At 42.4% G+C, this 222959-nt stretch overlaps 13 protein-coding genes and 2 long non-coding RNA genes across 17 annotated transcripts; 8 read left to right on the top strand and 7 right to left on the bottom strand.

Annotated features, from left to right (window-relative positions):
• Positions 1-2255: 2255 nt before the first annotated feature.
• umad1 (UBAP1-MVB12-associated (UMA) domain containing 1) lies at positions 2256-15021 on the bottom strand. The gene is made up of 4 exons (XM_066715524.1): positions 14865-15021; positions 13847-13949; positions 6878-6963; positions 2256-2789 (listed from the first exon to the last, which is right to left on the bottom strand). The coding sequence occupies exons 2-4, from the start codon at positions 13926-13928 to the stop codon at positions 2535-2537; spliced, it is 423 nt and encodes a 140-aa protein (XP_066571621.1). The 5' UTR covers positions 13929-13949; positions 14865-15021; the 3' UTR covers positions 2256-2534.
• Positions 15022-15487: 466 nt separating this feature from the next.
• On the top strand, positions 15488-17629 carry rpa3 (replication protein A3). Its single transcript, XM_066715518.1, has 4 exons — positions 15488-15671; positions 15904-15978; positions 16985-17093; positions 17184-17629. Exons 1-4 carry the CDS (start codon positions 15573-15575, stop codon positions 17264-17266), a joined length of 366 nt encoding a protein of 121 aa, XP_066571615.1. The 5' UTR covers positions 15488-15572; the 3' UTR covers positions 17267-17629.
• Positions 17630-18136: 507 nt separating this feature from the next.
• Positions 18137-26475, bottom strand: mios (missing oocyte, meiosis regulator, homolog (Drosophila)). The gene is made up of 11 exons (XM_066715519.1): positions 26194-26475; positions 24348-25668; positions 23857-23955; positions 23276-23530; positions 22809-22978; positions 22650-22715; positions 22332-22490; positions 22090-22242; positions 21785-21989; positions 21527-21656; positions 18137-19130 (listed from the first exon to the last, which is right to left on the bottom strand). The coding sequence occupies exons 1-11, from the start codon at positions 26332-26334 to the stop codon at positions 19040-19042; spliced, it is 2790 nt and encodes a 929-aa protein (XP_066571616.1). The 5' UTR covers positions 26335-26475; the 3' UTR covers positions 18137-19039.
• Positions 26476-33525: 7050 nt separating this feature from the next.
• Positions 33526-60567, top strand: col28a1a (collagen, type XXVIII, alpha 1a). Its single transcript, XM_066715517.1, has 36 exons — positions 33526-33702; positions 35320-35471; positions 36342-36910; positions 39833-39853; positions 40015-40074; positions 41011-41064; positions 41364-41408; positions 41517-41543; positions 41721-41765; positions 41850-41894; positions 43883-43936; positions 45091-45159; positions 45506-45574; positions 45891-45959; positions 47645-47713; positions 47985-48053; positions 48418-48486; positions 50314-50382; positions 50489-50560; positions 50967-51035; positions 51167-51238; positions 51450-51518; positions 52354-52422; positions 52821-52889; positions 53692-53760; positions 53989-54057; positions 54429-54497; positions 54613-54681; positions 54890-54970; positions 55053-55088; positions 55380-55416; positions 56517-57071; positions 57890-58062; positions 58356-58608; positions 59644-59819; positions 59996-60567. The coding sequence occupies exons 2-35, from the start codon at positions 35348-35350 to the stop codon at positions 59814-59816; spliced, it is 3531 nt and encodes a 1176-aa protein (XP_066571614.1). The 5' UTR covers positions 33526-33702; positions 35320-35347; the 3' UTR covers positions 59817-59819; positions 59996-60567.
• Positions 60568-60577: 10 nt separating this feature from the next.
• On the bottom strand, positions 60578-63152 carry LOC136760213 (glycoprotein-N-acetylgalactosamine 3-beta-galactosyltransferase 1). The gene is made up of 4 exons (XM_066715515.1): positions 63012-63152; positions 62523-62749; positions 61710-62377; positions 60578-61305 (listed from the first exon to the last, which is right to left on the bottom strand). Exons 2-4 carry the CDS (start codon positions 62722-62724, stop codon positions 61129-61131), a joined length of 1047 nt encoding a protein of 348 aa, XP_066571612.1. The 5' UTR covers positions 62725-62749; positions 63012-63152; the 3' UTR covers positions 60578-61128.
• A 341-nt stretch (positions 63153-63493) lies between these two features.
• On the bottom strand, positions 63494-72503 carry LOC136760214 (glycoprotein-N-acetylgalactosamine 3-beta-galactosyltransferase 1). Its single transcript, XM_066715516.1, has 4 exons — positions 72245-72503; positions 65308-65532; positions 64425-65089; positions 63494-63902 (listed from the first exon to the last, which is right to left on the bottom strand). Exons 2-4 carry the CDS (start codon positions 65504-65506, stop codon positions 63771-63773), a joined length of 996 nt encoding a protein of 331 aa, XP_066571613.1. The 5' UTR covers positions 65507-65532; positions 72245-72503; the 3' UTR covers positions 63494-63770.
• Positions 72504-78963: 6460 nt separating this feature from the next.
• On the top strand, positions 78964-87686 carry asns (asparagine synthetase). The gene is made up of 12 exons (XM_066715513.1): positions 78964-79119; positions 81935-82211; positions 82669-82906; positions 83653-83829; positions 84592-84693; positions 85130-85257; positions 85385-85511; positions 86096-86202; positions 86320-86420; positions 86625-86706; positions 86810-86965; positions 87326-87686. Exons 2-12 carry the CDS (start codon positions 81963-81965, stop codon positions 87599-87601), a joined length of 1743 nt encoding a protein of 580 aa, XP_066571610.1. The 5' UTR covers positions 78964-79119; positions 81935-81962; the 3' UTR covers positions 87602-87686.
• A 2159-nt stretch (positions 87687-89845) lies between these two features.
• On the bottom strand, positions 89846-95514 carry LOC136760212 (protachykinin). The gene is made up of 6 exons (XM_066715514.1): positions 95205-95514; positions 94927-95098; positions 93457-93559; positions 92633-92656; positions 90539-90592; positions 89846-90185 (listed from the first exon to the last, which is right to left on the bottom strand). The coding sequence occupies exons 1-6, from the start codon at positions 95228-95230 to the stop codon at positions 90139-90141; spliced, it is 426 nt and encodes a 141-aa protein (XP_066571611.1). The 5' UTR covers positions 95231-95514; the 3' UTR covers positions 89846-90138.
• A 2156-nt stretch (positions 95515-97670) lies between these two features.
• LOC136760208 (uncharacterized) lies at positions 97671-141346 on the top strand. Of its 2 annotated transcripts, none has more exons than XM_066715510.1 (12): positions 97671-98255; positions 100304-100443; positions 101848-102023; positions 112082-112242; positions 115143-115283; positions 115813-115934; positions 118100-118268; positions 119551-119702; positions 127412-127536; positions 128606-128732; positions 132133-132266; positions 140978-141346. In XM_066715510.1, the coding sequence occupies exons 1-12, from the start codon at positions 97789-97791 to the stop codon at positions 141095-141097; spliced, it is 2034 nt and encodes a 677-aa protein (XP_066571607.1). In that variant the 5' UTR covers positions 97671-97788; the 3' UTR covers positions 141098-141346. The 2 variants fall into 2 exon arrangements, with proteins under 2 accessions (XP_066571607.1, XP_066571608.1); XM_066715511.1 differs by lacking the exon at positions 97671-98255 and adding an exon at positions 98275-98414.
• A 1295-nt stretch (positions 141347-142641) lies between these two features.
• On the bottom strand, positions 142642-152362 carry sdhaf3 (succinate dehydrogenase complex assembly factor 3). The gene is made up of 3 exons (XM_066715512.1): positions 152124-152362; positions 151810-151995; positions 142642-142988 (listed from the first exon to the last, which is right to left on the bottom strand). The coding sequence occupies exons 2-3, from the start codon at positions 151984-151986 to the stop codon at positions 142788-142790; spliced, it is 378 nt and encodes a 125-aa protein (XP_066571609.1). The 5' UTR covers positions 151987-151995; positions 152124-152362; the 3' UTR covers positions 142642-142787.
• A 7352-nt stretch (positions 152363-159714) lies between these two features.
• Positions 159715-164118, top strand: dlx5a (distal-less homeobox 5a). The gene is made up of 3 exons (XM_066715509.1): positions 159715-160347; positions 161230-161414; positions 163438-164118. The coding sequence occupies exons 1-3, from the start codon at positions 159990-159992 to the stop codon at positions 163753-163755; spliced, it is 861 nt and encodes a 286-aa protein (XP_066571606.1). The 5' UTR covers positions 159715-159989; the 3' UTR covers positions 163756-164118.
• A 3130-nt stretch (positions 164119-167248) lies between these two features.
• LOC136760206 (uncharacterized) lies at positions 167249-187144 on the top strand. Of its 2 annotated transcripts, XR_010820176.1 has the most exons (4): positions 167249-167581; positions 169143-169344; positions 173336-173443; positions 185894-187144. It is a non-coding gene; the product is annotated as an uncharacterized LOC136760206 (long non-coding RNA). The 2 variants fall into 2 exon arrangements; XR_010820177.1 differs by lacking the exon at positions 173336-173443 and having other exon boundaries at positions 167253-167581.
• On the bottom strand, positions 169636-173219 carry dlx6a (distal-less homeobox 6a). The gene is made up of 3 exons (XM_066715508.1): positions 172743-173219; positions 171675-171868; positions 169636-170564 (listed from the first exon to the last, which is right to left on the bottom strand). The coding sequence occupies exons 1-3, from the start codon at positions 173050-173052 to the stop codon at positions 170313-170315; spliced, it is 756 nt and encodes a 251-aa protein (XP_066571605.1). The 5' UTR covers positions 173053-173219; the 3' UTR covers positions 169636-170312.
• An 8702-nt stretch (positions 187145-195846) lies between the features above and the next one.
• Positions 195847-202083, top strand: LOC136759616 (uncharacterized). Its single transcript, XR_010820074.1, has 3 exons — positions 195847-196044; positions 196699-196770; positions 201958-202083. It is a non-coding gene; the product is annotated as an uncharacterized LOC136759616 (long non-coding RNA).
• A 10529-nt stretch (positions 202084-212612) lies between these two features.
• Positions 212613-215902, top strand: sem1 (SEM1 26S proteasome subunit). Its single transcript, XM_066715507.1, has 3 exons — positions 212613-212782; positions 213761-213854; positions 215666-215902. The coding sequence occupies exons 1-3, from the start codon at positions 212680-212682 to the stop codon at positions 215706-215708; spliced, it is 240 nt and encodes a 79-aa protein (XP_066571604.1). The 5' UTR covers positions 212613-212679; the 3' UTR covers positions 215709-215902.
• The last annotated feature ends 7057 nt before the right edge of the window (positions 215903-222959 follow it).

Raw genomic sequence — 222959 nt, 5'->3', positions numbered from 1 at the left:
GAATAATGCTGATATTGTGCAAAATGCATACCATGTACACATAATGTGTGTTAATGTAACCTCACTGTCCTGCATTAGGACTTCCTTGTTGGCTTTTTCATGGAGAGAATTTGTGATTAAAAGTAAGTTTTCTGCAAATTCCACTACTCTATCGCCTCTTTCATTCCTGTCTACAATATCCATGTTGACCAACTAAAGGTCTCATAAATATACTATTAAAAACAACGTTAAATATTGCACCAGTGTTAAATGTGAGATATTTGTAATATACTATGTATATATGGGACTCAAATTTGACATCCTCCCAAGATTGTCAGAGGTTTCAGTGCACAGAATGTTGTATATAACCACTAAAACACCTGCAGTTTTGATCAAAGTATATATTTGCTATAATAGTGCCTTACAAGGTGCCATTCTTTACATTCCCCCAGAAAGGTTTTAGAAATGTTTCATTTTTCATGAACATATATATGAGTACCTTGCATGAAAAAGCTAAAACAAATAAATGTTTTACATTTTTTTTACATGCATGTTTTTCTCCCTTTTATTGTAAAGGAAAAAACAAACCCCAAAAAGAGTGAAATTATAGCATTTAAAATGCTACTCCTTTATGGGAATTTATTTGGCAAAAACAGAGTTAGTTCAATATCACTCACACAAAAGCAAACATTCAGCACAGACACCATGTAACTATGACTTGTTTCAACATAAAAAGTTTATTAATCTATTATAATTTATGATTTTTTCTGCAGTACCTACTAAATACTATTTTCAAAGGGTTCCCCCTTTGCTTCGTAATCTTCTAATACAGCCATGCCTTTCCAATGAGGGGAAAATCAAGAAAAACTATTTTCGAAGTGGAAACAAAAGTATTTCAGGCCAGGGTGAAAAAAAAAAACAACAACTAAAAACCACACATACAAGACAATTGTGCAGTTGTGTACAAAGTGTTAAGCTTTCGGTTCCAGGAGGACTAAATGCTAAGTTTTGTGCATTTCTCTAATTGTCTGCTATTTACAGTTCCCCGTGAAATCTAATCTTTGCATGTAGTGCCATATACGTTTCATCAAGCATTTCCTCAAAGAAATGGCTTAGCGTTTCCTGAGAAGACTGGTTTTGGTATAGCAAGAAAGTCGTACAAGTTGAGTTGGGAGTCGTACAACCATCCCGTTCTGAGGTATGAACAGAAAAATACCATATAATATAGATTATATTCTCATTCTATCTATATTTACCAGTTGATCACTGTGAGTCAAACACCTGATAAAACAAAACCGCAGTCTTGCATTTTCACAAATTACACTTTGATAACCATTGAAACGTCCTTCTACAACTAACCAGTGTTCATTTTTAATATTCAATAAAACTAACGTTCAGACAATCGGATCATCCCTGAACGTTTCTCCTTCTCAAGCAGAATAATTCTGTGTTTCCACCCATCATTTTATACCCTCTGCTTCACAATTCGCCCCGGGCTCCAGACACACACAACAGGGGACTGGCCAGCGTCCCGTAATCTCCCCTCAGGTGAGCTCTTCACGCACAGAAATCTCTAGAAATGATCCTCTCTGAACCATGACACAAGGACGACAGGAGCTCGGCTGTCTCTTTGCATCTGAGGACACCTTTCCCTTCCCTGACCAGATAATCGCATCAGATCATCGGCAAATCAGGGAAAATGAGAGTGAACACTGGAGACAATCGTAATCGAAACTGTGGCCCAACGCACTTCAACGAGAGTTTCTGAGTTTTTTCAATTCGGTTTCAACTGCCTAATCAGTCTCTGTGGCTTCCAAAGCGCATGAAGAGAGAGATCTCCATACAGACTGCAGATATCGGCCTCGTAAATAAACCTATTGCAGCCGCTCACAGGTCTAGTGTTGTATACAGGTCACTTCAGACACCGATACCTGTTACTGCGTTGTGTGTAGTACATAAAAAGGTTGGGTTACAAGGCATGTGAAGCCCAGAAGGAATCAAAACCAGTAGGACCTCGATACACCGTTAGTTGTTGAGCATCTCATTCAGCTAAAGCCCAATTTACTCCAGCCCTCAGGGTCAAAGCACACTATTATTTCAAGATATAAAAGACACGTTAGGAAGGACAATGTGTGCAAAGAGATGTGAGAGAGAGTGGGCGAGTGTAAATATCCCGCAATCCAAACCACACAAAGGTATCCTTCCTTTCAAAGCGTGTGCTACTCACTGAATTGCTACATACGGGGTTTCATTAACACTTCAGTAAAATGATAAAGTATTTGTTATAGTTTTAATTTCAGGTCACATGCACACACAATATGAAAATATCCTCTTATCTTACCTATGTACATGACCACAAACTAAGTAAACCCAATGTTTGCAAGTGCTTTGTTTTTCCCCATATTCTAAATCATTCTTTTTCACTTTTTTGGCAACATTTTAGAAGCTGGTGATTTGATGACCATGATTCCAATCGCTTTTGATCACACCAGCTAAAACACGAACCCGGCTACCATAACTGAACCCCCGCGGCAGAGAGACGACGCGCTGTCGTGTTAGGAGTCGCACAGCACAGAGTTCTCCAGAGTGAAGTCATAGCGGAAGCTGGCCAGGTTGTCGTTGATGTCCTGAGACAGCAGCACGTTGGGGAGGTCGGTGACGTCGATCTGCATGGCCAGGACGTGCGGCGCCAAGGTGAACGGGACGTCTCCCAGGAGCTCGGGCATCAGCGGAGCCACCTCTGCGCCCTGATTGGTCAGTGGGGCAGGCTGGGCACTGTCGACGGGCCGGGCCGGACTCACCGTGGCGGTCTGAAACACAAAGGTTGGGGGGATAAAGTGATTTATACACATATGCACAAAAGAAATTGTATATTGTCTGACAAAAAAAATCAACCCAGTGGAATCTAAACCCGAGACAAAGAGAGGTATACGAATTGAGAACAGAAGTCACAACCACATAAAAAGCAAGTTATTTGAAAGGTAATCTGAATGTTCTCCCCCCTCTGGTGCTAAAGATGATTAATGCGTTTCCTTTCTTATTCTCCAGTCTCTCTGAAACATTCGTCAGATTAGACTTACTCACGAGGCTCTGAAGCAAAACGATTTCATGTTACCGGTGCGTAATAATCCATGAGGTTTGGTCAAACATTCTCATGAGATTAAGGGCGCTGCCAACCTTTTATCATTTGAAATCACACCATTTGATCATCGCAATCTATACAGTTGTTATCTGAAGTATTTACACCCTTTATTTTATGCGTTTAAGTCTGAGTCCATCAGGGTAGACTTCAGCTGCAGCCAAGCTGGGATAAAGAGTGAGATCTCGCTGTGCTCAAATCAACAGCAAGCTGTGAAAATAAGTGAAAACGAACCACCTGTATGTTCAATCCTATTGCCTACACAAAAGGAAAACGACTCATTTAGTTGCTCGAGTAAAGCAACGCAACAGCTCAGAAATGAGTCAGGGTTGTTTCAGCCCTGCAAGGCAGAGGACAGCTCTGAATCGCAGTCGAATTTCAATGGTTCTGATGTACTATTTCAACCATCATATCGTGGAGGAGTCCTAGACCACAAAACCAAACGTATTCCTCCGATTAAAAAAAACACCCAGCTTCTAGTGTAGCTAACGGCCTGCCCCTGCTTTAGTAAAGTAACTGCTCACTGTGGCCAACGGCACTAACACAAATGCCGTTCTGTATCCCTGGCTCAAATCAGGCCACACAGCCCTTTTGTGTTCAAAAAGCAGAATACAAGCACTGGCCCTTTAAGACAGGTGCAAGGCACAGCTTAGCAGAACAGCGCAGGAACATAAATAAACATTTAAACCACTACAAAAAACAGAAAGAGAGAAAAAGACAGCCGAGGGTGGCAGCTCGAGACCACCGGCTCTTAATGTGGGACGAGGCCAGGGTACAGGGCTACTTAAAAAGCTGAGAGCAGTGAAACAGCTCGGCCTTTTATACACTTCATAGCTGGGGGCCCCGACTGTGGACCAGAGAGCAATCGACAGCCATTCTCCACACACTACTGCTCTGTCACTGTCTGTCATCAACAACAAAACCTGCCAAACGTACACAAGTATCCTACACTAAAGGGATAAAACTAAACAAAAACAAACAAAACACCGAAATACGAAGCTGAAAAGCAACGGTGGCCTTTTTTCAACGTGGGTTAAAGACAGCCACGAAACAAAAGGTCAGGAGGCAACTGTGCGGTAGCCTCTGAAGCGATGGAGTTCACAACCGTGTGATTAATAACTCATGAGGGCGCCGCGGGGATGTGCGGACCCTTCCTTGGGTTACACAACAAATCAATGGCACCCACAGATTATTTATTAATAGGATTTAATTGGAAGGGCACAGCAAGATCAAAGTCTCCTTTGCAGGGGACAGCACTCTCTCTGGATCACATTTAATTTGTAGTTTTATATTTTATTTTATTAAACATCTGGTGCAACTTAAACAGAGCTCTGTATATCATCACAATAAGACAATTATAACTCACAGGCAGCACGCACCGCACTATATCGCACAAACTAGAGGAGCGGGGGATTTCAATAATCAGTGCTTTAAATTTCACACCGTGTCAGGGCGGATTTGTCAGGTTTTGCTCGGAGGAGATATGCTAATGTGTGTGCAGTTGTGCAGTCGTGTGATGCGGTGCAGGTTCCAGTGATTTTACAGCACAATAAACCAGGATAAAGTTTAACCAGTAAACTACTCATTGCTCTCCGAGAAAAACAGATCCATTCTGCCTGAAGCCTCTGCAATAAAGGACCGATAATCAACAACTAAAACAAAAACAAAAAACTCTTAGATTTTCTTTTTTTAAATGTATTACATGTTTGATATATGCAGTGGTAAACGTGCATTTACTACAAGTGAATAACTAACTCTGTGCCATTTGTTTCATGGTGTTAGCCTGCATTTTAATTATTTACAGTAGCTGAAAGCCTTCCAAAGAAAAAGAAAAGTGAATGTTCAGTCCTAGATGAGTGTGAAGTAAATACAGACACTTGCACAGTTACTTCTCCAGTACAATGCATGCACGGCTCATTCAATGTTTTTACAGAAAATACAGACACAGTTCAGGGCAACGGCTGTGCCAGGAGATTCAGTGGTGGCGGTTTACTACTCTACTCAACACCTGTGCCGCGGTGTTCAGCAGTGCACAACAAAAACAAGTGCATCTGGAAACAAGACCACTTCACGACAGAAATCTAAACGTTTCCTTCACAGAACACACGGTTAGTAAATGGGTTTACTCTGAAAACAGTAGATTTCATGAATAAAACACACTTATCTTGTGTGGTACCTTGACACTGAACTATTCCAGCAAAAGGATTGAGGAAAATACTTCAGCTCTCTCTCTCTGTCTCTTTGTCTTGAATACTTCTTTCCCCAGGCATCTTTTTTACAATAATATATATTTATAATAACGCTCAATCAGTCAAAGAACAACAACATTGGAAAGTGGATGAAGAACGGACAGCATATTAAGTAAAACCGGGATTACATTTAATCAGGAGATACACAAAATCCCCCTCTGTCCGGTGATTTATGTTGCAAGTAAAAGGCTTAGGGCGAGTGTAAATTCACAGTCCACATGTCTGCTTTTAAATGTGCTGCTCCGTCCTGATCGGGATCATCTTTAAACTCGGACAACTTTAATTAAGAGTCAGTCTCTCCAAGGTCTCTGCTGGATTTTTATAATCTGAAAACTAATCCATGGTTTATTCTGCTTTACTCTGCTTATCCAAAATGTAAACGATTCTCCCTTGGTCTGTTATCCGAGACCTGCCAACACACTGGTTTTGGAGGATATATACACCGATCAGCCATAACATTATGACCACTGACAGGTGAAGTGAATAACACTGATAATCTCGTTATCATGGCACCTGTCAGTGGTGGGATATATTAGGCAGCAAGTGAAGTGAACATTTTGTCCTCAAAGTTGATGTGTTAGAAGCAGGAAAAATGGGCAGCGTAAGGATCTGAGCGACTTTGACAAGGGCCAAATTGTGTTGGCTAGATGACTGGGTCAGAGCATCTCCAAAACTGCAGCCCTTGTGGGGTGTTCCCGGTCTGCAGTGGTCAGTACCTATCAAAAGTGGTCCAAGGAAGGAAAAGCGGTGAACCGGCGACAGGGTCATGGGCAGCCAAGGCTCACTGATGCACGTGGGGAGCGAAGGCTGGCCCGTGTGGTCTGATCCAACAGACGAGCTACTGTAGCTCAAATTGCCGAAAAAGTGAATGCTGTTCTGATAGAAAGGTGTCAGAACACACAGTGCATCGCAGTTTGTTGTGTATGGAGCTGCGTAGCCGCAGACCAGTCAGGGTGCCCATGCTGACCCCTGTCCACTGCCGAAAGCGCCTACAATGGGCATCAGAACTGGACCACGGAGCAATGGAAGAAGGTGGCCTGGTCTGATGAATCAAGAGTTCAAGGTGTTGACTTGGCCTCCAAATTCTCCAGATCCCAATCCAATCGAGCATCTGTGGGATGTGCTGGACAAACAAGTCCGATCCATGGAGGCCCCACCTCGCAACTTACAGGACTTAAAGGATTTGCTGCTGACGTCTTGGTGCCAGATACCATAGCACACCTTCAGAGGTCTAGTGGAGTCCACGCCTCGACGGGTCAGGGCTGTTTTGGCGGTCATAATGTTACGGCTGATCGGTGTAGAAGACTATACACAGAGTAGCATCATACTTATGGGGAGTAGAAATAAAGTAGTAGTAAAGCCCAACACACACTTCTTGACAGTTTCAGGGGAAATTACCAGAACCAGTAGAAGTTTCTCTTCAGCGATATTAAATTCAGTTTCCTTTTCTTGGTCAGATGCTAAACAGCCATTCGGATGTAGGTTGCATTAATCAAATAAACATAATTACCCATGATGGCTGGACGATAACACGGGCTCCTTGTTGAGCTATATTCATCGTTTGGACTTTCTGCCTCTGTTCCTCCACTGTCTCCCCTGCGAAGGACAGACAAAAAGATTACACACAAACTCTGCGATCAACACACACATCGTCACAGTTTGCAACACAAAAACAATAAAGTAATGGACATTTCTACCAGAAGGTATTTCTCTTTTCTCCTCCTACAGGCCAATGTTAAGTCCTCATGAAAGTGTTTAGTGCATATCGGAGCACAGTACCAATAGATCAATTGCAAAGCAGCCATCTGACCCGTATAGATTAAAATCATACTGTTGAGGGGACGACAAAACCGGCAGCGTGGTTTAAAGGGGATTAAACTCATCTCTTGACAACTATAGTGCAGGAACAGAGAGAAACAAAAACACGAACAGCCGCTAATCTGCTAATCGGGCCCCACAGTCGCCCATCTCTCTTTTACATAAACCGCCATCCCGTCTGCCGGAGTTGTCGGACCTCCACAAAAAAGGCTTGAGCACTAAATATGTTTTATTATGGCAAGCAGGTCAATAATGTGGATTAGCCAAGATTAATGTGTGGTTTTTATGATAACGTTAGTGGATTAGAGGGCATTAGTCCTCCCAGGAACGCTGTGACACAAGCGGAGCAGTTGCTATACAAAACATCTGCGGTACTTCTCCGTTTATTCCCCTGTATCATCTTCTCCCTACACAGGGATTTTGTGTGAATAAGTAACCGACAGCAGATTTGTAGGTTGATAACCAGTTTTGTTTGTTTTTTTGCACTGCTCTCATCTTTCCACGGAGGGGAGAAGGTTACAAGACCCGGACCCCTCCAATAGGCGCTATGAATGTCCAATTAAAGACTTTATAAACATGCTTTTTGTCACACACAATTTACGATGACAACATTTATATGAACCCAATCAACCACTTAATAACATATGGAAAATCCTCTTTGTCAAGCATCTTGATTGCATGGAAAGGTTGTTAGTCAGTCTGTAAGATGAATCCATGCACTACACAACAGAGTACAAAATACACAGTTCACAACAAGATGACTTGGTAAACGCATCATAAGAACATAAGAAAGTGTCCAAACGAGAGGATGCCATTTGCCCCATCATGCACGTTTGATGTCCATTAATAACTAAGTGATCCAAGGATCCTATCCAGTGTATTTTTAAATGTTCCCAAATTGTCCCTTCAGCCACATCGCTGGGGAGTTTGTTTAGATTGTGACGCCTCTCTGTGTGAAGAAGTGTCTCCCGTTTTCCATCTTGAATGCCTTGAAGCCCAATTTCCATTTGTGTCCCCGGGTGCGTGTGTCCCTGCTGATCTGGAAAAGCTCCTCTGGTTTGATGTGGTCGATGCCTTTCATGATTTTGAAGACTTGAATCAAGTCCCCACGTAGTCTCCTCTGTTCCAGGTGAAAAGGTTCAGTTCCTCAGTCTCTCAGTAGGACATTCCCTTCAGACCTGGAATAAGTCTGGTTGCTCTCCTCTGAACTGCCTCTAGAGCAGCGATATCTTTCTTGAAGTGTGGAGCCCAGAACTGTATCATAGTCAGATGCAACCGTTCTTTAAAAAAAAAAAACGAAAGGGAGAAAAAGATGCCAATAAAAGCACCAGCACAGCTTCAGCCTGAAGAAAAGCAACATCTAAAATTTTTACAGCGAACGTAGCATTTGCTAAAACATGTTCTGTCTATAAACTACAAGTGAACTTGGCAGCGAGAGGAAACAGGAGGCTTTCGGCTCCCAGACTCAACACAACGGCAGCAGCCGAGCGTCTCTGACTGGGGACACAGGGTTTCAAGGGTCGATCCAAGAGCAGAACAGCTGCGGCAATCGCAGTCTTCACAGCTTCTCATTCACCCAATAAAGAAAAGCACCGACTGGACAATTGTCTTCACCGGCAACACAACACTGGTCAACGCACACACAAAGACAAGCATCTAAAGTTGATGCCTCTAATGAAATCGGTCTACTTTAAAAAACACTTCTTTCAGTGACATTCAAGATGCACAAAAGCACTTAAGTCATAATAAGGAGAAACATAATATCAATTTTTGAAGACAAGCTGCATTCTCTCTACATATTGGTCCCCCCATTGTGAAAGAACGGACAACCCCATGGATACTATACAGGGTGTGCATTAGGTCCTGAGCCAGATTAACAGGTTTATACAAGCTATATCTATATGCAGACTTAACATGTTTAATATTTTAAAGTAATATTTGGTCCCATTTTAACAATTATAGATTTTAAACTCTCACACACCAGTTAATGCTTTCAGGTAGGATTTCAGAGTAGAAGTCCTTCAATCCCAGGGCAATAAGCAGACCCTTAAATTCATTATTTTAATCACAGACCATCAGCCTTTAAAAGATGCCTTTAAAAGAGCCAGCAAACCCCGTCATCGTACAGAACCACAGCTATACCCGGTCCAGAAACGGGAATCCAGACAGAAAGATCCTGACCTGTATCGAGGACTCACACAGAAAAGGCCAGATGGGTCCTAATCCGATTACTGTAAGTGGATACCGTCCGCAGGGCTTTCAATATGGCACGGATTGTGAGCAGCGCGGAGTCGTGTGAAAACAAAAGTGTGTCCTCGTCCCCTGACCCGCGTGTCCGACCGCAGAGTGCAGGGGCAGCGCTGGGGTCACGGCAGCCACATGGATATACTTGGTTGCTTCCTTCACATTCTACAATTGCTACCTCTCAAGATGCAGGGCCGTGCTTGACAAAATGGCCTGCGTGGAACATTTACAGTGTTACTGTACATTACACATTACAAATTTGTCTTGGCCTGGCTTGTGCGCTAGTGGGGGAGCGCATGTGTGCATCGGAGTGGAAAAAGAATAACCTTGTGTGTGGAAGTTAACACAAGCCCTGCCAGCTGCAAAACAAAAGCCCCCTGTTCATATTTAAAACATGGCAATGCTTCTTTAACTGACGAAGCAAAGACAAGTGCAGACAGTTTACTGCACCTGATAAACCCCCTTATCAGCGGCAAAAAAGGCCGTTCGGGGAGGGGGGGAGTCTCTGTGCTTATCTGTATCTTGCATAACGCCGAGACGAAGGCGTTTTTAGGATAAGAGCCCGAAAGCTGCAAGAGAAACCCTTTTCATTAGAGAAGAAATGCCACCTGTCTGCCTCCAACTGCAGGTGTATAAACAGGACGACGGACACAAGGATGCGTACAGAAGGAGCACAAAAGCAACATAAGTTTAGTGGGTTGCCTCTCAACTGGAAACTCTCATGCAGGAGAGAGACTGTGAGACTGGTATTGATGCTGCCGATGCACAAAAATAGTGCACTGCAACACAGTAAAGCACTGTAAATATCCCAAATTAAATTAAACGTATACATGAGCTATAAAGCTGTACTGAAATCTGTGCCAGATCTCACTGGAAAAAGAACAATTTGCTTTCTTGTCTCAACCTGCTTAAAACCGCAGCCCTGCAACATTGTAACTCTGCTGAATGGAATATTATTACTTAGGCTACAATTTAATCTATCTTTAAAGAATACTAATAACTGTCGACTCAGGAAACTTTGTTTATGTGGGAAGTCTGTCAAAGTGAGTTATCATCAGGGCAGCACATTGTCTTATTAAAAGCAGTACTTGCAATTATTTGAAGTTCACGGAAAGATTAACCCCCCCCCCACCCCATTTTCTTTTAAAACGAAGAGCAAAGTGAAAGTGAATGTGAACGTAGCCCGGAGTCACATGTGCACAGACTAGAATAAACCTGGACACACGCAAATTGCATCAGCCATGCTTTCATATCATCCCTTAGAACCAAACTCTGACCTCGCGTTTGTGATTGTGTGATGACCCCAACTGAGTGAACAAAATTATAAATAAAGTAGAAACGGGACCTGAAGGGCTGCTCAACTGCTCAGACCGGAGCTGGTTTAAAAATAGTCAAAGAGCTGCTCGGGGAACATGCGTGTATTAGAAGCAGCCTTTGTCTCAGACGAGAGATACGCAACATGCCTTTTTATTAAGTGTATTTAACGGTGCATGAAACAGCCAGTCCAGACAACACTATACTGCAGTGCTGTCCACCACTACCTTCATCACTGAAACACAATACAACTCCTATTACTGCAACATTTAACGTCTGTGTTTACTTCCATCTCAAGGTCAGACAATTCAGAGACAACTTTTCTGCGTTGTATCAGCCTCGATACAAAGAAAGAGAAAGTCCCCAGGATGCCAGTTTTGTCAACACCCTGGAAAGAGCTGCAGGTGACAAGAAGCTTATCGAGCTCAGTGATCTCGTACGAGGAGAAGATTCCCACAGAGAGGGATCTAGAAGGACATGAAATAGAAATTCAAAGAGGAATGCTCTGCCAAAATCCCCACACTTGACAGGGAAGACGGGACAACTGTGGTTCATGTCCATAACTGTGCATCTAATACAGACTGGTGACCAAACAGCAGGACTCGGGCCCGATCGCAGACACTATTTTGACTCCCCATCCAATCACAGGTCAACACTGCGTGATTTTAAGTCCATCGCTCGATTCTGCCGTATATTTTTAAACCGCAGATTTGGGTGGGTGGAAGTTTCAGTTCAGTTCAGTCAAAGGTCGGGTTTCTATTCTAACAGCACGGCAAGTCATAATAAAACCAGAATGGATATGTAAATAAATACTATAATGAGTCTCCTTTTTTCCTGTAGAACTTCCACTGGCACAAATAATATCACAAAATAACAGAATTAAGCTTGAAAAAAACAGATCAAATAGTATACAAGTGTAAGACACACAGCACACAGTGTAAGCGTTCTGAATTTAAAATAAAATAAATGCATGCCTTTATAATTTCACTATCTGGAGGACTATTTAATTTGTTTCACTTAAGAATATGCAGGGAGGCTTCTCAAGCTCTGCCAATAATAAAAAAAGCAATTTTCACGCACACTGGCTCATTATAATCCACACTGAGGGCCACTGTGCTTAACGGTAGTATGTAAATACAATGCAAAACATTGTCTTCTTCTCCAGCGTTGCAAACCACAAAGAGATCAGCATTGAGATCGAAAGCAGCTGTACATGACATCACCACCATCTTGTTTTCACAGGGATCGCTGTGAGAAAATGTCAGCTGCACATTTCTAACTCACAGCCCTCTCTCAGATGTTTGTTCCTTCGTTAAGACACTGTCCACAGCACGGCCAGACCCCACGGACCGGTCCTCGGTTTAGGAGTCGAGAGACGAGGGAAATGTTATATGATACGATATGGTCTAGCATCTGAACATGAAACCTGGTAGTCTGTAATGTTATAATGATTTCCGCATGAGAAAATGTACAAGTGTCATCTAGTCAATTAGTAACTTGGCAACTTAAGCCTTTGATGTTGATGTTAAATTTAGTTAGATGGTAATTTACAGGTAGCCTTTTTTATGATGAAGTTATTTTGTATCAAAGTAATATCATGTCTGAAGAATGCCAGTTTCAATTGGGGAAACAAAAACATATTTTACATCAAAAATAATGTTATGTTTCCTGTTACAGTTATTACTACTTCTAGAGAAAGAAACATTGGCATCTATAATAACGATAATGTGTCTTACTGTGGGAGAAGTGCTACCATTTCCAATTAAATTAGATGCATACAAAAAAATCGACAGAGATTATTAAACACTTTTGTTTGCACGACTGTGTCTGCGCAAAACTGCCTACACACAGCCACACAACGCACGAACGCCAGACCCGACCCTCCATCTAGTGTCAGTAATGAACACTGCACATTGTTTTTCTCCAGAAACGCCACCCAGGGGGATTACTCTGACTGGATTAGCGAATGTGGGACAGCAGGCCTTGATATGCGCACAGCGCTCGGATAATGGCATTTCCACCTCAGCCTTTGGCAGCCGGATTATTCACACGTCTGCTCTGCTCTCTGCGTGTCACACGAACGGGGATCACATGAACACGGTCCTCACCCCTGTGGCAGAGACACACGAGGCAACGAACTGCACAACATCTTCAGCCACGGGGCTATTTAAAATACTGGATCGTACAATTCATTTTGTACATTCATTCATCGTACATTCATCTGCACAGCTCTGGCTTTGGGAAGTGAAAGTGACGACCGTAAGGGATGTGTTGGATCTGCATGGCTGACCTGTGAAGGGTGTTTCTCAAGAGCCCATGTTGCTGACCATTCAGTTATTATTATTATTTTTGAGATGGGGGTATGGGTGTGGCTTTATCTCAGTGTATCAGTGTGATTCAATTTCACATCCGTAGACTTATTTGAAGAAGAGTTGGCAGGACTGCACTGAAAGCACAGTCTTAACCAAAAACACTTATGAAAAACAGACAATACTTTTGATTTTTTTGCCTTTTCTCAGCAGTTTGTTGATTAGTGTACTAAAATAGAAAAATAAACCATAATAACCACTTCCCCCTCAGCCACAGTGTAAGAGCAGCATGGGACCCCCAGGCCTGATTATGAACCAAACACGGCGTCCGCAGGTCAACGCACACTACAGCCAGGCTCTCGATGCTCTCAGGGATTTATCTGAATTACTCTCAACCTCACTGAGGCGAGCCTCACAACAGCAATCAGTAACCTTGTTTAAGAAATACCCTTTAAAAATAAATCAATCCACAGTTCGAGTAGATGAATACAGCTTCAGGTGGGAGGAAACGAAGATTTAGTGATGATGGCGTGGATCTGCACGATCAGGAAACTACAGTTTGCATTTCTTTGCTAGAGATGTAAGCTCTGGGGTTAGTTGTGATCTGACAAGCCTTTCCTTTTGGATATATACAGTAAGTTATTTATGCAAAACCAAAAGTGAAAAATGAATCATCACAGCATCATTCATAACCTAATACAGGCACCATCTCACTTATAGATCTATATGTAAAGAGTGCAGCTGCTGTCCACAACGGCTGGACAGTCCATTTTAAAGAGGCGGCAGTTTCTTACCTACGATAACAAAGCCATCTGTTTCCTTCTCAGAGGCCGACTTCTTTGACGACTCTTTACGAAGTCCAAGGAAACTGAACATTTCAGCCGAGTGCCTGGTATCCTGGAAAGACAGACCTCAGAGTAAAAACAGGGACAACGTAGTGAAATGAGAAACAGATGAGGAGACAAATGAATATATTCAAAAGCACCAGGTGCAAAATAATGTGTGCTTCTGAAATAAATAAAAACCTGTTGATTTCCTTGTCCTGAATCCAATAAAATAACTTTTAAACTTGAGCTTTAACTTCTCTGCTTATTAAAATGCCTTGTTCAGAGAGAGAGAGAGAGAGAGAGAGAGAGAGAGAGAGAAATGCAAATTTCAGTCCTAACATATAGCTGTATAATATATAATATAATAAAGGTTAACATATATATTGATGGGATTGAACTCCCTTTTGGCCCACACTAACGTATTTACTCATGCAAATGCAAGTTTAATCAAGACCCTGACCCTCGTATATTAAACACAACGCCCTCACTAGCCATGCAGATGAAAACGGCGTGTCTGATACACTGCAGTGCTGAATGAACACACTCGTCCGTGTCTGTGCACGACTCACTATAATAATGCTGTGTACTGATGGGCGAGCCTGCGTCCATGTGTGTGTGTGTGTGTGTGTGTGTTATTCACCACTCCCATAGCCCGCCATGAAGACAAACTCATCAGTAGATGAACTGATTCATTGCAGGCAAGAATAATCTGAATGATTCTGGAACGCATCCTGAATTCTGCTCTGGCGCAACATGTGGTATTTCTGGGCATAAAAAAGATAATGACCAGGACTGGTTACATTGTATAATATACTAATAATTCACTGACAGTACGCTGATGCCAAGGACACGCTGTGTTTTTCCTTTCTGCTGTCGTAGCTGGCATGTCTCTCGGGAAAGTGAACAACACATTAAAACAGAGAAGAGCACTCTTACTCTTACACAACCAAGCCCTGAAGACATTGAGCGCAGATGTGATACTTACACTAGTGACGCCGCCGTCTTCCTCTACAGACAGAAACGCGTTGATCTGTCTATTGTACTGTTATATTGCTGTTTAAGCCCGTATTCTCCTGACATGGGAGCTACTGCAGGCCGTTACTGGGAGATGGATCCTGTTTACAATGCACTTCCTGGTGCAACGTCACTCCGCAACGTCGGCAGCGACAGCAGTCAGGGACCGTCGCCAATGTGCGCGCTGACATGCTCAACGTCGACATTGTTTCTATTATTCAAACATAGGATGCCGACAGTTTATAACAACCCCTCTGCCCAGGATATATCACTCGCCAGATGCTTGTGACATATAGTTGCACTTTATTACCCCATATTTTCTGTTAACACTAAAATCCTATAGACTTCATTTCAGTCCATTGTAATGCTTTTTAAACACCCCCCCTCCAGATGCACATTTGTTTTGGCTGGTTAAATGCTGCACAGCGGGACACTAATGCCCGCACTGTGAACATTACAATTACAACCCCGTCCAGCCTGTGATGTCAACTCTAATTATAAGCATCCACACAATATAGCGCTGGCCTGTAATTATATCAGTAGGACCGGGGCATTTGCGGAACTGATGCGCATGTGCCACAGTTTCCCGGGAGGCCCGGATGTGCTGAAGCACGGTGCGGAAGTGTGGTTTTCCCGCGCTGCTTGTATTGTGTAGTGGCGGAGTAATAACGCAGTCGTGATGGCAGATGTGTATGATGTGCCTAAAGTCCGCGTCAACGCCAGCATGCTGTCCCAGTACATCAGCAAGCCCGTGTGCTTCGTGGGGCAGGTGGAGAAGGTAAAGGGGTCACATGGTGTATAGGGTGTTTGGGCTCCGTGCTTTATTGGCAGCCAGTGCATCAGTTGCAGAGGCCTGAGACATGCCCCGAGCCCAGGAGCACTGCCCTCTCTGTGCAAACTGAGCAATGGCTGCATGCTTGTTTAGCAAGATGATGACTGTGTAATGCCTTAGCAAGCGCATACTGGGGCCTGCCGGGGTCTGAACAGCGTTATTATCTCTTGTTCTTCAGGTTCATCCCACCGGTAGGTCGTTCAGCCTCCGAGACGGGGAGGGCAAGACCGGGTCCGTGGAGCTCAATGACCCGGTAAGTGTTTAACAGGATTTGTCATCTGTCCTCCTCCTGCTGTATCCGCCTGTATTACATGCAGGTAATAAAAATGTCCACTATAATTACACTATGGGAGGAATAGAACTAGATGAAGTAACGCATGAGAAAGACCTAGGAGTCTATGTTGACTCCTCACTTTCTCCATCCAAACAATGTGGGGAAGCAATAAAAAAGGCAAACAGGATGTTAGGGTATATTGTCAAAAGTGTAGAATTGAGAACAAGGGCAGTGATGTTCAGACTGTACAATGCACTAGTTAGAGCTCATCTGGATACTGTGTGCAGTTCTGGGCTCCACACTTCAAGAAAGATATCGCTGCTCTAGAGGCAGTTCAGAGGAGAGCAACCAGACTTATTCCAGGTCTGAAGGGAATGTCCTACTGAGAGACTGAGGAACTGAACCTTTTCACCCTGGAACAGAGGAGACTACATGGGGACTTGATCCAAGTCTTCAAAATCACGAAGGGCATCGACCACATCAAACCAGAGGAGCTTTTCCAGATCAGCAGGGACACACGCACCCGGGGACACAAATGGAAATTGGGCTTCAAGGCATTCAAGACGGAAAACAGGAGACACTTCTTCACACAGAGAGGCGTCACAATCTGAACAAACTCCCCAGCGATGTGGCTGAAGAGACAATTTGGGAACATTTAAAAATAGACTGGATAGGATCCTTGGATCACTTAGTTATTAATGGACACCAACGAGCATGATGGGGCGATGGCCTCCTCTTGATTGGACACTTTCTTATGTCGTTATCTTCTTATATCCTGTCATTGTGACTTGCACCCTGATTGCCATCAATCTTCCTACATGCAGGCAGGCAATTTGTTATTTTGACTCCCTGGGCTGCGTCCTGCACCGGGACACTCACCTCTCGGAGTCTAATTCAAACTCTCCTCCAGGTGAACACAGGTGTTGGGTTCAGTTGTTTCTTGCTGTGAAAGGTTGACCTGTTTGTGTGGTTGTTGTCCTCACAGCTGGAGGAGGAGCTGAGTGGAGTTGTGGAGGTTCTGGGACGAGTCACCAATAAAGCCACCATAACAGCCACCACCTACACTCTGTACCGGGAGGACCAGAACAGTTTTGGTGAGCTGAGCGCATCTTCTGCTTTTAAAATATATATTCCCAGAAACAGAGCTGATTTTCTCTCTAATAATGTCCTTTCTCACTTTACAGACCTGGGACTCTACAACGAGGCTCTGAAGGTCATCCACGACTTCCCCCAGTACTACCCCTTCGAAGTCACAGCGAGAGACTGAGGCTCTGCTCCCCCCGAGAGAGGCTGTGTAACAACCTTCCCCCTCAATAACTCGGATTCCGAGGCGGCTGGCCGACCTGCTGTCACTGCACATCGTACTTCTTATTTTCAGGGTTATCTGCTTTTAAGAAATTTGAAAAAGGAACTGGAAAGAATCGAATGTATTTTTCAGAATTATTTTTCAACTTTTTTTTTTAATCAGACCTAGGCGTCGATAAACTTCATTGAAAGTTCAACACGTTGGATTGTGCAAATCCTACTTCTGTCGACATGTACGAAGTGTGCTTTTTTGTTTTGATTTTGTTTTGGAAAATGACAGCCGCGTCAGTGTGGTCTTCTAACATTAAAGCCGAACTCCAGTTTGTATTGTTTGAATCGCTCATGCGCAGCTGAATTGTTGCATGTCTGAACCCTTGCTGCGAAAGCAGTCGACTTTTTGGAATTAAGCCTCAGTGAGAAACATGACAACATCTCATAAACTTTGCATAAGTGCCCGATTACTCAAATATCCACAGGTCTGAAATGCTTCACACACGGTTTCCTTTAAAAACTGCATCTTCAGAATAAATGCAATTTTTTTTTGCAGATCATTAAAGATCTTTTGTTGTAAATGCGTATTCTATGGAGATCTGTTACTAAATGTCTTCTCTGGTGTTATTTGAAAGGCCGCACTCTTGGCTGCATCAGAAAGGTGGCTGATTGCAGCCGACACAGTTACACAAAGGGGTCACCACTACCAAACAAGCAGAGTTGTGCACCTTGATCAAGGACAATCAGGAAGGGTCACTGGATTTATACTCTTCGCTCCCAAACATTAGACATTTTATTATACACGTTCCAGAAATAAATAGTCTAAATTACTTAATTCACAAACTTTGAAAAGTAGTTATTTAATATAATCAAATCAACTCAAACCATTTTTAATATAACTTGAACAGTTCAGTCTGCAGTGTCAGGAAGAAGCAGCGGTATATCGACTACAGACAGGACTGCTTGTGGAAGCAGATGTAGTTTTGACATCCAAATGATCAGACTTCCTCTGTACAGAACTCAGGCTGTAATTACAAAGTGGCTTTGAGGTTTATTAAGTAAGGAATAACTTGACACAGAAGGGTGAAAATTGTAAATAAAATGATTCATCTGGTGCCAGTTTGGACAATGATGGCCAGGATGTCCAGTCTGCACTGGATTCGCCAATTTAGGGAAAAACAACTGCATTCCTAAAACCGTGGCCTTGAATCTCTTGTGTCTCTGTGGTGTTTAAACAGGCATTTCTGATGAACACAGGTCAGTTAATTGTGCCTTTTAGACAACATTTATTTTAGTTTAATGTTAGAAATTTAAAATATGCAAAAGAACAGCAAACATTCAAGTATGTTATTGAGCCATGAGCAGAGACACAAACATGGCAGCTCAACCCAACACCCCACACTCTTAAAACCGGCTGTGCATCGACTCAGACCTTGTGTTTCTTTTTAAATTAAGTTATTTTGACTCCTGTGATTACAAATAATTAGAAAAAAAGTTATATTTGCATCATGACTGTTAGTTCACTGTACTAAAGGCTGCTGCCTCTCGGAGCTCCAGTGACGCGACGCCGTGTTCGTGTCATGAGATGCAGCCGATCCTCCCGTGGCTGGTGTCCGCGTCGCCCGTTAAAACCCTTCTCCTCACCCGGCAAACTGCCTGGCCGGGCGGCACACGGCCCCGAGAGCTTCCAGTCCACAGAGGCCAAGAGAGACGCCCGCGAGGGAGACGGGTCCAGCGTCAGGGGCTAGGCCGTGTCGGACGGGAGCAGGTTGCCCGTGGTGTCCAGCTGCATGCACTTGCAGTTACAGGCCGAGACGGGACACTCTGTGTGATCCCTGCGGGGGACATCGTTATCGTTTATTCAGTTAATAACATCAATAGAAATAGAACTAGATTAAGTAATGCATGAGAAAGACCTAGGAGTCAACATGGACTCCTCACTTTCTCCATCCAAACAATGTGGGGAAGCAATAAAAAAGGCAAACAGGATGTTAGGGTATATTGTCAAAAGTGTAGAATTGAGAACAAGGGCAGTAATGTTCAGACTGTACAATGCACTAGTTAGAGCTCATCTGGATACTGTGTACAGTTCTGGGCTCCACACTTCAAGAAAGATATCGCTGCTCTAGAGGCAGTTCAGAGGAGAGCAACCAGACTTATTCCAGGTCTGAAGGGAATGTCCTACTGAGAGACTGAGGAACTGAACCTTTTCACCCTGGAACAGAGGAGACTACGTGGGGACTTGATCCAAGTCTTCAAAATCATGAAAGGCATCGACCACATCAAACCAGAGGAGCTTTTCCAGATCAGCAGGGACACACGCACCCGGGGACACAAACGGAAATTGGGCTTCAAGGCATTCAAGACTTCTTCACACAGAGAGTCACAATCTGAACAAACTCCCCAGCGATGTGGTTGAAGCGACAATTTGGGAACATTTAAAAATAGACTGGATAGGATCCTTGGATCACTTAGTTACAGTGAGGGAAAAAAGTATTTGATCCCCTGCTGATTTTGTACGTTTGCCCACTGACAAAGAAATGATCAGTCTATAATTTTAATGATAGGTGTATTTTAACAGTGAGAGACTGAATAACAACAAAAAAATCCAGAATAAACGCATTTCAAAAAAGTTATAAATTGATTTGCATGTTAATGAGGGAAATAAGTATTTGATCCCCTATCAATCAGCAAGATTTCTGGCTCCCAGGTGTCTTTTATACAGGTAACGAGCTGAGATTAGGAGCTCTCTCTTAAAGGGAGTGCTCCTAATCTCAGCTCATTACCTGTATAAAAGACACCTGTCCACAGAAGCAATCAATCAATCAGATTCCAAACTCTCCACCATGGCCAAGACCAAAGAGCTGTCCAAGGATGTCAGGGACAAGATTGTAGACCTACACAAGGCTGGAATGGGCTACAAGACCATCGCCAAGCAGCTTGGTGAGAAGGTGACAACAGTTGGTGCGATTATTCGCAAATGGAAGAAACACAAAATAACTGTCAGTCTCCCTCGGTCTGGGGCTCCATGCAAGATCTCACCTCGTGGAGTTTCAATGATCATGAGAACGGTGAGGAATCAGCCCAGAACTACACGGGAGGATCTTGTTAATGATCTCAAGGCAGCTGGGACCATAGTCACCAAGAAAACAACTGGTAACACACTACACCGTGAAGGACTGAAATCCTGCAGCGCCCGCAAGGTCCCCCTGCTCAAGAAAGCACATGTACAGGCCCGTCTGAAGTTTGCCAATGAACATCTGAATGATTCAGAGGAGAACTGGGTGAAAGTGTTGTGGTCAGATGAGACCAAAATCGAGCTCTTTGGCATCGACTCAACTCACCGTGTTTGGAGGAGGAGGAATGACCCCAAGAACACCATCCCCACCGTCAAACATGGAGGTGGAAACATTATGCTTTGGGGGTGTTTTTCTGCTAAGGGGACAGGACAACTGCACCGCATCAAAGGGACGATGGACGGGGCCATGTACCGTCAAATCTTGGGTGAGAACCTCCTTCCCTCAGCCAGGGCATTGAAAATGGGTCGTGGATGGGTATTCCAGCATGACAATGACCCAAAACACACAGCCAAGGCAACAAAGGAGTGGCTCAAGAAGAAGCACATTAAGGTCTTGGAGTGGCCTAGCCAGTCTCCAGACCTTAATCCCATAGAAAATCTGTGGAGGGAGCTGAAGGTTCGAGTTGCCAAACGTCAGCCTCGAAACCTTAATGACTTGGGAGAGGATCTGCAAAGAGGAGTGGGACAAAATCCCTCCTGAGATGTGTGCAAACCTGGTGGCCAACTACAAGAAACGTCTGACCTCTTTGATTGCCAGCAAGGGCTTTGCCACCAAGTACTAAGTCGAAGGGGTCAAATACTTATTTCCCTCATTAACATGCAAATCAATTTATAACTTTTTAGAAATGCGTTTTTCTGGATTTGTTTGTTGTTATTCTGTCTCTCACTGTTAAAATACACCTACCATTAAAATTATAGACTGATCATTTCTTTGTCAGTGGGCAAACGTACAAAATCAGCAGGGGATCAAATACTTTTTTCCCCTCACTGTATTGATGGACAGCAAATGAGCACGATGGGGCGAATGGCCTCCTCTCTTTTGGTTTTATGTTCTAATCCACTCAACTCCAGGGCCCGAAGTCCCGTCGGCGATTGAGTCACTGAACTCGGTGAACCAGTCGATACCTAGCCAGCCCCCCCGCTCACCCTCACCTGAACCAGCTGAGCATGTGGCCCGCATGGCCGCCGTGGCGACAGTTGTGGCACCAGGTGAACCAGTTGTTGAACTGCGCCAGCTTCTTGTCCTTGCTGAGGTCCACCTTCTCGTCCGACTTCCCCGTCCCTACGACAGTGGAGAGCAGATCAACTAAATGAAACCCGACATAGGTGATCAAACGGACCAATCAGACCCTGTCTTTGCTAATTGAGTTATTAATAATTAGCTTTATCAGTTATGAAGCTGTGTGGTACCTGGGCAGCTGGACACCGGGGTGCCCATGTTCATGAGGCACAGGGCACAGCGGGGCAGAGGCTTTCGGCAGCCGGGGCAGCTGGTCACCTTGGACTTGGTGGGTGAGCCGCTGACGCCGTACTGGCTGAACCCCCGGCCCTGGTGCGGCATCGCCGAGCAGCTGTACGAGATGGACTTCCCACAGAAGTTACAGCTCACAAACACCTGGGGGTGAGAGAGAGTGTGAGTGTGTGTGTGTGTGAGTGAGTGAGTGAGTGAGAGAGAGAGAGAGAAAGAGTGTATCTGGTCACATGACCGGCCTCACCTGTGCCAGGGGCTTGGAGCTGGGGTCCAGCTTGCTCCGGTGGATGTCGAACTCGGCCCTCTTGTGCCAGAAACGCCAGGCGTCCAGCAGGTTGCGGTAGTTCTCGATCCAGCACTGAACCCGGGGGTCTTTCACCACCTCCCCTGGGGACCCCTAACAGAGGAGAGACCCCCCCGAGACATTCAAAGAGAGAGAGGGAACCAGTCCCCTAATAACAGGAGAGAGCGGGAGGAGCGCAGTACCTTGAGCATGCAGAAACTGGCCGTCTGGACGTCGCCGGTGCGGTCCACATAGCTCTCCATCAGGTCCACCCCGTCCTTGGTCAGGCCCGTGAGCAGGATGCCCTCCAGGTTCCCTGCCTCCTTCATCTCGTGGGTCAGTTTCTCAATGTACCGGGGCAGCTGCCAGAGACGAGAGACGTGATGAGAGACACAGAGATGGGACAGAGTCAAAAATTGACATTTCTTCACCGGACACTCATACTTTGGGGACAAAACTCCAGGTAAGAACTGGCGTGTCATCGCCATGCCTCCGATACCTCTCAGGGGACAACGTCTCACCTGCGCATCGTTCAGAAACATGCAGGAGAACGCCACCCGGTCCCGGACGGCCACCCGGCCCTCGTACTGCACAGAGGAGAGACACAAAACACGGTCTGAGTTCGGGCTGCATCACCCCTCATCCTCTCGGCCCGTCCAGAGACGGGGACCGCCACATACCAGAACGCCATCGTACGCCCCCGGCTCGCTGGTGAGGAAGGCGAACATGACGCAGAGGTAGGGGTTGTGTAGCTGCAGCCGCAGGGTGCTGCACATCTCCCTCCACAGCGAGCTCTTCTCGTCGGTGTAGCCAGACAGGGCCATGGCCACGACGTTCAGGTTCAGGTCGCCTGCAATGACAGGACGGAACGGCCCTCAGGGTCAGAACCAGCAGGAGATTAAACTGATGCACAAGCTTGAAGCGCTCACCAGCAATCGCACAACCTGACTGTAAGCTGGTTCTCTCATTATGGAACCAACTTTTTAATCAGTGACACAATTTAAAAAAGACAAATGTAACCAAATCATTAGTTCAATTAAGGGTCAATTAAGTAATTAAGAGCTCAGTTGGAACAAAAACCAGCAGGGTCAGTGTTCCTGCAGGACCAGGTTTGGGAGCCACTGTGTTAGACACTTTTCTGACCTACCCTTCTCCGAGCTCGCCCCCTCGTTGAGTATCTGGATGGCCCGGCGGATGTCTAGGTTGAACAGGGCCACGGCAGCGGCGCGCTCCCACTCGCCCTCCTGCTCCAGGGAGCGGAGGAAGGGCCCCACATCGATCTCAGGGCCCCTCTTGATCCAGCCGCACAGCTGCAGGGCCAGGCTGCGCTCCTCGCTGTGGTAGCGGGTCACGTCCACCTGCCGGTCCGACCCGTTCCAGCCCCGGTGGCTCTCCACGGTGCCTGCGGCGCCGACCAGGGGCGGGGGGGAAGAGAGAGAGAGAGAGAGAGAGGACAAGCATCATGCTCTGGAGAAACCGGGACCTCACGATTATTAGGGGCCCCAGATGTAATCGATCATGTGCCCTCCTCCCACGACACGAAGCACACAAACTCACGAGACAACACTACAGACCTATAATTGACGCTGAGACTGACAGACAGCCGCACAATGCGTCACACGAGGGCAGCAGTGTCGTACAGGTATGAAACGTACCTTTTTTTTTAAGTAAGTTCAGAAGGCCAAGGTGTTTAACCCCGAGTACTGCGGCATCGAGCGAGTCTCTCACCTGAACTTGACTTGACGATGTTTTTGATGCCCGAATAGACGAGCGGCAACCGGTTTCCCGCCGGCTTCTGTTCCAGGTCCTCTGTGTACTGTTTCATAAGTGAGACTCGCATAGGAAACCAACACGGGACTTAAATGAAGGGAACCCCCAAGAGAAGTCGACCTCTGAAGCAGGAATAACAACGATGTCTTCCGTCCATTTCCCACCCAACACAGCCTTATAACTAAAGTGTAAATATATCAGTGGTTTAGTAGAATGGAATTCCTGTCAATGAACTCGGCTTCAGAGAGCAGGAAGGTGTGAACAAACACTCTGCATGACTGATATTGCAGTAGTAGGACCCTGCTCAATCAATCAGACACAGAGAGACTGAGAGAGACCGAGAGAGTGAGACACAGAGAGACACAAAGAGACCATGAAACACACAGAGACCGTGAGACACACATATTGAGGGTGGCTTGTGGGGGTCTCGTCAATCACAGAAAGGATATAGTACAGCGTGTACCACAGGGACTTCAGCTGGGGGTCATCTCCACCAGCCAGCAGGTGGTTCCTCCACACCTGCTCCGTGTCGTGGCCATACTTGGACTGTGCCCGGCGCCTCATCTTGGTGGCGATGTCCATGTCCAGCGACCCGGCCTCGCCCTCCTCGGTGCACTCGTACAGGTGCCGGCCGCAGGCCCAGACCAGTGAGGTGCCGGAGCTCCAGGCCAGGCTGATGCGCTCGAACACGGTGAAGTCGGTCATGGCACGGTGCGGCGACACCACCACCATGCGGTTCTGGCTAAAGGGGTGCCAGGCGAAGGAGGCGATGAGGCCGTCGCAGGGCTGCACGCTGCGCTCGATGATGGTGGGCTCCGTCTCGTCCCCGAGCGGCGTGGGCGCATGCTGCATGTCATACAGCCGGATGACGTTGCTGTCCCGGGTCAGCGTGGCCAGCAGGCCAGTGCGGGTCGGGCACCAGGCCACCTTGGTCAGCGGCTTGGGCTGCTCATTCAGCGTCAGCACAGGCTTCTCGAACTTGCGCAGGTCCCAGATGGCCACCTGACCCTCAAAGAAGGACGCCACGCGGTCGTGGAAGTGAGGGTCAACCGTCACGCCCTGGATGGCCTTGGTGTTGACGAACATCTTCTGGCTGGTGTTGCGCAGGTCGAAGATGGCCAGGTTGCGGTGCATGCCGGCCAGCAGCAGCTTCTGGTCCCGGGGGAGCCAGCAGAGCGACAGGCAGGCATCGTTCTGGCCCAGCTCGTACAGCGGCTTGGTCACCACCAGGCCCGAGTCGGTGTCGCCAGCCGAGAGGCGGATCTTCTCCGTGGGCACCGCGGCCTCGGGAGCAAGCTTGCTGCTGATGTCCCAGACCAGCACGGAGAAGTCCGCCCGGTGCTTGTCCAGCCCGGCGGCCAACCAGTTGCTGTCCATGGGGTTCCAGGCCAAGGTGTTGCACTGCCTGGCGTGTTTGGGCACAAACTCCTTCCCCATCAGCTCCTTGCACTTGGTGTTGTGGCTCTGGCCCAGGCTGGTCAGCACCACGCGCCCGTTCGCCTGCCCCACCGCCAGCAGGCACTCCGGCTCGGGCTTTGGGTACCAGGCCACGCACTTCATGTAGGGCGTGTCCGAGTTGATGGCCAGCATGGTGGCGGCCGTCTCCTCAGACAGCCGCAGCACCCCGGCACGGGCCTCGGCGCTGCCCACGGACTCGATGCGGTACAGGCTGAGCTCCGAGTCGCAGAGCACGTAGCGGTCCGCATGGTGCGGAGACCACAGGATGTCGGGCTTGGTGCCGCTCATCTCTCCCAGCTCCGGCAGCCACTGCTACCCCAGGGAACCCAGCATCAACGCCTCAGGGAGGAAAGGGACCAGATGTTAACATGAGTCACTGCAGCTTTCCCACAGACATTGCATGTAAACAATAACTCTAATATCCTATAAGCTATTATAGCTTTTTATTGAATGCACCAAATACAGAACCTCAAACTACATTAAGGAATATAAATTAAATATAAATAAACCTAATAAAGATATTGATATAATAATAATAATAATAACAACATATTAGCTATAATTACTATGATTTGTTTTACTACAACTATTAGTAATATGAAAACAGTTGATTGGCTTCACTGTAGAAATCCCTCCACATTATAATAAAGCAATCAGGCAGTTCACCAGGTTTTTTTTAAGGGTCAGTCTCATTAATTCATCTTTAATACACGATTAAGCTATTAAGTTATGAAAGTACCGGCATGTGCCTCCATAATTAGTACACTTCACATTACAAAACAACAAACTGCAGTCTACAAACTACACAACTGCGACGGGGTCCCTGTAAGGACATACCGTTACAAAAACGCGGATTAATATACAGATCAGAGAGTTACAGCAGCTGCACTTCTGGGGGAAACAGCTGCAGCAGATGTGCTGAAGTATCCGAAGACAACGACATTGAAAGACGCAACTTTTCCAAGTAAAACAGATCATTTGCCACCGGCGGCAGCGCGACGTAAAATCTGTCACCGCGCTGCACAAGGCCGCCGCACACAGACACTGCCGGCACACATGCACACATATGCGCGTATTTCACATGCCGTTGACACACAACAGACTCGGTTCCGCGGCCGCTACTCACGGTTTCTGTTTTGACTCTGTGGGGGGAAGCGGGCCGCTCGCGTGCTACCCTGTGCGGCTTCAAAATACGTCCCCCGGAAACAAAGCGTCACTTCCTGCGCCGAGCGTCCGCACAGCGCCGCCCGGGGGTTCGGAGTGGAACTGCAGGTATAAGAAGAAGAAGAAGAAGAAGAAGAAGAAGAAGAAGAAGAAGAAGAAGAAGAAAAATGCAGGAAAAATGGGCAAGCATAAGGATCTGAGCGACTTTGACAAGGGCCACATTGTGATGGTAGACGACTGGGTCAGAGCATCTCCAAAACTGCAGCTCTTGTGGGGTGTTCCCGGTCTGCAGTGGTCAGTACCTATCAAAAGTGGTCCAAGGAAGGAAAAGCGGTGAACCGGGACAGGGTCATGGGCGGCCAAGGCTCACTGATGCACGTGGGGAGCGAAGGCTGGCCCGTGTGGTCCGATCCAACAGACAAGCTATTGTAGCTCAAACTGCTGAAAAAGTGAATGCTGGTTCTGATAGAAAGGTGTCAGGACACACAGTACATCGCAGTTTGTTGCGTATGGGGCTGCGTAGCCGCAGACCAGTCAGGGTGCCCATGTTGACCCCTGTCCACTGCCGAAAGCGCCTACAATGGGCACGTGAGCATCAGAACTGGACCATGGAGCAATGGAAGAAGGTGGCCTGGTCTGATGAATCACGAGTTCAAGGTGTTGACTTGACCTCCAAATTCCCCAGATCTCAATCCAATCGAGCATCTGTGGGATGTGCTGGACAAACAAGTCCGATCCATGGAGGCCCCACCTCGCAACTTACAGGACTTAAAGGATCTGCTGCTAACGTCTCGGTGCCAGATACCACAGCACACCTTCAGAGGTCTAGTGGAGTCCATGCCTCGACGGGTCAGGGCTGTTTTGGAGGCAAAAGGGGGACCTACACAATATTAGGCAGGCGGTCATAATGTTATGGCTGATCGGTATATATTCATGGTTAAAACAGTAAATGAAAATACTTACAGTAACTTACATGCTATGATGAACATGAACATGCTATTACACTACAGCTACTAACTTACTAAATTTGACTGTTCCTGATGCTTACTACTCCTAACCTAAATACAGAGAGAATAAGCATTACTTACTGTATTTGACCATCAATTTAAAGGATGGGCATCTGTCCTTACTGCTGATTGGCTATCGGACATATGATTCACTGCTGATTGGCCATCAACCACACCACCACATGGGATGAGATTCTTAGAGTTCCACCATAATTTTCAATGGTGTTTTTGGAAGATCTTGCAAGAGAACAATTTTCAATGAACGTATGATAGTAATAATAATAATGATCTTGCAGACTCTCTGTTCCCCCCTCGTCTCCACTTCCTCCAGAGCCGCTCCTTTTCCATCCTCGCCCCCAAGTGGTGCAACGACCTTCCCACTGAGGTGAGGCCAAACCCTGATGAGCTTCAGCAATGATTCAAGACACGTGTTCCACAGACTGTTCCTGCTGTACAGCAGCCTGGACCGTTTGGCTGCTCAGCACTCTGGCTCTTACGCACTTTCTTATTAAACCATGCTTCTTTATTCTTCTGCTTCCTTATGTATTGTTGGCACATCTATAATTTTACTGCAGCTTCTCCTATGCCCACCTCCCTCCCTTCAGCTCATACCTGGCACTGTATTGTCTGCACTTGTTACCTCGAACTGGGATGTGTGTATATTGTTTTTAGTACTGATTGTATTTCTGCACTTTGCAATGTTTTTAAATGTTTTTTATGTAAACTCCTAGTCGCCACAGACCAGGAGACGTACGCCCCGCGTGTTCTCACATGCAGACTAGAATAAAAACCCTGCAAGAGAACAAGACTGCACTGAAGAAGGCAGGAAGGCTGTGAAAATGCCACGATGCTCAGACCTCTCTCAGGTGAAGAGAAGGTACGCAGACATTAGCACCTCATTGTACATACAAATAATTACATATGTATTTAATTATATATTTTTATTCATTTAAAAATGTACCTGCTCTTGCTTGATTTATTCTTGGGTACATTGTGTATTCCACACCTGAGTCTGAATGTGACGTGAAATTTCCCAACTCGCTACACAATCCCTGTTCTTCCATCTGATCTCAGCTTCAGGATGAAGGGAAGGATGAGAACAAATGTGTATGTTCATGTATCGGCAGCTATTAAACAACATGATCACATATTTTAACACGGTGTAGCTGACAAGAAAATGCTCATTACCCTCCTGCTCATTACCTCCTGCTCATTACCTCAACACCTTCCCTCAAACCGAGTCCATGTTGTGAAGCGCAACATTGCATTACACATATACATACAAACTAGTACAAACTAGATGTGTGTCAAACATCAGTTCAGAAATATTTTGAGAAATTCCTGATAGTTGACAACAACTAGTGTGTACTTGTGGGGATGAGTGGGTGTGTTTCATGTGTTCCCATGAGAGGTCCAAAGCCCTGAAACACTGGACCACTGTACCAGGCTCTCTGTTCATGGGTGATTTGTTCATAATGTGCAGCAGACAAGAGCCTGTACATTGGACTACTTGTTGAAAATGCAAATCGACTTTTTAGACTTGTATTAGACGCATTGTGTCTCTGTCGATTATCCTCCTGTGTTCGCTGCTGAGTTGCAGTATTTTCATTTGAAAGTAAAATATGAACTCACTCGGGTTCTACTCCACGTGAGGGCGGTAACTACGTTTCATGTTCAGGAAAACCCAAATAGATCTCAACAACATATTTCTGTTTTTGTATTCTGAACAGTTTGCCCAAAAGCACATTTTGTCACCATGTGTGTTTTCAGCTTCTTACCTTCGACATTTCCCAAATGGGAGTAGAAGGTTTGTGAGCACAAGTACTGATTTGAAAGCATTGACAAACATACTAGTGAGCAACTCCAGTTCTCGTATGTATGTCCTTGTGGGAAATGGAAAGTGGATGTTTTTCACATTTGGAAATGCTTTCTTGGAGAAGGAAGTGGAAAACAATAACTCTTGAACACTTATGCTGGCAGTCCAACAGACCTGAGCTCCCCTCTCTGTTTTAAATCAGGAGCATCACCAGCAGGAGGAGAAAACACACATATAGGCAGCAATACACAACTAAGACGACCAACTCCCTTTTAAGACACTGGAAATTGAGCTGTTGCTGCTAAAGATCGTCCCAGATCTGTTTATGATTATGAATTACATTTTTGTCATTCGCCGCTCTTTTCCAGGGAGGCACAAGAACGAGAACTGTTAAGAATATAATAAACTTCATTCATCACCCTGTGGCAAAGCACCTGGTGAGAAAGTGTTCTGGGGAAGAATTTTATAGAAAAAAAAACTGAGGTCAGTAGGTAAAGAGTTTTATTAGATCTGCAGTAAAACCAAAAAGAAGAAAATAAATACAATGTGTATTGAAAACACACCTATATATCAGGAATGAGTTTCTCTATCTGCAGTGAAACACATCACTAAAGAAAGATTATTTATTTTATTTCTATATTATCTTATATTTAATGTCTTACTCAACCGGTAGGATATTTTTGCTCCTAGCTATGCAGCTGCTATATTGTGGCAAGTCCAGACAAAGCGCTGTTTGTTAATACACATGCGTCTCTGTCTTGACTGATTCAAAATAGGTGTTGCAATATTGTAACCAGTGATAAATATTTAGAACGAATAAGAAAGTAACTTACCTTTAAAAACTATAACTATACACATGGTTATTATTCCACCAGTCATTCCAATTGTTGTGTTGTATTAAAATATATGAAGAAAGGCCATAAGAAAAATGTTTGTATTTTATGATGCACATAACAAAATTAAATGCATACACACATAAATTAAAAAATAAGGTATCAAATGACAATAGTCATCACTTTATAACATTCATTAAAGTATGTGGATCCTATGAGACTATATTAATACTCCAAGGTATCAAGGTATTTTGATGAGAACACCAGAATTAGTGAATTAAAACTGTGGTGTTTCTAATACTAAGCAGGATTAAAAAAATAAATTAGATTAGTCCCCAGAAAGAATGAACACACTTAGCAGCCATATTGTTTTAATCAAACCTTCCTCACAGTGCAATCACAGGAATCGTTTCTTGTTCTCATGGCAAGAAAGTATGAATTTTATGTGTTTCAGTTCATTCTAAAACATAAACATGTTTCAGCCTCAATTAGTAAGTGATTTAGCAGAAAAAAGTGTTTCCATCGCAATGCAAACAAGAAAAAAGACAGAACATGCTTGTTTTATTATCCTGGAACCTCCCCCTGTACCAGCAAAATGTCAGCACCATTAATAACTGGCCATTCGCAATGCAGACAGGCATTCATGTCTGTGATTGTAGCCCCATTCACAGCACTGCAGTGGTTTGAGGGAATCCCGAAAAAAAACGCAGAAACCTCCGCAGGAACGGCCCAGCGGTGAGACCACACGCGCTCGCCGGGATCTCCTGTCTGAATGGGGGAATGATTGGGATAGACAATCGTGGTGCCTCAGCTTCCCCACACAAGAAAGACGGCTCAGGGCATCGACACCTCGCTGTGTGGGCCTTCCCCCCCGAGCCCCAGTAAACCCAGCGCAGGGGACTGTTTGATACAGATTCCTCTCCGGCAGGAATGCGCTGTAATTCCCAGACCCTGGTTATGTATCTCCTCTGCACTTCAAAGGCATCAACCCTGGTCAAACCAGCTAGGCGCTCTGTCCCAGGGTGTGTCTTCAGTACTGTACTGGAGTAATGGATTCGTACGATTCCCTCCCTTTGCTGTTGATCTTTGTTTCCTTTCACATAATTCTGAAATATATGTGCCGCTTCACCAGGATGGGTCACTGAAGAGACAAACCTTAAAATGCTTTAATGCACAGGCTGTCTATTGGAGTGGATTAAATCTGGAGGTTAATATCAATAGAAACACATGGTTAAAACAGAATCGTAGACCCTGTTTGAATTGCCGTTAGTGTCTGACTTTCTTTCTACAGTAAACACAGTGTTTAGTACTCGTTTCATTAACATCTTGGGTCAGGTGTTTTAATGGAAGGTGCAGGCAAATAAAATGACAATAAAAACCTGCCTTTCCAACTCCATTCCATTCCATTTCCCTTTTTAAATATCCTATAATGAGTGAAACATCACAAGTGTCTCTCAATCGAGCCCGAGAGGTGAGGATAATCCCCTGGATTAGCTGTCAAACCAGGGAATGTCTGACTCGCCACAGGGTGGATTCATCGTTTTGACTGGTGACATGTATAACAAATGACCCCGACTCCAGAAGGGGAAAAAAATTAACGAGGCGGGAGATTTATATACCTCAAAGCTGTGCAAGACCGAAGGCTTAGAATATCGCTGTCAATCTTATAAAACAAACTGTCCTACATATATGGAGTATTATTTATTTCAGCATGTTTTAATTTGTTTAACACCGCAGCTCCTATGTGTATCTAGGGCATCATTTCGCTCCTGTTCGTTTAGCTGTAAAGGCTGTAATGTTTTGCACTGACTAGGAATCCTGTCCGGGCCACGGTTTCGTCTTTCTGCGGACGGTCGCCTGAATGGGAGCAGGAGACCCAGAGGACTGCAGCAGTGGTTGCTGGGAAAGACATCCCTGACCAGCCCTATCCCTCCCAGTCATCTGCAACCTTTTCCTGTTGTGGTTAAGCTTGCAGAGAAGACACAGGCGCTCAGACCCGTCTTTAATTTGTGCAGCACACAGAGATGCTTTTTCCAAGCTCTTGTTCTTTTTGTGTTGTGTTTCCTCAAAGCCTCTTGAGATCCTCTTCTAGGCAACCAAATCCCTCCCTTCCAGTGAGTTTCGACCCACGTAGTTGGCAGCACTACTGTCAGTACCCTGGGCCGCCTCGGCCTGCTGTTCCTGTTGTTTTTCCTGAGCACATCTGCAGACGTTCACTGCAGCCACCAACACACACATTTAAAGACTGTTTTCTCCCTCCTGCATAAACTATACAAATGTAGGGAACACACATTCAGTGGAGAGAAGGTCCAGATCGCGCCCTTATAATATTCTAAAAGAACTTTTCTTTTTGTCCAACATTGCTAATTGACTAATTAATAAGCAGTTGGAGTCAGACATTATCCCCCTCACGAGTCTTTATGAGAGCAATAATGATGTACGCTTTCCAGGAGTTCAAAAAGAGCAGAATGATTTCACAAGACAGAAACACATAAATAGGACACACATAAAACCGAAATGGGCAGGTGATACTTTATTATGGCCGAGGAATGCAGAGTACTTCACCAGGTATTTACAGTATCTGGGCTCCGGCAGAAGCGAACAGGATCGGATCAGACACAACCCACTGCTATACCGTCTCAGCTGCACTGACCTGCGATCCAGAATATTGACTTTGTTATTTGGTATTTCTCTGATTTTGCTTTGACAAAGAAATAAATTCCATACATTGGCAGGTACGACAATAAATTAATATATAAGATAAGAATAATACAAATGCATCAACACATACATTTTCAGAACAGGGGGGACATTGACAATTATTCTTAAATAATGATTTGAATTTCATAGCACATGTCTAAACGCCTCAGGCTTTGTTTCCCACACATCAGCCAGCAAGTTTATATTAATTCTGTAGGCTGAGGAAGTGCTATTTGTAGTTTCAGCTATAGTAGGCAGCTATAAGATGGTGAAATTGGTTTAGAGCTCTTGAGCACACAAGACAGATTGTTTTCTTTACATATAATCTTACAAATTGCACTATTCTGCCATTTTTGTATTGCTGTCTATCACTTACAGATTGAAATCTTTTTGCACATTCTTTAACACAAGATGACAGTGAGTGCAAACCCTTACACTTCTCACAAGTAGCAGACTGATTGGTTTTAATTGATCGAGTAGTTCTTTTGATAAGCAATGTGAGTTTCTTTTGTTTGTTTTCATACATGCAAACTGTTTACGTCACACTAGCTCTTTATATTCAGTTATCACCATCATCAAACACAGTTTACAGCGTATTATTGCTCTATACCTGAGCGTGCTGTAGAGCAGGGCAGGGTGGAGCAGCTTCATACATATTCAGAGAGCTGTCCAGCCCTGCGGAGAGGGAGAATGGCACAGTTTACAATCCTCCTCCTGCTCTCAGTGCTGCAGGCAGAGAGTTTCTTATGGCACCACAATTATGCAATTCAATTCAGATGAAGGGGATTTTAAAACGACATCGATTGAGCTTTAAATGAGAATCAAGGTAAGCGTGTCCCATTCACAGGGAAGTGCAGCGATTTGCTTCGCATGCATGTTGCATGGCTGTGTCTTTATCTTCCTAATGACAAGTCAATAGACTAGATAGCGGAGTTGTTTGTGCAATTTGTGTTCAGTTATAAATAGCCAAATAGTTCAATTATAAATAGAGTGTAAAGTGCTCAATATAAGTAACATGTACAAGAAAAGTCAATGCAAGTAACGGTTTCATGCGATTTGCTATTATTATTATTATTATTATTATTATTATTATTATTATTATTATTATTATTATTATTATTATTATTATTTCTTGGTAGACTTACAACATAAGTGCAAAACTAAGTGCAGAAATACAGTTAAGTAAAGGCATCAATCATTACAAATTCAATTTACATAAAACATAGCAATTCAAAATATAATACATTTTACAAATTCCAATTCACAATTTACACAGGCAAGTTCAGTAAGTGAGGTCCTACATCCTGGACAGTAAAAGCTAAGTGCTGTCAAGATGTAGGGTCACAGTCAAGGGCTACGAGAAAGGGAGCAAGGAGGAAAACAATCAAAAACACAAGAAGCATAATAAAACTATGTGAAGTGCTATCTAATGGGGATTAAAAGGACTAATATTATAAGTACTGTCGGAAAAGATGTGTCTTGAGTAAGCGCAGCAATGAGGTCAAGGACTCTGCTGTTTTGACTAAGTACCTTGTTATAAAAACTTTGCATGCACATGGATTCTCACATGCAGTGATGATATACAACACTGAATGTGCTTTTCACTTAGGGAAAGAAATCCTACTTATTTATGAGGTAATGCAGATACATTATTTATCATGGTATTTTACATTTAAATAACTGTTATTTACATGTTTGTATTGCTTCTTATTACCGTATTTACAAAACAAAAACAGTGCTAACTACTAAATATCGTTTGTGTTTTTATTGATGTATTGAGTATTTAAATTATGATTTAAATTTCTAATTTAGCCTAATTATAGAACTCCAGCAGTGTGCAGGTGCCAGGTGTCTCAGTCACCAAAGGGAACTTCATCAGCTGCAGGGATGTGTGCACTGTGGTGCTATACAGTTGTGTGTTTGCAGGTGTGTGTATGTGTATTTGTGAGAGGTTGGTAAGTTGACAACAGGTTTGGGATTTGTATCAGATATCATTTATCACATTATATATATATATATATATATATATATATATATGTGTGTGTGTGTGTTTGTGTGTGAGAGTGTATAAGGTATATAGGTAATTCAAAGGTTTCAAGGTGGGTTTAATTTTTATTTGTAATTTTCTTATTTATTTTTGATTTGTTATTTTGTTATGTTGTACTGTATTAATTAGAATAAAATATTTGAATTAGTTGTCAACAGTCTGGATCAACACCGTGTGTTTTGTTCAAATTCAGCATGCTGCAAAAGAAACATATTTATTGTGTGACTCTTATTGTTGGAAACTGCAGTTGTTTCTAATGACCATGAGATCTAAGCTGAAATATCTGAACAAACGTCCAAATGGGACACATATCTGAGGGGAGGTCAGCTGTGTGTACAGTTGTATGAACCTCACGGAAACTGACCAGATGTGTTTTGCTTTTTAATTCATTTTCAGGTGGAAAATAATTGTAATTGAGGGAAACATGCGGAAAGCAGTGGGTTTGAGTCTCTTGCTGTTGGCGCTTACTTCAGACGTAGCCAATGGCCAGGGCCGCAGGAGGAAGGGCCAGAAGGCAAGCAACCTCATGCTGAAAGATGAAGGGAAAGGTATGGAGGTCTACAGTGCTTTGGTCACACAGTGAAGCGAAACGCAGTGCCTCGACACAACACAACAGACACAGACACAGCCACAACAAACAGAAGGTGAAAGATTACAAACCAGTTGGCTGTCACTGGAGAGGATGTGGTTAGCATCCAAAAAAAGGTGCTCATGGCCTCAATTCCTCTGAAGGGTTTGTCAGATAGAGCAGAGCTGGGGAGAACTCACAGGTGGCACAACAGAGATGGATCATCAGAGACTGTATCTGTATCCCCTTCGCTCACCTGCTGCTGTTCGCTCACTGTACCTTCCTCTGACTTGTACCTCCTTCACATGTGCAATCTCCTCTCGATCCCCCCGGCGGTGGAAACAGATACCTAGAGAAACCAGGACCACCTTCTGAAAGCTCATAATTCAGACTGCATTGAAACTTCGGGACAGTGCCACCGCACGCTGCACAAGAGCCTTTTGTTTCAGTCTGAACTCAGCTATATTGTCGCAAGTTTGTTGTACTGAAGTCTGGTCACGGTTTCTGTGTCTTGTAGTTCTGTAGTTCCTCTCACTGCACAATGTATCACGTTATTTTCTACTCTCCATCTTTTGCTTAAGCACCCTACATTACACACACACAAATACATATAACTCCTGTGCGTTTTGCATTTCTTTGTCGTAGTTTTCTAATGCAGTTGTGTTGCTGAAAGTGTTATGTAAGTTTGTCAAGAGATCAGCAACTTTAACATAAAACCCCGACATCTAATCGTAACGCAGTTGATGAATTCAGCTGAGGAAGTATCTAAAATAAAACTCCCTCTTTCCCCAAAAACGATACAAAAACAGGGGACTTGTGACCATGCTTTTCATTTTCCTTTATTTTCCAGAAGCAACCTGTTCATTTGACATGGCCTTCATCTTGGACAGCTCTGAGAGTGCCAAGAACGTCCTGTTTCAAAAGCAGAAGGACTTCGTCAAGAGGTTCAGCGAGAGGATCATGCAGATGCAGATGCCTTCGGGATGGAAGTTAAAAATCCGCCTGGCCGCCCTGCAGTACAGCAGCACCGTCAACATCGACCACAACTTCAGGGACTGGCAGGACGTGGACGTCTTCCAGAGCCGGGTGAGCGCCATGGCTTACATCGGGCACGGCACGTACTCGTCCTACGCCATCACCAACGCCACGCAGCTCTTCAACGAGGAGACAGAGCCCAAGCACGTGAGGGTGGCGGTCCTCATGAGCGACGGAGTGGACCACCCCAGGAACCCGGACATCATGGGGGCGGCGGTGGAGGCCAAGAGCAGCAACATAAAGCTGTTCGTTATCGGGCTGTCGGACCTGGCCAGGGAGAGCGTCAACAATGCCAAGCTGCGGTCGATCGCCAGCGCCCCGGCCCAGCAGTACGTGCACAGCCTGACCGACCAGTTACTGGAGGAGAAGCTGTTCCGAGAGCTGGTGAGTGGCGTGGCATCGGTGCCTTTGAAAACTGCTGGTGAAATGAGCAGATCTTTGACAAGCCCCTTTTGAGTTTTAGTTTTAAAGAGTATGAAACACCCATCTAGCAGTTAGGGCCTGCCACAGAATTCACATCTGGAATATAGAGAGGCGTGGGAGGGGAAATGTGGAACTGGAGGAAAGATATGTCATGCTTGTCAACATATTGTGAGCGAGAGGGCTGACATGGATGCATATTTGATAGCGTCAGAGGACCACATCACATGAATAAACAGCCATGGATCTATACCACTATATTTCTGTGTTGCCTTTATGTGTAGACGTTATTAAAAGGGAAATAAACATTTCTCTTCTTAACTATTCAATTCATTTTATAGATACAGCTCAATCCCCGTCGCCCATACTCGGTGCTTCGTTGTCATATATCACAGACATAGTTGGACAACATTAAAATGGCGGTCTTGTGCTTGAGTTCTCAAGGACGTATCCATCAATCCTTTATCGTCGTTTAAGTCAACACCAAGTTTTTCCAAATGAAACAAAAGTGGGGAAGTGTCACATAAAACTCCCAGAGTGCACAGAAGTGAACTAATTGCTTTTAAAAATGGAAAACCCTTGAGAGGGTGTGTTATAATCTTTAAAAAATGTGATCCTGTCCCTACCTGGTCCTTGGTGTCTTGTTTGAACTTTTCAATATCCACAGGAAATTATAGACAATTATCTTTTTCTCCTTACATACAATTCAACTTCCCGCCTGTCACTCCATTCACATAAACTCTCCTCTCTGCTGCCGACTCTAGGTCATGCTGTTGAGCATGAGATGAGCAGGTGCACAATCCTGAAATAATACTCGCCTTGTCCAGCAGCTCGAGGCGATCTCTGTGGCAGCGCTTTGATCCTTCGGCGGCAGAGGGGAGAGCTTTCTCACAGGAACGGACCACGTTGAATCAGCGCCTCGATAGTTCAGCATGAGAGACATAGGAGAATTGATTTTATTTTTCAGGGTAAAGCCTGTGCAATTTCCCAGTTGATAAAGGTTAAAAAATTATGTTCCCAAAGACACCCTACCCTATCTAGCATTAATTCGGAAATGTTAATGTATATACTTTTTAATTACCAAGAGAGTTTTGGATTATATTAATCTGAAGACTATACCATTTGGGGTACAGTACTGTCTGGGGTAATAATTATGAATATTAAAACAATCTGAAGTGCTTTCATACATCTTTAAGGGAGATATAGAGTTGAAAACTTATATGTACGTTTCAATGGGAATCTCAGATACACTCTTCCATTCACTTTATTGTCAGCCCCACCCTGTTCTTGCATTGTAGGAATAAAATATGGATTTTTTTAGTGCTGCAGAGGGACAATGGCTGGATTGATTAAACTATAGGAAAAAAGTGGTATTGTATGTAACCCAGACATGGGGGATGCTGTGTGAGGGGACTGTATGTTCATATCTGCCAAGTGAGCAAAATGTCAAACTGATTCCGTGCAAGAAAAAAAAGTGCAAAGAATATCCAAACAAAAATGTTCCTCTTGGAATGAATTAATAGATGCTAACTGAGACTGCACCACAAGTAAAGGAATTGGCATCTAGTTGGTTAACTAAAGCTGCTTTTAGATCTGCTTAATTCTAAAGAGGGTCCCCTCACTGTCCCACAGAGCACACAGAAATCCAAGAGTACAGGTATTGACACTGGCAGTATAATCATTATAGTGACGGAGAAACAGACACACCTTTTAGAAACATAAGAACATAAGACAATGTCCCATCAAACTGTCATAAATATAGTCTCTCTTAATAAACAGAGTCTTTAATTGTATTTGATCCTGTGAGTAAAGATGTTTTTGTTGCAGGGTGCCTCCTCTCCTCTTGTCTGTGCGGTCGTGCCAAGTCTGCAATTCTGATTTAAGTGTGGGTCCATTAGTCGTTAATGATGGGCAGAGTGCTCAATGTCTTGATTGTCTTCATTCGGCTGGCAAATCTCTCTTTCTATGTGAATTTTCCATATATACAGATAAATCTCCAGAGTTCTTCAGAGGTCAACTTGGCCAGCCCGTGCCAGCACAGTTATTTGATTGTTCCAGAGATTCCAGACGTATGGATTCGCTGTTTCATGTGTTCATCCATTGTGAAGATCTATGACTTTTGCCTGGGAAATTATAGTGAATTATCAAGAATTGAGAACCGTATAGCCACATTAGCGTGTGAGGGATTTATTACTGGCCTGTGATCTTGGGCTATTACTTTTGTTTTTATTGTTTGGTTGTATTTTCATAGTGACACAGACGTCTGTCTCACTTTGAGGGAAAGAGGACCACCTGTCGTTTATAGCAAATCAATACATGCAGAAAATAAAACCTCTAAAGTTTGAAAATACACATATTCTATTCATTTGTGCATCCCATTGTTTGGACACTGTTACTCCCCCAGCAGCAGGAGTGTCTTGGCCCCGTACTAGTTCTGGTAAACCTTCACACCGTTTGCAACCCGTTTATAAATGATAATGCTGGCACATGACCTTAACATTAATGTTCAGGTTCTATGTTGTTACTGTGTGGCACGCCTGTTTCTAACAATCACATGATAGGGTCACATGACACCTGGTTCCCCAGATGCTCCTGTCTTAGGTGTCTCAGAACCCACAGAGATACAGCTGTGCCGTTTCCACAGACACGTATTTTACAAACTGAACATCGTAGTGGAAGAAGTCCACCCGTCAATTCCACATTTGAATCCCGGCACCATTCTCTGCTTCCGTGGGTGAGAACAGCATTAGAAACCCTCTCACCGCGTGCCAAGCAGCGCTCCTGGCCGTGGCTGGCTGTGTTTCGTGTTTGTTTCTAGGCACGAGTCTGTTTGCAAGATGAGTGAACTTACTCTGTGTGCAATAATTTGTTTTCCTTTTCTTTCAGAGCGTTATTGCTAATGAAGGAGTAAGTATGCATTTTAATATTCTTTTGGTTTATTTACTAAAGACTGTAAGCATTTAAATCTATAATATGTTAAGAAGGAAAAACATAATACAATATTTAATGTAATGACATTCATGCACCCAAGCCTTTTCATTATGTTTTTCCGAAATGGCTCGTTTCAGTGTCCACAGCCAAAGCCATGTTCCTGTGAGAAGGGAGAGAGGGGCATGCCAGGAAGTCCGGTGAGTAGCTCTCCATCCTTTTTATCAGACACACACAGACATCATATGAAAAGAGCGAGAAGAAGAGGGCAATGAATGCAAGGGAAGCAATAGGGTCTGAACGAATGCTCTGAGATGTGATTAAGATTGTGATTACAAAAGTAGAATTCAAGTATGTGGCACCTCTAATTCCTATATCTATATTTAATTAAGTAATATCAAATAATAGTTGGTGTTGATTTTTCCTTTGATAGTTGCAATGTTGTGTAACATTTGCATCTCCCATAATGTGACTACCAGTTCTTATTTATGTATCATGTATTATGACATTTTAATTTAAGATTTCTTTAAAATTAAGCTTTCTTTCTACAGACATTGTACAGAATGTTAATCATGCAGCCGAGTCCCACAAAAGGATATTGACAGTCTAGGATGAGAACTATGGTCTAACTGTTTCATTATTGGCAGATGGCCTACAAAATGCCCAGACGCCCCCATACTGTCCATTAAAAATAGGACACTGGCAAAATGTTTTACACACAGATTAATTTGTTAGGATCAACCTCCATCCCAAATGTGAAAACTGAACATAAAAAAGTAACACGCATTAGGATTATTGTGCTATTTCTGGCAAGAACGCAAAGAGAATGAATTCTTGGTTTCATTATCTTGACATTGTTTTCTGCTGCGTGTGAATCGGACAATGTTTAGGAATCTTCCCACACTGCAGTTCCGCATGGTCCCAATCCTTTGGCACACATTCAAGGGTTTAGTTTCAGTGCCAAATCTTAAGCACAAATACCGTCTTGGTTTCTGTGAGGAAGGCGTTTAACTGAAGCGCAAATGTCAAAAACAGGACTAGAAAGAATAGCTCACCGATCAGTGCTGATTTATAAATGACAAGTCCAAGTGTAAATGGATTGACTGTAAGCATGCCCTTGCTCTTGTTGTTTTCAGGGGAAGAAGGGGGACCCGGGGTTTGACGGGGCACCTGGTGAAAAGGGGATGAGGGTAACTTTTGTAACTTTTAAGAGTCATGTGAAATTGGTATATTTAAAACTCTAACTGCATTAGTGTTATTTGATTTCTGGAGCACTGACTCAGAGATAAGTGTCTCCCAATCTGGGGGGGGAAATGAGATGGGATTCGCAATGTGTCCCGCTGCGGACTACTGTAATCTGTATATGTTTAATTAACCTGCAGCAGTAGACATATACAATGAAAGTAATGCATCAGTCATAGTATTATGAGACGTGTAAAACAAACAACAACACAAAACAACAGCATCGTACCTGTTTGTTTTCTTCTAGGGACCAGCGGGGACAAACGGCCTGCCCGGAAATGACGGCATTGAGGTACAATGAGCATCTTCTGTGGATATTGGTGGTAACTGTGGGATTTTATATGTTCTGAGAGTTGTAATAATAATAATAACAATAATACTCACTGATTGTTTACCACAGGGAAGGCCTGGATTCAAGGGGGAAAGGGTAAGTATATTAAACACAATTTTACAAAATATATATTTATTTTATGAATATATGAATATTTTCTGCCAAATGTAAAATTATAACCAAAGAACATGTCAATGAATTAAAGAGATCCCTGGTCTTACAGCTCGGTACAGCTCTGCCGTGATTGTCTGACGTCTCCCTCGTCTTGTTTAGGGTGAGAGGGGCGAGTGCGGCGCTCCGGGACTCAAGGGAGACAGAGTAAGTCTCCACGCTTTGATAAGCATATAATCAATAACACGCTCGCTCCAGACTGAGCAATGACCCCCGATTGATCTCCTGCAGGGACTGGACGGGCCAGTGGGACTAAGAGGACCCAGGGGAGAGCAGGTACGATTCTATATGTTATTACTTAATGTATTCATCAATGTATTTGAAATAAATCAGAATATTTATGCTGCTATGTATCTGTTGCTCCAAATTAATTTTATTTCATGATGATGATGATGATGCTTTAGAATTGTACAGATTACAATACAAAAAAGATTAGCAATTTTACAAAACCTTGGTGGGAAAATCAGGAGAAAATCGAGTGATGGGAATCAGCTGACATCGAACACTGAGACCAGCCAGGCGTCGTGCTTTTGGGGTTTAATAGAACAGGTACTGCGCCACCCATAGCTCCTTATCAAAGACAGCTGGTAATCAAACAAACGTGATCGGGTGTGTTTCGAGTCTGAGCCGCGTCCCACATCTGCACTAATGGAATGTGAATCAAAGCTTATATGTAATCCTGTCCCAGTGTGCGTTTCTAATGCTGTGAATTGAACCCTGCCGTGTATTATTATTTCCATAACCACACTTTGTCCTATAGGATTAGGGCCCGGGCAGAACTGCTTCATTCTACATTTTGAGAGTAGCACCAGACAAGGTCACCTGGAAGTCTTATCGCCATAGGGGGGAAGAAACATATAAAAAAAAAAAAAAAAACACTTTTTTCTCAGGAAATGATCTGTCCTTTCCGCTGGTGTTTAACTCTGTTTTATCAGAGTTCAATACCGTAGCTCAAGGTGTCAGTGTGGTTTGGAGTCGACCAGCAAGTCTATTTCAACACCTTCTCTTTCACTCTCTTTCATTCTTCTGTTTTCTGTCCTCTGAGGGTGTTGGCAGTTATTCACAAAAGGAGAACATATCTGTCACCCATCCTTTCCCCACCTGGCGTGTTCTCGGGGTCCTCGACGCCCTTTCCCAGTGTAGTCTCTTCATAGTTCAGTGCCAGTGCCAGCTCTGAGCGTGTTTGACATCTTCCTCGTCTCCGTAGACAGCTTTGAGCGAGAATCCTACCCTAGAAGTCTCCTCAGAAGAACACATTTCTGTATCCTCTGATATAGCAAAAGGATTATCTATTACTGGATTTCTCCTGTCCGCCTCAGCCCCTGTTGCTTACATAGCTACCAGTGTTTCTGTATGTGTGGATTTGGATCTACTCGTCCATCCGGATGCCCCTCCTGGCAACTAATAATCATCAGTCCTGTAAGTGAGAGCAATTAAAGGGGAGGTCGACGCGGCCGCTGCTATATTCTCTTCAGACATTGCTACCTTCTGCGATTTACTGTTTTTATGCCAGTTTGTTGTCTAACCAGGCCTTGCTTCTATGATATCAGATGTGCAGATTGTCAAGATCACAGTAAAAATATCAAAACCAGTTCTGCCAAGACTATTGATGATACGCAGTGCGATAATTAGCACTGTCTGGCTGCCACCAGGTGCCGTGCCAGCTCTGGGATTAGACACATTTTTGGTCTGTATTGAAACCCAAGCAGGCACACAAACCAGTAGGCACAACAAAGCTGCATCAGCCAGAAATAATCAAAACAGGCAAAACTATAGAATCAACAGAGAAAACAGAGACGCGGCACAAGGACGAGGGAGTTTATATTATTTGGAAAATGGGGGGTTGGCACCGAAGGTTATCGTGCTTAGAAATATTTTTTCCAAATCTTTCTTGATTTTTTTTAACTTTGTTGCCATGTGAATCTGAATTACATGCAAGAATTTATGGCCTATAGAGCTTTCTTTTTCTTTTCTTTTCTATTCTTTTTATTTGCAGCTCCCATATTGTCCTGGTACAAAGGGCAAGCTGTGTGTTTGAGCCAGAACATACCAGTTCCTTTAAGGCAACAGTGTGAATAAAACACCACAAAATATAAGATACATAAACTATTACAAACCCTCTGTCCTTGTTGTGCTTAACAACAAATCACAAAGCCTTTCCAAGTTAATCTGCCTTTTATTTTATTTCATGCACCTGTTTTTCCAGCTGTTCCGGCTTCTCGTCTATTGCCAATGTGACCTCAAACACATTCCTCTCTTCGCAGGGTGTGTCCGGACCACCTGGGGAGCAAGGACCAGAGGGCAACCCTGGACCCAAAGTAAGGACTTTCAGAGAGGAATGAGACTCCCATTGCAGAGCCGTTCCGGGTTTTACAACTTGCATGTCTCCTGTATCAGCCAATTAGCAGCCACTGAATATCTGTATTATTATTTGTTATCATTCATTTGTTTATCTGACACCAGGACAGCCCCTGACATAGGAGATGTGTTCCACTGTGTGGGTTTAAAAAGTCACCCTCAAAATGCAAAATGGCTGCTGTACAGAAATGTAAAATCAGACGGGGGGCTTTGTAAGCAGTCTGCTCTGTTGCTACTGTCTCACATGTTCTTTTGCCTTCTTATTCAGCAGCCCACCCAGCTGGTTTTCTGGACACAACTTCCATGTGGCACCTTGTTTGGTCTGTGTAGTATAAGTGGACTCGAACAAGGACAGCCTTAAAAAAGAGTCAGATTTATGTGAATCTGGAGGACTTTCAGTAATGAATCTGGTAGAACAAGTCGCTATTATATATTTCTCTGCATTCCTCGTAATTAACCTTTACAGGGCAATATAAGAATGTTTTTCTTTTTTGGCTAGCAGGTCTAATAAAGGATATAGATGGGTTTGGAGAAAAAAATGTCTTTGTAAGAGTTACAGTGGAAACGACTCCATACAGTGAAAAGATTGTATCCACTGTGTCGAGTTTTATGACTTCCTGAGATATGAATACTTGTGTCTGTGGATTCCTTGCACTTGTGCCAAGTACCTCAACACAAGTGGCATTGTTGGACATGTAGTCTGGGCAATAAGGGATCAAACTATTAAATGTATGTGTAGGAAAGATACTGACCTGCATTGGTTGCCAAGAAAGTCACAGTTTGATCTGTATGGTCTTTACAAAATACATTGAGAGTTTGAGACCAGATACTGCTGCATGATATAAGACTGTCCTGTGTCTTAGGTAAGAGATGAACCTCTTTCCTAACCTGTCCAGGCCAACATTAAAATGGAATCTCTGTTAAATTGCATAAAACAACTCAGTTTGAAGGCTGTTTCACACAGTGTCTTAACACCTGTCAAAGCTGTTATGCTGTTATGCTGTTAAGGGCTATGCTGCTGTGGTTAATACTTCATGTTTCTTGTCTGTGAATGGCCGCTGGTCTTTGACCCGTCTCCCCATCTGCAGCTAACTAGCCTGTGTCTTTTTCCCAGGGGGACCGTGGGCCACCTGGAGCGTCGGGCCCCCCAGGGGACATTGGAATTGGCTTTCCTGGTTCAAAGGTGACTATTTCATCAACTGAAGTAGGGAAACCAAGGCAACCCATAACCTAAATACAGGTGGTGGAGATTCTGGTTTTCCAGGGTCTTGAGGAGGAGAAAAACGGTGTATGTTTTATCTACAAATGAAGCTAATAGGATCTTCCTAAAATGTACCTATAAAAACATATATTTTAAACACTTTTCCTGCATTTTATAAATTATTTTACAAACAAAAATAAATCTAACAATGTTGAAATCCTGAAAGGCTGCTCCTTTGCTACTTCTGCTGTTTTTCAGTTCTGCAGTTAATGCAGTGTCTTTCTCTCTTACTTTTACTGGCTTTGATTAATTAGATGTTTCTTTGCAGGGGGTCAAAGGTAACCAGGGGAGGCCGGGCCCTGTGGGACCTGTGGGCATCGGAGAACCTGGGCTGCCAGTAAGTGTGGATTTAACCGGTCAGTCCCCCTTCCAAACCCCCAGGACACTGACCGTTCTCTGCAAAGACAAATCAGCCCCTGTGATCCCTCTGATTTAATAACAGCACAGATGTGGTTTGAAGGCTAGCAGCTGACACAACTGTTTTGGGTTTCAAAATACAAATCTGCAAAGAAGAACAATGTATATATTTTTTAAAGTCTTAGCTTTACATTCACATGATTGTAACATGATTGCTAATCGACGCCAGCTCTGCAGAGCAGTATGAATCTGTGAGTCGTTAGGTGAGCTGTGGTCTGTGTATTTCTGTGATCTAGGGCCCCCCAGGACCACAAGGCATCCAGGGGAACCAAGGACCTCAAGGAGAAGGATTTCCAGGAGCAAAGGTATCATCCATTCTCCACTCCTAATAATGAAGCACTGTTTCACAGAGTTTTACACAAATGTTCAGGGACAGATGTCAGCCCCCAATCCCGTCCGGCATAACGACTCAATCCTCATAGTGGGGGGGTCCGATAGCCTCGGCCTCATGGCCAGGGTGCCCTCCCCTCAGCCCAGCAGGTTGAGGCCAAAACATGACTCGTGTTGCCAGTCTACTCCACTCAATGGTTTTGCTCAAAGCTCCTGAATTATGGCTTTAATTATAGAACATTCTTATCAGACTTCTCCGATTTCACTACTGGGGTGAAAAAAGCAAACAAATCTCAGCAATAATCAATTTAGCAAATGGTTTGTACCTGATTAGAACTGATAGACCTACAGCCCCACATCCTGGGATGCCGTGTCCTTCCAACACCTGGAGCATCTCCTTCGGCAGTAACACACATCGAATCTGTCAATCATTGCATTCAAGATCCGCAGTCAGCGAATGCTCGGTCAAAGCCCTGACCAAGCAATACATCAGGAACAGGGAGAACACAAATATATTAATGAATTACTTGTCAAACATATGAAACCATCAAGACTGGTTCAGAGGTGAAAACGCTGAATTTGTATCCAGCGCCGGTGTCTGTGCTCGGCACTGTATTAGCAGCTGACATTGAGAAATCGCTCCCGACTCACCTGTTTCAATGATCTTGATATATACCTTTAAGGTATGCACAGTATTCCTGGAATGTTTGCTAAGGGAAAAATAAAATTAAGTGTTCTGAAAAACGCGAATTGATGATCTTCGGGAAGGTCATAAATCTCACCGTGAGTTTAGATCATTACAATGAGGTTGTGAGAGATATCAGTATGAGTCAAATAAGTGGTCAGGGATGGAGGTGCTGGCTGTTGGAAAGGAGAAGCTGCCACTGAGCTGTCTGTTCTTCTCTTCACACATTGATACCCATAAACAAACCTGTAGTTAAACCACTTCTCACTAGCACGACCTCACGGAGTCAAAGGAAATATAACAGCCTCAAATCACTTGTGCAATCAACATAATCTCGGCAAATTAGGAGCGTATCTTCCCAGATGTGTTAGCCCTGTACATTTGTATCACTTATAAAACTCCAAATAAATCAGCTTGCATTTTCCAACAGCATCAACGTCTTTTAAAGCTTTCACCTAATTACACCCCATCCCCCTTCTTCCTAAATTTCAACTTGGAAATGTTCAGCTTATATGTTTTTGTTTCTAAACTGTCTATCTTCTTGAAATTATGGTGTTACATAAATTCAGTGGATCAGTCTTTGCCCTACAATGTTTAGTCAGCTGAAGCCACACACACACACCTTTGACTTGGAAAGGAAAAACTATTAACTAGCTATAAAACATTTTGTCAGATATTTTTTACAGTGTCACGTTATTTACAGCTGTAATTTTTCTTCATTTTTGGCATTCTGAAGTCCCGTCTCTGATATGGACTGAGTTTGTATCACAGAAGCAGCTGGATAAAATACAAATTTAACTGAATGTAGTTGGTAAATAACATAATAAAGTGTCCAGCCACCATTGTATATAAGAATACAGGAAATATGTATCAAATGTATGACTTGTTTTCTTTCTATATTCCACTTAGACTGCTTTAAGTTTTGGATGCAAAACTGTGTGTAACAAAACATCCTGATCATTTTGTTTGTTTCAGGGGGACCGTGGGTATGAAGGACCCAGGGGCGGCCGCGGTCTGCCTGGAGCGAGCATGAAGGGAGAGAAGGTAGACCTCCATCTTAGAGCAGGAAACATTGAGGAAACATTTTAAAATGCCCCGTCTGCCAGCTGCAATAAAACTGAACAAACTGAACATGAGATATAGCCACTTTTCCGTGACCTTGCATGTTGGCTTCAGGCCATTATTGTAATTTGTGCGACACCTGTGAACTCAAGGAGCACTTAAGATGGGAATCAAGAGGATATTGCTCTTCGGGGGGGGTTTAGTACAGAGAGACACTGGACCCCTTATAATCTGCTGTCTGGTCTCTCCGCAGGGCAGCCCAGGACCAGTTGGTATCCCTGGACCCGTTGGCTTTCCAGGAGCTGGGATCCAGGGAGAAAAGGTAAACTCGTGGAAAGATCTTACATTTTCTATGTATTGTTTCTATAGAGAGCCCTCCTGTGTTCGACCCTTGAGTGTAGGACTGACTGACTGCTGTATATGATCTTTAATGACACTGAATCATTAAATGACCTGAGCACTGATAAAGCTTGTGTTGTCTGTGTCGTTGTCCAGGCTGTGTCTGTGAGAGAAGCTGGCCAATAGGAGGTGCTTAATCACTATATATACAACATGGTGTAATTCAGCACATTCCTGTTTGTGGAGATGAAGAACAGCTCCCCTTGTGGCAGCCTGTTGTATTGCCACACTCTGACTGGCATGTCTTTAAACACTTCAAACAATTTGCATATCTCATTCTCCTTTAGGGGAACCAAGGACCCATAGGCCCTCCTGGCCCCAGAGGGACCCCTGGGATTGGACTGGCTGGCCCCAAGGTAAATCGCCGCCTGCCCGTGTACAGACGAATGGTGTGCTTGCTTTAAACAGATGCTGCAATTCAGACCTGAAATGTGGTCTGATGAGTGAGGCGAGCTGTTTATTCAGACAAGCCATAGATGTCAGATTTTACTGCCTTTCTCTCTGTCGAGAATATTACCCAGAGTGGGAGGGGCCTATGACATTACCATGGGACCTCGACGAATGCAATTTGTCTAACGAAGCTGCCTATTGGCCACTGTACATGTCACTCAAGAAGCCCTTCCCCCTTGTATAAAAACCCTGGAAAAGCCTCTTTTTGCCATTCGTCATGAGAGACCTCGTCACTCATGAGGTAAAAGTCTTTAATCTTTGAGCTCAGCCCCTGCTCTGCTCCACCCCGTCTGTCCAACCGCTCCAGCGCAGGTCCCCTGTCTCAGAATGGTGCCTCGCTGGTGATCCAGCACATATGGTGCCCCTACAGCAGTGGCAGATCTCTTCGCCACAAGACAATGCACTCACGGCCCACTATGGCGCTCTGTCCAGACGGCTGGGGATGCAGGGGATCGACACGCTGGAACACATGTGCTGCTGTGTCAGACAGTAGCTATAAAGGTGCTGCTGCCCTGCCCGTCTTGATGATGTTGTATATATGTGTTTATAGCTTTCTACCAGTGGACACTGCTGTCTGTTTCTGGAGTACCTGTTGGTCATGTGTAGGAGCGAGTGTTGTTTTTATCCCAGTAGAGGAAGGCTGTTGGCCTTTACTTATTATTAAGGGAGCGGTCCCTGTTGGGCTGGCCCCATTGTTCATCTTTATCATTCTGTTTTTCTGGTTGAGTTAGAACATAAGAACATAAGAAAGTTTACAAACGCCCCATCGTGCTCATTTGGTGTCCATTAATAACTAAGTGATCCAAGGATCCTATCCAGTCTATTTTTAAATGTTCCCAAACTTTCAGCTTCTACCACATCGCTGGGGAGTTTATTCCAGATTGTGACAACTCTGTGTAAAGAAGTGTCTCCTGTTGATACCTTCTCCTTAGCAGGCTGTGGCCTCAGGGCAGGTTTCCTTACCCCCTTGCGATGGCTTTTTATACATTGACCACCCCCCCTTCAGGTAGTATTCTGGACCGGGATGCAACCCCAGTTTCTGAAAAAGAGATTTCTACCCACAGGCAGCGAGGTCACGTGACAGTCTCTTGGCTCTTCCTCTGTGCGTGAGGGTTTCTATACAAGGAAGGGCCGCTTGAGTGGCACGTGGCAGCTTCGTTAGACAAAATGCGTTTGCCGAGTTCACATGATAATGACACGGTCCCCTCCCCTCTCGAACAGATAACCATTCACAGCCTCGCTGAACTGAGGTGTGGCTGGATGTGTAAGTGTAGGTATGAACACAATGGAGCCCATTGTCCAGGGGCACAAGTGCCTGAGGTGGAGAAGAAAGGATTAAAAGACTGGTTTACATCCCTTAAGGCTGTTTATCCAGTTTGATCAGTTTCTTACGTAAAGCACCCTGGAGAACGCATAGTGATGAATTGTTATTGTTCTTTAAATACACTAGGTGGCACTCTATAAGTAGTTATAAATATAATATGAAATAAATTTGTAGCACTAGTACTGAGAATTATGAGATCTTGCTGTTCTTGAAATACTCAGAGAAGATAATATTATTTTTATTATTATTAATATTGAATAATTATAATTGAATGTATTGAATATTATTATTATTATTATTATTATTATTATTATTATTATTATTATTATTATTATTATTATTATTTTGATGAGCTCTTAAAAGCACTGACAGGACTGAGCTCTGGGGAAATGTCATTCAATCTCCACAGGGGAATCAGGGTTTTCCTGGAGAAACAGGCCCGACGGGGGACAGAGGCGTTGGGGAACCAGGAGCTAAAGTAAGGAAGCCGTTTTCCTCGGGATCTGTCGGACGTGACGTTTATGTCATGATCTGACGTGTTGCGTGTGATGTCAATGTGATGGGTCTCTGTGTTTTGCACGCAGGGCGACCCGGGACCTCCAGGGACTGCGGGGATCCCTGGTATTCCCGGGGAGGACGGCACCGTGGGGGCGAAGGTAAGAGATCAGAGTGGGCCAGCGTGGACTCACTGCATTCGGACAGCATGCGTTCAATGACATTCAATCGTAGTGCATCCTACCTCGACAGCTTTAGGCAAGGTCATCTTTATTGTGAAACAACAGTTAAGGAAATAAAACACTGAAATGTCTCGGATAGAGAAGTATTCACCCCCCTAAGTCAATACCTTTGGCAGCAGTTACAGCTGTGAGTGTTTTGAGGAAAGTCTCTGCCAGGTTTGCACATCTGGACAATATGCAATATCCGCCCATTCTTGGCAGCGTTGTTCAAGCTCTGTCAAGCTGGATGGGGGTCATTGACACAACACAACGTTCAACACATCGTTCAACGCAATGTGAACTGTGGTGCATCGGTCAATCAGCCCTTCTCTTTGTGTGGCGTCAGGGGGAGGCGGGGCAGGCCGGGCAGAGGGGCGCAGACGGGGCTCCTGGAAAAGGCATCCCAGGAGAAAAGGTATCTGAACAGAAACCCAGTGTATCTGACTGAACGTCTGCTTTACCAGGCGCAGAATGGTGTTCAACACATAATAACAAATAAATATGGTTCATAGTACAGTTTTTATGCATCTCCTCTTGTTCCCTTAGGGAGACAAAGGGGACAGGGGGCCAAGGGGGCTGTCGGGCGCTCAGGGACTGGTTGGACCGGCTGGGCCGAAGGTAACTGGACAGGAGAATGTTGTGTGAAATACTTTTCTGTTTGCACTCCTGACTTTTTAATGAATTAATCCCATCCCATTCCGTCTGGGAACCACCCTGTCAGTGCGTATTGTGTGTATGAGGGCATTTGGGGAAGAAGGAAAGTGATGTTTCTGCTTGACAATGAGACCAGCTCCATGAATGAGCTTTCTGTGTGTTTCTGTCTTTACAGGGAGAGCCTGGGACTCCTGGACAAACGGGAATGCCTGGGTCCCCTGGGAGAGGACACCCCGGAGCCAAGGTGAGTTGACCTGCCCAGCACGTCTGCAGGAAAACACCAAACACCCTTTCCAGGATGTTGGTGATGTTTTATCTGTTTTATCTATACATTGTATGAAATCATCTTATTAGAAGGTGCATACTCTACGAAACCACTAATTTAGCAATCAGTGTGTAGTGTATAGTGTGTAGTGTGTTGTGTGTAGTGTATAATGTTTAATGTGTTGTGGTGCAGTGTGTGGTGTGTAAAATGTAAAATGTCAATCTGTCCTCTCAAACATAACAGAGCAGTTGTTTGTGTTGTGTTTCAAGGTTGCAGGGTAAGTCTCAGCAATTGTTACACATCCGCTCTCATGCCTTTGCTTGTATAGTGGGCTATGGTTTGAGCACTTTCACAACACAATCTGCTGATAGATTAGAAAGGTTTTTACACTGATAACAGGTTCAATACCCACTCATTTATTGGTTTATGTTTATGTCACTGATTTAATGTTACTAATTTAATGTTACTAGTGTTTATGGCAGATCAGCTTCTGACACTTCATCATTTTACAAACATGGTCAATATATGATATTACAAAAAAATGGTGTATTGTTTATTTGATTTATAATTGATGCCATAATGAAGACAACAGCCTGTCCCCTTGATCTGAACTCATGAAAAAATCAGCGTACATGATGATGTCAGGTTATAAATGAACTCTCACATTTGCCATAACTCATCAGGGTGTCTTTGACCCAGAGAAATGGGAAGTGGAAATTAATACATGGCTTGCAAACAACGGGTACAAAGAACCTCATCCTAATCAACATCCTGTGACATCATTAACTCTGCAATCTCGTTTGCTTGTTGCCAGGGGGACTCTGGCCCAAGCGGTCCAGCTGGGCCTGTAGGTGAGCCAGGATTCGGGATCATGGGACCCAAGGTAAACCGAACTAGAATGCGATTGAAAGCGTTTGTTGACCCGTCCGGAATTACAATCCTGTACTCGATGGCTGTTTTTCTGTTTGTGTCTGATAACAAGACACACCGTCAGAGTTTCACATTTTAAGCGAGTTAGGTTTCAAGAAGTCAAAAGGTTTCTGATTTCATCAAATCTAAGCTTTGTCAGCCACCAAATTTAAAACACCAGTCATTTAATTACACAGAAGGAAGTGAAACCAAAAGTCAGGCCTGAAAATACAGGACCATTAATTACCGGTTAAGGGGGTGAGTCAGAGTTCAGAATTGTTTTTTCCGTTTAATGCAATTTGGCTTTCATGCCTGTCATGGTCTGCGAGACTTTGTGTTGAATTGAAGCCTTTGTGTCTAATCTGGTTTTAGGGAGAGAGAGGATTGCCGGGGCCCACTGGACCAGCTGGACCTAAAGGAGATGGTTTCGTTGGCCCTCCGGTACTGTATTCCCTGTATACGTCAATACCATTTCAAATACAGCAACAGTTTTTACTGATTCTCATTATATATAAATATTATAAAGATTTCAAGTTGTCTGTGTAGTTATGGCCACAATATATATACAGGTATACCTCGCTTTGCATGAGAGAGAGATTCGAGAATATATCTTGATAAACAGGGTCATAAATACTTTGAATTAACGGGGACAGGTTTCATAAACACGAAAACTAACATGAAAATGTGTTAAATACTCATATACATGGGCTGTTAATCAGAAAATGTGTTTGATAAATTAACACTAATACAAATAATAATTATAATAATAAAATCACCATATTTATTGGAATTTTAATTGGTCTGACATGGAGGTTGCACTTCGGTGCTTTGTTTGATTTTTGACTCACTTTGAGCAGCTATGCCATCTATCTATGCGAGGCGAGGGTTGTGTTTCAGTTAACGTTTGATATTTTAATTATTTTATAAATTTTATTTTTAAATTAATTAAACATTTGTGCTGTAACAAATCCAGGCACAGCAGGGTCATGCACAGCCGGATACGCCTGCTTCTATATGTAACATCAGTTTCAAATACACTGATATTGATTTAACTGAGGAGATGCTGGGCACCATTCTGTTGGTTGTCAACCTGCACAATATATACAGGTGAAGATGAAGGATGAACAATTGAAAAACACACCAGCTGAATTGTACAGATAGTTTGACTGACAACGGGACGAATCGAGGGGGCATTGGAGAGCATGGTGCATTGATTGACCCTCTTACTATTGATTGGCTTCAGGGACCTGCTGGATTACCAGGGCTACCAGGAGAAATGGGCCCGGAAGGGAAGGGATTGCCCGGACCAAAGGTATGACATTCAGGCATGAGTGTAATAATCTTCTTGTTTTTTTAATTGGTCTTGATATAAATTGGGATGTATTTAATGCCAAGTGGAGTGTAAAAACAACAAAGGAGATACAAAAGTACTGAACCAGGGGTTTAACTGCACAGCTCACTGCACAAATCTGTGTACCGCCCATGCCCAGGGTTGTGTTGCCACCACAAGTGTAAAGGCTGTATGTGTGTGTTGTTTCAGGGAGATCGTGGCTCCTCAGGGCCTCCAGGACCCACCGGACCTCCAGGCAACGGACAGATGGGACCCAAGGTTTGAATTAAACCACCCTGGTTTTCTCTGAAGGACAGCATTTCCTTGCTGAGACTCCAGATCCTTTCAGCTATGTTTAACAGATGTTTTGCTGTGCATAAGTGTAACCCAGAGAAGAAGCTGTCGTAATCCAGTGAGAAGGGAGTTGTCTTCCTCCTGGGTTTTATGCAGATAACAGAAGTAGATGTAGTATTATGAGCTTGTCAGCTTCTCTTCACGCAACCAAATCCCCTTGGTTCTGGGGCCCACGTCCTCCTGCCGTTTAAGTGTTTTCTTTGAAGTTGTTCTCATGCCTTCCACACACGTTCCTTCACATTTCACAAGGTACAACGAGGAGCTAAATATGTTTTTCTCATTTTGTGTCAATTCAGGGTTCTGTTGGCCAACCAGGTCCATCCGGCCCACAGGGCTTCCCTGGAGAAGGCAACCAAGGGCCAAAGGTGTGGTATCTGCAGCAGCTAGTTTATCACAGAGCTCCTGCATCCTGGTGCGTTTTCTTGCTTGTTTGTTTTTCTTGGCAATAGTAACGCTGGCTCTGTGGCCCTTAATCCACAGGGGGAACCAGGATTCCAGGGAGTTCCTGGCCCCAGGGGTCCTCCTGGAGAAGGACTGCTTGGAGAAAAGGTAACAGAGAAAATGGAGATGCTTCCAGATATCCTTTCACCTGACCTGCTCCTGGAAATGTGCATTTTAACTCTGGAAAGTGTAGCTCTCCACATGTACTTGATATAACACGAAAGCCAAGACATGCATTACAGCATATATCATTACTGCTGTTGTTGGCGCAAAACTGCGTTGCATGTACTGGAAATAATCAATTTTTACATTGCAGGGTGACCGTGGGTTTGCAGGAGACCGTGGGAAGAAGGGAGACAAAGGAGAGCTGGGGGAGTCTGGAGCACCAGGAGTCTCAGTATGGCTTTACACTACTACATGTGCTTTAATACTCAGTGACCAGTTGAAATGGAAACCAATGCCCACTCTTTGTGTTACAGGGGAGAGATGGACAGAAAGGGGAACCAGGTCTCACTGTGAGTACAATTCAGGACCACCGTCTTCTCAATTCTCAATACAGGACCTAGTTCTTATTGACTTGAGATGGAAAAACATAGACAAGTCCAGATTAAGTTCAAGGGCTACATGTGCAACTCTTTAAGTACAATATAGTCAAAATAAACACTGTGTTTCAGGAATATATCATAAATATATTCAAGGCCCCTGATATGGAGTAGACAAAATAGAAAATGTTTGATTTTAGAGGAAATAATGCTCACATTGTTTTGTTCTTTTGCTTATGTCTGTTTTTTCTTTCTTAAATCCAGAAAGAAGAAATTATTAAAATAATCAGAGCTATCTGCGGTAAGGTGATCTATACATCGTTATGCTATTCTGCTATCTTGAACAAAGTAGGTGTATATGGCTGTTTCAAGAGTCACATATCAAGAAAAAAAATGTATTTGCGATGGCTACAACGAAGCATTCTTTCTCAATTCAGAGTTTCATGTTACATATTGACAGTTGACATTGTCATTTAAATGTTACTTAAATGAGACTTACTGTCCAGGTCTTAGTTGCAGTTGCTGGTTTCAGTATTTGTCTTTTTATAACAAGCATATACATCGATCAGCCATAACATTATGACCACTTACAGGTGAAGTGAATAACACTGATAATCTTGTTATCATGGCACCTGTCAGTGAGTGGGATATATTAGGCAGCAAGTGAACATTTTATCCTCAAAGTTGATGTGTTAGAAGCAGGAAAAATGGGCAGCGTAAGGATCTGAGCGACTTTGACAAAGGCCAAATTGTGATGGTAGACGACTGGGTCAGAGCATCTCCAAAACTGCAGCTCTTGTGTGGTGTCCCCGGTCTACAGTGGTCAGTACCTATCAAAAGTGTCCAAGGAAGGAAAAGCTGTGAACCGGTACAGGGTCATGGGCGGCCAAGGCTCATTGATGCACGTGGGGAGCGAAGGCTGGCCCGTGTGGTCCGATCCAACAGACGAGCTACTGTAGCTCAAATTGCTGACCTTCAGAGGTCTAGTGGAGTCCTTGCCTCGACGGGTCAGGGCTGTTTTGGCGGCAAAAGGGGGACCTACACAATATTAGGCAGGTGGTCATAATCTTATGGCTGATTGGTATATATACAGCTCTGAAAAAAATTAAGAGACCACTCCAAGTTAATGTTAAGTGGTCTCTTAATTTTTTCCAGAGCTGTATATACAGACAATACAGTGTCCTTATGTGTTCTTGTCCTAGATAGATATCTTGACATTTAACTGGGAACTTGGAAACAGTGATCATTTAATCCATCTAGGTAATTTGATTGTCATTAGAAGCTCAGGTGGAAAATAGAGACAAAACAAAAGATCTGCATCTTTGCTAGGCAGGGGGTTTAATCCTGATAGACCTCTTATAGACAATCCTCCATTCTCTGTTTGTTGCCCGTGTTTGTTAGGTTGCGGGGTGAAGTGCAGAGAGAGTCCTCTGGAGCTCGTCTTTGTGATCGACAGCTCGGAAAGCGTTGGCCCAGAAAACTTCGACGTGGTCAAGGACTTTGTCAATGCACTGATAGACAGGGTCTCCGTCAGCCGGGAAGCCACCCGCATCGGCGTGGTCCTCTACAGCCACATCAACGTGGTGGTAGTCAGCCTGCAGCAGCCGTCGAACCAGGCAGACGTAAAGGCGGCAGTCCGCAAGATGACCTACCTGGGCGAGGGCACGTACACGGGCAGCGCCATCAAGATGACCAATCAGATCTTCCAGGTGTCCAGGCCAGGGGTGAGGAAAGTGGCGATCGTCATCACGGACGGGCAGGCGGACAAGCGCGACTCGGTGAGGCTGGAGACGGCGGTGAGGGAAGCCCACGCCACCAATATCGAGATGTTCGTGATCGGAGTCGTGAACCGCAGCGACCCCTTCTATCTAGAGTTCAAGGACGAGATGAACGTCATCGCCTCCGATCCCGACGAGGAGCACGTCTACCTGATTGACGACTTCATGACACTCCCGGGTAAGTTTGTCACGGCAGCTCTGTGGGGCTAAAGTAGCGTTTCATTCCTGTAAACCTCATTTTAGTTTAAAACATCCGTGAGAGGCCCAATTAAAACAAAACTTGTTTTCACCATGAAGAACATTACGCAAAAAGGTGAAACTTTACTGCTGTGGGCTGAAATCTAGGATCTCCTTCCAGGATGTTTGTACCAGGAAGGGTAACCAGTTCAGCGAAGTCCCATTTATTGACATTTTCCCATGACTTGCTGCTCATCACATCCCTGCAGTCAGTCTCACAGTGTACACTCCATTTCTGTGTGACTTGTTAAAGTTTAAGCATGGCATATTTAATATAAACAGCGGTTGTAAATCAGGTGGGGCTCTGGCTACACGGAGGCACGGTGTTCAAACAAACCAGAAAAATAACAGCAAAAAGAAGAACCGCATGTTTTCCCAGTGCGCCTGTGAAGAACAGGGTCTGATAAGAACCAGTTATCTCCAGCAGTTTAGTGCTAGTACCTCACCACTGTATATAAATCATTACACATATCTTGAGTTTGATAATGCTGGAGCACATATGGATCAATCGGAGAAGCAGACTCACACAGGACAGCACTCTGATTCTGCCAGCATAGAAATGCTGGTACTTCTTACTTGAATGTTCCCTTTACTGACCCCACATCTCTTTCTCCGGATTATTTTGAACTCTTCGGCCGCAATGCCCTCACATTATATTGAACTTAAGTAATTCAGCGCTTAAATTGGGGGGGGGGGGGCTATGAATTACAGCTAAAGAAATGTAATTGTTGTGCTTGTCATATTGGGAAACACCTTCAGCTCTGGAAAGCAAGCTGTTGAGCCGGATCTGTGAGAATGAGGACGGCGCTCTGATCAACTCCATCCCCAGCTCTGCTCTGCCACCGGGCAGCACCAACACTTCGGAGCAGAATCGAGAGAAGCCAGACCGGACGGACACGCCTATTACTGACGTCTACACAGTTTACAAGGAGGCAAGTAATGTCACTTCAGTGAACTCTGCCCTTGTGTTAAAGTGAAATATATTGTTGACTTCTCTAGGTGGTTTAACTTGTTTAACATCAGTTTTGTTTTGTTTTTCATTTCGGGGAAATTGTTACATAATTTCCTCGAGCAGAATCCAGGGGTTTATTAGTTTTTAGTGACTCTCTCTAGGATGGGAGTTTTAAAATAGGCACAAAAGTATTTGCTGATGTGTGACCTTCAAAGGGTTGTAGCGATAATTATATGTATATGTTTGTTTCTATATTTACTATGTTCTTCACAGCCTGGACCCCCAGGGAGGACAGAGATTTACTCTTCTTTGGAGGACCCCCTAATTAATTACATAAGCAAAACACCTTCCAGAGGGGACTCCAGAATAGAAGTCGATGCTCCTCCATTTGACAGAGCAAAACTGGAGACCCCCACAGCCTCTGCCGCTGGTCCCGATGCGCCGACGCGGAGACCGTTCTCACCGGAGACTGCCCGGCCCACACCCCCGGCCTCCCCACCTCTGGTGCAGGAGACATTCAGTGCAGGTAAGCGTGGCGATGAGGTGGCCGTCTTCCTCCTGGAACAAATGAGAACGGGCCAAAAACACTATCAACAAGACAAACCAGTGTATGTGTATATATGTACAGGGTTTTACTCTGTTAATCAAGATTATTTCGCTTGAAAAACGCCTCAAGTAAAAAGTGTCAAATAGTTACCTGAGATTTAGGTAAACTATGTCAGATCAAGAGCTCCTGGACCTAGTACAGCTGAACAAACAGGCATCAAATTAATTTGTATAATCTTGTGTAAATAATGTATCAGACCTGACTAATCTCACAACCCTTGTACAAAGTGGAATAGAGACAATTTAAAGCAATGTTTGAACAGCGTACCGGTTAAAGAAACAACCCTGAGCTCTGAATAGTGTTTGGTAGGATTTATTCCAAACCATGCGGCACAAATACCAGTAAAGGAACCAGACACTCCAACAGTCACACTTCTTTGTCTCTCTGTTTCTCTCTCTCTCTCTGCCAAAAAGGTGCATAACGTTCCTCGGTTTGATCACCAGAGTTAAATTTCCTCAAGCCTACACTGAGTATCGGATCGATAGGATTTAGGAAATTACCTGATCGCCTACAACGCAAAAGTACATTTTCATACAATCAGAATAAGAAACTCTCTATTTGGACACAAAGAACAAACACGGGCACTTTGAGAATATCTGGTCATCAAGAGACAGTTTGTGGTCACAAATACATAGAATAAAACAGGGGGGCAAAGAACTGGGGAAAAGTTAACAGTGCAGGTAAGCGTGACGACAAGGTGGCTGCCTTCCCCCTGGAGCAAATGAGAACTGGGCCAAAAACACTATCAACAAGACAAACCAGTTGTGTATATATGTACAGGGCTTTACTCTGTTAATCAAGATTAAGTTATTTGGATTGAAAAACGCCTCAAGTAAATAAAATAGGGCGAGGGTCTGGGAAAATGTTAATCATAAAATAAAACCACAGCAGCAGCAGCAGCAACAACAGGAATGCCTTTGTTAAAGCAATGCCTTGACTTCTTTTCTCTTTCAGACGGAGGATGCCAGGACACGCTAGACCCAGGGCCGTGCAGAAAGTACGAGGTTAAATGGTACTATGACACCACAGCCAACGCGTGCGCCCAGTTTTGGTATGGGGGCTGCCAAGGCAATGGGAACCGATATGACACTGAAGACATCTGCAGGACGGCGTGTTTGAGAACCTGAAAGGTGAGGGGACAGGAGAACTCTGGCACAGGAGGAGCCGGTTTAAGGACAGGAGCTGTGTTCACTCTCTTTTAACACCTTTTATAGAACCGAGATGCAAACACTAGCCTGCAGAGCCGTCAGATGCATCTTTGTACTCTACTTTTGGTGAAGAATGCATTTTAATTTCTGTTTTTCAGAGATGAAGTAACTGGAAGAAACTCCAGCCCTTCTCAATGCAAGAGGCCTCCATCATCTGAGTGATACACGCTTATATATACACCACTTGTTGATCTGTGTTAAGAAGTTGTAAAAACTGGAATGCAATATTTAAAATGATAGGGCATCCCATCATCATTACAATACAGAAGCGGTCTAGTTTGTATGTACTCAGTATTATATGAAACGTTTACAATGAAATATTTTTTTTAACCTGAAGTATGAAGAAGAAAATAACCACTGTGGATATTAATCAAGAATGCACATTGTTCAAGTTTGCTAAATTGAGTGAAAACCACTTTTAAAAATGTTTTGATCATACATGTAGGTTTACATGTAATCAATAACCACCATTATTCATTCAGTTTGAAAGGCAAGATTGGCACAATATCATCATTTTAATGAGCAGGGAGACCGGCCTTGCCACCCTCACACAATCAAATAAATTCACCTTCCATGAAGATATATCCAATTTAAAAAAACAAAGGCTACTAACTATTTCATATAATGGATAGTTTAAAATGTTTCATACAAATAAATGTTACAGAAGTGACTCTTTGGGATGTTGTTGCTCATTTATAAAACTTTATTTTATGGAGTGCTTGGTAGTTTACTTTTTAAAAGAGAAAAAATTAAAACCTAATGGACCGGGGAAAAGCTACACTTTAACTACCTAACAACTAATTATTGGCCTAATTGTGGACAGAATAAAGTAACAACAGGGAGAGGGGTGTATTATTACAGCTGCACAATCTCCTGACCTGCATTTTGAATTTGATGAACACGTGAAAGTTTGCATTTACCTTAATTTCCTAATTAACTAGTCATAACCCCCCCTAGCTTAAACATGACAGGTCTCTCTCTCAACACGGACGTACATTTCAAAGACATTCAACAAGCTTTCTTTCCATGCGATATAATGACTTAGTCCCGGACTGAACACCCCATTCTCCAAACCAATGCTGAAAAGGAAGAGACAGTCTTGGGGAGGCAGGGATAAAACCATTGATTTCAGAAACGCTGTCCACATCAGGTAGAGTCCAGATTCTCCGGTCCAGAGCTGTGGGGTCAGTAAGTCTCGGTCCAAAGCGTAGCGCCTGCCGCCAAGTGAGAACTATATTGCTGTCTCTTTCTTAGTGATGCTTAATGTCTTGTGGACTTCCGAATCCGGGTCGTACCTGTACTTGTAGCCATAAGCACGCAGATGGTACGTGTAATATTCCAGTTCATACATTTCTGCCCCACTAACATAATGATAGGATATCGCCAAATCAGAACAGCCGTCCGGACCCTGAAACAGGAAGGTAAATAATATAATATTAATATTCCAATAATATCCATGAGGCTTCTTGAGACATGAACAACACACACACACACACACACACACACACACACACAAACTCAATTAAATGAATACGTAGCTTGATTTCACACACAACATGCTGACAACACACCTTCTACACACAGTTCCACACCTTTTACCAATAAGGACATTATTCATATATTATGCCATATATTCAGGAAAAGGTGACATTAGACTGATTGTAATATGCAAATGTGATTATGTGGTTGAAATCTAAATGTTACACACGTGTCAACAAACAGCCTGAAACAATTTATTTTCTATTCCAACTTCCCAAGTCTAATGCAGTTGTATTTCCACGCAAGGGCAATGCGGTCGCTCTGCTGGCTCACCTCTTGCACGGGGTAATAATTGTACGCCCAGTACCAGGACTGTTTCGACCAGGCACCCTTAATCAAGTGACTCCCTGGAGTGAAAGGATGGAAGGTCTCCCGTTGGTTTTTATCTCTGGGGTCTCCAGCCACTACATTCATGGTCTCCATGCACTTCCCCATGCCCACGTCTTCGATGGTGGTGTAGTGAGTGCACTGTCCTGTCCTGAAGCCCTCAATAAACCTCCTCAGCCCCTCTTTGCTCAGGACATACCCGGCTCCCCCGCTCATGTAGCCCTGCTTCATGAAAGGCTTGAATCTGCGGCCGAAGTAGATGGGCTGCTCGCTGCTGTACTGGGACAGAAGATGGCGCAGATTCTCCACCACCACGTACGTGTCATCGTCAGCTTTCATGAACCAGTCAGCCTCGTCCAGATGGTGCTTGTAGACGTACTGGAAGGCCCTGATGGTTTTCCAGTAGAGCTGGTCCCGGCCCTCGGACACGTTGAGCCCCACCGTGGGGAAGTCCGCGTCCACCACTGAGCTCATGAAGAGCACCGTGTTGCAGCGTTTGGACCAGGTGGCGCGGACATGGGCCGTCTTCTTCTCCAGGTTCTGCGGAGCCGTCATCACCCAGCACAGCACACGCACTTTCCTGTACAGATCCTCCGCCAGCCCCTGGTCCTCATCTGTAAAACATTAGAAGTGCCACATCTATGATGTGCCTAAATACACCCTCACAATAAATGTGGTAAAGCAACTCACAAAGCAGGCACTGTGTTGGGTTATTAAGACAGCAACATAGGCACTGTGTTGGATTATTATCGCCCTCACCTGCGTGCTGCTGGTGGTCGGCACTGAAGTTCATGACCCCCAGGAGCAGGGGCCCCTCCGGCTCGTCCGACTCGCTGTTCCTCAGCAGCGATTCAACCCTCTGGTGAAACAGGTCTGCAGACGTGGGGTGTAACATGAAGTAGCTTAACATAAAGCCACACCACATCCCCAACAGCAGCAGAGGGAGGGACAAGGAAGACATCCTGGATACCTGCTTCAGGTGCTGCCTGGGGAATGAAAATGAAATCAGACCGCTCCTTCATACACGTAATACCGCAGGACGCGACAGTGCAGTCTAATGCAGCGCACCTGTGCGAAGTGCAACTAAAGTCGCCTACTGAAAACGGAGACTCTTCTGTGACACTTGCTCACAGTTGCCAGTGATATCAGATCAGAGTAAAATACAATTCTGTACATCAGGGTCAGCTATTACAGCGTCCAGCCAGCACAGCGCAGATTGCTTTTTCTCCTTCTTCACGGATTGCCTACCTTTTGTATATGCCGTAAGTGCTTCCTTGTTCGTGGTCTTAATGCATCACTTTTTACATTCACGGATGTACAAGAACAAACATCATGGGTTTGGCGAGGTTGCGAATTGCACACCCAGATTAAGAGACAATGTAGTAACTGAACACACTGCTGCTCACAGCCGGAAGACTCCGCCTCACACGGCTCAGCACTTGCGCAATTACGCTTGCGCGGGAGCAACAGGTGCCGGGCGTCAATTGCGGTCGTTACATTCAGCTTTTCTGCCATATTAGAGGAAGTGTGATCTAGACAGCGATGTCGGCCAACACTCACTAACTTCTGTGTGGAATTATCAATTAAAGGTGAGAGAAAATGTTTTTAATATTGTATATCGAGAGAAAAAAAAATGTCCTGCCATAACAAAAGCGGTCAATAGAAACTGCTGGAGGGATACTTTAGAAGATTCATTTAATTGTAGTGGGCACACACACAGAGAAAGATAAAACCGTAAAATAATCTTTATTAATAATCCTTTTATATAATAATAATCACAGCACAGTCTACCTGCCATCCTCACCTGCAACATCCCACACCATTTTAAACCCCCTTATCAGTGTTCTTTGGTTTTACTTAAAGCACAATCAATATATATATATATTCAAATAAAGCAATCTGTACAGCTGTGGCAGTGTGACCATCCTTTCCATTGTCTCTTTCCATGTTGTTTAAATCCTTCTCGTCTGTCCATAATGTTGTCCCCCCTGCCCTCAGTCCCTGTCCTCAGGCGTCAGGGTTGTATCTGTACTGGTACCCATAGGGACGCAAGTGATGTGCGTAGTATTCCAGCTCATACATCGTGCTGGTGTCGACATAGTGAAAAGTTATTGATAAATCGGAGCAGCACTGCGGGCCCTGGAAGACAAACACACACAAAAACATGTCTTAATGAAAGAAGCACATCTTGTTTAACATCCAGATGCCATCAGCACAAACAAACCTGTCCACATCCCTCAGCAGGATGGATTTGAAATGCATGAGGGTGTTGCCATGAATTCTTCTACCCGTTGAGTGCCGCAGATTCCTTTTGTCTTTATGAGCAATGCACTTGCTGGGGATTTAACACGTTTTCAAAGGGGAATGTAGTTTTGCCTGTGGCTGAGCATAGGCATGCAGGCTGCAATTTTCTGAGATACGCCCTTACAATATAGCACACTCTTACATACATACAATTAATTGTTTTGTACAGTTAATTATTCTTTCATGGAGCAATCTATATGAAGACTCTTGGCACAGATGGGATAGAAGAGTCCAAAGAAATTACTCAGTGAAAACTTTTAATTGTATGAATATTTAGTAGCATATTTACAGTAATTAAATTAACCAGGTTTTAAATAAGCATGTGTGTCTTCAGGTACAGGCGGTGTTGGAACTTACACTTTCTGTATGGTAATAGTCGTAACTTGTATACCACAGCTCCCTTTTATACAGCTTTCTAATTAAGTGAGTCTCTGGGGAGAACGCTTGAAATGACTCCCTTTTATATTTATCTCTGGTATCTCCAGCCTCAACTTTCATGGCTTCCATGCACGTCCCCATGCCCACATCTTCAGTGGACGTGAAGTGAGTGCACTGTCCTGTCCTGAAGCCCTCGACAAACCTCCTCAGTGCCTCTTTGCTCAGGACATACCCGGCTCCCCCGCTCATGTAGCCCTGCTTCACGAAGGGACTGAATCGGTGGCCAAAGTAGATGGGCTGCTCACTGCTGTAATTGGAGAGAAAATAGCGCAGATTTTCCAGCAGAACGAAGGTGTCGTCGTCAGCTTTCATGAACCAGTCGACCTCGTCTAGATGGTGCTCGTAGACGTACTGGAAGGCTTTGATGGTCTTCCAGTAGAGCTGGTCCCGGCCCTCAGAGACGTTGAGCCCCACCGTGGGGAAGTCCACGTCCTCCACCGAGCTCATGAAGAGCACCGTGTTGCAGCGTTTGCTCCAGGTGGCGCGGACATGGGCCGTCTTCTTCTCCAGGTTCTGCGGAGCCGTCATCACCCAGCACAGCACACGCACTTTCCTGTACAGATCCTCTGCCACAGTATGGTTCCCTACGACCGGAAATTAACAAGAATCATGAAGCAAACATCGGCGTTGCCATCTAGACATTCAGCAGAGCACGTTCTCCTAGAGAGGTGGTGGAAGACAGGAGATTACATAATCTGAATGCCTCTATCTTCAACTAGTTAATAAGTAAACTAGAATGTAAAGATTAAAGTTATTTATCAGAAAAGAAAAAGAAGTGAGCTTTCACAAATCGGCAATTTACCTTCATCCAGGCGGAAGTGAGTGCTGTTATTTGTGTCCGACAGTGAGAGTTTGCCATTTGCTGTCCAAGGTGTGCTGGCTATTGCGAGGAAGTGGGGGGAAATATGTTCCCACTGTACATAGTTCATAGATAAAAAAAATAATGTGAAACCCATGAACAGTCCACAGCTGAAAGTCAAGGTTTCTTTATGAGATGTCATGGCTGGCACTTCCCAGTTGGACACTTCTGGAAAACAAACACAATCTTTAAGCAAACAAAGGGAGCATTGAGAAAAGGATTGTGAAGATGATTAATTACTTTGCACTTTGGACATGGAGGAAAATATGAACATTATGTTATGCATTAATATATAAGGTCAAACGGGATCTGGGAGGAGGAGTTAGGAACAAGATTGTATGTCTGATGTCTAGATGCGCTGTGCTCTTGACTCATATAATAAAAGTTGTTAAAGTTTAATGTGACTCTTCTTTGAAAGCCATAAAATATTACAAAAGCTGTCTGCATCTGCTGAACAGTAAATAGAGGTAACTTCCTTGAGGGACAGAAGGAGATCTTGCTCAGCATTTGCCACTAAAGTACATGCTTTGACTGTGAGAAGAAGTCTTACAAGAAATGGTCTTGAAGGGTGTGTTGCTGCTAAGAAATCATTCTTGCGGAAAGGCAACAAGCAGAAGAGATTGCAGAACACAGAAGACCATAAAGCTGGAGCATCAATCAGTGGCAGAAAGTCTTATGGAGCGATGAGTCCAAATTTGATATTTTTGGTTCAAAAAAACGCCAGTATGTCAGAGGAAAAGTTGGTGAGAAGTACATTGATGCCGATCTGCAGCCTTCTGTGAAGCACGGTTGTGGCTCTGTCTGGGCTCCCATGGACTGGGGGTGGATTTCAGCCAACAGTGTAGAGGATCTGGTCAAAATCGATGAAAGTTTGCTCTTGTCAAATTTGCAGATACTACTAAAATAGGTGTCTCAGCAGATACAATCTCGGCAGTACAGGTTATTCAAAGGCACTTAGATAATATTCAGTTGTGGGCCGACAACTGGCAGATGAAATTCAGTGTGGACAAGTGCAAGGTATTACATGCAGGTAACAAAAATGTCCACTATAATTACACTATGGGAGGAATATAACTAGATGAAGTAACGCATGAGAAAGACCTAGGAGTCTATGTGGACTCCTCACTTTCTCCATCCAAACAATGTGGGGAAGCAATAAAAAAGGCAAACAGCATGTTAGGGTATATTGTCAAAAGTGTAGAATTGAGAACAAGGGCAGTGATGTTCAGACTGTACAATGCACTAGTTAGAGCTCATCTGGATACTGTGGACAGTTCTGGGCTCAACACTTCAAGAATGATATCGCTGCTCTAGAGGCAGTTCAGAGGAGAGCAACCAGACTTATTCCAGGTCTGAAGGAAATGTCCTACTGAGAGACTGAGGAACTGAACCTTTTCACCCTGGAACAGAGGAGACTACGTGGGGACTTGATTCAAGTCTTCAAAATCATGAAAGGCATCGACCACATCAAACCAGAGGAGCTTTTCCAGATCAGCAGGGACACACGCACCCGGGGACACAAATGGAAATTGGGCTTCAAGGCATTCAAGACAGAAAACAGGAGACACTTCTTCACACAGAGAGGCGTCACAATCTGAACAAACTCCCCAGCGATGTGGCTGAAGAGACAATTTGGGAACATTTAAAAATAGACTGGATAGGATCCTTGGATCACTTAGTTATTAATGGACACCAAACGAGCACGATGGGTCGAATGGCCTCCTCTCGTTTGTAAACTTTCTTATGTTCTTATGTTCTTATGATTGCAGCTAAACTCTTTCATTAGAATCAAATGTATTTCCTTGGCCGACAAGTTTCAAATGTAACATTTCTGTAAAAGAACACCTTGTTTGGTATGAAATGTAAGGTCATGTTTTGAGGGAACTAAAACTTGAAAAGCTAGAGTTAGAAGCTCTAGTTAACATTTGTACCATTTTCTCATTCCTCAAAGTCATCACACCTCACATCCTGCAGGAAGCAAGGGAGAGAACTGGCAGGGACTGATCAATTTGAATTTCAATTGTATTACCCCCAAACCTGACCAATCAGAAGTTTGGAGGGAAAGAGATTAGAATCTCTTAAGTCCAAGATTCTAGGGGGCCCCTGAGGGGCAACCAAGTCGAATCCGCAGCATTGACAGCAACATCTAAATAGAAATCCCTGGATTCCCCGCCCCCTCCTAACTACTGTTGCCAGTGCAACGACCGCATCTCGCCCCATGATTGTCGTGCCAGTTTGTTTCGAAGCGAATACATGTAGCTGCAATGAAGAGAACGCTTCCCTTTCAAATCAAAAGACAGCCATTACCGAATAAGAAGAGCCTTCTGACCTGCCAATCAGTGAAATCTTGTCCAAAGCTGCCCAATAGGGGCCCGGCTGGCAGGAGGAAGACCCGCCCCCTGATTGCAGCTCCCTGCCATTTCTTCTTTCACCTTGCCAGTGATACATGCTTTTGGTTTCGTTTAGCTTTGCGTACGTGCTAAAAGTGGAGAAGTGTGCTCACCTGCTCTTCGGAGTTTGGCTAATTTTTGGCTGATCGACAACATCGAGGGGGACAGTATCTCTTGTGAGGGGTTTGGCGAAGTTCTTCTGCCTCAGGAACTGTCCATGTATATAGAGGGTCTGGATGAATAAGATATCGGAACAGATCTCCTTCTATCTGGGATGAAGTCGGTTAATGACGGCCGCCTCGAACATTGTCATGCACATGCGCCCATTACAACGCTGGGTAAACACCCACAAGTTGCACCCATCAAGAGACAGACACCACCCACTGAGAGTGACCTCAACGTGTTGGCAGGCACTGTCCTGGTGGAGAAATTGGAACAATCTGCGCCTCAGCTCCCCCCTTGGACGCCCACACAGACGGGAAGTCATCACCACAGACGCCTGCGGAACAGGCTGGGGTTCTGTCTGGAATGGGATGGGAGTCCAAGGAGTGTGGAGCAGCCTCTGGTCAGCCGCATACATCAATGTACAGGAACTGCAGGCAGTGTGACTGGCGCCCTGCCACTTTTGCCATGGTCTGGCAGACAGACATGTCCTGGTTCGGACAGACAACACATCAGTGGTGGCCTACATAAACCACCAGGGGGGCCTATGCTCCTGTATGCTCATACATTGTGTGGCGTGCAGACTTATCCTGTGAGCGCAAGCCAATCTCCACTCCATATGAACAATACACCTGCCGGGGCGTGTCCAATACAGCAGCGGACATTCTCTCCAGGGGAGGTCTGGACAGCTCAGAGTGGAGACTGAATCCTCAGATGGTGGAGCAGATCTGGGAGAGGCTCGGACGAGTTCGGGTCAACCTCTTCGCTACACAGGCAATGACTCACTGTCCTCTGTGGTTCTCCCTGGAGATGGGAGGCGGCCCCCTAGGTGTGGATGGCTTTGCTCACCCATGGCTGCAGGAACTGCTATATGCCTTCCCCCCACTGCAGCTTCTTCCACTGACACTGGAGAGGATTCACCAGGAAGGAGCTCAAGTTCTCCTGATTGCCCCCCGGTGGCCGAGGCAATTGTGGTTCGCAACGCTGTCACAGATGATCAGCGCGGATCCATGGCAGCTTCCGCTTCGACAGGACTTGCTGAGCCAAGCAGAGGGACTGTTGTGACACCCCAACACAGTACAGCTGCAGTTGTGGGTTTGGCCCCTGAAAGGCACCGTCTGATGTCTCTGAGGCTGCCTGTTAATGTTGTGGAAATGCTACAGTCGGCCAGGGCCCCCTCCACCAGGGCCCAATATATTTATAATTGGTCAGCCTTCCAGAACTGGTGTCTGGACAGACATGTACATGTGTTGTGCCCCATATCGACCTATATGAAATGTAGGTCTAAATTGAGATTAATACAACATTTTCAAATATAGGCCTAATGGAGACTACATTGGTTTGTGAAACCAGCATGTGAAAATGATTTTGTAAATGAAATTGTATGATGATAGATTTCTATCTATCCCTCATCCAGATTTATTTAAAAACAAATGTTTTCAGCTGATTCATTTTATGTTCATATTCTGCTAAAATAAAATAAAAATCTGTTCATATTCTGCAAGAATCCTTAGCTATACTTGTTTGATTCATAAGTGGTAAATTGACTACACAAACATGCTATTTTACAGTCAACGCTTCCTTATCTTTCCGCAGGCGCATTATTAAAGTTCCTTTTGGGAGCAGCTAAAAAAGAAGTCCATCCTCCTGTTGATGATGAGGAAGAGGACACAATGCAAATACCTCTACATGCACTACTAGCAGCAGCTCGTTGTTTCCTGTCTATTTTTTTAATTTGTTATGCATGTTTACTTTTTGAAAAGACCAAGAGCACTAAATGTGTATATAGATTTTATAGTTATGTGATGAGCCAGTCGGCTCAGTCACTGGTTAACTGACTCTTATTAACCTTAATTGAGCATTGTGACCAATCGCCGGATGTCATATCAGGAGCGGATGGGGATATAAAGCAGTGCTCAGAAGATACAAGAGAGACTTTTCTACTGCTGGCATTGTTTGGGGTTGGTCTGGGTACAGAGAATATGGGGCTGCTTGTTTTAGACTAAATTCTGTGCCGTGTGCTGTGTCAAATCCTTGGGGGGGAGCTGTCCAATTGAAGGGAAGTTCTCTGGCTCCATTTTAAATATTTATGGGTTTATGTTGTTTGTGGGATTATTTGCAATTGTGTGTAATTGAATGTATGGGGGGGAAAATATAGAAATCCTATCCTGCCTTTGTCCTTGGTGTGATGTTACTCCTAACTTAGTTATCAGCAGCTCACATTCCTTTCTTACAGTGTATTATCTGCAAATTACCTTTCAATGCAATGCAACTGGCAATTCAGAGGTTAATTATTATTATTCATGAGTATTGATTATAATATTGATGAGATGGGAAGGCTTAGGTTAGAATGCCAGTGAAATCACTGCTATATTATTAGAAATGACCATTCAGACACTGATTATAATATGTTAAGGCCCCTTGTGGGTATGTCCCAGAGGGGGTATAAAAGCTTTGTTCTATCTTAAAACTTTTGGGGAACAGTGTCATGCTGGCCTAAAATCCTTTGAGTTCTGTGTTGCGCTGTTCCTCCCGGGGAAGTAATCAGTTCTGATTAGAGCTCCCGACTCCAAAACTTTCTTCCACCACACATGCTTTCATTGTGTTAATATGGTTTTATGCTAGGAGCTCAGGATCCCATGATGGGACCCACCTCCGGGGACGGTCATTTCCCCCTGCTGGAGCCCGAGTTCAAGATCTTTTAACCATTTTATGAATGATTGTTTTTAAAATGACTTTTAAGAATGAATTTTTAACTGTTTTTAAAGATTTAGTTGGTTTTAAAACACAAATTGTTTAGGGGTTTTTTGGTTTAGTTTTGTTATATTTTTTTGTCAAATACATTGTCCGTTTTGGATTTAATTTTAAATGCATTGGACCTTTTTTGTTTGTTTTTTATTTTTACCTTTTTAATTGTTTCTTTATTTTGTCCAATGCATTTTCAGTTATTTCAATGTATTTGACTTTTATGTTGGTTAGCAGTTTTGCTTTAATCACATTTGTTTTGTTGTTTTGTGCACTTGTTTATTTAAAGTTTTTTCTTGGTTTTGTTAAATCACAAAGATTTTAAAAATTTTAAGTGATCTTAAGAATTGTATTTTAAAAGTTTTTAATCATAAGTATTAAAAATTTGAATTGTTTTTTTTATGTAATGTAAAATACTACAAACAATAAAACAGTCCTTGTCCATAAGCAGTTTTTAACTCATGAACTTTTGAATTAGACTTAAAAACATACTACTACTACATACTGTTAATCAGTCTGTGTAACAGGGCCAAGTGATTGATTGAACAGTGCTGGATCCTATTAATTACATTATTCCAATCAACTGATCTAAAACAGCAATTAACATTTTTTGTTTATTGTGAATCCTGGGTTTATATTGAAGAGTTTGCATTGGTTTTTATAGTTGGAATTGCTGTGTTGGAATTGTGGTTATCTATATTGGTGTGTTTATTGTATGGTCTATTTGATATTCACATTGTGGCTCTTTTTCACTTATATTGGTGTTTATTTTAGTATTTCTATGAAGGTTATTTTCCCTTTGATCATAACAATTGGTTCAATGTGTGAGGACTGATTTGACTGGGAAATTAACTGAACTATTTAATGGATATTGACTTTTTATGGATTGTTTAGTGATACTTTATTGTATTGTATTGCCTAAATTGCACATTGTGTACCCAACTTTTATTTATTTGTTTATTAAAAAGACCTTGATACATATTTCCTCCTGGCATTTCACTCTCCCCTTTTATATAACTACCTCCTGTTTCCCGGTTATTTGACCGGGCCGTCTCTGTAGTACATGCTACTCTGTCAAATCCAGATAGAGCACAGCCTTACTAGGACCGGTTTAGTTATTTACAATTACAGATACAGCTCTTTTAATTCATGTCGGGTAGCGCGAGTCGAAGATCAATCAAAGATCAAACGTCAATCAAACTTCACCGCCGTCATTCAAATTTGTTATTAAGATTGTTTTCCCAATAAGGGATCCAAGTGTGCTAGTGAAATATTTGTACCTTGGGACACATTTCAGAGGCCACTCAAGGCACTGATGTATTTACCATGAAGCTGCATAATCTTAATTTATATTGATAGTTCATATTGAATGTTTGAATGACATAACTTAATCTGAAACCATACCAATCAAATGGACACAAGGATCAGGACAGGTCTGGCGGTGACAGTGCAGCTCCTGTCCCGCCAGTGTTGTGGAGTGCTGTGTCGCAGTGGGGAAAGTCTGACACAATGTGGAGAAGACACGCATTGGCACACTGGGCTGGTTGCTGCTGCTGAAACGGCGGATAGTTTGAGTCACAAACCCCGAGGCTGGGAGCGCTTTCCCCGGCAGGCTGCTGCACCTCCAGCGCCACTGCGGAGACCCAGAGTCCGGACCAGCTCTCCGCTTTGTTTCAGTCTGTCTTCTACAGGATGAAGACCGGAGTCGCGTCTGCTTTGGAGAATCAAGGTTCAGTATTGTAAAACGGTGTAAGTTTTAATGACATATCCTTGAGACTCACGCGAAGCAGCTATCTTTGACAATGTGCACTTTGCATGACAATAAAAGCAAATCCTGTGTTCAGATTAACAAATTACTCATTAACTCATTATTATATTTCACTGTTTAACTATTAAGAGTTGCTATTAAAAGTTTCAGATCGTATGTTCAACGGAATACAAGGTTCATTTGATGTTAAATTAACGAAAATATACGATAATATATCGAATTAACTAAAAATGAATATGCTCACCAAAATCCACTTTAATTTTTCACTTTACTTTTCATAGACAGGAGACAATGACGTCACATAGCCTACAGTATAACAGGTGTTCATTAATTGCTCAAATATTTTAAATAATCACAGTAAATACACATTTGCCAGAATTTATTAGTTTTACTGGAATAACAAATTCAGAGTGTACCATAAAAAATCTAATATATATATATATATATATATATATATATATATATACACATACACACACACACACACACATACACATATGAACCACAACACATATCCTTACCTTGGATTCCCAGGCAGTGTGTGTGCTCACTGGAGTCCCTGCTACAGAAACGGGTGTGTCACTGAATATTTGCCTTGTGGTTTAGAGTTAATGTGTGAAACAGTGTGCTATTCAAAAGCCCCATCTAGTATCTTTCCTAATGACACCGCCAAGCACACCTTGTCCTAATGTTTTACAAGGGATAAAAGGGGATCATTACTGATACTGTACATGTAGGTAATAAGAATGTCCACTATAATTACACTATGGGAGGAATAGAACTAGATGAAGTAACGCATGACAAAGACCTAGGAGTCTATGTGGACTCCTCACTTTCTCCATCCAAACAATGTGGGGAAGCAATAAAAAAGGCAAACAGGATGTTAGGGTATTATTGTATAATTGAGAACAAGGGCAGTAATGTTCAGACTGTACAATGCACTAGTTAGAGCTCATCTGGATACTGTGGACAGTTCTGGGCTTCACACTTCAAGAAAGATATCGCTGCTCTAGAGGCAGTTCAGAGGAGACACTTCTTCACACAGAGAGGCGTCACAATCTGAACAAACTCCCCAGCGATGTGGTTGAAGAGACAATTTGGGAACATTTAAAAATAGACTGGATGGGATCCTTGGATCACTTAGTTATTAATGGACACAAACGAGCACGATGGGGCAAATGGCCTCCTCTCGATTGGACACTTTCTTATGTTCTTATGTAATGTACTGTGCGGACCTTACCACAATATTATAAAGGCCCAGACCACTCAGGGAGGCTTCAGAATCACTACAATAATATAAATTCCTTAAATTCCTTTGTGTCCTTTGTGTAACCTGCTGACCACGGCACACACTTTTCTAAAACGTACTGGCTGTATAAATATCACTAATTCAGCACCAACCCCATATTTATTCAACATTATTATACTTAATGGTTAGATAAAAAAATTAACCTCTTCTCTCAATGCCTTAAAAATATGAGTGCATGAAATATGTACAAAGGAACATGAAGATTTACAGCACAACCTTTCTTTATTGTTTAAATCTTCCTGTGTATGCTAGTTTCAACCCTACACTTGTGCCTGTTTTTCACAAGCCATCTGATCCCTGACTGTAACACAACCCCTTATATTTCACTTTGTTCAGACACGGGCACAACAGAAACAAAAAAAGAGGCAGAACAAGAATAACAGGATGACACAATGCTTCTACGCTGTTAAACAAACACACCCGAACAGCAAAAAGGGTTAGTCCGATGTTCATAAAAGCAACGTTATAAAAGCTGGATGTATAAAAACTGGCACTGCTTCTTAAATTTAAATGTTCCAGATGAAGTGTGTGTCATTAATATATACAAAACATAAAGCCTCCCGTCGGGGGCCATAAATGTCCCATTTCAGATCTCTGAATTCCAGAATTACACTCAAAAATCCAACATGAAGTGGAGCTTAATAAGTACAGAAAGATGGGACTACTCATCCCGGCAGTGTGTGGTCACCCAAAGCCACCACACCAGCCTGACAAGACCTAGACCTCCTCCCACTCTGATGGCACTGATGACATCACACTGGGTTCTCCCCTCCTGCATTCTCTGGGGGCTATAGGAGGCGGCTCTCCGGATAGAAAGGTCTTTTTAATGCAACCCAGCAACTGAGCTCAGACGGTGCTGGATTCTGGGCTTTGGACTGGCTCTCATGGTCGACCTTTTCCCCTTTGTGTGAAAACATGCTGCGAGCGATATATAGAACAACAAAGGGACAAACGTCACACAGAGGAATGCGGTCTTATGGATGGTTAAGCCAGTGACAGCTGGTAATGTATCTTTTCTACTTCCATATCAATGCATCAGTTTTGATTTAGTATAGTGCCCTTCGCAGGGTAGCCACAGGGCACTTTACAGATTGAACAATTCAACAAAATAAACAAATACAAATAAAGGAGAGAAAAACAATCATTCATATAGGGTGGACATTTTTTATAGGGGAAAATAAATCTCTGGGGGTCCACGGCTTGAGACCCAGGCTGGTTGCCTCCGCTCCAGGCAGTATAATGATATGATACAACAGCAAGAAGTTCTTCAGTGATGCTGCAGTCTTTCCTGTGACTTATTAACAACCACTGTAACCTGTGTTTACAAACGTTAACAAACACACAATGTTTAAACTGATAGGGAGACATTTACTCCCTCAATAGCTGGCATACTCAGGGCCCGATTCAACTTAAATAATACCACAATAGTTAACTCAGTTATAAAGAATCGCTCCGGCATGGACCACGTTTATGACAAACTCAACATACCGAAATAATAAACTGAAGATGAAGTTTCAGGACCTCCCGGTCCGACACCGCAGTCAGTGCTGAGCCCTGTGCGCCAAGAGTGGGTCTCCTGCTGCTGCATGATTGACACTGTACTGATTTACAGGGGTTACCTCACTCGTAACAGGCTCATTAATTTTGTTTAATGAGCCCCCGTTATATATATGTTTCAAAAAAGTGTATTGGGGTGTGATAACTGCCGCATTATGCCATTCTGTTAATCTCTCTCTCTCTCTCTCTCTCTCTGTACCGCAGTGGAGTGTCTTGTTACTGTAGAAGATATGTGACTGACATGACACTCATCCACTATCAATACAATAGATTCCAACGAAAGGCAAAAGTAAACATTATACTTTGAAATAAATATTTAGTCTAAATATAAATGTTAAATGTAAACGTTAAACATAAATATAAATGCTAAATATAAATGTTAAATGTGGAGTTAAATATATAGCTAACATGCAAATACAGTCCCGCCCCTGTGGTCAGAACAGCCTCTCACAGCAGTGTGTGTGTGTGTGTGTGTTGTGGGGGGGGTGGCCGAAGTATAGTGACAGCGATTGCAATATAGAGACAGAGAGCTCTTGTCCGTACACTGCATTGAAAAGGAAACAAAGTCAGAAAATAAAATACATTATAAAATACAATACAAAACACCACACTTTATTTGTGGAATCTGGTCTTAAAAGCTCAAGAAAAAGAGCAAACGCTTCAGCGTTAATCAGTGCTTTGGAAGAGCAGCTTCAGTTTTCACTGGGAGCCAGTGTCCACGCAGTGGGTCAGTGACCACTAGCTCCACTGACCGCCAGGGTTGCCAGACACTTCTCTCAGAATTCCCCTACTGGTGGAAAAAAAATCCCCCTTTTTCAACTGTTTTAAGAAATCTTCCCACAGAAGTAAATGTGAATAAACAATACAATTTGTTTTGTTCAGACTATTATTAGGTATACCTTGCATGAATAAAATGTGAGAATAAATGCAGTTGCCAATGAAAAATGATTAAATAGCTGTTAATCTTTACAGGGCTTTACAAACTTAGGCTTCCAAGAATAGACCATCCAGACAGTCCTGTTCCCTGCTGACATTGTACATGTCGCTGGCTCTTCAACTTCTGCAGCATCTGTGGAGTTGGCTGAAAGCTCCTGCAGTCCTGTCCCTTCCACTCCGAGCAGTATTTGACTTGCAGCAGGCTTTCCAAAGTTTTGGGCTGAAGTCTGTTTCTTAGTTTTGTTTTCATCAGTGTGACAGTGCTGAAAGTTCGTTGCACTGCTGTAGTTGAAATGGGTAGAGTTAACATGGTGAGGGCAAGCTCTTTACCATTCTACTTGTTCCCTGCAGCATCCCTGTCTTCATACACCTCAGACCAGAAGGATGACTCATCAGCTGTTTTGTTCCAGGCCTTGTTGGTTAAATTGGACCAGTGTTGTTCAGTTCCTCCTATGTCTTGGCATGCATACCGCCTGGAATTCATTCGCAATAGCTGTGATGGGTCTCTTGATTTGTGATAATGCCTCTTTTGGGTGCAGCATGTCCAGTTTTTCCAGTATGTTGATGTTGGGTGGCAGTCAAGCCTTCAGTTGATGTGCCATCTGCACCAGCATCCCCTTGCACTTCTCCTTCACTGACTCTACAGCCACTTTGTCTTTAAGACAATAGGGCATAGGTCTGCATAGGAAGTGAAATCATAACCCTAATCATAACATAATCATAACTAGTAGAAAGAATGAAAAATATGAATAAAATATTACAGAAACCCCCCATTTCAATCTGAACCCCCTCCCCCCCCACTGCTGTGAGAGGCTGACTGACCAGAGGGGCGGGACTGTAATTGCATGTATTTCTATTTAACTAAGTATTTAACTCAACATTTAACATTTATAATTATATTTAGCATTTATATTTATATTTAACATTTACATGTAGACAACATTAATATTTAGACTAAATATTTATTTCAAAGTGAAATGTTTAGTTGATGTAGTAGTTGTTTTGTGCACGTTTTGATATTCTTTTATCTTAATTATCCAATTAATCACGTTATTTCTTTACTTTCAGCGCACTTATCTCTTACATATTCACGTGTAGTTTAATTTAGTGTGGCGCTGCTAATTACTAGATTGATTGACTTGGACTGTGACTGATTGAGAGACTCCTATACCAGGTGTGGGACATTTTTAAAAGGAACTTGGTTTTATATAGCGGAGGTGCTGCTGAAACGGTCTCCCTGCTTTTCTGAAGGTCCTGTCCGCGGTGTGTTGGTCCGGCTGCGCGTCACTGATCCGAGCAGCTGCACCAGACTCAGCCACGATCAACGCGAAGAGAAAAGTGCTATTGTGTTCATTGGAAAGCTTGAAGTGGGGGGTTTGGTAGCTTTTATTGCATCTTATGATTTTATTGGTGTGTTCTATAATGTGCATCTTATGGTTTGTATTGGAATCCCTATCCACCACCATTAAAGCCATTTCCAGTGCTCTTTAGCACCCCTGCCTGTAGGGGGTAGTGGTGGTACTGCAGCCACAATCTGTAGGCAGTATTGGCTATCGTGGATCTGAAAACCGACTAAAAGCATAGAGCACTAGAGGCGCCTAGAAAAGTGGGTTCAACTCTTACAGTGACTAGCCTGATTGATAGGGTGCTTCAGAGCCTTAATGTGTACCGCTATATTTTACTTTAATAAATTTTAATTTGCAATCCCTTGTCCTTTTATTCCCTGGTGTTTTAATAAGCCTGTATCACCGTAACTCCAGCGCCGGATAAAAAGAGTGTGCCCTATTTTCCATTTGGCGCCACATACACAGCACTCCTGCACCTGGCCTGCCGGAGTCATACACAAAGCTGAAACTCATACATGGGTTATTATTACGCTATTGCTGTAACAATGGGGCGAATACGTTTGGCATCTAGACCTGTCCCTTGTCAAAACACAGCCTCACTCCTCTCATGCAGCTCAGCACAAAGCGCTGGACACGCCTGTCTTTCGGTTTCCTGCGATCAGATCAAGATGAAGCTTAAACTCGTACCGATGAAATAAGAGTAAAGACGTTTCATTGGCTATTAAATTAAGTGCCAGAAAAAACACTGATACCTGACCCTGATTTCGAATGATCCCTGATATTAAAATCGAGGGACACCTGATATTACATTGGAGTGATGCATGAGAAATGACATAAAATATGCATGATGCTTGATACCACCCAGACGCACGTTTTATCTCCCGACTTATAATCATCAACGAAGAAGGCGATTGGCCGCATAAATAATTGACAAGCTTTTTCTGCAAAGTGATTGGCTGCATAATCAAAAGACACCTGCAAGATAATACTGGCTGACCCACTAATCCACTTAAAAACCTGTATACACGTGTGTATGTCAAACACGTTATAAGAATCGATGTGGTGTTTTAATTAGTCATGTATTGAAAAAAAAACAAGGGTGCCCACTGTATTCAATAAATAAACGGGGTTTGATCAATCAACGTCTTCAAGTTTAATCATGAATTGTTGCAAATGTCTATAAGTAATGCAATGTTTCGGAGTGATGACACAGGAAGCTCAGATGAAATCATGAACTGTAGCTGATGTAACTTCAGTGTTTAATTTCGTGTTGCCGGCCCGGCGGGGCTAAAGACGCGGACTGGAGCCGGACTAGAGCCGGACTGGAGCCGGATCGGTGCGCTGTGTATTGAGGACCCGGCGCTCCTGCCCTTTAAGGCAGCGTCCCATCCCTTTAACCGCAGCTGCGCATGTGCCTGACTCGGACCGCATGGGCGCACCGGCTGTTTTGCGCGCAGAGGGACCAGCAGCGGCGGTAGAGAAGGACTGGAGTTCACCCTGAACCCGACTAGTTATCGACTCCGCTCCATTGAATCGGAAAAGGTATGTTTTCGTGGTTGTTGATATGTTTTTTTTTAACATATATGTCTTGTGTGACTAAAGCTGGCTTAACATGTCAACTGTAGCAGCTCGTCTTTCAATTCAACAGACAAGGCAGGGCGAGATGTCATTAATTGTAGAGTTATTAATAGTAATAATAATAATAATAATAATAATAATAATAATAATAATAATAATAATAATATTATTATTATGATGATGATGTTGATGATCTAATTATAGTTATGATGAGGCTGAGTTCTGACGCGGATGGCGCAACAGAGACGTGACATGTGGTGCAGGATGGACGGCATGTTCAAACCATTATAACGAAAACGAGACAGTTGCTGTGTATCATAGCAATGTATCTACATTACAGATCGGAAATGTGCGTTTGCTCTGGGCTGCAGTGTTTTCTATGCACCCGTCAGCTCGCTGGCGTTTCCACAGTTGTATCCAGAAAGCGAGTCCTCTCAAGTCACCGATTGGCGGCATGCTTGATCCGAGTCACGACGCTGCAACTTAGTAGCACAGTGTGACAGCAGCGCGCCTGTCGTGCGCCGGTCGCGCGTCCGCAGTGTCCGTAGCTGCGTCATCCCGGAGCCCACGTCACCCACCGCCACAGCACAGGCTTCATTAAAATACATTACGCGTGTTTCTTATACACTTTGTAGTTTATTTCCACAAGCCGGGCAGGGTCTTTGCAATGCGTCTGCAGTGGGGTCTGCAGTGTCACAAAGGAAGTAGGCCTAGTTTACGTCTTAGTATATGATTGTATTTGTATCTAAATCTCTGTTTAGAGATTTGTAGTGTACATATTAGGGAAAACTAACTGGGCACAATTTAAACTTCCGCGCTGGGCACTGATAATAACTTGCATTGATTGAGTCAACAAGTTTAGGGCTGTTCCAGGAAGTACATGGTTATTCACCAAACTTGTGCATGTGCCAAACTGACATCCTAATCAAAATGGTGAATCACATTAAAATGGGAGACTATTGACTGTGCTGATTAAACCGTTCTCTGCAACCTTTACTGTAGAACTGATATTAATGATTAACCTTTTTTTCCCCAAGTGAAGTTTACCAGTAATATTACATGACCAAAATGATAGGATAGTAAGCACATTATACTAGATGTATCCACGAGCAGTGCATGCTTTTATAAACCTCACGTGTTGCCCTCGTGCTTCAGTGGGCCACATTCGTGGCACTGACTTGCTGTTTGATGTCTTTTTGTAGTGCAGTGTTCCTGTAACAGTTTCACTTGTTTAAAAGTGTAGCTCTCGCGCCAGCGTTTTCAATACGCATGTATGCACTCTCTCGTGAAAGCGATGAGCCTACAGTTGATTAAAAACAATGTTGGCTCTGCATCAGAAGAGTTGCCACAATGCTGGGCGTGTGAAATATCAGCAGTCTGTGTCCTGTATTTCTAACCACATCAGGCTTGAACACATTGCCGCCACTGACTGGATTCCTCACTATAGATCTTGCAAAACCCTTAATGGCAGCAGAAAGTGAAAGGAAAACACGCATAATCCAATCGGCTCACAGAATACCTGACACTGAAGAAGGGTAGTTTCGGGACTATTACAACCTTTGAAGCAGTGCTGTGCCACCTTGGTCTTGTGGGGTGTTGTGGGTCTGTACATCTCCACCTGGATGTGGTGCTTATTTTAGCCAACAAATTATTATAGACCTGAGACTTCAGATGCAACAAATCAGATGAGACCTCCGGGTCCAGGTCTTGGCCTTAAGGTGACCCTGACAGGGAGGAATTCCCTTGGGAATAAACCAATAAAGTGCTGTTGAAAGTGTCTGTGCCCCAGAGCTGGGAGGATTGTGAAATAGGAAATGTCTGTGTGTGTTTCCATGGGAGACCTGGAAGCAGCTGCACACGCTGCTTGGGGTTTGTGAGGAAGGTCACTTCCACCTTGTTGTTGCAAGATAAAGCCATTGGATAAAGAATCTGTGGGATGTGAACCAGTTCTGAGCTTCAGCCTTGAAGTCTAAGACAGTTTGGCACCTGTTATTTTTAATCAAATTACAATTCATTAATTCGTTCTGCTGGGGCTGTCTAGACTAGAGTAAAGTGTTTGATTTGTCATCTTCTGAAAATCAAAGTCGACAGGGCTATTAAAGTTGGAGTTCTAGCCTCTATTCTTTGTTTTAGCTTGTTTCGTGTATTAGGGTAAAGGTAGGTAGTATTAGGGTTCTCCCTGAGAATTGCTCAAATGGCCATTTGAAATGGTGTGCCACTTGATCAACTGAAATTACTTTTTTGAATTGATTTTAACAGTTCACACTTTTTCCTGTGGAGGAAATGTATTCAAATGTTTTTTTAACTTTTAATGTATTCATTAAAATAGATGTATTGACAAAACTCATATAGTGGGCTTAAATGGTACATCAGGTGCCCATTAAGCCCAGTCAGGACCTTTCACATTTGCATTAATATATATTTTATTTTTTATTCTGAACATATAAAAGTGGAGTAATATAACTTGACATGAGAGATTCATCTTTCCTTTTCTCATCACTTCTCTTCCAGAAACCAGTGAATTATGTATTAAAAATGTCTCAACTTAGATTTGTGTGTGCTTAATAGGTACACTGACCCTACTTCTTGTTTACACTGCTTGTGCTCAAATTAGATAATAAACATATTTAAAAACTTGCCGTCCAATTATATATCTTGTCTGACTGCCAGGAGCCGATGATAACATCTTGCAACCCACTGTGTGCCAAAAGGCTCGTTGTCTGTAACGGACGACTGTGTGTTTTAGTTGTTGTGTAACGCTGCTTTGTTTCCTCCACAGAGACTCTCAGACGTTTATAAGTGAGACCATGTGTGGGATATGGGCATTGTTTGGCAGCGATGAGTGCCTGTCAGTCCAGTGCACTGGGGCCATGCAGATCGCGCACAGGGGCCCCGACGCCTTCCGCTTCGAGAACGTCAACGGTTTCATCAACTGCTGCTTCGGGTTCCACCGGCTGGCCATCGTGGACCCTCTGTACGGGATGCAGCCGCTGCGCATAAAGAGTTTTCCTCACTTGTGGCTTTGTTACAATGGAGAGATTTACAACCACATATTGGTATGAGAGAGGTTTTTCAGCTATTATGTATGTATGTATGTATGTATGTATGCATGTATGCATGCATTTATTAGCAGACACCCTCATCCAGGGTTACAAAAGTGCAGTAATGCAGATGGTACAAAATACAGTCAGCATACATCCTAGTACAAACAACACGTGATGATTATAATGGAGTTTGTGCTGAAGGGAAGGCAGAGGAGCAGTAAAACATCGGAAGAACTAAGAATACAAAAGTATGCAGGAGCATCAGGAAGCATAGTTTAAGTGCAAAATTGCAGGAGAGCTGAATTTATTTTTATTTCATTTTTAGCACATGAAACACCAAAACTCCAGAATTTGTTTTAATATTCTTTGACTAAATCTTTGAATTTTTGTTGTTGCTGTGAGTTTTTTGTAGCAATAAAAAGTACAGAGATGACGGAGTGTGATTTGTTCAATCTTTTCATGTTTACAGCTGAAGGAGAAGTTTGCCTTTGAGTACCAGACCTTAGTAGATGGTGAGATAATCCTTCATCTGTACAACAAGTTTGGAATCGAGAAGATGACTGCTCTCTTGGATGGGGTGTTTGCCTTCGTCCTGCTGGACACGAGGGATTGCAAAGTGTTCCTCGGCAGAGACACGTACGGCGTTCGCCCCATGTTCAGATTGCTGTCGGACAAGGGCTTTCTGGCTGTGTGCTCCGAGGCCAAAGGTACAGTGCTTTAGAGTTTTAATATAGTGGTTTAATATAGCCTTTGTCCTTTAATGTGGTAGATTAAACTTTAGTATCCGGGGACTGCTGCATTGAACTGTATTAGACTCGTCTTAACTGTTGACTGGTCTTAATTTAACAGTCCGACTAGTGTAATGTAAGTTAATCAGTTGCATAAAAATTAAGACTAAGACTTAGCCTGACCTAGCCCCCCCCCCCCCCCCCTGCCAGGATAACTTAGAATTGAAGTCTGTCTTCCCATTGAAACTGATGGCCTGAGACTACAGAGACACTGTCACGGATGCGGACAGGCGGAGCCTCCTATTGATTCACACACACTGTTTTCCCATCCACCGGCAGTCCCCCCCAAACATTGAGACTCCTCCCCAAGACTTAAATAACCAATCCTGTGGTCCGTTTAAGTTTGTAGGGAGGTCCTCCTCCAGTACGCGGACGTTTCCTCTGAAATGTGTTTCAGCAAATACTTTTATCGTTTTAGCACGTCTTTCACAGTGAGTCAACGATGTTAACTGTCATTTTTATCTCACGCCTTGTTTGAGTGCGTTTCAGAAAATGTCGCCCAAGTGTATATTTTTCTGCATTATATTCCAGTAACGAGCACAGATTTCCAGTTAACTGGGATCGTTGCTATTTTAGAGTAGCGTCCGCAATGTTTTTTTCGTCTTCAAATTCCCAGAATGCATTGCGTGATTGACCGTGAGTGGCAATGTGTTTGTTTTATGCAGGACTCACCAACGTCATGCACTCTGTGCCTGCCAAAATCACTCCCTTCCTCCCGGGACACTTCGAGGAGTTTAAACTGAACAAGAACGGCAAAGTGAAGTCCCTGAAGCTGAAGAGGTTCCACAGATGTGAGGAACCACCCAAACACGCCGAACACGACAGTGTGGCGATCCCCACAGGTAAAGACTCGTTACAGCGAAGGACAGAAGACTGACCAAATAACACCTCTCTCTCGATGATGACTGGGGAAGATTCGTTCCCAAGATTGGTACATTTTTCAGAAATTCTGCGATTTAAAAACGTTTATTCTGCTGAATTTTGCGGCACTGATTAAGTTCGGAGAAAATGTGTCTCGTGTAATGAAATTAACAATTAAACGGCATTAACTGAGACGATGATGGCTGCTTCAACTTCAACAATTTCCATGTCTCAAAATGAACATGCATCACTATGGTTACCAATGACAAAATCAATTCTGATGCATAAACATACGTTACTGTAAATGAAACACTTTAAATTTAATTGTCTATTAACAAAGCTATTGATTTGTGTATCTGATAGCAATGGGTAACTGATCGTGTTGGATAAGTTAATTGATTTTATCCCTTCCTATAGCTGATCAAACGATACAAAAACACATGATGATGAAAGTTGAACAAAAGTGGTTACAAGTGAATGATGTAAAACAGGTTCTACTTACTTAATGTAATGTTATTGACAACAGTGGTTCTATATGGTTCTATACCACTTTTTTGTTTTACATTTTTCCCTGTAAAATTGGCTTATTCTGCGGAATTCTGCGGGAGGAAGAGAATTCTCCGGCAAATTCCGCAATCAGAGAATCTCAGATTTCTGGAGGGACTGGTCAGGTAGTGATAGTCCTGTAGACCCCTGGTCTGGTTAATCCAGTGTTTTTCTGGTCTTTTATTCTTGTCTTGCAGGCTTGGATGTGGAGACGGTGAAGGGGAACATCCGCGCCCTGTTTGAGAATGCAGTGAAGAAGCGTCTGATGGCCCACAGGCGGATTGGTTGTCTCCTGTCAGGTGAAGCTCAGAGACATCTCTGCCCCTTGCTCGACGACTAATACAGCTCGCCGTGTTTCTCCAACTTCACCCAGACACCTTCTTCCAAAAAAACAGGGCTCTCACATACAGCGTCGTACAAACGCGGTTGAAAGACCTGAACATGAACTGAATACCGCTTGGGTTCCCAGCCCTCTGCTGCGCTGATTAAGCACACAAACCCATTCTGTCGTGTGTAAAGCTGTGTGGACGGATCCGGTGTGGTGAGAGACCCGTGCCATGTATGTAGTTGCACCATAACATGATTTAAGCCGTGTCTGTGCACTCCTTCCCCGTCTGCTTCTGAATCCCTGTACGGCTTTCTAAACCATAATTAAAGAGCTATCGGAGAATAACACTAATGGAAGACTATTCTGATCAGTGTCTTACTCGTTGTTGTCTTTTCTTTTAACAACAGGGGGTTTAGACTCCAGCCTCGTTGCCGCGACTTTGCTGAAACTTGCCAAAGAACAGAAGCTGAAATACAACGTGCAGACGTTCTCCATCGGCACAGAAGACAGCCCGGACGTGATCGCTGCCAAAAAGGTGAAACTCCTAGTCTTTGTTTTCTGTCATGTTAAAGGGCAGACCCTTGCGGCCGGGGGAGCGGAAGAGCCCTGCTGTCGGCTGAGCTGTGTCGGTGTCAATCCTTATTATTGTCCTTGTTTTGCAGGTGGCGGATCACATTGGCAGCGAGCATCATGAAGTGCGTTTCTCCCCCGAGGAGGGCATCCAGGCGGTGGACGAGGTCATCTTCCACTTGGAGACGTACGACATCACCACCGTGCGCGCCTCCGTTGGTGGGTGCAGTTTTCGCTCTGTTGAGAAATGCTAAAAGCTCCAAACCCGTTTGGTTCCAGCAGCAGCTTTAGATCTTTTGTACATCTGTCAGGAAGGTTTCTTTCGCAGAAGACCAGTCAGATGGGAATGAAAACTAAATAAGGATTTGTTGTAAAAGCTGGAAAAACAAAACGTCTCAATAGGCTTGATATTCGCCTGGTTTGTAAACAAAGCCAACCATTTTAGTTCTAACTGTCTTGTGATCGGATGCTACCCGTGCGCTTCCCTTCTCCTACAGCGAGCGCTTTGCACAGCCATCCTCAGAGAGAGCTGTGAAATAATTAGGACAAACCATAGTTCAGCTACACCAGGAGGATTCAGACGCACAAAATTGCCTTAATATCGAGGAATTCCTGCATTCCAGAGAGTTTTGCGGTATCAAATTGGAGACCTCTGTCAGCAAAATCTGGCCGTACACTAACCCCAAACTGTTGTGTGCAGGAGTTCAGCTCTACTGTTATCGGATAATTTGAACTAATAAAGGTCAAAGGTCGCTGTGTTTTAGACAACCTAGAAGTTGTCCGTTTGATCCCCCTCTCTGCAGGAATGTACCTGATCTCCAAGTACATCCGAGAGAAGACGGACAGCGTGGTGATTTTCTCCGGGGAGGGATCGGATGAGCTCACGCAGGGCTACATCTATTTCCACAAAGTAAGTCCCTGAGCCTGTATTAATAATAATATTATTATTAATAAAAGTATGACTTGAGTGTTTCCTCAGTCTCTATCAAATCCAGTTGATCTGATCGTCTGTTTCCTTCCTTCTCAGGCTCCGTCTCCTGAGGAAGCTGCTGAGGACAGTCTTCGCCTGCTGAACGAACTGTACCTGTTCGATAACCTCCGCGCAGACCGCACCACCGCGGCCCACGGGTGGGGATTCACGAGCGCCGGGCAACACTGCGCCGTTTCTGTTGTTGTGCTGCTGTCCTGCCTTTTGATTTTCACTTCCAGTTTTGTGGTCGTAATGTACACGGTTCCCGCTTGTTGAGCCGGTCTACCAGCTCTTGTAGAAAGTCTAACTGTTTTGTCAGGCAACTGTTTGTGATGTTTAATTTCTCTCCTGTGTGCCGCTAGTTTGGAGCTCAGAGTGCCGTTTCTGGATCATCGGTTCTCCTCATACTACCTGTCGCTGCCCGCAGAGATGCGCGTCCCCAAGGTCAGTAGCAACAATCCTCCTGTCCTCTTCTTGCTCTGTGTTTTATTTTTCTATTTGTTCTGTTTTGGCAACAGTGGAGCCTAATCTCTTGTGATCTCAACAGAATGGCGTGGAGAAGCACCTGCTGAGGGACGCTTTCCACGGCACTGGACTTCTTCCTGATGAGATCCTGTGGAGAGCGAAGGAGGCCTTCAGTGATGGTATAAGCTCGGCCAAGAAGTCCTGGTACACCATGCTGCAGGAGGACATCGAAACAAAGGTGCTTCTTCAGACAGAAACACGTTTTCTTTGCGTATCCATTCATCCGTTGAATAATTCGGGAAGACTGATACATACCCAGAAATTCTACCCTCCGTATTTGCTTTTTGCCGATGTCATGATTTTGTTCCTAGGATTTGCTTAGCCGTGTACTCTTATTAATACATTATTTCATAAATAAACTTTTTAATTTCAGCATTACAGAAATTTGTCGTTTATTGTGACGGTGATGATCTGAAGCCACAGTGATTGTCTGATTGTGTGTCAGTGAAAGCACAGACCCCAGAGAGCTTGGTTGGATCAGTGTATAAACCGCGCTTCGGCTCCATCACTGTGTGTATTTATTTATTTCCCCTCACAGGTGGATGACCTCATGCTGAAGAACGCGGCCAAAGACTTTCCATTCAACCCTCCAAAAACGAAGGAGGGCTACTTCTACCGGCAGATCTTCGAGAAGCACTACCCGGGCCGGGCCGAGTGGCTGTCTCACTATTGGATGCCCAAGTGGATCGCGGCCACCGACCCCTCTGCCCGCACGCTGTCCATCTACAAGGCCGAGAGCTCGAAGAGAAAGCTGGAGGCCGACATGGATGAACACCCCAATCATAAGGCCAAAAAAGCACATTTGATAAAATAAATACTCTGAATGTCGGCAGTATCGCTCTCTCACCCAACATGAAGCACTTGTCCACCTTTCAGCTTAAATTAAACGTTTAAATTGAGATGCTCGATGTGTTTTACTTTTCCCAGATCTCGTCTGTGATCCGGTGGATCGGGCGGCGGGGGGGACGCCTCGTGGGGTCTGCTGCTGACTTTCTTCCACCCTGAATATTAATTTCTGACCTTCATTAATTCAAAGCTCAGTTTAACCTGAAACATGGGAATCCAGGCCCCTCGATATGAGATGGGTCCACTAGGTGGCAGTGTATCCTTCTCATCATATATACTATTCAGTTTTAATTTAGTATAGCATGCTTTACAGACCGGAAACAAACAAGTAAATAGATATATCAGAGTAGTAGGCAGACCTAGACCTGTCTTATTATACTGTCATTCCCTGCCGTGTGGAAAACCTCTAGTGTTGTATTTCTACGGCCTTTTGTCTGAGCTGAGCGAGTGCCTTGTTAAACCATGATGAGCATATATTTGGTTTAACTACTCTGGTCCTTAATGCAGCTGCTGTATCTAAAGCAGTGCTTGGCGTATTGTTGAAGTTATTTAATAATTAGTCTACAGATCCTGTTTTGATCAAGCTAGCAGTAGCAAACCGTAGTAGATTTAATAATAGCAGGAGGATTTAAGTGTGTGATTTTATGTTCCTCTCCTGTGTGTCCATCGCTACTCCCAGCAGCTCAAATGTTATAAGACAGTGTTCAGATAACGTCTGGTTTTGAGGTGATATTATTAAATTGTGACTCTCTATTCTATGAGTTATATCTAGGTCTAGTGAGTGATTGTGACAACGTGTGGGTCCTGACACATGCTGAGAAAAGCCTACAGACTCCAACAGAGACAGGAAACTCACAGTGAGGGGGTTCTCTTTAATATCAAAGTCCCCCAATATAATGAGTTGATCACAGTTCATGGCCAAGTTAGATAGGAGATCAATACATTGTCATGGAAGTGGAATAGGGGCCTGGTGGCCTATTAACTACTATAAACTGAAGAGGAGGATGAAGTCTTGGCTCTACTTGATGAGTTTCAAAGATGAGTAGCTCTCTATGGGTTTAGTGGACAGGCGCAGGTCTGTGCAGTAGATGGTGGCCAGACCCCCCCCACAGCCCGCTATACGGGTAGTGAGAGACGCCATCAGGGGCTTCTACTGGACTCGTATCGTCTGGTCTGAACCAGGTTTCAGTACAGGTGAGGACATCGGTGTCCGTTATGGTGTCATTTATTCAGGCTGCGGGGGTGTAGTGTGAGCAGGTAGTTTCTGTTGTGTAGTTCTAATTACATTGAAGCGAGGGCCTCGAGAGGAGGGATGTGTCAAGGCCTAGGATGAATTATTTGTATAGGATAATTACTCAGTTTTGTTTGCATTCATTTAATTTATTGGACGCCCCCAGGCAGTTACTGGCTGACGACGGTGTAGGACCGCTAGGCCACGGCCTGACCAGAGCTCTGACATATATATGTGTTGACTAATAATGAAAAGGATAGAGATATATTCACACACACACACACACACCAGCTGAGTCAGTCTGAGTGGCACTACAGGTCTGTGGTAATAGGGTAACACCGCGTTCATCGACCACACCTTTCCTCTGAAACCAAAGTCAGGGCACCTGGACTCATTTCTACCCATCGCTCATCTGCATGCTGATTTCTCTTCTTCCGTTCTTCTCTCGTGTGTTCACCACGCCTTTGCTGCCCTTCGCCTTCGGCCCCTCTCCTCGCTTCACAGTAACCCGGCTACACTTTACTGTGCTCTGTGCTCTTCACTGTAACCTCTCTTCCTGGCGCTCAATTACGTCCACGTCCGGCGATGGGCCAAAAGGATGGTCGAGATTTTGTTAAACACTGGGTAAGAATGAAAGCTCTGGTAATAACTTAGAAATATTTTAATGACTTGTCCTAGATACCTTGGTTTAAAAATTATAACAATATACAGTCACAAAGAATAAGCCATGCTGTGACAATACAAATATATTTGAATGCATATTTACTACAGTACAACGTATGGAACGGAAACTCTGAGGCACTATGTTACACAGTGTCGCTGTGCGTCACTCCCAGGCTGTAAGACTTTCCGGTGACATTTTAAAATGTAAAATGCCATTCCTCGTGGGTGAGTCTCTACATACAACTCCATGAGAGGAATCGCACCATTTTAAAGTGTGACCGACTTTCCTGATCATCAGTAACCAAAAAGAAAATCTCATTTCAGTACAGTAGATATGATTTATTCTGTGACAGACAGTGAGAAAGATTTCCGTTTTATAAATACAGAGTTGACCTAATCCTCCCCCATCCCTGGAAAAGCTGGTACAATTAGCATAACCACGATGTGAAAATAACAGCTTCGTCAAATGTTACAGTTTAATCGACAGTTATTTATAATTTAAAAAAAACAAACAAAAAAGAAAACTGACTGTATGTTTCAGACACATCTCCCGCCATCGACAGGAATGTCTTTGAGTATCAGAGACTCTCTGATTCACGTCTGATGCTCTGCTAACGCCTCTGCTCGTAATTCTGTATTGTGCTCCATTCGTATGAATCTGTCGGAGAGAAATAAAAGATGAGTTTAGGATTTGCATGTTCTGTAATCATTTTGAGGAATCCGGAGCTCACGTTTACTGCCGTCGTGACGAGACTTTGATTGAACCACTAAACTCTGGAGGAGAGAACATCGTTGGCTGATTCTACATGGCAAACATTAACTAAAAGATGCTCTGGATGAACAGTGTTGTCTGTCATGGGTTCAGTTATAGTGGAATGTTTTCACACCCTTCAGTTGAAAGTGTCTTTGTGTTTAATACATGGTGTTCATTTAATTAGACCACGCTGAGAGAGATCTCCACAGGGTTTGTTGTGGGTAACCTCTGCACCGCCACTACACCGAGAGACTCACCTGGCTCTTCGCTCCTCTTGCCCATCAGACCAACAAAGGAATTCATTTTATGCCCTGAAAAAGAGTCCCAGATGATGATTACTATTAGTACAAGCAAAAAATCTTCTGAATATGCATGAAAAACTAAAACACACACACACAACTTGTGCTGTCTGCTTCCTTTTCTTTCGCCGTCCTCAGAGCAAACGGACATGCTGGTTTCGAAGCGGTTTGTGTATCGAAAGGATTCCTTCTCCTTGTCACATTGTTTCACTTTAAGCCCGTCGTGCCCAGCGGGAGTGGGAGTGGGATTTCTCCGGTCAATATTCTGAATTGCTGCGACGTGACTGATGGCATATTGAGTATTTTCAAACGCCTACTGGGCAGGATTATACCACGCCAACAGAGCTTTTGCACAAATGCGTTAATTAAATCTAGGGCTTTGTACGTTTAAAGAGAAGCCCTCTGGGGAATTTCATGTCAACAAAAAGCATAATGTGCAGGCTGCTCACAAAAGCAAATGGAGAGTGGCTGTCCTTGAGTCTACTCTGCCTCAAAATCTACAGGCTATTGAATTGACTGATGTAATTTATGTAGTATTTCTTAGACACAATACCTCTAAGTCTAGGAGACTCTCGACATAAGATGAATATTTAACTCTTCGTGACTCTGTGTGCAGTCAATCATATAATTAAATTGTTTTCCAACAGCTTGAAAATATGTAGAAGGAAAAAACATTTTCAGAAGTTAATGGGTAGTATATATCTATGCCAGCAACAGTTTATACCAATTATACCAAGATGGAAAAAACTATAAACAACTGATATCTGGAAAAGCTTTTTTTTCCATGACTGATATCTGTAAAACAACCCATTAACCAATTATGAAGCACTAATGAATTGCTTACCCCAGGAGAGTAGATCATCTAATAGATACTGAGCACAAGACAAGACACACTGAGGGGTTCAGAGTGCTTTAACCACTGAAGAATCGGCCCCTCTGTGACTGTGCCAGGCTCACAGTAATGGACCTCAGCAGTTGTGAGCAATTCCACTCCTCGAGGGGGCAATGGGGTTCATTCCACCTCTTCTGGTCTTTGTGCTAGACTGATCAAAACACTGACCTCCCCACAAAACATAAATGGAAAAACCTGTACCCGATTGGGTTCTGGGACAGGGTACAGGTCTGGACTCTGACAGAGAAGACAGCGTTTTGATTTGGTCTCGCCCTCAGTTACCTTGAAGAAGGGCATCCATTAGGATTAGAAACCAAATCACTTGTATTACAGGTCTGAATCTGGAGCCCAGCCCTCAAAGCCTGGATTCAAATAAATGCCTAAGAGTGGACTGCAGGTTCATTCCACTAATCCATCCGAGACTTTTTTCCTCTCCTAAACAGACACGCAGCCATTGCAGCTTTACACCTCTGGTCATCGGTGTCCTGGTTACTGTTAAACTCTTACGAAATGACTGCAGCAGCCCACACATCTTCTGGACGCCTGAGCCCCACACACTGTTGGTCGCAGAGCTGCATGGGTTCCACGGGGCTGGAGACAATCTGCGAACTGCGAACGGTTCAGGGTCACCCATGTTGGCTAAGTGTCGTGAAGCCAGCCGTGGCTGTGGCTTGGCAATTAGAGCAAATCCCTGCTGTGCCCCAGTCCTGGGTGAGGTCCCATTCACCCCCGTCTCTGTGGATCAGTGGGAATGACTAATACTCCTGGCTGTGGGGGCACAAGAGCAGGGCATGTCCCTCTGATCCTGGCCGTCACCTCATTAGTCCCTGAACACCGGGCATTTCACAGTGGACACTTGATACATTCGAACCCAAGCCTCTTCCCTCCTCTCGGCTCATTTTCATTAAACTAATCCCATGGTGGCCAGGGCACGGGTTGCCATTTCAGACGTATACACTATAATACACTGAACAATGACAGAATGCATTTTCATGTTAATGGAGTTTGCTGTGAGTGGACCTTCTATTTGTGTAGTTTTATCATCTGTCCTAATCCTAGTGTACGATTAGTCTAAATAAAGGATATGGGTAGTGAATAGGCGATGTCAGGATGATGACAGCAAATAGCAAATTAAAAACGAAGCGTTTCTTCTGACTTACTTTTACGGGTAATCTGTGGGATTGCTGAAATAAAAAAAGAAGAACCCAAAGTGAGTTTTGCATACTAATTCACATGCTGTATATTAATTAACATGTTGCATTCCAATTAACATGGTCTCATCACATCTAGCAGCAGCATTTCATAGCAACTTCTTCTTTTCTCTTTGTTTTTTTAAACAGTAATTCAACAATCAATAATTTAAAAATAAACAATAAGAAAGCTCCCACACACTTTCTAAATCACAGGGACAGAATACTGCCAGGTGGAGGCTATTGGAAGTAGAGTAAAAATCGTTTGCATTACAATCGCTACGGTTGTGGTACAATTAGCATTTCAGCAACCAGTGGCTTTAATTTATTCCATGGTCACTTCAGCTGCAAAAAACATCTGCATATTTTTAATTTGCATTTCAGTGCATGTTTTGCGACGTCAGCTGGTAATACTGACACAAAGACCCCAAAGCCAGTAAAACGACGGTATATTGAATATATCCAGCTATTGCCATCCATACACGAGTCTCTGCAATTGGTATGCGGTTCATATACATTTAACAAATCTTTCGGAATTGTGTGATCTAAGTGCATATGGTTCAATCATTAAATCGGATATTTCCAGCTCTGGATATGTTTTCTGAACTTCTATATACAGTTAGCCTATACTAAAATGAGAAATACAGATATAGTGGATTCCTTTGAACTAATTTGTATGAGTGAGGGGTAGAATAAGCATAGAGCGGAGAGAGAGAGAGAGAGAGGTGGGGTGGGAGAGAGGGATGATGAATCCTTTCTGGAATGATGCCCTTATGATAAAAAGTTCAACTTACAAGGAGACCGCTTGCCCATCAAACCAATGAACTGATGAGGTCTGGGTTTCCTTGTGATTCTTCTTAGGATTTCCTTAAAGGAATCAGGTGGGACCCATTCATCCTGGACGAGAAAATGACCACAATTAATTCAACCTGCACAAGATACTGTGATTGTAGAAGATGACCAGTCGATTTTCCCGATTAAGGTGAAAATTAGCTCAGCTATCCAACGATATCTTCCTATCTAAATACAAAACCTGGTTTACCATGACGCTGTAATGGCATTGATTTATATCAGATTAAGAACCACAATGAAATTACGAGTTTTGGAGATGAGTTGCAATTGAATTATCCTTTTCCTACCAATAAAGAAAACTTTGCCAGCCTTCTGGAGTGGCGGAGAGAAACAGCGCAGTCGCTAAGCGCACTGAGGTCTCAATTTATGGATGTATAAAAATCCCTGGCTGTCCTCCAGCCCGCAATGTCAAATGCAAAACGCGCAGCTCCGTCGAGGAGAAAGAGTCTGGGGCAAAAGCAATCAGCTTTAGTGGACACCGGGCGGCATGCATTAGTGGGCTATTGATTTATACATCTCCCCGCCTAGTAAAGGCTACTTTGGGCTTGTAATCAGTTACTGGGATGTAAAGGAAATTATGCATTCTTATGAAGATATCATTATACTAGAACATATAAAAAATAAAATCTAATTCGACTAATATATCAATTTTAGGGAACTTTCATGTTTTAAACGATCAAAAAACATATTCGATTAAACCTTGCAAACCTAAAAAGCTAAAGTGATGTGGTAATCATTGTGTGTTACTTTATAAAAAAAATCAGATGACTGAATAAGATCTCGCATTGTTGATACAGCACCGTGCTTTTGCCCACAGTGTCCATTGAAGGATAGATGCGCAATTACGAATTTCATTCTGGTCCCGTGGTAATGCAGGCGACAAAACAAGCTGTAAATATTTATTTCAACATGAAATGTACTTTCAAAAGATAATAAATACATTCAGTAAAACAAATTAGAAGCTAAATTTAATTAAAGAAAATGCATTCTCATTTAAACAACCCAAAACACCTAACCCTATGTTGGCACCGCGTAAGGAAGTTTACAGCCTTAAAATAAAATCTCAACGGCATCCAATGAGTCGAGCAGAGTTGCTCAGAGAACAATATCTGATTGGGAATGTCGTGTATAACGGTTAATATTAAGTGAGAAACATAAAATAACAAGCACCTTGGATGAAAACATTGCAATTAAACCAATTAATCATAATTTACATATATAGTTATTATTATTATGATTATTACTAATAATCATAATAATCATAATAATAATAATAATAATAATAATAATAATAATAATAATATGAAGAAGAACATGCAAATGGTTAATTGGTTTAATCATCATCATCATCATCATCATCCATCGCAATCTGTAAATTGGATTGAGTTACAAAGCAAAAGATGACTGTTTACCTGTATTTGATTGCTGTCAGTCCAATAATTGAGATCTTCACTGGGACCCATTTCTTCACAGAGGACTTCTGCTACAACAAGAAAAACGACCACCACCGATAGTAAGAGTTTCATTGTGGAGGCTGGGTGCAGCTCCTCGGGCTTCTTCTCCAGGAGAGAGACTGGGGGTGCGCTGTGTGAGAGAGAGGATCAGAGGCAATGAAACGGCACCGGTTCTAACTATGCACAAGGGTTGGGTTCTTGTCCCCGTGGCTTGGCTTGGTCCCAGTCAGAGTTACACCTGCGAGCCCAGTATCCTGTCCATCCAAGGGTTCAGCACAGCTCCCAGCGCGCCGCTCCAGCTCTGCCAGCACTGCGCTCGGATGGCTTTTGGACAGCGGAGTCTCGCAGCGCGCTTTATAGCCGGAGATGGGGAGGTGTCGGGTCTCTTAATGTCCTTAAAAACAATTAGTTACTTTTTTGGCAGGTGATTTCGAAGAGCCTATGACTAATTTCCGCTTGTATACTTTACATACGATCGATATTTGATTCAATCGCCTTCAGGGTCCCCGAGGTATTTGATTGCAGGGGGCTGATGTCCTTTGGGAAGAGGGATGTCCAAGTCGCCTTAAAAACAGCTCGGTGACGCACACATGCACGACTGGTACGTAGAAGATATGACTGACGGATTGAATGCAGTTCTGTTATTAATAAAATGCACAGGTTGCAGTAGGACCATTGTTTTGCACATTTCATTTCTTACTGAGAAATTGCAACTTTCTCAGTTAAACTGCGAACCGTGTTATTTTCTTATTTATTTGCAAAAGTACCCAAATAACACCTGTTGCAAAGCATTTTATTAATTTAATATGAATGCAAATACAGGCTGGTGTTTATACTGGATTGAGACACTGGACTGAACACTAAACATGGTTTCTAGTGAAAGAAGATTTTGCGCATTACAAGCATTTCGGTATTCATGTAAAAAAATGGGTTATTTACAGTAAATACTGAACATTTAATTTGCGTTTAAACACATCACAGTAAGAGGTTTAAATTGTTATCAGAATTAACGTCTGTAACGTCTTAGCTTTTTGTATATATGAGTCAGTGATGTATCAGTGTATCCAAACCGAACCTAAGCTACCAGTCACAATAAATAAATAAATCAATGTTTACTTAATTGTGGGAAGATGGAGTTAAATTAATAAATATCACAAACTGTAGATGTAATCATTCCATTTCATGTCTCTAATCCTGTTAAAAATGCAAGTGATGTTTAAATTGATTTGTCGACATTGTCTCCCTAATTAATTATATAATAAACGGAGTACATTTTGCAGACATATCCAGTCCAGGAATGTGAACAATAAAGCTTATGTTTGCTAGAGAACTCCCAAGACAGTTTAACAAAATATTGGCATAGCTGATGCTTTGATAATTGGTGACCTTTGGCTCTAGCATGAAAATCCCAATTCGATCTCTGGTCAATCTATTGATCAGGAAGCTAAAGACAGTTGTTTGTATAAGCCTGTCCCTGCCGTCTAATGACTGGAATCTTGCTGCCTGTTGGTTGTGAGTTATAATGAATTTATTTGGATCTTTCTGTGCATTGCGGAGTACTTTCTTTGTGAACTCTGTGCAGTGAGGGAGCGGACAGCTGATGGAAACAGTAGTCAGATATTGGGGTTTTCAGAGTTTGTGTGAGTTAGTTAGTTTGCAGGGAGAGTATGCAACAGACTCCCCACCACTGGAGACACATCATCAATCAACCTCTCCCAATGCAGCTAATTGCTGCTAATGGCCGGAAATTTATCTGAGGATGCAGAATGTGGTGGCCGGCCCTGTTCCTGGACAGCCGCAGACTTGGAAGTAAAACAAAAACACTATGGCTCTCCAGTCCATGGGTTGACCAGCCCTGTAATAGGTCAATAAAACAGTCAGGATCTCTGGCCTCAATACAAAGTGCAGAATGCTTAACAAACATATCCCCTTGGTTGCTCAGAAGTTAAGGACAAAACTTTAGTACAAATATGGCAGCCTAGAAATATCATAAAACTTCCGGAATTCTGGAATATGCAGCAAACAATACTAAGAGCTACATGCCATGTATACATAGTTACGTTATAGATTGATTGATAGACTGTGTTTATACGAAATAAATATAATACTCAAGCATCCACAACCATTCATTCTGAACATTATTTTATTTTATTTTCAATACAAATGACAGAGAAACAACATCTAATGGGTGATGGTGGTTTTAGTTTGACCTCAGGACTTAATCAATTAATGAAGACATTATTAGGATAAGATCTCAATCATCTGTTTATTCCAGGTATTAATGAGTTGCTGATCAAAAGGTACCTAGAATCAGTCAATGATGATGATCAAGGGAGACATATCTTGACCTCCACTTATGGATATGCTAAGAAAACAATATTCTTTAAGCCACCTGCGTTCATGTCATTTTCCCCCCACTTTTTATTGCTTTGTACCACCATCTTCATTAATTACACAGAATCATAATAAGTCATCCTACATCGCCACACGTTGCTCTTCCGTTTCTGTATTGAAACGTGTTTTCATCGGACCGAGACCTCCTACACGACGCAGTAAATAATTTAAAACACAAGTCAATGATATAAGTTTGTAATATTAAAGCACCAGTGGGTTTGTCGGGTGAAATGACCAATTGCATGTTTGATCTTGACCTTGATTCAATTGGACGCTCGGGCCACCGTAGCAGACACGGCCCGCTGCGCTCATGGCGGAACCGGGCGGGCGGTTTCGCTTCCCGGTTTGAAAGCCCCGGCGCCAGCTCGCCCGCTCGGGTTTCGCACACTTGGCTGTGCGGGTGACACTGACTTCTCTGTATTTCTCATGGCTCGGCTGCACTTCACACTGGTTGCTCTCTGCCTGCTGGTCTGGGCTGCCACCCCCGGCGCGGCTCCAGATGGCAACATAATGACGGCCGCCAACAGAGCCGCCGCCCGCCAGCCGCGAAAATGTAACGAGCAGCTGAACGCCGCCCGACACAGTGGCAGCGCCCGGGCACCGCACGGCGCTCAGTACCAGCCCGGCACCGCGGCGCCGGCCTTCCGCATCCAGACCCTGGACGGGGACTTCACCTACCCCCCCCCGGCAGGAGAGCGCATCTCGGTGGTGCTCCACGCCTTTACCAACAAGTCCGCCTTCCTGGAGTGCCTGTGGACGGACCGGTCCTCCCTGGCCGCCCTGGTGCAGCAGCTGCCCGAGGACTCGCATGTGGTCTTCGCGTCCCTGGATGACAGCGGCTGCTCGGACGTGCAGTGGATGAGGGCGCAGATCCAGCACGCCGCCAAGCTCAGGTAACACCTGCGGGAAATACAGACGCCAGGGGCCGCTCCTCCGGGCTGTGTCTACTGTGCGCACTGACGCACCTCGTCCCTGGCCATGGAAGAGCCTTCGCACCTGCACGGCTCTCGCACCCCGCTGCCTCTTTGTTGCACACTCACCGGGCACTGTTGGTAAATACGAACATTTTGTTGTCCATCACATTGAGTGTGTGATCTGTACATAACAGTAGTTTTACATAAACAAAGGGATATTGATGTGCTCGTGTTTGGAGTTTGGAAAAGTTTTTCAAAGCCTGCACTACTTTCTTTTCCTTTGTCCACCGTATTTATCTTTTTTTTTTCCCCCTCGCCCACACTTGTTATAATTATAGCTCTATAATATTTCTGTGCTTCTAAGTTCAACACTTTTGAGAGCAACGATTCCTGTCACGACCCTCCATTTAATTTGAAACCTGTAATTCAGTGTACAATGTGCAGCTGTGTCTGCTAGGGTACAGTACAGCCTGAAACATTGCCACATGAGTGCTTCGATAAAGCATCCGAAATATACACCGATCAGCCATAACATTATGACCACTGACGGGTGAAGTGAATAACACTGATAATCTCGTTATCATGGCACCTGTCAGTGGGTGGGATATATTAGGCAGCAAGTGAACATTTTGTCCTCAAAGTTGATGTGTTAGAAGCAGGAAAAATGGGCAGCGTGAGGATCTGAGCGACTTTGACAAGGACCAAATTGTGATGGTAGACGACTGGGTCAGAGCATCTCCAAAACTGCAGCTCTTGTGGGGTGTTCCCGGTCTGCAGTGGTCAGTACCTATCAAAAGTGGTCCAAGGAAGGAAAAGCGGTGAACCGGCGACAGGGTCATGGGCGGCCAAGGCTCACTGATGCACGTGGGGAGCGAAGGCTGGCCCGTGTGGTCCGATCCAACAGACGAGCTACTGTAGCTCAAATTGCTGAAAAAGTGAATGCTGTTCTGATAGAAAGGTGTCGGAACACACAGGGCATCACAGTTTGTTGCGTATGGGGCTGCGTAGCTGCAGACCAGTCAGGGTGCCCATGCTGACCCCTGTCCACTGCTGAAAGCGCCTACAATGGGTATGTGAACATCAGAACTGGACCACGGAGCAATGGAAGAAGGTGGCCTGGTCTGATGAATGGCCTGACTTGGCCAATCCAATGGAGCATCTGTGGGATGTGCTGGACAAACAAGTCCGATCCATGGAGGCCCCACCTCACAACTTACAGGACTTAAAGGATCTGCTGCTAACGTCTTGGTGCCAGATACCACAGCACATCTTCAGAGGTCTAGTGGAGTACATGCCTCGACGGGTCAGGGCTGTTTTGGCGGCAAAAGGGGGACCTACACAATATTAGGCAGGCGGTCATAATGTTATGGCTGATCGGTGTATGTGGGCATCTGATGACCCCTTACAAGTGAGGCGTCTGAGACTTAATTCAAATGAGCCCATGTTGTTGCCTCATACAGCTTCTTGGAAGAAATAAGAAAAATCTAATATAATAATGTACATTAATGTCTCCCAATTTGTTTGAATTCAAAATGTATGATGCGTAGGCTATTTGTTCTGGGTAGATGCTATTTTAAATGAAAGTACAACATATTGCATGTAATTGCTGATGGGTAACCTTTGAACTTGACATCAGGATGCCAGATAAACTATGCTTTTAACCAGTACTTATCCGTCCACTAGAATTCACCTGATTTACATACCAGCTTTAAATAACTGCAGTGATGTTATTTTAAGGTGCTAGGGGGGCATCCAGTCTTAATTAAAACATTTTAGGTTACAGAAAATGCCCTCTGTGATCAGCATGTGTGAAAGAAGGACCTGCGCTGTTTTCGGCACAACATCACCTTCAGATTCTGACTAAACTGAAAAGTAATAAATAGAAACGCACAGATTCTCAATAGACTTGTCCTTTTCCCCCCGACTGGTTCATGTGAACTGATGTAAATCGGTCTTTGTTGTGAAATGCAGGGCAACTGTGAATTACACTTTTTAACACAGTCCCATGCTGTGTTGTCCGAATGCAGGGGAAAGGATGTTCTGGGTCGGATGCACTTTTCATCTGTTCCTGTGTTCGGTCTGGGCAACTGGATTCCCAGCGTGCTCTATTCCTGGACGTGTGATGGTGTGAACTGTGGACTCAGTCAAGTGGTTTTCACTTCGAAAGGTATGCCAGCTTCAAAATCCTTTTTCGAAGAGCCTCAAATATCGGGAGGTGTCCGGTTGCTGGAAGCTTCGGATCTCAATTTGATATCCCAATGGGTTCCGTTGATCTATTCATTGCGTTTTTTAATAAACTGATCAAAAGTTTGGACAAAACTGGGCTTTAACAATGCTAAAACAAACACACAAATGGCCGGGTTTTAAATCCTGTGCCTTCTTTGTCTTTCTGAGTTAGTTGTAGGTTGGTTGTCCTTTGTGTTTGGATGTTGTGGTTCGCAGGATTGCTACAGCTCTGTTAATATGCAATGTTTCTTCCTGAACTTTTGAAATGGTGAGTCAGCCTTTTTTTTAAATGGAAATGTTAAGTATTTTTTTTAAATAATGCCGGAAATTAAAAAGGTTAGTTATCACCCGTGAATAGAGGCCCCATTTCATTTACATCAGAATGAGTGTTTGTTGTGGGTGCCTGGGCCATGTCTCTGCCAGGCAGCTGTATTTTCTCTCAAGTGTTTTCTACACAGTGGCTCTGTCCTGACTATTACTGCAAATGAGCATTGTATGTAAATGCTATGATTAACACGTTACAAATACCCCCCACACACACACATACCCACCCACCCCCCCACCCTCATGTATACAACCACACTGGGTGCACAAAAAATACAATCAAATGTTTTTTTTTAAATCTATATAATGTCTCATTCTTTTACATTTTGTCCGGTGTGCTTAGATCGCTTGGATCTACACAAGATGCGGAACAATCGCACAGTCAGTCTGAATCTACTTTTTTTTAATATGAAATATCAGCGTATATACACTCTGTTGGGCGTATTTGAAGCTCAATACCACCATATCTTATTCGGTGCGAAATGCTGAGTGCTGGGTCTGACACCATCTTAACGAACCCAATCATTTCCACCCCGCAGTCGTTTAATGTCGGGCTCGGGCTCAATGTGTGAATGTGCCTGTCTCTCTTATGCATGCATTAAGAGATCTCGCGCAATCATGGCCTTGAAATCCTGATGTCTGTGGCGTCCGTCCGGCGTCTGAAACGCACCCAACCGTGCAGCTCCTGTTAATAAGGACCCTGAGAGATAATTGTATGACCCCTCCAACAATCCCAGACTGTCAGTGGTCCGTGGCCGAGGCGCCCCCAATCTGCGTTCTGTCGCCGGTGGAGAAGTGTCTGCAATTAGTCCATCCACATTCAGGGTTTGGGCTCCTGACCTGGGTAGCAATGTCCAGACAGCAGGAGAGACGGGTGCAGTCTGTCCAAAGTGCCGATCATCCGTGTTTAAAGCGAATTAAGATCGATACAGATTTATTTCAAAGTTCGTGTTCAAGTAGGTTTTCTGTTTGTTCATGTATTCTCTCTCTCTCTCTCTCTCTCTTTCTTTCTCTGGCACAGAATGGGGCACCCCTATTGTTGCCAAAAGACTGGACGCAAAGTACGACTGGCTGATGGGCCGCTGGACCCCGGTCTCCCACCCCCTCGTGGACGGCGCTGACGGCTGCTCTGTCGCCCCAGCAGTGGCGGGGGCCGTGGCGTGGGTTTCTGAAGGGAACTGCTCCTTCTTCGCCAAGGTTTGTTTGAAACTTTCCGTGTCTCTGTTCCCCATTACTGGGAGGGGAATTCCGTCTGCCGCACCGGGGCCCAGCTGGAGGAAATGCGATGAAGACTTCCTCCCAGAATGAGAGCTGCTTTCTTTTTGCTGTTTTGGTTTTGTTCTAACACAGTAGAAGTGGAAAGCAGCGAGAGGTAGATCCCACTCTTCAACAAACAAACAAACGAAGAAAGGGCCTTTTCTTAATTAAACGTGTGAGTGTGTGTGTGTGTGTGTGTGTGTGTGTGTGTGTGTGTAAAAAGTTATCTGAAAGCGAGGGACTGCGCAGTACTGGGGGATCATTATGGTTGGGAGGAAGACGAGACAATTAATTTAGATATTAATTTTTCATCGCCCCATCTGCTAAGGTATGGGACCAGCAGGGCATGTAGCCATATTTCAGTGAATTAATCAGCTTCATAACTGAATCTGCTCTTCCCGTTTAATTTGAAGATGAAAGAGCCGCCCGCAGCCGATGAAAGACTCGCAGTCAGGACTAGTCAAGCTGTAAGATTAGCTGAGCAGCGGCAGACAACAGGGGCAGGTGTGTGAAATAGGTTTTCTGTTAGTGGTAATTATACGTTTAATGTCACCCCCTGGATCACAGCGCAACGTAGCGCAGAAAGGATGGCGTTCAGTAAATGTGTTTAATTATTGTGCATGGAAGTAATGACTGAGTACGAGTTGAATAGTTCTGAAACTTGGGGTGTATTAAGCTCACCTGTTTTGCTTTCCTCACCGTCTTGTAGGTATTATATAATTCTATGGAAGTTGGCTTTTTACGTAGCAATGAACTCAACATTCACAGCCATTTATAGAGATGTTAGTATGTCTTTTTATTGAATATAATTGGCTCGTTGTCCAAAGTTTGTTGCACAGAATCAGTTCCTTTTCTAAACAATAAATAAAAGACCAGAAGTCAAGTCAGACAACACAGGGGTGATGCATGAAAACACCCTCACCAGCTCCTTGTGTAACTTTCTGTCTCCAGACATACAGACACAACTCTTCTACTGCCACAGCCTTATACCTGTCAATACGCTGCCCTGTTGGAAACAAAGCCCTCAGATGCTTTCTGTTAAAGATAGTTTTCTAGCAGCTGCCTTTTTGAGATTTGTAGTTCCCTATAATATCGGCCATCCATCACTTGGCCACCATATAAGAAAGTGTCCAATCGAGAGGAGGCCATTCACCCCATTGTGCTCATTTGGTGTCCATTAATAACTAAGTGATCCTAGGATCCTATCCAGTCTATTTATAAATGTTCCCAAATTGTCCCTTCAGCCACATCGCTGGGGAGTTTGTTCAGATTGTGACGCCTCTCTGTGTGAAGAAGTGTCTCCTGTTTTCTGTCTTGAATGCCTTGAAGCCCAATTTCCATTTGTGTCCCCGGGTGCGTGTGTCCCTGCTGATCTGGAAAAGCTCCTCTGGTTTGATGTGGTCGATGCCTTTCATGATTTGAAGATATGGTATGAAGACTTATCTTCATATATGTAGATGAAGATGGATAGATATTATTCACTAAAGTCCTAGACTAATAGCAACTGCCAAAACATGTATCAAAAGCCAGAGAGCCTCCCTAAGGTAAAAACACTGAACAATTTTCTTCTGCAATGTATTACAATCCCATCACTGGTTGGCAGATGAATGTGTATGAAAATTAATTCAAAATGAAGCGAGGGAATTCGAAGCAATTAGTATAATGCTAATAATACAGAGATGTGGATAAACAGCCCGAATTGGAAAACATGCATCGCAAGTGTCTTCTCAAAGTTTTCTCCAATACCAGCTCCCCCATCGGAGCTCAGGGATTTGCACACATAGAGGGGACACATGGAGTGAATTCATCACTACTTAATGTACGCCTTGACAACACACCGGTTTGTGCCAACACCACGACACCACTGTCCCTCGTGCATTGTGTGTCAGGAAGAGTTGGTTATTTATGCGTTTGTTTATTTTTTCTCCAAACGGGCTTCAGCATCACAAAGGCATTGTTTGGCAGCTCACACATTTCTCCTGCCAACAATACTCTCCTCTGGGAGGCCGTGGTAATCATCTGTCAGGCCGTGGAGTCCCCAGATGAGAATCCTCACTCAGGTACAGACGCTAATCAGGGAACTAGTATTCACATCCATTACAAAGGCCACCCCGGCCGCAGGTAGACTTAACAAGGGGCAAACGTGTCCAGATTGCAATCTGAAACTCGCCCTGTAAATCTGACCCTGTTTCTGCACAATTAGTGGCTTCCGAATTTGTAAATTTGAATGTTTACTAAGTACAAGAAAAGCATTTAGTGTTCCCTGCAGAGAATTCAATCAGTATTGGAAGACACAAAATCTTTCCATGTGAGAAAGCAATGGTTATTTAGTTGTCTGATTACTACAGTGGAGTTCAATAAGATTTCTACAGTGGTTTCAGACTCTTGTTTCTAGCTGCTCCGGTATTGATCCGGCATTGATGCATCTGTTTACAGACTGTAAACTACTTCATTCTGTAAATTCCTCATAAAATTCCAGGACCAGTTGATGATCAAATATTTTCTTGTGTAGGATAAGCAGGTCTTCATGTGTGTGTTTATGTGTGATTATTACATGTACATTAGGTGAAAAGTCTTCGGCTACAAAAAGATTGAGACAATCCTACTCATCCTTGTGTTGTTGATGGGTGTGTGTGTAATTGTTGATATGACTTTGATTTCTAGAAAAAGATATGTACGTGCTGATTAAGGCTTGAGTGGTATTGGCTGGTTAATTTTAGCAACACATTTATGACAGCAGTCTGTGTGTGTATTTTGAAAAGATAAGTCTCTCAGCACTCCGTGACAGAAAGGGAATACTCCCAATTCCAGGTGTCAAAGGACAGCGGGCAGAACGAGTGGATCAATACCAAGTAGGCAGCCCTGACGCTTCCAGCAGCACCAGTAAGCCGTCAATAGTGACAACCAGGGCATTCTGTTTCTTTACAACAGACACGCAATCCGATCTCTGACATGGCAGACCACCGACTTGGGCTGAATTCAAGATTGAGTTTTTGTCATGTTTGATCAGTCGGCTGTTTAATTGATTGGGTTTTTGTTTTGTGGGGTGGGGGGGTTAAGGAAAGCTGTGTGTGTATGGGTTGCACTTTTGTCAGAATTGGATCTGCAAGTTTTTAATATCTGGCAAATGCAAGCACCTGAAGATTACTTATTGGCCCTTCCCTCGCTGCAGTTTGTCTTGTTTGAGCAGGACTTGTGTAGTTCGGAGAGGTCCTAATTGGTGGGGTCTATAGGGCGCTGAAGAGCAATCCCTTCTCCATCGAGGCGCACAAAAGCCTCGGTAATCCAGGCGGTACGGGGAATAATAAGCGACAATTCTGCGCTCCCCCCCAGCTAGTCTGTACATTATTTTGTGCGTTCAGACTCTCAGCCTGGACTTTATATCCGTATGCGTTTATTCTATGCCCGGTTCTGTGCAGGGTACCGCTTCACACAGTGTCTGGCACAATGTGTCTAAAGGCAGGACCATGTGCGCTGACTGATAAGTGTTCTTCATTAGTTCCGCAGGCTTTTGTGGTTGTTTCCAATGGATTCATTTGAAACAGCGGGGAGAGAAAACACCCTTTAATGTAACCGTTCGACGTTTGAGGCAATGATGAGATTAAGTGGCTGTTTAATCACGGGGATGTCAGAATATTCTTGGCATTGTTCCTTTTATTGAGAAAGTCTACCAGCGGGTCATATAAATATGCCAATCAAAGTTTTATTTGTGGGTAAATGTGTGTGCACTGAACAGGGAGAAATAGAATTGACTCAAAGAGGGAAATTAGAGGATATAGTGAAACGTTAGGAGGTGCCTTTATCTTTTAGTGTTTTTTTCCTTCTTGGTTTATGAATAGCATAAATGACCTGGCAGGACCTCATCTGAGCAGCGCCGGCTCTGCACAGCGTCTGACTGGGACATCATTGTGCTGAAGCCCTCCGTGAACACGCACATTGGCCGAACACAAACCTCAGACACGACAGAAAGTCTCAGGCATTAAAAGGCCAGCTGTACAATTCCTGCAATCATGCGACAGGACAGTGGGTCCCACTCCTGGTTTTGTTATCTCAAGTCTGTTCCTTAATTTAACTAATAATTGGCCTAATAATAATGTCAGGTTGAATATAAAAGTATATAAGGCGCCGAAATTCATTTTCAAAATCAAGTAAAGCAAATTATTAGTTCAATTTAGGTTTCAGTTAATTGATTAAGGGTGCAGGATAACAAACCCGCAGGACATTGGGTTCCCAGGACCAAGATTGGGAAACACACTAGGAGTCGCACACACCAAAATGTGCATCAGCTGCTTTGGCCGTTTTGTAGTTATATTCACAGCGCTTACCTGGAAGGTCTTACGGCAACTTATTGGGGGTTAATAATACAGAAAATATAAACGTCCCATCTGTAAATGCAAATACTTTCAAATAAGGTTTGCTATAAAATATTGATGTACTTTATATGAAAGAAAATAAATCTATATTTATATATTAGTGTGAAAAAAAAAAACATTTTAATAAAACAGAATCTGGTGAAAGCTCTGCCAGGGAGAGTCTCTTTGTCATATTTGATCAGGATTTATAACTGTTGTGCATGGATTTCTTATTGGCAACTTTGTTTCTTTGTTTTAGTTTTAGTAACTTCCTAAAGTAATGGGACTTTAGGGTATAAATCAGGGTTTGTCAAATGATTAACCATCAGTTGCTATGAGTTTACCAGCTGTTCCCACAAATACAAACTTATCAATGTCTTGCCAATTAAAGTGTTGTAGTTAGATAATGTTCTGAAAATGACTAATCTTTGCAATCCTGTGGAGGAACAATGAGTTTATTTACTTTGTTATTTTTATCACCATGCGTGTGTGTGTGTGTGTTTGTTCATCCAATTAATAGTTTAATTCATTCCTCACAAGTGGTAGGAATTATTTTAAATTTGCAAGTTGTTAAATGTAAGTGTAAGTGTACCAATTACACGATGAAGTGTTTTATCAATGCATAATTGAAATAGTGTTTTCGGTAATAACTTCAGTTGGACGAACACTTTTTTTTGTGGGGGAATTTGTAGTGCTGGAGTTGATGGGTGCATTGAGCAGTTCTGCATTCTGGTGTATGTTTACATTGTGCAGCTTATGTATGGATGATCGTTCCTGTAAATTTATAATGCCATTGTATTTTTGAATTGTTAGTCAGTTTAGATAAATGCATCATGCCTCCCGTCTACGTCAAATCCTTTGCCAAACTGTGGTGTTGATATCACAGACTGCAGCAGACATAAGGAATACGTTTCAATGACAATCGTTTATGCAGGTGACCGGTCCAGGTTTTCAGATACAAGTATGTCCATTCATTTGCACAGATCTCTTTGAATGAAGTGAATAATGTTTACCTGTTTCTGTTGGCGGTCCTTAACACTATCGAAACCCTATTAACTATACAGGCCCTCGGGGATAAACGGTAAACTGTCATCAACAAGGAGGGGCTCACGACTTTACACTTGAAGGAAAACGCGAATGTTTATAAACAAGAACGATGCAACTATAACCCACATATGTAACGGTTGTTATGTTTGTATCTCGCTCGGCATTCCCTCATTTATTTGACCTTCAAACTGTCAGATATGTAGAGGAGCAGAGGTATGGGGTGGACAACTAATGACTTGGAAGCTGAGGTAATCATCGGTGCAGATCAAAGTTTGCCATGGAGATGGGGGCTGAAATTGTGTATGAGCGAATCCCAAGTGTTGTTGAGCATACAAACCTACACACACGCACACATACAGAGATAACTGTTCAGAGCTGAACATAATGACTTTGGTTCAATTCCCATTCACCCCCCTGAATCGATTCTAATGCTGTAACGCTGATATTTTCCACATCCGTTTCCACAGTTGAATTGGAATTGACTCCGACTCCACTACTGATGTGAATAATACGTATGCTATAAAACTGGAAAGTGACTAGGTAGGGTCTACTTGGTTTCTTCAGTTAGTCCGTGTGGAAAAGGTCACTTTAAAGGGACAATCGAGATCTTTCACACTCATCTCCTACAAGCCCAAATATGTGCGGTATCCTTGTCATACCTGTTACAGAATCCCTGTCTGCGCTCTGATCACGGTGACATATGGACGGGTGCCACGGAGGCCAGAGAGGGAGAGATCTGATTTCTGTTCTAGTCACAGATATTAGAAGTACAACTCGAGTTGGAACAAATCAATCATATACAGTACCTGGAAATCTGAGTAATATACAGTTAGGTCCATAAATATTTGGACAGTGACACAATTGTCATTATTTTGGCTCTGTACACTGCGACAATGGATTTGAAAGGAAACATTCAAGATATGCTTTAAGTGTAGAGTTTCATCTTTAATTTGAGGGTAGTTACATCCAAATTGGGTGAACAGTGTAGGAATTACACCTATTTGTACAGTACTCTGCAAAAGTTTTAGGCAGGTGTGAAAAAATGCCTAAATCCCTGAATTTGTGCAAGTGTACCTGGAGGAATAGATGCTGTATTGAAGGCAAAGGGTGGTCACACCAAATATTGATTTGATGTAGATTTTTCTTCTGTTCACTCACTTTGCATTTAGTTAATCGATAAAATATAATCTATTAACATGTCTATCTTTTGAAAGCATTCTTACTTTACAGTATTTGGACAAACTAACATAATCATGAATTAAATTGTGAGTTTCAATACTTGGTTGCAAATCCTTTGCCGTCAATGACTGCCTGAAGTCTGGAACCCATAGACATCACCAGATGCTGGGTTTCTTCTCTGGTGATGCTCTGCCAGGCCTGCACTGCAGCTGTCTTCAGTTCCTGCTTGTTCTTGGGGTGTTTTACCTTCAGTTTTGCCTTCAGTAAGTGAAATGCTGCTCAATTGGATTCAGGTCAGGTGACTGACTTGGCCATTGCAGAACATTCCACTTCTTCACCTTAAAAAAGTCTTGGGTTGCTTTCTCAGTATACTGTGGGTCATTGTCCATCTGCACTGTGAAGCACCGTCCAATGAGTTTTTAAGCATTTGGCTGAATCTGAGCAGATAATATAGCCCTAAACACTTCAGAATTCATCCTGCTGCTTTTGTCAGCAGTCACATCATCAATAAATGCAAGGAAATCAGTTCCCCTGGCAGCCATACATGCCCATGCCATAACATGCTTCACAGATGAGGTGGTATGCTTCAGACCATGAGCAGTTCCTTCCTTCTCCATACTCTTCTCTTCCCATCATTCTGGTACAAGTTGATCTTTGTCTCATCTGTCCATAGGATGTTGTTCCAGAACGGTACAGGGTTCTTCAGATGTTTTTTGGCAAACTCTAATCTGGTCTTCCTGTTTCCAGTTTACATCTTGTGGTATACCCTCTGTATTTACTCTGGTGAAGTCTTCTCTTGATTGTTGACTTTGACACAGATACTCCTACCTCCTGGAGGGTGTTCTTGATCTGGCCAACGGTTGTGAAGGGGTTTTTCTTCACCAGGGAAATAATTATTCTGTCATCCACCACAGTTGTTGTCCGTGGTCTTCCGGGCCTTTTGGTGTTCCTGAGCTCACCAGTGCGTTTTTTCTTTTTAAGAATGTACCAAATAGTTGATTTGGCCACACATAATGTTTTTGCTATCTCTCTGATTGGTTTGTTTTGATTTCTAAGGCAAAACTGAAGGCAAAACATGTCAAGAACAAGCAGGAACTAAAGACAGCTGCAGTGCAGGCCAACACAGCATCACCAGAGAACAAGCCCAGCATCTGGTGATGTCTATGGGTTCCAGACTTCAGGCAGTCATTGCCTGCAAAGGATTTGCAACAAAGTATTGAAACTCACAATTTAATTCATGATTATGTTCAAATACTTTTGAGACCCTACAATTGGAGGGACCACATATAAAAATGGGTGTAATTCCTACACCGTTCACCCAATTTGAATGTAACTACCCTCAAATTAAAGATGAAAGTCTGTTTCCTTTCAAATCCATTGTGGTGGCATACAGAGTCAAAATTATGACAATTGTGTCTCTGTCCAAATATTTATGGACATAACTGTATCTGACCCTGGAACATGAATAAATACCAATTGGCACACAAGGCCTTCTTGCTACCCAGCAGTTAAATTATATGAGGGCTTTGTTGTGGATTGCTATGAATCATAGGACAGGGCAACTTAGAGAACTGTTTGGCTCCTCAGACATTTCTTGCCAAACCCATTAAACTCTCCGGATCGAGCGGATGTGTGACTCAGCCTCTCTGGGTCAATTGAAGTGCTTTATATGTGTGGCGGCAGTCAGAAAAATTTCCCAGGGAACACCTCTTTCCTAGCACCGTGCCAGAGCTTTATATTAAGAGTTTCACATAATTGGTAATCACTTTAATGGATATCTACATTTCTTTCTTTCTGTATGTTTCTTTCCTTTTTGTATACTTCAGTGTTCTGTCTTAACTTAAAACGGTTTGAACAGTACGTTAACTCTTTGGTCAGGAGTTACTGATCAACGATTTCTTCTCTAACAACAAAAGCTTAAATGCATTTTGTTCCTCAAACTGAACCATCACTTGCTTGTTTGCAACCCTGTTCAAAAGTAGAAAAAATAAAGGCCGCATCACAAAGGAGAGGATTTGAATTGGGGAAGAATCAAAGAACAGGAAACCTCGACACCTCGTAGCAGACCGATCTCTGACCCGGCGCTCATTCAGTGATTCGAGCATGGTTTTAATTTCCTCTGCCATTGAAATTTAAATCTGGCAACACTATGACCAGTCGCATACAAACTCTCATCTGTATTCAGGAGATAAATATTTGACTATGAATATCTGTTTATATTAACCTTTTAATTGGATAATCGTTTGAGTTTTTCATTGAGAAGAATAGTGCCGATCCATAAAAACAACTTCCAGATGTCCGGTACACAATGCCTTTTGTCGCACCAGGAGATCTTCAAGTGTTAAAGGATGCCATCGAAATTGAACGCCCCATTTTTCTGTAGAACCTCCTTGTGTAGTAGCTGCTTTAAAGCTACTCATTGTCCAGATTAAACACCAAATACTTGTCATGCAAACATAATAATAGTGTTTTGATATATGAAAGTTTCCAATCGAGAGGAGGCCATTCGCCCCATTGTGCTCGTTTGGTGTCATTAATAACTAAGTGATGCAAGGATCCTATCCAGTCTGTTTTTAAATGTTCCCAAATTGTCTCTTCAGCCACATCGCTGGGGAGTTTGTTCAGATTGTGATGACTTTCTGTGTGAAGAAGCATCTCCTGTTTTCTGTCTTGAATGCCTTGAAGCCCAATTTCCATTTGTGTCCCTGGGTGCGTGTGACCCTGCTGATCTGGAAAAGCTCCTCTGGTTTGATGTGGTCGATGCCTTTCATGATTTTGAAGACTTGAATCAAGTCCCCACGTAGTCTTCTCTGTTCCAGGGTGAAAAGGTTCAGTTCCTCAGTCTCTCAGTAGGACATTCCCTTCAGACCTGGAATAAGTCTGGTTGCTCTCCTCTGAACTGCCTCTAGAGCAGCGATATCCTTCTTGAAGTGTGGAGCCCAGAACTGTCCACAGTATCCAGATGAGCTCTAACTAGTGCATTGTACAGTCTGAACATCACTGCCCTTGTTCTCAATTCTACACTTTTGACAATATACCCTAACATCCTGTTTGCCTTTTTTATTGCTTCCCCACATTGTTTGGATGGAGAAAGTGAGGAGTCCACATAGACTCCTAGGTCTTTGTCATGCGTTACTTCATCTAGTTCTATTCCTCCCATAGTGTAATTATAGTGGATATTTGTGTTACCTGCATGTATTACCTTGCACTTGAATTTCATCTGCCAGGTGTCGCCCCACAACTGAATATTATCTAAGTCCCTTTGAATAGCCTGTGCTGCCGAGATTGGATCTGCTGAGACACCTATTTTAGTATCATCTGCAAATTTGGCAAGTTCGCTAACTGTCTCAGAGTCCAGATCATTAATATAGATTAGAAAGAGCACAGGCCCTAATACTAATACTGGATATCTTTTTACAGGTGAAGAACATGGCTTCATCCAAAGCCCTTGGGGTTCTGGTATACGCAGGTCTTGGCGATCCAATTCAGCTTATGGACTGCGCTGGTGCTGAGTGTTACACACAGCTTAGCATTCCTGCGTCGATGGTACATCTGGAGTTGGCTGTTGCGGATGCTTTGCGGTGAGCTTTGAGAGGCCATAAAGGGTTATTCATGTCTTTTAAATGCTTGGAAAAACTGGGGATGTGACACGGATAAAACCACTGCTTCTGCTTTCTGAGAGTCTTTTCTTTCTTCTCTTTGATGATGTGTTACTTCTATTTGCCTTGACGATATTTCACTCTTCCTTCGAGCCTCGCAGACACCTAGTTAAAATGCACACGTGTCCCAGGGCCGTACGGATTGTATTACACCGAGTGTTTTATGCAGATCACTTTTGTCCTTGTCCTTGTAAAGATGCATTAATGTTGCACTTATATTTAGAGGAAATCATTAACAGCGAAGTGATTTATCTTCAGCGTTTTGGAACAAATGGTTACAGCTCATTTATGATATTGTGGATGGTGACTCACTAGACCATCGGCTTAAAAATGCAATGCTCTGTGCTGGAATAGAGCAACAGAGTTTTACGCAAGACGTCTACTGATTTGGTATTTATTTATGTGATGCCCCAACTGTAATTGCTTTGCATGGAAGTAGCAGTAGACTATTTTTTACCATTAATGTCAACATGATCTTTCCTTTCCTTTTCCACGATTGTTTTTGTTGTTCTTGTAAAATTATTAATATATCCTCATTGGAACTGTAAAGTAGACTCACAAACTGTCCCTCAGGGGTACCCATAGCTCCTTCAAACAAAATTCTGTCTTTCTCTCCTCTAGAAGGGGGTGTTTATCTAGCAACTGTGTGTGTGTAAGGTACGTGTCAGGAAAATAAACATTGTAGATGGACAGAACGCATTAGTACAGTCTGGGTATCTGATCCTGCTGGTCACGGGAATTAGTGCATCTGAAACCAGGAGTTATGTAATTACTTCTAATGGTTCTGAATAAATTCCATATGAATGATAAAATAAAGGCAACAATTACTTTGTTTTCTCTCTCCCCTATAATAATTATAGTTCTTTTCAGATATATAATTTTCAGGACTTGATTTCATCATTATTATTCTAATTGCATACCGTTTGAAGGAAGTCAAGCAAATAAGTGAATTTCTTTAACGAGGCCCTACTTATTGCAAGGGCTTACCGCTGGGGGCCCAGGCTACTATTGACGCTCTACATGGACCCACTTCATCAGCACCCCCCTCCCTCCCCCGGACTGCATTTCATCAGTCACGGGCCCAATATGGTTTAATGCGGGCCTGTCTTTAGCATCAAACTGCAGTCGAAAATCGACAAAAGTTGTACAAGACCGCGGTTCTGCTGCTAAAACTGGATAAAAATACAGCCGTAAAAAAGCCCTTGCCTGTTGGAAAGGACAGATCACAGCACCGCGATTTCACACTCGTATTCTACTGTTGGACTGACGCGCAACCAATGACACGCGTGACACCATTCCTGTTCACATTCCGCAACACGGCTTGGGTTCTAAGGCGTGACGTGTTGCCTTGAAGCCCTTGTGTGAACTACTAGCGTGGGAGGGGGGCGGGGAGGGTGAGGGGGACCATATTAGATCGCTGCCTTCAATTTGAAAATGTATGTGTGTAATTAGGTGGGGGCCGTGGTTATGAATTGGTGGCACACGGACGCTAATGAAGTTGCTTTCTGTCACCTTAAAAACAAATATAATATTTCTAGACTGAGTTCATTACACAGGCATTAAACCACAATACATCACGACCCGAAGCTTTCTTTAAGGGTTCATTGCAGAGATCAGTCCTGCTTATTACTACTAATAATACATTGAACATGTGTGTATATATAACTATCATCCGTCAGCACCACCAGCTGAGCCCCTAAGCCCTTTATATATGTGCGTATATGTATCAATGGAGCGATACATTAATGACTAATGCTGTAAGTAAACGCTTTACATAAAAGAACGAAAGCCTTGATCTAGCGCAACAAACACAGCCCACATACACAAACCTTTTGGCTACCTGGGAGATAATTTATGACTTTCATTCAACATCATAGTCGGGCTCCGTATTCACCCCTACTAACACGCACTCCAACCTCCTCTATCTCTATGTTTATCTATGGGTTTATTTGCGGAGGATTTTCCGTCACATCAAGCTCTAATGGCATGTGAAAACGGCACTCTTTTCTTTTCTTTTCTTTCCCCCTCCTCTGGTTTCTTTTAATAATATGTCTTGGCTCCCAGGAGGCAAACTCAGATCTACTGGAAATATTGTGCAGGAGCCCACAGTGTGCAAACCCTGTAAATATGATGATTAAATTGTGTCTTTGGAAATCGTACAGCTCAATTTAATTTGCCACATCAATAATATTGTTTAAATCATTTTAACTGAAGCAGTTTCTCTACGTGAACAGCGGAGGGGATGTCTGGACCGAGGGGAACTAGGGACCTGGCAAAACGTTGCGCCCCCTGAAAGTAATTTTTCATTGGTATTCCTGGTAGACTCTGATCTCTGTTTTGCTGTGCTGAAATCACCTGTATCTGAGATTCTCTACAAACCAGTATTAGAAAATGCACTGCTGTTTTTGTTTTGCTGTAAAATCTGAGCGACACACTGGCACAGGAATGCTTTGTGTCAATTCAAAGCGTACCGTATTAAAATGTAATTTGACCAAGGACTTGTCGCTTTGCAATTTCAAATCGATCAGACAGGAATTTGCTTTTGTTGAAAAGTGAAATGGTCTCCCTTGTTTGTATTCTATGCAGAAGGCCTTTATAGTAAAGTTATTTCTGTATGTCATTATTACTATGGAGAAAAGGAAGCAAAGGTTCCTGAATCATTTTGCCCACAATGTAGGTCTCCCAGAATTTGTTTGAGAAGTGAAGGGGCAGTTAAGTAGAAAATTGGTTCCACACTGAGCTCGTTCCTCATTATCAGACTTTGCAGAATCTTTTATACTCGTGTGAAAAAAAAAAATGGCAGCGTCTCTCCTCCGTTGCAGAGGGCAGAAACCAGTGAACGTGTCGTTCCAAAGGACGCCGTCTCCGAACTTCTTCTTTGGCATTGACCAGGATGGGAAGCTTGCAGAGATGGGCTGGTTTCTTTACCCCACTTTTAAGTTCCTTGTTTGGCAGACGCAGTGGTAAGTGCAGTAAATCAGGTGATATTATTATGATTTTCTTTCCAGTGAATATGGTACACAATAACATATTTTAAATGTGCTGTACAAATACTTTGTTGGAGTCACTGTTTTAAGGAGCTGTGAACGTCATCCCTACTTAGGAGTTTCCCAGCCTTCTAACCTTCCTCACCACCAGACACCATCAATCTGAGCCTGACAGCCGATAGTGGCAGATCCACTCGGGGGAATCGCCCTCTCGGTTTCAGCCGCGGAGGCGATGGGAGTGAAATATGCTGCTGGGACTCGGTAGATGGTTAAGCATGCGTTTTATGGCTTTCCTGATGCGGCAGGCAATGTAAACTGTTTCCTGCTACAAAGAATGAAACCTTTTATGAAGCTGTCCTGAGGTTTTAGGTTGTTGCTTTAGATATTCGTTATTTCCCAAAATGTGTAGTGTGATATAAACCTTTAGACTGCAGATCAACCGTGTGAAGCAGTGGATGAGCGAGTCATGTGGGGAACACCTTTCGATACGACTCTTTCCCTTCAGGTTCGATTATGCTCAGCAGTTACACGGTCAGCTCCAGAAGCCATCTCAGACCATCAATGTGTTCAACCACACGCTGATGCAAGGGGATCGTGGGGCGGTCGCTACCGTGGGACTTCCAGAAGGTAATTCTCGAGCAAATGCTAATGTTGGTCCTGAGTCATTTGCAACAATATAAAACTGCTTTCGTGAAGCTATGTAACAGATATGCTGGGATCCAGATTGGGCTGCTATGGTCATGAGCTGAACTATTAATGTATTTTCAACTTGCAGCGAATTTTGGCCATTATTTGTCAGGCTTCTCCTTCTCTCTCTGCTCAGTTTGACTCCTGAATGGCTTTTGCTCATCTCTTTGAACCCCACATGCCTTTATTGGATGCTGTGCGACCAACAAGCCACAGGAGCAGACCAGAATCGATCTCTTTTACTGCGTCAGCTCGAGCCATGAACTCACAGATCCACTTCACATTCTTCAGCAGGAGTGACGCTGTTGCCTGGCAGTCTCTGCAAGTCCACTGTCACAGTCTTTCACTCACGTATGTGCTGTGGGTTAACGAGACCCGTGACCAAGCTCCTGCAGTCAGATATTCTCCTCACGGCGGCAGGAGAAAGCGCTACAGGGCTGTTTCACACTTGGCTCCAACAACATGTGTCCAGTAGACTTGAAACACCGATTAAATCCCAAGATTTGATTCTCTTGACATTAAGAGAAAACAAAAATATGCACAGTTGACATAAAGGTTCAGCACACACACACACGTATATATGTACATTTTAAATCCCCCCAACATATCCAGCAAAGATAGTGTTTCTTACAAAGGTGAACAGTAGAACCAGATTACCAGTGACGATTGGCAAGACGTTAATGGAGACCAAAACCCCGCGGAGAGGCGATGTGACTGTGATGAAACTGACAGACTGCACATTGTCTTGGGGTTAGAGGTGAAATTAGAAGATTTCAAAAAGGTCCCCCCGCCCCCACACACTGTCTTAGATAATGGTAGTAGAGAGGAGACGTGTAACCTGGGTCATGTGAAACTTATAATGGATAAAATTGAAGAGACTGGGGGGCAGCCCTGATGGATCCAGAGTTTTTCATTTTGCATGTAAGAGAGTCGAGAGAAAATGACGGGAACTCCTTGTTCGTGTTCTGGGACCTGTTGCTTGTAATGCCAGTAGTTTTCCTGTCTGTACTTCCACTGCCTGCATCGTATCCATTTGTCTTGACCCGATGTCTACAGCTTTGTGTGTGTGTGTGTGTGTGTGTGTGTGTCACTGTTGTTGTCACCAGTCTGTACATTGTTTTTACACTCTGCAGCAGCAGGTGCAATTCTTCACATTGGCCAACAGACTCTAAAACCTCCACAAACACTCGGCGGGTGTAGCAAAGCCACGAGGGCTCACAACACGCCTAAATCAGGCCGACTCCGCTCATGTAATTGGTAACACCTGGTCAGATTCCTTGGAAGTCTGGTTGTGTGGACGGCAGTGACCTGAGGTGGTATCTGTCATGTGAAGTGATGTACCTATAGGGTACTAGAGGTCCAGCCCGGGTTTCTGCCCTGTACAAAAAAACCTGGCGATTTCTTCGTTCAAAAAGCTGTAATCGACCACTAGACACATCTAAATGATTGCAAGCTGCCGCGAAAGATTCGGTCCGAAGGAGGACAGACAGGATTTGTTTAGAAATTTAGAAATGTTATGCATTTCGGATTACTATTGTTTTACTTTGTTTGCCTCACATACTAAAGGTGTGCTTGACGGTAAGCTATCATGAGCTTTCTTTGCTTGTGGCAACATTTTAAATGCTGTAGGTTTAGAAGTGTCCCTGGTGTGTTGGGAGGGGGGGGACTCAAGACCTGCATTTAGTCTGATGTGCGGATTAGTCTTTAAATCCTTCCCTCTCTAGAGGAAATAATTTATCAATTTTCACATTTTTTTTATTTGATTCTTGACAAAATGCTTATATTCACAGTGATTTGTTGCATTCGTTTTCAGACATTGCAGTTCATTGATATTAGGTACTCCCTGTTAACAAATCTACCAGTTACCCCCAACAATAACCAAGGTGTACCACTGAATTAACCTACATATGCCCCTGCCCTCTTCGCTTGCACATTCAGAGATACTTTTCAGTTTCTATGTACCATACAAAATCCACATGATTAACCGAATTTTAAATTAATGTTTTGCAAAGTGAAATGTCAGGGGAAATCCTTATTATAAAAATAAAAATCCAAGATGAACACAGATTCATGACACTTGAACTGTTCTGTCACCTGAACTGCAGACTTATTCTCCTTCGATGTTTTTCAACTGGACACGTCTCTGTCGTGCCCGGACCCGTGGGACGAGAGCTGCGCGCCCTGGGACCACACCGTGCAGCTGTTCGTGTGCTGTGATCGCCAGGGCCCCCTCTGTGGCCTGGAGTTGGGCCGCTGGATCACCGCCTTCCGCAGGTGAGGTCTGGACCAGGACCGGTTCGGGGGCTCTCTGGGTGAGACGAGACCGATAATGAAATGTAAACCTGACTCATGAAAATCTCGGTGCTGTGCTTGTTTTCAAGAGCTGGGTTACATGAAGTTACTGTTTGATCAAAACCAAATCAAATTAAACATGATTTATCAAATTTGTGGTGTACTGCAGGTTCTGCAGATTTCTCCAGCACCAGAATGCAGATTTGTTTATTACCTAGTGTGATTTGTGGCAGGCAAAATTGTAGGTCTTAATAGCAGAGTAGACACTCCACTCTATAATTACTTTTTGTGTGAAAAGTGGCAAGTGCAGAAGTTATGTAACAATAATTACAGTGTAATTTGCAGTGAAACAATGAATAATAGAAAGACAAATTGCTCCTCAAAATTAATATGTGGATTCCAGTCCCCCCCCACCCCAATACATATATTTAAATTAATAAAAAACATATTAATTCAAGCAAGATGTTATTGTACTTACAGTATTGGAAGTGATTTAATAAATATTGCTTTAGAGGATAATCTGATTTGTATTTATATATCTTTCTTTGGGTCTTTCTACTCTTCAGTCAGATTGAATTGAAATTGAATTGAAAGAAGGATTCATTCTTAATTACCACTGAAACAACTACTTAATTGGTTTAATATAGGAGTTTTCCATTCAGGATTAAACTGATCCAATTAACTTTAAATTTACTGTTTAAAAGTGCACAACCTTAATCATTGAACTGAACAAAAATAAACTAAGAAGCGATACCCAATGCTATGAATTGTTGCTATTAGTGAAGTCTCCCCTTTCTTGGGAAAAATAAATGTCTACCTTAAGTCCAGGCTGGACAATTTAAAGTCCAAGCCCTGACCGAGACATCAATCACCGATCTTCTCTCTGCCGCAGTGACCTCACCAGCAGCGAAGAAGATACCCTCAGGGTGTCATCTGTGGCCGTGGCTCAGCTTTCTTATGTCACATCTATATTTCAAGTCCCAGGACTGTTTTATGTTTCCATCAGAAGCCTGTAGATGCCCTTTAAGGCACAGCAGAACAGCGCAAAGGTTTCAAACAAGGCTGTTGGGTTTTTAATAGCTTAGTGATGCAATTTTTTGGGGTTGAGCTTCTTGACAGGCGTTTACTGTGCAAGCCTTATCAAGCTTTGCAGTAGTGGCAGTATTTATTTATTTTTGTCATTTTTACAGACTTGAACCTGTTAGAACAGGAAGTGCGTCTCAGACATCCCAACCTCTCTTCCTGTTCTCTTTCCATGGCACAGAGGCATCGGCCGCTGGCTGACGGATGCGTCTCCCTTACTGGCTCTCCTTGATGGCGGCGTCTGCACCTTCACCATGAAAACCGTCCCGTGGGCGAAGCCTTGGATCACATCGCTCAACCTTCGATTTAGTAAAAGCAACCAGTCCATTTCAGGTAACGTGTAATATTAATAAATCTCGTCTCAACTTTGGTTTGTCTTTTCACAGGGACAGTGCCGTATTTTGTTCTGGCATTTGTCAAGTTTAGGAGGAGGCCATTCGCCCCATTGTGCTCGTTTGGTGTCATTAATAACTAAGTGATGCAAGGATCCTATCCAGTCTGTTTTTAAATGTTCCCAAATTGTTGCTTCAACCACATCGCTGGGGAGTTTGTTCAGATTGTGACGCCTCTCTGTGTGAAGAAGTGTCTCCTGTTTTCTGTCTTGAATGCCTTGAAGCCCAATTTCCATTTGTGTCCCCGGGTGCGTGTGACCCTGCTGATCTGGAAAAGCTCCTCTGGTTTGATGTGGTCGATGCCTTTCATGATTTTGAAGACTTGGATCAAGTCCCCACGTAGTCTCCTCTGTTCCAGGGTGAAAAGGTTCAGTTCCTCAGTCTCTCAGTAGGACATTCCCTTCAGACCTGGAATAAGTCTGGTTGCTCTCCTCTGAACTGCCTCTAGAGCAGCGATATCTTTCTTGAAGTGTGGAGCCCAGAACTGTCCACAGTATCCAGATGAGCTCTAACTAGTGCATTGTACAGTATGAACATCACTGCCCTTGTTCTCAATTCTACACTTTTGACAATATACCCTGACATCCTGTTTGCCTTTTTTATGTCAACAATTCCGGTCTTCTGTCTCAGCCCCAGCAGTGAAGTTATGTGATGTGGCGGCTCATGAATGTTTTACTGTTTTTAAAGCTTTTTCCGCTTTTCCCGACAATCGCTTTTGAAGAGATTCACTTGAAATTTCATTGTATTTTGTTAATCTATTCTTATTTCTCCCTGCATTCTTTTATTTGCATTTATTATCAGATGCAAATTTAGTTCAGCATTTAATGACCCAGACTCCTGCTCACTCTGTTAAATATCTAATAAGGAAACCGACTCAAGAGGACAAGGAATCAGGCTTTGTTCTAACTCCACTCTCGTGTACATAAATTAATGCCTTTTAGCTGGAGAGAGAATAGACCAAATTGCTTTGCATTTTAGAGCAGCAATTATACAAAAATAATTTTGTTCTGTAATGCGATTATAATATTTTTTTTCCCTGTCATAACTGCAGGCTGAAGTTAAATTGAATTCCCAATGTTCATATTACACTTTATTAGCTTGTAAAGTTTTTAAATATAGATATATATTCATGTATATGTTTTATTTTACTGGAAAGAAAGTACAAAGCCAGAAAATGAGAACAGGATCTTACTGGATGTCATGCATTGTCCTGCCATTTTATTCCTCAGATTATTGTTTTTGCAATATCATTCTGAATAATTTCTTGTGAATTGTGTGTGAATTGGAAAGCATCATATTGCTTGTGGTGAGACGGGAAAAACAATGAACTCTAAAACGCTATTATTGTGTCCTAGTGTTCTCAAAGCAGATGCAAATCTAGAGAAAACTGAATTTTGTTCTGTTGACATTCCTCTATTCCGGTTCATATAGTATATCAGAACGGATGTAATTTTGAGACATACAGTACCTGTATTGAAAGCAAAGAACTGAAGAGAAAAAGTGTTTGGTTTATGCTTCCCGTGTTAGAGAGTAAATACGAACACACGGCCCTTTGAATTAGAAAATTCCAGACCTGCAGCCAGTCAGACTGATTTGTATGCACCCAAGAGCGCCTCGATTGGATTAATCTACCTCCTACCATTCCTGTGGCATTGAGTGACTTTGCGACAGGAATGTATACAATACCTTTTGCCTTCATATAAACCTCAAACCTTGAAATCCGCACATCAAACAACCTCACTGCTAAACTCTGAACACTTTTTTTTTCCCTGGTTATCCAAATCTCCTGTACGTGTGATTCCTGCTCTGAGTTTTGGAAAGCAGATTTCTTGGCAGAGTAACATGCACTCTATTAAAAATCTATTAACTTACCATTGCAATGTAATTCTTGTAGGTGTTGTATAGTGTGTGTCTGTGTGTATACTAGGCACATTGTGATTCAGCTTGTGCACTTTGTGGCTTTTGAAAGATGCCCTCAATATAATACATTTTTTATTAAAGTCATGATCTATTCATCTTCTCTTATTCAGTTGGAAACAGCTGATTACTATCGAAACCAAAAGAAAAGAGGAGAGCTTTGCGTTGAAGACACAAACACACACCGGCTGATTCGTTCTGTCTAGGGGTGGTAATTCAATTCTGTTGTGTCTTTGAGACAAAGCGCAAGGGAGAGGGACACAGCAGGGGATCTAGATAAGAGGAGAGCTACACTTGTAACCTGTACACTGACAGTTTCAGTCGAGGCTTGATTATTTGTGTTACTCTGGGAGAACAGGGGCCGTAGGACGAGCCTTCAGCTGTGAGGGTTCGTGAAGAGGATCTCTCAGACAGGTACCTTAAAGGGGTTCTTCAATTCACCGTGGTTACAAATCTCTGTCATGTTTGCGGTTCATCCCACAAGGCCTTGAGGTATTCATCCGCACTCAGGTGGGCGTTCTCGACGTGTCATTTACGAGACCGCCCTCGGATGACACTGTAGTTTGTTTATCAGATGTTGTGCCCGACCACAGCCACTGTCTCTGTGTGCGATAATTTGAGCTAACAAGCTGACAGAGCAGAGACGTGATCAGAGGACTCGACTCTCTGGCCTCTCTGTGTACAGTGTGCCCTGTCGTGTGACTGCAGCTTAGTATGCACAGTCAGTGGCTCGTTACAGAGCGCGGTTGTGTAGATGGGCGGGGCTGGGGGGGGAGATTATATAAGTCAGTGGTTCTCAACCCTGGTCCCAGAGGAGCCCCTACCATGCTGGTTTTAATTCCAGCCGAGCTCCTAATTACTTAATTGAACCCTTAATTGAACAAATAATTTCCTAAATCAGAGCCTTTTACTTATTTCAAACAGTAGGGATTTTAAGTTAAGTATAGAATTATGTAAAGAACTTATTTAACAACCAACTCTTTTTTTACAGAATTTAAATAGTCAAATCTAATCAGATTGTTACTTCAATTAAGGGTTCAATTAAGTAATTGAGAGCTCGGTTGGAACAAAAACCAGCAGGGTAGGGGGTCCTGCAGGACCAAGGAACTGGACTGGGAGGCTGGGAACCTCCTCTATAAGTGATTGGAGACTCTGTGCAAAGTCTGTAACATTCCCAAGGATGATACTATAGTCATTTGTGTTTAATTAAACAAGACACAAATTACATGGCTAAGTATTTAACTAGTGATTTGTTTTGTTTTCAGGTGGGAAATTAATAAGAAGCCACGTCTGAGGACTTGATTGGTCCAATTTGGATGTATTGTGGACTTCTCTTAAACTAACCCACTATCCAAGCAGACCTAAAATAACACAAAAAACCACGCCTTCCCTCCTGCTCTATAATCATTGGTCAGATACCCATACAATATCCAAGGCTTTGAAGCAAGGAATGCAAACTGCTTATCTATAAAAATGTACATCGATCCTGGCTTTCTGCTTTAATCCATAGTTTCTTGGGGGGGAGGGGTGACAACACATAATTAATTAATTGTCATCAGGAGCTAACATTGCGTTAAAAGCTCTGTTCAACATGCAATTAGTCGGGTGCTCCGATTAAGGATCTGCGCTCAAAGAAAGTGTATTATCTGGAGGAGCTGAATGACTGTAATTGGTGTTTGTCAGGGGAAAAGTGAGCATTAAAGTGTTCTATTACAGGAATGCGCTCCATTACGAGTAGAGGAGTTCGCAGGATTGAAATCTCGGCACCGTTAATTATCTTTGGCAGGTCTTTCATTAAAAAAAAAAAGAAGAAAGAAAAGGTATTTATTTATTTATATGCAGTTAATGTGAACTCCTACAGATGTCTCTAAGGACAATAGTGTACTGGAAGTTGTCTGGGTGGAATCTGTTTATTTGGATTCTGACATTTAGGTTATTATTTGTATTATTTTTTTATTTTGGAATCATCAATTTGTGTGTTTTCTCCCCTAAATTTTGTTGCCGAGACACCAGCGGCTAAAGACACGAGCCGGGATCGAACCCAACGAACCTCTCCGGTCTCAGACTCTTCATAAACGCATGAGAGTAGCGTGTGATTCATTGTACACAACAGTGCTTTATTACGTCCTTGCGCTCAGGACCTCGAGGAGAAAACGGTAAGAGGATGGCAGTGGTTTGTGACAGGAACAGCAAATCATTACCCCTCAACCGGAGTCGTATTACCTCTTTGAGATGGTTTTTATGATAATGGTGTGCACAAACAATTCTATATGGTATCCAAGTAATGGACTATAAACTGGGCCCACCAGCCCCGGGTCACTGGATCGGGTTGTGTTGATATGAAGCTGTGGTGTGAAGGAGGGGGCTGGTGTAGGTGCCTAAAATACCATGTGCTTCGAAGTCATAATTCACATTTTACGCTGAGTTGTGAGTGGAGCCGCGGGGACGGAGCAATACTGATACTGATACTGATAACTGGGTTGTGCCGAGCAAAGAAACAATTAAAATAAACACCCTAGTTTTACAGAACCTGTTTGAGATCCGTCAGGGTGGTTAACTGCTAGTGAAAATCTCTGCCCACATAAATTATTTAAAGGTCTAAAAAACAAAAGTGCTGCAGAGAATAGACGTGCTCTCGTCTGGGGGATCCCTGCGCTCTCGCGTCTTGCCACATTAGGAATTACTTCCACGTTACTGGGAGCTCTTCTGTATGAGAAACACGGCGCTGTTTATCGATGTCACAGGAAGCCTTTGCCAGCACACGCTGTGCCCTATTGTCGTTTGTCATCCGAAGCTGACACCCCTCAGCCCCCCGAGACTCATAAAGCAGGAGCAATGCGCTTCGGCGGTGCCGGCAGTTAAGTAAAGGCATAAATGATCCCTGGCATGGATTGGATTTCCGTTTGATGCCCATCCTTCAAAACCAGGCTAGTGGCAGAGATGCAGAGGTACAGCAGTACCTGTATGCATAAAATCATGACCCTACATATTTCGTTTTTGATTTTAGCACAATAGAAATCTTCCTGTTACTGGGTCTGCATTTAACCATAGTTACACAGCGGCTATGACCTTGTAAGTCACTCCACATTTAATCAAAAATATTTTTCTAAAGGTCTGTGCTGAATAGGCAGGGTTTTAATTCTCTGTAGGTATCCCATCATGCTTTTTGCCAGATTGTTCACAATTAAACTACACACTGTGGTGGGGAGTGTTAGATGATTTAAATGGTATTATTTGATATCGTCCTCTGTACTACGTTCATTGCATGTGTGAAGATCTTCAGTGCCCAGGAAGACGACGTACGTTGAATATTTTTAGAAATGTTGCTGTTAACAAAGAAAGCTTTCATGCTTCTTAATTTCTGTCCGTAATTGTGTCTGTGGGTGTCTCTGTAAGCAAGTTACCCAGTGGGTTTTTGGGGGAATGAATTACAACAGGAGAATACAATTAGTCTCCGCCGTATTATTATTCATGCTGTAACTTGGATGGCTTACACTATATCGTCAGGCCAATTATTGATTCTTCTCTCAATGTAATCTGTTTGGAAATGTAGACAGCTTTCTTATTTTAATAAGATTGTGAGTACCCCTGATAAATTGCTTGTATAAAGTTTTTGTATAAAGATTTACAAAGCCGCCGGGACTACACGGAAGCCCACCAAACAGCTGCTGCTAATTTAATTCGGGACACAGGGACGTCAGACTGATTTTACAACTCGTATCATCTCTCTGCTTTGAGTTATTGTTGACTCCTGAGCTTGCAGAAGCCAAGTGATGTCGTATGAGAAGATTCAGATGTGGTCTACAGGGTCAATGGAGAGTGTGGAGTGGGACTTGACACCTGGTTGACCCTGCACTGTGGTGGAGCTCCTATAGATTGAGGAGAAATACTCCACTGTCACCTTTACTTTGTTAAACAAACCAAACAACCAACCACCTACAAAATACAAACAAAAAAAGTATTGTTTTAATATGAACGTCCCTTCCCCAGAGTCCACCATGGGAGCAAACTGTGGTTGGGAGTGGGTTTAACTCTAATCCTGCGAGTCAACTGATGCTCAAGACAAGATATTAATGCACGAACACAAACTGCAAAGACCCCCACTGTGACTTCAACTCACAATCTGTCGTCCAAATTAAGCTAACTGTTCATGGCAGTTATGGACACTTTTGTCATTGTTATTCCATAGCAGAGAACTTTTTCAAAACTTTTTAAGACTTTAGATTTTCTTTGTTTTATTTAATGCAATGCCTTTCCAAATTAAATGCAAAACCTCTGGCAGGGCAGTTTAGTTAAGCTGTCTTCTGACTGATCCTGAATAAACTAATCCCGCTCAAGCAGTTGCAAAAAAAAAAGCCACGCAAGTCAGAAAGTGATTTTTTTGCTCTGACTTCGTTGTAAATGAATCCTGTCGGCATAAATTACCGTCATCCCAGATAGCTGACCCGCTCCATTAGGTCTGATCATCTAATACTAATAAATATTCTCATTTCTTAATGCATACTTTCTTACTCATACCTTTACAAAAGCTACATGAGTCATAACGCGCTGAAGATCCTAGATTTATGCATCCATTTAGTTTCGAGTAATTTATTTCTTCAAATTAAGTTCTTTTTTTATTTCTCCTGCGTAAACACAGTCACGTCCATCAGATAGTTTCTTTATTCAATTAAGATCGCTTCACTGTCTGGCTGAATTAATTTTATTTTTAACTCTAAAGACCGGAGTTAAATCTTGAATTTCCCCCAATGTAACCCAGTCATCTTTCTAAAGCGATATTTTCAATTAAACACAAGTTAATTAACCCAGGGGTTCCGCTATATAGCATACATCACAATGCGTGTATTTAACAGGTTTAATCTCTGCTGGAAACCAGGTGGCAAATGCCATCTTATAATTTATTAATAGAAAAAAAAAATGGGATTTGTGAAATGGTGTGAACACACCGGGGGAAGAAGGAGAGAGAAGTCGGCACATGTTCAAATTGTGATGGATCTAATGGGGGATTTGAAATTAAAAGCATTAAGTCTTTCCTTTAACAAGAGAGTGCAGCTCTTCCTAATTGTCTGTTCAAGGCAACAACACTGCTCTTCTAACTTGACACACATGACCCCGTCACACTACACACAATTATGCGTTAGTGTGTGCAATATGTGTGCAATCCAATCCGTGTGTTATGTGATGGTAATTCCTTCAAATTGGCAAATACCATCAGGCACTACCAAGCAGGATGTAATGGGATTGGTGGGCTTGTGCATTAGTCTGGTAATTAGATTGTGTTCTTGACTGTCCTTGTTACGCAAGGCGAGGCGCGCCGAGAGCTGTTTACGGGTGTTGGAGATTTTTCTCATTATCCACTGGTGTGTGTGAGTGTCATCCGCCCCAACCCGGGGAAAATCAGTTTGTTAAAAAGGTGCCATGGATGTGTTTTCATCTCGAAGGTGAGCAGCGACCAAACCACGTCCTCACCGAATTACTGTTTTTCGTTCATGCCTTGGTGTCGAATGTTTTCCTTTATGTTTTTGTGTTTTATAATGTGTATCTCTGTGTATGCAATCAAAAATCAAAATGCACACACACACACACACACAGAGACAGACATTTCACCGTATCCTCTCAGGGTTCATTTAGGTCCCCCTGCAATCTGTTGTACAAGTAATACAGGTGTGACCTGCACGCTGTCATGAAAAACAGAATGAAATATATTTGAGAATATCGTATTTCTTTTCACAGGGAAACAATCTGAGGCACTTCAGCCATTTCTGCTGCAGCCGCTGTTTAACGGAGGGACATTTGACAAGAACTATAATAAGGGATACAAGCCCATCAACTTCACCGTGCCAGCATCGACAAGAAAAGTGAGAACTGTTTAATGTGGCGCTTGACCGTCTGTAACTGCAGTGAGTTTGTGATGTGCAGCCGAAATTCTTTTAAGCACCAGTGAAAAGGCACTAATATATATATATATATATATATATATATATATATATATATATATATATATATATATATATATATATATATATATATAATATTTATTTAATTGTGAGTTTATTTTATTATATATAATTGAAAAAGTGAACATGTTAAGATGGCAATGGGCCGGACACACTGCAAGAAGATCAGATCAAAGATGGACAAAGGAAGTTATTTAATGGATCCCAAGAGGTGAAGAAAGACCTACAAGATACATAGAAGATGGGAAGATGAAATGATACACATCGCAGTGTCACGGAAAAGAGCAAGTGGAAACATCTTGGGGAGCCTTCATCCCGCAGTGGATCGATATAGTCTGATGATGGTGATGATATATAATATACTAACCTTCAGCAGTGCAGACACTATACTTCTCTCACAAGTTATTTTGCTCAGCCCTTCATGTATCTGTAATCTAATGCTGGAATATCGGCTGCCCAGTGTGCCTGAGTTGCTGAATTGTTTTACAGAAACACTGCATACAAAACTGAGCTAAAAAATCCCCAGAGTCTTTTCTTTTCCCAACTCCAGTAGAGGGATCGGAGAAATAAGATCTCGCCTCCTTTGATCTCTGCTGTTATTTACCTTTGCAAATGTACAAAACCCTACTTTTCCTTCAACATTATCATCATCATCATCATCATCATCATAATGATGTATAGTTATGTGTAAGAGCAAAACCAAATAACTGGCTTTTGTCTCACTTTCATCTCTCAAGATCCATCTGTCCAAGAGCTCTCGAATCAACTGGTTCCATTGCCAACATATCCTCCTCGCCTCATGCACTGTTATTATCTTACATATATGCTTTCATAAAGTATACCTGAAAACACTGGCATTATGAGCCATTACCTGCAATTCCCTGCTTTGTTTAAGACGCATTCCCCCCCCCCCCACACACACACACACACAGCCACTGGTGTCTCTGTGTCCCTAATTCTCCGGGTTTAGGTGGAAATCTACGCCGTCATCACCGGCCACGGGAGCGACGACCAGGGATGCTGCGAGTTCTGTGTGACATCTCATCACTTCGTGGTTAACGACAAATTCAATCACTCCATGGTGTTTGATGAAGCAGGTAAGATCACGATGTTTGTCCTGTACGTATATATTTATGATCTTGATCTCTTGTGAGTTCTAAATAAACACACGTTGGTTTCTTTTTCGACAATTGTTTCCACTGTCAGGACTGTGAATTTCAATATTCAGCCACACCGCTCTCAGATGCACCTCGAAATCAGTGGCAGTTGTGGAAGAAACCCAGTCTTCAATCAGGATGGAGCGTTCGTTGCAATGCCTTTATTACACGTGACGTGGAGAGGAACAGTGAATCAAGTAGATTCCAAAGTTGCTCTGATTTCATACTAAAAGTCAGAGCTTTTTATACACAGAAAACAAAGATCTGGTTACAATTAATGTCATTACTATGTTATCTTAAAAGCTTGCTAAGCAGAATATATTAGAGGACAGAGTTCATAGGTCAATACAAGGATTAGGGAGCAGACACTCAAATCATACTGTTTGCATCTTCTCCAAGATGCTCATCGAAAATAACAAACAGAGGTCAAACTACCTTCTGGCCTGACTATTGGCTTGACCTTATCTTTCTTAAGTATACATGAAGTAAACCATTTGTGAGAGGAATTTCTAATTTTACTTCCACACGGTGATTAACCAGGAGACTGATCGCAGTGGCGGAGATGAGTCGGGAGACAGGGATCGCAGTGGCGGTGATGAGTCGGGAGACAGGGATCGCAGTGGCGGAGATGAATCGGGAGACGGGGATCACGGTGGCAGTGATGAATCAGGAGACAGGGATCACGGAGGCGGTGATTAATCAGGAGACGGGGATCACGGAGGCAGTGATTAATCAGGAGACAGGGATCACGGAGGCAGTGATTAATCGGGAGAGAGCGATCGTGGTGGCGGTGATGAGTCAGGAGACGGGGATCACGGTGGCGGTGATCTGTGTGTCACAAGCGCTCCCATTTGGAGGTTGCCATGACAACTGCGAATGGCAGCCGGCCCCGCACACATGCAGCCGGAGACGCGTGGCTTTCATCCGTCCTGGCTGTTATTTGTGACGCTACTAGAGAGCAAACACGGTCGTCAGGAAAGTTCTGAGCTGGCTGTGAAGCAACGGAAACCAATTCTGTAAGGACACTTGTTTTGGTATTTTAAAATATGCAATAATGAATACATTTGGTAACGTCAGGCTTCACAATTCTGACAGACAATATAAAACATTTAACATTCGCTGTGAAATTTCTTTGGCCTGAAGTGCTGAAATCAGACCCGTAGTTGCGTAACACCTCCGAGGTGTTTTTACCATATTGTCTTATAAGAAAATAAAACCAAATAAACAGCTTCTTTTGATGTTAACACAATCGTAATTATTCAGACTTGACTGATTCGCTCTGAATGATAAATATATTCATGGTACATTAATACAGTCTTTTGTTGTCTGTTAACTGGCAATAATAATATTTTAAAAATAATAGAAATAAAGTGTGTGTGTGTGAGAGATTTTTAACAAACAATCACAGTTCCTTTGATTGTGAATAGGTACACACACACACACAATAGTAGTGGGGTGAGCATGGTTTTTATTCTGGCAGGATATTTGTCAAGGTATAGAATTTGGGTATCCGTGTTGATGTTTGCAAATGTAATCAGATTCAATTACATGTTGCGAATTATTCAAGCAATCTAAATATTTTTTGTAGGATGAAAAGGAATATGTTGTATTTAAAGGAAAAATAAGTTTGCAGTTTTAAACATGTGTTAGGTTAATTTTCTGGACACAAACTGTTTCCCATATAGTTGAGTTTTCTCTACAGTGAATTATTCTTCTCCTCCCAGCTGTGATAAATTCAAATTTTGACTTTCCTCTCTGGATACACTTGTTACACCGAGTGCCGTTGATCCGAGTCTCAACTCAAAAGGAAACTTTCTAACTCAAAGTGCTTTGATACAGTTCTAGGACTGCTAGACAGAACACAGTAGTGGTGGCGGCGGTGGGATCGGGGGGGAAAATCACTTTTAACTTCCTCCATGTCTTAGACAGATGCTGGGGACATTAAACTGACAGCACTCGGGCTGTAAAGACATGATCAATGAAAGAAGCCTGATTAGAATTCCAGACATTCCTCCTCCTCACAGTCTTGAGGTTTAAGTGGCTGTCTCCTGGCTGTATTCGGGTTTGATTTGATTGTTCCTCGGGCATAGTGCTCCACGACGCTAAGTTGACCTCAAAAACAAAAATGCTTTTTATTAATCTATCTCTGTGCACGGGACATATACCAGTAATGGCTCCAGTTAACATCAGCCAGGCTAATGTAGTGGACGGGAAGTGCCTGCGATGAGAGGAACAACCGACATACGCCGTGCAGTTATCCAAGAAAACAACCAGTTTACGGGAAAACCGTGTACGCCAGGGTTTAACTGTTAAACGTGAGATCGGAGGTCTACTTAGCGTTGAATGACCTTGTAAAGAATGAGGGGAAATGGTGAATCTGTAGTGTGCCAGTTGCCACTGACGGTTTTAACCCAGTCGAAGATCTCCTGTCAGGGACTTCACTGGCTGCACTACAGTTGGCATCTTTCATCTGGTTTTGGGCCTTTTAACGGTTTTATTATGCATTCTTCCATGCTATAAGATCAGTATAATCATTCTTCATTCATTACTTGGATGCTTCCGATGTTTAGCCTGCTACTACATATACTTTTGGCAATGTTTTGGTTAAATTTAACAGTTTTAAAATCGCGACTGAACAAAAAAGCAACATAGGTGTTGGCACCCCTCGAAATGTTAATTCTTCCCGGAAAACAGTACATTGACAGTTACGATATATTCAAATACTGATCTATAACTGAAAGCCATTTCTCCTGTAATGCATGATGTCTCTATAAGGTGCTTGATGCTGCGAGTGTGGGGGAATTGCTCAGAGAAAACTGTGAAACACAGCCTGGTCTCCCGAGAGTGCCGTACTAACAAGAATAATTTGTAATCCCCGCCATGTCCTCCCGAATTGTAAGCAGATGGCACATTCCTTCTGCTGCGGATATTTCACATACAGCATGGGCTCGAGCTCTCAAACCCGTTATTTATTTAAGGCATAACAACCAGGGAAGGCTGATTTTATCAGTTGCACTTATAAAGCACACTCGAGCGCGCGGCCCCTGCAACTACGAAGACGTATATTGCCCTTAAGTGGTAATCAAGGCTAAACTAAATAATAGACCCAGCTGTAGTTAAATGATCTTTCTGTGCTGGTTGTGTGCTTGACATTCACAGCTGAGCTCATGTGTATTATACTTCAGTATCAAGTTGATTTTATTTAATCCTGCCCTCTTTCCTCTCCTTGAAACGGTCACGATGTGAGAGAGGAAAGTGTACAGGACTAAATAATTTCAACTTGATATGTGTCCAGTTGGTATGTGTATTGTATTGAAAAGGGCTGTTCTGCCTCCTCCAGGTACTGCGTTTGGGTGCGCTGATCACGTGACCGAAGGAGTGGTGCCCAACGAACATGGCACCTGGCTGTACGGACGCGGGGGCTGGTGCGACGGACAGCAGGTCACCCCCTGGAGGACAGACATCACCAGTCAGGTGATGCATTCAACCCCACGATCAATGTTTGACGTTTGATTCTTTTGATATCTTATCCTCCCTAATTTCAGGTATTTAAGAAAATGTTGTGTTAGTAAGGGACACTGTACTCTATGGCATTTTAAATTTCAATACTGAGATGATGAAGGTGGGGAGAGCTGTGTCTTTTAATCATCTCTTTATTTGGCACCAGCAGCACAGAGATGTACGTCGAACGACAAAGGCGTGTATAATGCGTTGCGCTTCCTGTGGACCAAATTCTGTGCTTTCATTCATCTCATTACTTCTAACCTTCCTTTGTTGTGTGCACGAGTAATTATTTCTCATTTACAAGAACGTGTGACATCGAATGACGGCTACAAACGGTCGGGCTTATTAAACCAATAAGAAGGGCGTATCCCAGGCAAATCGATGCTTTCGGGAGCTCGGTTGTGGAGACAAAAATGTTTTCTTCCAGACGTCGTGATCCACCCATTTAGACATCTTTCTGAAACGTATCCCTGTAAATAACGATAGTCTTACTGCGGGAAGGAAGCGACTGGCAGCCTTGGCCATTACGGCGCAGTTTGACCTCAGTCTCGCTACATTAGTCAGTAGGAAAATCAGAGCTTTAATCCGACTAGCATCAAAGCACTCAATGCAATTGTAGAGAGAGGACCTCCTGGCACACTTGTGGTTTATTGCCCTGCGTAGGAGTGGGAGCCAAAGAATATGTAATATTTCTGAAACTACAAAGGACGAGTATTTAGATTTTCTTGTCTCTTTCTTTTTTCCCCCCCCCCCATCGTGGTGCGGAAAGTAAAAGAACTGCTAGTGGCGGCCTGGCCCATGTTTAAAGAGATCTTATCACTGCCAACACTGGCATTGGCTGCTACTGCAAGTTAACAGAATGTGTTAACAAAAAAGTAGTGTTTTGTGCTGTTGTTGTTTTGGTTTTGTTACGACTAGAAACATATAAGATACAATATTACATGTATTTAAATTGGATCTTGCTGGTGAAATGGTTCTTGTTGAGACAGTAACTGGTGCCCGAGGCGTAGCTGCATCAATACAAATGACTGAATTGGTGTCATTTTCTGTCCAATAAAGCTAATGCAATCTGTCAGGCATTTATCTTTAAAAACACTAAATTAAAAAACTGAAATGCTGTTAGCGCTTGACGACACGAACCATCACTAATGTAATTCATCCGTGGCACTCCATGGCTACTCGGGATGATAATAATAGACGCTTTCGGCTGGGATGAGTGTGGGATGAGCTCGAGAGCGGGTTTGGAGAGGCCCGGCCTGACGTCACGGGGTGGTCTGGCTCTGGGGACCGGGCTGCTTGTGTCCTGTGGGGAAGTGGGGAGATGGCATGGGGTGGCCTCGGTCTGAGCTGCGAGGGACGTCTCCATCCGCCTTCCTGCCTCTGAGCACGTAGTTACTCGACCGATGAACGTCAGAGTCTTTACAACCGAGGGTGATATTCTGTGGGCTGTGCTCACGCTGACAGAAACAGGAAGCTGCTTCAGGAAAGGAACCAAATCTAGATGCAAGATAAAATGTCAGACTCCTGGTGTGGAAAGAGCCATTGCAGCCACCGTAGCATCGTCTGTTGAGTTTGGCTTCAGTATGAACACAGACAGGCCTCACACTTCACACAGCCTTGATTAAAGTGTAACTGACCATTGATTTGGCCGTGACAGACAGGTGTAAGTTCGTTATCTGTCATCATAAATAAATCTAAATGTAAAGTAGTGTATCTATCAGTGTCATAAATGTAAGTAGCAGGAAAAGAAAGAGCAGCATTTCCAAACATTCCTCTCCCTTGTTGTGTATAAATGTCATCCCGTTCATTGAATGATCAGGATTTAAACATTATTCGGGGCCGTAAAGCGAGTTGTGCGAGTGTCTTTGCTTTTAGTAGTTTTGTTACGTTTAACCAGCATGAAAACGCAACAAAGATCAGTTGCTGTAGGTCAGTCAGATCCGGGACTAAAACGTTTTTAGACGGAGAGAAAGGGTTGTTGATCTTAAGTTGTTACGAACATGTTTTTCCCCCTGTAAAGATATGAGTGCGTCTAATTCTTCAGTGTTATTTATAATAAGGCAATAGGTCATGTGAAGGGTGTCTGTTATTGTATAAGAGATGTTATTTTGCCGAGTTTGTGTAGCAGAACAGCAGCTTCGCTCAAACTGCACGAGATTACCTCTCAATCAGACGCACAACCTGTTCACGTATAGCCGACCGGGGTCAATTCAAGATCGATTCTAGAATTGTAATTAGTGTTCATGGAGCTGGGGTTGGAGCTGACTGTACAGCACGAGCCGAGCTTTTTGAGATGCACACCTGTGGAACAGCTGGCATTAACAAGAAAAAACAAGCAGATAAATGCTGAATACAGACATAATTAAATGAAATCTGTATTTCAGGGGTTAGTCAGAGTCATAATAACTTGAGTCTACAGAAGTGACTAAATACCTGCAGTAAGAAAGCTGTGCACGATCAAATTATTCACTTGTCATGATGAATTGTACCTGTCGAGCGCAGTGCCCTGAGGTCTGTGGTTTGTTGTCTGTTTTGTTCTGCCCGTTCTCCACAGACACAAAAGCGATTGTACATGCATCATTACAGCCTTCCTCCGAGTGGGATGGGAAATAGAAAGCTATTAAGAACTGTCTTGAAATGACTTACCTGCTACAAAGGAGAACATTAATTTTACCTTCAGTTAAAGCAGCGTAATGATACAGATAGATGTGCATGAGGCGCATATTCGTATCGTGTGTGTATATATATATATATATATATATATATATATATATTTATTAATGACGAAAGTTACAAACACCGAAAAAGCATTGTGGTTCTCCCTCCCACGCCCTGTGATGTTTGTTGTTAATTATGGGTTAATGGGTTTCGGTGCGCTGGTATCCTTTTCCAGCCACAGCAGGAGACTGTCAGCCATTTGTACTACAAGACAATTATAATGTTTCTAATCCGCAGCATGATGTGTGAACCAGTCTGTGATTCACTGATTGTGTAGATGAGGCCCTGGGCACCCATTTTATTAGATGCATAGATGGATATTTTCGTGCACATCTTGAAATTATCGATTCTTTCTGCATCTCTGTTCTATTAGAATTATGCTTTGATGTTTGCTAGTACTATATCAATCCTCTAATCTCTTTCCAATAAAAGCCGCCAGGTTTGTTATTCACACCTTGTGATTGTCATCCCGATTGCTATTATTGCGGTGCAGTGGTGTCAACGACAATACAGTCTGGGTCTTTGAATGTACTTTTTCTATAATTCCACCCATAACAAAGACAACCTTTTGACTGTCTTCTCGCGCTTGTGGATTCTCCGTGTCTATTTTATCGTGATGTGTTAATTGTTTAAAAATATATTTGTGGTAGATTAGAACATAAGAACATAAGAAAGTGTCCAATCGAGAGGAGGCCATTTGCCCCATCGTGCTTGTTTGGTGTCCATTAAAACTAAGTGATCCAAGGATCCTATCCAGTCTATTTTAAATGTTCCCAAATTGTCTCTTCAGCCACATCGCTGGGGAGTTTGTTCAGATTGTGACAACTCTCTGTGTGAAGAAGTGTCTCCTGTTTTCTGTCTTGAATGCCTTGAAGTCCAATTTCCATTTGTGTCCCCGGGTGCGTGTGACCCTGCTGATCTGGAAAAGCTCCTCTGGTTTGATGTGGTTGATGCCCTTCATGATTTTGAAGACTTGGATCAAGTCCCCATGTAGTCTCCTCTGTTCCAGGGTGAAAAGGTTCAGTTCCTCAGTCTCTCAGTAGGACATTCCCTTCAGACCTGGAATAAGTCTGGTTGCTCTCCTCTGAACTGCCTCTAGAGCAGCGATATCCTTCTTGAAGTGTGGAGCCCAGAACTGTCCACAGTATCCAGATGAGCTCTAACTAGTGCATTGTACAGTCTTAACATTACTGCCCTTGTTTTCAATTCTACACTTTTGACAATATACCCTAACATCCTGTTTGCCTTTTTTATTGCTTCCCCACATTGTTTGGATGGAGAAAGTGAGGAGTCCACATAGACTCCTAGGTCTTTCTCATGCGTTACTTCATCTACTTCTGTTCCTCCCATAGTGTAATTATAGTGGACATTTTTATTACCTGTTTGTAATACCTTACACTTGTCCACATTGAATTTCAACAGATTACATTACTAGCCAACCAATGAGCATGAATGGTCAAATGGATTTCTTGTCCGTAAACTATGTTCTCATGATTCGTTTTTAATTCCTAAACTGCCATTGGCAGGGATTCTGAGTTAAACCAGTTAATCCTGTGTAGCTCGAATACCTTACGAAGAGCTGAAGTCGGAAGAAAAGGGAAAGACTTAATACTTCAGTGTCTTTAATTACAGGATTCCTTGCATTCAGACTGCTTCAAAAATCGTTTATGAATACGTTTGAAGTCAAATTATTACTGGCTAAATCCAAGAGTATGTTTTCCCCAGAATGGAATACGCAATACTCAGAGCAGAGGTAAATAATTTTCTGATCGAGGTGTTAAGTATGTTTTTAAGTGTTTTGCCCTTGTTTAAATGATCGCTATTCTCTGCCTAATGCTTCTTTATCTGGAGTGCTCGGTTTGCAGGAAAATATAACGGTTTTAGTTAGATAATACTGTTACGATTTCCTATATTTTCCTATATAAGTTTTCTGTGCTATGAAACCACATCCGTAACTTCAACAGTCATGTAAATGTCCCGCCCTTTTTAACCAATGAAATACTCAACACCCAATGTTACAAAATAATAATTACGATTTAATTTGCTTTTGTTTATTAAGCATTCTTCAAATTTTGTGCGGCACATTCATGTTTCTTTCCTCATTAGAAAAACAGGTGTCAGCATTAAAAGTGTTAAATGTAATTAAATGTGGCGATTTAAAGATATATTTTAAGAGATGATTTTAAGAGCAATTTATTTATGTGGAGAAAGACGAGAGCTGGGAACCATGGACTAAAGCCAGCACTTCTCAAGATAACCGTGTACACAATATTGCCTTTAAATAATTCATATGTGAGCTGCCAGTTCATTTTCCTGTTGAGGAATTGAAAGTGAAAAGGAGAGGTGGAGGAAAAGAAAGGTGGAGGGAAAACAAATGGAGCAATAATGCTGGGCGGCCTGTGGAAGCTTACATCAGGAATTTAGATGGAAATTGAGCAAAATGTAATTACGGCGCGTCAAAATTTAATTCAAGGTTACAATGGGATCCGTCGCAGCGGAGTGAAGGGATGATTAAGAGAGAGGCGTGCGGAAGAGATGAGAAGATGCTCTCCGTCTTCGGCTGTCAGGAAGCGTTTGGACGCGAGAGAGGTTATATGACGAGCTTGTGAAATCTCGAAGCAGTGACTCACAGCGGACCAGCTCCCACTGGACGGGCTGGTTTTGATCAGCACCGACTCGGTATGAAATGGGTTCAGTGAGGTGATTGGGAGCTTGGCTGGACGCAGGATCTCCCGGCCCTGTGGACCTGAACAACCAGATCTAAACTCTCATCTGAGGACCGGGCAGCGCCGGGGCAGAGGCATACAGCTGGGGTCCTGAGGGTCATGGCATCTACAGACCTCCTTCAGCTCCTAGTTGTCCTAATGTTTGAATAACACATACCATTTATTAAGCTCCTGATGATTCCGTGCCCCAGGTATTAATGATGAGGGGGAGAGGGAGAGGGGAAAGGAGAGAGAGAAAGAGGGCGGGAGAGAATAACTAAACATTTAACCCAGCAATTTCTAACTTAATCTCTTTTCATCCTGCGCTCTGTAAGCCTCCTGCCGTCACCGGGGTCTGTGGGGCTTTGATGTCGTGTTGAGAGACTCCATCGCCCGTCTGTCGGCCACCTGCCGCCTGCCCTGCATGACTTCTGTCTTCTGACCAATCTGTTTCTGATTATAGTGTCCCTGCCCTTTCTGGTGCTTTATCCCAGTTTCTCTCTCTCTCGAGGCAGCGTCAGGCCGCGTGTTCTCATTCAATTAAACCCCAGAGAGCTACAGATCACACGCTAATAGACTGCCTATCCATTTTCAAAAGAATGCAACGGAGAACGAGTTACACACACAATAACATTTATTCGTGTGTTTATTTATACTTCACAAAAACTGCTCGGGAAGAAATCGGCACACTGATGTTTACCTTGACATCTACCGAGTGGTTTTGCTAGAGTGATTTAAAGTAAATAAGTAAATTATTCTCACATCTGAATGTCACGACCCGGAGGTGGTTTTCGGTTTAGATTTTTGAGAACCAGAACTAGATTTTCAGTGTCTATTCAGGCAAGGGTTTCTTTGTTTTGCTTCAGCTGGAGAGAATATTATTATTGAAGGGAGGTGGTGTAGGGCCATCATATACAACAAAATAAATAAATAAATTGATCAAAATACATTTTATAGGCGTGCACTGTTTAACGGGCATAGGTTATAATTCAGCTTTTGCATTAAATTATCCTTTTATATATGAAGTGCACTTGATTACAGAGGTTCTTCACGGTATGAAGAGGCAGTGTGAGTAATTTCTGAAAGCACGCTTCGCAACGCTCTTTAGAGTCAATGGTCTATCGTTGCTTATCAGCAGCACACTGACCTTCAATATATTTGCATATTTTATGTAGATCCGTGGAGTGCGGTGAAACCCAACAAATGTAAACACACCCGTTAGGTTATCCAATGATTTCCAAAGTACGGCAAAGTACTGGAAATTAATTTCTGCTTAAGAGTTTCTTTTTGTACAATGTCAAGATGTAGAAGTTCCTGCCTCTCATAGCTTACGCAATTAACTGCCGCAGCGGGTCTGTTAAATGGTAGGAACAATAGCAAAGGGCAGCCCAGTGCAACAGCTCAACACAACTCCGCTCAGTAATCCAGGCACTTTTGTTTTTCCCAAACTAAAATCAAACAAAATAAATAATCACAGACATACAGAAGATTAGCGCCACCCATAAAACAAATATTTTTGCGGTAATAGGAGATAATATTGTATTATTTTGCAGTAATGCTAGCGTGAATACAAGATATTGCTTTATTTTAAAACTTTTGTGGTAAGTCGATTTGAAAGCATGTACAGTGAGGATTACAAATATAATGATGAAAATGTTTGCAGCATATGTAACTCGGAACATTTAATGCAACTTGTAGTTGTGTTCTCTTTATTTCCAAATATAACCCCCTGCCACTAAAAAAGAATAAATGTAATGTATTCTTGATCCTACTATAGAATGATCTGAATCTCAAAGCAAACGTATCTCATATTAACGCATTCATTATTGTGAATTAACGGCAAAATCATTTATATCTCTGTGGCGCTAATAAGCTTTAGACTAACAGCCATGTCCAATCTCCACTCATTCACTTTGCTCAAAGACATAGGAGACAGATTGGTTATCTTGTACTTTCCCCTAATACTATTGCTTTCAATAAGCCGAGGATGATAATTACAGGAAATCACTACCTGTGTGTCACCTGACATTACTTCATGAAGGCACTATCAATTATTATGGATCGCCACCCTGCTTTTAACACACCTCACATAAAACGCCATCCATCTCTCGGGGTCTGACAGTGAGTTGAGGCCATCAATGTCATCATGCCTTCTGCCTCAGCAAGGAAGCTTGTAGAGATCACTGTAGACTATATAATTAGCTTGGACTATTATTAGTATTATTGTGGGGTAATTAGACATGATCATGCTTTATGTAACCATCAGATGAATTCTAAGTCTAACTACAGATTATTTTATATATGTGACATACAGTTAGGTCCAAAAATATTTGGACAGTGACACAATTGTCATCATTTTGTCTCTGTACACCTCCACAATGGATTTGAAAGGAAACACCCCAAGAACAAGCAGGAACTAAAGACAGCTACAGTCCAGGCCTGGCAGAGCATCACCAGGGAAGAAACCCAGCATCTGGTGATGTCTATGGGTTCCAGACTTCAGGCAGTCATTGACTGCAAAGGATTTGCAACCAAGTATTGAAACTCACAATTTAATTCATTCTTGTTAGTTTGTCCAAATACTTTTGAGCCCCTAAAATTGGGGGAGCACATATATAAATGGGTGTAATTTCTACACCGTTCACCCAATTTGGATGTAACTACCGTCACATTAAAGATGAAAGTCTTCACTTAAAGCACATCTTGACTGTTTCCTTTCAAATCCATTGTGGTGGCGTGCAGAGCCAAAATTATGACAATTGTCACTGTCCAAATATTTATGGACCTAACTGTATGTATACACGTTCTTCCTGTGAAAACAATTCTTTAGAGCCGCAAGGAGCCCATTTGAGCTCCACTGAATTGATCTTGTGATCCAACCCCAAACTGCATCTGATTAGTTTGGTTGTCTGCTTTCCTTCCGCAGATACAAATGTAATTAAACATGCAGTAGATCGCCGCTGCTCCTGAGAGACGGCTGACTTGGTTTCAGCAGGGTGTCCAAAGAGACGGCCCTCCTAGCAGTGCCAGCATGCATTTGGTTTGCAAACCCAGTGATTGAATTGAAATGATTTGAGAGTGTTTATGAGATTCAAGAGTGCAGAATGACAGGAAAACACAACACAAGCCTCATCTCATCCCTTCGAGATCGTTTTAGCAAATTGCGGTGATTGATTGAATAGCATCCTTGAGTTCCTTGCTCTAGCAGATGTATTAAGCTGTTTATAATAATGTTCTCTCTCTAATTTTGTTTTGCAGCTGGATATGACTGGATCCAACACAGTCCTCTATTTTGGTCTGTACAACGGGAGGGACCCCAACCCTACAAGCAACCCTGGTTATATTATAATGTACTCCTATGTTGTCTTCTTCAAGTAAAATTCTTCTCTCAGGGAATTAGGGCCTTCAAATTGAGTAGGCATATAGGCTCAAAATTATGCAAAAATGCTGTGATTCAAAGACGTACCTTGCAACACAATCAAGTTGTAGTTCACCTGTATTTCTACCGGTTTGCTTTTCACTTTTTATACAATTATTGAAAAGTGACAAAATATCTGGATTCATATTCAAGTAAAAATGCAATGAAATTTCATTAAATAAAAAATAAAACAATCCTTGTATATTTAACCATGAATTAAATCAATACTTCTTTAGTTTGAAAATGAAATGTAGAAAATGTCTGGTCTCTCAAATGAATGCTGCTCACAGAGTTTACAGATCAACTCAGTCTAGACTCATTGATTTCTCAATACCTTTCTACAGTAAACTGTTTATTAGGTGAAAGTATTTTACATTTTACAGATAAAAACATTCAAAATTGCAATACTTGTGATTAAAAAATTTAAAAATCAATTACTAGAATCAGTAAACTATAGAAAATACTTCCAAATGTGGCCTTTTTGTAGCGTTTCTTTCTCCGTTTAGGTGGTCCTGGCAGGAACACTTTGCTCAGCTGCCAATCCCTGGGGTGCAGGTGGTGGTTCGAGTTATCAGAGACCGTCTGACTAGAATGATACTGATCACAGCTCTGTACACAAACGGAGGAGCGAGATATGACAAATGTTCCCAGCTTGATACGTTATGTCTGTTTTGAGCTTTGTTAATAATATTATTATTATTAATAATAATAATAATAATAATAATATCACCATTCACATTATTATTAATCCTTAGCAAACACTCTTACCCCCCAGGGCAACAATATGCAAAACCACAATCTCCTTCATGCTGAATGAGATGCGCTCTTGAAGCATGCTTTCCCGAAGAGAGACATCTGTGTGATGGGTCAGGTGACACATTGGAAGGTTCTGAACTGACCACCAGGAAGTCAAAGGTCATCTCCCACCCCCTAATTGAGCAATACTGATAACAGACCCAGGGGAGATGCATCTTTTCTGACTTCACAGCGCTCGGAAGCTGCACACATGGAACTGTAGGCTTCATCGTGGAGTGTTTCTGATTAAAAATATTGCAACAAAGTAAAATACAAACGATGCCAGGATCACCAGCTGGTATGACATGGATGCCTTCAGTAGATCGGTGTTGTGGTGTAAGTAGTACTTTCTCTTGCAGATTAAGGCAGGGCACCTTTTTCTTTTCTTTTTAGCAACCTACAATGTTTCTGATTAAAACATGATTAGCAGCCATAGTTGCGAGAGTTTCTAAACTTCTGGGAAAAATATTGGAAGTTTGTGATGGAGGGTTGTGTTGGACAGAACTAATGGGCTGACATGAACACAAGTACCATTCACTCTCTGAGAGGACTGACGTCTCAACACTCAACCACACACGGCGGTGAGATCACTCGAGTCGCGAGATGATGGCTGCAAAGTGAAACATTTCCTTGTCTTAAGTTTGACCACAAGGGCTCTTTTTTTCTTTTTCTACAATAACTTGGTAAGAAAAGTAATCCAGAAGACTCATTTGTGTTTCAACAGCCTCTCAGAGTACTTTAATGTAATGGCATATCTTAATGGCTGCAATTAACAGGAACAGGAACTCAAGTACTGCACCACAACACGTTTCAAACCGGCAAGCCTTCGCTCCAGAGTGACAGCCGTGTCAGCCTCTACTTGGGAAGGTGGTCGTCCTGAAAGCTGAACTGCCGGTTGGGTTTCGTTGCCTCCTGCATCAGCTCATACAGCTGTCCAATCTGGGAGTCTTGAAACTGGGCGAGTTTTTCCCCGGAAAGATCGGTTCCAAAGCGAATTCCCTCGGTTTTCTTCGTCACAGACTCCATCACCTGGGTGTGCAGTGTGTTCTTGTAGGCCTGCATTGAGAAGGAGAGGAAATTCATATTAATTCAGTATAAATTATCTTCACAATCCTGACTTATTCCCCACTCAGTACAGTTTGTGCCTCTCAAATCATCCTCCCCTGATCCTTAGCCCTGTTCTTAGTTGTTTTTCAGAAGTTTTTGGAAGTCTTAGTTTAATTTTGGAAATGCAAGAAATTACTTCAGAACCTGAGACTGAGACCATTAAATATATCTCACAGGTCACCGGCAAAGGACTCCTTCCCCTGTAGTAGAAATAACTGATGCCACGGCCCTCGCCTGACTTTCTACACAACCCTATTCTCTTGGCAGGCACCATTACAGGTGTTTTGTTTTGTGGAGCCAGTGCACTGAAATGAAAAGCTTTCATGAGAACAGGAAGGATATTAGACCTGAATCTTAGCGTAGAATTCACCAACATGGTTTAAATGCCTCGGGACACCACCGTAGACCATCTAGTCACTTTGCATTTGGGTGCGTATATTCATCAAATCGCTGCTCTAGATGTCGCAGTCCTACTGAGAGACTGAGGGACCTGAACCTTTTCACCCTGGAACAGAGGAGACTACGTGGGGACTTGATCCAAGTCTTCAAAATCATGAAGGGCATCAACCACATCAAACCAGAGGAGCTTTTCCAGATCAGCAGGGACACACGCACCCGGGGACACAAATGGAAATTGGGCTTCAAGGCATTCAAGACAGAAAACAGGAGACACTTCTTCACACAGAGAGGCGTCACAATCTGAACAAACTCCCCAGCGATGTGGCTGAAGAGACAATTTGGGAACATTTATAAATAGACTGGATAGGATCCTTGGATCACTTAGTTATTAATGGAAACCAAACGAGCATAATAGTGGTAGTGGTGATCAACAGTTGGGTGTGAAATGTTATAATTAACTGGCAATTCCAAATTGGCAATACATATTCAAAATAAAAATAGATTCACAATTAATAATTCGAAGAGAATGTACTGACAGCTGTGAGGTCTAAATGATATCTAAGCAACCTACCCCCATAAAAGATACTAATCACTCTACTGGCATATCAAAAAAATGTAAAACCATCCCTCAAGTGAATTCAAGGCAAGAGTCCACCTACACTTTTTCCTGTTCTTTTCTGGGTACAGAGCCAATGCTATCTTGAAAGTGCTTGATCTAATCATTCATTCATTCATCAAGCAGAATCTGCTTTCCAGTCATCAACTGACGCATATTCTGATTTGCCAGTGCAGTGACTAACATTCTTTTGGTGTTATCCGGCCCGGCTCTGTAAGACACAAGCCTTTGAGTAACCTAGGCTGACAATTGAATGCTGTGATCTTTTTTTGCATTTTAAACTTGCGTGTTCCTCATCGTTAATTTTTCCCGGGTCTTCCCGATCAAAGCCATGATTACTAACCCTTTGGCTAAACCTTTGTTGTATTTTTCACCATTACAAGGATCTGTCGGCACTGAGCTGACAGAGTATCAAACTGCTTCCGAGCCCCTGAAGACGTGGCATCCCGAGCTTATTCATATATGCATGCATTTCATTACCCGACCAAACGTACTGTTAACATCTGCCTTATCTGAGCACAGCACAGAAAGGCAAAAGTCAATAGGTTTTTGTGCACCTCTTGAGTGGCTAATAAATGAATATGATTAAATAAATTGTGGCACAAAGAAGCAGGTGCAGCGAATAGGAATTATTTTCCCATATTCTGCTGTTAAAGCACCTGTAAAATGAGCAAGTGCCTACCTATAATCCTGCAGAAATACTAAATTGACTGTTTAACACAACCGCCTCCTACTGAATATTGCTCCTTATATCATCAACGTCGAGAGATCTTTATATAGAAATTTACTGCAGTGATTTTTAAATATGCAGTTTCTTTCTTATGTTCCACGGGTGTGCGATGAACGAACAATGAGTGTTACATAAAATAAATGACATGAGTCACATAATATTCATAGTTTGCAATTATGGGTTATAGAAACTGCAGCAGCCTACGTGGTTTCGGAAAGATTACACAACTTGCTCCTAACAATTCACGGGGTCCCCTGCGGAGAACGTGTTGCAAATTTTTTTAAGAAAAGCAGTGATTTTTGTCTTTTTACTTGGAATATTACGTGTGGTTCAATTCAAAATATATTAAAAAGATGTTTTAAGAATTAATATTTTTGGTTGTTGGTTTGTTTAACTTTAACAACAAGAGTCTGGACATAGAAAGCTGTGGAATATCTGTCTAAAATATGATTTGTATGAAAGTGCTCGCTTGCCAATTATGGAGGAGAATTGTTATTGGGTGTTGGACCATTCCCTTCACATAAGGGGCCGCTGGATGCGGACTTTCAACTGTGCTACACATATCTGGCAGACTCCTTGACAGCCCCCAGATGTTGCACTCGATACCCCAATCTGCCCAATCGAAAACAAAGCAAACTACCACCTTGCGCAAAGATTAGATTTTCTGTGATATACTGCTTGTGAAAGGATGGAAATTGGCCGTTTCCCGAAGCCCTCCATCAAATCCAGTGAACAGGCGTCTGAGCGCGGTGCAGCCGTGATGAAAATCACACGTCGAGTACCGCGTGTTATTGCCATGGGCACCGACCCGGTGCGTAAATTGATTCTCGGGTGCCTGGACTCCGAGTCCTACGCGCCGCTCCACAAATCAAGCAGTCAGCAATACTAGTAACATCCAGATGATGATTGTTCTCCTTTTCTGGTCTACAAATGAAGAAATGACTCCTCTGACACAGACCATTACTCAGAAACTATTTGGGATCATATCGACAGCAATAATGGTTTCCACCCGCTAAGACAACACAAAGGAGATGCTTGGTGCGACAATAAGCGTACAAGGAAGTATCTGAAGAAAACAGTCACCCTGGCAGCAAAGTGCTCATAATGCAGACCCCCTCTGTAGAAGAAAACTACCCCATTAGTTCTCCTCACACTAAGGCACACAAGCACTGTCTCAAGAGAATGTATGGCCTGTATTTTGACAACCCACTTTGCCTTTACGACACATTCTTACAACCAGTCTGATGCAAATCCTTAAATATTCGTGTCGCACATTTCTTCCTACAGTCCTAATGTTCAGCAGTAAACACAGAGGCTAAAAGCAGAGGCTGTCAGGGAGGGTTTACTTGCGATATGAATACTTTCATTAGGCTGATGCCATTTATTTTCTCTCATAAAATGGGGCTTTTCGAATAAACAGAGTTCTGCCTAAAGCCCAAAGGCCGCTATAAAAATACAACCGCTGTCAAAATAGTGGCGAGTAAATCACCTCTGCAAATAAAACAACGCAGTCGTGTATCAACAATCGCAGTTGGTCATCGTGGATTCAAGAAGCCACCTAAACACACACCACTAAGCGTTCATAAATTATCTCTAACCTGATGTTTCCTAAACGACAGATCGTATCATCTGTCATCTATTGTCTATATTCCAACCAACGAGCAAAATTGTTTTCACAGATTTAGTCATTAGGTGGTGAAGTGGAACCGTCGGTTTTGTGTGGCACTATTTATAGTCCTTTTACGGAGACGTGCTGCGTTTGATTTTATACAATTGAACACGTTTCATCGGAAGAATGAACAAGCCACCATTAAAGGAATTACTTTGCTTTTATTTGAAATTGTAGCTCAGACCTGAAAAAAACAACAACAACAATGCGAATAATGCCTTCTCTGAATGATGTTTATTCCAGCAGACTTGTATAGATTTTAAGTTCAGCAATTATGTGCGATACTCTGTGTTGTGGGATCCTTTTAAAGAGGTGCATTAGTTAATTGCGTAGATTTGTCTAGTGCCACTGTGGAATCGTGACAGACTGTGTTGAAGTAGCCAGGATTGGTAGAAACAGGAATTATGTTCTCAGACAACACTGGTCAAAATCCTGGAAATCTGAGCGTTTGTTTCCAGCGTGACGTCTGCTTCATGACCACTTTGACCCCACAGTGTGATGTCCCGGTGTTTTGGTGTGGACTGGGTGGGCCGTGTGATGAGGTGGGTGTGTCTCAAGGTTCGGACCAGCATGGGCGGGTTCTTCTTTTGCACGTGCTGTGATCGTATTGGACAATGGGAGTTTCATCACGAGGACCTGTAACCCTGGAAAGCTGGTGACACAGTCTTGTGGACAAGCATTTGGTATTGAATAACCCCGTGTATGTATAGTTGTTCTGGCAAGACACAAGTCAAGAGTAACTGTACAGCTGTGTCCCTGAAATGCGACGGAGAGATTTAAAATATTCAGTCTGTACTCTGTACTCCATCACTTACAACCCAAGCTTAAGTCTTCCCAGGAGCTTTAGTCGATAGATCATCTGAGATTCTTTTAAAATAACTGCTGCTTAAGGATGCTCTAGTGAAAAATTGATCATACATCAAGGCAGGATATTAGCAAACTGATTAAAGGAGCCAGATATTGCAGTTCTGTGACTTGGTGCTAATCACGCACTGCATAAAACATCAATGGGACGAAGGCACGGAGGCTGGCCGAGAAGGTTGTGGAGATCAAAGCAAGACGATAAGAGAATATTACAAGGCGGGTATCCCCCTAAACTGCAGCAAAGCCTTAAAGAGGTCCATTTCAATGACTTACACAGATTTTAAGTCTTAACAAATCCCAAAGTACGGTTTATTAAACATTCCTGTGTTGTTTAATTTTATTGAGGTTTCTCGCTGCTGGCACAGAGAACATGTCCCTTGATGGAGGTGCAGAGCGAGGGGGGGGGTGGGGATATCATTGATGTTCTTCATGATGCATGGTCTTCTCTGGCAGGGTGCACAAGGTCATAGTTGTCCCTCCCTAACCGCTTTTAGGAGTGTGGAGGCATGCACTGCTTCTCAAATTGACCAGAGGACAGAAAGCAGCTCCAAATCATTATCGATCCACCTCTGCGCGGCGCTGTAGGGACGCAGCCAAATGCTCGTTTATTCTCATACATCTTAATCCTCTGGTGATTGTAATTAAGTCTTTATGTTTCATTTCAGAAGACCGGTTCTATATACGCATGTCTAAAAAGCTCAGCTCTTGCCTTCAGGTAGTCTATCTTTGCAGTCCTAGGAAGGAGCAGAAGTTTGAATCTTGGCTCTGCGCCCGACAGTCATATTAAATATCTGTACGCTGTTCTGTGGTGTACTTGCAGGACTTCTCCAGACTGAATCATCTTTCCTAAACTCGTTATTTTCTCTTATTGAATGATTAAACTCTTGAAGAGTCTGCGGACGTCTCTGTTTGTTTGTTCCCTCCTGTGTGACAGATGTTTCTGTAGATAAAACTGTTTCTCTCTCCCGGCTCGTGAGCACGTCTCTCTCTCGGTTCTGCTAATGTCGTTCGTCTTGCTGCGTCCCGGGACCCGGTCCTCCCCCGCTGTGCATTTAACGACAATCAGAGGGGAACTCGCTAAATTAGATTAAATGAGGTTGACAGTGCAACAAATGATGGATTGTTACCGTAGAAAATCCAGCATAATTTTTTAGTTGTGGGCTCACCAAGTATGATGTATCTTCCCTGGGCTATATCGCTTCAAATGTTGAAGATTCTTTAGTTAGAAATGAAGACCTGCATTAATCACACTAATGAACAACACACTACACTGCATTACCACAGGTGTGATGATACCACCTCCCTGCTCTAGTAATGGGTTGAATCTGGGATCTTGGGGAAGGATAGTATGGTAGTCCAGGGGTACACAGTATCTGCACCCTCTGACCCTTCAGAACAGGTCATGAAGGTGGTTGCCCTGTTTTTGTATGTCCATCACGAAGACTGTGGACACTTTAGAGACTCCACGCTGGTGAATATTGTCCTGGAGACTATGGGTCAAGGCAACGTGGAACTGCAGCCCACAGAGGCCAACTATAGCGACAAGCAGGAAGCGGTGTGCGGCAAAATATGTGTATGAGTCCGGACCCTACTCAACACATTGTCCAGACCTGCCTTTGGTTACCATTGTGTCTGTTGTTCAGATTCCACTGGTGAACAATCCAGTGACAACCCACAGATTAGGGAAGGTCAGATGACAGCTGTAATTAAAGACAAAATAAAATTTAAAAAGACTGAACTGGAAGCACTGAACTGGAGATGTGAATGAGCTTACAGAAGCTGCATCCGATTTCCACATCATCTTCGGTAAAAGACTGAAAATTGGGCTTCAGGGCATTAAAGACGGAAAACAGGAGACACTTCTTCACACAGAGAGGCGTCACAATCTGAACAAACTCCCCAGCGATGTGGTTGAAGACACAATTTGTGAACATTTAAAAATAGACTGGATAGGATCCTTGGATCACTTAGTTATTAATGGACACCAAACGAGCACAATGGGGCGAATGGCCTCCTCTCGATTGGACACTCTCTTATGTTCTTAATGAGCTGCAGATTAGAAGGGAAACTATCAACGTGACACTGTTTTAGCACATTAGGTGTCCTACTTCATACTCCGTTTTAAATTACTTGTTTTACAAGAACGTTAGCCATGCCTGAAGGAGAAAAAGGCAGCTCAGGGTGAGTGAAGCTATATGCCATCTCCATGCAATTTGCTGTATTGTCTAGTTTGTCTCCTGAAGAGATACTCTATGAATGACACGATTAAAATATTGAGATGCCCCTCCTGTTGGCTTCACAGATCCCACACGAGGGTCTGAGATTTCCCATTGTGACGAGAAATATTCATATCAGACCCATTACAATCCCATTACTATTTGCATCACTGATCTCTTCAGACTGCGTTTTCATCACGGACCATCCTCGACGGCAAACACTGAAACGGTAAGACAATGTAACACAACGTAAGCAATTCCCTTCTGGTACTGAAAAGCACAATAATCCCATTACAGCCCCCACTGGAATCGATCCCCCTCTCATGATCGATTGATTTGTATTGCAACACTATGCATTTTCAGCTGGGCTACAACAATGTATATGATTACACGAGAGACAATGAAATCGTTATGAGATGTCCTATTCAGGCACACACCGTGTGTAGTTTATAGCTCCCTGCGCACAGAACAGCGGACGAGTGACCTTGCGTAGGAACGAGAGCTCGCCAGTCTTGCACCCATTGCTGACATACAGCGATATGAGCGAGCAGAAGAAAAATAAATAGAGAACAAGTCTTTCTATCGTGTTGTCCTCACCACAGTGCGACGTGGTTAAGCAGCTCAAAATCGCCCGCTCCGTCTCTATTCCAACGACATTTCGCTGGTGCACACCCGCCCCCAGAGTGCTGCCAATGGCTGCCCGGGCCCGAGTTCCCTTCATGTTCCTGGTTCAGCACACTGCACCACAGAGCAGGGGCGAGCAGAGACGGACGGGCGAGGAACAGAGGCACCGGCTTATTTTCATATCTCGGAGAGCTCAGATTTGTTTTAAAGACTTTTGGGCTGTGCCAGGAGTTAAGGAACTGTGTTGAAGAATGGTTGTCAGCTTGTGCCGGAAGAAGTGTTAAAGAAACGTGACATTGTGAAGAATGTTTTACATCTAAGAAAAAGCACTTGATAAAAACACAGAGTTTACTATTTAAGTGTCATGACAGTACTTCAAGACTCTGGGAACTGATAACAGGTCCAGAGGATTCCCTGTGGTCCTGGCACCATTCACACACACACACGCTGTCCCGGGCACGGTGGCACTCATGGTGTACTCTGTATGAGGGAGGCTGTGGTTTGCCGAGACCTTGTCATACAGCCGGGAGTGCTTCTCACAGCTCAAGGGCGACACCAGCTGGAGTGTGTGCCCGTTATCGTCCAGGTGTGACCGGAGCGCTAGTTGAGCTAACGAGCCTCATTGATGCGGGTGTATAAACTGGCCGCTCAGCGGGGTCAGCAGGAGTCCTGCCTGTCAGCTGCTGTGTTGTGTGTTTGATTGCTCTGTGATGCGTCTGTTGCAGATGCATGTGAAGGAGGGAGGGGTGAGATGAGAGAACCGAGCCTGCCTTTAGCTGTTGTCCTCTGTGCGACATCATGAGCGACAGATTGTTTATTTTTGTGTTGGACTTTTTGTATCGTTTCACTGTTTGTTATTTATTCATATAGCCTATATTTAAAAACATCACCAGTGACACTGGCATTACAGTCGCATCTCATTGCTCTTGGTGGGCCAGTGATGATCTGGTGTGTGGACTGTTTTATGTATCTGTTTTATGCTGGCAGTGCAGTAAATGAGGTTAATTTTACTCGCTCTCGTATTCAGTGAAGAGGGGTGAAGGTGGCGTAGACTAACAATCAATTACTTGGCAAATGTTATGTGGTGTCATTTTCGGCATCTGTACACACATATATACAGTATATATAATTTTAAACTAATAAAACTGCTGTATATAAAGACACATTCACTCTGTCTAATACGCAGACATTATTTATTATACTGTAAGTAAAACAGGTTTATTTGGGCCATGACCCTCTGATTAAGCTGACAGAGAGTTTAATCGAATAAGTGCAGTTACTTATAAAAACAACAAGGCACTCCACAAATCAATGTAATTAATAGCTGGTGATAAATTCAGGTGATCCAGTTACTTGGTTTAAGTAATCCTGACAGAACGAGGAAATCCAAGCAGTCATTGCAGTGAGTGCACACAACGAGCCAGGTTTGAAACCCAGCTGGTCTCGGCTGCCACCGTGTGGTCACCCACTGCCACTACACGCCCATTACAGAACACACTGAAAGAAATGCCCATAAATCCTGCTACTTTTCACTAGGACGATAGAACTACATGTAATTGGTGGGATGAGTCCCCTGCACCCCCACACTGACCGCTCACTGAGTGTCACAGATGTGCTACAGATGTGCTGCCCCGGCGCGTCTCTCTGCTCACCTCCCACTCCGCCAGGAAGCCCCGGGCCTCCTCCGCTGTGGCCCCCCGGGTCCGCCTGAACTCGTCCCGCACGTACTGGTCCCCCAGCGCCCGCAGGTCCAGCGGCAGGAAGCGGTGCAGCAGCAGGATGCGCTTGTACAGGAGCCGCACTCTGGACACATGGGCCGGGCCGGACATGACCTTCCCCTGGGATCAACACACACACACATGTGCCATGTTATCATCCGCTGCAGCGATAACACACGCGTGGGCAGGGCATGTATGACGCATTGCTGTGCAGGACTCGGTCACACTGACCGGGAATAGAAACTCACCGGCTGCAGCGCACTGTGATCGCCGGCAACACACGAGCGCGTCACTGCGCAGCTGCGCCACAGCCAAAGCGGTGCAACATTGTAACAGCACCGGCGAGAAACGCCAGCAGCCGGTTATTCAGGATTAGTGCTGGTGTTGGTGTTGCCTACCCACGGCGCGAAAAAATATTGAAATGTTGCGTTGTTGTTTTCACACAGGTCTATATTAATAAAACACATTGTTACGCTGCTACATGCTGGTGCTCAGAGAGGACGTACAGGACAGGAAGCTTTATTGTCTTTTTTCTTTTGAAACGACTTGCTGGCGCCACCCTGTGGATGATGTAGGATCTGAGTGATGTAATGTATTCATTAATTGTTAAAAGTTAATTATTCATTAAGACTAACTGTATTTTGAAATATATAACAATAGCAATACTACTAATCACACCCTTTTGGGAATGTCCTATAGGATTACTATTTTCAAAAGCAGACATTTGAGGAAACTTTATGAGAATAGATTAGAAATGACTCAAAAATGTATGTAACATTTATTTTTTATTACAAATTCAAAATTATACAGAACATGAATGTTGTAAAACACACACACAAACAGTGGTTTTAACAACCTTGACTAGCAATAATAATAGATTTCTTCATGTAAATTTAAGTAAGTCGAGTATTAGAGTATACACTCCTCTCTTCTGGGAAGGCTTTCCACTAGATGTTGGAACGTTGCTGCGGGGATTCGCTTCCCTTCAGACTCAAGAGCATCAGGGAGGTCGGGCTCGCAGTCAGCTCTCCAGTTCATCCCAAAGGTGTGCGATGGGGTTGAGGTCAGGGTCTGTGCAGGCAGGCAAGTTCTTGCACACAGATGTTGGACACACCATTTCTGTGTGGACCTCGCTTTGTGCACGGGGGCATTGTCATGCTGAAACAGGAAAGGGCCATGCCTAAACTGTTGCCACGAAGTTGGAAGCCCTGAACCATGACAAACAGTCCCAGACCATTATTCCTCCTCCACCAACCTTTACAGTTGGCTCTCCTGGCATCATCCAAACACATATTCGTCCATCAGACTGCCAGATGGTGAAGCGTGATTCATCACTCCAGAGATTGTTTCCAGTGCCCCAGAGTCCAATGACATTGAGCTTCACACTCTGACACTTGGCATTGCGCACAGTGATCTTACTGTTGTGTGCGGCTGCTCGGCCATGGAAACCCATTTCATGAAGCTCCTGGTGAACAGTTCTTGTGCTGACGCTGCTTCCAGAGGCAGTTTGGAACTCGGTAGTGATTGTTGCAACCGAGGACAGAAGATTTGTACGCCCTACACACTTCAGCACTCGGCGGTCCCGTTCTGTGAGCTTGTGTGGTCTACCGCTTCACACCTGAGCTGTTGTTGCTCCTAGGCTTTTCCACTTCACAATAACAGCACTTACAGTTGACCGGGGCAGCTCTAGCAGGCAGAAATGTGATGCACTGACTTGTTGGAAAGGTGGCATCCTATGATTGTGCCACATTGAAAGTCACTGAGTAAAGTCCATTCTACTGCCAATGTCTGTCTAAGGAGATTGGATGACAAAGTGCTTGATTTTATTCACCTGTCAGCAATGGGTGTGAAATTCCAAATCCACTAACTAGAAGGGCTGTCCACACACTTTTGGCCATTTAGTGTATATTAAACTGTGCATAGACCTAGACCAAATCAAATAAACTTTAGACCCATCACAAATTGGTCCAGGACATAGTGTGACTAAGCTAGGCAGAAGTTTCTTAAAAGTCCAAATGGAATATGAATGCTAGTCGTACAACAATAACAAACATGTAATTCAAAACCATAAACTATTCTTAAAACTGCCTCATCTTGGTGCTCCTTGGCTGTGTGATGATTGGTTTAAATTCCCAATATAAATATCTTGACGGCTGCGGAGGACATGCACTGTCTGAGGGACTCCACTTGATCTAATGCACATATCGCCCGGCCAGGTCAACGGTCAGGCTTCAGTCCACCAGCCAGCCAACGCACCTGCTAAACCTTTCTGTTCTGGCTTAGATTTTTATAATTATTCTGAATGCAAATTCAATTATGCATTCTTTTATTCCCATTTCAATGGCATTTTCTTCAAAATAAAACAAATAAAATAAAGCCAATCTTCATCTCTGCTGCTCTTGCTGCTGTCCTGAGGCCCTGAGGTCAAAAACGGTTTCCAATCAAAACTAAACACAAAAATACTGCAGGCACCTTCTGTCCGTTAACTCTACAGTCATATAATATACTATAATATAATATAATATACAAAGACATACATTTCAAACCACAGGGAAAGAGGACCTTATTAAGGGTTTCATGCCATGAAGCAGAGGAAGAAATGCAGCTGATGACAAAAGTGAGGAAAAGTGGAGAACCCCATGAACGTGTTCACTGAGCTTCAGGAAACCAGTCTGAGAACGACTGTACTCCCGGAAATTCAATTATTTTATTTACGTAAAAGTGTTTATATATGTGTGTGTGTTAATGTTTTTGTCCTGGGGTTGCCAAGTTTTCAGACGGTCAAACACCACTTAGCTACAACTGTGATAGATCAGGTTAAAAAACAAACAAACAAAAAAACACACCATGAATGAAAAATATTTGTGTTGTTAGGCTCTCTACATAATAACAGCTGAAAATTATAATGTTGATTTCTTTACTTGGTTACTTTCCAGTGTGCTTCTTTGGGATGAGAGACAGACAGTCAACACATGATCATATCAATGTCAGTAAATATACGATTACTGTACAGTTATAATTAAGTATCCGTGACTCCCTTGTCCAGGGACGACTTACAAAAGAGCAATACAAAGTGGAATAATACAGTGATATTTTATAATGGGTGAGAACAATTTCAAATATAATTGATCTTAATTTAGCATTGCTAGATTAACTTACAATACAATAAGGATATACAGCTCTGGAAAAAATTAAGAGACCACTGTCTTAAATCAGTCTTAAATCAGCATCTCTACATGTATGGCAGCCATTCCACTCCATTCATATTTTTATTTGGAATTTGGGAGAAATGTTGTCAGTAGTTTATAGAATAAAACAAAAGTGTTCATTTTACCCAAACACATACCTATAAATAGTAAAACCAGAAAAAATGATAATTGTGTAGTGGTCTCTTAATTTTTTCCAGAGCTGTATAATAGAATATAAAGATGTTTCATTTCCTTGTAATTGATTATACTCAGGTAACAAAACATGTATCGTAAATAAACTGAATTCATTGGACCTGCTTCCTGCCTGAACATCTGAGAAAGGCCTCCAGTTCACTTTGCTCTGTGTCTCTGCGTCTCCAGTCAGACGGCAGTGCGGGGGTTAATGACTCAGCGGGTGATGAGGTATTTCTCCTCTCATCAGCACCAAGATGCCCCCTGCTGGCGTCTGTGCCTCCTGCCCCCCAAGGTCGGGTTCATTTATCGAGCAGCTGGACGGCTGAATTCAATTCATGGCAACATTGTTGTTGCTGCGCTGTGGTACCTGGCGGAGATGCATGTGTTATTTATTGGCGGTCTTCAGTTAGTGTTGTCATTCTTTGTAGCTCTGCTTTTGACACGGGCACTGAGCTCGTCATATACAGCCGAGGAAGACAAGGGTCTTGTGATCCAGAGAGCAGTCAAAAGCACAGGATGAAATGTGCTTCTCAATTAATATTGTGTGTCCAATCTGTGTGCAACAAAAGTGGGTCACAAATCACATTTTAATGCATCAAAATTTAAGGATGTAACACAACATAATGTGAAAGAGTCCAAAATGTCCAAAAGTCTTCCTATAGCCACTGTAATTAGGTAAGTCTCTCCCAGAAGGCATCTGCTTGAGCTTATTGTTTTTGTGGAATTGATTTACACTTCAGTATTGAATAACAACTTCGGCTCCGGCTCTGTCTTCCAGCGTCTGCTGAACATCAGACCGTGAGAGCGTTGTCATCTGCGAGGCGTAGAGCTGGCAGTGCGTTGATGACATGAAACATTGTGCGTTCGTTTACGGTCTGGGACCTCGTCTGTAATCACACTGTTGCCCACAGCTGCGGTTGGGGTGGGGGGGTGTGGCCCTATTGAACCAGGCCTCACACAGACCCCGTCCCGTCCCGACACGGTACAGTAACACACAGGCGCCACTGCAACACAGCCAGGCAGATGGACAGGTGGGTCAGTAGGACAGCTGAGGTTGTCCACTCAGCCACGATGAATATTCAGCCGAAGAGACTTCCATCTCCACTCCCCTCCAGGAGAGTCTGATTCTGAGGAAACAGTGGCGCTTTAAACCAATTAAGGCCGTGACTGATATAGTTGTGCGGCGCTACCTGGGCCCGTTGTGATGAGAGTTTCAGTCCTGAATTCCACCACAGGTACACGGGTCTGCCTAAACATCTGTAACAAGCAAACACACACATGCAGTGTTACATGTGTTTCAGATCATGTTTGGCAAACCCCAATGAAAAGTGATCTCTAAATGATGCTGTGTTGTATATTGTGTAATAGACTGGATGTCATAAAACCGCCCCCGGGCTGTCAGGTATATCGTTTATCACAACCCCCTGCTCCTGTTGTTTGGTAATCCTGCGTGTCATTGTATTTGTGTTACTCCTTTACACGTTTTGCCTAGCCTATATGAAATAAATCAATAAACACACACCTGTAACACAACCCAGGTGAATTATTACTGTTATTGATGCTAGAAGGTGTCTTGGTGTCTTGGTGTGAATCCTGATTAAATCATTCATTTAAAACATTCATTCCGTTTCAGACTCCACACACTCCAATCCAGAGGAAAACACCTTCACAAACACAACCAGCTGCTGTGTGATGTGTCTCTGACGGAAGAGTACAACTCATTCACATGCAGCTCCTCAGTAAGTGCGCATTCAAGCAACTTTCACACTTCATTTCCTGCAACTAAGACCTGTGTTGTTTTTAAATCTGTTACTGCGGATGTTCATACTTTAGCAGCTTCTTTTCATTTCTCCAGAGGAGGGAGGATTTTCTCAGTATAAGTGTACACTAATTAAAGTCTAATGTTTTATAGTGGGCAGCCTTGATGCTCTGCTACTTTACCAGATGATTTCCTAAGCTTTCTGGGTAATGATGTGCCGGAATCTACTGGTTACAGTTTGGTCACTCAAGTCTTGCTTTTCCTGAACAAGTCATTCAAATTACATTGAAGCCCATTACTGGAGAAATGAGGCCAAAACAGGACAATTCCTTCTACAGCTGATGTGATCAGACAATGGAAACTGTCCCCAAGACTTAATAAGCATTAATAAAGCAAAGATATATAGGCACATAAGAAAAAGTGTCATACAGGACACACACAGAGTCAATACCAGTGACAGCTGGCTTCTAATACACAGCAACCTTTTCATGAATGAATGAATGAATGAATGAATGAATTTGACAACAATAATAATATATCTTTCAAATGCATTTGCAGTTCCTGAAATAAACTACATACAGATCATTCTTTACTGCCTTTTCTGTTTCTTTAGCAAATCACATTATATATATATATATATATATATATATATATATATATATATATATATAAAGTAAAGGGTAAAGTTATATCTGTGAAAATATGTGAACAGTGAGTGCATAGATAGTATAGCTTTCACTACTTCAACCAGTCTCCTCAGTTACCAAAATAGATCACTATAATATAAAACCATATTGATGAAAACATTTCACAACTAATATCCAGGCAGGGCAGGGGCAGGTTGTTGAATTAAGAGCAATATCTGTCAAAGTCACAATTGACAATTAGCTGCAGGAAGTTTAAAATAGCCTCTGGAACATTGTAACATATTGACATACAATAGAATATCTACTGACTGAATATCTCTTTATTCTCTTGATTCACTCTTTCAACAATAGGTGGCTCTGAGACATTGCATGTTTACACTTAGGGGACACACATGATGTGTATTATTATTATTATTATTATTATTATTATTATTATTATTATTATTATTATTATTATTATTATATAATACACAGTTGAAAATGATGTGCTTCTGTTTGCGACTTGAATCAAAGGGAAATTGCAAAATCAGCCAATTAGGTTGATTGGCTTGAGAAGAGGAAAGAGGAAAAGGCGTTGCAAGTGTCGTGCTGGAACTGAAATGAATGTAACGCCTTCGGTTTCAAAATGCTCGCTCGCCCTGCTCTTGTGTCGCGCCTCCAAGTCATTTTATATTTCATTTACATATTTTTTATATATGCAAAAGAACACAGCATTGTAATGAATTCACCTCAAAATATGACGCGTCACACAATTGCACGAAACACACAAGGGATCAAATAGCCCGCTGAACAAAGCGATTGGGCTCGTCCGGCTCCTTCCCGCTGTGATTCCCGCTGCTGTTGTGTAGTTCGGACGCTCGGTGGCGCCTTTTTCTCACATTATGCAGGCAATCTTGTTTTTCAGGCTGTTTTTTTTTTCTGTGCTTTGCATTTTTCCACCAAACAACAGTATTTGTAGTGACCATGTTAGGTAATGATTGAATGAAACTGGATCTTACACAATTATAGATATATAATGATATATATTATTGTAATACCACAGGGATCGACTTTTTTGTAATAAACAATAAATCACACAATGATTATCTACAGTGTGTGATAATATATAACCTTTTTAGGACTGAACGTAAAAACAATGCATCCGGACTGTTATTCTATAAGATAAGAAAGGCTAACACATTATTTTTATTTTTATATATAATTATATAGACCTTTTGTTTTGCTACATAATGGCACACTCGACAACTGAATATATATTTATATAATCGTTGACACTGTCGTTTTAGTCACCAATTTGTCACTCATCGAAACATAAAGGAATATGTATTTATGAATGTGTCTTTGCATATATGTATTTGTATTTTAGCAGTGTATTTCGTTAAACGATATATTTTCGGTTTCCTGTGATAATCATACTCAAATTTTAGTAGAATTATTAATAAAAATACATTATAGGGGGTATAATGTGCAATTTAACGAAGATAACACCTTTTTATAATTTCATTAAATGCCATTTTATGACTTGGAAGTATTTAGTACTTTTATCATTTAGAAGAAAATAAACAAATTCGCTTTTTTTATGTCACACGCCTCCGAGAGTATTGTGTGTATTTATGATTTAAATAATCATTGTTACTTGTAAGTCAACAATTAAATTGTACATTCTTAAAAATCCATAAACAAGACAGTCCAAAACATGTACGGAGATGTTTTTTATTTAATATAGAATACGATTGTCTTTGTCAGACCTGTGCATTTTGCCTTTTGTTTGTCAAGAATGTGTAATATATATTTAAAGCAAACAGGCAACGAAAGCGTTACTCCACGTGGTGCAGAAAAAAGGCCATTTGAAATGCAAAATACTTCTACCTTCATTAGTTTTCACACCTAACCCGCTTCATTGAGTCCTGCTTCATAAAGAGCCTGCAATATGCATCAGTGAATGGATTCCTCTAAATCCTTACTTCCCTTTTATTCGGGCTAATGGCTTAAATAAACCCATTGCACAACTTGACAGTAGAAATCAAGTTGCTATAGTGTAGCAAAGATAGCATTGTGGTTGTAGTAGTGGAATTAATCAAGCTTTGTTTAGCCGAACTGGTTGGACGAGATGGGGTGTAACTGGTGTCTGGCAGCTCTGGCCAATGGAGCCAGATCCTCCCCGTCGTGCGTAAGAGCGCAATTAGGGATTTAACCAGGGCTGGGCTGCGCTGCCGGGACCAGTCTGGGAAAGAGTGCATCCGTCAGAGCTCCCGCGATGCCAGAGTAGACTTTCAGGGCACTGTTGCGTCGGCTGCACTTCACTTCCACATCTCCCCTCGCACTATGACCGGGGTTTTCGACAGAAGGGTTCCCAGTGTCAGATCCTCCGATTTCCAGAGTCCTTTCCAGCACCCCGCCATGCACCACCCGTCCCAGGAGTCTCCCACTTTACCCGAGTCCACAGCCACGGATTCCGGCTACTACAGCCCGGCGGCGGGGGTCCCCCACGGCTACTGTTCGCCCAGTTCCACGTCGTACGGGAAAGCGCTTAATCCTTACCAATACCAGTACCACGGAGTCAATGGATCTGCTGGGAATTATCCTGCGAAATCCTACCCAGATTACAGCTCGTATACCAGCGCTGCTTACCACCAGTACGCCGGGACTTACAGCAGGGTGCAAGCGCAGTCTAGCCCGCCAGGTAAGAGCAACAGAAACGTGTGTGTGTGCATATAGCTGTGTAATTATAGATAGATAGATAGATAGATAGATAGATAGATAGATAGATAGATAGATAGATAGATATAGTGTGTGTGTGTATATATATATAGGTAGATAATTACTACTTTATTATTTTTTAGACTTCCGATTTTAAATCTGGATTTTCGGTAAATGCATTGTTTAATTTCTTTTAACATCCTTATTTGACACACTTATGTTTTCGTGTATGTTTGTGAGAAGCTTCCTCTTAATTTACAAAGCAGATCGTCTGCCAGTTCCGTTCACTGTAAGGGCGGAAACATGCCCAGAGCGCAGATGCATTTGCTTGTGCCCAGGTTTCATGCAAACATGTTTTACATAGTAAGTAAGTGGTCACAAATGCTTAAAAACCAAATATCTCGAACAACCTCTTTCTTCGTTTATTTTAGTTTTATTTTACTGTCCGCTCTAAAACTATAATTGGCATTTTCGTTAGACACTACTGTGTGTTTTAATTTGATAGACTCGTTTGTTTTCCAGTTGCTTCATACATTAGACGACCTTAAAGACTGTAGCGAAGCCCATCATCAGATGCAACCGTTTTATTTCGTTTTCCAACAAACACATGTCATGAGTATTGCTGTAATCTTCACTGGTGTGTTCGGCAATTTCAGACCCATTTAGTTGATTTTCTCTGCCTGGGAAAACGGACTCACGATCCACAGCCGTGTTTTAACTGTAAGCTGCATAAAAACAGATGTCACTCCAAACAAAGACTGTGGCACAATCCAGTGCAACAACTCTCCTGTTTGTCTGTAACGCATTCAACGAGTGTGCGTGTCTGTGTATAGAGTTAAAAATCATGTTTCTTCTGGTTTTGCAGAAAAGGAGGTTTCGGAGCCTGAGGTCCGGATGGTAAACGGAAAACCCAAGAAGGTCCGGAAGCCCAGGACCATCTACTCCAGCTTCCAGCTCGCGGCTCTGCAGCGGCGCTTCCAGAACACGCAGTACCTCGCGCTGCCCGAGAGAGCCGAGCTCGCGGCGTCGCTGGGCCTCACGCAGACGCAGGTGAGACCCGCACCGCACCGCACACACACAGACCCGCACCGCACCGCACCGCACACACACACACACACACACATACAGACCCGCACCGCACCGCACCGCACACACACACACACACACACAGACCCGCACCGCACCGCACACACACACACACATACACACACACACACACACACACACACACAGACCCGCACCGCACCGCACACACACACACACACACACAGACCCGCACCGCACCGCACACACACACACACACACACACACACACACACACATACAGACCCGCACCGCACCGCACCGCACACACACACACACACACACACACAGACCCGCACCGCACCGCACACACACACACACACACACACACAGACCCGCACCGCACCGCACCGCACCGCACACACACACACACACACACACACACACAGACCCGCACCGCACCGCACCGCACCGCACACACACACACACACACACACACACACACACACACACAGACCCGCACCGCACACACACACACACACACACACACACACACAGACCCGCACCGCACCGCACCGCACCGCACCGCACACACACACACACACACACACACACAGACCCGCACCGCACCGCACCGCACCGCACACACACACACACACACACACAGACCCGCACCGCACCGCACCGCACACACACACACACACACACACACACACAGACCCGCACCGCACCGCACCGCACACACACACACACACACACACACACACAGACCCGCACCGCACCGCACACACACACACACACAGACCCGCACCGCACCGCACACACACACACACACACATACACACACACACACACAGACCCGCACCGTACCACACACACACACACACACACACACAGACCCGCACCGCACACACACACACACACACACACACAGACCCCAACCGCACCGCACACACACACACACACACAGACCCGCACCGCACACACACACACACACACACACACACAGACCCGCACAGCACCGCACACACAGACACACACACACACAGACCCGCACCGCACACACACTCAGACCCGCAACGCACCGCACACACACACTCACACACACACACAGACCCGCACCGCACACACACACACACTCAGACCCGCAAATCACCGCACACACACAGAGCCGCACCGCACACACACACACACACACACACACACAGACCCGCAACTGCCCGGACACGCGTTAATCACACACGCGTGCAATCTGCAGTACGGTGCAATGTCAATGAGGCTGTGGGTGTTTTAGCAACAAAGAGCATGGGCCACTGTGCCACTATGTCATACGTAGATAAATGAACTGTTAACTGATGGTTTGAAAACATCTCGGGAGTTTTTTGGGAGTTTTTACTTATAGAAAAGGTTAAAATGAAGCTAGAAGGGTAAAGTCATCAACGGGTTCAATCTGTCAACGTTATGAATTTAATTAAGACTTGCAGACCAGATTGCTTTTATGCCGTGAAGATCAGAGAGACTTTGAGCAGCTGTAAATGCGCCCGGCTTTGAGTTTCCATTTTTGCTTTAACGTGTTATTATTATATCCGAATTCGCATTATATCGGGGTAGAGGTGTATTATATATTAACATATACAAACCAAACTGTTTTTACTGTTTGTTTAATATGAAGCAGTTGGGACATATTGTAGAAATCCAAGCCGCAGTCTGTCTCGCAAGGAGACGAAAAATATGTTTCTTTGGGTGACATATTTGTTTCAGTTGTTCTGTAAAAAAAATACAATCTTCTTCTTGCCTCGGATTACTTATCAAATTATCAACTTATCAACTCCTGCTAATGAAGTAAATGAGATGCAATTCAATCCAATTTGAATTGATCAGAAAAGGCCAAACCGTTTTTATTCTTCATGATTTTCGGGGCAAATCATATAAATGTACAAACTGACCTGCGGTGTTATTTCAACTGTAATGCGCTTTCGTGTGCTCGGCCCCGGTGTGTCTGTGCTCAGACCTGTCCTCACCTGTCACTGACCTTCTCATCTCCCCCCAGGTGAAGATCTGGTTCCAGAACAAGAGGTCCAAGCTGAAGAAGATCATGAAGAACGGCGAGCTGCCCCCGGAGCACAGCCCCAGCTCCAGCGACCCCATGGCCTGCAACTCCCCACAATCCCCCGCTGTCTGGGACTCCCAAGGCCCGTCCAGGCCGCACAACCACCACTCCCACCCGCAAAATGCCAACACGGCGGCGTCAAACTTTTTGGAAACGTCCAGTTCTTGGTACAGCACCGGCGGGACCGTGAATTCCCATCTGCAGCCCCCCAACTCCATACAGCACTCACTGGTTCTGGGATCAGGGACACTTTATTAAAACCGTCAGCACCATCAGCAGCAACAGCAGCAGCGCTATTTAAAGTATTTAATTGTGTCGGACTCCATCATTTCTAATGTACAAGGAATATGCAAGATATTCATATGTCGGTATTAGAAGAAAGTGTATAATGTGTAAAATGTGTGCATGTAATTTATTGCATTTTTTGGAAGAGAAATGAAACATATTTTTCACTAAACGGACTTGACTGATCTTGACACTTGCAATAGTGCCTTGAATATTGACCTCAACGCTAAACGAACACTCTTTTTTTTTCAATATCATAACACTGTACATACCTGTAGATAGAGGAATTAAACTGTATATTCTGGTTAAATAAAACTAAGACCTTCTGCGAATATATTCACAGTGTTTCATGTTCGTATTTATTGACTGGGTTAGACGCCTTTCTCTTTTTTTTTAATGGAATTGATCTGGATTGGCTCCTGTGTCAAAATCGGATTGTGTGCAAGGAAAAAATACCTCTTTATCCAGTCGCGTAAAAAAAAAAAAACCATAAAGACCGCCACGAACCAAGAACAGACAAATGCTTTTTTATTTGTATTTTTGTATAAACCGCTCCTAAGAAGAATGGATCTCTTTGGTCCCAGGAGGAGTCGAGATTAGAGTAAAGGATTAAATTAGACCTGCACTCCTACATGCATGGCTTTTATATTTATTTTATATTGATGTGTTATATGTTTGCTATGGATTTCATCAAACAGATACCGTGTCCGAGGCTGGGTATTATATTTGAGCCGAGACAGGCCTTGTCGCCGCAGGAACCGGGCAGCCAGTTAAGCATGAAATAGGCTATATTTCTCACACAGTTGTTTTATGAAACATATCGTGAAAAACACAGGCCCGTCTGGGGTTTAAACTTGGAAAATGTCTCAAACTGTTTCAGACGCACAGAGGAAACTATGCGAGGGTGTTTTAATACTACAGTAAGGGAGGAGTTAAACGTGGTGTTGGTACAAAATTAACTTTTTTTTTTTTTTTTTGTTGCTCGCCTACAGCAGTTTGCTGTAAATAACAGCTTTCGCCAAACAAAGGCGGATTGAGAGTTTGGCCTGAAGAATGTTCTGCATGGAGATATTGGCACCACTTTATAGTTACATCATGAAGAATACATTGCTGGGCTGACAAATGCATGTTGCTATGATTATTATTATTATTATTATTTTCATTGTTGTTATTATGCATAATAATAATAGTAATAATAATAATACATCGTTTTTAAATATTAATAAAACTTGATATAGGCCTGCACGTTACTATTTGGAATAAATGCAATAGGTTTATTTGCTATATTTTAATATTGAATAACAAAGATTCCCATGTTGAAATGATCTAGTTTAGTTAATTGCATTCGAGTCGGGTTTGTGTTTATTTCGTGGATTAATCGCGGTTTGTGCTGCGAGGCGATGCCTTAGAGGAGGAATACAGTATTATGAGGTGTGTGTGGGGGGGAGGGAGGGTCAGATTTATGCTCTGGTCGTCTGTCAGTTGCTGCCTGAGGTGCATGTGTGTGTGTGTGTGTGTGTGTGTGTGTGTGTAGAGGGGGGGGGGGGTGCTTTGTGCTTTTCTCTCCCCATCCCGTCTCAGTGAAGTAGTGCGACAATGATCCTTGCACGTCTTTGCACGGGCGCACATGATGTTGAAGACTTTTCTTGTGTTGTTGCTTTCAGATTATTAGATTATTATTTTTTGTAACCCCCCCCCCCACACACACACACACACACACTCGTGAGTCTGCCGGTCTCCTCTCCTCTCTTTGTGTCCTGCAATTAGTCGCTCTGAGTGACAGGGAGGAGGCGCAGGGGCGGCCCGCGGATCTGAAGCTGCCGGCATTCCTGTGGGGGGAGAGCGGCTCCAGCCCTGAACCACTCCCGGCCACAGTCACACACACACGGCGCCCAAATTAGACATGCAGCGCCCTGCCCGGAGGTGCATATTATTATTATTATTATTATTATTATTATTATTATTATTATTATTATTATTATTATTGTCAATGCCAAAAAAGCCTATGAAAAACCAAGTGATCACACCACAATAATAAGGCTCTATATGTGTGTCTGTGTATAACTATACAACCAAGGCCCAGACTAAATCAAAACCCGCCAGTGGCACATTCAACACAGAGATGGTGGGTTTTAATTATAGTAGAAGGAAGAACAGTTTGTGTAGAAAAAAAAAATGTGGCCCAGGCTCGAGTATCATTTTTGGTAAAATAAAATACAGGTAAGTGTTTTTATAATAATAATAATAATAATAATAATAATAATAATAATAATAATAATAATAATAATAATAAACTACTGCTGACTAAAATTTAAATACGGATCCAGGGAATGCAGTTTTAATTATTCTGATGGGTAGCTCTTATGTCGGCTGCTATTAATATATGTTTTGGTCTCTATTTCTCCAATGCAAGCCTATTAGCTGTGCTCTACAAGAGAAATTAGATCATTCATTTTTTATAGCATTTTAGAAACGTTCAGATTTCACAAATCAACGCACACTCACACACACACACACCAAAGGCATTGTAAATATATACATATTTTGAGTGCTTTATGATCGATTATTATTTACAAGAACAAGTGTATTGCAATACACTATCATTTTTCATACAAATACTGTGTGCTTGTGAACGTTATTTTTCATTAACACATTATTTGTCACGCTTTTAAACCCCCGTTCTTGCAATAATAAAACGTGTGTAAAAACTCACAATACTTTTTTTTTAATTAACAAATTGTATTTATTATTTCATAGCCAAAAATAGATCCAATTCCACTTCCAACTGAAAATCTAATTATAGATTGTGGTGAAAATACCGCAGGGTCTCATTAAAAACAGACGTGTTGTTCAATAAGGATTATATATTAATAAGATTAATATTTACATCGTGTTGTATTAATAACGGTCTGATTCACACTGTTATGGGCTGATGTTCTTGTTTTAAAGAGAATATTAACTCCAATATGTAGGTAGGTAGATAATCAAACGTCCATTTCCATCCATCAAGTCATCTGTTATACTTCGATCTGCACTGCAATGTTTCTATTCTAAGAAGTGGATATATAATAATAATAATAATAATAATAATAATAATAATAATAATAATAATAATAATAATAATAATAATAACAACTACAACAACAACAACAACACAAATGTTTACCTAATATTCAGAATAAGCGCTGGATGTCTTTGATCTGGAGGTGGATGTCAGGTGGGATGGTAAGACCCCCCTAAACAATATCGACACTGTGTTTTCCCTCTTTAGCATTGCATGAGGTGTCTGATCAATGTGGTAGTTTTTATTTGATCGCTTGATCTCACTTTTAATTCCTTTCCCCCGGCCCTATACCATTACCCATCGAGTGCCCCGTTAAATCACAATTTTACATTTTCCACTCAGCAAGTCCATCTGCGGCGAGAAACGGGGTCTAAATAATGCCGCAGTTCCACTGGACAGCTGTAAAACACTCAACAGTAATTATACTCCCGCCTGGATTAGGATGCCATTATCATAATCTGGACATTTACAATTATCTATCATTGGCAAAGATGCGCCAGGTCTTGATTACAGAAGGCTTTTTTTTTTTTTTATCCAGCTCACCATCACTAAACAGTGACAGTAATAACAGCTAATTTTGCTGGCAATATAAGAGGTGCCGGGGTGTGCAAACAATTTCACACCTGGATGTGTTCACTCAACCAAGAGTGGGATAGAGAGAGAGAAGTGCGTCCAGGCACTGTAAAATGGGCTTTTCTGCTCAATGCAACTTGTTTAAAAAGATACCGAGCTCAGGTAAGCTGACACGATTCTTCAATATCTCTTTTATTTTGCCACATTGCATCGTTCATATCATGTTTTTAATTTGCAGGCTTTTTAGATTCGATTTGATGTGTGATGTTTTGAGTGTTGGTCTTTAATTAATTATCTGTTTTTCATAATGAATCCAAATGTAGTTGTCTTAGCAGAACATGATATCTTAACATGATATGTTTGAATTGATTGAATGCTTGTGCAGGTTTTCATAAACCACCAGTGGACAATATATCAGAGTATCTGAACTTCTAATTTCATATTTACTGTAACATTGTGATATTCAATTAAAACTCCAGTATTTAATTGTAAAAAAACAGTAAACTCCCTTTGACATTTGATTTTAAAGATGCTTTCTCGATACTTTAAATACTGACGAAATAAGTTATGAACATCAATACACTAAAATGATCATTTCTATCTTGTGTGTGTGTGTTTAAAGAAACGACCCATAACGCAATGTATGTGCTTTATCCTTTGTTATTGCATGTAAACCACATTTTTAGAATGCAATGTGTACATTTGAATTCGGGTTTAAATTGAGGATTTTATTTTATGCAAATGAAATTGTAGGTGGAAATGAACCAATATGTGTTTTTCACTGTTTATATTGCATCTGGTTCCGTTGGGTTTTAGCAGTGACTTGTAGTTTGTAAGACCTGGACATAAATATTGGCGTCGGACAGATTCATTTATTATAGTCTGCATGCGTGTATAACACATGCACGTGTATCTGTGTGTGTTTGTCATGACCTCAGAGGGCCAGCAATATTGTATTATTCATGGAAATTTGCAAATCCATAGATGTTGCTGTTTCTAAAGTCACTTTAAACCTGTGGGAAATGGTTGCTGCTCAGTTACAGCACTTTCTAAAATAAAAAAAGGGAATTTATTGTATCTTAGAAGTAAAATCATATTAAGGAGAATAAACGCGTTTTAGGTTTAAAATTAATAATTAGTGCAGTTTTCATTGTATCATCCAGTAATACTGGTCTCTCTGAAATGCACAACACTTAGGAACCATAGGCCCAGTTTTGAACTAATAATAATACATCATGATAGTTCAAATATAAGAGACAAAAGGGCTCCATCAGCCAGTCCGTGTGATGCACATCATTTTGTGGTGTCCATGTCGTCGTACAATTCAGATTTTGTATTTAATAGGCTAAATAAAGTATAGATACGTCGTCTGGGCCTGGCAGCTGCTGTCGTTAAAGGCTATTCTCATTTTCCTTTCCAACGTTATAATTTCAGATAATTTCCTCTACATGTGTAGGACCCTCGTCTCTGCAATTTGTGTATGAATAACAGAATAATTTTTCTCTTTTGTTTTGTCTCTGCTACCTCAGATCCACATAAAGATGGCTTTTAGTATTAAAAGTGGTAGAAAATTACAGGTAATTATCTTTGACGGTAAAAACGCTGTAATCAGCGGGCTACATCAAAAATTACCCTAATTATGCCTGCATTTATGAGACTGAGAGAGAGAGAAAAAAACTTCTTGTGGATAAAAACCCTAAATTGTCCCAAATATCTGCTTCAGAGAGGAAGGGGGTTGCAGCTGGAGGCTTTGTGTGCATCGATCCTGGGGCGCTTGGCATTCAGAGTCTCACAGGGAGAGAGAAAAGAGAAAATTGTCAATACTGCCATAAATGTGGGAGAAAATGACAAGATTGGCTGGACATGAGGCAGCAAAACCCTACCAGCGGATTAGTGGCCTATAGATAGAAGAACGGCTAGGATGGGTAAGTCCATTTCTTTTGTCTCTAATTAGTATGATTATCATTCCCATAACGATCTGTAAGGCACTGCCATTACACGGGGTTTGTGTGTATGTGTGTTTGTGCAGGCGATGGACATGGATCATTGTGCATTTTAATATAGATTATGATAGAATACAGATTTCATATTACAATAGTGAGTTTTGGAGACTCTGGCATTATGTGTGTGTCTCTAGGACGGTGTGTAGCTCTACAGGGGAATTCACTGACACATTCATTCCAGAAAAGCAAAAACTGCGTCTTCCTGTAGATACATTTTCCTTTTCAACTAAAGACTTTAATAATTGGTATCAAAATACACGACACGTTTGGTTTTTATTTTCTTTTTCTTTTTTTTCTTTTTTTTTTACTCCATATGTGAAAGAAGACAAAAACATATAAAGTATATACAACCGAAACGGAACAATATATACATGTACAGGTGTCCTTTAAAATGCTCCCCAGTTGCATGTTTAAAAGTGATCAGTCAAAATGCCCGGGATCAGCCCCGTGTCCCTATAGTGAAGTCCTTCATGGCTTCTAGGAGTCCCACTTTGACGGATTTGTACGTCAATTCGCGTTTTTCCTGAAATCCCCGGTTATATTTGGTATTTAAGAGGTGCACCTCTCTTTTAAAAAATAAAAAAGATGTCCCACGGATAAACCTCTGGCAAGTAGGGTTTTTTAGTTTCAAGTTTCATTCCTTTTGGATCACAAAGAAATCACCACCAGCTTTAATTGGAAAAGCTTTAATTTCCTCTGTAAACCGTTGGATTAAACCCCTCCAATAGGACGTTGTTGTGTTTGAGATCAGAAATCAACGGGTCGGGTGTGGGACATGGGTTTATAGGATAGGAATCCTGGAGGCCTCAGTTGAACTTCCTCTGCGATGTGTCGCAATTAAAAAAACAAAACAAAACAAAAACTCCAGTAAATGCATAGATCCACGAGATTTACATCATCTGTGACCTCTGCATGGTGTCTTGATGCGGTGAAGAGTACCAGTGAGAGTAGCCGGACATGTAGGTGTTGGCCGGCACGTTGACTCCCTTGCTGGAGTTGGACATGTCCCATATGGGCGGGATAGCTGGGGAGCGGGGGGACAGGGCGATGGAGCCGGGCAGGGGGTCGCTCTCCTGGGGATTCCCGCCCTGCTTCAGGAGCTTCTTGAACTTGGACCGCTTGTTCTGGAACCAGATCTTCACCTGCAGCCAAAAACAAACAAAATGCAAAACAAGTGCAAAACTCAGCATCAGCACATCAACACAACCACCGCAAACACAGCAAAGCCGCCTGGATTCACTAGAAAAGCGGAGCACTCGTTTTCCAGTGTCCGGTAGTGATGATAATGATATTACTATACTACTGATAATAGTAATAGCAATAATACTGACAACAACAATAATAAACATTTTATAGTAATAATAATAATAATTATAATAGGGATCGCCACTATAATAAGGGGAAGCAAATCAGGACAGTTGGGTCATCATAGTTACATACAAAACCTTTATACGTCTTCACACAAAAACGGATTGAGTTGTTAGGGATGAATGCAATGCGGCATTTTGTTTGTGTTTATATAAACCACTTTGTTAGATTTCGTTCTTCTGTACATTTTTATTGTTTTCCAGGAGTGCGTTGTAACAAACACAAAGGCGCAATTGTAATTTACTGTATTTACTGCACTGTGTGTATTTCTTTTTGTGGTACTTTGTGTGCCACACACCTGCGTCTCTCGGCTCGGTCACTCTTTGGTTTCAGACGCACATTCAAGAGCATACACGACGTCACAACAATACCGAGTAATATTGAATAATATTCATAATACATCCTGAACAGGCCTGCATTTACAGGGTAATTCGCACAGCGTTGCTAGCGAGGAAAACAGGTTCCTGCTTTTCAGGGAGTCTATTTCTAAATGTTTCAAGGTGCAGATCCAGTATATAACGAAATATGTGTGTGTGTGTGTGTGTGTGTGTGTGTGTGTGTGTGTGTGTGTGTGTTTTCACTTACATAGCTGTGGACTTGCTGGCCTTCTGTGTAGCGAAGGAAAACATTGAGAAAATAAATATGTACTGGTGCAAAAAATATATAATAATGCATTGTTAAAATGTATAGTCAGGTTCCATTAATGAATTGATGGTACCAAGAGAATAGTCTGTGTTACTTACTGTGTTCATTTGTGATTGCTGTGGTTGATTGTGGTTGGAATTGTTTTAAAATAATACCTAAAATGCATCTAGTGCAATAATAATAATAATAATAATAATAATAATAATAATAATAATAACAACAACAACAACAATGCTCACCTGCGTCTGTGTGAGCCCCAGCGAGGCGGCCAGCTCCGCTCTCTCCGGCAGCGCCAGGTATTGGGTTTGCTGGAAGCGGTGGTTCAGAGCCTGGAGCTGCAGGCTGGAGTAAATGGTCCGAGGTTTGCGGATTTTCTTCCCTTTGCCATTAAAGCGAATCTCTCCGTTTTCAATCACTGTGGTTTTCTGCTGTTCTGAACAATGGAAATGCAACGTTAGCTGAAAACAGCAGCGACGAGAAAAAAGCCTAAATACCTTGTCAAGAGGTTATATATATATATATATATATATATATATATATATATATATATATATATATATATAATCATAACAATAACATGCAATACATCAAGTCAATTACGCTGTAATGCAGCTCGATACTGCACCTACTCCATCGAGTAAGGTCTTCCTCCGATCATATAATACGCAAAAACTCATTTTGCTGATATGTTTGTATTTGCCAACACACATGACACACAGGAAAGCGAGTTTTAGTTTTGAATTGTACGTCCCATCATTTAAGGATTACCGATTGCCCGAAGCAAATGTCCAACCAGAGGAGTCGTATCATCCCTATTGAAAGTTAACATGGATTTAATTATGTCAAGAATGCGCTGCAATGTTTGGTAAAATTACGCGTAATGACAGCCCGACTAAAATTAGGTCAATTAAATGATAATTACACAGTTGTAAGGAATGTATAAGAACTTATATATTAATATCGATTTTATTATGATTTATATATGCTCCAATAGGCGGTATTTAACTCGATAACAGCCCAGGTATGGCCGTAATGAAAGGGAATGTACCAAGACTGGGGAAACAAAGCAAATCCACATCAGCACTGCAACACATTATTCACATGGGTAAACGCAATACTTGTGTATATCGCCCTGTCATTTTGTGTACTAAGACGCCGCATTATTACCCAAGAAAACCCTGGTGGCAAACGGTGATGCCACTGCCCAGTCCCAGACAATTCACCCAGACACACACAGGGCGCACGGTGCACAAAAGGTGCAAACGAAAGCAACAACCGCAAAGCAAACAACGCGAAGAAACCCTTACCTGTGTCCTCTAGCCGCGTCTGGCCGGCGGCGCTGTTGTTGTGGTAGGACGGGAGGTAGGGGCTGTGGTGGGAATGGCTCACGTACGAGTAGGGCAGCGACCTGTTGTAGGAACTGGTCCCAGTGTACGGGGAGCTGTCGTGCTGGTGGTGCGGGTGGGAGCCCGAGTGCAGGCAGTGCAGCGGGTAGGGGCCGGGCGCCATGGACGGGGAGCTCTGCTGCGAGTGGGACTGTTGCCCGAACTCCATGAAGGCGGATTTGGACGAGTCCTGGGCTTCCAGACCATCAGCCATCGTAGTCATGGTCATCATCAAAAACCACGGCTCTGAGAGCACTCACCCTCACTCCAGTCCAAAGAGGTGCTTTCTTTTTTCTTTCTTTTTCTTTTGGAGAGGGAGAGAGAGAGAGAGAGGGGGAACAGAAAATAGATGTTCTGGCCTTATTTACTCCCCCCCCACCCCCCCACCAAGGGAAAAAAAATTCTCTGCACTGCTTCTGCTGCTCCAATTCCTCTCGGTTTTTGCCAGAAGGTGGGCTGGAGTTCAGGCGCAGATTTTAAGGTGGATTGTGTTAAATTGGAGTCCCTGCTTGCAGACTTGATGCAGACGCCACAAGTCGGATGGTTCGTCTCCAAAGGGCAGCGCCTTCCGATTGGTCAGTGCACCCCGACGTCATCAGCACCGCGTTTGTACCGGAGACACAGTGAGTGAACCCACCTTACCGGCTCCCATCCTACCCCAAACCACAGAGAGAGAGAAAGAAAGAAAGAAAGAAAGGGGACGGTGCATCTCAGCAAGCGCTAAGGTCCGCTTTGCACAAAGACAGAAAAACAAAAACACCTACCAGTGTGTGCATGCATGGCTTATGTTGCGCTTTATTTCAACATCCACTTTCCTGTTTATTACATTACTAACTGGTGGAGAATCCATGCAATGTTCCCCTTATATGAATTCATCAGCCCTTCCATAAAGGAGAAAAAAAAAGACTTTACATTCATAGAGCAATGTAAAATGTTATTTTCAGCAGATAAAGCAGATAAAGCTTAATGGTAAGAAATAGCACAGTGATCGATTGTAGTGTTATTATTATTACTGTTGCTTTGGCATTGACTTGGGATACAGCTTTAATTATCGCGATATCTAATCGATTCATTTCACAGGGTCTAGTCGCAGGAATAGCTGACGTGTCGTGAGAGAGGATCACTATGATTATTATTACTGCAGGACTGTCAGCAGTACATGTTCCCCTATTGAAAACACAAGGGTCTGTTATTCTCCCAAATATATGCAAATTATACGTGCGGTTGCGGTTTGGCAAATCTCGATCACAATATAAACGATCAATGTAAAGTACCGTCGCCCTTTAATGGTCTCTTCATTCACATCTCAGATGATTTTATTTTATTGTCAACACAATTATTTTAAAAAATAATGCGGTTTTCATTTATTTCTAAACGGTGGGAAGAGGTAATTATGGTCGTAATCAGTAATACACAAATCTCCTCTGATTAACTGCACTACTTTATTCAAATTGCTGCTATAAAATGCAGAACAATTCGCCTGTAATAATTATGGACTGGATTTATTTTGGGAGGTGGAATAAAAGTGGATATAGCATAAATTATCCGCTAATTATACACTAGTGTCGCCTCAATTATCCTCTTATCAAAAACGGTTGTCTAAATGCAGAGTTTAGTTTCAATTTTCTCCTTTTCTATAACAAGAACTTCATACCTTGCTATTATTATCAGGGTTGTTATTTACCAATGGGTTTAAAACTGCACAGCCAGGCAGGACTAACCATTTTCCAAGGTGGACTTGGGGCGAAGCAGGGACACGTCCAGCAGCAGATGAGAAACGTATTGAACTTTGAATTTCTTTTAAAAAAATTGAATCTCCAAACACTATGGCTTGGGATAATACTTTTGGAGACAAAATCGGATAAGGTAGGGGAATCATATAGGAAATCATTTACGAGCATGTCTTTGAGTTGTTGTTTTTTCTCTCTTACTGAATATTTTCCATCACATCTGAGGTTTAATGCACTGTGCATTATTTTAATATACATTAGACATTATAGACAAGAACAACCAAGCTGCACAACCTACCCGTTTGGTCACACGACACAGCAGAGGGTGTCTCTTTCCTCCGGACCGTTTTAAGACGCTTCAGCAATCCTGAATAGAAGAAAAGTTTTTTTTCTTGCTCTTTATTCTGGATCTTGTGTCCCAGTTTAACACGCCAGAGAGAAACCAGATCCACACGTTTACTCGCCGGCTTTGGGTGAAACAGACAATACTTTCAGGTTCTGCACCTTGTTTCTGTTTGAATGCGAGGGAACCGTGGCGGTCGTTTATTACTGCTTTTAAAACGACCCGACTCTGACAGTTTTATTGCTTGCACTAAATGTGATATGAAAGCTGGATGTCCCGCTGCAGGCGTTGGTGATATATTATTTCCACCCCCCAAGATGAAGTGATGCGCTTATGAGAAACGGGTTTTATTAGGAACCCAGCCACACAGACATGACTGTGCTTCAGAGGTAACAAACTGGAAAGGATCCTGCCTTTCTGAGAGTTTAATAATGTATCTGAACCCTATATCCTCGATTGGGACCGGGCTATGTGTGGGAATAGACTTGTGGCAAATATGTAAAATCTATCAATTATATTTATTAATTAAAACACTAAAGAAGATTCAATGCACATTTAAAAGCAACACTTAAAAGTATATTCAATTTATTATAAAGAATGAAACATAATATATGATATATAATAAATATAATATATATTAAACATTTTTTGTAAGTGCAAACTGCATAACCTTTATTAAGCCGAAACTGTAAATAAATACATATTGCGTATTTACAAAAAAAATGTATATTTTTCTGTGTGAGGCATTTATTACAGAAATTGTAATTTCCTTTACAGCGGTAGTATTTTTATTTTTTTGGAATGGACTCAGTATTTATTGTGAAAATAAATATGTTAATATAATAAGAAATGCAAATTCTTGCTAATTGTCTGCCTTTCCATACAAAATATTTAGTCGTGATTTTTTTTATTTTGTGAGGCTCTGACTTCCGACCTTAAAGACACACAAGTAAAGGTATTAACACAATGTTTGCAGTGGTGTATGTAGAGGTGGTCGTTATTAAAGGCTGGAGGGGCTGTGCAGGAAAGTGAGTGGATAACCGCAGGGACAGGTGCGCGGACAGTGTCACAGTGTGGGTGTCGGGGTCTGAAGTGCGGATATTAGACCCTGTGCATCTTAAGAAAGACAAGAAGAAACCTGACAGCCTAGATGGGGCTGAGATAATACATGCATATTTTGTATCTATTACCTTAAGCTGTACATTTAAACAGCAACGCGGATATGACATATGTGTAATTACATCCACTAACATGATGTTGTTTTTAGGTTTTTGAAATCGAATTGATTGTTTTTCTAACTATACGTGTCTGTAATTGGTCTCGATGTTTATGAAGCGCATGTGTGTGCTTTGCGCAGAACACAATCAATATGACCCGGCCTGGAAATTACCAAGATGACCAAGAATCCAGAGCAATCAGTGAATGTATGATTCAATATTTCATGCAGTCTATATTATAGTTCATTGACTTTATTCTGTTGTGTGTGTGTTACAGTGGTCAGGTATGGCAGTGCAGAGGGGGGCCTTTCACAGTTGTACTTTTTTATACATGCTAAAAGAGAAAGAAAGAAAGAAAGAAAGAAAGTGTGTTTGAATAATGTGACTGAATTATGCTAAAAGTAATTAAAATAAACAGAGAGCGACATCATTAACCGTGTAGTAGCAGTTGTGGTTAATAAGTTCATGATTTTCCCTTCTGGGCGCATTTTTCGAGGTTAACATTTGCATATGAAATGCATAACTCCGCGGCATAACTCACCCTTTACGAGAAGCAGACTGATATACTTAATTAGGATTTGCTGTCGTTTTTGTTTTTTTACATAAAGCACTTATAAATGATGAGGACAAGAGAACAGTTCTCAACGGAACAGCTCCACGCCTTTTGTGTAAATATTGCCCTTTTCTACATGAGCTTATACACCAGAAACTGCTGTGTGTGTGCCTGCTCCTTTTTGTGCTTGGCGTTATACCACACGAGTAGTACCCTCTTTTCAGTACAATTTACTATTCCTTAGATTGACGATGCTGTGTAAAAGCAGCGCCAAATAGAGCAAAGAGGTTATCTTAACTAGCATGTATTGCAAGTCGTTGCACCACAAAACATATTTAATTTCGCAAAATAAAATAAAATGTAGAAGTGATGTAACCCGCGACGTATTCTGGAGGGGAAGTAAAAGGACAATCGGCAAAATAATTAACAAACAAATAAAGAAAATCCGTCCGTTTCATTAACAGGATGAAAAATTGATTAAAGCTGAATATTACATTCAAGCGTTTCCCTAAAGTTTCAATTGCACATATAAGATACCATCCCTTATGTGTATGTATTTATTTATTTGCACAACATCAACATTTGTTTTCAATACGGTTATTACACATTATCCACATACGCCGTATTTTTTTAATAAGAGATCAACTGCAGAACGTGCGAAATTGTATATAAAATAAAGTTTTTGTATTTAAAATAAGCCTGTGGCGCATACATCCGACGGTCTCATTTTGTATCTTTGTTGTTGTTGAAAGACAGATCAATTGGATTTCTGCAAGAGCGAATCAACCAGGCAACCTACAATGTACAGAGATGAGTTTATCTGTGTAGCAACAACAACAACAACAGCAACAACAGCAATACAAATATTCACCATCAACCATCAACCATCGACAACAACTTTATCCATCACCAAAATGTATTGAACACCCAACAGTGAGATGTTATGGCAAAGCACATCATGACAAAAATGAGGACACACGGAAACTAATAGGAAAATGTATTTCATTTTTTATTATTATTTGTTAGTTATTTAGCCTATGTATGTATGTTTTATGCATTAAAACGGATGCATGCGTGTGTGTGTGTGTGTGTAAGCGACATCTGTTCATCGCATTTGAAAAGTTGACATGATGCTCCTACACAACACATTTGCTCCTTCCAAGCGCCTGAAGTTTTGTGGTCGTTCTCTGAACAGCCATCGACTGGCTTGTATGGGGAGGCACCTCCTTGAAGTCGGAGCTCTATTTTGGGGAGCTTTTTTGGGCGTTAAAACTATGCTAGTCCAGTAGAAAACGTGCAAAGTGGCTTTTCTCTGGAGTTCAAACCCACCAGCTCCACACAGACTCGCAGGCGTCGATGGGTTCCCATCCCAGCCGTGTGAAGGATGTGGCGAGGGGAAAATGACTGCAGATGGATCACACACGCAGATTTCAATATCAGACATGGGTCAACATCATACAAATCAGAGGCAGAGCATCCGCAGAGAGCTGGCCACTGTCTCCTGCGCAGACGAGGAGATGGGTTGGAGCTGCTAACTCAAAGCTTACATGCGCATTCATTCAGTGTACGCCACCCAACCCAGTTTTAATTGCACGTTTCCACATGGAGACGGAAAAGCGGGCCACCATTTCAAGAACTTAACAAATGTGCCTGTTGCCTTCCACCAAAAGAGAGCTGTTTTGTTTGCGACTGTTGTATATATTATTATTATTATTGTTGTTGTTGTTGTTGTTGTCTAATTTTAATTACTTTTGTAAACGACACCTTCTCCGTGTTGCAGTCCGGTCACGTGTCTCACTTAGCTGCTGGGGGGGGGGGGGGGGGGTGACAGTTGTTAGGTGATATTTTTAAATGATCCCTATAGGCAACACACTTATTTTTAAAATCCCCCCGGCGCTCCTATAAGGCAGCGGGCCGCCACAATGTGAGTGTTAAATGTCTTGCATTTGAACCGACTGCACATGTGGTTCTGTGGTGAATTCCCGAAAAACTGAAAAGTATAGAGAGCGGGAAACTAAATAAAAACAAGCTTAATGTTAATAGGACCTTAACCTTAATATTGTTCTTATGGAAATGATTTGTTAACATTCCGCACTAAACCATTTAAACATCTCTGTGTACAACTGCTACTGCTGCCATGGCTGCTCCCTGCAGGCACCAGTGCTACTGCTGCTAATATTCAGACGCAAATAGCACGGTTTTACTATATTGAATTATTATGTGCTAATATTATTGCCAGCACGCTCTTACAAACAGGACGCAATAGAGGGGTTTGTGCAGCTTTAGTGAAGTATAACCACTGCATGTCAGCTTGCTTGGCCGGTTTTGCTCTAGTCTTTTGGAGAGATGAGCACATGGGATTTGGGCGTCCATATCAATACAAATGGATAATGGTGATGATGCTTGATACGCGATATCTTTGGTAAAGTGATGTCATACCCTGGTATTGAAGAGGGGTAGAGCACAACCTGGACAGTCCGCCATGCCACAATTAACACCCGGAGGCTACTATGAATATAATAACATGCATTAATAAATGCATATGTGATAGGTAGCCAATATTTTAGATAGATCTTGCACCCTTGCGCATCCCTCTCCCCGTGGTCGCGGATGGGATTCTTCTGGACATTTTCACTACTTTATTTAGGACTCCTTAATGCCGCAAATGATATACAAACGTTTTTAAATGAAGTTCAGTTTCCTTGGCGGCAGCGCAGGCATATCAATCGAGATACATCGATACAACTTTCAACAATTTCTTATAACCAATGTTAACCGGTTAAATCGAATATCACACTTTTAATGATTTATTTATTTTTGGTACAAGTGGACACAAAATCCTAATCCTTTTGTATGATTTTAAAAATGAATTCAGGATGTCGTGTTATTCCGTTTCCATCATGAATATGATTTGTGCCTCTGCGTTGTGTGTCATTGTGTATCTCTGCAGTTTTGGCAATGAAACGCTTCACAGGCGGGTCGAGTTAAAGGTTTCACTCCGTCTCTGGTCAAAACTAATATTTACTGCATTGATTTCTCAGCGCCTTTATCTTCGCACCAGATTGCTGGTTTAACATGATTGTTTCCCCTTTTTCCTAATTAACACCTAAAAGTAAAGCGTAACTATAAACTGAAATGTATAAATATTAACCTTTAAATACTGCGCCTATATGTTTAAACATCAGTTCTTACATGTTTCACTTTTCCCTCAGTTCGTTGCCCTGTCTATGAACTGTTGCCGAGTATGTAATTGTATGGCAGTCTTGTACTGAAGTTTTCACTTTGTGTTCATCTTGACTGACCATACAGGATAACTAATGACATGATGTACAGATTTATGTTAATTATACAACCAGGTCACCGCAAGTATTAGCGTTTCTCTAAGAAAGTTAGAATCGCTCAACATGACAAAGAAAAAGATCCTGCGACATATATGTATTATATGTGTGTGTGTGTGTGTGTGTGTTTAATCTCTATGACTTATACATCTGGTATAAGTAATCAGTAAATATATAATAAATGTATTGCTTGCTCACTAAATGTAATATATCTGCAGAATATCAGAACTCAATTGTTCTGAATATCAAACTGAAAAATTGCACATATTTATTACCTGTGGTCCCTTTGCCCAATACATGAACCTGTCGCAATGTGTGTGTGAGTGTGTGTGTATATATATGTGTGTATATGTATATTTATATGTTTATATATATATATATATATATATATATATGTAGCCTGTATTTGTCTGTACGTATATGTATAGTTATATATTTTTTGTGTGCGTGTAAATCTATATGTATATTTATATATTTGTGCATGTGTATATTTATATTGAAATTATATATTATATATATTATTGAAATTCGCAGTTGTTCGCAGTAATAGAGTCAGTTTAAATTGACCGTCACCTGCGTCTCCCCAGTGACAGCTACAGGCCTATTCTTCTTACTCTTTTCTCTTTCTGCCTTTTCCTATTTTCATCTCACTTCTAGGGGCCACACCATTCACTTCCTCCCGGCCCTGGTTTTAATTTGACATGAAACAAATGAAGATATTTGCCAATATTGAAATGCCTTCTCGTAGCATGTTGAACAAATGGGAACATTGTGCACGGAGTTTATGCTTCTTTTTCTTCGCCTTATGAGACATTATTAGCTCTGACAGCATGCAGCTCAGGTTTTGAGGAGAGGATTTTGTAAAGAGATGACAGACAGGAAGGGCAGCAATCACGGGCTTCTTGGGCTAAAGCTTTTTTTTTTTTTTTATCAGACTGTTCTGTTCGATGCCATTTATCCCTGATGATAGAAAATTGCTCTGTTGCCAGGACGCAGCAGCTGAAATAGAGGGCAAGAGCAACATTTCCATTTTCCAGTTTGAAAGCCATTCAAATGAATTAGTAAAATGAAAAAAAGAGAACGAAAATCCAGCGGTAAACAAAAGGCACTAAACAAAGATACCTTTTCTTGCAGAGCGCCTTTTTCATTTTATCATTTTTTTGTTTGCAGCTAAAGCCATGGCTTTCAATTCAACACTTGCAAATCACGGTGCCTTGGGATACTTCAAAGGCAGCGAGATATTTTCAAAAGCCCTAAAAGCTCATAAAACATAAGCATCTCGCCGAGGAGAATATTCTGGCTCACATATTGTGATCTGTTTTTATAATTCTATATACGTAACATATTATTTTGTTCTCTTCTTTGTCTGTTTATTATTCATTGTACCTACCTACCTACATACATGCAAGCATATATACTATATACATGCATGCATCTATACATACATACAGATACATAGCGTTTAAAAAAGCTGTAAAGGGTTAGTCTATTGGCTAGCCTCTTGTTTTTGCATCCTATAATATTGCTTATTTTATAGTAGCTTGTGCGTATAGCTCATAGATCTTAGACGTCCATGATGTTAAAGATAATGCATTGTTAGGTGAAGAAAACAGGGGATGTAGGATGTGCTGCTCTTCTCCAGTCTAGTGAAATGATGGGATGCTGCAGGAGACTCCGTTGTCATGACGTGCTGTGGAGAGACGGGTTAGACTCGGCGTTGCCTTCATCCAGGGGCAGAACAACTGGAATGAATGAGAGAGAACGGGCTTTCATTAATATCCCAATGGTTTTCAATTTTCATTTCTCCTACGCGTTCTTTGTCATCTCTGTCATTACAGGCCGGTGCTAAAGCGTTCAGAAAATGTTATGAGACGTTATGTAAAGTAGGCTACATTTCTAAATATTTGTCTGTGTGTGAAGACTAATGTGCGTGTGTGTGTGTGGGGGGGGGGGGGGGGAGCAATACACGGGACATTACTGTCTCTATTGGCCCATTTCCGACACTCTCAGATTTTAACACATTAACGACTACACGTGCTGTACATGAATTTAAACACAATGTGTCATAGCTAACAAACTGTATAAAACACACAACATGTGTTGACCTCACACCCAGTCCTGTGTTCACAACGATGCGTGACTAATGATAACGAGCATTCTAATTTGAGATGGAAACTCAATCCATAATTGTGCCCTTGGATTGTATACACCTTGGATAATAAAGAATAAAACATAAACATATTAATTAATATAATGTCTGCTTCACCTGAAAAACAACACAATTTAAATCCTCCTCCCAACAACCTGCCAAATGTACTGATGTATTATTATTATTATTATTATTATTATTATTATTATTATTATTATTATTATTATTATTTTTAAATCATATTATCCTGTTTATACGCAGTGGCGCAAAATACGTAAACATAATAAAACTCTAAGCTACAAATACACGTTTCAATGTATTTATACAGTGTTATAAAATAATTGTGCAAACTCAAACATATGTTTTGTGATCAAACTACATGTTTCTGATGCTCAAAGAATACGGTCAATGGAAATAGTGACTCACAATGTTTTTTATAGATGTTCTATTTGTGTGTCAGAAATATGTTTGAGCACAATGCATTTTTGCAGTTTTATACGTCTTGTATTATTGTTATTTATATATGAATTTTAAAATACATTTTCTTTTTCTTTTAATGGTTATTCTTGTAAATGTAAAATCTGTAGCCTGTATTATATTTTGTACTAAATTCATTCAGTTCTTTACAGTAAATGCTTTGGTAATACCTGTCTAAACTTGTCATGCCAATAAAGCTCCTTTGAATTTAATTGAATACTTCTTTTATCACCCATCTGTATAGAGCTGTCGATGGTATTTTATATACTTTACGAATGAGATCTCCAGTGGGTGAAAGTAAAGACGGGATGATTCAGTGACTGACAGAGTCTTTGCTGGTAATTCCTGTCTTCTGGTGGCTCTAGATCCCAAAGTGTAGCCTTGTCGCCTTCATTATACCGTTATAGTTCGTGCTATAAAACACCAGCTGTAATTAAATCACTGGAGTGTGTAATAGATACAGCCTATCATTTATATAACATGAAACCCAATGTTTTGCAAGGGACAGGAAAGGCCTGTTCCTAAAATCTCGCTCCGCGTCTGGAAGATAGACTCTCGGTTTGCAAGAGAAATACGCTATTTAAAAAAAAAAAAAAAAAAAAAAACACAAAAACATATATATATATATATATATATATATATATATATTACTTATTTGGTAAACCGCTCACAATACTACACACCCCGCAGTCCACATGTGCTACAGACCCATTTTTAAAATGCACCGTTTATTTATTGGCTCAATTGAGCCCCGACACAAAGAAAAGGACGAAAAAAAGAATGTCAGATATAAACTGGATGTCAATATACAAAATTCCATAACCAAAGAGGAATTACAGGTTTCTCACTGACTGAAATTAAATTATTACAGGGATTATTAACGTTTAATAGTAGTAGTAGTAGTAATAATAATAATAATAATAATAATAATAATAATAATAATAATAATAATAAAGAACTCACTAAAAATTGCACAAATCCCACAATAAATAGATTTAATAATAATAATAATAATAATAATAATAATAATAATAATAATAATCGAGTTTCATTGTTTTATGCTGATTTAAAAAACACTGTAATTTGCACCTATAATAATTGGTATATTTACGAATTGCGCAGATACTTCACTCTTTTGAAAGATTATTTATAATACACATATTTGAAATATTTCAGACTATTTCAGAAATATTTCGTCTTAGAAATCATGTGTCTAACATTTGGCCTCTCTCGCCAGCACTGGCAATTACATTTGACTCTCAATTAACCAATTAACCAAGAGTCAGAAACCAGTGGGTGTCTCGTGCTCAGAAACACAATCCGCAACTTTCAATAAACGGCAGAATTATTTTCGCACAACTTTTAAAAATTAAAGGAAACAAATAAATTTATACATTCAGCAACATTTAAATTACATTTTCTATAATAAACCGATTTTTATAGACCGGAGATTTATTATGATACAATAATGAAGCATTCAACCTTTGTCGTTTAGATCGTTATTTATTATTCAGCTGTTAGCAGATAACAGTATTGAACTGTTACCTGGTGTAAAGAAAACAAGAAAACATGAACGCAACACAACTTTCATATGGAGTTAAGTCATAGGCTATCGATTTCCAAACAATTCCAGATTCGTTATTATATTTTGTAAATTCTTTGTACTATTATTATTATTATTATTATTATTATTATTATTATTATTATTATTATTATTATTATTTGAATTTAGCTCTTTGATTTCGTTGAGTAAAACGACCGGCTAAAATGCAAGAATAACTTTTTTGTCTTCTCTGTACATTAGTAGGCCTACTTTTAAACCTTGTACGCTTTTTATATTTAGCCCACTCGGATCGCATATATTATAAAAGATTCAAGTGAATTGGAAACTTTGCCAACCTGCCAAATATAAATGACAAAGTCGATAGGCCCCGATTTGCAGAAAAAGATATCCGAAAGGCAGGATGAACAACCAAGGAAAATTCCCAAACAAACGGATCGCCTATTGCGGTTTTTAGAACCGCGTTAAAATTAACTAATTAACTAACTTATTATAAAGCAATTTATATATGTGTTAAGGGCGGTTGAAAACTCTCACTTGGAGTGGCTTTTGGTTTCAATTGCATGTTGATAAACTTCACAATTGCTGTGCAAATGCTAAAATAGTTGGCAACAGAACTAAATATTATTGTACTGGTTAAAACAATGTGCTAGAGCTGCCTGTACTGGTAACCATTGCAGGAGAGGACAGCCCCGAGAGTTAGACACTTTCTGACCACTGACCACAGAGGTGTTGAGGTATTTGCCTACATGGAGCTGCATTGGATTCTGTCTGATTTCAGTCTCACACTATGTCTGCTGAACAGCTGAGCCTCCATCTAGTGTTGAGAAGCAGAGACAGAACTTAATTATCATGTTTAATGATGATCCAATAGGAGGCTACTCAGACTTCATAAATACAGGACAGTAGCTGTGATCGAAACAGCGGAAACTGGAAGTGACAGCTCCGTTCTTCTGCAGCTCCATGAGAAAAGTATTCGATGCAACTCTGTCTGGCCTGAAGTGTGGACATGTGAAGGGGAGATTGGCGGTGTGGGGGACGGGGACATGGGCCAAAGCCAGATCACAAGAATGGGGCAGTTTTGTGCACAAGGTGCTTCGCCCAAAAAAGAAAAGCCACATAAGACAATGGCCGTTGAAATGTGAGAGTCCTGCAGGCACTGGAGTGGAAGAGTTTCGCACCTGTTGGAGCGGCTCCATTATTGGAAGGTCTCTGGGGGGGCAATAATGCAAGACCTGCCCCAAAAAGCCCCCCCATTTACAGCTGCCTGGATCGCCATGCGCCGACACTCACAGCGACGGTCACCGAGCAGAAAACATGTCTGATGTCTCTCACAGAGCTGCCAGAGCATCATCATTATAGGTTAATAATGAAAAACAAACACAAATGAGTCTGCAAATCATGTTAGACCGCTTTCCTGTCCTTTACACACACACACACACACACACGCACACACATATGTACAATACAATTCATTTTAAATTAATGGGTGATAATTCTCCATTTTGCCATTGATTTTGATGCTTTTTAGTTGGGTTTTTTTGGTATTTCTGCCACATAGAGAGGGAGACAGCCATTCTTTCAGAAGGCATACCTTACTCTTCAGTCACAGCTATTGATTCAGCCTTATTAACTGCCATCTTCCCCCCTCTCTCTCTCTCTCTCTCTTGCTCCCTCTCTCTCCCCCTCTCTCTCTCTTCCACAGCTGCACTGAAAGATGGTCAGAGAAATGGCTTTCAGAGCGAGCAGAGCCATCCTGGTGCTATTAGACTTGTTGCTAATAATAGGTGTTCCAGCGCCGGGAAGATCAATCAAGGCGAATCACAGGGAATGTTCCGAGGAACAGATTTACACATCTGCCCAGATGGATCAAATTACACTTGTCTGTTTTTAGTTGCATTACTTAGAAATTGGTTGTCTACTTTTTTTTCATTTATGTGTCAATGGGCCGCTAAAAGGATTTCGCCAGTAAATCTCCTGTCATCTCTCTCTCTCTCTCTCTCTCTCTCTCTCTCTCTCTCTCTCTCTCTCTCCCCCTCTTCCTCTCTCCCTCTCTGACTGTAATGGATTTATTTTGATTGCAAACTTGCTTATGCACAGACAAATAATATCAGGTACCAGTGAGAGTTCACACCTTTGATGCGGGTCCAGATCGGATCTCTTGGAATGCTGTATTTCAGTTGTGTCTGAGGTGTATTGCTTCCTTTAACATTATTTTACAGTATGTGATAGATTTCCTCTGATGCATTACACAGATTATTACAATGCCCATAAAAACCTGTTTCAGCAAACGTGCACGACTAGGCATCAAGGCGATTCCATGAATGGGTGAACATCAATGCCAGAATTACAAAATCACTAATTGCCTTGGTAAGTGGGCTATTATGGCGCTCTAATAAATCAGATTTCAGGATCCGCCATCAGTTTCATGCGATGGACTGAGGAGAATCTGGGGCAGAAGTGATTTTGTCAGGCGAAAGTTGTGTTGTTTTAATTTTGAGGGCCATCAGAGAGAAGCAGTAACATTTTCTGAAACTTTTTTTGTCAAGTCATGTCCTCTGGTTGGTTCTACATTGGGGGGATAACCCCAATTATGACTGGTTTTGAATATTGCTTCAACATTCAAGGTGTTATTAATCTGTGCAATTGCTTTGTATTGTTCTTAAGAAAGACTGACAGGATTTCATGATAGAGTATTTTCCATGTCTTAAAATATACAGATTTCTTATTTTTTTAAATAATCTACTGTATTGTGTATGTGTATTTCTATGGGAGTCATCAACATGGGAGCTGACCTCTAACTTGGTGTGATATATTACTGTGCAACCTGGAAATCCTTACTAAGACAGTTTTGGTATCTAGAAGGATAGAGGTTACTTCCCAATATTGTTTTTACAAAGTCTGTTTGTGGATTTGTGAACTAATCAAGATAAAATAAAGGCTCTTTTCTCCCCGACTCCTTTTCACTGCGTCTTAAATGGCATTTTCTAGTCGCAGGAATCTGGATGCTGTGGAACAGGTAATTAGCTTTAATGCAATGTTAAAAGCAGGCTCCTTTGATGTGGTCGCAAGTCACTAATAAAAGAGTCGTGATCACACAAGGTGATGTGAGCTGTCAGGTATTCAGATTTTAATGCCACAGCAAAGAGCTCTGAACCCTGAGGGGTTTTGTGTACCTGACAGAAGGTACACACAGTGCGTGCTGTTCTGGCGCTTGTCCCGTTGTTTTTTACACGGTAGCGTCGAATGTCAATCACTCATAATTCAGTGCGTCTGGAAGAGGTCGGGCACAGGAGTAATGAATGAATATCAGGCCCAGTCAGCTGTTCGGTGCATAAGGTGGCTGCCAGGCTTGGGAAGCAAGATCTGTTTGTCTCTCTGTGATATCCATCAGGGTGACTATTTTCTTCTCCTCCAAGACCTGATTTTATTATGATGAATGCATCCCCTTCCTTGTGGCCTAGTCTGTCCTGTTTGGTGATTAGTGAAGGGGCTTGCTGTGGAAAAAGTAAATAAAACCAACTGACGGAGAATGGGCCAGTGGATTTGATGTGTGAGAAAATGCCAGTTAATTCCTTGGATCCAAACTGCTTTCAGTGACCTCAGAGACAGAGAGAGAAGCATGTTTCTGATGCAGTAAAAGTCCATGACAGTTCCAGGAAATTACACTTTAAAATATTCATTCAATGCTAAACCGCGAAGCTCAGTATTTCGTACCCGTTCAGTGTGTGCCTAAAGTAGGTAAAAGCCACACTTCTCCCCTTCCATTTACATTGAAATGAGTTTTGCTAGTTGAATACAAACAGTCTAAATGCATGTATTTCGCTCATTTGACTGTGTTTCCCATCACTGCACGCTCTACCTTTGTGTTTGCCTCCCACCGGGGCACTGGCGGAATAGCAAATGTAATTCAAAACATTCACAATCCCCCAGAAAGACAGAGAGAGAAACATGAAGAAGTCCTGGATTTCGACAAAGGTATTCAAATCCCATGATTGCAAACAAACATAATGAGTAGCATCTGCCTCGGTCGTAGAGAAACCTACAGATGCAAACTTTTATCATGTCACAGAAATGGGGAAGAAAAGCCTGCCAGCAGCTGGGTAATGCCATCCAGAAACCACTCTGTCAAGAAATGCACAGCAGATTGTGGGCTTCGGCCGGTATATCAGCTTACTGTTTCCTTTCATTATGAGCAAAACTTTACACTGAGACGCAGTCATGGCGAATATATTGAGTCTGAATGCGAAGGGCTTCCAAAGTAGGTCAGCGCATCACGTTGGCTTCGTTTGATTGGAAGCCCCGCAGCAAAGGTGCTACACATGTTTGATTTCTTCTATATGTAAAGCGCAGGACAAACACGTCTGACAGCACAAGTTGCCCAGTCTCATTTCATGTAAATATTAATGTGTCATTACTTGTTTCCAGAAAAAAAAAAACATCTTGGTTTCATACCGTACTGTGTTGCTTCATGTATGTGTGTGTTTCCTAAAGTTGCTAACATGCCCCTTAAATATTGAGCCCTCTGAGACAGCACTGACGTTTTAATTTGCCATCAAACCACATGATTTCAGAAAGAGCTGTAAGCTGCAGCAGTTATTCTTGAGAACTGCCTTGTTAAGTGGATGTAATTTTCTGTTTCCTATCTTCTTTATTAAATGTGCATTGTCATTGTATATAGATATATAATGTGCAAAACATATGAATATGATTAGGCAAAGGCAATAAAAGCACTAATAGCTCTAAATGGACAAATTCAACACATTCATGGTTGGATATCAGTTATTTAATCATTTGCATATAATTTCTGCTACAGTGAGTATTGTGTTTGTTTGCATTTAAAGTCTTTATAAAGCATCATGTCTCTGAGGCAAAGCATGGCTGCATCAAATAAAATGAACCATATACTGCTGTAATTACAACAATAATAATAATAATAATAATAATAATAATAATAATAATAATAATAATAATAATAAGATATTAAATCCATCACCCTACTTATTACTCCGTGTTTCTTTTTCTGTCAATCATGCTTTTGTGCTCATGAAGGAAACCTACAAACTTCTTAACGACATGCTGGCTGTTCAGACTGCTCTCCCGATGGCATGCGACCGGTGAGGGGGACAATATTGCCGTGCCTCCTGGAATGTCATACAAACGACTGGCAACAATTTATCCCCCAAATATTGCACCACATTTCGCAGAGACAGAAAGCCTATGAACAAATAATGGCTGCGCGCCAGTGTAAATAAAGTGCGGTTTATGAGTTGTGGTCAGAAATGTCTCTTTTTTAGTATGCAGCTCCACCGGTTGCCAACTTTTTTTCTATTTTTTTCTTTACCATAAAGTTATTACACAAACCAGTTTTTTCCCTCTCAGTGAGACACACTCAATAAAAGTCTGCCTGTAGCCCAGTAGTCTACCACAGGAGAATGGAGCGCACTGTGGAGCCAGAACGAACCTGCGCAGCCGCACTTTTTCAACTTGGCCTTTTAAATATTTTTATTGGGCTTCTGTGGCAAAATAAAACATTATAGCTGAAGCCCTCCAAAGATTATACAGTAATCAATATATGGCATGTGTTCACCAGCCATTACAGAAAACCATAGGTGCTTAAAATTAAACTGACTTAATACCAAACAGTTTAATCAGTAAATATAAAGGTTAACCCGAACTGTTTAATACCGTTTTCCCTGCCGCTATTTCGAATATCACTTACAGCCCACAAGTATTACAAAATGAAGACTTGCATATAATTGTAATTGTTTAAATGACCATTGATTCAGTGCACTGAAGAGTTCATCCGGGTTTCCTGCCAGGCTGAAGGCTTTTGTTTAGATCAAGGGTGTCAGACTCCAGTCCTGAGGGGGCGCAGTGTCGGCTGATTTTTGTTCCAACAGGATATCCCAATTACCCAATTAATGTCATTATTGACTCAGGTAGGCTTATCTAAAACGTTCAAATTTTACTTTTAAAGCCGATGCCTTACAATGTGTGGATGACTCAAAACACTGAACCCACAGAACATGTCAGCGTCTGAGGAGAAATGTTAAATGCATCCAGTTAATTGATTAATTAGACCAATTAAGGAGCCTAGAGCCGTGCTGCAACGATACCCAGCAGCCACTGCGGCCCCCCAGGACTGGAGTCTGACATCCCTGGTTTTCTTGTTAATAACTCTGGGATGCACAGGGTGGTGGCGGTGTGGAGATGTGCCTCGGGGAGATGAAGGATCCCGGGCTAATCTGAGCTGTTGGCGCTCCCAGGTACCCCCTGCAAATACAAAGAACTGACATGAATGGTATATAGCGTCTGTGCTTCGTATTCAATTCAATAACTCATTAGGAGATGTTTTTTTGTATGTATTTATTTTTTCCAGAACATGTAAACCAACAAACCTGAAAACGCAGCCCTACACTCGAACAGTGTGACGCGTGTGGCGGTGTCGGAGGAGTGGAAGATATGATTTGCACACAGATACCGATCTTGCCTGTCTTGCCGTCGTTTCTGAATGACTGCCTCCTCTGTCTGCTCAATAAACCCCTTATTTCCAGTGTCATCTGCATTGGACACCCGGATCACAACGGGACTGCTTACCGTGTTTTGTGTGGAACCGAGTGAGAAAGACATGCATCTCTTGTCTTTGCTGTTCACATCAGTTCCTATCGCATGTTTATCTCCTGACACGACCCGTCTTCAGGAATTCACTCTCTGTGTGGCTTTTCGGTGCTTTTTTTTCTTCTTCTTGGCCTGGATTGAAGTAGGGCGTCGTATAAATCTTTTATAATGTTAAGATGTTGTGCAAAAACTCACCCAGCTCCCTCTGAAGGATGTAGGCAAAACTGCTACCAACTGAAAGGGACCGACTAGCTTAGGAATCATTTATTCAGGGAAATTGTGACAAATATCTATTCCATTGCAGATATGCTTTCCTTAGGTCTATCTACATATTTAAAGTAGGCACTGCAGTTGAAAGAAAATGAAAGGGATTTTTAACAGACTGGCAACACAAACAAGACCGCTTTGTCCCTCTGCCATTTATGCATCTACTGCATCCACAGCTAATTCTGTATAAGGGAAAGTTTTAATAAGGCTTAAGAGTCTTCATAAATCACATTCTGCAGAGTGGGATTTTTTTTTATAGATCCTACTTAGGATTATTGACAAAACAGAAAGGCTTTTAAGCAGAATAAAGTTTTCCATCCTTCAGTGTCTCCAGTGAGGTATGCAGTCATATGAATTATTTATTTTTTAAACTGTTTTCTTTCAAGGATTAGGTGGGAGAATAAAGCGAGAAACCATTAAAGTTGAAAGTTAAATATATAGTGGATCATAAAATGAAAGAGGCCATATACATTTAAATTGGACAACAGATCTGCTTCCAAATGTTAAGTAAGGAAAACTTTCAAGCAGAAACTCATTATAATTTTCTTTTCGAATATATACACGTGTATATGTGTAGGTATATATATATATATATATATATATATATATATATATATATGCTTCCAAAGTACTCACCGCTGTTAGTTTTAATGAGGTTATTGGTCTTTCTCATCCAGGTCTCACAGGTTTGCTAATCCAGCTACACTATGTATTCATCTGAGACTCGGTGATCCTCGGTGACAGACAACAAACAGATATGTGATTGTAATTACATATCAGCACCCTGGACAGCTCTGAGGAAAGAGACGGCAGCTGTTCTGTCCATCGGTCAGTCCGATAAAGACCCCATAACCGAGTCTTGATCCCATGGAGTGAAACGGCACTGCAGGTCGGCCTGTTTGCATCACAAACACGGATCACACACATGCCCACCCGTGTAGTAATGCAATGCTTTCCGAGAGGCTGAAAACTAAAGGCAGAAAACCAGTGGAATAGAAAGAACTTTACCAATTCAGTTCTGTTTCTTCCAGACAGCAATTTCAAACGTAGCTTGCAAGAAGCATCCAGTTGTGTCCAGTCATTCACACAATCAGTCCCGTCCTGGTGACCGAATTCTGATGGTGTTTCCAGTCTCTGTTGAAACAACCTGCTCTAGTGCTTGTTTTATGCTTCACAAAGCAAGAATATGATGAGGAAGAATACAAATAAAACTCAGGTCGTCTGGAGTTCAGTCAGCTGGAAGAAAACCAGTTCTTCTCAGCTCCCCGGCCCATCCTCGGATGGCACGTGTCTGAGTTCAGCGATAGGGATGTTTATACAAAGCAATAATTCTTCTATTTCCATTTCAACACCGTGGTTGAGTTCCTTTATCTGTAAAACACACAGACAAATACAGAGAAGAGTGACTTTATTGAAGGCCTTTGCTGTTCGCCTCCATCGCGGCCTCTTTCCCATGGAGTGCTCTGGACTCGAGAGGCTTGCTAATCACAGCCCTGTCTGGGTCATTTATGTGGGCTAACAATGTCAGCAGGCTGATTATTCATGCCCCTCACCCCACAATAATGCAGCTCAAGTACTGCTACTTTTGTGTGCATTAACATCCCGACCTGCGCTTGGATTCCACCTTAAGAAGGAGCATTTTGTGCGGCACCTTTTCAGAGGCTTGGGGGGAAAGGGGGTGTGCTGCATCGTGGACGAAGCTGTTATCCATTTTAGCAGCGGTTTTCAAATCACTCCAGTGGGTCACTTAAGGAAGATCTTCCACTCCTCAAATCAAGCTGATTGTCTCCTCTTGTTCTGCTACCATGGGAAGAATCATTCATCTTAGTTTTCAATATTCGCTCCATACAATTCCAAGTAATAGAATTAGACTAACTGGCCTGTAATTACATACGTCGGCTTGAGTCCGTTCTTAAGGGCAGAAGATGATTTTACAATTCTCTGGTACGGCTTCTACTCATAGTGAAATTCGTACAATATCCCTCTGGGGGAAAAGTCCCGTCCTGGGAAAATATGAACACCAACAATGTAAGGAATGAAACAATTATAAGAAACAATATTTAGAGTGCGTTCCTGGTCTAATTAGACAAGTGAGAACTGATCTAGTGAGCTGGTTCCTGCTTCTGAACTTTTCAATGACAAATGGTGCAGAAAGGCGAGTAATAAATGGTTTGTTTTAGTGGATTGCTAAATTAAATAATTTTACAAACATTGCAGCAGCTACAGTGCCCAGCTACTGGAAATTGCAGATACCTGCTCTCCAGTGTTTAGTGTGCTTGAAGGGATCTGGATAGTATCTGTGCATTGTAGTACTTACTTCAGAGTGACTACAAAATTATGTATATATAACAGCATGTCTGAGTGTGTGTGTGTGTGTGTGTGTTTGTGTGTGCGTGCGTGCGTGCGTGCGTGTGTGTTTGGTGATTTAACATTGTTCCGAATTGGATGAATACATTTCACAAATACATCACACAGAGCACACTTGCATTTCAAATTGCAATGCTTAATCCTTTTACTTAAATTTTTGGCTGTGTTTCAAGGTGAGGAAACAGAAATGACAGAGAGAGAGCTCTTAATGAGCATTGTAAACCCCTTAAATGTAATCAGTTGGCCATCACCCCCAGGTCATTGCTTTCACATCTCTTTCTGTCTTGGACTTGAAACTTGAATATAAATGACATCAAACACCAAAAGAATCAGGTTATAACAAAGGCAAAACTTTGAAATAAAAAAAACGTTGATTTTGAGAGCAACAGAATTGCCACTACAGACTGAAAATCTTCCCTTCAGCAGAAATGAACATTATATAAAATTATAGCCTAAAATGTTGCCTGAAGGTTAACTAATTTCTCTCCTCACTCAGTCAGTGACTGAAAAGGGGGATTTTCACTGTAACATTCATTTCCAACCTTCACTTCTTATTTCTGGTCTCGTTCCTGTCTGTCATTATGAAGGAATTCTTGGAATGAACGTAGTTAATAGTAACTTAATTTCAGTTTCACAGTTTAAAACAATCTATTCAATATTAACCATTATGTTTGGTTAACATATATATGTGTGTGTGTGTGTGAGGAGAGACGTGTCTCGAGAATAAAGCTGCAGGTTTGGATTTACTGAAACTGCAACTGCATAAATAAACTGCATTTATTAACAGTATAAAATAATTATAGTTTGTTGTGTTGTGTAATATGTTGTTTTTGTTAGTAATTTGTCTGAATTAAAGGCAGTGGGTCCCCTAGAGTTGTGTCTCATAATAATAATAATAATAATAATAATAATAATAATAATAATAATAATAATAATAACTTATTGCATCTTTGTCATGGTTCTGTGTTTGACCAGGCAGGATGGCCCAATGAAAACACATGCATCCCCAGTCAGACATCAGCTGAGCGTGAGAACAGGTGTGGGACAGGAATGTGAACTTGCTCCCGTGCAAACAAATAACCCGGGTTTCCAAAAAAAAGCAGCAGCAACCACACCAGGTATCTCATAATATGTTTATACTTGTGGGAGATTTATTAGCTTTCACCACAAAATTAAACATGGTAATGCATAAATAACCAGCTGTAAATTACTGCCATCAATTATGCGTTAATAAAGCATTGGTGGAAGGCTCAGGTATATACAAATTTCATCACTCTTCCTGCTGAAGAAAGCGTGGTGTGGGAGCGGCGGAGAACAGCAGCCCTTCTGTTCAGCTGCTTTTAAGAAATAAATAACTTCTGGACACGGAGTGGGGAGCTTTTTTCACCTCGTCGAGTTAGTATTATAGACTTCCAAGAGTCAGAGGATGAAGGGGGGGGAGCACTGTACCAATGGACGTGTCAGAACAGATCTGACTGCTCACTATTAGCTCCAGTTTGTGGCGGCTAATTGGGATTCTGTCGTACAAACCTGACACGGTTTCATGACAAGCCGCAGGTGACTGCTTAATAAATCTTTCTTTTTTCCAGGTAGCTTAATTAGCTCTGTCTGTGTACCGCACTCTCTCCCCTACGACACTCGCACACGTGAAGCCAAAAACAACAACACGGTGCAGAGGGAAGGGGAAAAAAGTTACAGAAGCACAAGCTGGGCTATTTAAAGAACTGGATTTACTTTAAGGATCCAGGTTAAGCCCATGGGAGTGTTTTAGAAAGCATTGCCTGAAGCTAATGTAGTGACCAGGGCAGTATTGGTCAATAATGCAATATGATGGGTCCTCTCTCACAGGATAGAAGTATTGACCTGTTTTAACAAATTGGTTGAGGAACAATGTTTTCAGGTTTCTCCTGTGGGGAATGGTGTTCTCTATCCACCTGTATTAACTCCAGGGCTTAGAAAAACCAAACAAAACCGTTTCCTTTTAAGTGATTTTCTTTAAAAGTCTTCTTCATTGTAAAGTTTAAGATCTGAATTGAAATTCAGGTGAGGACCTGCTTCTGCTGTATAGGCAAAGTTTTACATGTCCTTATGTGCACAATCCAAAATGAATATCATAGACAGATCTAGGTAAGACTTCCAGAGGCCATAATGCTGTTTTTGCAGCCCCTTTCATATCTGATAAATTACACAAAAGCATCTAGCCATGTGCCAGATATTTAGTATAGTGTTCTGTAAGCAAATACAAATAAAATACAACTAATCTTAACAGCATGGTCTGTTTGCTTGGTGTTGCAGAGCTGCTTTGACATATACATGTTACTGCAGCTTGAATGAGTGCATTTTATTTTCCCATTGAGGTAAATAAAAACCAACTAAAATTAAAACCTCTTCGCCCAGCAGAAAGCTCCCAGTCCCAGATAAGGAGTCTCTGCCCCCCCTCACCATTACTACTGTGTGACTCTACGAGAGCGCGAGAGAGAGACCATACATCTCTCCATCTAAGCATCAAAGAGTCTGGCCCTTTCCTTCGTGCATCCTAAAACAATGCCCTGCAGCTCCGGCACTCATGAATGGACAAAAGAGATTAGATACCGGATACTGGTAGGTCATGTTTTTTGGAAGTATCTTTAACCTCTTTCATAAAGACTTTCGTTTTCTTTTCTCTTCTTCGTTTTTTTGAGGGGGGTGTGTGTGTGTGAAATTAGCTCCCAGTTTATGGGATTTATTTTCCACGCCTCCTGTAAACATGTTATAAGCTACTTTAAGAACTGTATGTCTACCTCAAGCAAACTAGCCACATCATTGTGTACTGTGTTGTTGTTATGTTCTCAATTTTAGGAAACTACAATCAGAATTGTGTTCCCACTAAAGAGCAGGTTTGTCTTACAGGTGTGTAGTTGTGTTGATTTAGGAAAGCATTAAAGTCAGTTTATAGCCTGAGGGATTTCTCACAATGTGAATTATGAATTATTCCTTACATTTAGGGTTTCATTTCCCCATGTGTTTTATGGCGTAAGCACTGTGAACGTATCAATACATTAAACAAATCCGACATCTTTAATAATTTTATTTCAGTTGGGTTGTTCGGGTTTTGTCCACCGGGTTCAGTAACACAAGAGACTGCATGGTGCCACGCTTGGTTTAAGTGGGAAAACAATTGAAAAATCACAGGAAAAATTATGCTATGCAATACACAAAATAAATTGCAGTGCAAATAAAGGCAATCAAGTACTTTTTCCTTTTTCTTTTCTGCAGTGTCTTCCATAGACGATCTGGGATCCCAAATCATCGTAGTCTAGACGTGACATCATCGTGTGAAGGCCGCAGGTACGTTTATTATCTAAAACTATAAGGATTTTAATGTATTTATTTTGAGATTGAAATGAACACAGACCCCTCGCATGGCGGGGTGGGGTGGGGGGGGGGGGTGACGCTTACATAAGGATCTACACGTTACATTTAAATGCCTTCAAACAATTGTTCTTTGAAAGACCGTTTGTGACGCTACACAAACGTTAGTAGTAGCACTGGGGTTAAAACGTGAATCATTCCTCGCTTGCATCAGGCAATGTGTGCGATTTCTGAAAAAAAAAAAAAAAAAGAAAAAGTCAGCGTCTCTCGGGCTTCCTTCATGGTTGAAATGTTGGATAGTACAGTGACACCCACATTGTTATTTTTTAATCCATAACAGACAAGCTCCTCGGAGTAGACACCAAAAGACTCGGCTCCTACTGCCTCCTCAAACCCCATTAATAAAGCACACATGTTGATAAGTTATGGAATCGATTAGCTGCGATGTATGTGGTCCTTTCGCATAATTATTCATGGCATTTTGGGACACATTTTTAACCTGGAAAGTGAACCGGGGCTGTTCCCACTTTCTTCGTTTAGGGAAGTCCCACTGTTTCCAAAACATTCAAGAGAACAGATCCAGTAGCAAATAACCCCGCCCTTGGTTTTATCAACATCATTTACCACACAACAACGGCAACCCACAAGACATATTTGGAGGCAATTTATAACATGATTGCCATTACTAATGATACTCCATGTGCGATTATGATTTAGTCAGTATAAATCAGAGCAAAATACACTTTGAAAAGATTAGTCCCCTTGCTAGCCGCTGCTGTCAAATAAACAAACTATATTCTTTGAAAAGCAAATGCTTGAAATGTCTGCCCAAAAATCTGTTCAGACCCTCTGGTGTTTCCCCTTTCTTGTGCACATTTAAAAGACAAGCGATCAGACAAACGATAAAACAAATCAAATCAAAATAAAACTAAATATAAAAGCGGCTGCCCTTTTACGAGGGGAAAAAAGACACTCTGTAACAAGTTCCATTCTTATACTTCTATGACTGAACAATTTATTAACGGGCTTGTTTTTCCACGGCTGCGATCCTCGGCTGTGCGTTTGCCGAGCGTCCTGCGCTCTTCCCTGGGAGAGAGTGGAATTAGGCGAAGACCATGACCATATGCTAATCATCTCACACAACCACCACCTGCTGTTAACAATACACCACACGATGAGCTGCAGGCCAGAAGCCAGCAGATGTGAGGCTGCCCAGAGGTCCCTCAGATGTTTGTGCTTCTGGGGCACGTGAGGGCACCAGAAAGAAGAAGGGAAATTATCAAGGAATTTTAGGTCAGCTCTGCTCAGAAACGATGAAAATTGCACACATGTCAAGGGAAAACAAAGATGTGGCTCGGCTGAGCGTCTGGCGGGGCTGTCTGAAGAAGCACTGCGGCAGAGGAGAGGTCCGCAGACAATAGGAGCACTTCACAGAGAGAGGGATTGCATGAGCCTCGAGGCCCGGGCGGGAGGACTCAAAGAGCTGCCCTTCAGTCCTCCCCTCCAACGAAAGGACTGTAAATCGCATTCTTCCTAAAAAATAAATAAATGTTTAAAAGCTGGCCTTTAAAATCAAAGCAAAAAGCACAGCAAACACACGAGAGCAAGTATGTTCTACAGGAAGTGTTTTTCTCATGCTTGTTTTGTGCCAGGAAATAATCTTTAAATGCTAAAAACACACACATGTGTATTTATATATCCTATGATCCCAACACATATGTTTTTTTAATCTCTATAATAATTATGAGATTAGTGTTGCCCGTGGTGTCACACGTATGCAGTGATTTAGATATAAATCTCTCACTCAGTCATTGAATTGAACATCGACACTTAATGCAAAGTGTGTACATTTAACTAAATGCTCAGTTTGAAGTGTGATGATAAACGCTTCGTCTCTTCTACAGTGAAGTACGTGGGAAACTCGGGTGCAATGAAATGCCAAATGTATCAACAGATATGCTCCAAATATCTGGATTTAGACCAGGTAGACCTATCATATATACTCTCTCCTTTATGTATGTATATATGTATGAACTGGAATAGAGAAAAACATATTATCCATGTAGTAAATCACACACACATTCACATGTATGTGTGTGTATTTCGTTTGCAAAGATCTCAGGCAACATTCCCCATTCCTTCAGCATTAATCAGAGCACTAAATGACACTAGAGATCTTTGCATGTGGTGGGGTTACTGTTTCTAATTAAATACCCCCAGCTGGCAGTCGTGCTGATCAAAGCCTCGCCGTTTGATTTACACGGCACAGAACTGTAGTAAAGCTCTCGTTGCTGGTATTGTTTTTGGTAACAATTGTTGTAGAATTAGCAGCAACAGTAGCAGCAGCTGAAACGCCATCTAGAAACATAAATGCAGGGTCTGAGAGGCGATGTGCGCAAGGATTCACCTGCCCTCGCATCCAACTGTACTTCCTCCCACACAGGAAGGAGCATTTATGTGACTTCTGAGGAAACCACATCGAAAGGGTGAGATTAGACATAATGGTGGCGGCATCCTCGGCGCAGAAATAGGCTGGGAACCGTCCGTGGCTCCCTCTTCCCTTCCTGCTATCTGCCGTGCAAATCTAAAGGCCGTTATTGTGATTCCTTTGCTTGGCCTATCTGAGGCCGATTAGGAACATCAACACCATCAATCACGGAGCACAGGGCCAACCAGCTGGATGAACCTTGTTGTCACGCGGGGGTTATTTGTCATCTGGGCTGGACCGTCTGGCACGTAACACCCGCTCAGTCCCAGAACAATTTTCTCTCTCTCTCTCTCTCTCTCTCTCTCCCACCAAATATGCCGTCTGATTCCGGAAACACGTGATTAATAAAAGGACAAGGGTGTAAAGATGGAGGTCAAGGCTAAGAGTCTTAACCAAACAAGTGCACTGCTTACTCATGTTTGTCTCAGCGTCGAGAAATTTACTTCAGAGGCCGAGGGAAGAAACGCTCGCCTGTTCTCAGGCCGTATCGGCTTGCGATTGCTGACAGAGGGCCGGTAACCTGAGCCCCAACAATGATCTCTCTTGTTTCAGCCGTCGCAGCCGATCGTTATAAAAATGAAACCTTCATAATATTGTAGAAAACAGTTTCTGAAAGATGTGTAATAAATAAACCTTTAATTAGAGACCCATAAAAGAGTTATCCAAGCTGGTTACTACGGGTAACGCAGAACAATATGAATGTGTAAGTATTTCCGTATGTTGACCCAAGAAGGGAAAAAAATACTTTGCTGTACGAGCCAGGCAATAAGTTTTCGGGGTGCTGAGTTTATGAGTCAATAAAAGGCTTGGACATGCTCAATAAACAGGAAGACTTGTCAAAACTGCTAATATAGCAGCGATGCCTGATGCACGTTTCACTGTTTGCTCATTTAAATGTTCATGTATGTTAATCGCGTAGAATTGCAATTGCAGAGCTTACAGTTTTAGAGGAATGGTTTCACATCCTTCGTCTGAAACGGTGTTGTCTGGTGATCAGTTTAGGTGAATAAGTGGGGTTCATTAAACTGTGCATATTTATCAGCAATCGCTTTTCACAGTTTGCCTCGAACACTGAATCAGCCGAAAGAAAACAGTGGAGATGGCTAAGATATTGGGGCTGTAAGCATTTAACTGCCACTCCATCGCTTTCTGTGTATGTAGCGTGAGAGAGAGAGAGAGAGAGAGAGAGAGAGAGAGAGAGAGAGAGAGAGAGAAATAAATGCAGGAGAGAGGGAGAGAGGTAGAGGGGTAGTGAGGCAGGCTGATCATAGTAGAAACTAAATATATATAAAAACTAATATCAATTATAGTTTTAAATACAGCTTGTCTTTTCTCTAATGCAAAAGCAGCCCCACTTTTTCATTTTTAACTTTATATAAACAAACAAACAAACAAATAAATGAATACAGTATGGTTTTCCAGATCTACATGGTCTCTTGCTAAGTCTGTTTCTTCATATTTCATACCATTGAATCCAGAAAACAATTGACTCACCGGGTCAAGTCACCCTGTGTGTATTTTAGTGTTCCTTAAAATGTAATCCTTAATAAATGTAATACATCTAATAGAAGCAGGATTACACCTTAAGTAAACTACAAGTTTGCAGTTTTGTTTACCTCCCCTCTGTGTTAGGAAGTTCAGTAAAGGTAAATATATAATATATTGACTTTTTACACATGTATTGAATTACAATTTGTACCAGTAGTTTGTGGTAAACAGTGAGTACAAATTGTGAAATACTTGTGTGTTTTTGTAAGTGACTGGAACCAATTAATCGTTTTAAAAGTATTAACCCATACAACAGTGTATGTTCTTACATGATAATATCCAGTGTTTTTGTGTTGTTTAAATGTAAACGTCACAAAACAAGAAACCTTTGATACAAACTGAAAAAAACAACAACATGCTTGACACGCTGGAGATAAAAACTTTGAAATTCACTCGGTCAACTGAAATTATGGACATATTTAAACCGCAGTGCTTGAACACAATCATCCTGTAATTATTGAATAGTTTGTAATTTGTTCTAATAGTCACATTTCCTCCATTTCAGACAAACAACCTTTTTTTTGTTTTCTCTGTTTAAGATGTAAATCGTTTTTTTTCTCTTCCAAGATCCTGATGTAATCTTATTATTTTTTAGCAGAATAAGATTTGGTTAAATGTAGTAAAAGGAAGCAAAAAACAATCATTTACAGAGTGGCTGTTATTATGTAATTTATTTGGTTTGTAATGACAACACTATAAATGATTGCATCATGTTGACCTTATTGTAGCTGCCAGATTCATAGGAAACCATTTATATTTACATCTTTCAAACACTTGGCAAGCTTTATATACAACTGGAAATCAATTGTACAAATCAGCATAACTGAGAGATGCAAATGTGTAAAATGGGAATAAAAATCAGAGATACTAATGTTCAGTGTTGAATTAATATAATTACAGCAGAACTTCTATTTAAATACAGATTAAAAAATGAAGGTGACAATATTACACGCACATTTACTGTTAAGTTTAGCAAAAGGCAATAACATAATTTATAAAGGGTTTCTTCTGTACAGATGTTGTTGGCTTCCAGCATGTAAAGCAAACTACACAGAGCTGGCAGATAACTCAGCTACTAAACTACATCTCTGTGTAATTGACACTAATTTATTTACATCATTTTACAGCTCCCAGGCCACTGAACGGGCGATATTTACCAGCTGGGAGAGAGAGCGTGCGCGCTGCCCACCGAGACAGAGAGAGAGGGAGGAAGAACAGCTCTATAAAAAGCTATTTCAGAGCACAAGAGCTCATACGGGAAGAAATGAATAAGAATTCAATCTCTGAGGTCATGCAGCCACACCAATTAACCCTTCTTCTCCTCGGCAGTGAAGCCGCCGTCGGCAGCACCACGCAGCTCGCAGTCTGGGCTCGGGGCGTATAAAAGGCGTTATTTGTACAAACAAAAAAAAATGAAAGTCTGTGCTTGTCCATCTCCCCTCGAAACAAGTGCAGCATTGAGGAGGGAGCGCGTCTGAGAGGCAGGAATTGGTCACGCTATCTCTGGCCTTCCCTTCCTCTTGGTGCAGCGGCGAGCCGAGTTCACCGCCACAATAAAGAGACCAGTGAGTCGGGGAAGGGTGGGCCCAGAGCTGGCATACTTTACACATCTCCCCTGCCCTGATTACCAGTTTAGACTGAGAGTGTAGATCGGCTACATTACATAAACATAAACATGAACTGAAACCATCCAATTCTGCGTTGTTTGGGAAATTGCTCTCCTCTGTTGTGGCTGCGCAAGTGGGGCGCACTGTTTAGATTGCATGAGAGAGTGTTACGCACATGTGATGTAACACTTTGTTAACACAAGCAAGGGTGTGGTAATAATAATCTAATCTGGAACTGCTGGGTTTATTTACAGTCCTTTACTGTTCATTAATTGTTATTACAATGCTATTAACTGTTATTAATAATTAATAATATTCACCAGTCCAAAGAAGATTGAATAAGAAGAAGAGTAATGAGGGGACATGAATTCTTACATTGATGTCGTGTGTTCTGGTCATTTTATGTCTCTCTCTCTCTCACACACACACACATACATTCACAGACACATGCTTCTATAGGAGACAACTAACCAATTTTCGAGTTGTGTTCAATGTTTGCTCCCTTGCACATTTGGATCCCTTTTTGCACGGCCTCTTGCCGGTTTATAGGCTATAAATTATATCAAACGTCCCATTCAAGAATAAAAAGCTTGATTCCAAAAGTCTTAAATTAAAAAAGATTTCATAAAGTTTGCAGAAGCCAAAACAAACAGCGCTTGGCAGTGAAACACAGAGGAGAGCCGCCCCACTGGAGCCCCTCCGGAGTGAAATGGGACTATTCTCTGCAAAACAAACCATAATAGAAAATAGAAACCTGTGCATTGAAATGTGCAGTCAAAACAGGGGAAACGCAACACAGCTGCCAGATACACAGGCCTGTATTGAGAAACACAACAATGTGCATAATTGCATGGAAAAGCAGTCAAACGCCGGAAGAATCCACAATGTATCAGTTCAATAAAACAAAATCAATCAGTCCTTTTTCAAAGCATTGTAACATTTCCTTAAATTAGTCCTCAGAGTCGTCAAAGGGACATTGATTTACTTTAGAAAGTGCCAGTTCTATACCTCATTATACTGGAGTCCAGGAATAAGATATTTAAACATCTCTATCTATAGTAACTGCAGAGGATTGCCAATAATGTAATTGGCATTATTTCTATATTTGCTCCTGTTTTCTTTGTGAGTCGCATGTATGTTGCTCAAAAGGGGTTGTGTTTAAAAGTATCATTATTTCATGGCTTTAACTTGTTACTAAAAAAGTGTTGTGTGTGCTTTTCTCATCTCTGTTCAGCTTTCCCAAATATAGATAATCGTGGCTGATTAAGTACTCCTTTGACAATCAAGTTTCTTACAGGGCAGTCTTGAGAAATTGACTTAAATAATTAACAGAATCCAAAGGGCAGCGTTATTCTGTATTCTGAACATTAACTTAGGAGAACTCTAAATTGGGTCCTTGATGGTGTTAATTCTGCGAAAGGCATTATGACAAATCACCACTTTCCCCTTCAGCTGCCCATGTGTCATCTGTTATGTTCCAGGACTGGTCTGGACTGCTTAATTGCCAGGCATTGGCTGAGCAGATTTCTCAAGATCTGCCCGTAGCCGTCCTTCAGGAATGGCCGCTGGTTTCTTGCCCACAGCTGGAGATTACAACTCCTGTGCTCACTTTCAAATTGAGACATCGGTACACCCTCCACAATTTATATCTCTTCTTGAGTACCAGATAACATGGATATATGTGTGTGATCTTCCTGTAGGTCTCCTGAGAGTATGAATATTCTGATGCATCCTCGTTAGCTGGAAATGCACCAGCAGAGATGTCCTTTGTATGTTACCACAATTGTTTGTTGTGAGAAAAAAACGTGGGTTGCAAAGTTGCATTCTGGGACACGACTTTTGCTTTATAAGCTTCTACTGAGACGGATTTGATAATTAACTTGTCCTAATACTGAGTTTTTGTACAGCTGTACCTTCCTGGTATGTTCTCACAGCAGTGTTTTTTTCTTTTTGATAATAAACAAACTTTTTTCATTTCAATCAAATGAATTTTTACATCCAAGATAACTTCCTGCCCTTTTTCCATTGAGCATAACGCAGCCGGGAGAGAAAAAAAAAGTCAGGTTTGCCGTGTTCTTCAATATACCCCATACAGACTAATAAACCACGGAGACCTGTGAGTAATACAATGGAGGAATCCAAGAGGTGACTCCATCCCGATGATTGCGTCTGTGTTCATTCATTAAACCATTTTCACAGTGGGGGCATCTGCATAATAAGCGCGCGCCGCGGAGTCGCTACTATTTGATTGTGTCAGAATAATGATGGAAGCCTTGTTGAGAAAGCTGTGGCTTTATTTTAACCCTTCTGGATTCCGCTTGCTTTCAAATAATTACTTAAAAGAAGCCATCAAGCCCCCATTTCAATTAGCAGAACCCTTCCCACCATCAATTGTATTATTTGATTGTACTTTGACTTTAGTGTGGGGAAAAAAATTCTCTACATTTACACACGTGGAAATGGGTTATTTTAATAACCGTAAAAATTCTGAAAGTGAAATGAAATTAAAATAAATAAAGCTTTAAGGATTTCTGCAGTTAATGCTCATGATGTTTGAAGTCTTACGGTGCTGCAGAATTAAATTACATCTTTTTGAAAGTCCTGTTGGATTTTGCTCATTTTATTAGGACTATAATCCATATCCATCCATTTTGTCTTAATGCACAATGTTCACATTTATTCACAGCCGAAGGTTCTTCCTGTAGCTTTGTAAGAGTCATTGCATAAACTGACCCCAGTAAACCGTATGTTGTTGTGGAGAAAGTATCTAGATGGATGTAAAAGGTGAAATATAACTGTATTCAAGAGATAAACATCTGATTAACAAATCTAAGTACGGCAGTGCTCGGCAACCCGTCTGGCCAACGTGGCGAGTTATGGCTAACAATGAGAGATCGACTCCAGATCATCCGAGCATGGGCACCTACACCAAGACACTCCGACAAAGAGATAGAAGATGTTTATGAAGAAATAGGACAACTACATGAAACAGGAAGAGCTCACTTTAAAATCATCCTGGAAGACTTCAGTGCAAGAACTGGAAAACAACATGACAAGATCTTTAGTTGGTCAATATGGATATGGAGACAGGAATGAAATAGACGATAGAGTAGTCGAATGTGCAGATAACAAACCTTTATTCATCACAAATTCTCTCCAAGAAAAAGACGAGAAGGAAACGGACGCAGAGAATTTAAATATATTTCTGAAGCATTTGATCATGAAGAATGGACCAGACTGGGGAGACAAAGACATACTGGTGACATTTAAGTCACAAATTGCTCTAATACTAATAACTGCATTTCTAAATTACCCATCCAAGCTGTGAAAACATGTCGGTTGAGGTCCTGGATGGGGGCAGATTTTCGGGCTCCCCTCGCCCGGGCTGCACCGCTGCAGACCCAGCCGGGCTCCCCGCCCCAGCAAACACCCACCGAGGTGACAATTAGAGAGCAGCAATGCATCCTTTCCTTTTAAATATAACAACTTAATCAGGGCCTGTTAGGGGCTTCCTGGATGAAGTCCAGAGCTAAAGCCCCCAAACCCATTCCCAGAAAGAAGAGAGGTTCATTTATCAATCAACCTAATCACTAAGATTGCAATGCAAGCCACATGTTCTGGACTTTTTTTTTTTCTTCTCCCATATTAGCGTCCGAACTTACAGAGTATTATTAATACCTTTGAAGTTGTTTAACGGTAAAAACAATGCAAGGAAGAGTAAACGATAATATTCAAAGGCATTGGAGAACGTTGAGGAATTAAAACGGCTTAAAAACTTCCATCGGGATATGAAACAGTGGTAACAGACACAAATACAAAACAAAGCATGAAAAGGAGAATTGTTGTCTTCCCACTACAGTTATATATCACACGCTGATTAAAGCTCTGGCCGGAGGGGAATTTGTAAAGCCAATGGATTGTTTTAATTGAATTCCTAGGATTTGTGGTGTAAACTGCACTGTTTGCTTCTGCTTGATGCACAATCTGTGCCAATCTGTGCGGAATATGTAGCAGAAAAACTTCATTTTCCAGATGTGTGAATCTGTGTAGGAGACTGGATATTCAGATTTGAAAAAAAAAAAAAAACGCATTTAAATGTGATTATTTATTCAGCTTGACAGACGCACTCCACTGGCGCGGTTCACAGGCCCCAGCTGAGCACGTCACGAGTGCTGTTTAAAAATATATACTTCTACCGCTGAAGAGATTATTGCTTTTTAATAAACCTCCATGAACAAAACGGCATTAAATTCCCACACTTATTTCTCGGCTCAGTTAAGTGTATTGGACGTGGAACTTCTTTCAGTGAAACCCACGCTGACACACTGCTCTGTTTAAGTCTAATGAAGGTTAAAAACATCCAATGTACGAGATAAATTACCAATAATTTGACTGTTATGTTGCAGTGCCACATGTGTGACCCCTGGTACCATTTCAAGGATGCATGGAGCAGCAAAACATGTCTGTTCTCGGTGGTTGGGGTCTATTAATAATGAGGATAATAATGCAGACCGGCTCAGACTCAACCACAGTGTTGTCAAAGAATATTCTTATTAAATTGGGTTAATGGCACATCATTTGTTTGATTCTTCTCGCTTATTATGTTCTTATAATTTTTTCATCAGCGATTCAATATCAGGAGAAGTTGAAGGTAATTTATTTTGGAATCCTTACATTGCCTGTAAATGAGTGCCAGCAAAACAAGATAAATAAATAAATAAAACATCAAAGAAAATATTAACTTCATGAACAGACAACCCATAGTGTTCCGAGGGCAGTTTGTTAAAAAAATGCAGTGCATTATAAGAGCAAATGACAGAACTTCGAATATTTCCTTTTTTAGATCACAGTGATTGAAAAACTCATGACTTCTGAGCGTCAGCATTTTGTGGCCACTTGAGAAATTCAATCTAGGTTTTATTCCTCCCCCATCACTGAGGATATTTCAATGAGAATCTTCCTTTCTTTAGTTTATCTTTTTGCATTTTGCATTATTTCCTCAAACCAAAATAAAAGTTTCAGCGATCCCAAACTGTCTGATTTATCCTTTCTGTGCTGCAGTACAGACACTATCCTGTGTGTAGAAAGATGATGCTTTCTTTCATGATGCCGTGATCTTCACCTGAGTCTTGGTTACACCGAGACCGAAGCCAAGAAGTGGGCAAAACATAAAATACTAAAACCAAATTCTTTCTTTATGTCAAAAGGTGCTTGACTCGTTTTCGCAGCGTCTTCGTAGAACTGAACCGCAGAGCACTCGCTAAATTTCATTAGCACGTATCCAGCCCGGCCAGAGAGGATGCCGGTGATAAGTACCCCACAATGAAAGCCATCAGTATCACCTAAGGCATGTTATGTCATTTGTTCTTAATACTTCAGGAATGACAGATGAAGAATGAGGAGGTATTAAAGCAGACTACTTCATCACTCCTCCAACGGCCTGCTGAAGGACGGGCACTTGAGGCTGTCAGACCGTGACCTGCAGGAACCGGGAGAAAACAGAAAGAAGAAGGAAAGAAACTTGCACAGAACCAACTTTTTATTTTGAAGTCATCAGACACATGCTAGCTCTCCTTCACAGCAAGAGGTTTGCAGATGTGTTGTGGCGAATTTTCAGAAGAAAGGCAGACAAATGCACAATCTGAGTCCTAAGTTGTATGACGTAAAACAAAATAAAGTAAAATAGATGCATTTAAAAAGGTGTCCACACATATTGTTAAACCCGAACTCACCCTTATTCGTGTCTGATTTGCAGGACGTGTTTCTGTGTGTAATGCTGGTCAGGTATATTTTTGTTACAGTCCTTTATCTAACTGGGTTATCCTCCCACACGGACAGGATCATAATATCAGGTTACGTTAGACAGTAGAAACTGAAGTTTATTGGCTTCTGTAAGAATTAGACCACATGACTCTGAGGAAAAGAGGATAAATGAGCTGCCCTTTAAAATTACTAACCCTGTAGTACATCTTAAAAGCATCACCAGGAAGTGTGAAGGAGAGGCAAATTAGTGCTGCATTGTAACTTAACAGCAAAGAACTCTGGTTTGGCATTAATATATATCCTGACTTAATTTCCCCCCATTCAGCTTGCAGAGGACATTACACACCAACATACAACAGACAAAATATGACGTGATACCCAGGGCAAAATAAACGAGATTAGATGGAAAAGCAGGTATAATCGAGTATTTTCTACACAGATGATGAATTTTATTTCAACTCTATGATCAAAGTTAGAATTCAGACTCATATTTAAATTCACAAGTGATTCTAGAATGTGAAAAATCCTTGGTATAACCAGGGAAGTTGCAAACAAAACTGAGGAAAATCGTGAGCGGATCGACGGAAGCTAAGCTTGGCGGTAAAAAATAAAATGTTGTGAAACGTGTAAACATCAGAATACAATGTTAACAATGTTGTATTCGTTGCAATACACCACTGAATATATGACATAGTATGCCTTATTTATTATGTTATGTCTAACGCTGTGCAGAGAAATCATTTTGAGCCCGTTATATACACGCACGTATGGCACAGTGATATTTGAGTTCAGCAAAATTGTAATTGAATTTACTTTGTTTACATTTCAGAGGTATAAAAGTATTTATTTGGTGGCATCGAACATGTTTTCTAAACCCAAACGCATCATTCCTATTGCAGATTGGATGACTCCTACCCTGTCCAACTGTACGTTCAACTCTGCATAACAATCCGCAGCTCATATTATCATTGGCTGGCTTTCCTGCTGCTTCAGCACAGTGTGAGGAAGTATAATTACATGACATTGTTCCACAACTGGAAGGACGATTGAAGTGGCAAGAAGTGTGAGGCTATATTGAAATTAGCTTTGGAGTAACTATTCTGTGAATCTGCTCTATACAAACGGCACACAATGTATATTTTTCTCACAGATTGACTATCACCTTCATATTGTAAATGGGTCACTCTTTCCCGTGCCATCTGATCTTCAATTATATCTTATCTAAAGTGAAATTCAAAATGAGAAAAAGGAGCAGTGCAAAAATGATATGTATATTCAAAAATACACTATTTTCCAAGGCTTTTTTTTCATACGCTTTGCATGTATTTATTTGCTGCTTTCTGAGGAGTAACTCTGAAGCAAGAGGCTCATATAAATGCTTTGAAAGGCTCAAACACAGATGCCAATAATAAATCTTACCAAAGTTACATGCTTATAAATTACAACTGGTGGCTAAATTCAGCGCACAACACAAATGTGGTTGCAATGAAGTCTTCTGGTCCTGCATTGAGTTTCACTTGGCATATGTTTTGATCAGATACAAAAGAGCAATGACTGCATAAATCACAATGGTTGCCGAGAGCCTTTTGTAGCTCCCCACAATAAATAGCGCAACAATGCCGGCCTTCTTGTCCAGTGTTGTGTTGTGCAGAAAGAACAAACCTGCTCTTTAAATCCCGAAAGTGACGGTCCGTCCCTGCAACAGGAGCTAGACCCCCCATATTTCATTTCACTCTCGCTGATAGCATTTATCAGCGAAAACCTGATAGAAAAAAAAACAAAATATGCAACTTAAGCCTGATCATAACAGGACTGCTGAGGAGCAAAGTGGGGGATTATGCGGAGCCAGCTAGCTCAGATATAAGATTGTATTGTCGTGGAAGGCCATTAGCCTGCTGGCAAACTGTACTTCAAGCCCCAGATGACAGACCTTTTCAAGACTGACAGATGAAAATATGAAACTTAAATTCTTCTTGACAGACGTCACCGTTGAATGAAATACACAGAATGAAACAGAAAAAGAAACATATACAAAACTTCCTGTTCAGAAATACATTTCTACATTTTTATTATTTGTGTTATTATTTTCATTCCTTCCATTTTAAGTGTGATTTGCTATAGAACGGGAAACCTTCTGTAGTATTCTCAGATGTCCTAAACTCAGTACAATGCCTTATATTGAGGGTGTCGGATTAAATTTAATACACAGTCATGGAAGATATTTCCTGGATGGGAATCAGCTGCCAGAGATTTCCTAAGACCAAAGCTGACATGTTTCTCTGAAATACAGCTTATTAATTGAACCATTAAGTCTGCCTAATCCACGATGATTGTTCGCTTTATCCCAGTCATGTTTTTATTTTTATTTAGTGAGTTCGTTATAGAGCTTTGACAATCAGCGTTTGTTCACAGCATACCCTCTACAGCTATACCTGAAGAGCAACAAACGCTTGTGACTTTGAACCTTTTAGGGGAATAAACACCAGGATCTCTCAGTCGGCGATGCAGACGTGAACTGGTTTAGTCTTTAAACATAACGAAAGTGGGCCCTTCGTGTATCTGAGTCTAGATTTCACTGGTAATTTATTGATCAGCATCTTCCATTCCCCTTTCCTGGTTTCATCCACAGTCTCCAGTTCTCACAGGAGACGAGAACAGGGATTTCAGAGTCTACTTCTCAACTCGGGGGAAATGTCAACAAGTCCTTCAAGAAACTCTATTGCTACTTAAGTCGGCAATCACCTCCTGATGGGAATCGAGAATCCGCTGTCCTCTCCCCGGCTCCTGTCTTGGATCCTGTCACTTTCCCTGGGAGACAAGGAGCTCTGTCCCTAATCTGAGGGGTGGGAGAGTGTGGTGGTGGTGGTGGTGGTGGTGGGGGGTGGAGGGCGAGAAAAAGGCAGAGCAATGATGGCCGTTCTCTCCACGGCGTCCTCACCCCCCGCCCCCGAAGGTTTGTCGTGATCATCCCTCCGATAGGAACAGAGACTGTGAGACTGGGCTGCGATCCCAGCACAGAATTAACGTGAATCAGGTATGGAACCTGTATGAAAGGCATCCTAAGATCCAAAGAAAGGCCGGGGAGTCAGTCTGGGCAGCCGGCTGTCTGGCCCCAGAGACACCCGGCGCCACCGTCTCAGGTATGCCAAGCAGATCCTACAGCTGCTTCCCAGCCCCTCACCTGAGACAGGGAGTGGTCTGTGCTCCGGAGAATGAAGTACACGCTTCATAAGTTCCCGCTTGTCTGTGTTCCCCTGAATCTTAAAGCTACAGAACAATAGGCGTGCATATAGTTTTGTTGTCTGTTTTTTGTTTTATTTCAACACACTCACATTGCACGGCAGTCTTTTTTGTTTTCTCCGGTTGACTATTTTCTTGTTCTGATTGTGGTTTATTTCCGTGCTCTTTTTTTCTTACCCAGATTAATCGAGGGGCCGTCATGTGTAAACACTTACAATAATTGCTCAATGATTTGAAAATTGAATAAGTGATCGAAACCAAACTTGGGGTTTGTCTCAGTGTGTCAGAGAGTGAGATGACCGGGAGATTTCCAGTGTGGTGCTTGTGGTCGTGTGGGAATGGCGTTTGTGTTTGTGTACACGTTGGGCTCCGGCTGTTTACCAAGTTTGCTATTCAAACGAGACACTTAAGTGGGAATGAGAGCATTTTTGGAAATTGTAAAAATTGATGTCATTTCATTCCAGGAATATCTCTACTTCCTGGAGTCGGTTGTGATTGACAGCACAGTGTCTTTGTATTGCACAGCTGACAGTGCTGTAGTGTGCATCTGCTGACTTATTCTACAACTGTACCTTTTAATATGGCCCGATGTTAACCTATTATTATTATTATTATTATTATTATTATTATTATTATTATTATTATTATTATTATAAATCAGGAATCTCAAAGAGTTTATTTTACACTACCTGCCTTTATATTAACTAAATTCATACTAGGAACAGTATTGGTTTAACCCCATCAACAACAGAGTAAAGGTAGATAGGTATAAATAATATTATATAGCTTAATATATCTGTATTATATTATCAGCTGTAAACTGCATATGAAAGCATACTTTTTATATATTTTAAAACAATACTGCAATGCTTGATTAGTTGTGTGGCCGACATACAATACAACGTTTAAAGAAATGAACGTTTAAAATTGCACAATTAATTAATAAACATTGTACAGCCCCTCTAAGAAACTAAATAAAATGATATCTTGTCATATTTTGTCTGACATTTTGCTGTTGAGAGTTTCTGCTTTCCTTTAGTATTTTAGTTTCCTAATCATGTTACAGTCCCGGATGTACGTTTTATCCCGAGAACTGTATACTTCAAAAGGAACATAAGACATAATGCACCCAGTTCCACCAGAGCAAGTCACCGTCGGATCTGCGCTTGCGCGGGAGGACCGCCTCATAACCTCCAGTATCCCGTCAGCCCCTAGACCTGAACAGCAGCAGCGCTTCGGATGTCTGAGGTAAAGAAGCCAGAAATCATGTCCGAGAAGAAGCAGACGGTGGATTTGGGATTACTAGAGGAGGACGACGAGTTTGAGGAGTTTCCAGCGGAAGGTAAAGCGGTTTTCTGGTGACTGTATAGCCGCCTATGCCACAGTGTCTGGTGAAAACACAGCCCGGGCCTGTGCGGTGACTCAGGGCAATGAATGAGCGGCTGAGGGTTTAGGACCAGGCCGGACATTTGAACTAACAAATACATAATATATATACACGTATAGCGGGATGTATTTAATACTATCCAATTCTGGTCACACAGATTCCGATACATCGCTCTGTTCGATGAGCAACACGATATTGGTCAGGCAGATACATGGTCGCTTTCTTGTAGCGTAGGTCTGCAGAATCCCAGCGATACCATTGGTCGAGCCGCGCAAATCTGCAGAATCACGGCGACCCCCATTAGTCTAGCAGCGCAGGTCTGCACTTTCCCAGCGATGCCATTGGTCTAGCTGCGCAGATCTGCACAATCCCAGCGATGCCATTGGTGGAGGCCTGCAGGTCTGTGCAGAACGCCAGGCATGTGCCAGTGACTGTTTTCACAAGCATAGAGACATTTTTCTTGATCATCCACAGTATTTCTATGCACATCTGTCGTGTTCAGCCCAGATTGTAAACTAACTGTTTCTATAGGGTTTTTTTTTTATAACGGTGGCAACTTTGTTAAATGTTTTGTGAAGCAACAGACACCCAATCAGGTTGTTGTGCTCAGTTTCTACTGTACTGTATCGGCTATCAGTCTTAATTAATTAATCATAATGTAAAACTATTTACTCTTAATACAATATGCAATTTTAAAGTTTCTTGAAGCTTGCCCCGTGATAACTCATTTTATTCACTGTCACTTTGTAAATATGAGTAGTTGTACAAGAACCTGTGCTATGAATGAAAATAAGAAGTCATAGAGAACTGCTGTAAAGTGAACTTCCTGATACACAGGCTGCTCATTGTTGCCTGTACAGAAATATTAGTTATTAAAATCGGATACAGTATCGATTTGTTTTGATGTATGATCTCGATTGGTTTTGATCACAGACTGGACCGGCCTGGACGAAGACGAAGACGCACACGTGTGGGAGGACAACTGGGACGATGACAACGTAGAGGACGACTTCTCGAACCAGCTCAGGTAGGCTAACTGCCCCGACTCCCGTTTACCAGGCCTTTACAGACCCTCACTGCTGGGGAAGAAGTCCGCTGTGGAAAGTGCGGCAGTTGTGTTTGCATTTATGCTCCGTACTCTCAAGGTTTCTTTGCTGTGCTTCTTGGGATTTTGTGTTTCTGTTAATTCAATGTGTGTGTGAATCGCATAACACAAGTTGGATGAAACAAGTCTGCGGGAAAATGTTACAAAGACACTTTTTTTTTCCTTTTAAAATGTACAAGTCTTGTCCAGTAGATGTGTATTCAATTGATTGTGACGTAACTATCTTGTTGCCACACACTGTACTTGTGTAATATCTGTTTTTACCTCTCGCTCTATAACCCTATGCTAAAGACAAATTAGTATAACAGGTTTGCAGAATATCCTCAGCAACCACTGTCTTAAAAACTATTTTAATTGGTAACAAACCTGACAGATTAATCCGCACCTCCTTCCTCTTTTCTAGATTCTGTGCTTAAGTATAAAATTCTGGAGACAAAAAAAGTTGGAGTCTTAAATTTCTGTTAACCGCTTTTGAAGACCAGCCTGCATGTCGTACAGTCTGGGGTTAATAAAACCCGCTCTGCCTCACTCGTGCCTTGAAAGAATATAAATGCTCATTCCGGTGCCATCTGAGTGCAGTGCCCTGTGAAGTTGTGATTTACAGCGCCCTGTTGTCGTTTAACTCGGCATTTCCTAGTGCGAGGAATGCAATTATTAATAGTCGCTGTTTTCGTGTGCAGCGTAACATGAAAAAACACAATAAAAGTTAAATATTGGTCGCGGGTCGCGCAAAACACAGAGCCCAGGAGCTCTTTAAGAGCTGTAATGTCTTTGAGGACAGCAAAACCACTTCGAAGCCAGTGTGCTCTAGGTGGTCTGAAACCGCAACGACTCCTCGATGAATAGCCGTGCCATCCCATAAATTATACGGCTGGATTTTTCTGTAGGAGACGGCATCTTTTCCTCCGACTTGGCGGTTCCCGGACGACGGGGGTGGCCGATGCTAGGGATCGGTACGAGAGAACTACCTTGGATTGGAGATCTGCTCGTGCGTTTGAAAATGATTTAGATTGACTGGGAACACACATAAAACAAGCTGATAAACATTCATTCTGGTGCCTGTATGGGGTTGTGTAATTATCTCTAAGGGATTGTGGCCCACGGAATGTTTAATTTAATTGCTAGTTTCGGACTTAGTCTGAATCCCCCACGATGTAAATTTATTATTAGAGAGAGCGAGGACAGAGAACAAGGGGGTGTCGCTTCGTTCCGATCCAGAAATGTCACGTTCAGATTTATCTTCTCTCGGATTGCTTTAATGGTTTTTTAATTTATTTTTTCTTGTCCCCAAAGCACACAATAGCACAGAAATCCGTTTACAAGTGCAATCCTGTCGTAACATGTTGGTACAACAGCCTCGCAGCGTGGCACCGGGGCTGAGGGACTGTGTAGCCAGTTTGTCTAGGCTTTGCTTAACCTGAACCAAAGCGTCCGGGCAGATATGCATGTTTTAAAGACCGGATGCTGGCTGTTGCAGGACCTCTAGTGACCGATTGAAAGGAGAGGGAAATTGTCGGTGTTCAGTTGTCTTCAGTGTCCTCAATTATTTCTCTCTGGGTGTAATGCAGCTAATTGAAATACAATTAATTGTCTTATGTTGAAAGGCATCTGCTAATCAAATATGGACATCTTGAATTAGACCATTCTTCACTGATTACTGTCCCTGTGAAGCTCTAGCTGGATTCATAATCTACTCAACACTTAATTGTCTTTTCTTTCTCTCTTTTCCGCAGAGCTGAACTAGAAAAACACGGCTACAAAATGGAGACCTCGTAGTCTTCAGCTGCCCACTGAGACTTAACTTATATATAAGACTTTCACAGGATTGGGAATGGTGTCCTGTTGCCACACGTTGAAGACCGAAGATATTAAGCATCCATGTTGTTGACCAATACTGCAGTTTTGTTTTCTTTTTTTTGTAAAAAAAAATAAAAAATTAAGAATTAAAAATGGGAAAATACAGAATTTGACATTTCTTGGAAAACCGCCTGTTGTATTGAGGGTTTGGTTGATAAACTGTCTATATGTATATATTGTTTATTTACAAAGTCTGTGGTCAAACGTGCTCTTTAGTGGTGAAGTTGGAATTCAGTGTTTAATTAAGGATTAAGTCTAACAATTTGGGAAAGATGGGTCTTTGAAATGGGCACGATCTCCTACGAGTCATAATTATCTTTTTTTTTTTATTAGTTCTCCCACATCGGCTCTGTTGCCAACAGGCAGAACGAGTTGTTGCTGGTGAAACGCTCAACTGACGGACTTGAACTGTTAAATCATGATGTTTTAGTTGTGAAAGATGAGGACTTAAAATGTAACAGTTGAAGGTTTTGAACATATTGTCTTACTAATTTGATAATTTTCATAGCTTTTGGATGGATTGTGCCCAAAAGCTATGAAAATGATTAGCTTTGAGGCAGCTCTGATGGCTTCCAGGAGCTTTTGCCGTTGTCACCGAGGGGAGCCCCTCTCCGCAGGCCTCCCTGCTCCGTCCTGCCTGGGCCTGCCTCCTCTCCCCCGTGCCGGCAGCTCACAGCGGGTCTTCCTGGTAGATCTGGAAGCCCGTTCCCTCGGCCGCACTCCCGGCAAATCAGCAGGGCTGGATTTAGACTCTGTCCCTTTCAATTAACTGAGGTGAAATTGATGCCACGGAGGCTCTCTCCAGCAGGGGGTCTTCCCTCAACAACCCCACCTGTCTCCCTTTTATTGGTTGTCATTTTGATTCTGCCCCCCGTTAAGATCGCTCAGTGAAATTAAAACCCCAGCTCTGGTGTGTGGATGTGTTTCACTGGGAGATGACTACTCGAACACGGTCCCTAGATCCAGAGCTGCACCGTTAGTCGCGGCCGAGGGGCGGGAGGCGAATGAGGGGGAAACTGGTAATTAAGCGCAGGAGAAGGAAGGGAGAGCTTAGAGGATGAGCTCCACCTGTGACACGGGGCTGGGGAACAGGGCTGCTCTTAAGTACATCCAGCTTGGCCCCCAAATCCCATTTTTAGTGATCTCCGTTCCTCTGTCAGATGTGAGATGCTCTTTCATCGCCGCCGTCTCATCCGGCTCTGGGGGTTAAACCTCTCTTTCAGCGGAGATCATCACCGAAGCTGCTGCTGATTTGAAATCTGAAGGAATGAATGAATGAAGCCCTTTAAATAATATCAAATCACCATGCGCTACTACACTTCTTTAAAAGTAGCCGAATTCTCTAGATTTCCTCTTGAAAATAATCTTTTAATTTAAATTTCTAAAAAGTTATTTCTTATAACTCACTAAAGAGAAATTGGTGTTTTTAAAGGCATAATTTAACTTGTTACGGTTTATTACTTTAAAATCTACAGATTTCAATGGACATTCACTTACTCTGACCCGTTATATCAGAAGTTAATGTCCGATAGGAGTTCGTAAGCTAAACGTGTTTTGTTTAAAGGACATTCACTTAAGTTTCTATCCCAGCGTTTGTGTTACTATACACAAAGGTGCACAGCAACTTTGCACTGGCATATAGAGTATATACATTATAAATATAGGTATATAAACCTGGAGTTCAATATTCGCACTGGCAGCCTGTTACAGAAGCTCTGACTTCTCCCCCCCTCTAGGAACGGTGCCTTCCCAGTGTGACCTGTAATTAAGTGAAGACATTATCACCCGCGGTGCCAAACGGCTTGCACGTGTGCTCCTCTCTGAACACCAGGAGACCCGGCCCTGACACGCGCTCCTCTGTGAAGCCCGCTCGGCTGTCGTGGCTCAAACGACACAGCTGCTTCCACAGGCGGCCGCCCTGAGGATGCCTGTGTAGTGTGTGTGGGGGGGTTCTCCCCTCTCTCTGAACCAAATGAAGGGCCCGGCGCGAATCCTCACCGGCCCGGCAGAGCGGTGCCATGTGGCACTTGATTGTTTTAATTGTCGGAGAGCTACCGAGGTGTGTAAATCCATAAGTGGCGGGACTGAGGGAGACAATACCCAAGAATGTGTCAGCCCATTGTTTGTGCCGAGGGCTTGTTCAGCTCCAGTGGCCCGGGTCGCCTGTTTTGTGTGGCGGAGATAAGCCTGTTGTGCAAGGGGTGTCGTGTGAGCTCAACACCTGTGACGCCGGCGGTATTTGGTTTCACAGGCCTCAGGATCAAGGCAGACCACTTCCAAGCAGGGCTCAGATGAGATCACCTGCTCTGACTTCGCTTCCAGGGTGAAATTATCAGCTGGAGGTGCTGGTCGTTTGCATTTGTGCATATTCGTAGTAAACCATAGAATAAAATGCATGTTTATGAATGCGGACAGCAAAATAGTATGACAAAATCTGCACTAAAGCTTGAACTAATGCACTATTTTTGCATTCAAATATGTAACTGTTTACATCTGCCATGAAAAGATTGATTGATTAATAATGATTGTACAAATTCTGAAAACTCTTTAAAATCCTTATCCATTTATAAATGCATTGGCAACTATACACCAGGCGATCTCTGTCAATACAGACTTATGAATAAAGTGGATGGTGTTTATAAACAGAGGTTCGGGAGGAAGGGAAGCCCCCAATCTCTCGCCCGCCGAAGCATAACCGGCGACACACACTTTCCCAGCATGCATCACATTGCCTCCCTCCTCTGCCCCACACATCAGCCCTGCAGCAGCTCCTTCACTCTAGTGGGGGGGCGTCCGACGGTCTCCTCTTCATGGCCAGGTCATCATTCTCTCAGTCAAGGGAGTCGAGGCCAAAATAAACTATGTACCTTCTACTCCATACATCTTTGGGGTCGTCTGAGCTCCTGAATCAAAGCTGGGCTCTGCAGCACATGAATGCACAAAGACTCCCTACATAATGAAGACAAGAGATTTGTTCTTGGAAAACAGTTTCCAGAAGTGCTCAAGAAAATAAAAGCCTTAGACGGCATCCTTATTCAAGACAACGCTGTTTAGAGGTTCTCACAATTCATGTGTGAGGCAAACATCATTCAAAATATTCTCTTGCAAAGCCTTGTTTTATTTCTATATGTGTGGCTGCACCATGGACATTTGAATTTGATTTTGAAACTCAGATAGAATCCAGCGCCGGGCCAGTGGCAAGCGTCCAGCGGGGGTCCGCAGGGTGGTCTGTGAGTCGGGGCAGCGGAGAGAGAGTGGTGCCTCCTCTGAAGACACCAGGGTGCTGGACTGGCTCCTGGGCTCCGGTCCCAGATAGAGTTCAGCTGTTAGATAATCAGATCACATGACCACAACAATCCACTCCAGCAGAGAGAGACAGGGCCTTTGTGGCGCGCTGTACAGCTGCTCCCATAATAGAACTAATTGCAGATTTCTGTGTGGGGCTAAATTAGCGGTGCAAAAACAGTTACAATACCAAAATCCAGAGCAAAATGACTCACGGGGTAATGGCTGCCCGCCAGGCACATATCAGCGCCTCCCACAGCTCATCAGCCCACACCTGTACTTTGGGAAAGTAAACATGTATAATAAGGTGTAATTACTTTAAAAATAATAATAAGTGCTCCCAATGTGGCAACGTCACGCTTGTTTATTGCGACAGTGAATAATAAGTGATGGAGGACGAACGGGGACCGATCTTTCTCCTCAGCGCCGCACATGCGCGCTGTCACTGTTTCCTCATTCCTCATCTTGTGTGAGATTCAACGCAGAGGACATGATCTCTCCACATCAAAGTGACTCCGGTGTTTGTAATTTGCATTTTGCATCTAGTTGCAAATCACCGGATCACTCTTTGAAATGCAAACCGGCTTCGGGACTTTTACACGTCCAGGCCGGGCTGATTGGTTTTCTTTTTAATATCATTTTGGAGGATTGGGTGTTTTCAGATGAGGGATTGTTATTTCAGATACCAAGGGACATGTTTGTGGTGCCCTGGATCGGTCCAGGTGTTGCTCCCACTGATGCTCTGTCAACTGAATCAATACGGACCCAATGTATCACTGGTTTCTGAAGATGTAAGCAAACCTTTCTTTGTCCACAGTAGAATATTAATCAAACCCAGCAGTATGAATAGAAAAACAGTCATCCACTAGGCATACAATCTCGGTAAACTTCATCCTCTCATTTGCATTCAGGAGCTGTGGCACAGAGCGCACTGCTGACTTTCATGTGAGTTTGGAGTGAGACGCGCATTAGTGCGGCGCTGCTATTACCACCGGACTTGCATAAGCGAGAGAAAGTCATGCCTTTGAAGATAATATCACATTAAAATGGAAGACATTAGCTGATTAGTGCCACCTACTGAACCCTGCCCGACAAGAGCCGCTGTTTCAGAGCCGCACAGTCCTGTCTGACTCGGGCGCATGGCATCCTCCTGCCGGGCAGCTCGGATTACTGTGTTTGCTAACATCTATCATTTTCTTACAGCCATTTACTATGAGTTATTATTATTTATTTTTTGTTAAAATCTGCCTTAAGTAAAACTTAGATAGAAAATATAGTGTCTTACCACACAGAATCGTTGAAAAAGACACTTTCATCAGCACCTGGCAGTGACGTCACTCAGGGCTGTAGAGTCAGCAGCTTTTACCATACTTGCAGATGATTATCTAAATAAATAAATGACTGATGGGTTGACATGTAATATTATCGATCTAATAGAAAGCTACAGTACTTAGTGCTGGCTTCATTTTGTGTCTGCTACTTTCTCCTGCGCCTAAATGTCCCCGCTTTGAAGTACAAGTTCACCATTAGTGGGTCCGTCAATGCTTGCATTGAATCTGGCCCTGGGTTAGAAATGGCATGTTGGTGTCAATATGATGTCTGGAGAGACAGACTGTTCTCTAAATATGCCCAGCCCTGGCTTTAGTGAGGCAAAACTGATGATAGCAATTAAAATTATGGGAGAAAAAAGGTTTCACAAGAATTACGCCCTGAAATGTTTCAATAATTGAAATATCTGTCCAACATCATCACCTGCCATCAAACTCCTCCACACAGATACCTGACCATTATTATTGTGATTATTTGCATCTTACCTATTACTCATAAAGACCTAAATAAATAAGCATGGCTGTCAGACCATCTCACTGTACACAACCGCGCCATTAGGAACTCATTAATAGCGTCCTTTAACAGGAGAGAGGTTTCCTGCAGTAATTAACCGCTCTCAGCGTTATGAATGACAACTGGTCTAATAATTATCATTAATTTTATAATCTGATTTGTGCTCCTCTCTTCAATATACTGTACAAGGAAGGTCAAACTGGGGCTGGCCTCCCAGGTATCACTTAATATGATGATGATAATTATTACTATTATTATTATTATTAAGTCATGAATTGGTCCCCCTAAAAGCAGAACCACGCTGGCTCATTCTTCAAGCAATAGCTCTTCAGTACCAGAGGACATTTGAGAATATTTGTTTGGAGCCACAATCAATTGGCTCCTAGCATGTGTTGCCTGATAGGAGATGTTTCATTGGCTCCTCTACACAAAGTGCATGCAGTAACACACCCAGTTTGTATCAGGCCGGGCCGTGGGGTCCCACAGCAGGGAAACGAGGGTGGATTTGGTGGGACTCGGTCTCTGTTGGTCAGCTGGGAGATTTAGCAAAGCCACCCTGCAGAGTTGAAGGCAGGGGCTATTTGTAGTGTCGCTCCTGCCAGCTCTTCCTCTGCTGGGCAAACCCCCAAACCTCCATCCACCCCACGCTCTGATGTGGGATAAATAGTTACCAACACTGCTTACCTGAGGGCTACTGCTTCCAGATGAGGGTATATTAGCATCATTATCCAAACACACTTATTTTTATTCTAGTAACCGCACAGACCAACGGGTCTAATTAACTGTCTCGTTGAATGACCTACGGATCTGTGTGGCCACGACCTCTTGGCTACTGTGAACACTTCAAATTAATTTGTTTTGTACAGTGTCACAATTGCAAAAGGTCTGGTTAATTTACAAGCAAATACAAGTATTATTAGTTGCAGGAGTATAATTATTATTTTAGTGAATTAAAACAATGTTGTTGGGACATGAAGCACATTCACAGAAAAATGAAGCACATATATATTTATAGTTTTGCAGTAATTCATTGTATAAACTTGTATCTGTGTGTCTGTAGTGTAATTGTAATTAAAAATGTGCATTTTAATTAGATGTACTGTATTCCTTCCATCCTCTGCATTTCACTTCAAATTTCACACTCCTATCAAACCTGGTTACTATGTATTCTCTCTCTCTCTCTCTCTCTCTCTCTCTCTCTCCCTCTCTCTCTCAAAAATCATGTGTTGCTGGTTTTATTTTGGAGGTTTGTCGCTGTAGAATTAACTATTTATCTCTGAGTGGCAAACTGTTTTAGGGTGAGAAGAAGCAGGTCGATGTTGGCTAAATAAAATAGGAAATTTGGAGATTATTCTCACTGCTGTGCTTGGGAGAGGGGGAAGAGAAAAGCCGTGACTCAAGCAAACAAAGAGCTGGTGTGTGTTTCTGAGTCTCGGATCTGCGAGGCATCACACCGACTCGCAGGGATTGAGAGTGACACGGGTGACTCCGGGGTCTGTGCTGAGGGAAACTTTTGATCCTGCTGGAAAAGAATCGGAGAATCAGTGGTTACCTTCGATAACGTGTCTATAAATTAAAAAGGGAAGGGAGGAATGCACTCTCTCTCCTCTCCTCCCCTCCCTCTCTCCCTTTCTTTCTTTCTACTCGGCTGCTTTAACTTAATCCTGCAGTCCGTATAAAAGCACTTTTCCTACGCATGTCTCGTCTTTCAGGTTGCTTTCCAAGGTGTGGTTTCATTTCCACAGTTCAAGCTGCAAACTGAGCCGAGTTGCAAAGTCTGCGTCTCCAGCTCGTGGCTTTTCCAGAGGTTGTGCATCTTTGTGGTTTGCTTTCTCCAACCCAGATGTGGAGGTGCCCTGTTCTCAGCCCGTACAGAGGCTACAGAAAACAAAAGCCGCTTCTCTATTATTTTTCTCTAGTACGACCATTGGGAAATCTGTCTAAACATGGCATGGAGACAAAATACTGCAAGAGAACAGGGGAACATGCTACAAAAGAGATGAGAGATGTCATACAGTATAGGGCTTTAAAGAAAGGAGTCTT

This window comes from Amia ocellicauda, chromosome 10 (genome assembly GCF_036373705.1).
Source record: "Amia ocellicauda isolate fAmiCal2 chromosome 10, fAmiCal2.hap1, whole genome shotgun sequence".
Lineage (NCBI taxonomy): Eukaryota > Metazoa > Chordata > Actinopteri > Amiiformes > Amiidae > Amia > Amia ocellicauda.
The sequence above is the reverse complement of the archived record's forward strand: the minus strand, read 5'-3'. Positions and strand labels throughout refer to the sequence as shown.

Excerpts from the sequence above, each read along its gene's own strand:
- umad1 (XM_066715524.1), bottom strand. The coding sequence starts at position 13,928 with ATGTTCAGTTTCCTTGGACTTCGTAAAGAGTCGTCAAAGAAGTCGGCC. Across the intron at positions 6,964-13,846 it reads AGATGGCTTTGTTATCGTAG|GGGAGACAGTGGAGGAACAG; the intron begins GTAAGAAACTGC and ends TGTCCTTCGCAG. Across the intron at positions 2,790-6,877 it reads TTATCGTCCAGCCATCATGG|ACCGCCACGGTGAGTCCGGC; the intron begins GTAATTATGTTT and ends TTTGTGTTTCAG.
- rpa3 (XM_066715518.1), top strand. The coding sequence starts at position 15,573 with ATGGCAGATGTGTATGATGTGCCTAAAGTCCGCGTCAACGCCAGCATG. Across the intron at positions 15,672-15,903 it reads TCGTGGGGCAGGTGGAGAAG|GTTCATCCCACCGGTAGGTC; the intron begins GTAAAGGGGTCA and ends CTTGTTCTTCAG. Across the intron at positions 15,979-16,984 it reads CCGTGGAGCTCAATGACCCG|CTGGAGGAGGAGCTGAGTGG; the intron begins GTAAGTGTTTAA and ends TTGTCCTCACAG.
- mios (XM_066715519.1), bottom strand. The coding sequence starts at position 26,334 with ATGATCTGTTTTACTTGGAAAAGTTGCGTCTTTCAATGTCGTTGTCTT. Across the intron at positions 25,669-26,193 it reads TAATCCGCGTTTTTGTAACG|CAGTGGCTGCCGGAGCTGGG; the intron begins GTATGTCCTTAC and ends TCCCTGGGGTAG. Across the intron at positions 22,243-22,331 it reads CCAGTTTCTGCATGCTCAAG|GGGTCCCCAGGGGAGGTGGT; the intron begins GTACTGCGCTCC and ends CTCCTCTGTTAG.
- col28a1a (XM_066715517.1), top strand. The coding sequence starts at position 35,348 with ATGCGGAAAGCAGTGGGTTTGAGTCTCTTGCTGTTGGCGCTTACTTCA. Across the intron at positions 47,714-47,984 it reads CGAGCATGAAGGGAGAGAAG|GGCAGCCCAGGACCAGTTGG; the intron begins GTAGACCTCCAT and ends GTCTCTCCGCAG. Across the intron at positions 51,036-51,166 it reads AAGGCATCCCAGGAGAAAAG|GGAGACAAAGGGGACAGGGG; the intron begins GTATCTGAACAG and ends TTGTTCCCTTAG.
- LOC136760213 (XM_066715515.1), bottom strand. The coding sequence starts at position 62,724 with ATGTCTTCCTTGTCCCTCCCTCTGCTGCTGTTGGGGATGTGGTGTGGC. Across the intron at positions 62,378-62,522 it reads CGACCACCAGCAGCACGCAG|ATGAGGACCAGGGGCTGGCG; the intron begins GTGAGGGCGATA and ends AATGTTTTACAG. Across the intron at positions 61,306-61,709 it reads ATTATTACCCCGTGCAAGAG|GGTCCGGACGGCTGTTCTGA; the intron begins GTGAGCCAGCAG and ends TTCCTGTTTCAG.
- LOC136760214 (XM_066715516.1), bottom strand. The coding sequence starts at position 65,506 with ATGACATCTCATAAAGAAACCTTGACTTTCAGCTGTGGACTGTTCATG. Across the intron at positions 65,090-65,307 it reads TCACTTCCGCCTGGATGAAG|GGAACCATACTGTGGCAGAG; the intron begins GTAAATTGCCGA and ends TTCCGGTCGTAG. Across the intron at positions 63,903-64,424 it reads ACTATTACCATACAGAAAGT|GGCCCGCAGTGCTGCTCCGA; the intron begins GTAAGTTCCAAC and ends TTTGTCTTCCAG.
- asns (XM_066715513.1), top strand. The coding sequence starts at position 81,963 with ATGTGTGGGATATGGGCATTGTTTGGCAGCGATGAGTGCCTGTCAGTC. Across the intron at positions 84,694-85,129 it reads GATTGGTTGTCTCCTGTCAG|GGGGTTTAGACTCCAGCCTC; the intron begins GTGAAGCTCAGA and ends TTTTAACAACAG. Across the intron at positions 86,203-86,319 it reads GCTACATCTATTTCCACAAA|GCTCCGTCTCCTGAGGAAGC; the intron begins GTAAGTCCCTGA and ends CTTCCTTCTCAG.
- LOC136760212 (XM_066715514.1), bottom strand. The coding sequence starts at position 95,230 with ATGGACAGGATACTGGGCTCGCAGGT. Across the intron at positions 95,099-95,204 it reads AGGATACTGGGCTCGCAGGT|CGCACCCCCAGTCTCTCTCC; the intron begins GTAACTCTGACT and ends TCTCTCACACAG. Across the intron at positions 93,560-94,926 it reads CTGACAGCAATCAAATACAG|GATGAATGGGTCCCACCTGA; the intron begins GTAAACAGTCAT and ends TTTCTCGTCCAG.
- LOC136760208 (XM_066715510.1), top strand. The coding sequence starts at position 97,789 with ATGGCTCGGCTGCACTTCACACTGGTTGCTCTCTGCCTGCTGGTCTGG. Across the intron at positions 102,024-112,081 it reads ACTGCTCCTTCTTCGCCAAG|GTGAAGAACATGGCTTCATC; the intron begins GTTTGTTTGAAA and ends ATCTTTTTACAG. Across the intron at positions 119,703-127,411 it reads AAGCAACCAGTCCATTTCAG|GGAAACAATCTGAGGCACTT; the intron begins GTAACGTGTAAT and ends TTCTTTTCACAG.
- sdhaf3 (XM_066715512.1), bottom strand. The coding sequence starts at position 151,986 with ATGTCCGGCCCGGCCCATGTGTCCAGAGTGCGGCTCCTGTACAAGCGC. Across the intron at positions 142,989-151,809 it reads GCTTCCTGGCGGAGTGGGAG|GCCTACAAGAACACACTGCA; the intron begins GTGAGCAGAGAG and ends TTCTCAATGCAG.
- dlx5a (XM_066715509.1), top strand. The coding sequence starts at position 159,990 with ATGACCGGGGTTTTCGACAGAAGGGTTCCCAGTGTCAGATCCTCCGAT. Across the intron at positions 160,348-161,229 it reads AGCGCAGTCTAGCCCGCCAG|AAAAGGAGGTTTCGGAGCCT; the intron begins GTAAGAGCAACA and ends CTGGTTTTGCAG. Across the intron at positions 161,415-163,437 it reads TGGGCCTCACGCAGACGCAG|GTGAAGATCTGGTTCCAGAA; the intron begins GTGAGACCCGCA and ends ATCTCCCCCCAG.
- dlx6a (XM_066715508.1), bottom strand. The coding sequence starts at position 173,052 with ATGATGACCATGACTACGATGGCTGATGGTCTGGAAGCCCAGGACTCG. Across the intron at positions 171,869-172,742 it reads GACGCGGCTAGAGGACACAG|AACAGCAGAAAACCACAGTG; the intron begins GTAAGGGTTTCT and ends TCCATTGTTCAG. Across the intron at positions 170,565-171,674 it reads TGGGGCTCACACAGACGCAG|GTGAAGATCTGGTTCCAGAA; the intron begins GTGAGCATTGTT and ends TTTTGGCTGCAG.
- sem1 (XM_066715507.1), top strand. The coding sequence starts at position 212,680 with ATGTCTGAGGTAAAGAAGCCAGAAATCATGTCCGAGAAGAAGCAGACG. Across the intron at positions 212,783-213,760 it reads TGAGGAGTTTCCAGCGGAAG|ACTGGACCGGCCTGGACGAA; the intron begins GTAAAGCGGTTT and ends TTTTGATCACAG. Across the intron at positions 213,855-215,665 it reads GACTTCTCGAACCAGCTCAG|AGCTGAACTAGAAAAACACG; the intron begins GTAGGCTAACTG and ends TCTTTTCCGCAG.